The following is a 285,346-nucleotide window of genomic DNA, read 5'->3' as shown; positions in this document are numbered from 1 at the left end:
TGGCAGTGTCTGCCTTACATACGAAAAAGTTGATGCTGATTTGTTGTGGTTGCCCTGTCGCTACTTGTTTGCGTTGTGGTAGGACTCTGCCAATATTTACATCTAAATATCGATTTAGAGTGTCAATATCATATCGTATTCCGGCTTCACCCGCATTGCCCCCCACACCTGTAATTAATCACATTTGCATGCGGATTGGGTTTTACTCATTATGCACACACAGAGACACCCGCCACACAGAATGCTGTCACCACATGGAACAATGGTCCTTTTTCATGTGGATTTTTCTCTGACAGTTTTGCTGAAATCCGATGCCGCACAGATGCGTTTGCGTTGGCGTTGGCGTTTGCGTGTGCCACACTTTTGTGGGTGACTGTGCTCCATATGGCTCATTGCCTGATTTGATTGATCCAACTGGTGACACCTCTCTGGGGGATTAGCTCGGGGTAAAATCGAGGCAAAAACTGGGGAGGGGAGGGATGCGGCTTTTCGCAGCTGTGTCGCACAATTGTCTAAAATGTCATATATAAATATTTGCTCGGTTGCTGTTTGCATTACGTTTTCGGTTTTCTAATAAACATGGCGCTTGAAAAGCTAGCAGAAATTGCGACGATAAATCGAGCAGCTGGGGGCGTTTCACGTTTTCTGTATTTGCATTGAGACAACAGGACGAACAGGATACACATGCACACTGTCGTTGCATTGAGAGTTTATAGATGCTGCTCCTGTTGCCGATGTTTGCACTTTGACCCGAATTGTTTCTGGTGTGCATTAATTACATTGTCAATAGATTTCAATTTCGAAGGGCGTTTACGTGTGTGTCCTGCTTTGTCTAGTTAATGAACTGAATGCACTTGTGGGGCATCGTCCATTTATGGGGGTCTTGAGCTTGATAAGCCTCCTCGTGTCACAATAGGCAAAACAATACTCTTTTGCGGTTAAATTTTGCGTCTATTTACATTTGTTTAATTATTGAGTTGAATGTAGAACGGGAACTGGTGGGGTTATTTAAATTCACCAATGACCTTTCGCCCAAGCAGTTAATCACAATCACAAAGGACCTTGGTCAATTGTGCTGAAAATTCATTTTTGGAAATTTTAAATTTATAGATCCCCACGGATTAACTCTTTCCGTGTTTTGCTTCATCCCTTGGTTAACATAACAAATGAAATTATAAATATTTTTGGTTGTTTGCAGTCATAAAACCTGAAAGAACACTCGCTGCCACCCGTGCGTATACGTAATGCCCTCATAAATGCAGTCCCGCTGCTCTTCGCGGGAAATAAACATGGCGCAGCGTTCACTCCTACAAATCCTTCAAAAATCCGACTTAAGCTGGCACAAACACACACTTGCACAGACACACATATACTCGTACACATATACAGACAAGTAAATGGGAGCGCGGGTACAGGACATACATTAACGTATCAATGGCTTATTGGCAGGACCTGGAACTCGAGTACATCCACATATAAATAACTTTACCCGACTTTCCTCCCTCGTTTTATTGACTCTGAGTACCTGTTCAAATTGAAATTCAATGCCAGCCCATTGGCAGGCTCAACGAATCCCCTCGCACGATAATCCTGTTGCGATTTAGAGGCAGTCGACTTGTGTACTTTATTTACCATAATAAAAAGTATGGAATATGTTGCCATATGGAAAAAATGTATATATTTCATCTGCTAAACAATTCACCAAGCCTAAATTGTAATCAGGTTATAGCGTCTTTCAAGGAAGACGCACTAACAGAAAGGTGGAAAAAATTTGTATTTGTTTATTATATTATTGCCATGCTCGTAATATGTTTTAACATAAGAAAAATTAATTTCTTAATCAAACAAAAATGTTAATCCATTTTTTTTTAATTTTTTGCAACCATTTTTTTTTTTTGATTTTTTTGATAAAAAAAAATCTTTTTTTTTTATAGCAGTAAAAATAGTTGTTCAAAAGTGGAATGCCAAACCTCGTTGAATTCGTAACAAAATTTCCTTTCCACCTGTGCTCTAAAAAGGAAAATGAAATTTTTTGCCATTTTTTGAAAATTTGTTAAATTTTTATACCCGTTACTCGTAGAGTAAAAGGGTATACTAGATTCGTTGAAAAGTATGTAACAGGCAGAAGAAGCGTTTCCGACCATATAAAGTATATATATTCTTGATCAGGATCAATAGCCGAGTCGATCTGGCCATGTCCGTCTGTCCGTTCGTCTGTCCGTCCGTCTGTCTGTCCGTACGAACGTCGAGATCTCAGGAACTACAAAAGCTAGAAAGTTCAGATTAAGCATACAGACTCCAGAGACATAGAAGCAGCGCAAGTTTGTCGATTTATTGTTGTATTGGTCTTGTAAATTTCTATCGTTTTGCCAAGAAACATGTATTTAATCATATGAACCCCGCACCGCGCACCCCTCACCCCGCACCATGCACCATGCACCATGCACCCCGATAGACATAGCTATGTTTATAAGCAGCACATTTTAGTTGTGCGGCCATTTCTGGCGAAAATCCCATTGAAAATATATATTTATAACGACACTTTGATTAGATTACACTTAGAATAACGCAAGGTTTTAGGAGTTAGAAAGGATTTCAATTTAAGTAATTAATTATTAAATTATTGATTGGTAGCAAGCCGCCATCAAAATAATTAGGCGCCGAATGGAATATTATATATATTGGATATTATATTATTCTTCACAGTTGTTACTTTAATTTAGCTTGTTTATTCTATAGTTTCCATTAGGTGCCACAATAAAATACCTTATGCTAGCGTGGAATAGTTCATACTACTTTAGCTACTTTCTGATGGGTAATTTCTAAACTGTAAAGTTAATGTAATGGGGAATCAGGCTATATGTATGGGAATGTTCGATTTGATTTTTTATATTAATTCGTGTTTATCCTCGTTGGCCCTCGTTGATTTTCTTGGTTTTACAACCGCCAACAACAAGAGTATGAAACTGTAAAAGTTGATTTATAGAGAAGAAAAATAAATTTAGTTTTAAACAGTGAAAAAGACCGCTTCATTTTCTTTTTCTTGCATAAAAATTAGATATATCTAAAAAATTTTCCGCTTCTAAAACGGGTTTCCTAATTAAACAGTTTATCAACGCATTACTATACTAAATCAGTTTTCTCACACTCATAAAAGGATGATGGCGTTCGCTGATTCTGGGATTCGTAAGCAGTCAGAGCGGTAAGACACATCTGCATTTAATTAACCCACTTAACACTAACTCACAAGAATTATTTTTGCATAATGTCCCATTAGAATCACCATAGGATTGTGGAATCACTGTGTGTGGGATCTGCCCTTTAAAACTAATCAAGAACGAAAATTGATAGATCCCAAAATGAATTTTCAGAGTGTTTGCATCATTTTGCTTCTGTTGGTCGCTGGGTCCTGGGCCTACAATCCATGTAAGTTAAACGGCGGTATAATTCCCTGTGTTGTGAGTTAAGGCCGAACCATTTTCAGATTTTTGCGACGATGAGCCCGCTCAAAAGGGACCGTGCAAGGCACTGCTTTTTATGTGGCGTTTCAACAAGCAGCAACAAAGGTGCGAGCCTTTTGACTTCGGAGGATGTACTAAATCAAAAAATTTATTCGGTAATGAGTCGGACTGCAAAAGGGAGTGTCTGCCTGAATCGAGTAAATAGAGTAAATAGAAACATTTAATGCCCTCTGAGGGCGACCGTCAAAATAAAAGTTTCCAGCTGCCGTAAAGTTTCTGCTGTTTTCCGCTTCAGCCGAGAATATGATTTGTCTGCAAAGTTGAAATAGATTTTTCAACAATTTTCGGTAAGCCCAGCGCAATGCAAATGAACTGCCGTCGAGTTTTGATTTATGCTGATGAAAATTGAGTTGCCTAACAGAATATTATTTAGTTTTTTCTACCACTGCAGCGGAGCAGTCAGCGATAATACGAGTGTATAGGCTTCAAATATGGCAACCAGAAAATGCATTGTGTATTTTTGGGCTCATGGCCCGCACACATGGCGTATGCTTAATCAGCCATCGGGATGAGAGGGCTGTGGCCACCGTGTTGTATCAACTAGAGCTGCCACGCCCCGATCCGCCTCCGAAATTCAATCAGAATGCGGCTGGTATCCTTCGATACCGTTGTGGCCGGCCCCACTTAATATGCAGGTCCTGACACAAATTAAAACCCGACAATACACAGCGACTAGTACAGTAGCGGGAAAACTCGGCGTTATTGTGTGTTTGCTCGCTGTCGGTTATTAGATTTTCCGACAACAGACAAAGTTCACTTGTCGCCTGCATCACATGTTCGCAGTAGCCATGCTGTCGCCTTGTTTCCTTTTTCCGCTTTCCCGCTTTTCCCGCTCTCCCGCCTTTTCCCATCCGTTCCCCGTTTTGACAGCATTGTCTGCGAGCGTGTGTGCAAGGGAATTAAATTCATTAGCAATTTGCACGCCAACAAGCGGGTGAAAAGTGCAACCCAACTGGCGCAAAACAACAGAATCTGACGCGTGAACCCATTGACAGAGCAGACGGACAGTGGAGCGTTATCAAATGGCATCCTTCAGCATTTACCCTGAAATACATCAAAATGTAGAGTGAAACCAATGGCTTGCAATGCTTAAACTGTATTTAAACTGCCAAAAGCGTAACAGCCGATCCCAGGAATCCCATGCACTTGGAGGCACCTATCGCTTGAAGCTAAGGCTCTCGGCTGGGGAACAGAAGGCTTTGATGTGATCGCAGTCCCTTCTACCAAGTGCCATATCCGAGTGATAGTCGATCGGATAGATGATGGGCTGGCGATCAATGCGCCACGAGGTCGGCATTGAAAGGATCTCGACTTCGGTATCCAACTTTGCGTCGCACCTGCCTGCATACGTCGTGAACCTCTTGGGCTTGTGGACTCGATTATAGGGGTCTCTGAAGTAATCTCTGTAGTCCTGGCACTCCAAGTAGAACCTATCCACTCCCCGCACTGCGGTGTAGTCCAACACCTTCAGTCCAGGCTTATCGCAAGTGAAAATGGAAAGGCGGTGTATCCGGCTACTCTTGGACACATTCCACATGTCCACCTCTGGAATTAGCATCTTTGTCCCCAAGTTGATTCTTAGAGTAAATAGATATTTTATGAACTAAAGTGTGTTAGGTGTTTATCGAACTAGATTGTGTAGTTGAGTGAGTTTTCAAATGGAAAAAACCTTAATCTAAGGCTTGCTTTAATCTTAAATAAGAAAAATGAAAACATGCATGTAGTCACTAAGCTAGAGTTCTTAGTAAACTCATAAAGGACAAGCAGAACTGCACCAAAGGCAATCTAAGGAAACAATTTGTTTCTGCTAACCGGATTGACTTTATTATAATAAGCACAAAAATAGGGTGAGAGTGATGTTGAATGTACACGAGCATGGCAGCAAACTAAACAGAAAGCCATTGATCCATTAACTGGACGCCCTCGTGCCACAGAAACAGAAACTCAATCAATCAGCGCTCGGTAGCCCAGACATTGTTTGTACACACATAGGCAAAGTTGGAAAAGTGGGAAAAGTACAACCACTGGTTACCAGGGAAATGGTTAATCGGGTCAGAGGAAAACGTCGCCAGCCATCAATTAGCTGGGCTGTGTTTACTCACTTGTCTGCCATAAACAACAAAGGGATAGGAAGCTTCTCTGAGTTAATTAATACTCTTATTACGCATACGACACGTGGTACAGGAATAATAACATGCAATCAAATCAATTCACCTTGAAACTGGTGGGCTGATCAGTAAACTAATACATCATAAACAGGCGTTTTCGCATTCGCTTTTAGAGTTGAAGATGTTTTTCGTGCCTGGGCATCCAAAGAAATCTATTTCGACGCATTTTCGGTGAATCTTCTCAAAGGTCCATCTGTCTTCGGGCGGTTTTCGACAAGCGCCTCCATTACTTCTGCGATCATCACACTTTGCTATAATTTAACAGAATTCAAGTCATTAACAATTAATTAATTGATTTATTTATTGTACCCGGATTGTAGCCAACGACACTTTGCAATTGTAAGGCGCAAATAATAACAATTGACAACGACAGAAGCTTCATGTTCCTGGTCTGATGACCTTAGTTCAGATTTCCATTACTTTTAAAAATGCACTCTTTATTATACCGTAAAATTCGAATTTCATGCATACATTTTTCTTAAATCTAAAGAGCCTAACCAGTGGAACAAACGTTAAACGTTGTATTTTTAGTGTCATTTCAAATCAGAATTGTCACGACAACTGATTCGATTGACGTGGATTATTAACCTTCTTAATCAATTCCTGAGTAATTTATTAATCCAATTATCGCGTAGACTGACGCCTGATGGTCCATGGGGAAATATCGAAGGATATGTGAGAATATATTCACAATAAGCCATTAAGTCATTGATTGATTTAACCCAAGATCCGCGACAGACACTTTTGGCCAGGCACTTTGGACTTCAAAGGTCCTCTTAATGGGAGAGCAGGTTCTAGATTGCAGCCCCAGCATGTCTGCCAAACTCATTCCGTAAACTACGTCGATGGCAGCTTTATATGCTCAAACATAAATCATGCATGAATGTGGCAGAAAAGTGATTCAAGTGGATTGGGAGCGGAGGCGCAATGGCGTACACAACTTTGTGCAAACTCTGACAAACAACAGGCGGCGGCAAATTGCCCAACAAATCAATCAAATACATCTGACAGATCCTGGAGGAGTCGAGGAAAAGTTCGGATGCGCCACAGGACATGTAAATGAAAGCAGGATGAAAACGAAAGGCCCTGGGCTGCCATTAAAGTGGCTTGTCGAATGGAGCGAACAACGCCGATGACCGGACATGATGGCCAATGATGCGGTTCGATTATTTGGGCCTTGATCAAAGTTTTAAGTTGCCAAGTTGAAGAGAGGAACGACCCGATTAAATATTCATTCTCAACCCCGAACCTTCAATCATTCTTTGAACTCTTGATACGAAAAGTTCTGAAGGACACTTAATTATTTCCCTAATTTTGAAGCTGCTCTTGAATATCAAGTGTGCGCCATGTGTGCCATAAATTCTAGGTATTTTAATTTCATATTTATTAGCAAACACAATAATGTTCTCCTTAATTGTCTACCTACTTTGCATTCGCCGCTGGCGTCAACATCGGCATTAAAACAAATTATTCCAGCTCAAGTGAACTCAACTTCCAATCGACTTCATTATGCCACCTGCTCCTTCAGAATGGAGGCCTTGGATTCAGCCACCTGCTCATCTCGTTCTGGATCCGCCTCTGCAGTCTCAACTTTAATTGCCAGGACTGCTCCTACATTTTTCCAGCTTTCCCCCTGTTGTTTACTTTGCCTTACTTTGCAATTTTCCTCCTTACACTTTTAGCCTGGCCCTCTGCGTCTTGGCGTTTATTTATTTTTCTGTGAGACTGCGCATATTTTGCCTCCAAATTAATTGTTGACATTTGCATCAAAAAATAAGAAACAGAAACATTTGATCCTGCGGGCCTGTAGACGGGTTAAGCAATTCATTTAATTCCCTTGATTGTGCAAGGTACTTTGATTTATGGTTATAGTTCATGGTTTTCATTGAGCTAATAGAAATCTCACTCTAAACATTCTCATTTGATTATGAAATTGGAAAATTCGGAATAGAGACAATACCAAGGGTATTATCGCAGTCGTATTCATAGAAGACTGTATTCTTATTAATTGGGAGAAGTCTGTAAGAAATGTTATTTGATTTGTTTGTATCCAGTTGGTTAAGTGAGCATTTGCTTAACTTGATTGGCTGGCGGAAATGGTGCGATACAGAAATAATTGCGCTCAGATTGAGGAACAAATTCAGCTCATTTTGTACAAACTTTGTTTTGGCGTTAAGAAAGCGAGTTATGAAAAGCTGAATTCAATTGTTAAAGAGACAGAATGCATATGATATTTGGCATTGCTTTGCTTGTCTATTATGAGCAACTACATTAAAAGTTGAAGGGCTCTTAACATACGTATAATATTGATATTGACGTTAGTTCACTGACTTTTGAATATAATATTCCATAAATCTGAGAAGAGAAATTTAAAGCTGAAGGAACATGTAAACCAAGTTTGGCACACGTCTGTCTGGCGTCATAGCAATGTAGAAATATGTAATAGTACATTTCAAATCACATGTACTACATGAAATGGCACACCTGCCCTTGGATGACCGGTAAAATGTCCGCAAATATCGATACGTAAACATTTTATATGGAAACTTTTTCCGAACTTCCGCAAAACTGTGAGCATAAAAAATGAATCTGCATAGAACGACTCCCAAACCGAACATGAACCCCAAAAAATCTGTCGCCTCGGAGCCAAAAAAGCTCCCTGCCCACCTCATTATTCACCAAATGCATTACACAAATTGTTCGTTTATGGCAGGGCAAAGGCAGAAACCCAACCGAAAACCGCACATAAAAACTATTACGTCGACCTCCAGGTTCCCGGCGAAGCCAAACAGCTTGTCTCCGTAGCCCGTTTCCTGGCCAAAGGTGGAACATCTGTCAGCGGCATTCGGGCGCGTCGTTCAGCTCAGACATGTGGGCGGCAAACGGACATTTTGGCAACATTTTGTGGCACACATGCAGGCTGAAAAGGCGCAGGAAGATGCCTTAATTGCAACTGGCCTAGTACCTATTACTTGCACTTCATATGTGGGATAAAAGGGTTACATGTTACAATTCTTTCATATGTTAGAATGGCTTTGCTAAAGCCTCTGCATTTGTACGCCAATAAATATAAATATAAGTTATCTGTAGGTTTAACAACTATTATTTTTAAGAGCAACTTTAACATTATTTCAACACCAACAAGCACTTTAGAAACTTATATACCCCACGAACAGTTGGCATTAAAAAATCGCATCGAAAACTAGCTGACAAACATGTTCCACTCATGCGGATAGACAGGAGCAGGAACACGAACAGGGACATGTCCCCATCCCATAAACGGATTGACATTTCAATCTCTGGCGGAATAGGGTTCCATTGGGCGAGACTTGTGCATTCCCCACCTCTTGAGCATCGCTTTATCGTCTTATTTCGTGCATATTTCACAAATTGCATCCGTTTGTCGCATTTGGCAGCCATATTGCATAGCTAAACAACTTCCGCTCGACTGATTGTGAGTCAATTACAAAATTGCATTTTCCCCCAAGGGGTTAACCCAAAACCCCCAGTCCTTGAACACCACATCCTACCACCATCCATACCACTCCACATCATCACCCATCCATTCGAAACAACCTCCGGCAGTCGCGCTTTTAGTTTTGCTTGCTTGGTGTTTCGTTCATTAGGCCAAAGATGCTGGTAACTTTTTCTGGTTAAGTGGCTTCCAAAATGGCTGCAAATGTGTAGCAGCTTCTATTTTTCTCGGCGAAAGTTTGGGTTTGCATTTGCATATGTATATACTTGGCCAGTTCAAAGCAATAATGAAATGCGCTTGGCATATATATTTAGGAATTAGCTAAATTTGTTTGCTGTAGTTTAGTTTATATCTACAACTCATAAAAACGAAAGTTACAAACAGCTTTTAGGTACATTCTAACTTATGTTTGCTAATGAGTATGCCACGATAAATGTTTGCTATGCTAGTTTTAATATCTGAAAACCAAGATGAACCATATAATACCTTGTTTCAGGATGACGTGCTCCTCAGCATGGGGTTGAAATCCCAAGCCAAACTTTGGATGATGGCCCAGAACTCACCCAACGAACCATGAGTTGATCGTCCCCCGTTTTCTTATGAAAACCATTAGCAGCTTCCACTTGGAGTGACCCAAACTAGCCCGGTCAAAATTGCTTGACCCTCTGGACGCAGCGAAGATTTGCGGCCAAGGCACGTAGGGCGAATAAATTTTGTATGACATTGCCGGGCATTCCGAATCCCAGACTCCTCGTCTCCTCGCTTCCTCGGGAGGAGAACTGGCAATGAGGTGGCTGCCATCAAAGTAGCGCAAATTTGTAACGGTAATTTGGCTCGGGCGTCCACCGGATTTCAGTTTTGGAGCTGAAGCAGGAGCTGGAGCTGGAGCAGGAGCTAAAGATGAGACTGCTAAGTAGCCGGGACCATATTTCACGCAATGACTGCACAACAGACATGGCCACGCCCAGTTGGTAAGCACATTCCCTTGGGGGGAATCGCCCACAACCGGCCGCCCCATCCATTAGATGGCAAATTGAATTAAATGTAAAAATCTTTTGCACGCAATTGAGAAATGGAAAAGTGCAAAATAAATTTATAGACATAAATATGAAAAGAGGAGCAGAGGAGAAATACTTTTTAGGACTTTTTACGACTTCCATAGAAATTAAAATGCCATTTAATGCGCGCCAGCATATAAATTAAATGGCCGCATTTCGTTGGCGTTTTTATGTTCATTTCCAAAGGTTCGGACTAAGACTCGACGCAGCGATTTGCCGGTAAATTGAATTGGCATAAAGACACACTGGGAGTCCTGCCCAAACCATCGACTTTCTCAGATTCTGTGCTCCAGCCAGGCAATTGAGTCCTGTCTCTCGTTTTATAGCTGCAGACTTTTGTATACTCCACACAAATTTGCAATACGAGCGGAGTCAAAAACCGTGCGATCTGTTCTGTAGTTCAGATTGGAGCCCACTTTGTTGCCAATTGTTTATGCCGTTTAAATTTGTTATGCCCATTTTATGTCTCTTTGTGGTTTTATGGCCAAACTTTTATTTATGGCTTTTCCTCGCTTGGGTTTTCGGTCATGCCAATTGCATTTGATTAGATTTTGTTTGGTTAGTTGGGCGATCGAAATTGGAAATGAGTAATCCGAAATTGATTTACTTCTAGTAAAGGCAACTTAATTTAAAAAAAGGATAAAAAGTTGCTACCTATAACTGGTGCACAAAAATTGGTACCATACTTTAGGTACCTAAAAATTACTATTGTCCTGAAAAATAATTAGAAAAATATAAATACATAAATCTGAAATAAACAGCAATCTAAATCTAGAAAACCTTTTGCTTTCTAATAATTTTAATCTTATAAGGCTTCCTTGTCGGAGTGCCATGAATATAATTACACTTTCATTTCCGTACCAACTCGAAAGTGAGAATTTGACCAGCAAACGACGACTTCTCACAAATGGAAACACGTGTCGCAATGTCACGTTCTCCAACGAGTGGCATCTGCTTACAAATTGAAGACAACAAATGCCCTACACATTGGCTGGGATAAATAAATTACGAAGTGAAAATAAATAAGGAAATATGCCAGAAATAAAATGAAAACCCTGCAACCTTAAATGAACTTGACCTGCATGTATTATTGCACTGTAGTGTATTAAGAATATGGTTCGTATCTCAACATAAGAAAACAAAGGCAGATGATTACGATGAATACAACTTGCATCCTTTTCTTAACTGGGATATGCATAATTTCCTGAATACTGGATACACAAACACCTATGAAATTGCCCACATTATGTCAATACCGCAGCATTTTGAAGCCCATGTAGACACTGAAGGCCATGCAGCAGCATACGAAGCTGCATTGCAGCTTTTCCGGATCGAGATTTCCGTGATGATCGCAGCAGAGCCGGTGGAAGATGTGCCGGCAGAAGCCCATCCAGGAACGAGATCCCTGTGCTATTTGAGTGTCTCCCAGCACCACCTCCTCCTCGCTGTCATCACGGAGCTCCACCCTGCCCATCAACTCCACCACACCATCATCCAGACGCGTAGGTGCCTCGCTCAGGTAGTTGATGGTCTTCAACTCGCGCTCCTGCAGCAGATCCTGTTCGGTGGTCCGCTCCGCCTCCGGAATTCCCTCGTCCCCCGCCTTCGCCCTCCACTGCCACCACCAGCTGAAGCGGGGCTTGGAGTCCACAGATGGTGTCGTTCGTGCCATTGGCACCTGGGTGTCGAACTCGTGGTAAACACTCGATAGGCTCATGAAACTCTTGTAGTCGCGTAGCTCATTTTGGGTTTCCGCATCAACAATCTGTCTCTGAAGTTCCTGGAAGTTGAAGGGATACGGATAGGTGTTTTTGGGAGTGAGGTCCTTCCTCTCAACTTCCTGGAATTCGTCTTCTGAAGTGCCAGAAAGCGTATCTCGTTCACGGTCTGAGCTGGTTGGTTTTTCGACACTATCCTCATAGGAATCCTCCTGATAATTCTCCTGAGAATCCTCTTGAGAATCCTCTTGATAATCCTTCTGATAATCCTCTGGATACTTAGCATAGTTGGATCTATGCGTGTACTTCCCTTCGAAGTTTACTACCTTCTCTCCTTTTTTCTGCACTGGCGGATTCTGGATCCCCACCTTCGCGTTCTCCGCAGCTCCGCCCTGAAAGCGCTTGATAGAGTTGGTAATCCTTGACCTGATATCCCTGGCAGCGCCCAAGGAAAAGGGCATCTTGAAGCCCAAGAAATTGTTTTCAGAATCTGCAGTCCTTTGGTTGCTTATCCGGTTCTCCTGCCTCCAAGTAAAGTACTGATGTGGCTCGAGCACCGGATCCGGACGATCCCGACGCTCCCGACGATGCTGGATACTCCAGCTGGGCGGAGGTGGGCTGCGCAAATTGGTGCCAGGCGAGGGCCAGTACGTCTGGGGTGGCATGGGTTGGTAGGAGTTCTGAGGCAGTACGTCCATAAAACCGTAGTCTGGCTGCGGCGGCGGCACTTGACGCATGTACCCGGAGACTCGCATGTTGCACTCCAGGGCAAACTGCTGATGGGCCCGGTACTTGGCTCGCTCCGTGATCATTTCTATGTGGAGTTTGCGCTCTGCCATGCGTCTATTTTGGAAATTGATGGGTTCCACAACGAGACCGTACACTTTGCACATGCTGGACAGCTCGGCGTCTGTTAGGCGCCGAATATCCTGGCCGATGGGACGATCCCTGCTGGCATCATTCAGTAGCATGGCTGACGATGGTCCTTAACACTCAGTGCTTAGCTGCTGCTGTAGGGCATAGTTTGGGCAATGCATTCACCAAGAATTTCGGGAGTATCTAAATAATCTCAAATATGTAAGCAGTATTCTAAATTTTGGGTTTAGCTAATAGTAAAGGCTGTCAAAGGCGTGTCAAGTGTGCCTGGACCAACTTGCCTGATGGGTTTCTCCCAGACAATGCCAAAACACAATAATTCAAAACTTTTAACGCTGCGCAAACAAGGCAGCTAGTGAAGCTGAATGAAGAATAAGTTGAAAAATCATCGAAATATACTTTGGCTTCCTTTGTTCTGAGTTCTGAGGTCTTTGTTTTGTTTTATTTTATTATATTTGTTTGTTTTGACAACCTGCCTGCATATCCCTGCCCCCACTGGCAAGGACTCTGTCCCCTTTTGATGGCCCCCAGTTTTATGTTTGGGGAGCTTTGTTTTCGGTTATGGTCCTTTTATTTAGGGGCAGTTACTTTTTGGAAAAGGGTTTGGCGGAAAAACAGCAGTACATGCATATGGGACACTAGATATATGCAGATCAAAGGGATGCAAACTTTAAAGAGAAAAGTGAAGTCAACAGTCACCCAACTTAAGTGTTTCCCAATAATGTTACATTTTTACAATACACAAGTGATTTCGGGATAGCATTTTAAACAGTAAAATAAGCAAAACGAACATAAATTTATAAACTAAAGAGTAACATTTTATTTAAAAATGTTACTCTTGTTAGTAATACTCATCCTACAGTAATACTAAAATATAAATACCTAAAATTTTTTGTATTTAATTAATAATATTACCTTGCCTTTTTGAAGATAATTTTTATTCCAGTTGCGATGAGTTTACAATTGGCGCCATCTGTGCAAAATCCAATGCAAGTTACGAAAAGCTTTTATTCAAAGGTTTGTAAACTTGCCAAAGCTCCAACTAATTTTTGAACCATCTATACACCATGTTTAAACAATTTAAAATTTGTATGATATGAATATGAATATATATATATATATATATATTGTACCTTAAGTTAAAATGCTAGAAAAGTTCGTTTAATATTCATAAAGATTTATTAGTAAACATATATTTAGACTACGCACAACTACAAACGTTTTGGTGATTCGTAACCTAAAAAATTCTCCTTTTTGGCTGAAAGCATGGCAAACATTCAAGTATTTTATTTGTTTTATTGATTTTGTGTTTACTCATTATTTGGTTGGTTTTTGCAAAGATGTGTTCTAATTTATGTTAGCTTTAATAATATTTTATAAATAATTTGTTACTCGTATAAATTGACTGTATGTGTGATTGCAGCACTCTATTATTGTCATCCAAGAGTTCGGTTTCCACGCTTTAAATATAAATATTTCCATAAAGTTTTATGTATGTATACTTAAGCTATTAAGTATTTACAAAGCTCAACTATGAACACGAACTTGTAACGGCATTTGAAATTCTGTTTTGATTTGACTTGACTTGAATTGGTTTTGGTTTTCACCTATTAGTGTGTTAATGTATCTGTGTTCTATTGTTAAATATTTGTCTTTTTAAATTATTTTTATTTTGTTTCGCTTTGCTATGTCAAAAAGTTATAGAATACGGTTTAACAAATACTAGATACGAATCTCAACAATTTGCGACCTAATCAAATGCAATTGCTTAAAGTTGGGATTGTTTGCTTGGAATTGAACTAATTTTACTCGTCAATTGTAATACTAATCATAGGGGAGAATGTAATGCAAATTTGAACTCAATTTAATATAATTATATTTAAAAATTATGTACACCTTGAAAGTATCCCTAATTTAGGCGATAAATGTTACTTTGTTTTCATCTTAAATCTTATTGCTGTTCTCGCTTATCTCGATTTTCATTTTTTGAAAAAACAAACTATTTAACGAATGTGTCACTTAAATTCGTTGCTGGCTTAGTACTTGTACTCCGGCAGATAGATGTCTATCCTCTGCCGGAGGAGCTGCTTCAAATTGATCAATCTGAAAATTAGATGCGACTTGGTCACCCAAAATAATTCGCAAACAAACATGATGACTCCGTCCCAGCCCTGATTCGATGCGATCCTGCGACGATCCTTAAAACTCCTCGTCGTCGTCGTCGTAGTCATCGCTATCGCTATCGTTGCTGGGCAGGATGTGGAAACAGGCCCACAGCCGGGACATGTCCACTCATCGTTTGCGATTATAGGCGCCAAGCGAAGACTGCCTTCATTCCTTCATCTCGTGGCCATTGGGGCCCAGCTCGAGGAGCTCATGGGGCTCGGCATTCAGCTGAGGAAGGAAATGAATAAAGGTGATGAACATGCTGAACTTTAGGAAGACCTAATCCCAACTAACCCTATCCACGCTGGCCAGATCGTTCTTCGACAGATGGTTAACCAAAATAGTGCCCAGGGCATCGCACATCACATTAATGGTGGTGCGGAAGCGATCCCTGAAATTACAGTGTGTTATTATAACATCCTTTCAATTCGAAGGCTTCCGACTTACAGTAGCCAATCGACGGCTATGATGAGGGACACATCCTTCGGCTCCAAGCCCACCGTGTCCAGCACCATGACCATGGTGACGAGTCCGGCCTGCGGGATTCCAGCAGCTCCAATCGATGCTGCCGTGGCCGTTATACTCACGGCCACAATGGTGCCGAAGGAGTAGCTCATCTCACGGTATTGGGCGATAAACAGAGCAGCCACCGCCTCGTAGAGAGCCGTTCCGTCCATGTTGATGGTGGCACCCACGGGAATGACGAAGCGAGTGACCCGCGGATCGATGCCCATGTTGTCCAGGCACTTGATGGTCAGCGGCATCGTGGCCGAGCTCGAACCCGTTCCGAATGCAGTGGCCAGCACCTGACTCAGCTTGGCTATGTAGCGGTACGGTAGACGTCGGGTGCCCAGGAAGAAGATCACCGCAATTGTGCCTAAAAGAAGTATTAATCCAAGTGGTTAATGGTAGTATGCTTTATTTATAAAACTAAGCTACAGGTTGGGTAGTGGCTTTTTGAATCGTTGTGAACTAATTGACGGTGTGTATTACTTACCAAAGCCGTGAAGGAATAGACCTATCATCACCGTTATGAAATACCATCCTAACGACTGAATTGTGGCGGCAATCGATTCCATCTCAATGATCTTGGCGGCAATCAGGAAGGCAACGCCCAGCGGGGAGATCCTAAAGAAATGAAAATTTGGTTTTCAAGTTTTTGGTGATATGTAAATAGATCCAAAGTTACCAAATAACCCAAGAGGTGATGGTCATCATTGCCTCACTCAATGTGGTGAAGAAGTCCTGCAGCAGTTGACCCTTCTCCCGCATTCTACCAATGGTGGTGCCTAGGATTACACTGAACATGACGAGACCCAGGACATTGGAGCCCTCGCGCTGTGCCGACTTGAACTCCCAGTTTTCCATGGGCTCTATATAGGAGAGTATACGAATAAGTTTCACGATGAGTTTAGGATGCAAGGGGAACATGCAAGAACTTACGTGCTGGGCTAATGCTAGTGTTCTCATAGATCTCAGTGCGGTGCTAAAATGGAGCAGGTGTAAATATATTATATATAAATATATATGGTGTTTAATTCAGTTCAAATTAAAGGCATGAGTTCGAGGAAAAATATATAGATAACATGGAGTAATCGTCTCGGCACTATCATCAGTTGAGATTTGGCTGAGTTTCACGAAATGGTAGCATCTGAACCAGCGAAATTGCGGTTTGTCTGTTATTTTCCCTCATTGAGTCAACAATAATCTAATTGGGCGCATGAATATTCATTCGGTTGCCTACCTACACCAACATCCACTCTCGTATGCATGCATATAGCATATAATTATGGAGGTACAATGTCCACATATCTGCCGCAGGCCGAGCTAAGTACTTGATTCAATTTGTGTCTGGGGCCTCCTAAACCGAAACCGTGTTGATAGGACCGCTTCCCTCTCACTCGCTCCCTATTCGCCGTCGCATGTGCGACTCATGCGATAATTGAAATTTAAGCACTGACACTCACTCACACGGCGATTTCACTTGTGTGAAATCCCCCTACTTGGAGCTGGATTGAAAGCTGTAATTGAAATTGTGGTATCCCTATCATGTCAGTTTTGATTATGTGTCGCGCTTTGTTTCAATCAAAATCTCGCCAAACCGCAAAGAATTGAATAATTGCTACCGTTGCTTGCGGCTTGTTGCTTCAACGGCGTTCAACAGTGCGTATGAGCGATTCGCCTTGGATTAGGATCTTACCTGGAACATGGTCGACTGAATGATGTTGTCCGTGAACATGTTTCTATTGGGAATAAATAAAATGAGTCAGAAGGCGGTGGGTTCAATCACCAGCAGATCGACAGATCGACATACCGCACCAGATCCATAAGCGTGTCCGGGGTGAGCACCTTGGATGCCTTATCAATGCTCTCCGTCTGGGTCTCCACGATCTTGGCTCCCTGCCCGGGACGCAGTGTGGTCACCAGACAAATGCCCAGAATCACGGCCGAAATGGTGGTCACAAAGTAGTACGTAATGGCTCTGATGGGATTTACATTCGTTTGCTATGGGTTATAAATTATCAACAATATCAACTCACCTGGTAGCAATCTTGCTGGACATGCTCAGATCTAGTCCACCAATGGCGCTGGTGATCGATGAGACCAAAAGCGGAACAATCAAGCATTTTAGCATTCTAAAAATATGATATTCATTATAGTTTACTCTTTAGTAATTAGGGCTAATAAATATCATGAAAAATGGGACTATATAGATTTCACCATTTATTATTTGATTAAATAAATGTTTTTAGATTTATTCATTATTTGGATGCATCTTAGTTAAATTTAGCAAGTTTCTTCTCACTCACCGCAAGAAAATCTCGCCGGGAAAGGATATGTACATGATCTCTCTCTTCGACCACTCGCCCGTGCTGTTTTTGATGATGAAGCCGATGAGTCCGCCCACGAACACACCGATAACGGTGGCCATGGTGAGGACATTCTCCTGCATGAAGGCCTTGAACTTGCCGCCATCCTGTTTGGGTCGCGTCATGGTGACGATCCTTGGATTGGTTCAGGGCCTGGACAACCCTGGGTCCTGCTGGAAGCCCCTTCTAACGCACTTTTGCTCACGATTGACAGTCAATGCGTCGCCCAAGACTATCTCCTCTCCGAAGTATGAAGTGAAATAAAAGGGTGTACTGTAAATAATCATGATTATTATATGGAGTTAATAGGTATTGTTATATTAGAATGGATTATTTTGAGAGTAGCTTAGTTACTCCGAGGTGTTTCAAGTTTTTATGTTAAAAAACTAGTTCCAGTTGTTGGCTAGGGGTTAAACTGTAGCGTTTCCTCCTCACCGGGCGACCAGTGATCGCCGACTGAGCTTTCGCACAAAGCAGATATTTACAACCCCAAAACGAGTGAATTCGGGCAGCTGGGCTTTTGTGATTTATGCGCACAGCTAACCCCTTACCTCTGACCTCCATTCCACGGTATCCGCGGGTATCCGAGGGGTGTTACTTTTGACACGAAGCCGGACGGATGTTGTTCAGCGTTGGATTTGTTGCGGAATACTTTTCAGAACACTTTTCGAGCGGAAAGGGCGGAAGCGAGAGCTTGATGCTGCTGATTCCAACAAATGAAACTAACACAATGCAAAGAAGTTAACGCTGAATATTAGCACTCATTTAGCATTGACACTTTGGCCAATTATGCACGAATGTGCGAAAACAGCAAACAGCTTCCCAGAAGAATGCAGCTCAATTAATCGATGCACTGCGACTGGGAAACGTGTCAAACTAATAAATTTACATAAACGATCAACTAATGAAAACAAATTTAATGCCTTAACTGGGTGCAAGGGCAACCAGCGGGGCGGCGATGATCAATGATCCAGACAGATCCAGACAGATCCGATAGAGTGCGAAATTGACACCGTTTGCATCATGGCCATCACAATATCCTCTCAATTGGGATACGCCGCTGGCAATTTGGGATTAATCATGAAATCTTGGCCATTCGAAATTGCTTAGCCAATTGTGTGGCAATTGACGAGGAGACAGCTAGAGATTGAGATGGCAGCCAACACTTTGGAATAGCGAACCTCATTTAGAGAGGTGACTAACGAGTGACTGAGATCTCTTAGTTAAATCTAATGCAATAAAAGTCAACGGCTCGCATCTGACGACTCACAAATTTACACAAATAGCTAAATATATTTCTGGCGGGCACTAACTATTGCAAAATGTGCATGCTTAGAAAGGTATCGGATTTTAAAAGCTGTAATTAAATTTCTACTTAAAAATGAAATATTTTCTAAAGAGCAGTTTAACAGATTTTAGCAGATTGGGCGTAGTACCATTTTTAAGTAAACTTGTCCAGGTGTTAGAAAATACAGGGTACCAACCGAACCGAATCGCTGTAATTAAATTTCTACTTAAAAATGAAATATTTTCTAAAGAGCAGTTTAACAGATTTTAGCAGATTGGGCGTAGTACCATTTTTAAGTAAACTTGTCCAGGTGTTAGAAAATACAGGGTACCAACCGAACCGAATCGACTGCATTTGGAGTCTTTAAGCAATGCACCCTCACCAGTGAGATCACTGATCGCAATCGTCTGGCTGCTCGACACCCTTTGATAATGCCATTATGTGTATCTGTATCAGTATCTGTATCTGTGGTTCGCCTAATTGATGTAACTACAGAACAGAACAGTCCAGAAACTGAAACTGAAACCGATTCCAAGTGGATGAGTGGTATTAGGGGACAGGTGTGGGTGTGGGAGTGAGGTGGGCTTTTCACTGATATGGAAACCTTTTGGCGGCCTGAACTGTGTTTAGTGGGTGCAGTGAGCTGTGTCGAAGCATTTTGGAGCAAGAGGTGTTTATCTGAATAGTTTAATTTGCGAACCGTTTAAGTTGGACACTTGGAGTGAGAAGTGGACAGAAGGTGGATGTGCAGATAAGAATTAAATTTAATAAATGTAGCGGAACTTGAGTGGAATGCACTTGTCATGCAGTTGCACTCGTGCCCAACTAGATGTATTTACTAAGCCGCGTTTCAGTTTTATTAAATTGTCGTTGTATACATGAATGCATGCAGTATTTATTCATATTTTTCTATTTTGAACTTGACCGTGAATGAGTCTGCCTACATAGACTGCCGGCGACGTAGGCAGACATTGTGTTTCATGTAAATATGTGTAATTTGTGAAAATTGTGTGATAGTTGCATTGAATTTCAATTGCAGCGGAAGTTTCATTGATCCATCAAGTTCACTGATGAAAGGATGGGTTTCACACTAAACGGAAGTTGGACCGTCGATGGCGAAGTCATCATAATTAATGGGAATTTAAAACCCAATTTAGCATTTACCACAGCGTGTTCGTGGTTGAACTTGAACTTGTCTCTAGTAACAAACTTATTTAACACTCGGCACCAGTTGATTGGACCTATCTGTGATCTCTTTTTTTTAAAGATTCGAATCAATTTGTTTTCCGTTTCAGAAATATTTTGTCTGGCATGTAAGGGAATCATTTCTTTGCCATGTTTGATTGGCAGGCAGTTTACATGATCACAAATGCCGTACAAGTTTGTTATTGTTGCTAGTCAAACACAAATGTATACCCAGAGATGCATATTAATTAACGCGCTATACATTGACTTATATAACATGGAGGTACTTTTACTACTCTGCTAATTAATGCAATGCAAACTGAATTCAGAGCCCATGTGCGCGGGGCAGCAAATTCATTGTCAATGCAAATTGATTTGCATTTCGCGGGGGTTCGATTAGACAAAGGGGGGACTTTTGAGGGCCAGAAGCTTGACCCACCCACTTGTCTTTGATGTGAGGAAATTTCTAATAAAGCGCCTGAGGAAAACCAGTTAAAGCCGATCTGAGCCCAACTAAAAATCAGTAGTATGTTTGCGCTATAAAAGCAATTATCACCGTTTATGGGATTTATATATAAGTTAGACAGCGTTATGAGTTTATTTGCTGTTTCATGGAAAAGTGTAATTACCAAATTTTACCACTAGAAACCTCTGTATATGTATTTTACTTAAGTAAATATGACGGAAAGTTTTGATATACTTAGAAGTTGTAAATACACCAGACCTTGAAGTCTTTTTTTTGTACAGAAACTCAAAGTTTATAGGAAAATACCCTCAGCTGGTGTTATACGATTAGGAATTGAATCATACATATGTATGAAACATTGCATGACGCTACAATCTCGAGTCATCCGACAGCCCTTGTCGCTATAATCTATAGACAGTATGTCTGACTATCTGAATACGGCAGCTACGCTCTTTCATCCAGATTTAGCTTATCAAGATCAGTATGGTTCCGCAAAGCCAAGAATAAAAAAAGAGCAAATAGCACGCGGGTAAAATTCCAGATTATCTTTAATCGTAAATTGGAGTTTTGGCATATTAATGGGTTTCTTAAATATTTTTCCACGCGCCCGACTTATGAGCGCATTTTATTTAGGTGAGAAAATTTTGGCAAATGCGCGAGGGCAGATTAATGAATTTGCCAAAACTAACACGTATAATAATATAATTGCATTTTCCTAAAACTATATGCTTTCCCTCATTTTCTCATTATTATGGCGAGAGGAGAGCGCAGATAAACTATTTTGGTGCATCGCACTTTGTGTGCTAAAAATAAAAAGAATTAAAACCAAAGCAAAACATATGCACATAAACCGTGGTAACAGTTTGAGACGCCTCTGTCTATGCAAAAGTGGGTGGGCGTTCCACCAAGGTTATCCGGGAGGTTGTTCAGCGTCTTATCAGCTTCGGAAATCGGAAATTATTCACGCTTCTCCCTTGGCTCTCAAGAAGCGTAAATCGATTAGATGACAAGTAAATAAATTCTGGAAGGCAAAGCACACTGCGTCTCATCCTTGTACGATTTCTGAAAGCCTATTTACTTTACTTTTCAAATCAGAATTAAAAGTATATATTTCTCATGATTTGCACACGATTATCTTTTCAATATCTAACCATCAAAAATCAATAAGTAAATGAAACAAGTAAATCAAATGTAAAATATATGTCATGTTTTGGCACTAATTTAGTACGACACCGCAAGAATTTAAAACTTTATTTGTTTAGAGGGTAGCAAATTAGCGACTAAATATGTATCACCCGGCAACAAAATTCGTTTCCTCTCACAAGAGACACTCACTTGGAAACAAATATAAATACTTAAAACACTAACGCAAATTCTCTTGAGTTCTTTGAAGGATTTCACAGTACAATACCCAAGGCACAGGATGCTTTTATGTCAAGTTTACAGATATGTCTTTAAATGGCGGATATATCTGCCAGGAATCACTGTAGAACTTACAAGCAAAAGTATTCACATGTGCCGCTGGCCACTGGCTGGGAACAGGGGAACAACTCCCGACGTATTCAAGAACCCTTCAGGCACGACCCCTAATCGAAACGGGGGAGGATCGGGATCGGAGAAGCGCGTGGTCCCGAGCACGCGGCTAAATGGCAACTGACTTCTGATCAGTGGCAGTGATCCCACACACCGATTCCGATTCCGATCTCGATCTCAATTGCGATGTGGTCTGGTCTGGCTCTGCTAGCAGCGGCAGTAGAACCTGACTCGTCGGTTTGTAAAACAGTACTAGAAACTAAATCGAAATCAAATTCGAAATATAGCAAGCTACCGCGCAAATTGCACGCCAGCAGCGACGTCGACGTCGCCGTCGGCATCCGAGTGTGTGCGGGTGTGTGTGCTGCTGCCGCTGCCCGAGGGTTGACTTTCATTCATCAAAAGCTGCTGCTGCCTCTGCTGACTGCGCTGCGCTGCCTTTGGCTCATCGCATTTCACGTAACGCATACGCAGCGTTGGCCGCGTAATTTGTCGCGCCTTGTTTCGCGCTCCCTTGCAGCGAGGAGTGCAATGAAAGGAACTCATTATGGCTGTTCAGTAGCTGGGCATCAACTTTCGATTATTTCCTTTCCATTAGTAGCTGCATTGTGCCGACACTGCATCACTGATCATCCTCGCATTGTGGGCAATGGCAATCAGGGTGCTTTCCGGCCTCTTCAAGGTCTGCCTCCTCTGAAAGAAAGTGAGATTCTTTTTAGATCTGGTTTATTATTATGTCACAGCTCCGCTTGCTTCATAAGTGGGTCAAGTTTATGCATTACCCAATCCCGCAATGATTACACCTCATAATTTGAAAAGATCGTGGCAAACCACCCCCCGAAAAAAATAGGGAACAATGCCCATGGCCATGGACTACTTAAACCTGATTGTGCGTACGGGGAATACAATGGCCAGAATCTTAGAGAAGCAGCAAGAAAGTGGGATCGAGTCCTAGGCTGACCCAAAGAATGTTAGTCGACCGTTTCCGGTTTCATATTCGTACCACAATAAATATCAGTAGCAGAAATAAAGCAATAAAAATCAGCAGCAGCAGAAGCAGTAGCAGTAGCAGTAGCATCATCATCACAGCTGCAGCTGGCTTTGATCTGCTTCAATTCGATTTGCCTTGGGGGCCGGGGCCAGTTCCAGTTCCATGCTGGTGGGAAATGAGTGTGGTATGCTCAAGCTGCGGAAGAGCAGGCCGGAGGATGGGATGCTGCTAAGTGGCGGGCCACAGTTGACAGCGATTGCCATAGTCCCTAAACGTAAGCAGCCGGGGATTTGGACTCCCCAGCCCACTGGATCTGCCCCTGGTTCATGGATGGGTGGCTTACCGCTGGTTCGTGTGAAGAGGTGAGGTGCTGCCATGGATGGGCATAGTACACACATTCGGACCGGAACTGTCGATCTTCATTTTTGACACTGGAAAGATTGTTGAGGTTGCAAATTGCACGCCAATCGGGTTGCTATGTTGTGGTATATAAATAACTGAATAATTAGATTCTGGTCGTTGTTGATGGTAGCAAGTTAATTCAGAAAATGCCCCGTAATGAGGATGAGCCGTTGGTAGGGGGCCTAAGGAGCGATCGAGTTAGAACTAGCTTTCGCCAATCTGAATTGAAGCATATACATATCTGTGGTTTGGAAAATAAAGCAAACAAAACGTTATTCTTATAATAAATGATTATTACTTACCTATACGAATTATAAAACAAAGCTGGCGATCGAAATTTAACATCAAAAAACTGCTCACTCACATAAAATCTAATAATAAGCTGTGCGTTTCTCTATACACATTTAGAACCCAAAACTTAACTTCATAATAAAAACGTAAAGATTTAATTGATTAGGGAAAACTTCAAGCAATCAACGCTTCAAGCTTCGCCATACATTAAACATATTTATTTTAAGTTTATTATATTATGTGTAAACATATGTATTATTGATTAAGAATTTCAAGATCACAAATCAGATTTCATTTAAGCTTATAAAAAGTGAGCAAAATTCTTCGTTTCGCTTCCGTTTCGAAATGGCAACATAAAGTATGGTAAAATTCGTGGGAGCTTGAGAAATGATTCGGAAACAACGCCTCAAATATTTCAAATATCTCCCAGCACAAAGGTGTACGAAAATGGCAAACTTATCAGTAGCTCTAGGTGCTATATTTGTAGAAGGGGGCAAAATGACATTCGTATGCGGGGCAAACATGGTAAAAAGAGAGTATTACGAAGGAAAAACAGCACAATGAGCAGTTCCTAGGGGATTCCTGATTCCTGAGTACCTATGATGATGATGTTGATGATGATGATGATGTTGTTGTTGATGTTTGTGCAACAGTTGGTTGTTTGGCAGCAACCACCACCACCGCCAATACAGCATATCGGCAGCAGCTGCCGGATATATAGGTATGTGCTACAGGCTATATGGTATAGAAGTATGTGTATCTGATGCAGTTGTTGTTGCTGCTGCTGCTGCTACTGCCGCCGTTTTGAGCTAATCCGTTTTGGGTCGCCGAAACAGGAGAATGTGGGGCTCCGGCTTGTGGATCATGTAGTGGATCCATCCCCGCGACTGCTGGACGCCAATGGATCGCCACTCGGCCTCCGTCATCAGATGGGTCTTGGGCACCATTTTGACCAGCTCCTTTGGCAAAACCACATGTCTGCGGGACGAGGGGAGTTTACAGTTGCTTCTCTGCATCCAACTGGTGGCGGAACCAGGGCGGCACTCACCTGTACTCGAACTGCTCATCGTAGTACTTGTCGGAGTAGTAAATGTCCTTGCTCATCGTGTGTGCGCCCCTCGAATTCCAGGAATCTCAATGCAATGCGAATTGCGATGGACAATGTGCGAAGTGCGCGCTGCGGAATTTGGCGTCTCTTTTTTTTTGGACCGGCAAAGGCGGCTCCGGCGGATTTGATGTCGCAACTGCCCCGGCACGCTATATATTAGTTGGCAAATACTGCTGATGCTTTTCGGCCTGAGTTCCTCGGTTTTTATCACAATTCGGGGTAGTTTTATGCTGAAATTTACGTTTGGTTTGCAATTTTTTTAAATCGAGTGACGCGCTAGTTGCAAGTGTGGCCGTGGTGACAGCATTGAAAAATACCAGTTGCGCCGAAAAATACCATTTCAGTGCTCTCGCTAAGTGCGGTCTGTGCACTCGCTAAGAATGGCGGGTGACAAGGATAGAGAGTGACCGTTTTTGCTACGTCAAAATAATACCGAAGGCGGGAAATTCAAATTTTAACATTAACAAACATCTCAGGTTTCTGTCGCATTAAAAAACAAACGATTTGTTAAATTTAAAAAAAATTGCAGACCTTCGATACTAAGGGTACAAAATTGTATAAATTTATTGGTAGTATATTTTTTATTTGGTAAAGTCAATAAATCTCATTTATACATATAAACAATTGTAATCGAAATGAATTGGCAAAAGCTTGCCTAGTGCAACCTCGAATTACCTTAGCTAGAAATAAATGCTACACATGCGAGTTAAAGACACTAAATGGGCGAACATTCGACCACTCGAAAGTTTTCCGCACAAACTAAAAGCAAGCGTTGAATATAAATACTCGCGTAAAAATGTCTGACCATTACTATTCCACTCCCCAAACGGCCACGCCCCCTGTCTGCGAGAAAGGCCCTAAAAGGCTGCATGCAGACACATAAATTCGGCCGAATTTTCGGCATCGGCTTTCAACTCGTGCGAAATCTTACATAAATTTTCCGGCGCGGACAACCCAAAACGGAATGCAACGCATCGCCCGTCCAGGAAAACCAAGGATACGGATTGCGGGAGGTGGTAGATGAAGGTGGGAATGCATTTAGTTAACGGAGGAAACTTTTAATGGTTGCGTTCGTAGTACTGCGCCGGAATAAAGACCCAGTTCTTGGCCAAGTCGTTGATGGCCTCCTGCATCAGTCGGGACAGCAGATCCATGATATGACTGGAAGTAAAGAAATCACTTCAATTATTACCTGTAAAATATTATATACTGAATTAAAAATGAAACTTACTTTCGATCAATTTCCGAGGCTGCCTCCAGAGGAGTCGTCTTATCCGGGGACACCACCTGCTCGTAGGTCTTGACCACCTTCTGCCGCTTGCGGTCGCTATTGATGCGCATGAACTTGGACTTGCTGAGGTACTTCCAGAAGAGCTTCTCGAAAATGGTGATTCGCTGGTCGATGGCCATGCTGAGCTCGATGACCTCGTTGGGATTGAGCTTGTTCTTGGCCACCAGTCGGGTGATCAGCTCCTTGCGCTCGGCCTCTTTGCGCTGCTCCTCGCTGGTCGGTGCACGTGTCGGTGGACCATCACCGGAGCCGTGGTCTCTGGTGCCTTCGCCAGGACCAAATTGGGCACAGGGCTCAGGACCAGCCGTGGGATCGATCCTATCGCCCGGTTCCACCTCCTCAGAGTCCATAGCGGGCTTAATGGTGGAACGGATATTCAGGTGGAGATAAACGTGCTCCACGTAGCTGTCCTCCTTCCATTTGGGGTCGTCGATGGACTCCACCTCCTCGAGCTCCTGTTTTGCTATGATGGTGGCGCGATCAAGGATGCGGTGCACCTCCATCACGATGGGAATACGGCGGAAGTGCACCAGTCGGTCGAACACCGTCACCCGGATCTCGCACAGCTTCGAGTGGTGGCCCTTGAGGCGGAAAATTGGCGGGTTAAACACAACCGAGAAGAAATCGTTGATTATGTAGCTGCAAGGGGATGGGAGATTGGGTTAGGTGCCTTAAAGTGGTTTTTGGAGCCACCTCTTTACCTTACCTCTGCCATCGAAACTCCATGCATTGCTGTCCATAGTTGTGGACGTTGACCAGCTGCGTCCGATCCTCACGCAGGCAGACTTCGAAGTTTAATCTATTGGGATAGATGACGTGCAGGAAGTCGGCGCATTCCTGCTCCTTCAAAGGCATGTCCGTCTGCTCCTTCTCGTCGGTCAACACACCTCGTGCTTTAATCTTGTAGCGGGCCTTGGTATTTTCATAAGTTAAGACGATTTCCGCCTGAGTTATATTATATAAATAATAGATTATAACTGTAGGAATATAGCTGATAACATATATAAGGATTACCTCATTTTCGTAGTCCAGGGGTCGATAGTCCACCAGAAGGGGCCACACACTCTGGCGAGGCACGGTGAGATTCATGTTGAGCAGCTTCAGGCCACGATCCCTCGAAGCAAACGAGAAGGCCAAGTGGGACATGGTGATATTTTGGACCCACAACGGCTGCGTTATGTGGTAGTAGTTTTTAATGTTTACCGGCAGCAACTCCTTTGTAAGTAGACACTTTTCGGCGTCGAAGGACGAGATCTCCAGATGAAAGTGCCATAGAAACTTGCGATGGTCTTCGGTACTAAAAATGTTAGATATTTCTATATCTTGTTAGAATCAAAAAACGAAAGTATTCACTTACTGCACTTCGTAGGTGAGCAGGTGTTCGCCGTACAAGAAGAAGTAGGCCGTTACGGTGAGGGCCACCACCTCATCCGGTTTGATGGACAGGATCTCCTGGTTGATGTGAACTAGTCTGCGGTGTGGGCAGTGGAAGAGCTGGCGGAACTGGTTGAATCCGACTTGGGTCTGCAGCGGCTGGCATTGGCAGTTCTGGATCCGCTTAAGAGTCAACTTGGCGTTCGTGGCCGATAGATTTCGAAGCCAGAAGACCATTTTCAGGGGATGACTGTGGATCTGGCGTATAGGGATCTTGAATGTATGCTCATGCTCTATGCTGTTCGAACGCAGCTTCCGATTGAGGCTAGTCATAGGTTAATGGTTATAGCCATGCACGCAACGCAGTTTCCTTCTCACCCTGTTATGTCGAAGCTCTCCCAGTAGAAGATCTTCAGGATGGGCGGTCGGATGACGGTCAGGTTGTCGACCATCAGCTTTTGGTAGATGGACGGCGGCTTGAACACACCACATGGCTTCCGTTCTGGAACCGCGGGAAGAACTGAAGCTTCTTCCATCTTCGACTACGAAATATATGCTACTGCAGACCGAAAGTTCAATGTTTTAAGGTGTACTGTTCACTAGATGAGCTTTGATCTGACATTAAAATCGAGAGTTTTCACTTCTTCAAATAACTATATACCAATAGCAATGGTCCAACATTCGTTCCTGAAAGTTTCTTATTTGGGTATTATATATAAATCATTATTCAATGTTGTTTTTCCATCTTTATTTATCTATTTTGTTAGTTGGGCATCCCCGTTTTTTGGCCAAAAAGCAAAAACCATAGCCATGAAATGCAGAGCATGAACGTGAGTGGGCGCCCGTGCACACTCCACACCTGTACACCTATACACCTATACATTTGTACATGTGTGCGTATGTGTGTTCCTCGATAATCCTGCGTGCAATTCCTTTTTGTTTGTGAATTGACAAAGTGCCAAAGGCCAAGTGGGCGGTCGGCAGAAAAAGAGCAAGAAAAAGACATTAGTGTCACAGTGAAAAACAAACCTCCTGCCGAGAGCCGAGTTCCAGCACACACGCACACCACCACTGTTCTTAGCTGCCTTTGTATGTGTGTGTGTTCAGGTGAGTGTCCTTGCACGTGTGTGCGACTGCAGTTGAGCTTCATCGAGAAAACATCGTTTACAGTTAGTGCGCTGACAGTGGCAAAGGTGAAAGACCAACAGCAATTACTGTACAGTGGAGCTTCCGAGAATGAGTCGGTGAAGAGGTACGAAACTATTGAATTGGAACTGCTTAAACTTTGATGTTCTTGTCAGCATTTGTGTAACATCATCTTATCAGCTCATCATATCATATTTAACTATTAAATAACCTATTATTCACCAACTTCTAGTGAAGAAGCAGTTATGAGTTGAAAGTATATTTAGATTTCTCAATTGATTTTTATATATATTACATATAATATAGATGTAGATTACTCCGATTTTAATATTAAAAGGAAATGCATTTTAATTTCACTTCAAAACGCATGCATATTTATATGAGGTATGCAGCTTGTCTCGTTTTTTCCTGTTGTCCATTTTTCGAACTGTCAGTTGGTATTTGCATATTGTAAGAACACCTTTGATTTGCACTATTAACCTGTTTGCATTTGTTTTGTCCTTCTGCACTGTGCTCAATTGTGGTAGATCCTGATTCGCACTTAATGTCCACTGTCCTGACGGCAGCTACAACCTGTGTGCATCAATCACAACCTTTGACAACGTCGCTGCCACGCTTATCAGTCATGTCCTTGTCCTTCACCCCCTCGCCGTCGCCATCATCAGCAATCTGGCGTAACAATGGTGGAAAATGGTCTATGACTAGAATACAGAACTGCAGAAATCACAGAAATCCAAGAATGAAAGGCAGCTGCAATTGTCGGCGCCTTTCCATCTTGTTGCTCATTGCCGAGTCCTTTTGGCGGAGTGAAATTATCCTGCGAGTGTTCCACTTGCTTGCCACCGTTGCATTTGGCTCAAACAGTTCCAGTGCCAAACGTTTCAGCTCAATTCCTCTGCGAGGAGCAACTTTATGTTTTAAGCAAATATTTTGAATCCTTTTTTGTGTTGATGTTGTATGAACTGTTGACCAGCGACAACTTGTTGGCCAATTGTTGCGGTTAGACTTTGCGATGCCTGTGGTTTTGCAGGCTTTTCTGTTGACGGATCGTACCGGTTTGTACTGAGCCCCTTGATGGCTCAGTCAACTCCTTGAAAGTGTCGCTGGCTGTGCATAATTATGGCTTAATTTGCAGCTTCAAGGAGGCCCAACTAATTACTACAGCAAACATCCCTCGCCGCCGCGTACTTTTTTCGGCCAAGAGCACATGGCAATTAAAAACTTTTTATGCAACACATTTTTTTACATTTCCCCAGGTAAAACTTTACACACAGTTCCTGAAATTTCCGCAGCTATTGTAGTTCCTCCCAATCTCCGCCTTCGCCTGTCGCCCGTCTTAATTGAAAATCACTTAGAGCGTGAAACGTGGCAAAACATTTTCTCAGTTGGGGGTAGCAAAATGACTGGGGACAGGGGATCTCTTCCAGAATAAGCTGTGATAAACTACTTAAGCCCGATTAAGTGACTTTTGAAGGAACCTCACAATTTACTTAAAGCTGCTAAATAAGTGAGCTCAGAGTGTAGATAAAAGTAGGTATAAGGTGTTTTATTTTTAACTCCTTCTTTTATATCTTTATTAAATACTTTTTGAACTATATATTTATAGGTAATAGTTATTTAAATTACAGAGCAATATATCCTTTCATCATATTCAATAAGGATTCTATTTTGTAAGGTGGGCAATTGGATTTTGTGCAAAAACTTTTGACACCCTTTTATGAATTTATTTAAATGAGTTTCGCTGTGTTCTAGAAGTTAGTTTAGTTTTGTGAGCTTCTCTATCTTTAGTAATAATATTATTTAATGTGCTACAGTCAACCTTCTTGTAGAATTTAATTATGAAATAAAATATATTTTCCATTCAGCAGCTACAGTGTATATGTGTTCACATTTAATTGTTCATAGAAGTGTGTGTGGTTTCGAATCCAAGGGGTTTTCCTAACAACAAAAGCTTAGATAGCCGCTTTGGGGAGGTTCCATGCAAAGGGGGCGTGGCAGTCACTGACACTCAACATCCGCTCTTGCCATTCTCATGCAAAAGTGGAGGGGAAAGCGTCAGAAGAGCAAGAATTGCCAAGCCACAAAACAAAGCAATACCATGGAGGTGGGGAATTTTGGGGGGCTGGGAGATTTGGAGGCGCTTCTGTTGCTGTGGCTGCTGCAAACAATTATTGTTATTCCAATTGAAATGCAGCGTTCACCGAGCACCTCAACCTCCTCAACCTGCCTTCTCCAATCTCTGGCCCCCAGTCTTCCCCTCTCCAACGGCAGTCCTGTGGCCTTTGTAGAATTGCTATCAAAATTATACACCTTGCAGCAATGAACGACGAGTGGTGGAGGGAGAGGGGCACGGGGGTATGTCGAGTTCATTGTAATGCAAATTACGTATACGCCATGGTGCCACTGCAAACTGGACGAAGCTCCAGGCATTCGCCATCCCTCCGGGTTCCTCTTGTTGATATACAACCATGTGTGCGTGCATATTTTTGACCTTTTTTCATTGTCGTCGCTGGAAAAATAATAATAGTAGAAATATGAGTTTCTTTTGAGCAGATGCCGATTCATGAAGGGGTTAACCAGTGTGGAAGATAATCGCATATGCATGTGCGCATTTGCGGCCTTGTCTTCGCCTTAAACTAAACCTGTTTGCATCAAAGTCGATTCAGCTTAACGTCCGAAATTGGCCCACTTAATCAACCAAATAAGTTTAGTCCGAAAACTTTGCCCAGTGTCCAGAGAAGCAGAGGAAATGCAACATTTAGCAGCAGGAAATGCAGCCGAGTAACTTTTCCCAGAGAGCCGAGTGGACGTTGCGGAACTGGTGGGCCAGTGTCAATTCAAGGGCCAGGAAGTTGTCGCATTTAAATGGGAAAACTTCAACACACAAAATGGATACACAAATAGCAGAAATGTTCCCGATGGCCAGCTCAACCGAATTGTAAATGCTAACGACTGATAACAGCAAATGGACACAGCTTAGTGGTCGTAGTAGTCCAGAGTGTTCCGCTTTTTCAGCCTTGGACCGCAAACCGGAAACGGAAACCGCATCCGCCACGCCATCGCTGTCATCAGCACCACCATCATTGTCGTCATCGACATGGCTGAGCCTTTTCCTCTGTCATCGACTCGGAGTCTCTTTCCCATATGCAGATCCCGGACACACACACGGGTATAACCGTACCTTTGACAGCTGGGCCTGCTTACTTTTCCGCTTTTCCAACGCTTTTCACATTCACCGCAAGGCGCTGTGTCGGCCCCCTCTCGTTTTCACCCAGTCAATTGTCTGTGAAAGCCGCGAAGAGGATATGCATTTGAAGTCGGTGCTTATTGTTTGCGACTCGGGGTTTCGTGATTAGAAAAACTAATTGAATATGCTCGAAATGGAATCACTAAAGCTGCTCGCCATCAATATTTACTATACATACTGCCTTACTATTGATTACCACTTCAAAACTGAAGTTCAAGGATAAAAATATTTATTTATACAGGAAATAAAAATAAACAGCCTGTGTGCCAACTAAGTATAGCACACCTTTCCGTCACTTATCCAAAATGTGTCTGAAGCTGATGCCTTACATATGGTAAGAGCATATCTTTCGTGACGCTACGTGCTTCACAAACATTTCCAGAAGTAACTTTTTACTTTGGGCATTTCAAAATGCAGGAGTGGGCGAGCACGAATTGTGTATACCCCTCAATTAGTAATGGTACTAGAACACAGCTAGTAGTGTAGACAGAACTATGCTATTAACTAGATTGTGTTGCAATTACATATAAATATACAAAAAAAATGGCTTTAAAAGGATGAGAATGCACTTAAAGCTCCCGTTTGTACTTTAATTTACTTTTGGTTAGTTGGCTGCGTAGTTGGTACTCAACTGCAATGGCAACTGGCGAGGACCGACAAAAAATATTCGCTCTGAATATTTAATTGTGCGCGTTCCATGCATTTATCTCGCTTGCCGCACACACACACACAAACACACAACAGAAAGTGGATGTATACGTACATGTGTGTGTATGTGGGGGGGCGTGGCTTTTGAGTTGGTTTGTTGCGGTTGCATATTTGTGGCTCTTTGGGGTCTTTTCGATTTTCGAAATGCGCTTTTAGTTTGCAGTTTGTTGTTTGCATTTCTTTTGGGCTCCTGGAGCTTGTTGTCTGTTGTCCTTTTTTTCTGCGCCGTATCCTGCTGTTGTTTGTCTCTGTACGCCCAAAAACCTGGCAACTGTATAAATACAAATTTCTCAGTTATATTCCCATTTTTTGGTCTGTCCCTTTTTTGTCTGCATGAGTTTGTGGGCTTGTGGCATACTTTTTGGCTCTTTTAAGCTCAACTTATGTATATTCGGGATGCTTTGGCTTACCATATTGACATGCAAATTCTGTGGTTTCAGACGTTGTCTTGGTAGTTTTTGCATTTAGCGTTGATATCATCAATGCTCCATGAAGATAAACAAATTTTCCGACTTGCATCTCATATAAATTTAAGTTCCAATAAAGCAAGTCAACTAAAGACAATGATTGCAGGTAGCGAAAACTAAAGTTTCAATAAATATATGATTGTGAGTAATAAATCTCCATTATACTTGGGAAGTTTTTCGTTTATTAATCCTCTGTCCAACATCAATTTAATCCAACTAACTCATTTTCCAATCTCAATCTACCATGTTAATAATTATAGCAATAACACAATCAGGACATAACATGCCACAAACCCAAAACCCATTACCCACAAAAGCCAATGGCATATTTGAAATATTTCGCAAAATGGGAAACAAATCAACATAATTCGGTTAGTTTCCCGTGGTCAGAAGCTAATTTGTTTCCTTGTTACGGCAGTATTTCTCACACAACGTCATTTTACATATTCGAAATGGTTGCGGATGTGGAGGAAATATTAATTAAAATTATATCGAAATTTCCAAAATTTCCGTGTATAATTGTCGGAGATTAAATTTCAGCCGTGCATTTCCCTCAACGGTAAGGTGAGAATTGTGCTTTAGGCAATCATTTCGGTATTAATTAAGCGAAACTAATGCATTTTACACGCTTTGGGTGGAGGAACGTGACTAAACTGGTTTCCTGTATTGCAGCTTCATTAAAACGTATATAAATCAATTAAATGGATTATAAGCTTAACTTTTATGTGCAATACACCATAGCCATTGCCTTCTGTTTGCCTTTTTTTCGCATTCCTGCCATAACCTGGCTTATGATTTTTATGGCGCCAAAGCCATTAGAGGGTTGTAGCTTAAGGTTTACCTCAACCACGTATATGGGTGTGGGCATTAGAGCCGAAGGCATTCCTTGCCCCTAAAATGATTAATTACGACTATTTCGACCTTTGGCCATTGCCTTGCACAACAATAATGTAATTTTCCCAACCAGCAACGTCATTATCGTCATCCTAAAAATTTCCATTTGGTTGCCTTGTGCAGTTTTGAGATAAGCCTTAAATTTGGTTATCAAAATGCAAATTCTGATTTAATGCCTGGAAGTGCAGTAGACTTAAACGAATCAATTTTGTTGCAGAATTGTAGCAAATAAAAGCATTGTTAGTATACCAAAATAGAAATTTAAGAAAGTGCCTTTAATTCACGTTAAAATCTATGCACTTGATCCTTATACAAATGTTTAGTTTTATAGTCCACCATCTTAGGAATTACACATTAAAACTTTATTAAAAAAAACATACATTTTCCATTAAATATATATTGTATAAGTTAAGATGTGTTACACTATTATTTTCTAGAAGTTAATTAGAGTTCATAAATATCTCCGTTTGTTTGCCCCCAACATATTTCAAAACAATTAACGTGCCTGTTCAAAAAAAAATGTACTAATGAGCAAACTCTCATCGCCTTGCGCAACTCAATTCACAGTCGTTGTCATGCATACGAAAAACATTATTAGGAGTGGGCCCCTGAACCACTGAACCACCGCACCACTTAACCACAAGTGTCCCATCAGCTAGTCATGGGCGCTGGAAAAAGGAAACCAAACAATTTATCTCCAAGTAAATTTGGCGCAACACAACTGTCGGGGCAACCAAACTGCCTCGAAGTTTCGTAATTGGGGCGGGAGCAAGGTGCCGACCAGGACATTGTTGTCGCCGTTGTAACCAAATGTCAACAGGCATTAAATTAAAATACCGTAAAAATATAAACCAGAAGATGGCGCAATCAGCCACCCGAATGACTCCACAGATTTGGTGGTCGGGTGCCAGCAACAGCTGTCTGCTGATGGGTTGAACTCCGCCCACATGCGAATTCATATCGCTCATACGCCCTGTGCACCGCCCCTGCTCCACACGCATTAGCCATTTTCCTTGGCCTTGGCTGCGTGAGTTGGTGGCTCGTTTATGCTCGTTAGACATGCGAGATGAGTGGATAACTTTTCCTCGAGAGCCGCTCGACGAACGGGGCGGAACAGGGGCTTGAGAAATTGGAATAATATTTATAATTATTATGTAGGAGGAAATTACATTTTTGGGCCGGCGTTTTGAATATTTTTCCCCTTGATGATGGGTCCAAATTGGAAATGCCTTGAGCCATGAGGAAAATGAGGTTGTTAATAATATGATATTACTTACAAGTGGAGGTTAAAAAAACGTTATGTCCAATATAAATTCAAAACTGGTGGATTTTGATCAGCTTTTTTTTCTGAATTCAGTAATGATATAGAATTTTTCATCCCATTACTTTGCATGCCAAGTCCTTTTATATTTTTTGTGTTTATATCTAAACTTTTTTAATGGATATGTGTGAGGGAATTAATTTTTCTCGCATGGGAGTTTGCAACATGGGTATGGTAGTTGTCTCCGCTAATGTTAATTAACAGAATCCGTTACGTTCTGTACAACTCTCAAAAAAGAGGCACTTGTATTAAATGGTTAAAATCACACATCAAACGCATATTACTAATTTAAAATAAATGGAATGTGTATAATATATTCAAAACATATATTAATTTATAAATTTTAGTATTAAAAGAAACATGCGATTATAACCTAGCTTGTAACAGAGGAATCTTAACATAAGAGAGAGCGCCTTTTAGAAATGGGTGGAAAATCTTCTACAACAGAATGCTCTCTGCCATAAAAATGTTAGTGCCAGGACACGTTTTTTCTTTGCTCTTCTGTCCGACTTTGCGGCGACTTTAAATGCTCTCTGTTTTCTGCTCCCCGCTTTTTTGGCTCTCCCTTTGCAGCCTCTTTGTTGTCTAGTTTTTTATGCGCTCGTTTTTGTTGGCTTAGAAGCTACTTAAAGTAATAAGCGAGCTCGCCCCCTTGCTTTAGAGGCAGCCGTAAAGCGGGAAGTTTCAAATAAGGCAGTAAGACAATGCGGCAAGGGTGGAGTAAAAAAAGCTCGAAATTACAGACATAAAAAAACAAACTCCGCATGAAAAGGTAACAAGAATCAACGCAGCCCAAAGGAAAGTCTTTCACCCGGAGGCATCTAACAAACTGTCAAATCGGCTTCGACTTTCCACTCGACCCAATCAAAATGCAAACCGCTTGAGAGCATCAGTAGGTGTTTCATGCCCCGAATCGCCCTGTGATTTTCAGTCAATTTGCGAATTACGGCTTTACCTGCCCGAGGCAATTGTTGACCAGCTCAGTCCTGTTTCTGTCCATTTCCTGCCTACCTATTTTTCTTTTCCCACTAACCGAGTAGGAAGAGCTTTCTCCCCTGTGCGAAAAGGTCAATGATCCTGGAAGGGGAATAAGGACCCTTGGGGCAAGCTTAAGGCTCAGTCTAAAAATATACTTCATCGAAGTGGCTTACCTATGTTTGACTTTTCACAAAACAGACAAAATGAAAAGTAACACAAAAATAGGGATGAAGTCCATTGTTCAATTAAATTAATGGTCATTCAAACAAATTTATGTTATTTGTTGGATTTCAAATATTAATAATATTTAATACTCCTGAGTTCAAATGTACAGATTTATTTATAATAACTCACAGATGAATTACAGTCCTTAGGTTTTAAAGACAATGCTTTACGCTTTAAGCACTTGAACATTTTTAAAGCAAGTATTTTTGAAGTGCACTATTTAAGAAAATACTCTTTTGTCTGTTCATCTAAATATTAAAAACCCCGTAGCTCCCTCCGAAATCCACAACTGGGTAGTTTATTTTTTCGGAGAACCAACTGCCACATCCATTTGCTAATTACATTTGGGTTTCGGCATGGCTGCCGCAGCTCGCCGAGAAAGTGCAACAGATATGCAAAATAGCTTTAATGCTGCTATGTTCAGCGTGACTGGCCACGCCCTCCGCCCAAACCGAGCAAACATTTGAGGCGCCAAAAAGTATGCAACACTACAGAAACCCCATGCCCTATGCCCTATGTTGACTGCCGTGGTTTGGCTGAGTTGACACACTTCTAGGACACTTCCCTCACCCTTTTCCCCTCTCCTTTGCCCCCACCCAGCCAACCCCCCACCGTCCGCTTCTCTCCACACTGAATTGTGGGGCATGTGAAGTACTTGAAAGTATCTGGCTCCTTGGGCAAACATTTTGCACTACACTGCCTGGGGAGCGATGGGTAGTGTTAATCTGAGGGCGTTCCCATAGATGTCTACCCCGAAAGAGATACAACTTTTCAGTTTGTTAACTGAAAACAAAGCAACTTTAGCTAACTTTATATGTCAACAAATCGCTTAGATAACCTTTAAATTTGAAGTTTATGTATAACGAAATGGGCATATTTATTAATGGCAAGAAAAATTACTGTTGTACCGATACAATATCTAAAAGTTTGGATTATAAGTTTAGGCTAATTTTATTGAATTCAATTTCTGTATAAGTAAAATTCTTAAAAAATTTAATATCATAATAATCAATAATTAAGCCTATTGTTTTCATCATGTATTTTCAGAAACCAGGATAGATGGTTTATAACAGAAAATATTTTTTTAATTTCGTGGTGAAAACTCCTATTTACATATTTAATTTATAACTGAAAAAATCTGTGATTTCGTGGTGAAAACTACTGTAAATGGATTTTGGGACCATCTCCTCTGGGCCTGCGAGGCTTGAATTCCCTAATGGCCACTTGGAGACCCCACAAAAAAAAAAGAAGAGAAAAAAAAACGATATAGCACTAATGCCATCCGCACACACTGCACGTTGCTGTTGAGACAATCGGGCAACAAGCGGCAAACTGGCAGCGCTCGAGCTCGTTTTTTATGGGCACTTAATTGGCGCCAACGAGTCCATGGCCCACCCACTGGCTCGAATCAATGGCTATTGATTGATACCCGTTCCGCATTTCCTCCCAATTCCCCGGGCTCCGGACCGCATACCTCACGGCTCCGCCCAGTTGATCGAAGTGAGATTTGTCGTCAGCAAGGTCAGTTTTAGTCTCTGACTTGGCCCATACGCTGCGGGTCAGGGCCTTCATTGCTAGCCAAGTTAATAAATATGAATGCGCCGGCAGCCGCCATTAGGTGCAGGCTTTTCGCCGGGATTTTTCCGTTGACTTCATAGACAGTGCATCACTGTCAGCGCCAGCTGCTCGTGGCGTAGTGCGGCCAAAAACATTATATAAACCACTTTGCCGAATTTACGGAATTTCAGGGCTCACATTTTTAGACAGATTTTTCCCACGGAAGGACAAGAAGGTAAATTTGACGTGCGCTGATTGCCTGACAAATTGTTTTGCCCTGTTCTGATTGATGGAAGGATACGCTGCACTCGGCTCAGTAATGGACATTCGATCGTCATTCTATTAATAATGATAGCAAAAATATAATAATTCAGTTTATTCAGCAAATAGCAATAGTAAATTGTAAATTGTAATTTTTGTAATATCTGTATTAATATACAAATAACAAACCGAATATCTGAACCGAATATTTTAGTAGCTACATTCCAACATATTTAATATTTAATTATGCATAACATATTAGTCACTGTATGGAGTTGGATATTAATCATTCCCACTTTCCATAAACCTAGTGGAATCTCCATTATAATTTATTATTCTCTGTACACTCCGGCATTTATGGTGCGGACTCTGTGACAATACCGCGAATCAGTGGCTTCTGGTTCATCCATTTTGCCGCTGGCTTTGGGTCGCAGTAATCGGCAGTTGGCTTGTGCTGTGCTTAAGTAGCGATTTATTGGCAGATATTGAACGCACAGTCTTCGCCCAATCATCAAGTTGTGTGCCAAAGGATTTGAGCGGTAAACTTTTGACCGGACGATGGGGATAACATGGTCCGTGTGACACTGAGCTCTAAAATAATGAATAATTAATGAACAAACTGTGGGGCAGCACCAGCCCTGATGCTTCTTCTCTATGCTTTACCAAATTACATAACTTCCCTTGGCAAAAAAAAAAAAGTTATACTTGTCAGTATACAGACTCCATTATTCGCTCTAGTAATCAGCAGAAATCTGGGCTCGTTTGCATATATATACTTCGCGAGGCCAAAATGTATAATCCGTCTAGTGAACACTTGCCTGCCATTAAGCGCAGCCAACGTCGGGAAAACTATGCGGGGAAAAATTAAATTGTTACCAAGAACGGAAGGAAAGAGCCAAGAAGAGCAACTGGGACAGCAGTGTCGGCATTTTGGAATTTCCTCGCTGACTTTTCCATTCACAGGACCGGCAGAATGGAAGAAACCAAATAGAAACGGAAAGAAAGCCTCGGCAAGGCCGGGTCTCTAGCCGTCCCTTTCCGACACCACATCCCTCTCGCTCCCACACACTCATTGTAGTCGCAAGGCGCCAAAGCAAGATAAATGGCGCAGAAGTAAACACATTTGGTGTGAAGAGTTGCGGAAAGCGGGGAAATGGGGAAATGGGGAAAGCGGAGTCGCCTCGGAAGACCAAGAAAAATCACGAGAAGCGGCGAAACAGGCGAAACAATGGTTGCATTGACACTGAAGGGAAATCCCCTTGAAAATAAAAACCGCCAAGAGGACATCTGGTATCTTCTTAAGCACTGTTAAATACCCTTATCTTATTTATCAAATTTTTAGGACATCAAAAAATGCCTTTTCTTCTAAGTAAAATTTAAAGTATAATAAGCTGCTGGATAACTCAAAGTACTACACTTTCTATGTTAATTTTTTTTCAGTAACTATTATAGACAACAAGAAAAAGTGTTTATTTTTTTAAATTTAACTTCTAAAAATTTAATATTTAACGATATGATAGCAGGCTGGAAAGTAAAAGTGCTCCGAGATCGGACCGAAAAGCGGGCCAGAAAGGAGCACAGATGTTTCAGATGATGATGATGACGCCGCTCCAAATGAGCTAGACTATACAAAAGGACCAAATAGGGGAGGAGGCCATGCCACGCCCATTTGACAAGTGTTGTGCGGCAGATTAATTTATTTTATAGCAAGTTTGTGCCATTTTTTGTGCGCCAGCACCGCTCAACGCCCGAAACTCGCATCTTGCAGCGCCCCAAAATGGTTCGCATCATAAATAACGCACACTGAGCGCATAAATTGTAAGTTCAGGCCGGTTTTTGTTGGGACAGGTCCTGAATGTCCTGGTGCGGAGAGTCCTTTGCGAGTTGGGCCTCTTTAGCGTCCTGGATGGAATTTGAATGGCGTGTGCAAAACATTAAATATGTGGAATGCTCTTTGAATTTCAATTCACATTTCGCTTTCCCTCTTTCTCTTTCTCTGATTTTGTGGGACAGGAGCTGAGTTGCAGGAGTTTCAATGTGCGTTTCAATGATTTATGTGTGGCATTTCAACGGAAATGCTGTTCCAGATTAGGCTGGCTGACCCCGATTTTTTTTATTCGAGACCTTCCTGGATTGCTGAGCTATTTGGCCAAATAAAAGTTGTGGTGAATCAGTCGAAGTTGTAGGTAAAGCGAGGGCTAAACTGAATATATCTGTTAGTTTTGCCATGCAATGCTTTTTATTCTGGATGTGCATTTAATTATACTTTTAATAATGAAATGAGTTGACACAGCGATTAAAACGTATTTAAAAGAAAAACTGTTATAATTCGCACTTTTCAATCAACAAATTTATTCAATTAATTAAGTCAGGAAAGATGAGTCCGAAGGGGTTAAACTTTGTATAATTTTTTGTTGACGACTGCGCTTTAAACTAGTTTGCAACGCTGAAGTTAATAATTTTACTTGGAAGCGAATTCTTTTTTTCAACCTTTCATCCATCCAATTCCCTTTCGGTCTTAACCAGCTCTTTTTGCTTGGAACTGGGCGAAACTTTTTATGCGAACTGAACTGCTCGTGCTGAACTGTTTCAACTGCTGCCACTTTATTGCTGCGGAAGCCATTCAGGGCAGATTTGAGTCTCAGGGACCCCACGCACATAAGATGCTTATCCTTGGCTCTATCGCATACAGAGATACACACACACCAACACACACATAGTTGAAATGGAGACTCCTCCGTACTTTTTCGGTTCCGCTTGCCTCGCCTCTTGGCAATCAGCTTTTACCCCTTTCTAGGAGGAGACCGGCAAGAAAATCCAAAATGAAATCCCGCTTTTAATTATATTTATACCCAAGTGGCCAATGCCAAGTAAACACACACGCATACGACCGGCATACAAACACAATCAGACAGGCACACACACATACACTCACTCGGAATTAAAATCACAACCGGACTTTCATACACGAACTTTCGTATTCTTCCGCCGCACCTCAACCCTTCAACTTCCAACCGAGTCGAAAGACAAACAGAATAGCAAAACAACAAGAGGGAACCCCATAGTCGAGTGTCGCGACTAATAGATACCAAATACTCAGATGGTTAAGCGCTGGATTGAGATATAAAGGCAGTAGATCAAAACATTTTTTAAAAGTGTGGTGGTGACCATTGCGGCAACGTTCTGAAACACTGTTGTACAGGGTAAGCGTAATAGAACCTGCATCCCTAATCAATTTATATAATTCTCACAGCGTTAATTACAGCGTTCATACGGACAGCCAAACGGACAGCCATACGGACAGCTATATGGTTAGTAATCCTCATCGAGAATACACATACATTTAAGATTCGCAAACGCTTTCTTATGCCTGTTACATACTTTTCAACGAATCTAGTATACCCCTTTACTCTATGAGTAACGGGTATAATAACAAACATTTTTAGAACCACAAACTTTCTATTGTGCGTGATGCGAATCTGTGAGAAAATTTTAAATTGGTTAGGTACTATGTAAATGATCTATCCATATATTCACTGTTCGGCCTTAAAAAACATAATGTATAATTATTAGCGAAATGCAAGCGACAGCAAGCCCCATAAATCGATATATGAAAAATGTGACCTCCATCAAGATCGATTTCCCATGTTCGGCCAGTTTCGTTACCCATTTTAATCCAATTTCAGTACTGACAATCCTTTTCGGGGCCCATTTTCCTGGGCCCATTGTCAAAAGTTAATCAAATCAATGTTTGCCGCCCTGCCAGCCAGGCGCTTAGCTTAGTTACGTGTCTATTTGTTATTTGTCAATCACTAAGCTACTTCATGTGTGTCAATATGGGGGGTTGGGACTTGGGACTTGGAACTTGGAACGTGGAACTGAGCGGGATGCTGACTGATGGCCCTCGAATTTCCAGCCCAACCCATGAGCAGTAGACCAGGTGCCAGAATCATTATGGCCCCCTTTAAGCTTGGCCTGGGATGTGCCCTCGAGTACTTTGTTCTTACACTTGACTGACTGCCATGTCCTTCTCCCTTGTTCTTTGTATGCGTGTGTGCATGTGAGTGTGTGTGTGTGTTCGTGTGTTCCTGCGCCTACGGCGGCTTTCTGTCTCACTTGGCCATGTGTCTGACCCTGCTGCCCCCGCTTTTGGCCAATGTCTATGCTCCATCTAGTTCACATAACACCATTTCCAATTTGAGCACCAAATCAAACTGGGACAAAGAGCCAGGAAACAAAATCGAGAGCAAGAGCTGCGACTCTGGCAACATTGGCGAGCGACTTTGTGATGCTTTTGTTTCATATTAAGCAATCTATTGGCATGCGGACAGCTTTGGGAGAAAATTGAAGAAAATGTAGAAAATAAGTTTGGAGCAAGGAGACGATTCAATAAGACTGCTAAAAGGATTCATTGAAATCTTAGAAGTAGACATAAAATCCATACATTTTGATAAATTTTCATTTCAAGAATTTTTTATAAAGTTGTTTATTTTGCTAAATTAACAACAAGTTTATACCGAAACGTAATATTTTCACATTTCAGGACCGTTTCGCGTTTCGTTCCCAAACAAACAAGCTTGATGTCCGAAATTTCGTTTCTGTACAATTTAATTGAATTTGCCCAAGGGCACACTTTCTCTTTCTCCCTTTTGAACTTTCTACCAAAATCTCTCTCCGGTGGTTATCCCTTGGCTCACCTGTCTTGCCACCCAAAAAACTCCTACAACAATCTTCAACACACACACTCCCAGACACACACACACACACTGATGCAGTTTGTTTGCCCTTTTCAATCGCACGTGGCTTACAATAAATTTTGCTTTGTTCTCTGTGTGCGATGTTTCTGCTAGCAGAGTTACTCACATGAATTGTAGCAGAAACTAAAACATTATTATACGCCATACTCGTAGAAACATAAATATATAGAGTAATACATTTCTATACCCGTCTCTCTGGTTTTTGTTTGCTGTTTTTGATGACTGAGCTTAGTACAACTTTGCACACAATTTCATAAAAAATGGCATTGAGTCAGATATGGAATGAGAGAGATAGGTGTCACGCCTATTTCAAACATATTAAAGAAATGATTAAAAAATTGCAAGCTTTTTTCTCAGTGCGCGTACACTGTTGCGGGACAGAGTTCATCCAAATTGGCTGCTTCGTAAGCAGTAAAACCGTTTGCGATGACAAATGCAAAAACAGCAAACGCTCACGGAAAATGCACACACGCAGACAGATAACAGATTTAACGGAAAAATTCTCAAAATTCTCAAGAGATGGAACCAAGAGTTTCCTGCAAAATCTTTCTTCTCTGCAGGGGGATTTTTCAAGCGAGTTGTATTTTGTGAACGCCTTGTGTTCGTTTGCTTGTGTAGACTTACAAAATCCAGGAAAAGTTTCTCGTTGCAGATATATAAAAAGTTTTGAGATATTTATCTACTTGGCATGCAATAAATATTTCCGATAGAACGCAACATGGATTGCTCCACGAAACATTTAAGATCAACTTTAAATCTTTTTGACCATAATAACACATGTTGTTTCATAATAAAGAAGTAGGTGATAGTCTTTATAACTGATAATACTTGACTGGTAAATAAGGTAATGGATTAAACACCATTGATAAAGTAAGGCACTGAGCGAATGATTAGTGCCATTGTGCCGACGAAAACGTTCTCGGTTCCATAAAAAAGAGAGAATGAAATTGCAGCCTTCATCAGAGTACGGAAAAAACTTGGAAAACAGCACGCACTCGCAATTTGGGGCATTTTATTAGCCACTCAGCTGTTTGGAGGCAGCACATTGTGGTGCAATGCCAAAGCCACAAAATGTGGGGCAACTAGCAGCCTTTGCCAGCACTTTTCCCTGCTTTTCCAGCTTTCCCAGCTGCTGCGTGCAGTCATGACAAAAGCGCAGCCAAAAAAATAGAGGAATTGAAAGCAACAAAACAAAAATGTGAAGGAAATGTGAGAAACTTTCGGGACGCGAAAAAGTGGGCGGCAACAGCCTGCCACATCCACAATCACAAACACACGCGCTCTCGCTGCACAACTGGCAATGAAGCTAATTTTTCACGCAGTTTTGAGTACACATGCCACAAAAGATGCCTTCAAGCGCAGCTCCTCCTGCTTCCCTGCTTCTCTGCCCCCAAATCCTCCTCCTCCACAATCCGTCGCCTTCTTGGTTCCACCACCGAAAAAAAAGAGAATACAGGGGGGGCTCGACTAACAGGGCACCACCTAGCAGCATCTAGAGTCGCGTCGAGGTCAAGCGAATGCAATTTGCCCCAAAAGCCCCGCCGCCTGGCCACACTGCTTTGTTTCAAGCGCACTTTTGTCGGGACTGTACTTTGCGCCCATTGTAGTTTTCCCGTTTGCACAGTCCGGTGGGGAGCAGCTCCACTAACCCAGCTAACTTAGGCAGCTTTAATAGGTATTTGGATATGCATAAAGTAAATTGACCTGGCAAGGAACTTTCTAATTTGAAAATTTATTCTGTTAAGCTGTCGTCACACTCTAATACTAAACCAAACGTTTGCGATTTTCTTCATGAATATCTGTTCCAACCATCTTTTTAAGTATCTGCCTTCTGCACTTTGGCGTGACTGTACCTCGCCTGCATTTCCCTAGCGGAACAATTACCTTTCGTTTGCCAACCGCCGTGCTCTTTGACCCCAGCCCATAGTATCGCATATTTTTCGACGTGTTCAGCGGCCCAAATTGAATTGCTGCCACGCGGAGTGGCATGAGCCCATAGCTCGACACCTGGACCTGGCTAATTAAGTGAGGCGACGCAAACGGCGGCGACAGCGGTGTCGATGGCTAGTTCATTGGACTGAGCTGAGTTGGCTAATTAAAAGGCGGTCGCGTCTACGTGGATGCAATGCCAAAAACGTAACCGCAAACAGAAATTAGAAGCTTTGCCCCACAATCCCTTTGGCATGCAAAACACGTGCGTCCTGCAAAACAATTAAATGGAACGCCAAGGCCCCGCACATCCGGCTTCTTGATGTTGATGTAGTTGTTGCCCCCCCTGATGGTGTTCCTGTCCTGGTCAATCCTCAATGTCGTCGCCAATTGGCAGTTTCATGGCGGCAAAGGGATCGGCAGTGGGGGCGGAGCCAGTCAAACTGCGTAACCTTGATTGCCGGAGGTTTGGGATTCGGCATGGGTGGTGGTACAATTAATGTCGTTACCTTCCCTTTGCAATTGACAACCGTTTGCCAGCCAAAGTGGCCCATGAAAGTTTAAACTTTAACTCAATTTGGCTTCACTTCGGGCTAAGTGGGTACAGGCGACTGGGAATAACATGATGACTACCAATTTTTCGCTATTTGTCAACCGTTTTTAATAACATTTATGCGCGCCAAACTCTCTAGTTGTAAATATCAACACATTTTATTCGTTAATTGGACCCAATTAATATAGCACACGTTGCAGAGGAATGTAAACGTATATCCTTTTAGTCAGGAATTTCAGCGCTCTTTGGCCAAACTGACGCAGTAACTTTCTGGCATTAAAAGCTCAGATTACCGCCATATTTTCCAGTTCGATCGCAACGCACTTAAACCAGATTTAAATTTAATGATGCCCTGGAAGGATTTGTGCCATTCAACTGTAAAATGAGATGCATTCTCCTTGCCGTAGTAGTGGAGACGTATTAAAGCTGCCAATAAAGTGTCAGCATTGGATCGAAATACGCCGTTCCACCGGCTTTATTAGACATCCGGCTTTAGGTGGAATTTCACCGTGTAAGATACATTGGTTCCCCATTTCCCATTCCATTTTCATAACCTTCCATTTCACTTAGCATAACACCCACGTGAAATGCATCTGCGATATGGATAGGTTCTTCTTTCGCATCGGCTGCTTTACAGGGCTTTGTCATCGTCGTCATCATGAGAGCTGCATTTTCACAGAGGGTATCTGCGGGTATTATAAGCTATGACGAAGACTTAATTAAAGCTTATTTCCAATTTTAAGGGTTCTTTAATAATTACATTCGGAATCCTAGCATCCTACTGCATCTTAGCATCCCTTAGCATCCTACTGCTTTCATTGTTACTGTAATCGTTGGCTTTAAAGTATAATTTGCTAAGAGTTAAGACTTTAGTGATTTGGGTATTTCGCTGTTCGACGACTGCCCTCACTAGTGAGTCCATTTCTCCCCGCTCTTAATGTCAACTCTCGCACCTGGCACCTGTGGCTCAGTGCGAGCCCCGTAAGGTATGCAGCGTTTTTTAAGTGTCCTCGCCACATTTGAATATGCCAAAAGCAGCTGCAAGGCGTCAAACTGACGAGCAGGCGGTGGCTGCTGCGGCGAGTGGGAGGCTAGGTGAAGTGGCAGGATTGCGAGAAGGGACCAACCTGGGCGTGGCACCCCCAGCGAGCGGTTGGAATCCGGATTCCCACGGCTCCAGCTGCGAATGCTCCGAATTGTTTTGCGTTCGAAGCTCGTTCTCCCAGAGCTGACACAGATTTCAGGGCGATTTATGCTCCCTTTTGGTTTCGCATCCTTTGGCTGCTTCTTCTTCGTCGCATCCTGATTTTGGCATATGTGTTCAATGGGTCTGTGTGGCGAGTGTGTCTGTGTGGATGTGTTTGCTGAGGAAGTGCCGGATTGCCAGATTTCTTTTGTGTACTTCGATAAGAAATTGGTTGATGGGCGGCGCTTTAAAGTTAATGCCAAGGTGAGAGAACATTCAAAATAAAGCGAATGTGTTTTGCATTGATAGAGATTACGCAAGGGTTAAGGGCAGTCTAAGCTTGAGGTATTTCGGTATTGTCTTCTGGTTTGAGAGTGATTGAAAAAACTCAATAAATCCGCAGTCGATATTAAAAGCTCTTTTTTTTAGCAAAATATACATTAATAAATATATTTCCACAAATATTCTGCAAAAGAAATGTTCTTCTGAGCTACTCGAATCTTTTTATATAAAATGTATTTAATTTTTACTTTTACATTTACACTATTTAATTAAACTTTCCACTTGTTAAACAATAAGAGTCCGTTTCGATTATAAGCGAACGAGACAGTAAAGTGCAGAGCAACAGAGTTTGCATATTCAGTAGATTTGCTTTTAAGTAAAGTACCTTCAATTGTTACAATCTCCCGACTTTTCCCTCTGTTCTGCTTTCCTCGCCACACTATTGATTTAATAGTCGCTTTTAATCCAGCTTGCGGCGAAATTTTTTTCACTTTCGTTGTATTTAACTTTCACTTCTTCGGGCTGCTAGAGTCGAATTGCTGGCAGATGACGCTAATGCGATTTGCTTAGAGAGAAGATTGAGCAGCTGACAAATTTTTGAGTGCGGTAAAACTTTGGCGAATCTTTGGGCAACTATGCCTCAGTTCTTGAGGTTGAGGCGGCGAACCTACTGCCGCACAAAAAATAAATATTTAAGGCGAACACGTGTCGTGCACCGCAGACTTGCCGCTGGCCAGGCACGAATTCGTACTTGGAGCAGACAGGGTAGACAGGGCAGCTCACATACGCTGCGTGTCCCGCAAATAAACCCAAGTTGGCAACGAGGCGTATACTTTATTCCTACGCACACAACATTCCGTATTCTCCTCAGCATTCTCCAGCGTTTAGTTGCCCCCCCTCCCCTTCATCTCAACCAGCAAATGGCCGGCGTCAGCATCACACGTTGCGTATACGTAATCGCATTTGTGGCACGGAGCGGCCCACTTGTTACGGACACCAGCTTATGATCGGGACGCGGGGACTTCGAGGTGCGGGGCAGCGTGTCGTCCTTTATTTGGCCATAGCCGTTGACTTTTACATGGCCATAACAAAAATGTGTCAAGAATTCTGTGCTCAATTGCTGGTGGCTGGCTGGCTGAATGGGAATAGGGGACAAGAGCAACACTGAGGATGGAAACAAATAAACTAAACTAGCTTTTTGGCTGTATCCCTACAGTGGTGCTGGCCAAACACGTATGCATTCTATATTATCAAATATTTGTACAGGTTTATAGAAATAGTAAGTTTACCAATTCCATACAAGACTTGTATAAAATAAGAATCATACCTTATATACCTTATAATTACCATAGCATTGAGGTAATTTAGAGCAACTGTTATCAAGTCTAGGTCTGATATGTTTAAAGCATTCGCCATCTGCTCACGATTCCTAAAGCAACCTTCATAATTTCCGTGCTCTGCTTTGCTAACACAATGTGGCTCAAATGAAAATCAGCTTCGACACGCTTGAATTGCAACAATGACATGGCCGAGATCAAAGACAAATAAAGGAAATCAATTGGCCAGTTTGGGCCACTTGAATGCGCTTAGTTAGTGCTTTCGGTCCAGGCCAAACTTTTGCGCATAATTGCGCCTGAAAGTGTGAACAATCGCTGATTGGGAAACGTGGCTCCACACGGGGACTTCGAATGGGCCACACAGGACGACGCCAATTTTCGATGGCTCCCATCGTTTGGCTCGCAGAAGACCCAATTGCACTTTGAAGAGAAGTTCGGCTCGGTCGAAAAGTATGCGAACAGTGCACTTGGTTTATGGCCTTCATGCAACCCATCCTCTTTCCCGGAGACCGACACTTTCGCCATTTCGTAATGCAGGGCTTGGTCCTTGGTCCTTGGTCCTCGGTCCTCAATTTTGGCCCATACAGCTAGTTTGGAAAATCCATTTTCTGGGCGCGGCACGCCCTGGAAAAGCCGGAGCTCCGAACGCCAAACGCATTCACAACTAGTCGAAGCCTTGCAGCGGGACAATGGCCAAATGAAATATCAGCAAAGAGCGTCTGCTGTGCAATACGTGCAATGGCCAACTCCAGGGATTGGCCAGGAAATGAATGAAAAATGTGAGCGGGACGATGGCGCTGCTCCGCAGTCATGCAAATTCATGGAGAATTTAAGGAATTTTGCAATTGCCTGAACTTAAGTTCAACGATATTGGGTGTAAAAAGTGTTATTAGTTTAATGCAGGAGAATAAAGTCTGTTTGCAAAACAATAGTAGATATATTTATACCCGTTACTCGTAGAGTAAAAGGCCCAGACTATCTGAAACCCGTTACTCAGCTAGTGGAAGTGCAAAGGGTAGCACCCCGCTGAGTAACGGGTATCAGATAGTCGAGAAACTCGACTACAGCGTTCTCTCTTGTTTTAAACTAAACATTTTGCAACTAAGGAGCTGGATTGGTGTGTAATATTTTATTTTAAAATTTGGAATAAAAATCAGCTGTGTCTGTAAGCGCTCAGTGTGCATGACTTGAAATCAGGGCGCGTTCATTAGATTGACATTCCTATTCATCCGCTGCTCATCTTTTGATGCAATCCGTAATCAGCAGAAATGCAGCAACTACGCACCAGCTCAATGTCAATCCACCAGGATGCCTGGAAGCACCAGCCTCAGCCCCAATCCCAATCCCAGCCACATCCCCAATGCCAAGCCCCAACCACAATTGCAATTCACCCGCTGCACCTTCAGCCACTGCATTATAACATATGCAATCACAATTGTCAATTGTACAAATGACAGCGGGCACAAAGGAAGACAGCAGGAGACTTCGCATTCGCATTCGTAGTCAACAATTACGGTTAGTGCCACAGTTTGACTGCGGTGGATCCTGCCCACAGTCATTGCAATCATGGTTAGTTGAGTCCTCTGTCGAGTCCACTCTACACTGCAAACAATAAATTGCATATGCTGCTGTTTAGACTGACTATTTATTAAGCTTTTTATACATATGTGCAAGTCTCAAAGGTGTCAGGATATATTTAACTTTTTTTCTTACATCGATGAACTTGATACAAAAAAGAGAAAACCAGGAAGATTTATATTATTTTTCGCAACGTGTGGTTGAATCTTAATGTGATTGTCAGGCGAGTGAATGGAAAAAGGAAAGCACCGAGGGAAAATAAAGAAAAAGTGCAGAGCTGTCAGCTCGCCGCAGTTTCTTCTTCATTCGGAATGTGTGTATAATGGGCATGAATGAGCTGAGGCCGATGCCGATGGCGATGTCGATGCCTCAGAGACATGTGGCAGGTGGCAGGTGGCAGGTGGGAAATGGGTGAAAAGGGAAAACATGGCCTGCCGACAGGCGCTTGACAGCGTAACATTTGCCAGAAAAGCGGCAACAATGCAGCGGCCAGAAAAGCTCATTGTCATTGCAGTTGAACGAGTCAGTGGATGAGTGAATGAACGAATGACTTGCTGGCTGTATGCAAAAGAAAATCCCCATCTGACCGACCGGCGGCCTCGGGTGGAAAAGCTTTTAGAATAATGCCCAACGAAATGAAAATCGAGTAAGGCGTACACGCCCAAAAGGCAAAGCCGGAAAAACATTTAACTAAATTGCAAATGGCAAACAAAAAAGGGGAAGTCGAAGGCAGAAAAGGAAACTCTTGTTACGCTCGATATTTTTGCCCCGAGGCGGGGATTTTCCCTAAGTAGGGTTTGCAGAAAAATTGCAAACTTAATTTCAAGTGGATGAAAGTATGCCGCAATAAATTCTAATTAAAAGCAAGTGCCATCAATCAGGACTCAACAAGGCCAAGGAGCATTTTTCACTTCAATTAATCAGCAGATGATGATGTCTCACTTCAGAACCGCCCTTTGTCATGCACAAAATCCCTTCATCAAAGGCCTAGACAACTTTTGGACTCTTCTATCGCATTACGCATTTATCACCAGGACCGGAGGACGTTATGCAAGGACTCGAGTGTGTGTGCTCTGTAATGCTGATAAAAGGACAATGGGATCTTCTTCATGTGCGATAATTATGTGGGCGTTTCTAAGTGTGCAACACCAGAGGAATAAAGACGCCAAGTGACCCACAAGCTAAGCCGGTCGCCTGGTCGCAAAAACTGGCAAAAACTGGCCAAAACGCAGAAGAAAGGGCCAACAAAATGCAACGCAAAGTGAAATGTAAGCAGACTTGAGACCTAAAGCGATGGGACTTATGCATACAGAATGGGGGAAGGCAGGGCAGTCTACCAAACTGACCCCGTTCTGAATTCTATGCTAATGAACTGCTTGGTTTCGCTGTTTTTTTTTTCGTGTCCCTTTCTCGGACAGCCAAAAAAGGACCCTCGAAAGCAGACAAAGAGCAAGTGCTTTTCGATCGAGGAAAAGATATGCATAAGCATAATGCAAATCGGGATTGATTTGCAAGTCAAAAGCAGGCACTTTTTCAAAAAACCCAGCACTATACGTTAAAGAACTGGAGGCGTAAATGGAAATTTTTACAAATATTCTGTTTATTTTGCATTTAAAGGATTTATTCATTTAGACAATGTTCAAAATCACAAATTAACTTTCCCCACCATCGAAACCAATTTCTCTAATCGCCAAAGAGCAGGCACCACTCTAAATGTAAGACCATTTATCTGACATGTCCATCGCGTTGGTTTTTTAATAAAATCCCCGGCTGAAATGAAATAGTCTGGCAGAGAGCTTTTCATTACACGCCAAACTTTTCACGAAAATATATTAAAAATATAAAAAATCCGCGACCTGTTAAAACTATTCGCGGGAAAACCAAAAGGAAAGCAAAATCCAAACGCGCGCAAAATGGACGCCATTTGCTGCAGAACAAAAAAGGAAACACAAGTCGAAAAAGTGCAATAAGTGCTCAGGCAAGTAAAAGTTATAAATTTAAGACTCTTGCTCGTTCTCGCATTAATTTACTTCTCTTTCACTCGGCGCCTTTCACCACGTCGAACTTTGCAACTTGCATGCGTCTTTTCAGCAAATTAACGCAACGCAAACGGAAAATATAATAAGAAGCCCACATAATGGCGCATAAATCAAATGGATCTCGTTATGTTTCAGGAAAAAGTGCTTCCAGCTGCCAAGGCGACTTCTTTAAATATTTTAAGTCCCAAATGAACGGAAAAGGTGAAGGAAGGGGAATACTTCCAAGTTTAATTTCACAAAAAAGTAACACGTTTAATGAGCAATTAAAATGAATCTTCCTTTATCTCAGCAAGCATTTTTGTTAATTAACACCACTTTTCAAATTCTGCTCATTTGTTAAGCTTCTGTTTTATTTTTATTCAAATCGCTTTGCTCCCACATTTAAAATACCTATATTATGCTTTTTATTTTAATACCTTTAAATAAGACTTAAATCTGTTTATGCCGACTTCTTTTCTAGAGTATTCTTTGAGCTGGCTTTAAAAATAATTCGCTCACGGCTCTTATATATTAATTTATATATAAATATTTTTTTGTGGCCACCACCAACAGAGCCCCTTTGCCAACAATTATTTTAAACGCACTGCCTCTGGTCATATTCGTGGCCATTCATTTTTATTTTTATTTCAACTTTTTTCTCCCCGACCTTCATTTCGTGTTGGCGTCGACATAAAAGAATGTTTCATTATTTATGCGGCTTTTTGTGGACTTAGCTTTATTCAGCTGCCGCTTCTGCTGATGATGATGATGGTGACGATGGCGATGTTGGAGTCGATTATGTTGATGATGCGCTTAATAGTTAATAATAAATTAATGCATTTTGCACGGGAATCTCGTGGCCATCACAGCATTAGCTGCTTACGTAATGCAGTAATCATTTCAGATAGTTAAAAGAATTTCTATTAGATAACAACATTAATGCTGTCAAAGCATTTGACAATGTTTCAGTTGAAGTGTAGCAAAAATCATTGTGATTATCCCTTGGCTGCACAAATTGGTTCAATTAGGAAATCAATTTCAATAAAACAACCATCAAACGACCGTTCATGATGGAACAAATGATGGAAGGATGGGCAGGATCCATTGCCACGACGACTCGGGCACAAATCAAACGATAAATCGAAAGCCAAGAAAGCAAATTCAATGCCTGACCATTCCTAAATAACAAAACGATATGTTGCCCGAGAACAACAATGGCTGAAATGGGCAAAGAAGTGGGGCGAAAGGGAGGCTAATGCGTTCTTTGTGCTCTGGGACACGTGGAGGATGTCTGGGATTCACTTCTATGCCTTAGTTAATGTGTATTGATTCGGCATTGAAGAGAGAAATCCGAAGAAATCCAAAATAAAAATATAAAATCATAAAACTGTGCTGTGTAACTATTTGTGTACCCTATTTAACAAACATTTCTGCCGGGAAAAATGTACTCACAAATAAATCGCTTAGCCCTAAGCTTCTAGTTCTCGAACCAACATTCAAATTTGGTAAAAATATAGGAAAAATGTATTTTCTACGTGTCACGATGCCACCTACAATTTGCCGAGTATTGTGTTTTATTGTATTTATTTTTCCAGCTCACATCCGCACACAAATAAACGGGGGAAATATTTACCAGTGGAGCGCGAGACAGAAAGTAAATATAATGACAGTACGAGTCCTTTTGTCAACTGTACATAAGGTGGTGGGAGGGGAAACTGGGGCGTTGAGGCTCAAGTGCTAGCAGCTTTGTGCCCTGTTTGTTTAGGCCAACTCTGACTTAAGAGCCTTTTGCGTCAGCGGGACTTTCAATTCCAATTTAAATATTTAGATAGCATCAGCATTTGGCACCTCTTTGAACTCCGTTTCGATCAATCAGCGAAAGCAACAGGAGTCGAAATTGATGGCTCGCCCAACGAACGAAGCTGAAATTGTTAATTGGAATTAGCATTCGAAATTTCCACCAGTAACCACAAAATTGTTGCGGCTTTTCCCGCTCTGTACAGCTGAATTTCATGCCTTCGGCTGTCCAGTCTATAATTACAATTGCAAAGGGCGTGGGCGTGGGCGTGGGCGTGGGCATGGGCGTAACGCCGTAGGCGGTGGGCGGTGTTTGAAAGTGGGCGTGTTGCTGGACGAGCGCCAAATTGGACGAGCCTAATAAGAACCGGGGTTGGCAATTTGGGCAGCATTTCTTGTGAAACTATTTCCCTTTGCCATTCCATGAATTGGCACCAGGACCTCCTGTCGTTTCGTGTCCTGTCTATGTCAAATCAAATCAACACGAATTGAAGAGTAGCGAAGCGGGAAACATTCATCACAATATTCCCATTTACACACAAATAAGCGCATTAAATTCCACTCTGCGAACGAAACAAAAAATGCCTATTTTTCTAATATCCATTACGCATGGCGATCTATTTCTGGCCTCGCTGACACCCACACCTCGACATCCTTGTCTCGTTCATGCTTCATTTGGTCCTGGCTCTCGCACTAATAACAAATTTATTATGGCCGCTTATCAATCAAAAGCTTTTGTTATTCGAGTGGAATGCGTAAGTGACAACGGAGGGGGAGGCGGCGGAGGCGTAGGATTCGGACTCCAAGTGGCAGTGGCTGTAAGAGGTCGTTAAAAGCCAAAACAGCAAAGGGGGAGATTAGGACACCAAGGAGCAGAGGTGTTGTTGTCCCTTCCCAGGGTGACCAGCAAAGACAGTGGCTGACTGGGAAAATAAGTGAGCAGAATCAGACCAAACAGCTTCAGTTAAATTTAATATTCCTCGTTTATATGAAGAATAACTCTTTGACATATTTAACGGAGCCTAAGGCAAAGAAAAACGTGTTCCTAAATAATTAGATTTATATTTAATTTAGTAATATAGTTTATTATGTATTCCCACACATCCCCTCTGGCATTATTCATGCAGCTTACTGGTAACTTTATTTTATCCAGCTCATTAGCAAATCGTAACCATGGCTGACTTAACCGACACACACTCTAGTCCACTAACAAATGTGGCCTTTGGCAATGTTAACGACTGCAAACAAAGCCCCCGGCAAGCAAAAACACCAAGCCAAAACACCAAACTCAAACACACCGACACTCCGATGTCCGGTTAGTGTAACCTTTTGGAACAGAGAGAGATATTGGGATTGGGCAGAGGCAGAGAGATCGCATTAATTCCGGGCCAACACTTGAGCCGCTTATTAGCAGGCAGGCAAATGATGGTCATGTCTGGCAGGGTACTCGCCCTCAGTGGGCGTGTCCCGGACCATGATGCCGAACCATAACTTTTAGGCTTTTCCATGTCAACAAACATAAACAGAGCGCAGGCAGACACACACGAGAGCAAACATATTCAGGCGAGCAGGCAGGCCAAGGACAAACAATGGGCGGAAATGTGTGTCATCCACGTAAGAGGAAGGGCGGGGAAAGTACTCTCTATAGTTCGAGCAGAGCTCGAAAACATTATTTGTGCACTTTTGTTGCCCTTTTGAGGGCGTATTAACATATTCTTTGCTCGCCAGGACGAAAAGGTCAGCCCTCGAGCGCAAAGATGTATGCAAAATCCGGACGCCGATAAAGTTATCACTTTCATTCTCTCGTCCTTTGCCATCCTTTCAACCTGTCGCTGATTAGAGAGCTGCTCTGGCCGAAAGTTTTGAACGGCAGGAATGGAAATTCGAGTGCTGCACAAATACGCGTGGAAAGTTCTACGTTTTCCGCTTTTTACTTTAAGCCCCGACCATTATCCTGGCAAATAAATAAACAAATTACTTTCACTATTGCCGCCCGAGCGGAGAGCCGAAGTAAGCTACGACTAAAGTGTTGGGCAAATAAGCCAAAATGGCAACAGCTTTCGCTGGCTGCCAGCCGCTTTAATCTTATTAAAAAGCTTTATATTTGCTTTTATTAAGACCGACTCTTTCACTCTGTTTGGCCTGCGTGTGCAAAGTGCAAGCTAACGAGCCGTGTTCACTGAAAGGAGCCCACGTATCAGCAGAATCTGCAGATCCTGATGGCTCTTTCTGCTCCATAAGGTTGAATGCACGTACAATCAGTCGAGGCAGAAATCGGAAACCTTTTGGCGTTATTAATTGAAGAACTGCTACTGAAACGTATATAATTGCCGTTTTATGCAGTGGATGGGGATAATTAACTTGAAAATGTAGACGAATATCCAAAACGGGGCTGATGAGCAACCTACACTTTTTTGTACAGTAAGTTGTTAAGTTAACTAACTGTAAACCTAAATTTTTTAAAACCTTGTTAATAATTTGGTTGTTATATTGAAACTGCAATGCAACTAGTTTGTTATTAACATATTTCTTATATTTATAACAGCATTTTCCGAAGTGCCTTCTCTTTTAAGATCTCACCAAGAGTATTAGACACTTCGCCCAACGCAGACTGATTTTTTTCCCGCTTCATTGCCCACTTCGCTGGGAAATATTTTAATAAATCTGTGTACACGCACACACTCGCAGGGCGGAACAAAAGTTGGCCGTAAAAGAAAAACATATTTTTATTGGCTTTCTCTTCGGCACTTGGAAGTGCAAATACGGCTGCTCGAAAGGGGTTGAAAGCACGGCCACACCCTCGTGAAACAATTTTTCCAGCCCCCCCGCGGTATTATAGGTATACATTTATGTAATTGGAACAGTTCTCGCTTTAATTAAGGGAAAGTGTAAAATGCTTGCGTGACTGGCAAATATTTTGTTTAACTTTTGCCCGGCACTTTTGACTGTTCGACTGCTACGCCCCCTTCTCCCATCGCCCTGTCAACATCTGTTGCCTCATTTTCGCATTCTTTTCGCACTGTGCACTGCAGTTAGCAAACGAAATTTCATTTAAATGCCCAACAGCCCGCAAAGTATGCAACGATTTTGGCCCTATCTTCTTCATTCCTGTGTGCTGCAAGTGTGTGTCCGTCTCTATTTGCATGACTGTGTCTGCGTGGATGTGTGCTAAATGCACTTGTTCTAGATAATTAAAAATGTCATACAGCATTTTTTTTTGTTGCCACCCCTGCTGGCCAAGTTTTTTGCATTTAATTTCGTTCCACGTTAAATATGTTGCTTCTATATTTGGGCACACTTTCGTTGCATACTCTGCGGCGCTCTAGTTACGTATTCATCGCCTGTGCTCGCTCTTGATTTCTGCCTTTGTTATTTGCAGGAATTCTGGGCTTATGCGTGAATAGTTTTTGCTTACACGTCACTTTGAATTTATACATTTTTTGTTGATTTTCTGTGGGCGAATTTTTTCCTTCATTCATGTGTTTATTTTTACCGTGTGCAAATCGGATTTTGTTCGGGTTGTCTTTACACTCGACTGGGTCGTGAGTGTGTGAGTGGAATATGGGATTAAAAAATATATATGCCAATATTATTTTAGACCTTGATGGAAAATGAAAATATATTGTTACAACTTTGTTGCTTTGTAACCTCCGAATCACCGCCCAGTTAGCAGTTGAAACTGCTGAGCAGCCAGAAGACTCTTTCTTGAAATCACGAAAATCCATTTCAACTAGTGAGAAAGTAATTAAGGTTTTTTGCAGCTCAAAAGATCACTCACCTTTAGTTCAGACTCACCCCCTTAACGCATTTGCATAATTATTTCTACCAATGCCACAACCGCAAAGAGAACTTTCCTGAATAGGTCGCAACTATTGGCGAAACACTCAACAAATTGCAGGGAAACTCGAACCGCAGAGTGTAAATATACCCAACCACATATTAAGGCTACCCCCAAACTATTCTCTCATTCTTTGTTGGCAGCTGGCAAATTAATTGAATTGAGGCGGAATGAGCCAGTCGCTCATTTGGCACTCGAAATTAATTCGACTCCCGCCGTTTGGAAGCATTTCAAAATGTAACTCAACACATTTTCCTTATTCTCCAGCTTAGTTTAACATTCAAAACTTTTTGGCGCTTTTCCAAGAACTTAACAACAATTAGGTGCTAAGTGTTTCTGCTTTCATTGCGAATCGGTGGGTTGATAGGTAATACCAACCGTTTTTGGGTAGCAGGTGATCATTTTTTTCATCCGTAATTGAGTACAGAACCTTTCAACACCTCGGCACACAAAAGGGGTTAATCGGTTTCGGTCCTCAACGGGATCCACCCGCAAGTCATTTGCATAATTGTGCCAGAAACACGGGCCAACTGAGGGGTCGCAGGATGTAAGGATACGCCGGTCGCCCACATGACTGCCCTCGAACCCAAGTCGCTTGCAATTAAATTTAATGAGAATTAATGCTTATAAGATTTGACTGGATGCCATATTTTTTCCACTCGGTCGAGTCTCAAAAGCCCAATAGCGTAATTTAAAAAAAATATATCAAAAGCCATTGAAACGGGTCGAAAACATGAAAGTGTAATGCCCTACCTTAAATTGGGATTGTTTGTCGATAAGAAAGCACTGAAGGGGAACTTAACCAAAAATAAACTTAATTTGAAATTGGTATGTAAATAAAAATCTGACTGGTTTTACTTATTCGGCGCAAAAACTTACTTACCATATAAATTAACCAAACACTAGCCGAAAAACTTTCGAAACTTTTAGAGGGAACTTGTGATTTTATATTTCTGATTAATTTCAAGGGGTTGTGACCTTTCAGTGGCCGCGTCCTCTGCCAATTTACAGCTCCTTTCATTATTCATGTTTAAATCCAGCTTCCTGGTGGCCTCCTTTTTGCTGTTTTATCACCAGACCACCGCCCAAAGAAACTTTCGCCGGCCATGGAAAAAGCGCAAAGCGACCGCAAGATAAACGTTAAACAAACTTTATGCAAGCCAAACCAACGGCAAAACATACAGAAGCCCACGAATACAGTAGCCGAAAGTAAAACCCGATAATTTTGCTGTTGCTTTTTAAATAAAATATAAATCAAGCCATGTGTTTTTTATTTATTTCGGGGGAAGGACGTAGAAATGGAGGTGTTCTGAGTGCTCTTTAGGTTACAGCTTGTCACCAGTCCGTCCGTCAGTTGGACAGGAAGGGAAAAAAGAACCGCCGGGCGTTAACTAAGCCAGACTGTCAAACAGTTGGCTTTCCCCACGGTGAGATTTCCCAGCACTTTCCAGCTTTTTCCGAGCACTGATAAATCCCAGTGCTGACAGTTCGTTGACTGCCTTAGCGGCTCCTGTTCGCTCATCTGAGCGATCCCCCTGAGGTGGAAAAACGCAGACAGAGATAGAGCTTCCACTGGCATACGCTGCGTATGCTTGATAAGCATTCCCCAGCTGACATGTTAATTAGGATAGCAGGACAGGCCTTGACGATATTCCGGCCATATTGTGGGCTATGTGGTATGGGGTATGAAGTCTCATTAAAAACCAGCATCGCCGCAGACCGAAAACCATTTTCATAATCAAACAGAAGCGAAAGTCACCGAAACCCAAGGCCGCAGCAGCAGAACAAGTCATGTCAATTGCATTAGAAATTGCATTTAATGAGCACTGCATAGGGGTGCAAATTGTAGGGACAGCTCAAGAGGTGGCAGGGGTGGAGCATTTGGCCGAGCAAATGGCGTAGAAAATGGCGACACTGAGACGCTCGCATTGCAAACAGCAAATAACAAATTGGACGAGAGAGTGAATAGCTGACGTGATTTTCATTTACCTTAAAGTCAAAGTATGACAGTTTTGTGCTTTAATTACCGCAATATCAGTCAATTTCACACACACAGTTATTGATCACATTTAAGTCATTGTCATACAGCGTAAAATATCCAACTGAACTGATTTGCATGCACAAAAGCCAATTTATAATCGCTGCCAGGGAATTCGCATTTTCACATTCATCCATTTGCCGGCCATTGTGTTTCAGCAATTGTCAGTGCATTCTGGGCCATTGAAATGTTAATTTGATTGTTCATCCAAGTATGTGAAACAAATTTGACAAAATTTCTGTTTGCTCTGCGCCTCGGGGATTCATTTGAATTTGTTAAGCCGGCCTCGGAAACCCTTTAATTTGATCGCTGCTATACCAAAGGCAACCAAATCGATTGGCGCTCAATATCGTTCGTTACCACCCACTGTACTTGTATCCAGCTGGGAAAGGGTTCGCAATCTGTTTTGGAAAGACCGCATACCGGGCTCCTTACAAGAGTGGGAAATAAATACTTGATAAACCAGAGATGGGCCATAAATACCCAGAATGCTCAACGAATGGAGAGAGAAGGATATCTTTCCGTTCTGGTCTCCTTTCCTTTTTTATCGCTTCATGGTAATTTAAACACTTCCGGCTTTTCCCTGTTCTTTTACCTTGGGCCCTTGTGTGGCATTAATTTCGCACTCCAGCAATTGGCATATAAATTCGACATTTTTTCGTTTTTTCGGTCCGCACGGTAGCCAGGCCAATTTGCATATGAAATGTGTCTAAATATGGAGATATTTGACAGCCACTTGTGCGCCATATCGGGCAGTCACTTAAGGCGGTCATATGCAAAAATGTAAAGGGAAAATGCACACTGAATTTAAATCTGTTAAGGAAATAAAGAGCCAACGATTCAGTAAAAGTAAACTCAAAGGTTCAGTGTTTAATTTGAGCTTTATTTATTTTTGCAGCAACTGACACAATACACATTTCCAAAACCCATTGAGTTCGAAACAATTCCCAATCATTGCCAGGCGATAATCAGGCGCATGACTCATTGTTATCTGGCAGACAAAGGCGAGTGGCAAATGCCAATCCATTTTCTAAGCGAATTTAGATGCCAGGCTTTGCTGGTCATTGGCTCCTGATTGATTTGCTCCAAAACGTTATTTGATCCGCCTTCATCATGCCTTTATTTAGTCGACGTCTTTAAGGAGTTTACATTTAATTCCCTCATAAAAGATTTTATGAAAGGACCAATAGACTCAAATAAATGGATAATCCATTACGCATACGCACCGTTTGCTAATTACTCGAAACATGTTCTGCAACAATTGAACAACTTGATGAAACTCAAAAAGGAAACTTGGCCCAGCTGAAAGTTTTATGCTTATCCGGCAAGCTGGCAATCTGGCAAGCTGGCAAACTAGTAAGAAGCAAAAGTTGGCAACAACAGATGCAGTTTAAGAAACTGTCGCCGGCTGCTCTTTATTTCGTGATATCCTTTTATACTTACGCCAAGAGCAATTGTCAGGACCGGAATGCTGAAATCAGGTTTAGCTCAAAGTTTTTTGGCAGTCTTTGAGAAGTCGAGGTTAATCTGGAGAAATACATTTAGATTTGCTCAACAACGAAGCTCAAGCGCAATTATGTACAGGCCAAAAAGCAGATATACGAAATAATACCAACTGAATACGATAAGTATGGAACTTAGGCAAAGCATGGCAAAGGAATAGGGAAAGCACAAGGCATCAACAGCATCATCATTAAAGCACAATTATCATCATCATCAACATCAACAAGTCGGGGGAGGATCTTAGCTTGGTCGGGAAAGCTTCATCGGCTGACGGGAAATTGGGGGAAATAAAACACAATCGACATTTTTGTAGTTTTTGTTTTTTTTTTATAGAGAGGGTAGTTTTTCTCCGCTAAGGATTTTCAAAGTTTACTTTTATTTAGAGAAGTTCCTTTAATGATAATCATACTTATGGTTGGTTTTTCATTTTGGTTTTACGTCAATTTAGCTCTTTTGCCTCTTGTTTACTGTGGTTTTGTTAGTAGATGTTTTTAACAGCTAAATACATGTTCGTTATATCATACTATTTGAGTTTCGTGTTTGTTTTCTTCCGGTGTACTCCTTTCTCCCACCTATTCGTGTGGTTTGTTTTTGCATGGCTGCGTTAAAATTCTCTTACTAACTAGTTTTAGCTTTGGTTTTGTTTTTTTCTTTTTCTTTGTCTAAATTATAATTGTTTTGTTTGGTTTGATTTGGTTTCTGGTTTCGCCTTGGTTGTAATTCGGCACCGTGATTTTGTTTGTCTGAGTTCGCAATTCGACAAGTTTAAGAATCAATCATATCATATAAGTTTTAGAATCGTAATCTATATGTCCATATATCTTAATAATAACGTCACTTAATACCCTAAATTGTAACAATAATTTCTTTTTTTTTTTTTGACTGGTAAATAGTACACACATTTAATAAATACACATAGTAATATTTGCCATAAGGCGTATCGTAAATATTGAGTTAATCTTTAATCGATAATATGCTGGTTTGTCCATATATAATTTAAACACTTTCAATGAACTGTAACGTCAACTTAGCGCCTAGACAATCGTGTTCTTTGTATTTGTATTTTTGTATTTACCTAGTTCGACTTTGGCCTGACATCGCTAATGCTCTGCTCAAGGCAGCACGCGGTTATCGCAGCTTTTGGCACATACTGTACTTCTGCCCCTGTGCAATTGTCAACTGTCTTCACTTATCTGCTAGATTCAGTAATTGAGTTCGCGTCGATTCATTTAACTTGCAGTAACTTTTGGTGTAATATTTCTCTTGCATATATATTTATATATTTTTAGATTTCAATAGTTAATATTATTTTTAACATTTATATAATTGCATGTGATAATGCCTAAACTTGCTGGAAAAATTACTAAATTTATCCTCTGCTGAACATTTCCATCATTCCGTCTATCCTTTCACAAATGACCCTCAACATTAATTTTTCTATGGCTTGCATTTTTCTGACTAATTCTTATGCGATTATTAAACGATTATCGATTAAATACTGTCAACGTGTGAGAACACCTTTCGAACGAGCTTTGTCGGTGCCTCAGACCCAGTCGAAACTGTCGGAAAATCGTATGTTATCTAATCGAAGGAAACTTCTCAAGAACATATCCTTATCTATTCGGCGACACTTGTTCAATTTTGGCGACACCCTCACACCCATTTTGCCGGGACTCCGTGCTCGGCTACTCAGCGTGCTTAGTGCTCTCTTGAACGCATGTACAATTCCGCGTGGAACCTAACTGGAACTGGCTAAAAAACGTCAGTTTGAACTGAGTTTGGGGCACAAAACTGAACTGCTCTTGCGTACAAGACTATACATTTATATATTATATATATATATTTATTTATTTAACTTGAACTTCATGCTTTGATTTGAACTTCCAAGCAGACGTAGACACCTGCAGGATATGAAGCATGCAAGTGGGCTCTGGCCACACTGATTGTTTCTCATCCCATGGCGTTCCACCTGTCTGTGAAGTCTGGCAACGCTGCTAGGTCATGGCCAGCCTTCAAGCCTTTTGATTATACTTCACTAAATCATTTCATTTACTTCCCTATATGCCAATTCGTCGTATGAGTATATAATATATCGCGTTATATATGTTTGTTTTGTAACCACCAATACCTTATTTTAGTTTTGTGTGTTTCTTCTGCTCAATTTTGGGATGCAGCTTCTGTGTTTTCGGGTTGGACACACTCTGTTTAGCCCTCGGATGGTCTGATGTTCGATCTTGACGTAGCGGACTGCTACTTTGTGCTGTTTGTCATCCTAATCGTGTTCCATTTCCACGTCGTTTGGTCGCCCAAAAGGTTCGTTGTTGCAACTTGGGCTCCTTCACTTGATTTCCTTACGATTTACCTCTACATCGTAAGCTACTTTGCTCTGATGCATCTTATTCTCTGCGGAACGTCACGTCTCTGTTCATCCATTTGCTTTCTCGGAAATGGCGCCTTACGTTGGCTTTCATCTGCATCGTTTGCTTCTTATTTGTAAGTTTACTTTTCTGCTTGTTGTAACTGGAGTTGCTGTAGACTTTTGCGCGACTTACTTATAATTAGTTTTACGCTCACTGATCAATTTGCTACATTGTTCCTCAACTTAACATTATCATTTAATGTGTTTCTTTTAGTCGCTACATAATTGAAGTGTTTTTCATTAAGATTCTGTTTCATTAATTTTTTTTTTGTAACCTCAGTTTGTCGTTTCACTAATTTGAAGTATGTGTAGGGTTGAATGTATTGTGTGTAAGTGTTTTGATTGTTGTCTTTTTGTCTTCATCTTCTTGTTCATCTTAATGGTGAAAACATATGTTTAACTTATTAATGAGAATCATCGCGATAAGCGGAACTTAGTATTTTATTAACGTAAACTAATAAAATCGTCTTCGCTAGATATTTTTATGACTTCTTTTCAAACAGCTGAACAGCGCCTTGTTTTTTTTGGAACCGCCACTGGGGCTCGCCCGTTAAATATTGTATATAATAGTTATTAATATAATATAGTTTACTCTTGTTCGTTTTGTTTTGTCAAGTCCATTCCGCGTTACGCATATAACATATAAAGTTTCAGCTGACTTTTGTGGATCGCTCTAAAGTTTTCGCTAAGCTGGTTCAACTATGATCCATAAAAATGTTTTTGGGGTCTTCTTTAATAGTTAGTTGTTGTTATATGGTTTTTCAGTGTTTGTGTATGTTGTCTGCGTATATAATAATGTTCCGCTAGTTGATCGTAAACATATTTGTTAAAACTAAATATAATATTTATCATCCTCAAGTAACTACAGCGTCTGCCTTTAAATAGCTCGTTTGCCTAGCATATAACTATAAGTATGTTGTATATAAAATTATAATATCCATATATTCGTATATTCTATATGTTTAATTAAGTAAAACAATTGAATTTCTGTTTGGTTAGCGTTTGCCTGGCTACCAAATAAAAAACCGCTACTCAAAATACGAATCTACTTAAAGAATTAGCCCTTGATCTTGATCGCATTCTTTTGAATGGTGAAAAAGTTTTTCTCTAAACAAAGTATTATCTATTTCGGTCAATTATCCGTTAAGGGTGTAGTTTTTAAGACAAGCTTTGCAGGAGAAACCTTTTATAAAAGTTGGTAGATCTTTTGGTTTCGCATGGGATTCGAGGGCGTTTCTAAGGCTTCTTGTTGACTCTACTGATGATGGGTGGGTTACATTTATCAAGGCGCGTGCCCATCTTCTTGTTTATGACTGATACTGATATGATTGAATTAGCGTTGTCGACTACTGTGTTTTGTTTTGTTTTTGGTTCGGTTTCAGTTTGGTTTCGGTTTGGTTTCGGTTTGGTTCGGGTGGGATTGGATGATGGAATGCGATGTCGATGATAATGTGTGCAAAGAAATACGTAGCGATATAAAAAAGAAACTTCTAAGAATGTATGGCATGCAAAAACGACTAGGAACGATAGCTAGAAAGAACGAAGAGGGATGAACGAGCGAGTAGAGTTGTAGAGAAGTAAAAGAGACGAGCTTAAAACGACGAGAGAGGAACGACGAAAGATCGACAACGATGAGGAGCGCACGATGATGAATCGAGTTCGTGATAAAGTAACGAGTAGCACAAGCTACAGTGCTCGTACTCGTTGTTTTCTGGGTGTTCAGGATTTGTTTTCTCTGTTTTTTTTCTCTGCTTTCGTTTCGGGATGCTAAGTTCACACAGAAGCTTTGGCTGAAGTTCGCTGCTTCCACTACGCAGCGAATTTTGATTATTTTTATTGAGATGAGATTGTAAGAGTGTGGGCATAATTTTCACAACTTAAGCCTAGATCGAACTCATACCAAGCAACACGCGGACCGGCTGTCCTTCGCCCCTCAGTGCCACCTCCTGCGGCGATAGGTCACCTGTTCGTTGACCAGCTGCCAGAACTTGGCATTTAGCCAAAGCACGAACAGGAGCAGCTGCATCAGCAGCGGCCACTGCTGCAGCTCGTGCCGCGTCCTTCGCACCAGTTGCTGCAGTCGGCGAACGCTCCGCTTTCCCCCGCCGCCCAGCGATCGATCTTCTGGCGGCTCATAGCTCAAGTTGTAGTTGTAATAGTAGTAGTAGTTGTTGTTGTAGTGCTGCATCTCTACCGGCACCAGATCCGGGGATTCACCCGAATCCCGTCCCGAAACTTGGCTGCTACATCGGCTAGGGGTCTCTAATTGCTGGTTATGTTGAGACTGTGCCTCAAAGGTGTATGGATTGGTTTCGCTTCTAGTTGCTGATGTTGTTGTTGTTGTTGTTGTTGTGGTATGAGTCGTGGAATGGGTTGCATTATTATTGTTTGGCTGGTTATCATAGTTATGGCGGTATTTCTGTGGTTTACGATAATATTACATAATAACGCATTTGCCCTTTTCGGCCCACGGATTGTTCTTCTTATCCGGCGCATTGATCAACGGATCATTTTTCTCGTTCTCCTCGATGAACGAGCGCATTCTGAAAAGAAATTTGTTAATTAATTCGATGTTTCATTCATTTCTTTCGTGTATTTTGATCCATTCAGTAAATACATTTGCCAGTTAAAGAAAACTATTTAAAGGTTCTTTTAATCAAATCTTATACCCTTAAACTCGACACAACCTTAAAGAGCAGTTTATATATATGGTCCCACTTCGCTCACCTTTACCATAAAACTTTACTGAGCTGCAGCAATTTAATTTGATAATCTCGTTCTTTAAAGCTCATAAAATGTGTAAGCTGCTGGGGAGGCTGGTCTTTGTTAGAAATCATTTTAAAGGTACGAGTATAAATACAAAAAGGGACTTCCATCCGCACTTAAAGCTAAGCGAACATAAACTTGTAAATACCCCACTTTTGGAGGGGAAAGGGTCTGGATTCGGTTTATCATGGCAGAGGACAGCAGATTTTATGTTAATCCACACGCAGATGGACATTAAAATGTTTGAACAGTTTGCACGCGCCAAGGAAACTAACATTTCAAAAGCTCCTTTCCGCTTTCTTCGTCGCTCGCCAAAATATTCGCATATAAATTTGGACATTGTTGTTTTTATTTTTGTTGTAATACGCTTATCCTTTGGGCCATAAAAATGGTGGCCCGGTCGTTTGCATTAGTCCCTTATTTTATTCGCTCTGTCTGACTGCCTGTCTTCTTCCACTTCTTGTGTTTATCTATTTCTACTTCGTTTTCCCTGCTGCTCCTCAAGACAACACATTTCGTTCTTTTCCCTTGCCTTGAATTTTCTTTTTTATTTTGCAATATTTGCAAGAATTTATTTATTTAAAGGGAGTGTTTGCGAGGAGCGGAAAGCAGCTTGAAGGCACTCGCTTTGGCAGCCAAGAAATAGACAGTTTGAGAGACAGTCGACTGGGAATGAGTTTTGCATTTCAATTTGTTAGTTCCGTATCTTCTCGTCTCCTGCTTTTAACTTTTTTTTTCGTAAGTCCCTCAACCGGAAAATCTACTTCATTGTTCTCTTGTTAATAAGACTTTTTGGGAAGTTCGCGAATTAAAAGAGCAGAAATAATGCTTGCTGCGCCTGCAGAAACTTTCCTGTAGAAAATTCCTGGGCATTTAGCATAAATTTGTAAAATGCATATTAAGTTAATCCAATTTAGCTGCCTTACTAAATGAATGCACAGCAACTATTATTGTAATACTTAACTTCAAAAAAGTATTTATTTATCGGAAACAGTTTGCTTTAGTTTCGATTCAAAGGTCGATTGAATACCACACTTCATAGAAATGATTTCTTTTGTGCTGGTGAAATCTTATTCGATCAGAGAAAGCAAAAAGCTGTGGGCACTTTTCGCATTCCCAATCCCAGTAAATAAATACTTTGATTGCCCATTTGCCTTGGTTGCTTTCTGCACTTTCCGGCAAACAAATTGCATATTCCAGAAGCGACAGCCATTTGTGGCTTTATTTATCGGACAAATGTTTTCTTTTGGCTTCTTGACCAAATCCTGCAGATGTTCCTTCCCTCTAAACTTTCCTTTCCACTTCGAAGGCATTAAGTAAAATGTATTTGTGTGTGCGCTTTCATTTGACCGCAAAATTTCTTAAAACATTGTGGGGTTACTTTGATGTCGTGTTTGTTCGATTAAATCAAATAATTTGCATTGCATGTGGCATGTGGCGAGGTGTTTAGATGTTTGCCATCAGTAGTTCTGATTGTTCCAAACAACCCCGTTTCCCTGATGCCTCCTGCCTGGATCTCAATTATCGCATGCCAGGGTGTGCAGGTGGGCTCCGCCCCTCGTGTAATTGTGGGCGTGGCATGCATGCATAATTTAACTTAACAAGACCATGTCGTCGGCAGCGATGTCCTTGTTACACCGGTGTCGTTATCCCCATGCCAGTGCTCTGGATTTTCTCTATTTCCTTGCTCATTTTCCGCATCAACAGAGCAAAAGGCAATGTCATGCCAGCGGTTGGGGATACACTCGTATGTCCCATGAAGGACTGCCTAAAACAATGCCCCCCTTCCCATTTTCCTTTCTATTCGTTCTGGCTAATGGGCTTATGACTTTGCGGTTTCAGGCCGTGCAACCGGGAAAACTCACAGCACACATACAGACACACTTGGAGAAAAGCAAAAATGAAAATCCACTGAGCTTAGGAAATATTCTTGTAGGTTCTCTGCCGCTTTCTCTGCTCTTTTTTAAGGGTAAACAAAGGCCAAGGGTTTTCTGGCGTTCGAGATTCGACTCGGCAGTCAAGGCCAGGTCGAAGCGCAGTAAACAAAGTTGTTATGATGACGTTGGATATTTGGCAGCCGAAAAGTAAATTTGGAAAATACCTAGGGATCCGGGGCCTTCTGCCGACCCAAGGTTACATAGACTCCAGCCTGGCTCTTATCATTAAACCCTTTTAGTAAGCGTGTTGCTGAGCATGCATTTTTAATGAGAGTATCAAAGCGGATTGAAAAGGGCATGGAACAATGACATGGGACCCCTGGAATATCTGGTGTACGTATTCAGATCAAAAAGACGCAAAAATGAAGTAGAAGCAATTAAAATTTATTGCCATCATAGGGGCTTCTCTAACTTTGGTAGAAGCCAAGAAAGAGTCTAGAGTTTCGCTCTTGAGTTCTCCTTTTACCTTCGGGCTGCTTAGACCCACAAGTGCATGACATCATTAGCATCTGTGATGAGTTTCCCTTGTTTTGGAGAACTTTTCTCATAACCCAAGTAGGTAATGGGAATGTAAGTAAAAGTAGACGGAATGCCACAGGGACATAAAAACTTTTATTCGTCATCTGCATTTAATTTGAGTGCCTTTGCCGAACATCGTGCCTTTGCAAAAACACAAGTCGATTGCCTCTCAAACTGCCATTCAGCGGCGAACACATTGAAAACTAATTCAGCAACCGTTAATTTAATATTTTGACCGCAAGACCATAGTCGTTCCCCATCAGGTCTGTAGCCCCTTTTACTAACCACAAAACCACATGGCCATGTGGACCATGCTGGGCTTTTATGTCCTAATTGAAATGCCTCCCATTCCCCATTCTGCTATCACATGTACATATTTCCTGGGCGGCATTAAGCTCACAACTGAATAATTGCTAGAGCCCGGAATGAAAAGTCATTTGGGCGCACTTCCCGACAAACTTTTGCTTTTAGGGTTAGGCGATTGATGTTCTGTGGCAAGTAACAATGAAATCCGAACAAAGGGCAGCAGAAGGTCGAGTCACAAACGTCAAAAGATGATGGAAATTAAATAATAATTGAAATCGGCGAATGTGTGCATTAGGAGAAATTAAATATTAATTGATCCAATAATGCTTTGATACGATAAAAAAGTGTAATTTAATGCACTAAATGTATTTAACTTTGTATTAGATGTACATACATTCTCGAAGGGAATTGGAATCAAGCCCTAATTGACAGAAAACCAGCCACCGTTTTCCGATTGGCGTTGAACCGAAATTAAATGTACGTTAAATTCATGCTGATGGTTTCGATTAATGAAGTAATTTGTGTTATACATCTCCCAGCAATAATGCCGATTTTAGGGTCTAGCTAACCCACATCAATCCAGGACCAGCGGAACGAGAGACACGCGCACAATCTATAATTAAATGCGAAAGCAACATTTGGTATTCCCGCCCCCTTTCGCCCGAAATCAACCAAGCAATCATTTACCTTTGAAAGTCTCTACCTTTTCCGGCCTGCCAGCTGCACAAAACAAAACATAAGCACGATGTAAATGTTGATTTATGACTGCCACATGCACACGCAAATGCCACTGTGCGTATACGTAATCACACGCTATCTTAAGCGCCCGAAAGCATGCTACAAAAAGCATTATTTATCGATGGCAACCGCAGCAGCAGCAGAAACAGAAGCCGGTCGTATTTGAAAGCAGATAGCTTAGATCCAGCAGCTTAGAAATTAGAATTGCCTGCTTTTCCGAGAGCCCAGAGCTCACCTCAGCCCAAAACCCAAACCCCAAAAAAAGCCCAAACTCTGTCACAACTCCCACATACATTTCATATTCAGCTTGGGTAAACAAATGCGTCAGCCACATGTCAATTTGCATCTGCTTGTGTTTTCCTCCCTCTGCTCGCCTTTGAGTCCCAGACCCTCGATTCAATTCGCTTGGCACACATTGTTTATCTTTGCCAAGCATGTGACAGAAATGAAAAGCTTCAAATTTCATTTGAAGCCTATTATAATTGTTAACACACCACGAACGGTGGGGGATATCCGAAAACATTCCTAGTGCTCTGCCCTTCCATCAGGTACCCATTATATTACTTTCAAATTATATGAATGGGGAATATACTCAAGGTACAGGGTTGAAATTCCTATCCATTATATTACTTTCCAATTAAATGAATTGGGAATATATTAAGTTACAGGGTTGAAACTCATATACTCTGATACATATTTTGGATTCTGAACTGCAAAGGAAATAAAACTAACTGAAAATAATTTCATTTTTGAGTCTCATAATAGAAATAGTATATTCATGTCCTCGGCTAGTTTTCATACACTCATATTTAGCAAGTGTTTCTTCGCACGACCTTCGCCATAAACTAATTTCTAGCTCATTTCACCCTTTTACACACAAACACACATATGCACATTCTCATCAGGATAAGGGTGTGTGTGTGTGTGTGTGTGTCGCGGCCTTCTGCTAAATTTAGCACACTTTTAAGCGCCACAGCAAGAAAAACAGAATTCCAGCGCCGAAGAAACGCAAATGGCACTTAAAAGCCAGCAGACAAAACTTTGAGGGTCTTCCTACCATACATACATATAATATTTACATATGTATATATGTACATACGTGCCTGTTTTGGTATCTGTAAGCCAGCATGCTCTTGTACTCTTTCAGCTAATTGCATTTTAATGCGCATTATTTAGCTGCCCATTGCATATTTCTCAGGTGCTTGCAACACAGAAATATGCATAAAATTCCGCTGTCGTTGTTTGTTCTTCTATTTAGCATAAATAAATTGCATGTGGGATATGCAAATTCGCCGTTGTAACACGCTAAATGGATGTGGATGCATTTTATTAGGTAAGCTGTGTGCGAGATTTGCATACCTAAGATGAGGTGAAATAGGAGGTTTCTGCCAGGTGTGCACAAATCATGCTGAGCTATATTAAAACGCGTGTAAATATATGATGGACATTCACTCAGATCAGTAGTCTAGTTTTAAACATTTAAAATCCACAAAATGGACTTTAATAAAACGAACTTGAGGCAAACTGCAAGTCACGACTGCTTTCCAGAGGTGGAAAGAACTCAATCAGAATCACAAAACACCGAATTGTGCAGTGAATTGCTAAACGCCAAGTCAAGAATGAACAACTGTTAGCAGATGTTTGACTAACTGGGTCTTTGTTTGCACTCACAATTGCTGAGAAAGTGAGCAGGGCATTTCGTGAGCTTCGCCTAAACCAAACTGACATAGACACCGAAATGCACAAAACGCTAATCGTTCGGCCGAAAGGATGCCCCCTACCTGGTCCACTCAATAAGGGGTATCCGTTTTCGCCTTTCCCCTTGCATTTGCTCCACTAACAAACAGCTCTATTATGCACTAGCCGACATCCAAGCCCCTGTCGTCTCCATTTCTGGCCTACCACAAAAGTGTCCTCGGCATTTTCTTAACCATTTCCTTGGCTCGCTGGCATTCTTTTGGCCCCCAGGCTCAGTCTCAGTCTCAGCCTCAGCCACCACTGCCTTTTCATGAATAACAAATCAGGCTAAAAGACAAAATCTTCCCCACACCCGTGCCCGAACCCGTCGTGCCCCACATTCTGCCGCCGGATTGTAGGATCCGTAGGATTCCGGAGGTCGGGGTCCATAGCCTGAACGGGCAAAAGCCGCAAGTTCTATGCATAGAAAACTACGCCGAGCACGATGACGAGGATGAAAGCCTTAAAAACAAAAAGCAGCAAGAGCAAAAAAAGGATGTTTAGCATTGGGGGAGATGGTTGCACTGGGCATGGGAATGGCTGGCGGCTGGAAAGGGCTCGGCCGGTCCACTTTCGTTGAATTGAAAAGAAATTGTGCAAAAAACACTTGTGCCACAGAGCTCTTCTCAGCTTTCGGCTTTCGATTCAGAGTTCTCAACGTAGTCGTCAAGTGTTTGTCAAAGTTTGCCCCAGGTTAGGCCATGGAATTGTAGCCCGTTTTTGTTCATTTCAAAAGTAGCAAATCAAATGACGTGTGACAAGTGCGGTCCGCAAGGATATTTATGCGAAAAGCAACTCTGAATAGGCGCACTGACAAATAACTGGCTCAACTGGCAAGGCCACCTTGGCGCATATACATAAATAAGAGGATAAAGAGTCAACAACATCGATAGAAAAACAATTTCCTGTGGTGAGCAGAGGAAAGGTAACTTTAAGGAAAAATAGTACAATTTCGTCTTTTATGATTTCGAGTTTTATGCATCGAACTGAGAAGTTTTCTGAACATGCACATGATTAGAAACTCATCAATTTTAATTACTAGATGCATTCATGTAGATGTAGATGGAATTCATTTTGTCTTATTTAAGATATGTCGTAATTAAGTCATTCATGAATTTACCAGCTTGGGAATAAGAAATAAATAATGATTGAATTATAACCCTCTCGAATTTCACAGAACTGCTCAAACTGAAACTTGACATGCAATTTCACTTAAATTGCGCCCACTTCTCCGCGCAATTTTCCAGGTGAAATTCGATTCAGGGCAGAGGGAAAACAGAAATCAATGGCAAATGGCAAATGGTAAATGGAAACAGGCAAAGCTCAACTCGCACGTATTTTATGTGTCGACTGGAGAAGACAGACTTAAGTTGAGTGCGGAGTAAAGGAATATTTTGCATTTTCCTCCTACCAATCGCACGACCACAAGCCGACTTAACTCAAAGTGTGCAGAAATCGAAAACACTGAAACTGAAATGCTAAGCATACGTGTGTGTATATATCTGAGAGCAGTTTGCTTATTTACCATTCCCGGCACGCACAATTTTGTGGGGCGATGTTTGTGGAAGGGGATTCGATTTTAAGAGAGCTTAAATACATAATACCTGGGCTCACTGCGATAATTACAGATCGGATGGCTTCTAGATATGTACGTACACATGGCCCGGGAAAGGCGGGTAATGCAAATGCATAATGCTCGTCTGCTGATGAAGTGAATGCTGAGGCGGAAATTTAATGCCAGAAATTGCAAATTTCCTGCTATCAAAAACTTGTCGAGCGGCGTGGAAGGAAGCTCTCTGCCTCCATCCAGCACCCGAATACCCAAGCCACTTCACAAGTACGTGTGTGTTGGATGCAAAAATGGTTAACACAGTGTTTTGGTTGTCCCCGTTTCGGTTGTTATGTGTATTTGCATATTTGATTTGCCAGTTTCGAGCAAAGCCAGTTTTGCTGCTGCAACCAGATTTGGCCTCCACTTTCAACACATTCTGTGTCTTTGCCACACATGTCATACACTTTTGGGAACAGTTGAAAATGAATCTCATTTCGGTGCCCCAAACTACGGCGTCTTCAACACATGCAAATCAGAGAAACTTAAGAAAACTTGATCCTCTAGTTTGAATAAATATGTTGAATAATATATTGAGAAAGGATTTCGAATTGTACCATATATGCACGAGCCATTTCAAGAAAATGACTAAACTAATATATAACTAAATATCTAGTCTAGTGATAAACAGTTTTTCCGCACATTACTGACAAAGATTAAGCTTTGACAAAAAGATTGGACAATAATCAAATAATGACAAATGGCATGAGCTGTGGTATACTATGAAACAATATGAAGTAGATTTTTGGCTTTATGTACTTTCAGGCCAAAGCCTGTCGCTGACTGATTAATTGATGCGGAAAAAAAGATGGCCAAGTCAGCGAAAAAGACGTGATTGATAGTTTAAGTTGAGTTTAATGAGGCCTGAAGCCCACAGAAAGCCAAGTTTGTTATTTGGGGCTTAGCAGCCGCCACTTCCGCAGCATATCCTTAACCACACAATCTCTTTTCAGACACTTCGCTTCAGAAATTCTGCTTCGTGAGTCACGCACTTGGTTTATTAATATTTATACACATTTAATCGGCACGCGAAACTTAATTAAACTTTGCGCACTGCTTTTTACCCGACCTCCTAAACCATCAAGCCCGCCAATAAAAAAAAAAGAAAAAGGATGAGCATTGCATGGGTAGTCATGACAAATTGCCTGCGAGGATGTCGAAGGATTTCGAAGGATGTGTGGGTGGTGTAAGTGTGTGTGGGTGGACGGTATGTCCAGAGCAAAAAGCAATTTGCAAGCTAAATGATGATGGTTTCCCGCACTTTGTTATGCAATTTTTAGCAGCCCAGCTTGCTGCTCTTTTAAATGCAAATTCTCCGCAGCGACAATTAATTCTGTCCCTCGTTTTGGTTAGCAAAACTGTGTGTGTGAGTGTGTGTGTGAGTTGTGTGTGTGTCAGCCCAATATCCGCCGAAAACTAGGCTACAATTTGTTTGGCCCGAAGCCGAAAGTTGTTACAGTTTGATGGGACATCATCAATTAACTGCGCACAGAACTGTACTTCCCATCCACAACACTGCTCGAAAGGGGGTGGTACTTTAGTGGCGGGTGGCTAGAAAAGGGTGGTGGCCATCATTTCTGACATCCTGCGGTTTTCACCCAATGGTCAATTGCGAACGAGGATACAAAGTTGTTGCTCTGTTGCTCTGCACGCTTGAAAAGTTTGCCGTATCCTTTTAGCGTTAACTGTACTTTTTTGTTAGTTAGTTGTCGCTGCTCTCAACTCGCTCTCACCCAGTTGCAATTCCTGTTGTTGTTGCGCTCTAATTCGCCGTTAAGTGGCTTTTGGACATTTGTTGCGAAACTTTTCTCCTTCCATTCCATTCCCTTCCCTTTCCTTTCCAACCCCTTACCGCCATCGTCTTCTGTGGCTAGTGTTTTTTCATTGTCGATGTCGATACTTCTAGCTGCGGTTTTTCCCCGCAGCCAGTGTTGGTAAGCGACAGCAGGTTAAGTCCTGTCGCGGTAGCCTAATGAGTGCCGTGTGGTCACGAAGGAAAGAAAGGAAGTTAGGGTGGACCATGGCACGAAGTGCTTTAAGTGCCGGCATCTAAGGGACTCCAAAAAAACTTCGACACAAGACCTCTCGCAAATTGGCTTTCAATTGTCAAAATCTAGCTGAAGTGCAAAGCGGTGGGAATTAGTTTTTGGCCTTTGTTTAAACATCTGGTAAATGGTTTCAAAAAAAAGAAATTCTAACTTTTCGGAAGCTACCTTTGAAAGGAATGCTCGAAGCTATGAAAACATGAAAAATAAGCTTATATTTTTGTACACATATGAATTGTAAATTCATTCAGGTGTTTGTAAGGTAATGAATACATTTTCACTGTTCAATCAAATAGCGTAGATATTTATGAGTATAAATAAATATACAAATTCAATACACTTTTTCTCATCATTTTTGTGCGCCACAAATAAATAGACAAAACATTGTTTGTTTAAGATTTTTGGATTTTTGGTTTTTTCCAACTCATGCGTGCGTCGGCATTTTTTTGCGTTCCCTATATGGAAAGCAATTCCCTCGCTTTATCTGCAATCACAATCTCGATTTGATGACCATTTCGCTGCATAAATAAACCAATAATTTAATTTTAAGCCCACATTGGCGCTGAAGCACCTGGGTGCGGCGGAAACAAAGCGATTTTATCCATGGGCCATGAAGCCCAAATGGCCATCATGGAGCACACACATGTGCTCGAATCTGTTGTGTATCTGTGTGTAGCTACACTGAGCCAAAATTAATCGTGTAATTCTTGCAAAGAAATTCTAGGCACAAGTAGAAATGCTCAGTGCTAAAAGCATTTGGTGCTGAGGTGTGCTAGTAAGGGAGTCATCTAACTTTCTTGTGGTTTTTCTCAGTGTGGTCGTAATACCACCTACCGACCAGGAAACATACGTGTTTTTGGAGAGAGACGCTGTCTCATTGTTATGGACAATGATGCAGGAAGATAGCCAGAGATTTTATGGCGCACATTTCATGTGCAAAAAGTATCCAAGGAGACGCCATCGCTGGGGAAAAGTTGTTTTAATTACAGGAACATGGCGCACTCATGAAACTCAGACGGAGGCGGAACGTCTTGCCATTTCAGCTGCTCCTAATAACCGGCTGACACTCTTCCCTGCATGAATGCATGGCTCTGAGTGTTGAGTGTGTGTGTGTGAGGGAGAGGTCCTGGTCGAGTACAGTCACCGACAAAAGGCTCTCGACGTGACTGTCCACCATTACGTATGCAAAATTTAATTTCGCAAATGAAAACGGGGACGAGCGGGCAGGAAAGCCGTGGAAAAGTGGCACGCTGAGGCAGCCCCGACAGTCGCAGTCACACTTGCAGTCACATTTGCAGTCACAGTGACTGCCAAAAGTCATGCCTTGCACTTAAAATTAAAATCACCAACCTCTTGTTCGCTCGTTCATTGTCCGCCAGCAACTTTCCCCCATTCCTTTCACTCATCTGCTCATCTTTCCCAGCCAGACACAATTTAACAAATTAAAAAAAATGGAAGACCTAAAGGATTGAGGGCTGGCGTGAAGAAAGGATGCTGGCAAACAGGAAGGGACAGAGCAGTGAAACGACCATGACCAAGAGATTTGCCAGCCGAGGCGGGAAATATGCAAAGTCCTTTGGGGAATTGCCCATAAAAAGCTCATCTAAGTTCTGATCTGTGAGAAGGAAAATAGGGGAATCGCATGATGTCGTTTGATGGTAAATTAAAGTTTAAAGTTTGATTAAGCACAAAGTTTGTGCAGCTTAGACTGCCTCTGTGAGTGAGTTGTAGACAGTTGCTCACTAACAATTATTCACTTATAACTTTGGTTCTTCGGGATCTCCAAACTTACTCAGCACAAGCGAGGCGAAATTAAATCGATTCAAAAAAACTTACCTGGAAAGAAATAAAAACAAATATTAGACACTTTATAAAGGACATCTATTACCGAACTTATTAGGTTATAATTTATTAAAACAGTTCCTCAATGATTATTTATAAGGTTACAAGCAGACATCCTTAGTCATCTGCCATCGAATACATTCCCGCAGTTAGGATCTCGACCACTACACATCATGTATTCTGGCAGTTTTCCGCCAAAAAAAAAGAAAAAGTGGAGCAACCGGGCCAAGAGAATTCCCCAGACAGTCGAAGGAGCAAAAACATTTCGACCTTTCCGCTATATAGCTATATATAGAATGTTAGCATAGATGGCCGTGGGATTTGCAGAAGGACGTGCATGATTCATTCGATCGGGGACACGGAGCCAATGCTTTAATACGGTATTAAGTCATTTCATTTATTATTTAAGCCGCGAACTGTGGGCTGTCAAAAATGCAATCGCCGTGGAGCGGGAAAGTGGCAGCCAAAATGGTGGCAAGGCTCGGCAGCTTGCAGCAAAATTCAATTACGACCTCGATGGCAGCCAACAGTCGGCGGGGCTAACGAGACGTAACCGTTGTTTGCCCATAAATTGTTTGTAGTTATGTCAATAATGTGTGCTGGCATCGCTGATGCGAAAGCGGATGCGGATGTGAATGCGGATGCCGATGCTAGAACACACGGCAGCCGTCGGTTTTTTTTTTTTTGTAACTTTGCCCCCATGTGTCAATGGGGAAAATGCGCGCAATAAAAAAAATGGAAACGCCAAAGCATCGTCATTTTCCAGGACAATTCAGGAGCGAAGAGGCCCCAGCATCTCCCGTCTCCCATCGTCTCCCCTCGTTACATGTGTTCATAATTTCTGTTTTTATTAACAGCAGCAAAAAGCTGACAGTCGCTGCAGAACAACAAAAGGCAACAACAGCAGAAACAGCAAGAAAAGCAATAATATTGTACAAATAATGCCATAAATATTTGAAATGCCAGGCGCTGAGCGCGAGGGTAGATCCTGATGTTTCTGAATAAGTATTGCAACAGAGATATTAAGGCATATAAATATGCTTAGACAGCTTAAGTCAAGAAGACGTGCTGCTTGGTATTTATTTAAAGTTTTTTATATATTTTTAATAATTTAGTTCCCATATATATTAGCCAGTTCGAGTGAAATACTCTGTATTTGGTGATTAACTGAAAGCCTGAATGTGCCCACTTTTCCAATAATCAACTACATTGAGTCTACAATGGCAGATGGAAAACAAAACCAACTTTAATGCAAAACGACAATGCTGCTGGAGCGGCGGTCGTCATCTTTATGGCCAACATTACAGCCATCTTGTCCCTCGGGCCAATTGTTCAATCATTGGGCTAATCAACGGTAGATAATGGCGAGGGAATGCGAAGGCAGCAACGAGGGGGCGGTAATTGCAGCTTGTAGTTGGAGGGCGTGGCCTTCGTTGGCAGGGTTTTCTCATTAGACAAATGCTTAATTGGCTTCTGCTGCTCCTCTGCTTAAATGCGATGGAGGAGCGAAGAACGAGCAGTTCTGAAATTTCTTGGGGGAGCTAATTGGATGTTTTTGGCTGATCATTGTAGCTGGCTTGATGCACTTGTGTCTGCCACAAAATTCCGCTCGGAATTGACTTTTGTGGCGAGTGAAACGCGTGCCGCAACTAATGCACTTGCCTTCGCATAGCGCCACACGATAGCATATACGTTAGAATTTCCTTTGAGACTCAGACATTCTTAGCATTCTTAGCTGCAACTAAGCATTTCGCAGCAAATAGAGTTGAGATGTTGTCCTCGAAGAAATGTATAAAGGTGTATACATTTGAAGCACACATGCAGCCTTCATATATCTTTTGCGCTAAAAGACAGTATAGACATATATAGATGTAACTGCTAAGTGCATTTTGTTTATAAACGATGAAATAGCTTTATCAAACATTTATGCAATAATGTTCAGTTGCAGTGCCGTTGCTCTTCCTTAGTTATATCTTCGTACCCCAAGGCTATTGCTTCCATTTGTATCGCAAACCAAACATACGATTAGACCCAATAATCATAACTCATGGTAGATGAATGCCGCCAACGCAGGACTGCTTCGGTTCAGACGGTTTTCCCACAACAATTTCATGGCACTGCCACATTACAATTCATTTATATGTGGCATGCAATGTTCGCAACCATTAATCAGCATTAAAAGTGTCAACAACAACAGAAGAGGCACCGGGAAAAGCAGGAACTCCTTGGCTGTATGCAAAGCGAAAAAGGAATATAAGAGCGAAAAGCTCTCATAAATAGCTGCCAAGACGCTGGAGAAAGGCGAAGGAAGGCGGAGAAAGGTGAGTGGAAAACTGCGTAGCCATAAAGCAATCAGCAGGTGTTTGTCATATTCCAGGACACAGTCCGCTTGCCCCTGTAATTTATTCTCCATAGCTGATGGCTGTTGCTATTGTTGTCTATATGGGGTCGGTTTATTCCTACTTGGTCGGTTTATTTTTACTTGGAGAGGGGCAATTGGTCTTCGGGGTGGAAAACTTGAAAAATGTGCGAAAGTTCTCAGTGCGAAAAACTGCGTAGAACTTTATGTTTAGCTGGAAGAATATAAAAAATTCTGCGACATAAACAGAGTAATTTGAGATATCGCAGAACCGTGGAAATGGCTCAATATACTCTTGGTATTTTTGTAAGTTTTTTCAGTAAGATATATTTACAATAGAAATGGTATAGCCCTTCAAGAATTATATTTTTGGAGCAGAATGTTACTTAGCACCAAGAAACTCTAAGGAAAGGCAGACACAAATTGATTAAACTTTTGCTTTCAAAGTTTGTCTCGCTGACCTGACCGAAAACGTATTGTTCGAAATGTTTTGCATTTAAATGAAATTGAAAAAGCCGCTAATCCAATTCACTGGACGACCGGGGGCGATGGTTGCCATGTGGGCGTGGCCCTCCAGCGGCACAAGCAAACAAAGGTTAAGCCACAAGCCAGAGGTGGCCAAAACCACAAGCGAAAGCAGCCGTTTCCACACTCACTTCCTGCTGTTTTCATTGTGCGACGTACTGGCAATTAATTTGCATGCGCAGCCATTTTAGAGTTTAAACGTACGAAAAGCAATTCCGACATTTCCCCTGGCCAGTGGGAAATCCTAAAACATTTCTTAGCCGCTTTCCGCACGATGGAAACTCGAGCGTTTTCCCAACTGCCATTTTGGAAATCGCATTTAATGCCTGCATGAGTGTTTTACGCGCGTAATGGGGCATTGGGGAAAAATGCCAAACAGGATTTTCCATTTGTACGCGCTGTACCACGTTCATTTCGCTAGCTTAATCAAAGTTTGTGCTCCTTTTGTCGCAGCTTTCATTCTTGTCCGACTTTTTTTTTGCCAGAAAGCCATTTTGCGGGGCAGCCAGCCAAAAGCTGAAAAGTTGTGCGCCGTCAATGGAGAATTAACAAGAACTGCAAGAAAACAGATCGCTTCGAGCTGGAAAATCCAATGATTCGGCAAAACTTTTCATCACTTTACCAGCAATGATAGTGCATTATTTTTGGTATCAGCGGCGAGTTTAGAAAATCGCAAGTAAATGGCTTTATTTATTGTAAGAATAGAATGGTAATACTAATAAAACTGTTGACATTATTTATTTGGTGGCCCATTCTCTTTTAGTACTGAATATTTGTAGACATTCAAATCAAACCAAATATCTAGATGTAATTAAAATACATTAATAGATCTAGATAGCTGCTAAGTGATTCTAGAAATTGCCAAATAAATTGTACTTCTATCGTGGGACACCAGCAGCTCCAATTATTGACAGCAAACAATTTATGGAGTTTGGTATCGCAGAGCACAAATCGAAAGCCCTAAAAAAGTACAAGAAAATTATGAATATTTCGGTTGATTTACGGCACTTACGCAATTGATTGCCCATATATGTAAGCGAAGTAAGTAAATGGCCGTAAATCTACTGATTTAATTGGGAATAAAGAATGACGGCTATATGGAGTTATTGTTTTTTATGTTTGCAAAGTACTTTACTCGCAATACCGAAGCCCAAGTGCAACAAAGATTAGAGAGTGGAAAATGCATTCGCTGCCGCGGGAAAAAAATGTACAGCGCATAATAAACCGCAAGAAAAAGGGGGCGTGGCGGGTGGTGGCCATAAACCGGCAGCGAGCGGCAGTAAAATATGAAATGCCATAAAGATATATACGGAACATTCCGAACAAGAAGCCCCGTACCCGAAGAGCCACAAAAGTAACATCATTTTCCGCTTGAAATGCGCTCCAAAGCGTTTCCCCACATTTTGTAGCCCAGTGTCTCATTCTGCATTATTTATACGCCACACATTGCATGAACGAGGCAAAAAGAAAGGAGCCAGCAGCCAGGAGCCACAAATAAATTGCGAAGCGCCAAGAATTATACGAGTATGCAGCGGCGGAAGAAGTTTGCGAGTGAAGTGAACTGAAATTCATTTCGTGCGATGTAAAGTAAAAGTTTCTCCGCTGGACACCTGCGATCTATGGCAAAGTTTTGCTGAAAGCCGCCGGAGGCACTCGCCCCCAGGATGCGAACGTACATGCGTCCTGACCAAACATTAAGGTGAAATGTATGCGCCCGGAGGTATGCAACATTTTGTCTACGACACCCGAACGGCCGACAGGACGAAAACGAAACAGAACGGAACAGAACGGAAAGGAGCGGGGTAGCAGGAGCGGAATGAAGGGAAATTGCGGGCAGAAGCTTGTCACGCACGGTGGTTTCTGTGGTTCCAACACAAGCCCGGGCTCGTCCATCAATCATGGCTTGCAGGACTCCACATAAGTTGGTCCCTGTGTGTGTCCCTGTGTGTGTGTGTCCCTGTGTGTGTGTGTCTCTGTGTGTGGGTGTGCCGGTTTCGGGTTCCATTTCGTTGTTACGTTGCCTGCAACAAATCGGCGTAATGTGCGGTGTTTGCTGCACTTAACGAGTACATTCTTCGCCCACCCAACCAATCAGCCAGCTATCCACTCCACATCCTTTGGCTCCCACTTTGTGGTCAGTCTTGTGCAATTGCGACCATCAATCAGGAACGCTCGATACCGCTCTCAAAATTAAATTGACTTTGATTTTCTGTTTGCAAAGTTTGACATATGTCAATGACGGATGACCGTCTAATTTGGCCCGCTCTTTCAGCTAATTAAGTGAGAAATGTTTGCTGTTTTCTGAAATGGAGTGTGATGAATAAACAAAAAATATTTAATACCAATTAGAACAAATTTGGAAATTTGTCTACTTCAACTTTTATGTTGGTTTTCGTTCACATTACGTTTATCAACTTTTCTACGACAAACTGGCGACACTTTATTTTTAGAATATCAAACGAAACCATATAATAGAGTTTGTGGTTTGACATTTAATAATTGGAAATATTTTGTAATTGGCAGCTTGCTTTTGCGATGATTCCATCATATTGCGGCTTGAAAATCAAATTAATGTATAGTATTGCTGCAGCAAATATAATTTCGTATTTTACTTGCTAGTCTTTACTTGCAAAGCCTTTAAACTATGTCTGTAGAATGTCACAAGTGGTACTAAAACCAAATTTCAATTTTGATTATAACATTTCGTTACAAAGTATCAGCTTTGCATTATGCACTTTTATGGTCACACGTATTCAAAAAATTGAAGAAAAAAGTTGTTGTAAAAAATCGGATATTTTCAATCGGCGATTTCGGCACAACTTGGCCAAAAATGACCGCACAGCTAAAATAAAGACTGTTTGGTGCTGTTAATAAACATAGCTAACTACGAGTATGTCTATCCCTAATTTTTCGAATTTCGAAAAAAAATATTACGCTCCCGGCAGATTCTGGTTGAGTACGTTGCTGTAATTAACACCTTCAATCTACGAGCCAACGTGACTCAGTAGCAAACTGAAAACAAAACTGAAAAAAAAGAGGAAATTATGCAGCGAAATAAGCTGAGAGCGATGAGAAGCGTGAGCAGATTCGCCTAATTGAAAGGAGTCCCATCTCGACGCGTTGCAAATTAGTAAACAGAAACAGAATCCCAACTGCAAATTGGCAAATCCGAGGGGTTTTGGCGGTAGGCGTATGTGGGCGTGGCCGAACAGCGGCTGAATGGGGGCGGAGTTGGGGGCGGTGAGCGGGTCTAAAGTCGAGTGTTAAATTATTTATGAAAGCCGCTGGCGACTAGCAGCAGCGCACACACTTGTAGCCACATTAAGTCGGAGTTGAGCCACCAAGCCGGATGAGAAACGAAGGAGAACGGAGGAGGGGCAGACTCACTGTGTGCCAATTAATTATTCATAATTAGCTGCTGACTAAATGTTTAACTAAATCAGAGGACGTCTGCTGCCTCGTCCTCGGTTGGGTGTTTATTTAAAAGATGACATTAGAAACGCAATCCGTGGGGCTAAACGTGGGAGGGCATTTGCCTTCGGGTCCAGGGCTAAATTAAAAGCCGGCCATTAGAAAGCAGCAGTGTTAATTGTGATTTATGATGCAGGTATCGTTGCTGCCTGTGAAAGTTTACAATAAAATATACGGCTTCCGCAAAGATAGCTGCAAAATTTATTTGCCATTGGACCACATAAATAAGCAAAACGAAAAAAGTGATATAGAAATGGCAAATATTTTAGTGAAATAGATGTGTTTGAATGGGCAACAAAACGCAATTTATATTGCTTTTCTCTAATACAGAAGTTGTTTGTTAATAAAAATTTTGGGCAAGAGAATTTTATATCCATTATTGCGTTCTCTGTTAGTAATAATATTCAGTTCGATCAGTTTGAACAGGTAAGTGGATTTTAAAGAAACAAAGTCTAACGATTGTTGGTTAGGATTCGGTACTTTAAAAGCTTTTAATTTTCGAATCGCAAATATACTCATCAGAAATACATGACAGAAGCCTGGACTTCCAACTAAATTGGATTTGGATTACTGCTTTCAGCTATTCAACGAACAAAAATAGTGCAGGTCAACTCAAATGGCAAGAATTCTATTCATAGAAAGGAAAACACCTAGCATTGTGTATACACCCCTAAGTAATACTTCCTATTGTGGGCCGTCTTTGATTCACTGAATGGCAAGTTAAAATAAAGTCAATGGCAGGACAGCCCTGCGAAGGAAGGAATTTGTCATCCAGCAAAAGCAATTTACCGACGGCGACCATTCGAATCCTTCGCACCTTGGCAAAACCCGCTTGCAATCCGTTTCCTGAGTAATTTCTTGTAGCAAAGTGAGAATCTCACTTGACGTTTTTCCCCTTTTCCGGAGGAGGTTGGCTCCGCTTATGTCTAGCCAATGTCTACACAAGGACATGCACACACACATGGACAGACGCACACACACTGGCAAGGGAGGGCAAAGGAGGGCAAAGGGGGCAAAGGAGGGAGTCTGAGGCGAAGCAGTCGTTGTCATTTGCAATAGAAGCGAGCCAACGACAACAAGACGACGGCTTCATATTTGTGTAAATATTTAGCAAACAAGCGGCAAAAATTCTTGGCCAACTCAGGTGTTGGCTTTTCGCACACGTGTGCGAATACTTTGCGGGCAGTCACTTGACGCATCTGGGAAAAAACTCAGATTTGCTCTGGCTTTGCTCCAGTCTAGACGAGATGCAAATGCCAAATGCCTAATGGGGTCGTAGGGCACAGCAAGCACATACCAACACTTTCACAATTACAAGCACAGACACTGCAAATTCAGACACAGTTTCCGAACTGAATGCCATTTAATTATTGCAATTTACAGCTTTGCTACAACTTTCACAACTCGATGTTTATGGTAATTGGTTAATATTCTTGGCATTATTTTTTACTCACTCTGCTATGGATTTAGATAACGGCCAGCGCTCCATGGAGGCCTGATATTTCATATTCTCGATTTGCTTCTTTAATGCGTCCCGATCCATGTTTTGTAGAGCACTGGGATCCATGGCGGCTAAAATTTATCCACATACCACCCCTGCAAAGATGAAATTGTACGAGAGAGCGTGAGAGAGCGCCACTTTGGGGGTATTTGTGAGTATTTGTGAGTATTTGTGAGGTGAGAGCCTTTGCCATAAAAAGCTGCAAAGGCTGTCTCTCGTTTCGGCGTGCTAATTTGATGAGATGAGCGCTGACAGGGTGACTTTTGGGCGCTGTGAGCCGCACTTCGGCACCCTATATGGCCAAAAAACATTTCCCGGTCCCAGTTTGCAGGCCAAAAATTCGAGTGGCGATTGCGCAGAGCATGCATAACAAATCGATAGAGAGATATTTGTGGAGCAATGGTATGCAGGCTAACAGTGCCGCCTACAAGGCTGCCATAAACTCTGTTGACTTTTACAGGGTGGAAAGCGTTTGTTTACAACCGAAAAGCGTGGGGGAAAATGCGGAAATCGAGCAGGGCATAAAAAGGGCGCGTCCGCTTGGCCAAAAACTTCGAAATGCAAATAAAAACCGAACAGCTGAGACTGCACTGCTCACTAAAGTCCCTCATTTCCTCGCATTTTCCCCCAGCTTGTGCCGACCTATGTGTTGTTATTTATGCAACTTTCTTTCCACCATGTTTACACACTTAAAGATGTTTGGCTCCGTTCGTATTCCATAAATATCCCGCACACAAGGGCGTGCGATGAAAACCCAAGAAGAGCGGAAAATGCAGGGGGCGAAAAACCAAAAAGCAGTTTGCGTGTCCTTAGACAATTAGTTTTTGGTGTTTACACTTGGGCCGGCATTAAAGAGAGCCCTTTTGGGGGGTGGATACGGACAGTGATGGAGATAATAGGTGAGATAAAGGGCAAAAGTTTACATGCTTTGGGGATGATACAATGAAGGCAGGGAGGCGGAAGCGGTTAACCAAGAAGCCATTCCAGAAAAGGGGCATTCAAGTTTCTGGCTTAATCAAGCTAAGCTTAAGGAGCTTAAAGAAAAATATTACTCAGAAGCTTACAAAAATATTTTACAAATTATTAATAAAATGATTTGTTTCAAATTTTAATTCATACAAAGAACAACTAACATTTATGTTATCTGACTAACATAAGCCAAGGGTCACACAACAGTTGCTGTTAAGCCTTGACACAAACCCAAACTGACATCCTTAGCATTAACAGACGTCTAAAATCGCATGCGAGAACAGAAGCAGCACTACAACTTCTTAACAGAATGTTAAGCATAAGAAAATCAGATTTTCAAATTAGTACCGATTTTGAATCCACCAATATATAAAAAAAATAACAATACCACAACTCATCGAGAGATAATCGATAACTAATAAAACCACACAAATAAAAAGCCGCAGAAAGCGGCAAAAAACAGGATGAGTTTTTCGATATGGGTCACATCGCAAACGAAAAAGGAAAGCGAGAAGTAGCAGGTCCTGCCCCAAATCCACTGAACCGACTAAAGACGCAACATGACAGCCCTAGGATGAGGATGACAGCGAAACACAGCTGACGCCTCTGTAGGTGTAACTTTAAATACAAAAAGGACGAACTGGGCAGCCCCAACGAGCTCCCCTCCGCTGCCTTTTTCCTGTCCAGTTTGATACATCATTTTTTGTCGCTTCGATGGGCAACTTTGACACAGGTCCCGAGTCCTGGGTCCATTGTCTCTGAAACTCCTCACACGGCTTGTTTGCATCTACTGCCCCATTCTCCACTTCCTTCTTCTACCCGCCAAAGGACCAAACTCGCTTTTCTACAGCTGTCAGGTTGCTAAAGGATTTTAGGCTTTAACCCAATCTGCTACTGCCGCTGCGAGGAAAAGTTGCTCCTCTCGACAACCTGCGGGTTGTTTGCAATTTTTGTTTTTCCAGCAAAGCTTTAAGCTCAGTGTCCGGTGACACTGTTGGCCAAATGTGTTAATGGCAAAATTGTTGTAAAACAGCTCAGATTTAATATAGCCCATGTGCAGGTCTTGTGGGCTTATGTGGGGATGGTTCAGCAGGGCAGTTTATATGGAGCATGGCCCTCTCCATTCCATCCGGCATATCCGGGCACATGTTGACAGCACTGACCAGCAGGAACACTAAAAGCTTTAAAGTTGGTTTAATTAAAACTTTTCAAAGTTGTCCCACCAGAGAGACTCGATGTAAAGGGACAGGATTGAAAGTGCAAATGTAGCTAGTTGGTTGAATAGCGCACAGTTCGGGATAATTGATAAGTGGCTTTTACACATTTCACAAATTAAAGACTTCAGTCAAATACATATAAGCCATGTAGCCATTCAAAGTTTTCACTTCTCTTATTTCTCATTCTATTCCCATCAATTGAATTTTAATGAACTTTAAAATTCTGGGGGTTTTCTTTAAAGTTATCAAAGTTCAAGCGTGACTCTAGTTCTAGCATACCGCAATGAAAATGCATCCAACTTAATCACGGTAATTAGCGAACATAAAGCAGGTTCAATGTTGAAAGTTGAAAACGCATTTGCTACTCAAAACATTACCTTATTTGGCTAATGAACTAAATCAAGTGCAGTTTCCTCGGTGCTTCTGTTTACAAAGGGACTTTGCTCTGCAGGAATGTTTTCTCTTATCCCTGGCTGCTTAAGTCACCAACTAATCCCTGACATCATCACCACCGCTTAAAGTGCATCACCAAGCGGAAAGGGACAGTGGGAGCGTGGAGCTTGGAGTTTGGAGTTCAGGGAGGAAGCTGTCACCGAAGAGCCCCATTTAGCCCCGATGGCAAATCTTCAACGTAAAACTAAACTAATTGCTTCGAGCTATTGCCGCCATCGACTATCCCCACCGACTGAGCCCTCCACTTGCGGCTGTCCTGAAACCCAATATGATGGCAATGCGCCATTAAGCACCGATGCACCAGGAGCAACCCAACTCGACTGAAAAACTAGCAGAAATTTGTCTGCGGGCGAAGAGCGCAGGGGCGGCGAGGGGAGAGGGGTTGAGAAAGTCAGCATGCAACGGACATAAATCGTTAGCAAAATGTTTTTGGCGGCTACAAGCGGCAGCCACAAACCAAAGTCTTTACCCCACTCTCCCCCGCCGTTCAAGTTTTTCGCGTGTGTGTCAACAGGCGTTCAAGTTTTTTTGGCACTCCCCCCCTCCTGCCATCCACTACCCACGCCTCATAAAATAGGGTCTCTGAAAGCGACAAGGACAACTGCGACAAGTCAAGTGATTCCTTTTCCCCAGGACTTGCCCCGATAAGGCATACAAATTGTGAGCTCTGCTCGAGAAGTTACTCAATCTGGAAAAGCATGAACATGGTAGTAGCATCCATTTGCTCGTTAATAGATAGCCCCAGCCCACACTTAATGGTCACTGGCCATTTTTCCACCAATTTGGGCATTACCTCGGGCCCACTTTGTGCCTGGTTTCCTTCGATATTGTTACCATAATTGGCATTAGCCAAGAATGTCCCTCAAACTCACAGAGACTGTCGGTTGGGGTGCGAGAAACGATTTCAGCTTGTTAGCTTAATTTTAAATGCGGAAACTTTCCGCTCGACACGAAATACTTAAGGGCATATTTTCATTGTTAGCTCGGGTGGGTGAAATTCCAAAGAATTTCATTGAAGAAAAGCGTGTACAGAGAATTAACATGCATAAAAAGGAGCAGACTGCACTAATTGGATGGTAAGAAATTCGGGAAGCGAAACCTTTGCTAATAATACCAGTACCCTTTAAAAAAAAGGGATGAATTTTTAAAAAGTAAACAATACATTTGGTTACACCATAAAACTGCCGAAATAATATTTTTTATCTTAATTAGGTTTTGCAAATCATAGCACTTCGTTTTCTTAAGCTTCAATCACCTAATTCAACATCTACTGTCACTTTTCAGCTTTTCAGCACAGTAATCAAATCCCAATTATCCAAACCCATTTTCATTTAATTATAACTTGAAAGTTGGCAAAACTTTTTGTTATGCTGGCCAAATCGCGTTTGTCACGTTTTAAAGAAGCAATCCAAACATGGAAGGACAAATATTTATCCAGTCATTAGCGACGTTTCATTCGGTTACCTTTAGCGGTTGCAAACACTTCAACCAACTAGCACTAAAACTGAAACAAAACCAGCTGCACTAAAAAAAAACATTTTTAATCTGAAGATTATACAAAGCTTACACGCTCATAAAAACATTAAAGAAACAAGCGTTCAATAAAGCGAACTAGAAACTGAAGGGGAATTTTGAAAGACTGCCTTTATTTTTGTCACTGTTTTGCTGCGACGTTTATAGCGATGCGAACAACAATTTGTCCCAAAGAACTTTCAACGGGCAAACTTTTTGGCGCGGTTTTAAAGCGAAGTTTGGGTTTTGCGAGCGTGTCGCCAACAACTAACAAGAACCGCAAACAAGCAAACCGACTATGAGTCGTTGGAGCCGCGATGAAGTGCGCGGACCCACCGCCATCGCCACCAACAAACTGCACAAACTAACCCGCACATTTTGCTAAATCAATTTGCAGTGCTAAATGATTAAAATACAGTATGATGAAGTTCGGTTTGGTTCGGTCTTGCAATCTGCCGTCCTTTGTGTGGGTAAGTTGGTCAATGCCTGGGCTAACCTGGCTTATTAGCAGGCTTGGAATGCGTTAAATTATGGCCAACAATTTCAAATGTACACATAATTCGCACTGATAGGCGACCGTAGAGAGCAGGAACGGAAATGGAGACAATTAAAGCAGAGCTGTTAGCATTAAATAAAAGATATAACTAACTACTAACTAAGATTTTGATATTCCAAATAATCTCTTCATTTAATGACTATATGAAATATATGTATTATTCTTATTATAACATGACAATGTTATGTTATTTAGTTATTATTTTCAAGACAGCTTTTCATATTTAGCTAGAAATAAGACAACACAGTACATCCAACGCCAACATGCTGTTACACGCACAACGTGGCGTATGCGTGATTTACACAATGCCACCCTAAATTTCACCTGCCTAAATTTCAATGGCCAAGTACGGCAGCCCTAATGAGGATTTTATTGCATCACGTATATGGGGTATTTCAAATTAAAGCTACTAGGGGAACTTGGCCAGCTTGGGCAGTATTTCTTTCTTGAAATGACATAAATCAAACGATCCAAATGTCAGGCCCAGAGGCTATTAAATTTACTAACCGACGAGGCACAAATCGTTGCTGGAGTACCATCATTTTTTAGGCGTATCATTGGCGCTCTGTTTGTTTATCTCTCGTTTGCCTGCCTGCCTGTTTGTTTATTGTTGTTTGCCAACCGTTGATGCCAAGTGCAGAATGGAAAAGCAAAGTAAGAAAAACGGGCTACAAAAATGCAATTAAAATCGTTTCATGTGACAATTCAGTTACTATCCCTGCCCTCCCCCCCCCCTCTTCTCACGCCCTGTTGACTGACCGTGTTTGTTTGGCTTTGGCCTAGCCTGTTAATGGTCGGATGGCTTTCTCTTTTCAACGACCCAACGGCCCTGGCAGGTGCACCCAATATCCTATTGCACTGCACTGCCAAGCACAATGATGAATAGTTAGGCGGAAGATGGAGATGTACGCCGGACAAGCGATAACTGTTAACTGCTTCACTGACTGCACAGTAAGAAGAAACAAAAGGTCAGGGGTCAGGGGTCGAAAGGATAGAAAGAAATGGAGGACTAATGACACTTTTTCATTGGGAAACTGTCTTAAATGAGTGATATCCCAAGGCGAAACGTAGGAACAACGAATGCCATTTAAGTTTAGTTGGGGCATCAGCAATCTACACATTCAGTGAAAGTCTTTCAAGTGAAGATTATCAAATGCCTACTGTTAAAAGTTAAAAGAACACTTGGTATTACCTAAGCAGGGTATTTGAAAAAGTCCTAAGCAAACAGCTAAAAAGTTTTGTACATTTTCAGGCAGTATTTGGGCTCCCTAGATTCAAAACTTGACCATTTCCCACAGAGAAGCACATAGTTTTTAGATAAGTAGTAAGTAATATTCCCAGAGCGAATATAAATATACCCTGCCCGAGCTGCTGAAGCAATTATCTTGCAAATTTCCTGCTCAAGATGCAGGCAAACTACCGACACGCAAAAACTACATGCATATCCATCCCCCAACACTCCGTGAGTGCGAGGAATGTGAGGATGCGAGGATGTGAGCCGGAAGGAGCCCCCGGGGAGCCATTGCCATAGAGCAGCAACAAAGCAACTGAAAGTACAACTTGAGACAAAATTAAATGGGATGCCGGGCAGAAAACAAAAACCTCCATTAAATTTGCATTAAAATATTCAATTTGGAGCGAGGAACAGGTCTGGGCTATGTGCCACCAGTAGTGCGGAAGGTAGCAGCCAAACCAGGACAAGCTCATTTGCACATTCAACAAGGAGTTGCTTCTGCGGCCAGCCCCAAACCCCTTCACCCCATCACCCCTCCACCCCCTTTTTCCCCTTACCTTTCCAAGCCTCCTTTGCTCCTTGAAAGCATCAAAGGATGGCGGCGCCCAACGGTTGACACGATGGCAACTTTCAGAAGATGACACATGCTGCTCAGCTGGCTGCTGGCTGCTGGCTTTCCGCCTCGTCCTTTCCCCCAATCCTAGTCTGCTCCTGTCTGCAGCGCCTTCTTTTATGCTTTAATTATTTGCAGCATGCAAAGTTAAGCTCTCCCACATACACACTCGCACACACACACCGCACACACTGGCAAACATTGGGCAAGGTATTAAGTTGTAAATATGTAAAAGTGTTCGCAGCTGCCGAGAGTTCCTCATTCATTCTGCGCTCTTCCCTTTCATACCCCGTGTTTGGGAAGATGTCGGGTATATTGACAACTCGGTCGATTAAAAAATGAATTGTAGTGAACTTGTGTGTATGCAATCCAAAGTAAAAATGTATATAAGCTGACCTATGCAATCTTAAAAATAAAAATACATTCAAATTCTACACAACAACATTTGTGAATAGGATATCGTTTTATCGAATAAAGTAATTTCATATATTCCACGTTTCACCGCAGTCGCAGATTCCATTTTAAAAGAAAAACTGTTTTCCATGCCCTTCTGTGCGTTACGTATGTCAAAAATGAATTACATTGCACACTGCAGGCTGCAGCTCGCAATCTGCATCTGTGTGCGTGTCGGACTGTGTGTGTGTGTCTGCATATTTAAGTGCGCCACAAAGTATGCAGCAAAGTACAACAAACAGCTGCGCGGTCTGGTTACTTTTCGGATTTGGATGTGTTTTCCTACCCAACACACACAACGTCAAAACACAGGCTCACAAGTCTACACAGCAACCAATTTAATTAATTTGTATGCGATACTCTAAGAAGATTTATAGCCTAGCAAAAAATAAACAAGAGGCTGCTGCAATATCAATCATATTTCGAGAGTACATGCTAAATAATCCTATTATTTAATAGTGACTTTCAAGAATACAATATTTTCGAAACATGTATCCTAATTCCCGCACAGGCAGAGAGCCATTTAGTTAGTGGTTCGTCGGCTTCTGTCGAGTGCTTAGTTTTAAATCCGATACAATTTACTTAAAGCTTGAGCCATAAATCTACTACATCCGCCACACACACATACAACTACTCACACACATGAACGTAGAGAGAAACAGATGGAAGATGAGGGAAAGAGATAAAAACAAATATACGGACTGCAGATGAGCAGTCTTTTGATTCCAGTTTAGAGCTCAAGGATGCCTGGGATTGCATTTTGTGCACTTTTAATTGAGTGGACCTACATATGTAGGTCTTAAGCAAATAATAAATAGAAAAATATCTTCTTTCTTGCCTGTGTATATAAATTTATTTTGAAATGTAATTAATTGAGCTGTGGCTCAACAAGGATGAACAAAGATACAGCGATGTCCATTTCAATTACTTAGATAGTATTCCTAGCAGCCTTTATGCCATAGATACATTTCAATAATAGGTATATTCGAATGCTGCCTGGGCTTAAGTAATATATATTACCAGTTGGATTGAAGTTGTGTTTAAAAGAGATTTTGAACAATTACGAACTCGGAGCATTCTAATGACCATCCATCCCTATGCAGCATTTCCCAAATTGGCTGTTCTATGTGCAAATGTCAGATGCGCAAATCCTCTGCCATCAATTTCATTCACTCATTCAATCACGCACAATGCAATTGAAGTGATTGTACGAAAACGGTGCCACGCCCCCCAATCACTTAGCGCCCACTAGCAGGTGGGGACGAGGGGGATGGGATAATTGAGCACACTTGTTGCCGGGCAACATTTAATCAAATCAATTTTTCTCTTTTACACATGCTACAAATGTTGCTAGCCAATCTCCCAAATTCCTTCTCGACCATTTCGACTATGCAAATCCATTGTGACAGGTCGCAGAGGGTGAGTGAGACGGGGCTAGGGGGTGGAAGCGAGAGAGGGGAAGATAGCGAAAAAAAATCTAATTGAATTTAGTTTACGGCAGTTTTTCGGCCCTTGGCCAAGCAATCCCCAAACGGCTTTTCCCGCTCCCCCAAAAGCCGAAAGCTGAAAATTGGAACAACCGAAAAGCGCAACGCACTGGGGGCGTGGTTGGGGGCGGTGGGTTGATTGTGGGTTGGGTGGCTACGCGGAGGGGTTGGGGGTTGATGTGGGTTTGATATAGTGCCAAGCAATGCCACGGCAGCGATGTCGAGGCATCCATAGAAATGCCAAGTTGCATTATCCGGATGGTTTGGCGGGGTCGGGATTGGGATTGGCGCCTTTGTCTGGCATTTTCGTTAACAGCACAGCGGGCTGAAGGCCAACCCACCAGCCACCACCCACTAACCTCCACCCAGCCCACGTTGCAAGAGCACGGCTGAATGACGACGCAAATAATTGAATGGGCGATCAATAGGTGAACAAGTCCGGGGCAAGCCAAGCCGAGTTCAAAACGCGCCTCAGCAGAGGTGGTTAATTGAATTAGCCAAGCTGCAATGGCCTCAATAGAGTTCAGCTCAACGTGGACGCCCATCTGAGATTTGCTAATGAATGCAGTACGCTGCTCTGCTTTTTTTTCACTGAGCTCCTCAAGTGGAGTGCTTGGAAGTTAGTGAAGCTGGAATTACTTAAGGGGCACTCGTTTAAATAGTTGCAGAGCTCATCTCAGGGTGTCATTGACAGTTGTTTAAGCCACTTTGCCCCGTCACCTGCCAAGTTGTGGCCCACTCATTTCAGATAATCCAATCTCACACACAGACAAGCGCACACAATTTGCATGCACATTTGCCGTGCAATTTATTATGCAACTCTGGACAACAGGAGGACACTCAAAGGATGTGAATACAATAATGGGTACCACAGGTGAGTTAATACCCCTTCGAATAGCAAGAGCTTCAAATCTCCTTGGGCGATGTTTGAAATAAATCCATAGTGCAATTACCGCCAAGCCAGGAAAATCGGAGAAACTTCAATGTCAGCTGGCAACTATTAACCCCTGATTGCAGCACCCAACCCCATGGCAAAAGCAATTCAATATACTTCGATAGCATTTCAAATCCAATCAAATCGAAACTGGCATCAATTTTTCATGGAAAAGCGGAGCCGGAGGGAAAACTCCGACAGCAATGAAAAATTATGAGCCATGCGGCAGTAACAGATACTCGTACAACAACCAGTTCCGCCAAAGCCGTTTAAAGTAAGGGAGATCGCCGGGAAAATCCGGGGACAGGAAACAAAATGACTGCGACCCTTTTCCCTGCGACTTTTCCCCTCGAAATCAACAAAAGAAGCTTCTGAATCCATTTAACGACGATTCCACAGCTGAAGCCAAGTGGCCGCCATTGATGCGTTAAATAAAAAGTTCAACTAAATATTTTTCAAAGCTCAAAAACAAAGCATCTACGTGCAGGAGATGGAGAGTTGCTATTTGTGGAAAGGTGGGCGTTGTGGGACGTTACTTTTCCAGGGCTCAGCGCTAAAAGTAATGCAAAGTTTGCAAACGAGCCACGGAGAAAACCCCAGAAGTTGGGAAAGACCAAAGAACTTGAGCAAATAAGCAATAAGACAACAACTAACAAGTGAGAAGTCTGCTGGAAATCAGGGGTATTTAACTTGGGAATACCCTGTATATTTAATCATATTTTACCCATTTACCATTGGGTCATCTATGAAATATATTTACCCCGATTACTGGTATCGATCACTTTGAAAATCACGAATTTCGTTACCGGAAACTAAAACCCTACGCTGGGGAGACCCAATGGGAATAGGCAGCCATTTACAGGGTAACAATGGCCCTTCCACCCAACATAATCCCCCCTTTGGCTTTGGCCCCCTCCGTAGGTGACTCCATGGCAGCCTCCGATCCGGACCGGAATGCTCCCCGTGCCCGGGACACCGCTTGTCAGCTTCTATCCTTCGGCCAGGACACGTACACAAACATTTCATGGTTCAATAAATTTGCTGCCGAGCGTACCGGAAACTTTGCGAAAAATACATTGGGAAAATGCTCGGCGTTGCACTGGGTAAGGCAGAGAAATTATCTGTAGACCAGGACCTGCCTCCCCCACACACACACACACAAACACACACATAGACACGCACACACACGAAGGGGGCACCTGCACACGTACACACACATGGAGAAGAAATAAAATTGCAGCTGTGTGCGAGCACCGCCTCGTATAATTTTGCAACCGATTTTTTTTTCGCTTCCTTCCTATTCCCAGTTACAATCATTCGTTCTCCGCTATTTTTGCAATTTTTATTCGGTGCAATTTCTGGCTTTTTCCGCTTGCAAGCGCCTGCCATGTTCTGCCACGCCCCCTGATTATGTATTTTGGCCTATTTGGAAAGGCGTTGATGCTAAATTATGCTGCTATTTCTCACCCTATTGCCGCCAGTCGGCACCTCCAGGCGCTGTGCCTGTGTGAGTTGGCTGGATGGTGGTGTTGGTGGATCCTTTTAATATGTTGCACAAATAGCAATTAAAAATCCAGTTAAGCGGAAAACAGGCAAATTGAACATATTATAGCCTGGCGTAATTAATGCTTTTAATTGGAGCAAAACTAAAACGGAAGCGATAATCGGGGCTTTCTTTACCGACGGATTAAATTGTTTATTTTTAATGGAAGACAATGAATATCGTTAAACTGTATAATTATTTATTGAAATTAAATGAATTTGAAAAACAATTAATATAATATTTTTAACGAAACTCTAGCTTATTCACAGGAACATTGAAAAACAATAAAAATATGATAAAACCTTATAGCTTTAAGTTTACAGCGGCGCAATATTAAATATGTCAGTTTTCTATAAGGTGATAAGTTTCTTGTGTGTTTTCCCTTAAAAATAAAGAAAGAAACGAAGAACCCTTTCTCTGGTCATTCAACATTTATCGAGAACCGCACACGATTGTTTGCTTTACCCCAAAGAGGAGGTCATTAAATATTTTATTATTACATTTTCTAATAGTTGGTTTGGTTTGGCAGAGCAAAGGAAATACGCCACGAAATGTCGCAATTCGAGTCGGTGGTTGTAAAATTAAATTTATCAAACTTCTGCTACGCTGAACTCGTTGCACAGCGAGAGCGAGAGCGAGACAGACGCAGCGAAGAAAGAGACACCGCACGGAAACCGGAAGGAGGGAGCAAATTCTGTGCCTGCACTTCCGCTTATAGTTGCATTTGTGGATGATGCGGTTCGTGGCTGGAAATGCAGCCACCATGTCGCGTGTGTTATTTATAATGCGACAGGGCCAGCTGAAGAGCACGAGTTTATTAGCCAGTGCGATTTACGAGCTGACACAATTTACGTTGGGTTTTTATGTGGCCCCCACTTTGATGTGAAAATGTGTGCAGTCAGCCGGACGGAGGGACATATTTATGTGATTTGATTTGTGATTTCATTTGTGCACATTTGTGAAACAGCGGTGATGCTAATCTAGGCAAATGGAAATCCGTAAACGCACAAATAAGTGCGGCTAGCTATGATTAATTACTATTATTACGTTGCAAGAGTTGAGTGTTTAAAGCCAAACGAGTGCAAAGAACCATTTACTTATTAGCTTGGCATTTATATTATATATTTTTTAATACATCACCTAAAAATCCTTAGTTTACCACACCAATTAAAGCCCAGTCATAGGGAATGCTATTCAAAATCTAAGTATGAAAACTTTCCTCAACCCTGCCGAAAGCCCCACTTTCATCATCTTCCGCAGGGGCTCTTTGTAAAAGTCTGTAACTAATGCACGCCAATTTTGAATACAGAAAATCGAACTTTGAAGTGGACGCCTCGCTGCCACGCTGCCACGCCCCACATTGCGTTACTTTCACCGAGGGGCGTGGTTCAAGGGTGGCTCAAGGGTGGTCCAAGTGGGCCAGGGATCTGCGGGCGGAACTTGGCGTGCATTTCTGTTTTGCTTGGCCGAAAAACTCTTGAAACTATTATCGATGAGGCGCCCGTTCAGTGGGGAGGCTCTTCGTGAGTGGACGAGGGCGTCACTGACACCGTCATTGCGATCGACAAGGGGAAGTGCACTTAAATAAATTCCCAACTAATCTAGATTTAATTGGAAAATAAGAAAATACTCTGAAAACCAAGAATAACACTTTAACACAATTAGTGTACAATCTTAAGGATGAAGCGTAAAATACTGTTTAGTAATTTATACATTTTAAAATTTTTCTGAGTGCAGAGGCCATTGAGCGCTCAAACTCATGGCGATGCCAACGAACGCGTTTTGTGCGTGTTAAAGCACACAGCGAATATAAAAATGGAAAATATGAAAATATCCCATGGAAATGAAAGGAAAATGGCAGGGAAGGCGAAGGGCCTGCTGCCCACCCAGCACTTTACCACTTTTTATGCCTGGCGATAAATTAAAATTTTTATTAACATACTTTCTACGGCGAGAAAATAGTGGCACAGAACCAGGCGGAGGAGCAGGAGAAACGTCAACTTGTCCGGCACTTGTCGGCGATTCCCAGCGAGGAGCAGATCGTGGATGAGGATGAGGCTGGTGGATTCTTTATGACTTTTGCAAACGCACGCTGAAACTGACCGACCCCCCATTCCAGAACCTATTCAAACTGCCAGCCAAGCTGGAGCTGGAGCTGAAGCTGGAGCGGGAGCCCTTACAATTATAATTCGTTGACGCAGGAGCAGCCGGAACCCGGGAAAATGCAGTTTTTCATGGGCCACGACAGCAGGGGCGGTGGAAAATCGGAGACAGAGTCTGCTGCCTGCCGCATTATCTATGCATTATTGTGGCTCGACCATTGGCCAGCTGCCGTCTCAGCACAAAATAATATTATATTAAATTATGTATACGTTTTTCTCGGCAATTTTGTAGAGTGCACACTGCTCGTATCGTGTGCACGAACTTTACAGAAGAGAACCCCGTTTAAACAATAAATTTTGCAGTATTAAGTTTTATCAGATTTCATATTTTAAAACCATTTAAAATTTAAGAGAAATAGAAAATGTGTATTGTTTTTAGTTAATGCTTGGCTATTTGCAAATTCCATTTCCGTGAGAATTTGATGAGGCAAGCGTAGCTGCATAAAAAATGCCATTAAATATTATTCATTCATTACACAAAACCGACGAAAATAAATGCGTCGTATTCGTGTTTAATTTTTTCACTCATTTAATGAATAATTGAATGCAGCATGCATAATTCCGTTCCCGTGCTTAAACGTGGACAATGCGAAATGGAAAAGCCCACGTCAAAGCCCACACCCAAAGGACCTCGTAGTTATATCCTTCAAATGACACGTAGGCAAATATCCCTTCTCCCACTCGTGTCCAATGCATTGGAATGCAAATATTTTCCACCGTAATTGAGGCGCGACAAATGCGAATTGTGAGCGAATGTGATATTCAATGGGTTTTTGGAGGAGTTGCCTCAAAAGAGGTAAAACAACACGTATTTAATGCACATGCAATTCAATCATTCAATTTAGCATGCAAACACAAATGATGTGTTCAATTTAACCAAACGGCAATGAGGACATGCAGTTTTTCAAAATGGTTTTTAAATTGATAAACGAAAAAAGAACTGCCTCATAATTGCAGTGGTGCTTAAAAAAATTAATGCACGCACGTAAAACAATTACAGCGCAGTAAATTGCAACTGCAGCCAGCAGCAGCGAAATCGAAATCGAACAATTGTCGCACATTAACCACAGATGCGTTTGGATCGTCAAGGATGGGCAGGAATTAAAAGTGGGTGGAATGGGTGGTGCTCGAAAGCGATTGCATTCAGTGCGCCCCGGATGAATGCCAGTTTCGGTTCACTTGTTTCACATGGATAAGGAAAATTTCGGGTTAATAGTTCCCCCGTCTTCTGAATAATCCTTTTAATCGTTAAGTAAGCTCGTACTTTGTTTTGATGCGTAAGAAAAGATATACATTTCGCTTATCAATAGAATAGACTATACAGTGATAATAACTATTGAGTGAGATAACTATTTTCTTTATCCATTACATGGACTGCCTTCTGAGTGTTACCACGGCATATTAAAAAATAATGAAGCTGTAGCTATTTGCACTTTTCCATTGAAATTATTTCGCATGAAATTACTTCGAAAAGTTGCATTACATCACCCAATTATTAAACTACTATGGACCATCGATGACCACAGCGTTTCTGTGGTATTCATCGCATTAATTAATACGATAAAAGGATTTTCATATTTTCCAGTTACTAAGAATCGCTGAAGTGGAAAACAGCCTCAAATACTTCCTTGTGAAAGTCAATATAAAATTGTTTCGCCCGTAGGAAATAAAGGTACTATTTGAAAGGAACTTATTTAAAAGCACTCAAAATCTACAGGATTTTGTGTGATTATTAAACAATGATGATTTCATCATTTATAAAGCATGTGTACCAAAATCTTTATTTACTTCTTTAGATTGCTAGTTGCACTTAATATCCTTCTTGAAGGTATATTCACAGAGAACATGTAAGATGTGAGACCATTAATGATCAGGAGCTCAAAGGTCACGATCTAGTCTGACATTTTCACACCAAAATTGCCAAAACATTCACCAGCCCGAGGCACTTTTCCCGGAATTTTCTTGTTAGCTTCAAGCTTTGCCTTTTATTGCCAGCAATTCTATTGTCTTTTATGTCAACTCACCAGACACAAGAGTTGATGAATTTTGTCGCTTCGCAGGATGGGCGACTTTAGAAGGCACTCTCACACAGACACAGCTACACACACACACACATGCAGCAATCGAGCCTGTTTGTGTTGGTGTGTTGTATTGGTGTACGTATTGGTGTGTTTATTTCGAAGCGCGCCAAAAAGTATGCAATGCGAACTGTGAGTCTTGTGTTGCGGGTCTGCGATTCGGTTTCCGACTGACGATGGTCTGATGGTCTGATGGCTGATGGCTGGTGGCTCGATGGCTGATGGTTGGTAATGTGATTAGTTGGCCCGTCTATCGATGCTAGTGGGCAACTGTGTGCGAGTATATTTTAATTTAATTATGTCGCTCTCGTTTCAATTACGAAAACCGCTCGCAGCGAAGACACGCACTAATAAACAAAGGCCAGCAATAACAGAATAACGAAAAAGTAAGCGACTGCTGGTATCGCTGGCGAGGAAAAACTAAAGGAAAATGTGTCGAATGAGTGCGACCAAAAGCAAGACCAACCAGCGAATGTGTTCTTCCTCTCCCTCTTCGCTCGCGCGTTCTCTCCCTCTCTCTCTATGTCTCTCTGTGTGTCTGTCCGGCTTTTCGCTGCTCTCTGGCTTTTCCGCTGCTGAAAATGCTGGCAATCGAATGCAACTGCCTCCCACAAGCGACTGAATGCGTTGCATACGCCAAGGCGCACGGTGAGTGCCCACGGAACGAATGAGATTGGAACGCAGCCGAACTTGAGTGAATTTGAAGTGAGTGCAAAGTGCACTTTCGAGTGCCGGGAACGAGTGGCAACGAGCGCAACACCTGTGCCAAGGTGGGTGGTAAATGGGGTGGGTAGCCCTATTCTTTCTTTATCGCCACAAAAACGGGCAGTCAAAATTTTAATTGGGTTTGTCCAACTTACGGCACACAATTCAATTGAACCGCTCCCCCGACGACCGGAGCTCATTAAGCTGGAGGGTTGGAAGTATTTCGGTGGGCCATAAACTCGTAACGATTGCCTTGGTTTTTTTTTTTTTGTAGGGTAGTTGCAGGTCCAGAATTTACCTTGGATTCCTTTTTTAAAAGGTTTTTATTAGGTGTATTACAAAATATTTTCAAAACGGAACGTCGATGAACTTTCTCTAATGCACTTCATACTTTTAGCCAGCTTACATTATAAATATTTTTTTTTTTTTTTTTTTTAAATATATAAATATGTGATAGCTGTTCTAAGCAAAACTTTAAAAAACGACATACAAACTAAAGAAAATTAGATTTTAAAAGGCTTGAATCTTAAATATAGATATATATTTCTAGATTTAGGATTGCTATAGAGCTTCTAAGCTAAAACGTTGTACAGACACCAATATAAAGTACAAAGGATTTAAACCAATGATATGAACGCCCTATCGGAATTCAACTTAATTATAATATGTGTCCCTCGTGACACGTTGACATTAGCTGGGCATCTGGGCAGCATCAACAGCTGACACAGAAACACTTTTACTGGCTGCACTTTGTGAAATGGATCTCTCGCCGGCATTACCTGAAAGCGTTCCCAAAAGATGCCGTTCTCGGTCCGTCTGCTGTCATCCGGCGTGGAGATGATGACGCAGCTTAAGGGCCACCAGTGGTGCAACTACCTTCACAACCTGCTCCACAGCCAGCTCCACCCCGCAATCCCGGCCAGATTCCCCTGACAATGACTGGCACTCGTTCACGGAGTGCGGGGTTGACTTCTCCGCCGCCAGCAGGTGTTTCCATTAACAGCGGGACAATAAAGGCAGCGCACGCACTGCAATATGCAACAGTTGCAGACACGCAGGAAAAGCGATGGAAATGGGAAATACGGCTGCCTGTGGGTGGCTGTGGGCGGTGGGCGGTGGGTGGTTGGTGGCTGAAACGCACATTTGTAAGTAGTTGTGTAATCTATCCATGAACGTCGCTTCCGCTTTGCATTTTATATGCTCAACGCATCGTTTGGCCGGCGCAAATTGAGTTTCGTTGTCGTTGCTGCTGCTGAAATATCTGCTATCTGCTCTCGGATGGATGGATGGATAGATGGATGGATAGATAGATAGATGTCTGGATGAATGCCTCGGATATATCCCTTTTCCGCGTGATACTAACACAGCCATCGATTGGGAATGCAGTTTGGCGGAGCCCACCATCCTTTACGTTCATCCACTTTGCGGCTTTAGGCGAGCACGAGCATCATGCCAATTAAAACTTTTAGCCCATCAACTTAATTAACAAAATGCCAAAATTATGCGACTATCATCGGAAAGCGATAGGCATGCAGATAACAAAATCAATACTAAATATGATGTCAAGAAAGGAGTTTCTAATTGGTAGGGTATAAATTATATTAATAGATTACTTCACACCTTTTTTAAGAACCAATAACCTATTTGGCCGAAGTTGTAAATAGGTTTAAACGCTTTAACATGCCTTTAGTTGCGGATTGTTATTTCGTTAAGGGTGTGACCCACAATTTCCAGAAACAGTCTGCTTTGAAGATTGGAACCAAAAGGTTATACATAGTAATATGTTCAGGTATTACTTTTCATACGCCATTCTCGTCTGGACTTTTTGGGAGGTTCTTGCCAACAAGACGAACACTCCGCAAAGCCGGACTGTATCGACCAATCCGCTGTTGATTGATCAAGTGGCTTTATATCAGCAACAATGGTTCGCATACAATGCCGTGAAGGAAAATGAAATACAAGAGAAAATGGCGGGTATCGAAAGAGCGATAGAAGGACGATTGATGGTCCTGCAACAGAAGATGAGACTCGAACTGCAAGAGCTGCAGACCACAGTGGCAAACCAGAGCGAGGAGACTCTGGAGAAACTACGAACCTCGCTTAGGATCATTCCGCAGAATTTTCAAAAAATTGGCAAAAGATACTTTTACTTTGAGAACGTTGACACACAGAATTGGTTTTCTGCTTTCAACACCTGCCGTCGAAAGGGCGGTCACTTAGCCACCATCTACGATGGGAAGGAGCTGAAGGAGGTATTCAGAAGATCACCGCCCGGTGCTTATTGGATAGATATTAGTAATGCATTTAAGAAAGGCCGGTACACTTCAACACTCACTGGCAAAGACCCACCGTTCTTTGATTGGAACGATGAAAAAACTGAAAAGATCGGTAATGATGAGTGCGTTACTGTGTACAACTATAAAATGCACACTCCAGATTGTTTCAGAAAGTTTTCTTTCATATGCCAAGCCGAGCAGTGGGTGTAAAGAGTGTGCATTCAAAAAAATCAAGCAAGTTATTTTCAATCCGCGTCATTGCAATTTGCCGCCCGCTTTTAATAAAGTTATATCAAAGTTACCTTTGTCTACTTTATTTTTACGCAGTTTGCGGCAGCATTCCTAGCCAAACTTTCTCCACTTGCAAGGCGATCAGTGAGGCTTGAGTAATGGAAATCGTAATATTTCCCCTGGAGTACAAGACATACGTCATAAACTTAAAACAAGAGAGAACGCTATAGTCGAGTTCCCCGACTATCTGATACCCGTTACTCAGCTAGTGTAAGTGCGAAGGACAGTTTTTGGCGGTTTGTGGGCGTGGCCAAAAGTTTTTTGGCGAATAGATAGAAATTTACAAGACTAATACAAAAATAAAAAAAATTTCAAAACATTTTTCAAAAGTGTGGGCGTGGCAGCTTTGGGCGGTTTGTGGGCGTTAGAGTGGGCGTGGCAAAAAGTTTTTTTGCAAATCGATAGAAATTTTCAAGACCAATACAAAAATGAAAAAATATTAAAACATTTTTCAAAAGTGTGGGCGTGGCAGTTTTGGGCGGTTTGTGGGCGTTAGAGTGGGCGTGGCAACATGAATCGACAAACTTGCGCTGCGTCTATGTCCCTGGAGTCTGTATGCCTAATCTCAACTTTCTAGCTTTTGTAGTTCCTGAGATCTCGACGTTCATACGGACAGACAGACGGACAGACGGACATGGCCAAATCGACTCCGCTATTGATCCTGATCAAGAATATATATACTTTATATGGTCGGAAACGCTTCCTTCTGCCTGTTACATACTTTTCAACGAATCTAGTATACCCTTTTACTCTACGAGTAACGGGTATAACCAGGCCCATTCAAATATTCAAATGGGTTTTCGTTTGTAGCCAACCATCAAGTGCAGAAAAAGCGGTGCGTACTATTTTCAAATGCCTTACACATGATGTGTTCACGTTCGGTGCAGAAGTGAGGGCGGCAAGTGCCACTCCCAAGGAAGCCACCCAAATGGTGACAAAAATGGTTTTGATTTGTGGGCCACTCGCACACCCATCGCCACCCACGCTTATTAGAATCCTGGCATTGTGGCAGCCAAAGTGCAACTAGCAGAGACAGATAGCAAACATCCAAGAATGTGGAGCAGAGCGCAATTTATGACCAGTGCGAGATTTGAAAGCGGACTAATAGGATTGCGGCTCCCATTTTTGGGGCTACTCACTTCAGATACCTACGCAGAATCCACTTAGATCATTGTACACTTTAGGAACATTAATTGTTTTCTAGTATATTAATATTTACTTCTTTATATTTAGACAAGATACACACATACTTGGTTGCTGTAAGTTTCCTAAATAATAATAATCTAGTGGTCATAAAAGAGTTTAAAATAAAATCGTTGTAAGCATTTGATAATTAGATATATATTATTATATATATTAGGTATGTATCTTATTTTTATTAAACTCAAAACGCATATTATTTACAACTACTTAAAACATTTAGTTTTAAAAATCGATTGACCATTTGATCTCTACGACAAAGGGAACTAGTTCGTTGAGCAAAATTAGTTGCAGAACTAGCCAGAGGGAAATCGATTTTTAAGTTAGTAGAACTTAAGCTAATCGGTTTTGCGCTCTTTGAGCTACAAATAAAAAATCATTCTATTTTTCCTTTTGGTGTGACAAGAGTTATAATTAAAATAATTGAATTTACCGCGCATTAGTGTTACCAGTTTCACATTCACACGTTCATAATACTTTTTAGTATTTTAAATCGCTCGATAAGTCGACCGGTCGGTGTGCAGCCATCTGGCAACACTGTTCGATGACGCTTGAATTTTAGCGGACAAACAAGAAACATCGAAAAAGACGACGCTTGCTACGAAAATAGTTACTCCTTCAAAGAGCCCAGCAGTTTTAACAAGAAACGACAAATAACCAAAGGCCGCCGCCAGCATGCCGCGCACCAAGATACCAAAGAACTCCAAACGCAACCGCGAGGTGGCCAATCGCGAGGAGAAGGTGCGCCTGTACGAGCTGAAAATGGATTCCCGCCTGATCAGCATCGATTCGCTGGAGACGAAGTTCCTCTCCGCCGTGGACCACCAGGTGAAGACCCTGCTGGGCCAGGTGCAGAAGGAGCTGGCCAACCTCAAGATGCCCGAGGTGCTGCGCCTCTTCGAGGAGCTGGACCGCTTCAGCGACTTCAAAGCCAGCGATCAGACGCAGCTGCTCGCCTCCATGTCCATGAGTGGCAGCGTCATCGAGGGCCACGCCCCCTCCGCCACCGGCAGTCGCAATGACGAAGGTATGTCCGCCCCACAAGGCTTATATATGGCATTACCTGGCAGGGATTGCATCACCAGCATTCCAAAGGAATTCCGGTTTAGCATGCAAGCAGGCAACTCCTTGAAAATGATACAGTCTCTTGGAGATGTCAAAGTTATCCGTTTGGTTCTTCCGATTAAGTTAAGGTTTCTGTTTTACATGCGTACTTCATTATAACCACAAATAGGTGCTAGAAGTGTAAGCAACTTATTTTAGTCCAACGTAACTCAATCTTCGGTCTCCGAAGCCATCATGCCTCTGGTTGCCATTTTCACTTTTGATTTGAATCTAACTGGTGTACGGCTATGTGACTAACTCAACTTTGCTTTCTAACTCCGCACCGCACATTTCCATGCACTCAAAATGCATACCCCACATCCACGTCCACATCCTGTGCCGGTCACTGTATCTAGGCTACCTTACAGAGGACAGCAGCATCGGTGCCAGCGGCGGAAGCATACTGGCCGCCCACACTGGCTCCCTGCTGCGCTCCACGAAGGCGATGCGAACTCCCGGACCACTGCATTCGGCGAGGGCCCGTCGTGCCCGCCGCAGTCGTTCCGCCTGCGGGGATCTGAACATATTGCACTCGGCCAAACCGCCGTCTATATCGAGCAACTCCAGCCGCAATTCGCGCAGCAAGTTGCGCACACCAATGGCCTCGCGTACGAAGGCCTTCAGTGCCGATCGCACTCCTCTGGTGCAGAAACAAATGCGCTCCGGATCGCCAACCACACCGCCGATGGCGTTCCTGCGCTACCCGAAGCCCGGCGAGGTGGCCCTCTCCAAGTACGGCAGCCCCATGGTGGCTCAAGTGTAAGCTATCATCATCTATAGTGTCGATACCAAGGTGTTAAAACCATACATACCCACCCACACAATAGAATGCCAGACAAGTTCGCCAATGTGAACATACCCATACGGAACGGAGTTCTTAGCTTGCGGCCCAAAAAACTGGAGGCCGACGAGGTGGAGTCAAATCTGTTGGAGAACCTGGACGAGGACACCCTGAACCAGATCAAAACGCTGCACGAGAACTTGCAGATGATTGTTAATAAGGCCAGCCAGGCGGTGTTCAAGTAGATGTCATTTCAAACGCTTTTCTAGATATAATGCTATATCATATATTTTAGTACGTTTTGTTTAAGTTCAGTTTTCATTTTACTCATTTAGTTCAAGTATTTTGCCTTCATTTATATAAATCTATCGTATTTACATAAGTTTCAATATTACATGTTCATATCCAAGTGTACGGCGTTTTAAATGTAATGTTTTAAATACATGCTTAACCAAAAAAATGGAACGTTCAATGATTGTCACTCGCCTTCAAGCAAGACGACGGAGAATCGAAGGAGAGGAGAAAGTTTGCATCCAATTAAGTTCTTCAATGGACAAAGTCGATGAGATGGTCAAATTGTTCAAGCGGAAGGTGGACAACCAATTGGCTGTTATTCAAGCCACAACTGATGTGCGATTGCTACAGATGAAATGGTCGGATTTTATGGGTATGGCGATTGCTGCAGATGAACGGTCGAATTTAATGGATATGGCAAAAAAAGCTCCCTTTAAAAACCTTAATACAATGTGAGTGCTGTGGTCTGCATTTTTCAATCTTCATTAATTTTTTAAGCTTAAATTTACTTATTAGCAACAACCAAATCCAAAAGAACCAATCTTAAAGCCGCGTTAAGTTATCAAGCCTCCAGAACGTAGCAAGTTTCTGTTTTGTTAAATGTTTAAAATGTAGTTTCGCAAGTTCATATAAATATAGTTTTAAATCGTTTATTTACCAAAGAGCCCTTTGACTTTGTTACCTTTGGGTGATTAGTTGACAGGAACATTTAGATCGTGAGAAGTATGGCTCGCACCAAGATTTCAACACGTCGTCAGGCTCAGCGCCAGTTGGCCGATCGCGAGGAGAAAGTGCGTCTGGCCGAGATCAAGATGGATTCGGCGCTAGAGAAGATCGATGAGATAGGCAAGCGCTACAAGCAGGAGGTGGACAACCAAATAAAGGTGTTACGTGGAAGGACTGAGAAGAAGCTGCTGCAGATGAAGATGTCAGAGTTCTTGGCTCTCAGGATTAAAACCTTCGCCGAACATCAGTGGCCAGGTGACATATTAAATATGGCAATCCAATGTTATAAGTGTTACTTTTCTAATTCCAACTACACAGCTCCCAAGCCGCCAACAACTCGGAGTCAGTCCATCAGCCATCAACGTGGTCGAACTCGGACTCCGCAGAATGCCCAGCCATCGAGGATGCAGGCACAGTCGGCGGACAGGGCAGTGGGAGGCGACACCATGAGCTTTGTGCGATGGCCCCGCGCCGGAGAGATGGTGCTCTCGAAGGCGGGCAGCCCGCTGGCCGTCCAGATGCGACCGGATCGCTATGCGGACGTGCACATTCCCACCAAGGGCGGCGTGATCACCGTCAAGCCGCACAAGATCAACAGCGTGAAGCGGGAGGTACTGATGCAGCTGGACGAGAACACCCTCAACCAGGTGAAGACTCTCAATGCCAATCTCGGCTTGATCGTGGATATGGCCAACAAGCTGGGCAAATCGAAACCATAATGGCTATCGGAAGAAAGATCTAGATGACGTACTTTTACGCTTACTTCTTTAATATTTTATTTAGTCTTTTTCATTTTCTCATTTTCAATGTTTTTGTTCAGTTGTTAAACATTAAGTGAACGTGTCTGTTGTTCTTGTTGCTGTTTGCTGCATTTTGCTTGCTTCTTGTTGTATAATTAATTAATAAATTTAATTATTTTATGTATATATATATATATATATATATATCGATTTGTAAGTACAAACATAGCGTACAGAATTCCGTCTCCACTAACTTTAAATTTAATTGTTTAAACATTTTTCTATTGTGTTGCATGTGTGTGTGTGTTATATGTGTCTGTGGGTGAACATTCTCAATTATGCTTGTAAGTACTTAGTTAAATTAAAGTGTATTGTGTTTTCTATCAAATGAAATTTCAATTATAACTTTATTTGGTTTCCTAACCTTTAATCTTCACTTTCAACTGCGTGAATCCTTAGACAAACGTTACATTTACACATATACAGATTTAGTTACTAAAAATTATCATTAATTTTTAGTGTTTATAGTGTTAAATTTAGCATTTGTTTTCGGGTTTTCCATTTGAGTGTGAATGTGAGTGGGAGTGGGGCGTGTCGAACGCGTTTATATAGTTACAGATACATAAAAATACAATACATAGCAAAAGGTACATATATAGAGACTTAAAATACGCTTGTTTTTAATGAATTATTCAATACGAGTTTTTAGAGACAAAGACAACATATATGTGGACAATCAATCGATACGTGTAAACAGTGACAGATGACAACAACATAACACTCAGATTTGTAACATTCAGTATGTTTGTATGGATAGGGTTTGATAGGGTTTTTGTAAAACGATTTCAATAAAATTAAACAAAAGGGTAGTGCGATGAACAGTCGCACTTAAAACCAGCAATAAACGAGTATAATCTAATCAAAATGCTCATGATAATCTTGAAACAATTTGTCGTTCTTATCAGTACAGTCTTCCCTCCAAATCACGTATTATAGCATATTATAGCATACGCAAATTACCAATAATATGTTCATCAAAGCGCTAAATAATCGTTGATGAGTGAACAAAATTAGATGCATATGTGACATTTTGAACTGAAGTTGCCTGCTCTTAAAGATCTGATCCCCTTCCGTAAATTCAGCATTAATCCAAACTCCTATATACGTGGCAAAACCAACCTATGTAATTAAATATCGGTTTCGGTATTCCTAAGCCTCTAACTACGCTAAACCCGACCAACTCGGAGTTTTCAAACTCGTTTGCTACTTTTGAAAATGCTTTCCAGTTCCAAATTTTGCACATTGTTTAGGCCTATTTCGTCGTACGTTCTTCGGTCTTTCAACTTTTTTTCCATTTGGTAACACAGCCAATCAACGATGCCTTCCTCCATCAAACCGATATTCTTGTTCCACTATTGTTTTTATATTTTGCATAGACTGAAGAGAAGTTAATTTAAATATTGAGTAGTGTGCTGCGTGATCTGCGTGAAATTTGTAGTTATATTGCTCTCGGTTCTGTTCTACAAGTTTTTTGCGTTCGTACAAATTTCTACTCGTTTTTGTTTTTTTTTTTGGTTTTTGTGGTTTACAAAATTGTGCTATTTTCGCTATTTTGTTTAAAAACTATTTTCTTTGAGGCTGTTGTTTTAGAATTCGTTATAACCGTTAAATGCTAGTTTATATATTAGGTTTGTATTTCGTTATTCTTATGTTTGGGCACTACTCATTGCGGTTCAGGGCATCTTTTGTATTTTGTATTTAGTAAATAGTATTTTTTTTATTTGTAATATCAAGTTTAACAAATCTTTGTAGGCTTTATGCACGGGTACAGGGCGTTGCATTATTTGTTTTGTAATTCTCATTCTCAATCTCATTCCGTCTCCATTCTCGGCTAATATCTTAAATCGTCAGTGTGTGATTTGGTACAAATTTTATGGTACTAGGTTGCATACAAATGAAATTCAATTATGACTGATACTGTACAGAACAAATAAGTACTTTTCACTTAGGGACATCCGCTAGGCAGATTCGGAGTGTAAAATCAACTTTTACATCGAATTTGTGCAGCGAAACCAATTTGTATCTGTAATTCGAAAAAAGCTTAGACCGACAGCTGGTAAAAAACTAGATTACATTTTTTTTATAAAATTCTAAGATGCTTGTATGTACAAAAATGTATGGCCAACTGGATCGGTTAAACGTGCGTGATAACAGAACAACTTACGAAATCATATATGCACATTAGTAGGTAGTAGGTAGTAGGTATGCTTATCAAAACTAACTCCGCTTTGCACTCACGTAAATATTATTTGCATTTAGGTTAGTTAGCTTTATGTGTAGTACTTAGTTTATTTCTAGTATACTCCATGAAGTTTATACCATTTGTAAATATTTGTTTATTTTAAATATATATTCGAAATAAACCCAATATTTGTTCATGCTTATAAATTAATTAATTTTCATTAAATGCTTAAATTCATTAATGCACTTTATATGTACTTTTTGTGTTGCTGTGTGTGAATTTGCTATATCCTTACCCCGTATAAATATATACTCGTATATATATATTTATGAATCGGTATATCTGAATAACTGGCATTAAAACTATTAATATAGTGTATATATAATGCTAAATGCAGTATACTTGTGTATATTCATTTGTCATACTTATACTTTCCTGGTCTGAGGTTTTGTCAGTATAAAAACTATGGGGAGAGCCGGGGGCCGAAAATTGGCCACCATCCTTGAATTTTTGTGTTTTATAATTTTTAATTTAATTGCATTAAATGTAGCCTCTTAAAGAAAATCTCGTTCTAAGCTAACTTTAAGTGTGACAATTATAATTTAGCTAGCAGCGTCTAGAAATCTGTTCTTTAATAGATGTTGAAGTAATTTTATCTGAACCATTTGCAATCTATTTACAATTTACCATAGTCGTCTTAAATTATATTCATTATTTTTCGGTTATGTTTAATATTTTTTATAAATTTGTATTTTTTCATACGCTTTTGAACTTAACGAGAGGTATTTCTATTTTCCCAAGTTTTAATATCGCCGTTTTCCGTTTCCCTTTATTATTTATTCCATTTATTCGTGTTGGTTGTCGTTGTTTTCAAGTCCCAATTTCAGTGTAAAAATTTGTTAAAAATAAGGACTTTTAATAAATAAAGAAAACATGCAATTTTTTTAAAATATTGTATATAAATTTTTATTTAGGGCTTTGCAGTTTAAACAGTATTTTAATAAAATTATAAACTACATTTTATATCAATAATATTTGTATAGCATTTGTATCGTTTCTTTTTTAAAATAATATTTTTAACGATTGAACCCAACTTAATAGACTTAAAGATTTAAACAAAATCAAAAATCAATAAAAAATTACATAATAGAAAACGTGAAACGTTTTTGCCTAGCTCTAGCTTGCAAAATGTTAATTGAAAGTGTTTTGAATCATACATGCCAATTTCGTATATTTAATGTGTAATAGATAATAGGTAATATAAAAATGGTTAAAATTACATATTAGTTTAAACAAAACCTGTAAAATAGCCTTCACATGAAATTGCAACGCCAATTTTGCTTTGCGCGCTTTGCTTTCTCGCTTTGATATAAAAGTATTTAAACATAATTACAATAAATTTAAACGAGCATTAACTAAATTACAATTTAAAATTAAAGGCGGTTCAACTTAGAAAAGTTATTCAGTGAAAATATTTACAGTAAAGGGTCTGATTTTGGGTCTGATTGGTGAATTGAAAATAAATCTTGGAAAATGATTGAAAAGGTTTAGAAGGTATACATAAAGCAAAGCCTTTGGAGGTCGAGGTCCTCATGCTTTTGCAGCAACAAATTAGCAACATTTAGTACATAAAATTCAACAAATTATCACACTGAAAAAATTCAACACTACTTTTAAATGTACAGCAAGTTTGTGTTTTTGTGTGTTACATGTTACATGCATTCCCATCCAATTGTATACATTATATTATCGCTTGTCGTTATATCTAAAGCTTAGCCAACTGCTGCCGTTGCCAACGCCTCACCAAATGTTATACAAGATTAATGTTAATTCTCTTTAAATATACATATATCAATTTAACAACACCTCGAAACGGCCAGCACTTAACGCATAATTATTTATGTTTTTGCTTTGTTTCTGCTTTCTTGTCTATTGTATATATAGCTCTTAGTACTAGGCTTTATCTTTAAACGTAATAAATATGCATTCCTTATATCTTGTTTGCATCTTCTCTTGAAGTTATTATGCGATTTTGAAAATATTTAAATAGAGCTTGTGTCTGGTATTTATGTTTTCACGATTTCTTTAAGACGAGGTTCCCATTTTGTTTTTTAAAATTAATATTTGCTAGTATTATAAAATAAATATATTTAGGTATATATTTTTTAAATAGTGCTGCTAATATTTGTAATTAGATGTACATGCTTCGCCATTCATCCGTTGATTTCCTATTGTTTTTTCGTATCTAGAGCCATAAATGCGTGCGCAAGAGAAGTTTTGGTTGTACGTGATCCTTGGGTGTGAACTAGGCACCTTAGGGTCACCTCGTGGCGCTGCTGGTGAAGAAGTCCGCTGTGCAAATAAAACAAATTTTATAATTATAAGTAAAATGCATATATATGTGCTGGTACTTACGCGTCTCGAAGCTGAAGCTCAGCGTTGGGTCTGGCGGCGTGTTGAGCATGGAGTTGCTGACATTGCCGCTGCCCGTGGGCGTGACGTTGCCCATGGTGTTTGTACTGTTGACCCCGCCCACGATACCGCCGCCGCTCCCGATCACCGAGCCCTGCTGCAACGGACTCTGCGGCGTCTGGCCCCGTTGAGCCACGCCTCCTCCTCCTACTCCGCCTCCAGCTCCTCCGGTGGCTGCCGCAGCCGCCTGCTGGGCCCGCACACTGACCACCGCGCGCAGCTCCTGCTTGACGAACTCGGAGTTGGCACTGCCACCGGCTACGCCGCCACCACCGCCAGCTGAAAGATTGAAAGGGAATCACTTGAGTGATGAGGGATCTATGACCCAGCACACTGGGCTCCAAGCCACAATATAAAATAAGGTTTAGTCACATTGGTTTTGGCTCAATTCTAAACATAAAACATAAAATAAACACAAAACATACACAACGAAATACAACATAGAACACAAGGGTTGAGGCACACTGAAAATTGGGTTTGGGAATAATTTTGCTAGGTGATTACCGACAAACGCACTAAACTCCTACAGCAGTGACCAATTTGAAAATTGCTTTTGATAATCTAGAGTTTTTATAAAATATTTGTTTTTTTGATAAAGAAAAAACTTGGTCTTGGTTTGCGAAATGTGTTCTTAGGACTAAACATTGTAGGGGAACTTTGGGTACACCAAATGTTTTTGTGGGGGTGCAGCGCCTGCAACTATGTATGCTAGATATTATGTACAGCACAACCAACTTGCCTTATCGGGCGGGGGTATTGGGTTAATTACAATGATCGTACAGAGTTATACAAAGATATAGTCGCATATGTGTGGGTTAGGGGTGTTGATACGTGTGTGTTTTCCAGCTTAAATGTACATTTTTGATACGTATATACAGAATGCTCCCAAAATTTGGATTGCTTTACGATGCGTGGCAATGGATTATACAGCCATATTATAAATATATATAAATATATATATATATGTATATATACACAGATTTGAAGGCGGGGTGATTTATACAGCGATCGCGTGAGATATTTAAATGATGGTTTCAGTTTGAGACAGAGAGTGAGAGAAGAGCACACAGGCTTACCGGTCTGGGCGCGACCATAGAAATCATTCGCCTGCTGCGACTGCCCGTAGCCACCAAGGGTGGCCCCATAGTTGCCGCCCCCGCCGCCAAGGCCAATGATGCCGTTGCCACCGCCGCTGCCCATGCCGCCCACGCCCATCATCGCTGGGTGCGGATGCGGATGTGGCGACATGCTCAGCCCGTTCATCAGCTGCTGCTGCTGCTGTTGCTGCTGCTGCTGATGTTGCTGCTGCTGCTGTTGTTGCTGCTGCTGCTGCTGTTGGTGCTGCTGGTTGCCGGCGGCAGCTGAACTATCAGTGTTGTTGCTGCTGCCCGGTGAGGAGCCAAAGCGTGGCGAGCCTGTTTTGGTTAAGCGGTTTTGGTTGGATTCGTTTGGCTTTGATTAAAACTAGTTCAGGTCATCAACTGTGTGTGTGTGTGTGGTTGTGTGTTATGTGTGAGTGTGTGTAAAGCTGTCTAGGTATGTAGTTTAATGTTTAGTATGTGGATTAAGGGGTGCTTAAATCACAAGAGATATATCAACTACATTTGTTTATCGTACTTGTTCTTTAAGGCAGTAATAGGTACTTTTATCTCGATTTCCTAATTGTACTCCCCCTTACTTGCTCCTAAAATGCGCTTTTACTCGCCATAAAGAAACTAAACGCCTAGTTTTCAGTTCAATGGTGGATCCAGCATTGCGTCCCGTTCCATTCCTTACCTGGCAGATGCTGGGTGGCCTGTGGCACGCTGCCCTGTCGCTGCAATCGCTGCAACTGTTGCTGCTGGAAAACATTGACATTGCTGCCGTAGGGGGACTGTGGACCGCCGAAACCCACGCCGGAACCATCGGGCGTTGTGGCGCCGCCACCGCCTTGTCCCTGGAACGAGTTCTGCCGCTGCAGAGTCGCCGGATTGCCACCGGGTCCGACTGCTCCTGGGGAATTGAGGCCGCGTCTCTGGTTCTGTTGGTATTGACGCGCATTGTACGGACTCACGCCCTGCAGCGCGGCCATGGAGAGGTGTTAATGGATCCGCATTGGCTGGTTCAATACTCAGACACTCACCTGCAGCTGTGCAATGAGCATCGGGTTGTGTTGCTGCAGTGTTCTTCCGGCATTGCCAGACGGCAGTGGACCGCCGGGTCCACCGCCTCCTCCGCCGCCAGCTCCCCACTGCTGCGGACTGTTCTGCATGCCCGGCGACTGCATTCCCGAGTTTGAGCCAAACGGAGTGTTGGAACGTCCGCCGTCGCCGACCTGTTGCTGCTGGTAGGCCAACTGTTGCTGCTGGACATTGTTCTGTTGCTGCTGGCTAAGCTGCTGCTGCTGCTGCGGGGAGAGACGTTGTCCAGGTTGCGGAAACTGAGGGGCATAGCCTGAAAATCCAAATTCACCATCAGTTATCAATGCTATTGCATTTACAAAGTCATCAGCATACCTTGGTTGGGCTGCGGGCTGTAGGGCGCGCTGCGACCGGGACTGAGCTGCTGCTGCATCAGGGTCTGAGCAAAGTTTGGACTGAGCTGGGCATCTGAGGGCAGGTTCGTGCGGGACAGGGACACATTGGGGGCCACCGTCGTGTTGAGAAGCGAGCCAATGTTGTTCAAGCCCGCATTCATGCCAGCTAAAAGGAAAGACACAATATGCTTAATAATCCAATTTCAAACCAGGCTCACTAATTCTTTTAAAAGTCGGCAAATCAAACATAAAACTAAAGACAGCATTCCCTTATACTCACTGGCATTCTCGGGAACGAGCATTTGCTGCTTCTGCTGTTGCTGCAGTAAACGCTCCTTCTGCTGCGCCGCCGCCAACTGCTGCTGTTGTCGCATGTTGCGCAGCTGCTGCTGGGCAGGCAACACCACGCCCCCCGGAGTGGCCACAGCATTCATGGGCCCACGACCGCGAGCGGGATACATGGGTGGCGGTCGCTGGAAACCCTGGTTGCCCTGATTGCGCATGGCTTCCAGGCGCTGCATGATGTGCTGCTGGTTTTGCTGTTGCTGCTGCTGTTGGTGTTGCTGCTGTTGCATGTTGAGCATGCCCGGATAGGCAGGGGGCTGCTGCAGATGCTGCTGTCGCTGTTGCTGCTGCTGCTGGGCAAGCTGCAACGCCAGCAGTTGTTGCTGCTGCTGTTGTTGCTGGTGCTGTTGCTGCTGGCTCATCATAAGCTGCTGGTTTAGATCGTTTCCAAAGGCCGCCGACTCTACGTCCAGCATCAGCGACTTTTGAATGTCGTTGATTGCCGAGGCCTCGGATGGGGCATTGGTCACGATGGGTGTATCATCTGGATAATACTCCATTACGCTGTCCAGCAGCTTGGACAGCTCCGAGTCGCGTTCGCCCAGAATGGCCGCCGCTGCCGCAGCTGCTGCCGAAGTGGAGGCCGCTGTGGTAATTGAGGTAGTTGCTGTGGTCGCCAGTTGCTGGTGCTGGAAGGCCAGCTGCGGCGGCTGGAGTTGCTGTTGCTGCTGCTGACTGAGGTAGACATCGTTTGGCTGCTGTTGCTGCTGCTGGGAAGGAATGCCGGCGACCTGTTGCTGCTGCTGCTGTTGTTGCTGCTGTTGCTGTTGCTGCTGCTGCTGTTGTTGCTGCTTTCGGTTGCGATTGGCTGCCGCTTTGGGTCCGGTGCTGCCAGCGCTAATGAGGTTACCCGGAGCGGCCAGCGTGCTGCTCACCGTGGAGCTGGTGATGTCCGGCAGCGTCTTCACTTGCAGCGGCTGCTCGGGATTGGGTGCTTTGGGTATCTTTGGCGGATTCTGCAGCAGCTTGGCCAACATCTTGTTCTGCGTGCACAGTTTGCTGGGCTTGTCCTCCGACCGTTTGGCAGAGGGATCGTCGTCGGGCTCGTTTAGCGATCGCTTTCGGCTCAGCGATGGATCGCTTTGGATCTTGAGCATCGCCTTTAGATCCTCGGTGCTCATGTTGCCGCTGGCACTGTTACGGTGCATCCCGTGGCTGCCACCGTCCGGATTCTTTAGCTGGCGCATCAGCTCGCTCTGCCGGGAGTTGTTTATTGAACCTGGCCCACCACCCGATCCGTTGCCCTCATCGTCCTCGGACTTCTCGTTGAGTAGCTGCAAGTAAATCTATATTCAGAAAGGGAAGTTCCTATTCGCAATGTTAGAATCATACCTTGAGCAGCATGGGGTTCTGGGAGTTGCCTGCCTTGTGCAGCATACTTGAGTTGCCGACACCGCGCCCCATCGATCCCATGGGTCCAAACAATCCCATTCCTCCGGCCTGGCCACCCATCTTGAAACCACCGCTGCCGTGCTTCTCATCCTCGCTGCCCTCGGTCTTGAAGTACTGCGAAATAATTATACTTGCATTAGTATAGATTCGTACATTTTTGTGTGCAAAACCTGTTTCAGCCAACTTCATGCTATTGACCTAAATCTTACAATGGGACTCACCTTCTCATCGTCGCCCAGTCCTCCCAGACCGCCGGCCATGCTCTGCGACTTGGTCAGCAAATGGCGCAATCGCTCCGAGGATTCCTGTTGCTGCTGCTGCTGCTGTTGCGGCGGTGTCTGCTGCTGCTGTTGTTGCTGCTGCTGGGAGAGCAACATTCCACCAACGCCGTTTGGCAAACCGCCGCCCAATAGTGGGTTGCTGCTGCTGCTATTGTTGTTTGCCTGCTGCTGGTTTTGCTGCTGCTGGACATCCTTCTCGGGCTTCACATCGCCCGCCTCGAAGGAGTGGAAGTTGAAGCCACCGTAGTTGCCTCCGCCGGCACTGGCGTTCGATTGCGGCGAGGGCAGGCTGGCGGCGGAGTGCGAGGATAGCTGATACGGCGTGGCCGGCGATGCGCAAACAGCCGGACTAAATCCGTGTCCAGACGGAGGGCGCGGCGTGCTAACGGGCGTGGCCACCGAGGCTCGCGAATTGGGACGCGAATCCGTCCAGGCTCCCACACCGCCACTGGGATCCAATTCGAATGAGGAGGAATGTGCTGCAATGTCGAATTCGAAGGTATCGCTTCCGTAGAAGCTGTGCTCCGCAGCGGCTGGCGAAGCGGTAAACGCGTTCACCAGCGCATTTGCCGACGAGCTGGCCGATGAGCTGGCGCCGGATCGCTGCTGCTGCTGTTGTTGCTGCTGCAGTCCGGTGCCGTTGATAATGGCGCTACTCATCAGGGGTCCGCCCACGCTTGTTGTCTGTGTGCTGTTGCCACCGCCGCCCTGTTGACCGCCGCCCACCAGTCCGCCCAGCAGATGGGTGGGCAACATGCCAGAGGCCGATGGCGAGGAGGAGGATCCGGAACCGGTTCCACCGTGCAGACCATCCATGGACAGGCTGCTGAGCAGTGAGCTGGCAAGCGAGGGACTCGGTGCCATGGCGCACAGTTGGCCCAAGCCCAATCCGCCACTGCCCGCTCCAGTGTTGCTGCTGTTCATGTCGTTCTCCGAGTTGAGCAGCGTCTGTACGGACATTATGAAGTCGCCCTCGCCAGGCGTCTGGTTGAGGAACAGTCTCGAGTTTGCCTTCACATGCACGTATACATCCGGTGCTCCCAATCGTAAACGAAACGGACGCGATACCACACTGCTGCCAGCTCCAGCACCCGGCGAATTGGCGCTGGCCGAGTCCTGTATGTCGCGCAGATGCGACTTGAGGGTGGAGAGGTCGTGCGGATGGCATAGATCCTGCCACAGGCGGCCCACCCACGTCTGCAGGTGCTGCTTGAACGGCTCCCGCAGTGCCGTGGGATCGAGGGTGAGTATTTTGCCGTGGATGTCCAGCTTGAAGGTCATCTGCTCGATCGGCTGCTGCTGCACGTGCTGCTGAATGTTGATCTCCAGGGGCGACTCATCCTCCGGCCGTGTGATCAGGCACAGCACCGAGCTGCTGGCATCGGCATCGTCTGAAAATAGTATGGTTTAATATAATAGGGTTTCAATCCATTTAATTATTAAAGTATTAAATACTCACCCTTGACGGGTGCCGCTATAAGGACCACCTCCTCGTACTTGTCCTGATGGCCGGCCTGCCTCAGTGGCTTCTCCTCGCAGTTGGACGATGTTTGGGTGGCCGTGCGCGTGTCCTTGACTAGCATGCGCACCCTGGTGGAGATGCTGCTCTTGGACTTGCCCGCCGCAGCGCCACCAGCTCCACCCAAGCCGCTCGCTCCGTTGGAATTGGAGCCCTGTGAGGCATTGCCATTGTTCAGCTCCTCGAGATCGCCCCAAACGCCCGCCGAGGGGCCAGCAGAAGTGCCGCCGGGGCCAGAATTATTGGCGGAGTTGTTACTTCCGCCATTGGGATTGTTGTACATGGTGTTGATGATCGGCTCTAGCTTGGCGTGATCCCCCGAATAGAGGTACATGTAGAGCGGCTGGTGGTACAGCTCCTGCTTCTCATAGCCGATCAGGTCGCGGATGTTCTGCGTGCAGGACTCAATGATGCCGTTGGCGTTCACCTGCAGCAGGACCCAGCCGACGCCGCTGATATAGTGCTCGAGTGCCTCAAAGTACGCCGATATCTCTGGCACCTGGCCGAGCAGGAGTGATGGCTCCGCGAGTGGTGGTTCCGTCGACGAGACCTCGCCCTGTTGCACCGGATGGATCGAGCAGTTGTCCGTGGCGCAGCGGGTGCAGCGTGTTGAGGTTGCTTGTGGTTTGCTGGTGTTGTTGTTATTGTTGCTATTCGTGTTGTTGTTGGTCGTTGTCGTGGAGTTGTTGTTGTTCGTCGACGTTGAGGATATATCACGATTTTGGCCCTTGTCACAAATCTCACGATACTGAAAGGAATAGGATATTGAAAAAGTTCTTTATAACACTTATGATTGCAAATATGTTGAATAAATCTATATATAAAAAGTACTTGTTACACCTTAAAATGTATATATGTATGTATAATGAAGATGTATGTAGAAAGGATAACTCTTCGATCAGATGACAAAATCAAAAGGTTGCAATGGAAATATGCCTGCCGACTGTAAATATTCATCTTATATTCTACTTTGTGACGGACCTCATAAAGATACATCTTCTGCCCAGATCGCATCTGTGAGATACATATCCGAATATAAAAACTTCATTCATGTCGCGCCCACTTTATCGGCGACACTTAAACCGCGGGCATTATTTATTTGGCAATGATGCGGAAGCATCGCGAGCAAAAACTCATGCATAATATGACACACAGCCAGTAATCATATTAATAATTATAGCACAAAGATCGGCACACTTTGTGTGGAGTAGTAGTAAGTAAGGCAGAAAGGAGGGATACTCGCGAATATTATTATTATATGTGTAATATCATTGTATTGACACAATGGAAGTGCAATAAACCGCATTTTATCGAAGGCGTGTGTGTGTGTGTGTGTGTGTTAGGGTTCTATGTTTGTGTTATTTTTACGCGCGCGTTTGAAAATAAAGTCATTGACATTTGCAAAAAAAAACACGCGAAAAGCGCTCGTCATATACAAATATTATTGTTATGGTTAGGATTTCGGTTTCCTCAGGATTTTCACGGCACGCCTCCCACTGCCACCCACTTTCCAGTGACTCCACATTCTCTCACTTGCTCTCACATGAAACTGTTTCGCTCTCACACACATGGGAATTCAAGGTCAGTCAACTTCAACTTCGCATGGACAAATGTCAATGGCATTTCACTTTTGTTTTGGTTTCTCGCCGTGGCTCGTCTTATTTGCGTTTTTTGTTTAATATTTGTTGGGTCTTATCAGCGTCTAGGCTTCGAATGAGTGACTCAATTTCAATTTGGGCCAAAAAGCGTAAATTACTCACGAAAAATCTGAGAAATACTTAAAATGCGGAGAACACAGAACGTTCGCACAGTCACAAAGTTGCCGAAATACTAAGCACACATTTTTTGAATGCAATTGTGTTAAAAAACGCACAACGACAACAACACCAACAACCACAACGATACCGAAAACGAAAACGAACAACAATGGCAACACGAAGCTTCTTCGCGCTCTTTGCCAAAAAAAAATGGAGCTTTGCTCTCTGGCACTCTCTCTTTCCAGTTTTGTTTACCGGCTTGCACAAGGAGAGACTGTGTGTGTGTGTTATCACATTGTGCACCTGTTTTGTGCGGGTGTATGTGTGAGGCGGGGGCGAAGGGGCAGCAACAACAATTAAGAACAATGTAGAATGAAACGCAATCGCAACTATGTGAAATTGCAAATAGGCGATACGTCATCGGTGCAAAAGCATTTCAAAGCAGTTCGTTGATCTCCCAAAAATATAAAATGGAGAGCGAGCTTTTGTTGTTTGGAATTTGGAATGGAAGGGAAGAAGCGCTCGACCAGGAAAAGTTGCTCCCGAGCACGAATTTCGGGGTGAAGGCACTCCGAAAAATATCAGTCAAATGATTAAGTAAACATCGCAATAACAACAACAATGAGAGCAACGGTAGCCGTTGCAAAAAAAAACACAACAAAAACAACAAAGCCTGGGGCGCGTGCAGTCGTGAAAATGTCCAAAACGTGTCTGCCTTTATCTCCTTGCCACCCCTCCCCTCCCCACCCCACCCCACCCTTCGCTTGCACAAACGTCTTGCGCTTCGTTTTTGGCGCGCTGTGACCCATAGACTCTGCCAAAATGATCAAATCAGGTAAAATGCGAGCGTTTGATAAAACCAAGCAGCTGTGCAACGCAAAAGGGGTTTGTCAACACCCATATCTCTGCGATCGAGGGATAAAAAGCTCAGATACATATTAATTGAGGCGAATGGCAGTCTCTGAGAACTTTTGGGTTCCAAGGCCTTAAGGGCGTGCAGGAAATGGCAACCAAATGACTTAATCAATCTACTTTAGCACATTATATTATTAGATTTTAATCAGGTCTACAGATTTTGTATAGCATACTCCTCAGGGCAGCATAGTTTACATTTTCTTGTTAATATTGTATGTTAAAAAGGCGTTCCGGCGTTAATAAATTAAAAAAAGAAGTATGTATAATATATCTTTGATTCGGCTGATCATCTATGGCTGCTTTTCAATTTTCCCTATTTTTGTACAGCCTAAGTTTTTGAAGCTATGTTGTATTGTTTCAAAGTCGAATGGCTTATTTTCAATAACATCCAATCTATGCATAGATACATAGCTATGTTTTAATTAGTGCGTTCTAGTTATAAATCCTTCTCAGTAGTTTATAATAATTGCTATAAGTCTATTGGAATTGAAAATGCAATCTAGGGTTCTTATAAACCGACGAGTTGAAAGGCAATAAAACCATTCATCAAAAACAAAGTTTCTAAAATTCCGAGAATTTCATAGATACTTATTTTTATCAATCAAATATCCTTAAAGATCATATTAATTGAGTCCTTTTTAGGAGGATTTCTTAGTAGCATTTTCTACCTCGATTTCCCAAGTTAATGTGGCCATTTATTCTTGCTATTTTCCACCAAAGTAGCTAAAAATAAACCCCACACACACCTCACCTCGTCGAACCTAATCAGCCAATCAGCTGATAACGTGAAGGTGATGCGATGCTTTCGAACCAAAAGGAATTTATAGAACGTGCGAAGGCAAGTGGCGCCGTGGCTTAGTTGGTTAAAGCGCCTGTCTAGTAAACAGGAGATCGTGAGTTCGAATCTCGCCGGGGCCTTTCCTCCACTTGGGAATGTATCTTTTTGCAGCACAATTTTTTTTTCATGTCAACCAGCTAGCCAGCTAATCGAGTTGTGTTTGGCCAAGTGAATATTAATATGTCATGAGGGGTCCAGCAATTGGATTAGCGCTAAAAATTGTCTGCGTTCGATCCCTTCGTTGGCTTTTCTCATTAGGGAAAAACCAACATGACACGAACGCGTTTAATTCAATTTGTTTATTATGTGCGGAACTCATGTGTGAGCTGTGTTGTACCCTTTAATTGCATTTCACTGGCCGATGAGTTGTTTTGTTTTCGTTTTCGCCCGCCTGGATTACAAAATAAAATTATGTATTTTGGCGTTGGCTGTGCGCCGCGTTTCATTTAAAAAGCCATTTGTTGGTTTGTGTCTTTTTCCCGTTTTTTTTTTTGTGTCTTTTAAATTTTTCGGTTTTGGTTTTGTCGGTTTTTTGGATGTTCGGCAAAGCGTGGCGCTTGGCTCGAAAATGATTTGCATAATAAAGTGCTTAGGCTACCTGAAACCAATAAAAGATGTGCGGCAACAACAATATTAATGCCTAAAACAACATAAAGTCGGGTCGGGTCGGCCCATTGAAACATAAATAAATTTATGTAAATTAAATAAAAATATTAATTAAATTGTGTTGCGGCTGGGGCCAAATTACGTCAGCCAACTCTTCATCGCCGCTTCTGCACCTCTCTTATTCGCTTTCGCGAAATTCTTTTAAGCTCTTTTTCGGCTGAGCTTTTAATTGCTTTTTAATTGGAACGCGTTTCTGGCTGCACAGAGAGAAAAGTCAAGCCAGTTGGAACAGAGTTTGTGTTTAGGTATAAAACGAAATCACACAAATCCTATATATCATAGACTGACTGATCATTTCATTATACAACTGGTATAGTTAATTATTTAGGAATTTTGGATGGGGTAAAAGTATCAGCATTTACTTTCTGTGTACAAAAAATATGAAGAAGAACGAAGACGAAGCTGAAGCTGAAGCTGCGGGGAAACTGCATGGAAATTACATTGGGGAATTTCACTGGGCTGTGTTTTTGCGCTGTAATTGATCATTTGGTATTCCGGACAGAGCAGTGGAATCGACTGGCCAAGTCCGCCAAGTCAGTCATTCCCAGGGTGTTACAACAACTTGTATTGCTTTTACTTGCAGTTGGTCGCGTTTCGCGTTTCGGGCTTATTAGTTTTGTTTGATGAGCTTATGCATTGGGGTCTTGTCGGTAATTAACTTGTATGCGTGGGGAGTGTATAAACAAATGTACAAATGTATTAATCAATTTTCGATTTCGATTACGTACCGTTCGAACCACTTGGTTTAGTATAGCCGCCTTGTCCGGTTTCGTTGAGGTCATATCTCCACGCTTGTTCAGCGTCAATATCTCCGACAGCTGCTCGATATAGCCATTCTCCGCCTCGCGACGTCGCTTCTCATTGTTGCATTTGTTGATTTGTGATTGGGGCTGCAAAGAGCACAAAGTTGTTAATAAAACTTGAAATATTTTAAAAGTTTGAGCCCTCAATTAAGCATAGTTTATGGCAAATTTTGCATACTTCAGCATATTATCTTTATAATGTTTCATAAATATTAATAATCAGTCTTTTTATGAACATCTCTAATTTTTGTTAATTTGGTTAGAAAAATGCTGACTGATTTACTAAAAATAATTTGATACGTCCTTTAGCAAGTTATTTTTGTGCCAAGCCATCGAAGATTATGTTTTAAACGAAGTTATTTGCTATTACTAAGCTAAAGCATTCATTAAAGCCAGCATTGGTGTGTCAACGTGGCGTATACGTAATATTTGCATGTTTATTTATAGGTTTAAAGGGTGTTTGAAATTGCTTTCTCATCATAAAAGAAACCTAATGGCTTGCATTAGAAGGGACTTCCCCGGCCGAAACTCACCAGATTGACCTTTGAATCCGTCTTGCGGCGTATCTTTCGGCCGGACGTCGCTGAGTTGGCAGAATTGGCTGAGATCGGCGATGCCACCGCATTCATAATGGCAGCCGATCGCTGCAGGGCAGCAGCAAGACTTGCCGTTTGTGCGGCAGCGGTGGCCGCCGCCTTGTTTTGTATGGAACGCTGCGAGATGATCTGCTGCTGCAGTTGCTGATGCTGGTAAGCCAATTGCTGCTGCTGCTGCGTCTGCTGTTGATGCTGCTGCTGCTGTTGTTGCGCCTGCTGCTGGTGCTGGTGCTGATGCTGATGTTGCTGGAGTGCAAGTGCCGCTGCTGTCGAGGCGCCTGCCACGCCCCCAGCACCAGCTCCGCCTCCGCTGGCTGCCGTCGCGCGCTGCAGTGGATGCGTACCGGGCGCCAGTCCGTGATGCAGGCCGCTCAACAAGTTGCTGCCAATGCCGCCGGCGGTCGACGATAGTGTAACGGCTGCTGTTGCAGCGGCCGGCGATGAGCGCGGCAGGTTGCAGACCGATATGTTGCCGCTGTTGTACTTGTTGTTGTTGCTGCCGCTGGCACTAATGCTACTGCCGCTGCTGCTGCTGCTGCTGCTGCTGGTCGAGGTCGATGGATTTGATGTACCTGAGGCCCAATGATCTGGTAAGTCACTTGGGCTAAGCCTGCAAAGAAGAGACCAAATTTGAAATTAGCAAAAATTGATTAACAGCATAAGTAGAATATTTCAAATACATGCGATAGAACTTGCTTTATAGCTAGCTTTAAAACTATGGTAAATATTTTACGTAAACATATTTCAGTGTTATCTTTTATGGTTAACTTTGTGGTTACAAGTCAGTCTATATTATTAAGTTAGTTTGAGTAACTTAGAAATGTAGGAGCCAACCATTTGTCCTTCTCTTTAGTCATAGATATTGTTATTGCGGTCTGGCCTCGTATTCTTATCAGAATGTAAAATTTCCTATGCCCCTGTGTTTTTATTTCTATATATTTGTATTACCTTGCTTTTTATTGTCAAATTAATTTGCATATGTTTTATTAAGTAATATTTATTTAAGCGACAATATATTCCATTTAAATCACATTTTATTATTATTTCTATTACAGGAAAGTTTTCCCAACAACTTATCCTTGTTAACGTTGAGGTTTCACTTAGCAATCTCAACTATTTGCACGGTTAGCATTCCACTGGCTTTCCCCCGAAAATGATTATATTTCTGTGGAATTCACTTGTCACTTCAAAGGATATTGAGATGTGTTACTTGTTATCCGCACGAACTTGATCGTTTGTTAGCCGGAATTTTAGCAAGTATTTCGGTGACGGAAGTTGGCCTTTGGGTTACCACCGCAACGTGAGCCAAATGAATGCTGTCAGCTGGTTTGGAACCCGGACTTGAACTGGTCATCATGGCCATTGTTGTTGCTCTGGTGTCGTGTCCCCACCGCACATTCCACATTTTTATTTGGGTTCTTTCATGTCAGTTTTCATTCTGAAAACTGCCCAATGATTAATTGTTTGCTTTACTCGCTTAAAGTGCGCATAAATTACATGTTTGCCAATTGTGTTCTGCCAGGAAATGAATCTATGAATTGGCCGTAATATGTTTAATCGAAAAACAAGCAAACTCATCAATCCGATTGCAGCGAACTATGTTGTATCTGTATTCCCTTTTTTTATGAACCGCATTTGCCACTGAGACTCACCCAACCAGTTGAGCGTGAAACCTTCAGTCCAAATTGAGGACCACCCGGTGCAGTAACTGCTTCTTATTCCTGCACTTTTTTAATTACATTATATGCATAATGAAGAGAACCCCAGAGATTGGGTAGCTGAGCCAGAGCTGAGAACTGCAACCAAATAATTACAGGCAACTGGACATGATGGGGAGATGTAATCAGCGCAGAGAACGCAGAGGAAAAAATAGGGAAAACACAAGCTTAATTAGGTAGTTACGGTAGCCAATGGTTACTAAGAAGAATCCGGCTAAAATGTATTCTTTAAGCACATTTTCTTAAAAATAATCAACACTGTTTTAATGTTTCATGGCTTGCTTGAAATATAACCACAAGTTTGGAAAATGTTTATAAAAATCTAAAATCAAGCAGTGTTCATACATTTATTTAATTACTTTGTTTAATTCAATGTATACAATTTAATTTATATTTGCATATTTTAATTCATATTCATATTTCATATTCAAGGTAAGCGGACGCATGTTACCATTTTATTTTTTAAGTTATTACTAAACCTTTCCTTGATCTACAAAAATGATAACTACCTGTTCGAGGGTATAAACGAATGTGAGTGAGCTGTGATGTGCCGTGCGCTGGGTGCCAAACTGAGTGACGTACCGCTTACCAGATACCCTGTTCCCTTTCTCCCGACGACTGAGCGCCATAATTGTGCGAATTCTCTGCGTTGCTGCCTCTGTTCGCTGTTGGCTATTTTGACAGGGCGACACTTAAATGTGGCAGCCCGCTATGATCATAATCATGCACATCAGGCACATTCCCATCCAATGCTCTATCGCCGCCGCTCGCCTGCCACACAGGGCGTATGATTGACGCGCTTAATTAAGGCAGCCAGAAGGGAGCGAAGTGGCAAAGAGGCGAGTGGCGAAATTAATGAAATTACAATTAATGCAGCAAGTCAGTTGACTTATTCGCGCTGTTTGCGTTGCTTTTTTCAGTTCCTCTTTTTTTGTGTTTTTTTTTTGTTTTTGGTTTTTTTCTGTTGTTGAGCTTATCAATTTGCACTTTGCCGCTTGGGCTTTCAATCTGCCTGTGTGTTTTGCTATTTTCGCCGTTTTATCGTCATGAGCTGAGGGAAACACATCGTATTTATAGACAAACAGCCAAATATATGCAAAACCCCAAGTGTGAGAGAGGGTGGCCAAAAGAGACAGAAAAGAGACAATACTTTCGCCCCAAAAGAAAACAAACAATGTGCCTTAAAACGACAATGGAAGGCATTTGTTTGATCATCGGGAAATTGAGTGGCTGGGATAATACAGATTTTTATGTGGTGATACGACCCATTACATACATGTGGGACTTGCTTCTGGGAATTGCTAAATATTTAAACACTATTGCAATAAATTTATTATAGTTTACAAAATGAACTTAAGCATATAGAAAACTGTATCGTTTAATTGTTTTTTTTTTTAATAAAATAAGACAAGCTGAATTGACTCAATAAATTACGTAATGGTGAAATTAACGCCGTCGCATTGTTTTATCACCGCTGTCAATAAAATTCCACTGAATCCATTTAACAACCTGTCAGCAGAAATGATTCCCGAAACTTCTAGCAATAATTGCTCCCTTCCTCTCCTTTGAAACTCTTTGATGACAAATTTGCATACCACTGGCAAGGTCGTTCCATTTCACATGAATCACAACTCTCGACTGTTGGCCAACAAAAGACAGCATCAAAATATAGGGAAAACAAATTACTCATTACATTTAATGTTGATCATTATATGGCAGCGCCAGAGTTTTGGAACTTGGCTTCAGCTTTGGGAAGCTTTTATTTGCACCTATGCCAGAGCTTAGACAAATTGAGTCACGACTCACGTGATGATGATGATTGCTATGGAGCGTATGCTCTGCAGTTCAAAATGGCATCACTCATACGCACCGTATGCCAGCAAGCCGGGGAAGCGAAGAAAGTGCAAAACGTACCTCGGGGGCAAAGCTCAAAAAATTGTTTTGATTTTTCGGGTTTTTGAAGGTATACGTGACGTTTGGCCTGTCGGCTCAAACCTGGAATTTGGAATTCAAAGAGGAAGCAACTGAATTTGAAGTATAGTTAAACGTTTGTATTGCATTTTTGGGATATATATTTCATATCTATAATCATTGGTTTCGAGCAATGTTAACAAGACGAACTTTGAGCTAGAACATAAATTATTGTTTTTTTAAATTGATTGACTTGCTATATTTATAAATTGTACCAATTAACATTACATCAACATCCAACCTGTATATTAAAAAAAATATTTTTTTAAATAAATGATCAGTTGATTTAGTTTGTCTTAATTTGTTTGTAATCTTCTTTAGCTGACTCACATTTTGACTCACTTATGCGGAAGTGCACAGTATCCTTGACATCAATTGCAAATTGATATCACCCTCAAAAACAAATACAATTTGTAAATATTTTTTTTTTTGGTTTATATGTGCATGTGGAATGGAGTTTCTATGGAATTTAAATGGCAGCATGCTCACAAATGCTGAATCATTCTGACTAACCCAAATGTGCGGGTTGGCTGTGGAGGTAAGGTTATCATATTTCGGGAATTCCCGAAGGTTTTTAACATGACTGACACAAATATCTGCGGTTTTTGCTGCACTTATAATGTTTAGTTAAGAGCTAGTGTTTTTATTGGTTACCAGATTCTTTTGTTTATGTTTGGTGCAATATGTTATATGTATTTACGATTTGTACTAACTTTATTCAGCACATAGTTAAACTCGTCTTTCGCTAGTTTTTTGTCGCGAAAGCTTTTCTTGACTGGTTTCAGCTGTGTGAGCTGTCTCAGTTGCCATAATCAGAGACAGAGACATAGACGTGTGCACTTGTTTAAGCCAAGTTAACTAAGTCTAGTCTGGGGTCTGGTACACCTCGAAAGCCCCATTTGCTCAGCTGCTGCTACTACTGCTGCTGCTGCTGCTGTTTTTTTCAGACTTTTGTGCATGGGTGTATGGGTAAGCCTGCATTTTTAGCAAACTAATTGTGTGAATGGTGTGAATAAAACATATGTTCGGTTCGGGTCTCTCCGCTCCGAGAGACACAATGCTCGTCGGAATGGGTATGAGTGTGAGTATGAGTATGAGTCTGTTTCTGTTTGTGGGTCGCTCTCGGCTACAGTCATTGCTACAAATAATAAAGTGGGTCATGGATGAAAGAAAAAGCGTTTTATAAAGTGGGTCATGAATTTTGTTTCACTCACGTTCAAGTGTATTTCGATTGCCGCTCGCCGCTGTTGTTGTTGTTTCTGTTTTTGTTGCTATTACTGCGGCTGCTTGCTGATTTTTTATATATTTTTTTGTATATACACTTTGTTGATATTTGATAAATTGTATGATTCGGTTTTATGATTCGAATTTTCGACTGGCAGTCTATTTCGTTGAGAAGCAGCTTAAATTTATTTCCACAATACTTTTGAACTTGAAAACATAGTTGTAGGATATAAAAATGTTTAAAGAATAAGTATTTATTGTTCCATATTCTGTGGAATTCCTTTTCCAAGTTTATCGTTGGCTGATTATTTTCAAACTAATGAATCAGTTTCAATCGAGCGAGTCAATTAATTGGCATTGATTTATGCGACACATACTTAAATTATTTTTATTTATTTTTTATTATGTCTTTCGCTTGTGTGTTTTGCCACTTTAATTGCCCCATCAAAGAGCCGCACGAGAAGGGGGGTGGGGCGGTGAAAGACTTGTGCCATCTGCTACACTTTCACTGACTAATTGCCAATTCAGGCATTGACAGTTTTCACTTTCCATTGAATGCCGTCAAAATAGCCTGCTTAATGGCTTTTGTGAAAGGCGAACCCCCATTTGTGCAATGAAAATAGTTTACAAATTGAACGTTTTAAGAAATTATTCTGGTACAAATAATATTTCAAATAAAATACTGCTGTTTATTGGCAACTTAAAAATGTGGAGATTCTTTCACGCGCTTACAAAGTTAGACAAAACTTATGAATCGAGCTTGAATAGTTAGACAAAATGTATGATTCGAGTTTAATTTAATTTATTTTATTGTGTTCAGCACAACAACAAATACAAAACTGGAGTGAAAACAGAATTATAAACAAATTCAGCGCTCTAATCGAATACCAATCAAACAGTCGCTCTAATAGTTAAAATTGCTACCATTTCGAAGCCCATTTCCCCGGGCTCTGTAATCACCATTTAACTTGGCAGGCAATTTATTTGATCTGAGTGAACCAGAACGGGGGTCTATTATATCAGAACTGTAACTGAATGATTCAATAGACAGTAACTACGGCAAAAACATGGATGATAACATCTAATGAGCGACCGGGCGAACTGGCGAACGGCTATGCAATCGGCGGCCTTCCTCCTCTCAAAGGCCCCTCACTTCTACACACTTGTATATACACATGCACTTCCCCAATCCCCAAACCCCAAACCGAAGCGACCTTATAGACCAGAAGTCTCTCTTTCCGGCACTTTTTGTAATGCCTCGCTCTGAGTCTCGAGTGTTTCACCTGCCGACTGAATGCACTCTTCGCAGTTGTTGGTGCTTTTTTTTCAGCTTTTTTTGCTGTTTTTGCCGTCTATGTCGGCGAAATAATGTCAGTGGGTCAGAGTCGATTTAGCATTTTGCAGTTGTTGTAGCTATTGTTGTGGTTCTCCCCACGCTGCACTTGTTTACGTTTTGTGGGTAAGGTTAGCTCATAAGCAGCTGAAACAGCTGTTTAAGCCCCAACTGCCTCACAGTCCCACTTAACCGAAGCTATAGCCGGTTATCAGGCTATCAGTAGTATTTGGGTCTAAAACTGTCTTCAAGTTCCAAAGATTTCGGTAGTAATCTGTAGTACTTCTGTGGTGGCAATGGCCAAGTGCATTGCTGCACGTGCTGACATATGGGACATATGCATATAGACGATGCCATTCTAGTAATCAGCGCATTTGTATGCAATCGTTTGGATCGGTGAAGTAAACAATTTTCGGGAGTAGCCCAATGATTTATGGCTGTTCTTAAGTATATTCTTATATTATATATTCCTTAAGGCGATTAATGCGTAGTTATATATCTGGGAGCTGGAAAATTTGATTACGTATTAATTTATCAAAAGGTGTTTTCATTGCAAGTGGTTAAATTCCATGACATCATGAAGTCAAATAACTGAAAATCCCCCACGGACTGACTTACGATGTGTCAAATAATTTAATTAAAACCTTCGGCTGTCCTACAACTGCGAACGAACGCACTTTACAATCGAATATGTGCAATATGTGCAAGTGTGCTTAATCTTTGAGCAATCTCTCAAGTTGATTTCCTCTACCTTGTTTGCGCTGTCTTGGCTGCGTTTCAATGAAATCTCCGAGAGACTGCAAAATTTAATTTATGAGTAAATAAAATGTATAAAGCTAACCTTCGCAATGCCGTTGCTGGTGTTGTTTTTTTGGATTTTGTTGCTGACTTTGCGCACTTTGCATTTTGTTTACATGTCGCAGGCGAGAGTTTCAACTACGTACACTGAGTTGCCCCTGTAACCGTGATGTTTTCGGGATACTTTCTCAGTTTTCTCAATATTTTGTCTAGAGTATTTCTTTGGTTGCGTGCTCTTTCGATTCGCGTGCATTACTCACCTGCAATCAGGGGGAGAAAGATGCGATTAGCACATGAGGAAAAGGGTTGATAAAGCTTACAGATAAGCCAGATTATGGGCTGCATTAGTATAAAACTGTATAAAGTACAGGGTTGTGGATTAAACCATTGCCTTGCAAGGTGCATTATGATATCAGATTCGGTACGTAGTATTAAGGCCATGTTTGCCAATGCAGTAATTTGAAATATGTATTTCTCCAGAGAATAAGAAACAGATAAAAGTGTATATTTTAGTTCCTACTCCCACTTTCATGTCTAATGTTTATCAGAGTATCTGATAGATAGATTCTACATCGTATTTGCGGCTTAGCCCATTCATTAAAGCTACTTTGCCCGTCTGGATGTCTGGCATTCCAGTACATTTCCGCCCATAGATAGGCCTAGTCATAGTCCTAGTTTAGGGACTAAATCTGGAGAAGGGAATGAGAGGATTTGAGCCCGTGTGTTTTTTTGTCCTTTGGCTGATGGGGTGCTTGTGATTTTTCTACCGGATTACAATTGTTTACACACACGACTGAACATTGTCACAGTTTCCACGACGGCGACGGTTGCAATTGTTCCACAAGGCAAGCCCCCTCGCCCCTCTCCTCGTCTCTCTCTACCCCCGCCCATTGTAGCCATGGCATATCCTTTTAAGCCCCCTCGTGTAATTGTGCGTCTTCATGTGACAAACTCTGGCAACTCTGACGTTGCCTTCGTTTGTTGTTTGCACAAAAGTATAAGTTTACAGCGGCAAAAACTGATTTGCATGCAAGTCGCTGTGTCGGTGTATGAGTGTGTGTGTGTGTGTGTGTGTGTGCTGCCACTTTGTCTAACATTTCACTCTATATGCCAGCCACGCCCCCTATATATGCACCGCCCACCGCAATTGCCCGGCGTTTTGTATGCTTTTCACTTTACGCTGCCAGTCAGCAAGCATTTTATTCCATTTTTCTCTTCTTTTCCACATTTTCCACATTTTTTTTCACATATACATATGTTTTTTTTTCGCCTATCCTGCGCTCGGTATTTTTCCAGAGTTTTTCCAATTTTCCGCTCATGCGACTTCCTGCTGTGTCTGTTTGCCTTGCTGACCGATAATGCTAGGCGAGAATGGCGGAGTATGAGATGAGATGGTATGGTATGGTATGGTATGTGGGGTCTCCCATTATCAGTTGAGCCCCGGTTTTATCCACACAAAAAAAATAAAAACACACTGGCACGAACAAAATCTCGTATTGGTTTCACAGTTTCTGACAGTTGTTTGACTTGATGGCTGTGGCAGGTGCAATAAGTCCAGTTATTGAAGAGCCTTCATATTGTGGCAGGTCTTCTATTTGCTTGGACGGAGTTCTGATGGCACTGGAATGTCGATTGTGGCATTTGAAATTGAATTCGCTCGGACAGCACAAGTTGGGGCTTGTAAACAATTACATGGAAGTTGAAAGGAGTCAAGGGCTACAAATAAGGACGTTACCAATCGAAACTTTATACGTCAAAAGGAGTGAAGAGTGATTTCATGCAAGACATTGATCAAATAGATAACATGTAAAAGAGAAATTGCCAAAACATAATTATAGATGGATAATTGTATAAAAACAATTAAGGGAATCTTTCTTTAAAATTATTAAAAAAAAAAAAAGGTTTAATATATAAAAAGTATTTAAGTCCAATCTGAGATATTTTAAAAGGCCTTGTCAAATTATTTCGGACATTTTAAAACGTGCAGCATAATTAATTCCGGTTCTTTCAGCACGACGGACATGAGCAATAAAAATCACTTCATTTTTTAGCTGCAACTTTCTGGCCAGGCCAGCATTACCATATTCTCTTTCTGGCCGCGAATCCTTAACCCTTTACCGCCGCTCGCCTCTCGCCGCTCAGTCGGCTGTCACAGTTTGACAGGCACTGGCATTGACGCCGTCACTCAGATTGCATTCGCAGGTTTGCCGCTCCGCTGTTTGCGCTTACGTTTGTGTTTGTGTTGGTATTTGTGTTGCGCTGTTGTGCTCATGCAAATTTAATTAAATGGATTTCTTCTCCGGCTCCAAAACCCCCCTCCCCCCTGCCATTCCCCCCCTGCCAGCCAGCAGCTCACTCTTTAATTCATTCCATTTCTGTTTTGTTTGTAAGCCGAGCAGCGAGCAGCCAGCAAGTAATTAAGTTGGACAGAGAGCTCGAATCCTAGGGCCATGCCACAAACGCCCCTTCTCACACACTATTCAACTGAAACTGCGGAAAAGTCTTGCATCTTTTTGATACTTATTTTCGGATTGCCAGTTTCGGGAAAACTGCCCACGTTCATCTACTGCCCACCTGAATGAGCAAGATTTGCAGGGAGCAAGGTAAAATCAAAATAAAGATTTATATGATGAAAACAGCATGATTCACAAACTAAATCGAAGTTTGCAAAATCTAGTAATTTATATTCTAGTATAAGAAAAACATGTTAAGGTGTAAGTACAAGTGAGCTTCAATCGTCACAATCCCAAGCATTATTTATTCTATACTCTAACTTAGCATATAAATATAAAAAAGATATTTTATTTATTACCCATAGTTCTCATGATCTCTTTCAATATATAAAAAGCTTAAATTTTCGGGGTTACACTGAGAAAAACTCGCACAAAAGCACACCCTGTATGGGCTAGCCTGTTTGTCCGTCAGTGGTAATTCGATATTGCGTCGGTTTTAAAAATTCTCTTTTCCTTTGCCCTGCGATGTGTGTGTGTGTGTGGTTGTGTGTGTGTAGCTGCCAAATTAATTACAGAGCGCTGCACCAACGCACAGAGCACTGAGAGAAATAAAGGGTAGGGCGACGGAGGGGCGAAGTGGGTGGGCGGGTGTAGGACAAACAAACAGAGCCGGCTGAGATTTTTTTATTCTACCTTTTTGGATTTTTTTTTTCATTTTTTTTGTTTTGGTTTTGTATGCATAGAGCGTCCCCCCTTTAACCCTTTAGTCCCCTTCCCTTTAACCCTTTACTGCCCGACTGAGAGGCAGCTTTAAACTGGCTGTTGGCTGCGGCTTTTTGTTTCCAAACTGGATTTACCTGAGCTATGTAAGTTGAGGTGAGGCGAGTTGTCTGCCTCGTTTGCTGTACTCTTTAGCTGTAGGTTTGTAGGTCTATTACGGTGCTCTCTCTCCAGTTTTTTTTGTTTTTATTTCCTTTTTTGCTGTTTTTTTTTTATTTTTTTTTTAGCAGCTACCTCCGCTTTTTAGCCCGACGTCCTTTGTTTGCAGTGAGCCCTTTTGTCTACCGGTTCCAAAGGCCATCGTCGCTGTCGATCAGCGATTACAATGCCGTTGGAGCGGGAAGGGGGAACTGCGGCCGTATCTCAATCTTAAAGATAGTTCCTGGTCACCACACCAACTATTCAAACTAACTGCCTATAAATCACAAATTTGGCAATTATGATTAATGAATTATAGAAAAACTTCTATCTCAGCGAATTATTTATGCAAAATTGCTTCGGTATCCAACCAGTTTTAGGGTTTAAGCACAGATTATTTTTCAGCTTCCGCTTAACCAGCTTTTTTAAGATCAATAGCTAGTTTACGTATCTAAAAATATGTATCGGTGGTATTTATGCGTACAATTTAATTGGAATGCAGCACAAACTCCACTTAAATTCTTGCATTTGTAGATGTAACCAGTTTTTTATGAAATCTGGCGATATTATATTTGCGTTTGTGAATACAATATGCTTAGAACAAGTCTTGTAACAATTTCAATATGATTAACCACTCAGAAAGCCAATTTATCGTAATTTGCTTCGACAATTGTCGTTGCCATTCTTGTACTTTTTGCTGCCCATAAAAGTCGAGTTCTGTTCCGCTTCTCCAGCAAACAAACCGGTGCGTAATTTGTTGTAATGCTTTTGGTTATTTTTCTAATGGGGGGAGCACACCCACGGCCCCCTCCCCCCCTCCCTTATCATCATCATATCCAATTACAAGCGTCTGAACAGCGACGCCATCATAATTTCGAGCTCAAGCTTCGAGCGAATCGAAAGCTTAGCTTCAGATACATTTACAGATACAGATACAGATTCAGATACCCATTCCGAATCAGAATCAGAATCGGCCATTTTCTACCTTGCTTCTCTGGCTTTCTGTTCTGTTCTTTTCTGTGTTCGGTGTTCTGTGTTCTGTGTGCTCTGTGTGTTCTGGTTTCGTATCGTTTTATTCTTTTGCAGAGCGCAACACGAAATTAAATGCGCAGTAAATTACGCAATTTTATGCTTCGTTAGGTTCGCTTTTTTTCCCAATTCACCACGGCAATGGGCGGAGAATTGCTGGAAAATGCGAAGAAAGTAGTCAGAAGGCAGGAGAAACAAGCGACAGCAACAAGTTTTGACAGATCCCGAGCGGAGTTACTTTCCTCCTTGAAATGTATTATTCGCACTTGAGGGTTGAAAAGTTCTTTGCAGCTACATACATACATATGTAGATATGCATATATAGTAAGCAGTATATAATGGCATAGCCCTACCCCAATGCAATGCAACATGATGCATTCAGCCTGCGGCAGCTGCAGTGGCAAAGACTTGCATAACAAATTCTCAATTGTGCAACAGACCCTCTCTTTCATTTCGTCTTTAATGAAAAGTTGTCCGGCTGGCGCTTTGTGCTTGGCCTGCGGTGATATTGCGGAAATATGTCACCGCTCTTACACTGGCCAAAACTAAAGTGCATTCTGTGCATTTAATATAATATAGTCAAAAGGTTTTGCATATAAGATCCAGCCACTAGGAGAAGTTAACATCTGGAGTGATTCAGTTCAGCTAAAGAATTCGTGTTTTACAATTTTTTAAGGAAAATAAATATTTATAATAAATATTATTTAAATTCATACATACATATATCCAAAATCAAATACCCATATACTACTGTACTAGCTTCGTTTATTTTAATGATGATTGATTTTTTAAAAGCATTTCTATATAAGCGTGTGATGGAAGTTGAAATATCTTTTACTTATTTTCGAAAATTTCTTCAGTGTGCAGTTTCGGTTTTACTCTGTACCCTGTACTGCTGGCTGCTGTTTTGAAGTTGAAGTTTGCATCTTCATCGCTGCATTTGCGTTAGCCGAGGTTATGTTCACACACACAGGACCACACTCACACTTACACTTAAACACACACACAGCCAGGCACACACACAGTCAGGCACATAAAAGGTTGTCACGCATAGTGTAATTCCATGTGACGTAAATGCAAAAATATGTTAAAACTTCACCAAGATGAATGCGAAGTGAAGAACGGGGGGCCACGACTGTTGGCTGTTGGCTGTTATGCATTGGAATGAGATGAGGAGATGCCGGGCAGATTGATGGGCAGTATATGTTTGCAAGGACTCTCGAAGTTGTATTCAGCCAGAAGGATCGAGCTCAAAAGGGGTTGCAGGCGAAACTTCATCATGGAAATGTCAAGGAACTGTCAAGCGACTCACAACTCGGATGAAATTCGAATTTGAATTATTTCATATCGGTTGAAAGTTAAATAAGGGCACTGAAAGAAGGCTTCGACCATTTACCTAGTGAAATAAATTATAACTGACCATATGGAATTACATTACCCACGTAAGGATGTATGTATCACAAATAAATTCACTCGTAATTCTGAAAGTAGACCAGCTACTGAATGCCTACCACAAAACCACAAAATAAAACTGAAACGTATAAGTGTAAAAGTCTCCTGCCATAAAAATGTATGAAAAACAGCGTAGATTAACATTGTGTGATTCTACAGCAGATCTCAAAGGGAAAATCCCAAGCACCACCCAAAATCCCACCCACCTCTTGGTAACCATTATGCAAATTGGCCACGAAACGACTTCAACTACATGTTAAATGTTATCGCTGCCATCGGGCCAACATTTAGCCAAATAATAAACTGGCTGAGAAGGGGGCGGAAATAAGCGTGAGAGGCATTAAATGCGATGGGAACTGTGACCCAAACAGCAATGCAACTGTAAATCCCATTTAGCCACATACTATAAGGTTGGTAGGTCGGTTGGTCGACAGAAGAGATTTTCCAGCGAGTACAATGCGAACTCGGAAAACGCAACTCGCATGCAAATCTGTCAACCGCTGTAATTTCCCCCTGCCACTGCAAACAGTTATCATTATGATGGAAAAACCAGAAATGAAAATTCAACGGCAGTTTTCTGAACTATACGGCAAATTGCTGCGACGCAGGCACTAAAAACCAAGTGGAAAATTAAGCTGCAAATGAACAGTTTATTGCATGTCACTTTAGAATAGAAAAACAGGTGTGACATACATTTTGAATTTATGCAAATCGATTACTTACACATTTTCCTTAGGCATTCAATGCGATAGCTATTTTTGCATACCAATATAATGAATGGATTGTGGAACTTTAATAGTTTTTAAAGAGTATTTATATAAACATCCCAACTTTCTGTTGCAATTATAATTTAATTGAGTCATAGAAAATTTTAATTGCATACCTAATATTTTGAATTGATCAAATTACGAATATTTGCCAATCTCGGGTGCATAATTTCGGTGCATTGCATTCTTTGGCAGCAATTTGCGACCCCTGCTCGCCGACAAACCTGCACAAACATTTCACTAATTGCAAACACGCTCCTCAAATTATTTTCCCTCTTGCTCCCCACGACGTTGAATTCAACAAGTCTCGATTATATACTCGCGAAATCAGCTAGCTATATAGAGCAAACCAAGGGGGTCCCGGGGGGAATGGGGATTATCGCAGGGGCCAACCAGAAGTCGAAGTCAAGCAAAGGTCTTTGCTATTTATAAAGAAAACGTTTCTCGTCAATTCGGAATGAATACAAAAAAAGAGGAAAAGAAACGCGTGTTTCACAGTGCCATTTTATGTGGAGCAAACAAATATTCCATTAACGAACATTACAACTGGAAATATCATAAATGTATATATGTGTAAATATCTGTGCAGTGGGGCCAACGAACTTTTGGTTCTATGACTAATGTACGCAAAGCCAAGTGAACTGCCTCATTGGCAAATATTTGCATTTGAGTCGCACGCGCCGAAAAGAGCCGAAAAAAAGCAGCAAATAAATACAAGAAGATTGAAAACTCAAAAAATAACAAAAATTAACAAATAATTCAGAAAAAAGAGTGTCAGAAAATATGCAATAAGGAAATGCGCCATTTTTTGAAGGCAGCAAACAAATCTTGGCCAAATGTTTATGTGATCCCTTAACCAGACTTAATATGGTAAATGGTATTATGGTATTATATGGCTGGGATGCAAATAAATGTGGTATCTATAGAGATGACTTGGTCAACCCGTTTGGGTAATTAAAATTTTAGTATGTGGCTCGTAAAACGAATGTCTGTTCTGGGTTACTAGGAAAGGTCGTAAGACCGCGAGTAATGTATCTTTTTAGCCAGAAGCTACAGCCGATGAAGTGCATTCGCTGGAAATGGTCCATAAAAAAAGGAAAATGGATTGCGAGGTGTGAGTGAAAATACCCCAATAAAAGCGGCTGGAAATAAAACCGAAGTCAGCGAAAGTGGGTTTAGAATTGAAATACCTCGAATAGCAGTAGCCACAAGTGTTTGGTTACTGAAGAGCATTGGGATGCGAGGGCTGTTCGAGAAGTTCCTTAAATGTACATATACTCTAATATCAACTCTCTGTGCACACTAATTGTTATTTTTACCCATACATTTAGAGCATACACATATCTTTGCTGTCTCGCCCACAATAGACCCTTTCCAGCAAAACGCTGCCCACACAATATCTATCAGCATTTACATCGCCCATTACACGCGGAATGAAAAAATAGGCAAAATAATTAATCTGCTGGGTAAATATGCCACACGTATTGCGCCCACACAAAAACCAGAGCAACCAGAGCTGCTCCTCTGCTCCTCGGCCAAGAAAAACCAAGAAAAAGTGGCATTACTTTGGGGACAAACAATTTTCTTAATGCCCGAAAAAGCAGTGAAATCAAAGCGAAAAGAAGACGAAGCGAAGCTGCGATATAATGCCTTTGCTATGGCCGCAATTAATTTTCATTACATGGCAATAAGCTAAATTAAACACGAATCAAGCAGCACGAACAGCGAATAAGAGGCCAATTTCGCTCTCTGGGGTTAGAAAATCGTGTTGACATAAACCATTTAAAGGAGTTTTGATTTATTTCCAACATTATTTGAAAAGGGCTGACAGAAACATCTTTGGAATGCTTTCATTAGACTTTGCCATAATTTATCATCTAATGAAGAGGAAAACTCAAAGGAGTTTGGCAGAGATGTGTCATCATTAGATTAACCACAGGGCACAGAATATAAATAACATTTTAAGCCTGAAATTAATTAAAAACTTACGCAGCTCGCAAAGAAGAAAGCTTGCTTACCTGCAAAGAAAGAACGGATTTTAATTAGTTAGTTTATTCAGACAAATTATTTTAAGGAGCTAAGGAGTCTAGTGTACTTGTCTTAACTTATATAAACATTTTGTCTCTGAATCATATGGTAGTTGTGTTCATGCTTATTAAAAATGATTTATCACTTGGCCACCAACAAATTGTTTTTCAACTGCTGGACAAACTTTTGCGTAAACATGCGAGGCAATTGAATTGAAATAATGATCAACTTTCGAGCCAAAAAGAAATAAGTATTTCTTGGTTTGATGAATCTGTTTTGTTGCAGTTGTGTTGTTTTTTCGTGTGTGTCGGCTAGATAAAAATAGATTAAAGCTCGATTTTTCAGGGTTAAGTAAGCCAATCGAGCGTGAATACGAGGCAAAAGCAGAAACTTAAAATTATAAAAAATGTATGCTTGTTCTGCGTTATATTTCCTTGAAATCAAACCAATAGTTCGAGACAAATCCAGCCATATTTGCGAGTATAATACCATTTCCAAGGAACTTCCAATACCATTAAGGAACTGCAACTGATGACTTGTAAAGATATTTTCTCTGCGATAGCCAATTTCCACAATTAATCCCTAATGAATTGAGCTTCGTATACAATATTCTTTAACGGTTTCCAACTGACTGATAATCTGAAAAGTGGTCGCGTCATGCAATCAAATTGAACGAACCCCGCATTCGAATGACTCTTTATTCAATCGAATTGTGTGATAGACCCCCAGATGTACCCCATATATAGGAAAGGTGGGATAGATAGGAAGTAAGCCGCCATGGAGAAATGCGGAAGAAAGGTGTCAATGCCAATGAACCGCAGCACATGAATGAAGATATCGCGGGGTTCAATGGAGTTGGGCACTTTTTTTGGGGGGGGCAGGGGGCACACGTGTTGAATGGAACCTATCAAATGATTAGATAAGAACCACACACACACACACATAACACCTTCCATTTCAGGGGTGTTTGTAGCCCCTTGGAGGGCTAATCAATTAGAATAAAAGTCGAAAAAGGATTTCGGTTAATGTCCTGCTAACGAACTTCGGGTTCACTGAACTCAACGCCTAATGAAGTGTGCGTATGTGTGGGTGTGTGTGTGTGTGTGTGTGCGAAGAAAAAAGCAGCTAGAGTACGAAAAAATTCAGTTTCGGCCAGAAGCCACGAACAAATGTCCCAAACATGCCCACATTTTATTCGATATGCGTGGCTCCTACACGTTGCTGGTTATAAAAATAGTTCAATTTATGCGCTGACGTCATTCTGCGAGCCTAGGAAATGCTCGCACAGAAGAAAAAGCAATGGAAATGGAGCAGGAAGCGATTGGGGGGTAGTGGGGGCACTCCAACTTGTTCTTGGACTGGTTTTAGTCGATTCGACGGTCGACAGTCGACAGTCGACAGTTTCTTGGCCTTCTGTTCAATTCAATTTAATTATTATTGCCGCGTGTCGTTTGCCTCAATGTTCTGCAAGGGAGTACTTGGAAAAATCGATTTCCAATTGAGTTTTGCATTTTTATTTCAGAGAGCGTCCAACCTCTCTTAGCAGCTTATAAATATGTAATTAAAAGATATATACCATAATACATTAAGTTTAATACGTTTAGCTTAAAGGCAGCACCATTTCATATTTATTGTTGTTTTATAGCTTTATCCTAAATCGGGCCAACTATTTTGATTTACATATGCACGTAAATCCCAAGCCATATATCAACTTCTTCAGAGTTTTCCCCCAGCTGATCCTTTACTTTTCCAGGCACTTGGCTCGAACAATAAATCAGCGGTAGGCACACACATACTCTCACTTTTCCACTGGGATCCAGATTTGGATACAGCTCAGCATAGCTGCTCCATCTGTCTCCATCACCATTTCCACTGGTGTCGCCATCTATCCATCTAATTCATTCTGCGCTGTGGCCCCATTTGCTTTGATTTCTATTTGGCTACGTGGTGATTTAATAAATTGTTCATTTATCACTGACATGTGAGCAACGTTTCATCATCCCCATCGCTATTACTTTGCAGCGATTGTCCTTCTTCGAATTGGGTATTTTGTTTGTGTGTTGTGTTTGCTTTGGTTTATGCCGCCGTTGTTGTGTAATTGTGTAATTATGAGTGCGCGTGTCCTAATCCGCGGCAGGACATCGCTTGTTTGCCGCTCCTTCGTCCTGCCGCTTGATGGAAATTTGAGTTTGTGGCAGATAACGATTAGAGCCTATCTATATGTCCTTGCTGCTTTGATTTTTACAATAATCATATTTAATTTATTTCCTAGTGAATGCTCACAACGACATTTTGTTCTATTCTCCTTCGTAGAGACTTACTAATCCAGTGAAAAGTTTATTGCCTGCTTTTAGGCGCTGCGAAGTGCCTTAATCCTTCGGCGGCAGATTTTCCCGGGCAGTTGGGAAAACCCGCATGGAAATTAGCATAATTCATTTTCAAACGACTGCTTGGGCGGAATCGAATGGCCTTTTTATCTGTTATAGGATTTAGACATATTTATGCCATTTGTCCATGATGGACTGACCAAAACAGCGGTTTTCTTTTTATTGACTGCGGTCAACGATCTCCTGTCCTTCGATATCTTCCTTTTCGGAGTGTTTTTTTATGTGGCTTAACAATTGTTCTTTGGGAATTTGTTTGTTTTTTGTTTTCGTATTATTCTTTTTTTGTGGATCGGAGAGGTTTTCTTTGGGTTTGCTTTTGTTGTTTTAATATTAACCCACTTCAAAAGTCTCGCACACGCATTTTATTTGCATACATTTACGCCCACACCAACACACACACACCAACACACAAACGCAGCTCGCACTATTTGCATCTCTTTCCCCAGCTGTCGCACTATCTCTTTCACACTTTCCGCGAAGTGCGTTAAACTGAACCAAAAAGGTAAGCCTTAACCAGGACTAACAACATACATAGAACTACCGCTTTTTAAATTATAACTAGGTATTTGTTTGTCATAAACATTTTTTTAATAAGGACTAAATGTTTGTTTAGTATATTAAATAAATTGGAATTATTCTTAATAGTTTTAGTTGACAGTACATAGATGTATGTTTTGTATCTACAAGATGCGTTAATTGATAGGCATAAATTCAAACTGTTTTTCTTGCATTGGTTTCGAAGCAAGTACAATTTTCTTACTTTCGTATTGTGTGTTTTGCTCAGTGTACTTTTGTTGTTGTGCGTTCTTTCGAGTACGCTTTTCTTTTTGCATTTTACTTCTTTTGGCTTTGCGCTGCGTCTTACGACTGCGCTGCTTGCGTCGCAGTCGCCGTCGCCGTCGCCGTTTTGTATCTTGATTTTGGTTTCGACGGTGAATGAACTCAGGACCTGCGGACGTTCAACTGCGTCCCAAAAGCGCTTCGATTTCGCACCAGCATTGCTTTTGTAATGCTGCGTAACACATTGTGTTATTATTGTTTTTAGTTACTCTTGCCTTTTTTTCGCTGTTTTCGCCCAATGCTCAGAGCACATTTTTAACTGTTCTTTTCGGTCTTTTTGCCTGGTTGGAAAATTGCAAATTTTTGGGCGGATTTCGCTAGCGACTTGTGGCGCCTGGCTGTCAAACAATAATTTGACATCTTGTATTTTACGCAGGGTATTATTGTGAGTCGCGTGGGCTGAGAGTTGAGTTGAGTTGAGTTCCCTGCCGGCCGTCAAATTAAATGAAAATTTGCGGTCGACTTTGAGGCGTCTTGGCCGCATTAAGCGACTTTTCGGCCAAGTTAATTGACTGTGGACACTTTGGCTGCGACGAAATAAAAGGGTTTTAACATCAAAAGCTACCATTTAGTTGGGTGGAAGGGTGGTGTGTGATTAAATGAAACAGTTAACGAACATCAAAACCATTAATATTACACATTTAATAATTGTCTGAAATTTAGCAAAACTTCATATATGAGATACATATTTTCCTAAACCCATTAAATACAACTTAGCATGCGATTTCCCAAACTAATAACTTTGTTTTTGTCAACATATCTAATATCTTTCTAATTTGCTTCAATTAACCCAAGATTTGATCCACTTTCCAACCAATATCGCAATATCGCAAAAGGTCACCCAAATCCCTGTTGAAACGCCCACATAATTGATTGTTGCATGGAAAACTTGAGCATTCCGTAGGCTTTAAGTAAACATTTGGCCACCAGCAGCAAAAGGGCAACAAACATTTGTTTGCCCCGTTTTCTTATTTTGGAAACCGTCGAGCAGCTGCCACCGCCCACCAGTAAAGTGGGAGGGGCAGAACCTTTTGCGAACAATAAAAATTCAAGTTCAACGTATTCTACGCTTTGGGTAAATAACCTCGAATCGGACGCGTTGAGCTGTCGCTCACTGATGTTGCTTTTTTGGGCGACAACACCCCGAAAAAGCAGAGCAAAAGCAAAAGCAGCACAGCAGCAGTGGCAGTGGCAGCCAAACTGAAATCCTGGCCCAAAAGCACATGACATCCTTGCAATGAAATGAAATTCACGCCCAAAAAGTCGGCGAAAAGCAGAACGTGCGAGAGCAAAATGGCCAAAATGAGAGCGGCCTCGAATAACCTTGAACTTGAGACGCGTTTGCAAAGTCTGCCGAAAAGCATAGCAAGAGGAAAACGTCAAGAGAAAATGGTGCTGAAAAGAAAATTCTACTACACAGCACCCGCCGCGCAACGAAATGTTTTTCTTTCCTCCGCCCACCATTGTCGTATCCTTTTTATGCTAATTCTTCTCTTTTTCCTTCTTTTTGGAATGGTTCAAAATGGGTTTTTATTTTTTTAGAAAATTACACACGTACTTGAATCGTTTAGTTTATTTGATAATGGAATATTACATGGCTGTAGGTCGAGTGTAAAGGAGTTCGCAGCAACAGCTGAGCAGAAAATTGGCAAGCAACAAGCACAACTGTACTTGAGACACTTCGGATGAATTATTCAACAAATGGTTTTGAGTCTAGCATTTGATAAATATTAAAAAAAATATAGCAAATGTCAGCCTTCGCAAAAAGTATACCTAGCAATATGCAAATATGTACTTTTAAAGGATTATTTTTCAGGCCAACTAATCCTTACCCACGACAGTGTCTCCTCAACTCCCACACTCCCAAGCTGCCTTTAAAATTAATAACTTTTGGGCTAAACTACGGAAGGGGAAAGGGAAAGGTGAAGTGAGTTTCTTGCTCCGCTAATCTTGGAGGATGTTAATAACTTGGTCGTACACCGTGAACGTGGCACACACTCCCTGCAACATTAATTAGTTTTGTCTAATTACAGGCGACAGAAGATACAGCTAACATCCAACAGATACAAAGTTACGTGGCCAGTTATGTTCCATTCTATTTTGTCGCCAAAGAACAAGTTAACGACTTCAGCGGAATGGCATAGGATGTTGCATGATTGCGGCTTACTGTTAGAAATCTATGCACATCTGCACATATCCGCTGGATACATAGCTATAGACAGATAGCGAGATATACAAATGTATCTGTTAGACGACTGGGCGCAAAAACTCGTTCACTAATGGCTCACTGCCAAGCGTAGTGGATGAGTTGTCACAGCTCGTTTTGATGTGCCTTGGGAGAAAAATCCCCCATCAAGTTGCAAAAATTCAAATGATTTGGATTAGCTTGGCTTTGAAAGGTTTAAATGGTAGTTGGATTAGGGCTAATTAAATCAGTTGAAAAACTAGATTACACTATGACATTAAATTAAGAGATTTTCATTTGTGGCTCATTAAGTTCGCATTAGTTCATCCCTATTTTACCTCATATCGATTCATGTGTACTTTTTGATAAATATTTCTTTTCTCTTTAAAGAAAGTATCCATAAGTATTAGTTAATTCATTATGCAACACCATAAACTCTTTTAGCTTCTGCAAATTGCTGCCACGAACAAATTCACCCGCCATTTTAAAAAACATGTCAAACTGTCACTGCCATTCATCCATTCAGCCAAAAGTGGTAAGCAAGCATTTCGACATCCATGAAAAGTTCCCACAGCGAAAAAAAAGGATGAAGAGAGTAACACTTTGCTAAAAATAACAACAAGCCATGTTGTTAATTTAATTTTATGACATGACAGCAACAGCAACTGAAACTACAGCAACAACAATAGCAAACACATATCCAAAACTACCTTTGTACAGTCTGAGAAATGGAAAAAGAAAACCTGGTCGATGAGTTGGCCCTAACCAGCGAATAAAGGCAGCAACTAAAGAGCCATCTTGGCAAAGTCAAACGAGAAACTTTAGCGGCTTCTAACGGTAAATATAAATATGAGAAGAGTGAGAAAAAGGCGGAAAATGAATACCTAACAACAAACAGAAATGCAAACAAACACACACACACACATACACACAATACTCATTTTTTTCAGAGGCAAGTGCAGTCGCAAAGTAGGCGCGTCTCGTTGTTTTTAGCCTTGTTCAACAAGGCAGCAACAACAACCAGTTACAACAACTGGCAACACGGGCAACAACAACTTACAGCACCGACAACTAACAACAACAAGCAACAAGCAACAACAACCAGCAGCAGCAGCAACAACAACAACCGTTTGCATTCCTGACCTACTCTGCAACTTTGCATTGACTTCAAACGGCCAAAACCAGCCGCGCCCCCTTTTCCACCTGCCGCCCACCTGAAAGCCAGACACTCTCTTGCCGCATAGAAAATAGGCAGGAAAACAAAGGAAAAGCGGAGGGGTGGAGGGGGTAGGTGCGTCATTGGTTGAAAGGATACGAAACAAAAACAACAACCGGGATGGCCATAAAAAGTTGGGTTTTTTTTTGTTTTTTTTTCGCTTGCCTCCAAAAGTAGTTAAACTTCAAAAGCCGTCGGACAAAAAGAAGAAGACGCAAAAGCCAGTCGAAAAGCGTTGGAAAAACGAAAAACACAAAATATGGCTAGCTGTGCATGAAAACGAGTTTTCACTACTTTTGCCCACTTTACAACGGCAACGACGACAAGGTCCGAATCGAGATGGGGATGGAGTGATGGGAGTGATGGAGTGATGTGGACGATGCCACCAGGCCAGTGTTGCCGTGCAACACCAAAAACACAAGAAACCCCCAAATGCAGAGTGCAACAACAACAACAACAACGGGGCATTGCAAACCGATGACGTGCGCACAGTGGGCAGGTGCTTCGGAAATTGCATAACCATAATAATAGGTAAATATTAACATTTTAGCAAACACACAATAGTTGCCCCTAAGTGATTATTTGGTTAACTTGTCGAAAAGAAAAAGAAATTTTGAAATAGTTTTTTTTACTTTGTCAGCTAATCAAATAATACGAATTATGTTCGATCACCATTTGTTATTATATCTTAACACGTTTCTGATCTCACACTACTAAACAAGTTTTTTCTCAATTTAATCAACAAATCATTTAGTTTGGAGATCCCTGAATTAATGGAGATATTTATTTATTAATTAAAAACCATTCACAATAAGAAGTAAAATAAATAAAGAACAAATTAAAGAACAAGTTTTTTTTTTCAACAGTACCGTACACAAATTGCACATTTTTTTTCTTTAACTGAATTTTGTACCTTGCCAAAACCAGTTTATACAAGAGGCATAATTATTGAATCATAAACTAAATACTTATTTTTCCCACAATTTTCATGGCTTAGTGTCTAGTTTGGGGCTCCAAGATTTTGTTCACTACTTTGCTTGATTGGCTGGTGGCTCTAATCCAGTTTCTGTGTTACCAAATCCGCCTGACGTCGAATGCGACTCATTGGCATGCAACGCGAACAAGTTTACAGCTACAACAAAGCCAACAAAAACCGGGCTAACAAAAAAACGCGACTCCAACAACATGTTACAAGTGCAAAGGCAATGCGCGATGGTCACGTTGCAATGTTAGACATCCACCGCCCCCTCCACCACCCCCTCCTTTACACTTCCAAAGCCTTCGGTGTATCTCCAACTAGCGGCAACCAAACAACTTCGCGCCCATAGACCATCATTTTTTCACACAGATATTTTCTCCAGCTACACGGCAATAAAAAAGGGTGTGCTTGCTATAGCAAATTTAAATAGTTGTCTTAACTTATCAGAATCATAATAAGTTCCCTAATTCTTGACTTATGCAGATTGCAACCTTTTTAAAATGGTATCATAGTTATAAATTACTTTTATATGATGGTATGGGATAGTACTTATAAAGTATCTACATGGATATTCCTAGTTACAATACATGATTACATATTGATAAGTCTGTATAATTAGTCGACATATAATAATATTCTATTAGAGTAATTCTTTGATTACGTTGGAGTTCTGATAAATAGAAGAGGCTTAATATGATTATATTGATTAAATTATTTATGTTGGGATGTTGAACAATATCAACATGCAATAGTACACATATTTTCCCTCTGTGTAGCTCTTTCTGTTTCTCTTTCACTCGCTATCCATCTCTTTCAGTGCCTGTTTTCTAGGTAGGTGCCGACCTGCCCCTGGCAACAATGCAGACGGCCTATTACCACACAGCCAGTTTCAAGTCAAGTTGAAGTTGCCCATGTTGTTGCCGCTTTTTTGCCCATGTTGTTGCCGCTTTGCCCCACTGCAATTGCCGTTAGTCGTGCTGTAGTGTGTGTGCCAATGTCGTTTATAATGAAGTTTCCTGTCGATAAAGTTAAACTTCAAAGCTTTGGCCAAGTTTGGGGGCCTCGCAACACTGCTTATATTTCTTTTTTTTTTTGTTGTTGTTGTTAAGTTTTATTTTGTTGCTTGCATGAGAAAAAGCCGAAGGTGACTTAAATGCGATTTATTCCCCGCGAGGGCACTATAATTTAATATTTTAGTAAAACGCAGGAAGCTTTTAGCTGTTGAAGGTAAGTGAGTTTATTTAATGTACTTAGATTAGGGACTTAAAAGAAATATTAATGTCGATCGCCAGGAATTAAACGAGTTTTTCAATTTTATTTACGTCATCTTTCGAAAACATACTATAATTTATAAAACGCATCTAAAAGATTCTGAACAAACAGTCACAACAATGCAAAGCACTCACACACACAAGCAACACCCACGTGACGTAATAGCATCACAACAAGGCGGCAAAAAAAAAAGAAAGGCGAGAAAGAGAGAGAGCGGCAAAAGTCGCAGACAAACATTGAAATTCACTTTAAAACGTAGCGAGATCATTGCAATGATAAGAACGAAGAGAGAGAGTGACGACGAATCCAAAAAGAGAATCCAAAAACTATGCAAAAAGAAAAAGGAAGCAACAAAGAGAGGGGGTCGTGTAAGTCCCGAAAGAGCAGCATAAAATCCTGGCGCATTACAGTTACAGTTGTGTAAGGACCAACATAAAAAAATAATAAATTGAAAGCAGTGGAGACAACCTCCAGGCGCGTGCCTTCTCACTCGCACCCTCACAATTCCACAGCAACGACCTACCTAACAACAACAACCACAGTGCAAAACGAAAAGAAGAGAAGCTCCACACAGAAACAGAAACTACGTCAACAAAATGGGAACGAAATGGAAGCGGGATATTGGAACATTCCCATTGCCATTTTGTTTGTGTTTGTTTTGCTCCAATTAGCAACTCGCTCGCTCGTTCTCTCTCTCTTCCTCAAGCTCTCCTACTCTCTGTCCCGCTCTTGTGGCTATGTCGCTTGCGTCATTTTGCCTTTGCAAAGACAGCATTTTCTTTGCACGGAGAAAGCTTTTCTTTGGGAATCCAAACAGCTGCTGTGGCTTTGTCGCCCTGTCGCTGTGCAGCTTTCAGTGTGCAGTGTGTTTCATTGTCATCTCGCCTCATTCATGATGACGCCAAAAGAAAGCAACAACAGCACTAGCGCAAATCAAAAGCAGAAAGAAAGAAAACGCCGGTTGGGATAGGGTCTCAATTCCATGTGGGATTCCCTGTCCTCCCCTCTCTCCATCTATGTATCTCTCTATCTCATTTTCACCCTCTTGATTTCTTTTAATTACTTATGTTTCGCCACTGGCTTCTTCTATGCTATTTTCATTGCAATCTTTTTATGATGCCTAAATATATAAATATAATGAACATAGCTAGATTTTAATCTATTTATTTAGATATCTATCTAAGTATATATTATTCATAAATTTTTACCTATGTACCTATTTTACCTATGTACATATGTATATACTATTTATATTTTATAAATGTACATATTTATGTACGTATTCTTTTAACATCATAATTTTTTCTTCGGAATAATTCGATGTTTTAATGATTTCATTACTATTACTTTTTAAGAGGTATGGGTTAGTCCATTAGCCACAAGTTACCCGAAATAAGGAAAAACGTTTGTGAGTACGGCAAATTATAGATGTTTTAATATGTTAATACAAAAAATGGAGAAAGCTAGAGTAAGGCCAAAGCTGAAGGTCATTTGGAAGGTCTAGAAAAGTGAAATTCCAATTCCACTAAAAATATGTTTTTTTTTCAAGGAACTGGGCGATAGTTTCCGCAACCAAAAACACTTGCGATCTACCGTTGAGATACGGATACGTGTAACCACAGCCATTAGCTGTGTATTTGTGGCCCGCCGCTTGGCTTATCAACATGAAAAACGCCATGTAACCCAATCATAACCCATCGTGGAAAATTAAAAGTACACTCAAAATAGAGAAACTAATTAAATTTGCTACAAACACAATTTCGTACCCATTCATAAATCTCTCAATGTGCCAATCAAATCAAGTAAAAGACTTTTTAATGAAAGCCCCAAGATTTATGAACAGCCGAGATCGCACTTTTAATTAACACACAAAACTGACGAGTGTAAAAATGAAAATGGGAGCTTTCAGCAATTGAGCAGAAATAGTTTGCTGAATTTTTCAGATGCGAATTTTGGATTGGGGAGGCAGGCAAATGGGTATTATTTATTCACACATCCACATTGGGGGATTGGTGTTTATTTTGATTGCCATAAAACCAAGTACGGAAACCAATCGATTAATGAAAATTTGTTGCGGGCGAAGGGAAATTAATAGGACAAAGCTGTTTGAAAAAATATGAAAATAAATTGTGTTCTAAGAACAACGAGCAAAGAAGCATTTTATACAAAAAAAATGCATATGCAAATATTATAAACTTTTTTCATATAAACTCTATGTACATTGAAAATTAAACGATAATTTAATTTTGTTTTTTATATATTTGTTTTATTTTTATAGCAAGAATTGCCATTAACTTGACAATGGCTGTATAGAATGAAGCTTATTTACTGGAAAGAAGTGAACTTTGTTTTTGTGACTGGAAAACATCTGGAATTCGGGAAGATCATGGGATCTGCACAGGACTGTCATGAATTTCGCTTAAAAAGATCGAGGGAATGAGTGTGAAATAAACGAGGATTAGATTTAACAGCTTCCACACCACAAAATGCTCCATAAAAGTGTCGAGATTTCTCAAAAGTGAGAACATGAAACCCGCGCAATATCACAACTTTAATGAGTTGTTGTAGGGCTGGAAAATAATTATTTTATACGAGGGGGGGACAAAAAAAAGAAAAATAAAAACTGGCAGAAGGCAACGTGTTCTGGCCATTCTCAGCCGTTCCCCTCTCTCACCGGTTCGCTCGCTCTCGCGCGCTGAGAAACGAACGAAAAGCGCTAACGAAACGAAAATGCAAAATGTCAATGTCCTCCACTGTACAGTTCAGCGTCAGAATTGCGTCGCAGTTTTTGTGTTTTTGCCCACAGAACGCAGAACTGTTCTCGCGGCCAGCGGAACGCCGGAATGGAACGCGATGCAAGCCAACAGAAACGAAAAAAATAAGACGAACGTAAGCGTGGACTTCTGGAATGGAGCCAGTACGAGTGTGTGTGTGTGTGTGTGCGTGTGTGAGTGTGTGTGCAAGAGAGTGTGGAATGAAGTAAAGGTGAAGTGGGGATTACGGGGGATTCCCATGTGTGCGTAGTCCTCTTTGGGGCTTCACTCCTCCTAAGAGGTATAACACTATTCCGAACAGAAAATTGATCAAAAAATAAGTAAATAAACTACATGTAACCAAAGGAAATATTACATTCCTAAGATACTTAACAAAAAGTATCTTTTGTCTAAATTCAGGGAAGATGTACATATGTACATACTAGGTAGCTGTTGCAAAAGAGTTTCAAAGTGTGAAAATACTCCCTCACATTATGTGTTAAAAACTAAACTGTACACCCCAATTACCTAATATTGATGCACCCACTTTAAAAGTTATATATGTATATAATATTTAAAAAAATAAAAATTAAGGGGTATGCATTGATGCCCGTTATAACCGCTTTTACTGCATGACTTTCTGCAAAGTTTCTTTTCGAGTTTCGCGCGCCTCGTAAATCCAAAGCAAATAGCAAATACAAATAACGTCATTTGTCCGAGCCTTGGTATCCATATCCATATCCATATCCATCTTATGGCTCCTCTCATATTGCATTGGTTGGAGCAACTTTTTTAATAAGCGCCGATAACTGGCGAAGAACGGGGGCGATTCGTATGAAATGAGTTCTTGTAGAGCCAATACTTAATGAAAAACGGAAATGCCATTTTAGATTTATAGTTGTGATAAACAGCAACAGCAACCGCAACGGGCAGCCGGCTAAAAGCAATTGGCCAGTTGAAAGTTGGTAACAACTTTTGGCCGGCTTTGCAAACAGATGTTGGCGGAACTTGTTCCTCGCCTGCGGCCAAAAAGTTAGCCAAGCAAATGTTGCTCAAACTTGAAAAAAGATTTAAGGTTTCCTCGCTGAAGCTAAAGAAAAGCTGTTATATTTAGGACAATATAAGTCTTAACTAAGAACTAAAGTTTAGTCGTTCTAGTTTATTTCTTAAGAGTTTTACCACGAAAGCTCCATGTTGTTTCATTCAACTGCAGTGAGCATATCCTTGTACCAACTTACGCTAATCAATGTAATATTAAGTTCAATTTCCTTCGATACATACCTGCAATGAGAAGAAAACGAAATTGAGTTAGTAATGCGTTGGGGAAAAGCAATTCTCAAGAAATGGAAACCTCTTGGAAAAGGCAGCCGAACAATGGGAAACCCACAAATAGCAGCAGACCAATATACCCGTACTTGTATGTAAGTCGGTGGCTGATTTTGTTATTGTTGATCGCCCAACACCTGCACGTGTAATCAAATACAATAAGCCATAAAAAATTATCATAAACAAGACGCAGCCAATGCGGCCAAATGAAAAATAAAGCTGACAATGGGACTGGAAAACGGAATATGGATGGTTAGGTGGCTTTGGTGCTGGGTGCTGGGTGCTGAGTGCCTGGCATTGTTATTGGGTCGAAGGTGAGCCCGAGCTGGAGCCCTTGAAAATCCTTTGGCACACACAGACACCGACAAGGACACGATGGCCAGCCCGGCAACAACAACAACAAGAACAACAGTAACCACTACTACCATTGGCAATGGCATAAATTAAGGACCAACATGTTCGACGGCAACAACAGGACAAGGCTCCACAAGTGTTGACAATAGTGGCAACACGAAAAGCTCTGAGGCTGTGTCAATTCGATGGCTGTCCTTGCTGAGCTCCGATTTTCCCCGACACTTGCTCCCTATTTTCCACCCCCATTTTCCGCCCACTCACTCTTTCGATTTGCTTAGAATATTTTACAGTTCGTGCCGTTTTGAGTGAAACATGATGTTTGGCTAATTCAAAAGATTTACACTGAATTTCGCTATTCAATTTTCCCATGATTGAACAGTTGCCATGCCAGAGAAATTTTCTTTGCTCAGCTTGCGAGCGATTGCATTTATTTTTTCAATAAATTGCTGGAATTCTATGAAGCTCATTTATTATTCTTAAAGTGATTCTTAAATGTATAGATTATAGATCAACAGAATTTCTATAAAATCACAGTTATATTTCTCTCGCATTTAAGCAAAATTCTAACCATTAAATTACATTGAAAAGCTGAGAAATATTTCACCTTTGTTTTGCCCTCTTAGAGGACATTAAACTCGAAGCTTTAGTAGCGTAATAGCCACCTACTCTCTGCCTTTTGGTTAAACAAAAAGTCAGCAAATGAATGTGGCGCCCATGACGTCACCGCGGAGAATACGAAAAAAATATATATGAGACATAAACAAAAAAAATAACGCATCAACCCCTGACGAAAAAGTTCATTGTCTTAGCTTTACAGTTTATTGCACTTAATTAACGTAAAAAGTTGGTTAGGGAGAGAGGGATGGCCACACCTACCAGCTGCAGATACATAGATACAGATACAAAACTCCAGCGATAATGAATTATTAGCAAAAAAACAAAAACAGCAGGGCAACAGCCAGAGTATCTTTATCCCGAATCTCGGGCTGTATCTGCCGGATATTAGAGCACTGCCAACAGCTCGACAACATGTGTCGCCCCTTCAGCAACATGCAACGTGCAACAGCAGCAGCAGCAGCAGCAGCAGCAGCAGCAGCAGCAGCAGCAACCGCAACAGAAGGCGAAGGCGTTGCAAGTTCTTAGGAACTTTGAATCACTGTCTTTACATTCCCCCAATTTCTACAACTTCCCCCTGCTACCCGCCCTTGAAGTTCTTTTAATGTTGCATGGCAAATTTAATTTCTAAATTGCAGCTGTCGTCGCTCTGCCGCACATTTGTCTTGGTCTCTGTGTGTCCATAATCTTGCCAATAGTATCGTCATAAATCATGCCAGCCGAACAGCGCAGACATTTCATCAAAATCCGCAAAAATATCTCATTCCCCGCTTGCCATTGCGTATACGCCGCGTGTGCAGTCAGGAATTGAAGCGTGGTGTCCCAGACCCAGACGCTTGAAAGAGCTGCCAGGCAATCGCCACATTTCAAATAATTTGCAGACAAACTAAGGCATTCTCTTGGCATTCTATATGAAGTATAGGAAGTTCTTAATTTGAAGAATAAGATGGCATTTTTTCCAACTTACTGCACATTTCTTTGAAAATGTAAATTGGTAACATTCTTTACATACAAATTTAATTGTCTACAGTACTTTACTTCAAAATAAGTGTTTTATGAAACATAAGAGATATTTAGTGCATATAAGAGCATGCTAAATATGATTTTCAATAAAGTTTTGCATAGAAGTTTCCAATTTAAACATTGCTACATTGTTCACGATTCATTAGCACTCTATGCCCGCCGTAGAATTCAAGCTAACTTAGCTTCACAATGAAAGTAAAATGAAAATCTGTGAATCACTCGAAACGCATTCCCCGCATTCATTCGCATTCATTCGAATTCAGATACATGTGCATGACAATGGGCAGACTGCACCTATGTATGCTTTATGGTCTGGCCCCAAATTGCATGTTTAATTGCAATAAAGAAACAACGCTCGCGAAAAAAAAGCGAATGAAAAACACACAAACAAACAATGCCGCGGTGGAGAGAAAATACAGAAGCAATTTTCATGAAATTTCGCGCACAGCTGAAAGACACAAAACAGCTGCAGCAAAGTGCAGTTGGAAAATGGAAAATGGGGAAATTTCAGTGCACGGGCAGCGGGAGGGGACAAACAGAAGGAAAATTCACCTCCCGCTGTTTAAGCAGAGCGAATGAATAAAACCGCACCCAAAAAATGCTTTGAGTAAGACTGAAAACTCCATTCAAACAGTCACAAAAGACAAAAGTATCCTTACATGCTAGAATCCAATTAATAATTTAATTCGCAGTAAATGCCTTTTGTTCGGTTTTTGTTTTTTCCGCCACTGAAATTAAACAAGGAAAACTTTGAACAAAGACCAACAATGGTAATGAGTCGAACTTGAAAGTTCTGTGAAACGGAAGTTGCAGTAATTAACATGAATGTTCAAATAAATGTGGCAAAAAGCAACCACGAAACTATAAATAAATTAACTTTGAAATTACAAAAATCGGCCATAAAACACTCCTAATTAGCAATAGTAATTTAAAGGTTATTTTTTATTGAAAAAATCACTAATTAATACTGCTAATATTGAGAACATCGAGTGGTTTGTTCCAGCCTTCAATTTCATTGAATGTCAATTATTTTGTTGAATGGTTTATAAGTATTTCTAGTCAATTCTGTAGATTACTTGGCATAATTGTTTCCCAGTTAATAGCGAATTAATTCTTTTGCTGACTTTGATTTACAGCGAAAAATTAATTGATTTGTGCTCGCAAAGTAGGAAAAATAATTCCTGATTTATCACAAGTTCTTCAATTACCAGCGATACTGTAGAATTTTAAATTAACTATTTTTATGACTGGTTTATTATTTCATAAATTGTTAATTTGCATACACAAACATTTATTTGAATATTTTGTACCACTCGGCGAAATGTACAAATAACTCTTGCTATGATTTTAACGATGTCAAATACTTATTTAATAATAATTTATGCAGCAATAAACCCTCATTGTTGCTGTCATTAAATTAATTGATGGCCGGCAAACGCAGAAAGCCGTCATTTGCATAATTGAGAATAATATGTTAATGGTAACCAAGATTAAAGTCGAACCTGGCGAAAGAAGTGGCTAATGTTTCCATATCGAATCTTGAAATAATATATGTAAACGTTCGAAAGTTCATGTCACAATAAAAACTAAATGCCTGGCTCATTGTCGTAAAAGTTTTTGTCGGTTTATGGTTGGGGTAAATGGAGTCGGGGAACGGAATGGATTTTTATCATAAACGAAAACGAAATGTGCACCGATGGGTGGGATTTTTGGGATTTCGGGGCCAGAAGAGGAGAGTGGCGGACTTGGGGCTGGCTTTCAATGGCCCCAAGATGCTGATGCATACCGAAAAGTCTTCAGAGCGTTGATGAGACATGAAACGAAGCGGCAGTCGGACAGGCAGACAGACAGACGGATCCACAGATACAGATACATTCGCAGATACGGATACAGATACAGATGCTCAGAATGCAGCGTGTGTCTGTGTGAAGAGATTCAGAGATGCCTTTTAGCTTTTATTACATTTGGTGTTGGGCTGCTGTGGATGCAGCAGGCGGCGATGGAGATGATGGAGAAGATGGAGACCGAGACGAGACATGACCTACCCCAAGGCAAAAATTATTATTATTTTCTTCTTCTTCTTATACGATTCCATATACGATGCATATATACATATATATACTTTTTCGTTGGTTCCCTCGTTTTCATTTATATGATTTTCTTTATTATTACACTCGCTCTGGGCTTCTCTCTGTGTTGGGTTTTGCCGAAATGAAGCCGTAAAATTATATATGTACGCATGCTACGGCATTCCGTTCCCCAATCGGTGTCTCCACCCCGCTATCCACCATATCCCCCACATGCCCCATATGCCCCACATGCCCGACTTCATTGTTTCAAACTGCAGCGAGCAATAAATGAGTAATACGGTAATAAAAACAAAGTTTGCACAGCACACGACTGAGCAACCGACCCTTTGTCCCTCGAAATTCTGGCCAAGAAATGTGTTTATCTTGGTTAGTTCCAAAGCCAATAAGCGGTATTGGCCATAACATATCGCATAAACCACAATGGATAAATATCAATTAAAAGATAATGTACCTTTTTCACAAAGAAAATTGCAACGAAAACAAGAAACCTTCAATTAACAGAATAATGGCAATAAATAATGATTCACTATTTAAATAGATCTTCTTCCGGAAAAAAAACAAGTAAAAACAATGGAAAATTTAAAAAAAAACTGCAACGCATGACATTTTGAACATAATTCGCTATTATATTAATACCATCGCTTACATATCTGTGCATTTATCAAATAATCAGACCGTGTCTAATGCCGGCAATGATACCAAAAAACGAACCATCTGTATATCTATGTATTTAACTGTGCCCACGTCGCTATAGAGTACATCCCATATGAAAACCCAGCATGGCAGCAAGATCGCACTCACGGATACGAAAGCCAGCCCATAAAGACAAAGGCATTAAATTACAGCTGGCAAACGAAGCAGCACAGAAGTGTAGCTAATGTTTTGCTACCTGCCACCCAAAAAACCACCTCATGCCCCCTTACAAAAATAGAAAAAAACACAGAAAAAATACAAAAAAAATACAGAAACCCCAAACGAAACCATAGTTTAATAGCAGCTACTACAACAACGGCCGCTCGCTGTTAGTATAAACTTGATTTCAAAGTTAAACCAACCTTAACCAACATTTATAGACATCAAAAACTTTGGCGGCGCAACGAAAACGAGACAAGAAAAAAAACCAAATAAATCCAAGCAAAAAACGATTTTTTGGTTTTGGGCTTAAACTTGATTTGCAGAAAACATTTTGGCTTTGAAGGTGAAGTTGTCTTTATTGAGGTAGGAATGCCAACTGATGGAGTACAGAGGAGAAGTAAAACTGACGTATTCGATGGGTAATTAAGCAGATCTTGAGCCACAAAACCTTGGGCTTGAGTTTGAGCCAAGCCTTCTAGCACAAATAGCCCAAGGAAAGGTAAATATCACCATAAAAAACGGGGAGACATTTATTGCAGGGATAAGATCATTAAAAGATCCAATGGTAAGTAAAGCCTAATCTTGGCTGGCTATTCTGACATTCTTTTGTTTATGTTAATAGCTGTGACTCAGAATGTCAGGACAAGACATATGCTTAACTATAATCAATACGCTTTGCTTTCCAAGTGATGACATAAGAATGTGCTTAAATATTTACAACTCCCATCGGCGCATTTCTGAGCAAATTAAATGAAAACTTTTCCCCAAACGGCTCTATTTATCCGATTAGCCATGCAAAACTGAATGAATAATTAATTCAATGCATTGGCAAAGTAAGGAATCGATACATGAAACGCCGAACCGCAGTACTCAAGTCGAAATATTCAATAATTTAAAAGTGAGCAGCGGAAGTGTAAGGTGTTTACGGGTTACAATTGGCCCAATGTTTAATATTTAAACGCAGTTGCAGTTGCAGTTTGGATTGAGCTTAATAAATGTGTGAGCTTCGACAACTGACTGTTGTTGTTTAACAAAACCCATAAAACTCGTAAACGTTTAAGTGTAAAGTCCAAGAGCAGATGGAAGAAATATTGTAAATCTTTGGCTTGGGTAATTAGCTCATTCCACCTAAAGGATTCCGACTTGTCTGCTGACTGTCTGCAAACAACGAGGATCATATAACAAATTTTCTGCTTGTCAGCATGAGCAAATTTCCAGGCAGCTTGTAATTAATATTTTGACATGTATCCCCTAAGCAGCTCACCACCTCTCCAATGGGTGGCAATATAAGATTCAATTTCATTCGACGCTGCTGTGTAGGCTTTTCTCGCCAAAAAGCCCAAAAATAATTATATTTATATTAGGCTAATGACACAGACGGATTGCATATCAAATGTTGTTCGGCCTCCGGTAACTTGCCTACTTTCAATGCTGATGTAACTTTTCAATCAATTGAAGAATTCATGGAGAATGTATCTATAGAGTTTTGACCTGTTAGTCATTAATATGATTTACGTTGTTTGAATTTTCAAAGTTCTAGTTTTCAAGACTACAACTGCCTTTTGTACTTGGCAAAAGTTATAGACTCCGTTGAGAGCCAATAAATTAGGCTTACCAGAAAGCCAGTATAATTATATGAATTTTACCACAGTCTCAAAAAAATTTATTTTTCTACATGCAGTACGCAGCTACAGTGATAACAAGAGAGAACGCTATAGTCGAGTTCCCCGACTATCTGATACCCGTTACTCAGCTAGTGTAAGTGCGAAGGACAGTTTTTGGCGGTTTGTGGGCGTTAGAGTGGGCGTGGCCAAAAGTTTTTTGGCAAATAGATAGAAATTTACAAGACTAATACAAAAATGAAAAAATATCAAAACATGTTTCAAAAGTGTGGGCGTGGCAGCTTTGGGCGGTTTGTGGGCGTTAGAGTGGGCGTGGCCAAAAGTTTTTTAGCAAATAGATAGAAATTTACAAGACTAATACAAATATGAAAAAATATCGAAACATTTTTCAAAAGTGTGGGCGTGGCAGCTTTGGGCGGTTTGTGGGCGTTAGAGTGGGCGTGGCAAAAAGTTTTTTTGCAAATCGATAGAAATTTACAAGACCAATACAAAAATGAAAAAATATTAAAACATTTTTCAAAAATGTGGGCGTGGCAGTTTTGGGCGGTTTGTGGGCGTTAGAGTGGGCGTGGCAACCTGAATCGACAAACTTGCGCTGCGTCTATGTCCCTGGAGTCTGTATACTTAATCTCAACTTTCTAGCTTTTGTAGTTCCTGAGATCTCGACGTTCATACGGACAGACGGACAGACGGACAGACGGACGGACAGACGGACATGGCCAGATCGACTCGGCTACTGATCCTGATCAAGAATATATATACTTTATATGGTCGGAAACGCTTCCTTCTGCCTGTTACATACTTTTCAACGAATCTAGTATACCCTTTTACTCTACGAGTAACGGGTATAAAAATGTTGAGCAAATATTTAAGGCGGGGAACTGTAAGCGCACTTTTATTTAATGTTTGCGTTTTACTCTCCGTATTAAATGGTTTTTGTAGTGTTAGTGTACGCATAAGTATAGTTTCAGCAAACGCAGTCTGGAAAAACTATAAGAAATTGAAAGCAATTTGCCAAGAAGAAAGGCGAAGAATAAAGAATAGTGCCATGTTTGCAAGAACAGAGGCGAAAATTATTTTTCTAACTCGCAGAGCGAAATGTACGAGTGGGGAAACGGAACGCCAACTGCAATATCGCGCTGTCTGCATATAAATTTTGGTTAGGCGACACAAAGGCAGTGAGCCAGAGGGAAAATGCGTCTGATAAGGATGAAAATAAAATGCGATAATTTTTTTTTCTCTCTTTGCGCCAATGCTTTTCATGAAACGGACAGTTTGTGGGTGCCATTTGGGGTTCTGGGGAAGTGTGTTTTTTTTTTTTTTTTGGGGGTAGGGGAGCCAGAGCCAAAGCATTTCAGCTGCGGAATGACAAAGTATCAGGGCAACAACAAAGCTTAAGTCATAAAAAAAGTTTCCTATGAGGCGTCAACGAGACGAGCAGTTCTTCTTCTCCCATTTTCTGGGTATTTTCGCTTTTTGTGTTAGGAATTTTCCTCAAGCCAGTTGCCTGATTGCATCCAACAAGGGAAAATTTAGCAAAGCAACCCAGAGAGGGTCTTTATATCCCCCCCTTTCCGTGGCAACGAAATCTGTTTACAAATTTGATTTGCCTGCCACGCCCAGCGCAATTAGGGCGAGCAAAAAACCATCGCAACATTCTCACACTTAACTGGAGGCCTACGAAACAGGGGCGTAGTTCGCATAGCTGCTCCATCAGGGGAAATATAAAGAAACTTGGGTTGGTACAACACGAATGCATCAAATGCACCATAAAAGTGTTATAAACATCATATACATGTAGTAATACTGCTTAAACTACATTATGACCCAATACCATCCCAACTATTTAGTACAGTTCTTGGATTGGTGCTTTAACTTAAGATCTACATATGTTTTCTGGGAGAGTTAGGGAAGTTCCTAACCCCCTTTCGAGGACGCCGCTGTTCAGGGCAAAGTGGGCCTGCAGTCTTAGTCGCATTGATTGTTATGTAAGCGGCTTATAATTTCTTCTCGGCGAGAGAAGCGCCTCACTGCGATGATGGGGAAACGAATTTAATTTTTGTTGCCGGGCGTAGCCAAGTGTCGATTGCCGTTTCCCATGTTTTCCATGTTCAGTTTGTGTGTGGGCTGCTATCGGCTATCGGCTATCGCTGTTGCTGCAGTTGTTGGTGCCCTGAAAATTGCTGTTGCCAAATGGAAAAAGTATGTTTTCAGGCGCTTAAAAAGTAAATTATAGATGCTTTGACCATTGCCCACTCCTCCACTCCCCCACTTCCTTTTGTCCATCGTAGTCCCCGCTATGTATTTTGCTGTCGTTCATAGTTAGTCCTATTCTGTGGCCAGTGGACAAAGTAACAAATTCACTCAGCCTGTGAGAAAAGTTCGGGATGGAATCTCTTTTAGGCAAGAGGATGGATTAAGACCTAATCACTGGGTTTTGGTGGGAAAACTGCGGTCACTTGGCCAACTACTGGTGGCTAACTGATGGTCAAGGGGCAGTAGGCTTGACTTGAATTTAAATACAGATTACTCATTCTATAGAAATCTAATACTTGGCTCTTTAATAAAGCAAAAGAAGACCTTTTTATATACCGATATGTGTAAAACACACAACCCTTTTATAACTAATCCCCACACCAGACAAATTTCATAACCAGCGTGCTCTTTAAACCCGAACTCGCTTTCCCGCTGCGGCGCAGAAAGAAACGATTTTCACTAAATTATTTTCACTTTTCTTCATAGGCCGACGCGATGAAAACGAAAGTGAAGCAAAGTCAAATCCCCAGCGACCATCGAAGCCACCGTTACCGAGCTGGAGTATTGTGGACATGGATGTGGACTGGAGCGGAGTGGAGTGGAGTGCAGTGGAGTGGAGGGATTGGAGTGGAGTAGAGTGATTGCATTGTTTTCTGCGTCCATGTACATGGAGATATTAGATAGGCCTACCGACACACTGAGACCCGATGAGCTCAAGTCGCTCAAGTCGGAGTCAAAGTCGGGGAATCGAGCATGCTGATGAGTTTGGCCTACTTTCACTTTCATTTTCTAGTTTCGGCTTACAAGCGTAATCATTTTTGGTTTTTCTCTTTTTCATATTCAGGCGCTTTTGAGCCGGTTTTCCAGAGAGCCATCATGTGAGAGACCCACTGACAATGAAATAAAGTTGTTTCACATTTCATGGTTGCTGCACTAACATACCAAAAAAAAAAATATATATATATACATATATGTTATAGGCCTACGAAATATTGCAAAGAAAAACTAAAACAATGGGCAAAAAGTTAATTATAGACTGGGTTGGCAAGGAAAAATGTTTGAAGATTGTTCATCACAACAGCACAACGTAGTCATTGATGGATTTCCCATTTTTCTCGACATTTTCGCGCTCTCAAGTGCTGCGTCTACACTAGACAACATAAAATAGTACCGCACCGCCACTCTTATTGCTCACTTTCACTTTTTTTTTCAATGACAATTAGTGGCCACAAAACATAAACACCAAGCTGAAACCACAGCGATTCACGTTTCTCATTTTAATTGCGAGCCAAAGCTTTGAATAATATAATTTTAATTATTATTTTTCTTTTTTTTACCAGCTGTTTAGTGCTGTAATAATTGTTTGCCCAAAGTGAAGAGTAACTGTACTTAGATATGGAAAATTTTTAATTAGTTGTTGGGCCTGAACGATTGCATATAATATGATTTGCATGAGTGCTTCTCGATTTGTATTTAATTGAGGGGAAAAGTTGGAAACCTCCGGTGGAAAAATGGGTAAATTGCCGGGAAAGTCTGTGGATAGCACAAGTCTTATTGGAATTTGAACCAAAAACTTCGTTAACACCTACAGTGGCCCTTTCCACATGACCAACTGGTTTTGAAATCCCAAATGGCACTTGTAATAGATTCCAATTCGGATATCCAAAACACCAAACAAGTTCGTACGACAGTAAAACTCGAGCCGAGGGCGAAAATAAAAACATAAAAATCCAGCCACATAATTCCCACTCACACACAACTGCAGTCAAGTTAAACTAATAAAAAGACTAATAAAATCAATTTCAATCAAAATACCAAAGTAAAATAAATACATACCACCAAAAAAAAAACGCAAGAAATTATGAAGGCAAGAAACGAAAGCGGAGACATCACAAAAAAGTCCAAAGACGAAGGCAGCAGCAAATTGGGGGGCCATAAATCAAATGCCGAAATATGCGCCAAATATTATAGGAAATACGGGGAATACCGGGGGAAATAGGGGTCACTTAGAGATAGAATGCAGTCTTCGGGGAGAGCACGAGTTTTACGTACTACGCCTCAAGGTATATTGGTTTCTGTTTCTGTATCTGTATCTTCATCTGTATTTGTATCTGTATCCGAGAGATTCGCCGACTAGAGCGTGCAATTAATGATTTTGTCGGGGCGTGATGTCGCAATACTCAATGAGCTCCTAATGACTGGCACATGATGGTTAGGACCCCGGTTATAGCACCTTAGATTAAATGTCTAGCCCAGTCAGACGTCCAAAGGGAGGGGCGGGGTAAATAAGAAGCTATCGCCTCTGTGATAAATGATGGTTTCTTTTTACTTTTCTTTTTTTGCATTTTCAGCACTGAAACCTGGATGGCAGCTGACTTGCCTGCAAACACTCAACATTTAATGCTAATAAGTTCGGTGTCAAAAACAGACTAAACTATGGGAAAATGCCTCTTACAGAAGAGTATTTAATTTTAACTATTAATTATGGCAAAATGTAGCTCACACATTTAGAATATTTGATTTTACTTATTATTAAAAAAGGAAACATTTAGTTAAACGTCTATGTATGTTTTTCTTCAAGTTTCTTGGTGAGTTAAAGTCACGTATGTTCTTTAAGTTGTCCCCTGCCAATAAGCCCCTCTAAGATCTTTCCCCATTTGGCTGCCTCTGTTTCATCCAATTTACCTCATTAGCCATAAGGCTCCAGTTCGAACCCTCTGGCATTGGGATCCCCAAGCAGTTACATACGTATCCCCTTTATTTTTCCAAACTTACCCTGCATTTTCGGCTGCAGCAATTGACATCTGTTGTTGGGGCTCATCTGTTAGCCGCAGCGTTAGATGTGCCCTTCGTTGTTCTGGTTGTTGTTATAGTGCTTGTTGTTGTTTTTGTTTCTGGTGCCGCTGCTGATGATGCTGCTAATTTTTTTGCATTCGTTTATTTGATGTCTACACATAAAATTCGCGCACGAAACGTAAATGAAACACTGCAAAAGAGAGAGGGAAAAATAAAAGAAAATGTTATTAACATTTTTGTGTACATCTCGCTTTGTTCGGGCATTTTACAGTATTATTTCAAACAAAACGCTAGGCTTGACATAAGTTGCCGCACTTGAAAGAAAAACACACACACACACACAGAGGAAAAGGGAACCCAGCGAAAACAAGAAAAACTGGCAAAAGCAAATGCCAGCTGGCCACTTGAAGACTCAAGTTACAAGAAACACTTAGGGCCAAGCCGAGCCGAGCCCCCTTTCTCCATCTCCATCACCATCATCATCATCACCATCCGCCTCATGATGAAAACCCCAAAAAAAGGAGAAGAAAACCCTAGCAAAACCCAAGACATGAAATGAGTAAAAGGCGCCAAGTGTGTGTCTGTGCAAGGTGAAGGGAAAATGGGTCCAAAAAAATATGAGGAGGTACTGAGGCCTCTTTTGTGTTGCCGAGGGCAAAGTGTAAGTTCCCTATCTTCGCCATTCCCCCAAAGCTTTTTTTCGGCCAGCAAGGGTTACGGTTTAAGCCTAAATGTAACTCGAAAAATGTTTCAAAGTGAGAGCCACGAGGGGCTGAAGACAATGAAGGGTTTGAGTCTGAAATTCGTACTTGTATTAAAGGGTTTTTCACAACAAGCAACTAAGTTGTTAAGTACTGACTTGTGTTTAATGTAACTGTTTTATTTATATTAAAAAAAATAACTATGTACCAAACAATCCTGTATTGCAGCTTAAATTTGGAAATATTGCAGTTTCGTTTGGTATTTGGGTTTTAAACTTTAAATAACTAACAAGAAAATCCTTTGACAAGATCCGATTTCCCCTGGCGAACTCTTGCCGTAAGCTCCTTGTAAGCAAACAGAATCATCTGATATAAGCCCATGAGCTGATGTATAATCTGCAGACTCTGCGCAAATTAAAGTTTCATTTTTCAGTTGCTGCCTCGCTCTATACCCTCGGCTATTTGTTATTGTGTTCGTATTCGTATTCGTATTCTTCACTTGGCCAACGTGTCGTATACTCAACTCGTCAGCCACCACCCAAAAGAGTTTTCCACACGCATGTAGCATTCTCGGCCGGGAAATACTTGTGCATGTATGCAAGTGTTCGTGGCATGAGGAGAATGAGAATGCTTTATTGTATTTGCTTTTTAAACATCAACAACATTTTCTGTTGCCATACGAAGTACATGCATATGCATATGTACGCGTATATGTATGTATGTATGTATGTATGTAAAAACTGCAGCAACTGCGACTGCATTGCGTTTTTCTCATTGTTTTTTCCCCCGTCGCCCCTTTTCGGGCTCCAGAAACTTGTTTATATAATTTCCTGTACGCGTGGCACAAAAGCCAGCGGCAGAAGCATAATCTGCCCGTCTTATTCCCTCCCTATACAAGTACATATATCTCCATCAAAAACCCCCCCCTTCTCCCCTGCCCATTCTTTTGTCATGTATTTTTGCTGATAATAATAATGCATTTCATTGTTGTTGCTGCTGCTGCTGCTGCTGGCTTTGCTGCTCTTGTCATTGTTTATAATTGTTGCTTTGTGCGAGCCTAGCAGATGCATAGATACACATGTATCTGCTAGATACGCCAAGCGACGACTGCGAGCGAGCGCAAAAACAATTTACAGAATTCCTGATATCACTTCTTCCAGTCTGTTTGCCATTTGATTGATTAAAACAAGGAAGCAATATCCTTGCCTTAGTTGTTTGTTGGGAATTTTCATTACTTGGGCAATAGCATAAGCAGAAATGTGTTATTTAGATAGATTTATTACCCAAGATTTATTAATAATGGTGTATATATGTATGTTGACTTTATGAAACACACATTTCGAGCACATTTAGTTACAGTTTTCTAACAAATATATGTCATTTAAAGACTCTAAAACTAGTTTTAGTCTTATCAGCAGCAAACTAAGCAGCCATAAAGTGTTTCCAATCGATGAACACGTTTGGCTGGAAGGGAAGTAACAGCCTTCGGACATGGCACTTCATTAAAGAAGAGATTCAATAAATTTTCACAAAAGCATGTTAATTGAGCGCCAGAGTTGGGATGTTATTGATGAGCTGATGAGGGGGGAAGTTAAGATGATTTCTGCGCTTGAAATAGTTTCAACAAGTCGCAGACGAGACAAGCGAAAGGAAAATATGACGAAGGAAAACAATTTCAGTTTGTTTACTTTATTGTCGCATCGAGACGCGTTGAAATTCTTTCTGTTTGTGGACTGGACTTTATTTTTATCAGCGCAGACAAGGACAAAATTGTGGAGAGCGAGCGAGGGGGAAATGTAAACAAGAAGTAATGAATTTGTGATAATGGTAAATGTTCCTTTTTGGCTCACTTATCTTCATTTCATTTCCTTGCCTGGGTTTCCTTCTTTTTTTCCTTTTCCTTCGCTTCACATTTTTATTTATAGCCTTTAAATTTTGTAAGTAAACAAAAGTATGTTTATTTGTATTTCCGCAACTGTCGGTGTAAGTGATTGAGTGCAGCGCGTAGCAAATTAGCCGCCTCGCCGCTGGAAAACCAGCTTAGAACCATGCTAAGCGGTCCAACAATGTGACAACACACAAGCCGAGAGACGCGATAACTTGGCCAAGACGATGATGGCGATGGCGATGACAACGAGGCAACTTAATACGCGGGTTATGCAACATACACACGCGAAAGAAGCGAATCAGTTGCACAAAGCGAACGACGACAAAGGCCCAAAGCCCCAACGGCCCAAAGGCCCCCTTTACCTGAAGACCGACCGGTTTTGGGGCCCCATCGCGAGAAGAGAAGAGAAGCAGCAGCGAAGAAGCGAAGAGAAGAAACTCCATTTCGCATGGCCAGGAGATTCTGCACATTTTACCGTTAACATAATGGCTAAATCACCGTTTAGAGAACCGCCAAGATGACGCTGTAGCTGCGAGGGGGTGGCTGTGGGCGGGGCTTGTGGTTTGGGGGCTGGGGGAAGAAAGACTCCAACTCGTGGCAAAGAAAAAAAAAAAAGGAAGCAAAGATTTCAAAAGAATTCTCCTCGCTTCTTCGTTCTTGCCAATTTTTCTTCGTCTCTTTGAGCATTTTTTTCCCCTGCTTCGCATTTTGCAAAAACGTAATTACAGTTGTTGGTTATGTTTTTTTTTTCCCAGACGTGCTTAGAATTTAATTAAATTAAAATTACAGTGAGTGCCAAAGTTGCGGCCAAATTCGACAGAGATGAGATAATGCCGCGAGTTTGCAATTTCCAAGAGGCAGTGAAATCAAGATGAAATTCAAGTTGCAACACAACACTAATAAAAACACTTTTCTACATTTCCTGTCGCACATTCATCATTAAAACTCAATGATGCAATAATTCAGTTTCTTAATTTATTATAATTGTTTAATTTATTACTTCCCCCTTCTGCTAACACCACAAAATTCAAAAACCTTTCGGTGCAACTCACTTCACAAACATTACGTGACATATTTTTCAAACGTTTCCGATACCAGAACAAATAAATAAACGAAAATAAAAATTATTTATATAAGTGCAAACGGAAAAGACTTGTACCGTAAATCGTGCGTAAGTTATGAACTCTGCAGCTAAAAGATGAACATATTTTCAAGCACTTGATTAATTGAGTCTTTACTTTCCAGAATAAACCGAGAATAATGCCCTAAACCGATATGCGGTTTGTGAAGGTGAATAAAATCGAAGTTGACGATATAAAAGACCTCGAATCGGTTGTCGAGATAAGCGAAATTCCCACTTTATCAGCCAAATAAATTACAGCTATTGGTTCCGATTGTTTTGTTAGCTTATCGCCCTGAATAATTATTAACATTACTGTACTCCGTTGTGTTTTTTTTGTGTGTCAGGCATTCTGGTTTGGACTAGCCAAAACTTCTATAAAGTGCCATTTGTTAACAACTTGTTCCTTTCCTTCCACGGCTGTGTGTGCAAAAACAATTTTTCTCCATAATGAGGTCAGTTTTAAAATACATAAACTCATTATTCGTATTTTTTTTTTTTTTTTTTGCCCGCCTCTGCGAGCTGCGAGCTCGTGGCTGTGCACACAAACAGTAAAAAAAAAAGAAAGAACAAAGAAACATTCGGCGTAAAAATTATTTTATTGTCGCGTACGCAAGACGACGTACAAAAATGTGTGGCCCAAATAAGGAATACAAGTACAGCGAAAATAAATAAGGCTAAAAGCAAAAATAACAATGACACATTAATAATGTTAAGTAAATAGAGAAATTTACAAAATAAAATCAACACACGATAGGCAGTCAAGGCAAATGAAACGCGTACGGATATGGATGTATAGACATGTCTCAAAGACTCAGATCAAGTTAAGATCAGCAGAGATATCTTCTGCTTTTCGGTTCACTAGAATCTTCGAGAAACAAGAAGTTTAAGTGTTTTAAGTAGACAACTTTAGTTTAACTGTTCAACATTGAGCGTCTAATGGATCCAAGGCAAACTTCAAGCTTGGTTTTAAGTTAATCAATTTTGGGAAAGTGCTTCCGCATGGAGAGAATTGCACAAGAAGCCACTTACATACATATATGCATGTATGTTGTATGTTGTATGTTGCCGTGTAATGTGCCGCTATCAAATGCTATGGGCCGTGAAGTAATGGGAGCTGCCATAGGGGCTGGCCACATAAAACCCAACCGAAACTATCTGAATCGGAGGCACATGCTTTGCATATCGCAGGGAGAGAGCTTCGAGTGGCGGTACTGTTAAACCCGCCCGTGGAGTCTTTGTTTTCAACAAGTGGCCAAAATCCGTATGCTCGGGTTTACGTGCCCGGAATCTATTAGCCGCAAAATGAGGCATTTGAAGTCCGTTTGTAAGCGTTTTTCCAACCGTTGCCAGGGGGACACCATGCAGCTGTTTAAATGCCACTGATAAGCCAGCAAACCGAAAGAAAACATATAGTACTTGGTGGGTATTATTTCGACGATCGACAGATAGACACCGAATATTGTACATGGCTCGAGATTATCCTCCGCACTTGGCCAAATGTGCGTTCAGGTTGAGCAAACACAAATGTGGGAATTACCCACCACCGCCGAACTGATCAATTTAGGTTAACCCATCCACAGGTTGGCCGAGTGTGAACAGCCACAATGTTGGCATAAATCAATACGCTTTAAGCCACGAAATTCCCCTCGACACGGTCGGAAACATTAGCTCGTATATTAGGCAAAACCGAAGCATTAATTTTCATATATTTCGTTTGGGCCCAAACTGCTTATTAGCATGCAAGCCGAATGGCTACAAGAATCATTAACCATCCGACGGACAGAACGGAAAATCAGACAAGAACCATGTTTAAAGAACTTTGCCGAATGAGTGTATGCTCTTTGAACTAAGTAAACCAAGTACGTACAAATAAATAAAATTAAAATAAATTAAATACAATCCATGCAACAAACTAAAACCAAACATAACTGCAGACAATCTTATCATATTATATATCATCGCATAACCATTGCAAACCAGTTAGGTAATAACACTAATGCTTTATTATTCCTTATTAAAGTGGCTTGAAATGCTCAATTAAGCAAATGAATCTTTGCTCCTCTATCCCCCTTTGCCATCCGTGATCCCCCGAGAAATTTGGAGGAGCAAAGACAAAAAGCATCAACGAAACTCCCCAAGAACAAATGCCCGGAAGCGTTTTAGTTCCTTGGTGGTCAGATTTTCGGTACGGCCCAAGTCCAAAGATAAAAAAAAGAAAAGAAATAACAAAACGGACTGAGATTCTACTGCTGTGCGTTTTGTTTTCAATCATTTCATTAATCACTTGGTCCAGAGAATCTGGACAAGAGTTTTTTGTTCTTGGCGAGGCTGGTGTTTACGAGTATATCGCTGCCTTCTGCTTCATTTGTGCCCCGAAACGTGTTAATGTCAAATTTGGGTAATTAATCAAATAAAACGAGAGGCGGCGAGGGAATGCGATCCACCTAGAAGCTGTCTGCTAATTTTCCATTACTCATTTTCCTTTCGGGCACTTTGCTTCCTGTTTCGCTGGCTTGCCAATTGAAATGTGTTTTTTTGTGCCATTTCTTGTCAAGTTGGCTAGTTGCTTTCACTGACAAAATGTCAACGATTGTGTTGACATTAGCTGCTGGTGTGAAAATTAGTCTCGGTCGTTAAAATTGTAAACTGAACCAAAACCGAACTGTTGATATTTATACATATGCACGTACAAAATTCTTTTTATTTTCTTTTAGTAGGCCCAGTTTTCCTATGTATATACAATTATCTCTAGGTGTCACGCATTTTCCCTGCCACGAATGCGCTTGAAACTTTCATTTGTCAGCGACATTTTTATGGGTTTTCCTTGAGTAAACATCGCGAGAAATTTTTATTAGTTCGCCATTAAAGTATGTTTCCCTACGTAAGAGTGTGTAAATTGTCATAAACAATAATGTCGTAAAGGATCAGGAAACGGCATTAAAGCCAGCTAACTTGTAGTCATAAAACTTAATTAGTTTAGGCAACATTCAGAAAGTAACTCAAGCGAGCAGTTTACAGGAAACGACCCAGAAGTTTTAGAGTTGCTAGGAAATACAGATAATTATAATGCAATATACAAGCAAGAAAACTCGATTAAATATAAATATGTTTTCACAGAAAATCACAGTATCATATTCAGTATTCAGTAACATTCTTTTAAAACGTAAATAACTCACTTTTCCAGTAAGTAACGCACAAAAACAGCAAGCCCTCGATAAAAGAGCCATCTCCAACTGCTAAACGTCAAGATGGGACACCAAACAAAAAGTAAATTTATGAAGTAGGCAAGAAAAGAAAAAAAATCAGCAATCGAATTAAATTTACATAAAAGCTAAATAAATAACAGACAGGCCCACCACAAAGAGCAGATAAGTAGGCATTTGTTTATAGACTGCAGATGTCTCTATTAAAGATACAATCAATTTCACAATAACTATAGAGAAACACTCTGGTTAGTGAGAAAATATGAAAATACATCCAAGGAAATTTTGGATTGCTAAAATTGTGATACTAATCAGGCAATCGAATTGCGGCTTATATATACATATATATATATATCTCTTTATATTCGTATATACATATATCTTCACATTGTTTACACTTGGATGCAAATTAGTTTTGTGCCCGAAATGGCGCAGAAAATTCCAATCCCAAACTGTTTTCTATTGTAGCCAGTTCAGTCTCTTTCTGCATAATGCGGATGCTTTATATGTATATATACTATATATACTATGTACATATTCAAGATATATGTATATGCACACAAACGAATCCGAATCCATTTGCAATGGCTGCATAAGTGTGGACTTATTTTATGGAGCACTCGACTTAAACTGAACCACGTCGCCAGTTCTCAAAAACGTTGAATGGTCATCAAAATAACAAAATAAAAAAGTAACAAATTCTTTTCCTACTTCAGCTGCGCGATGACGCACAGAAATATTTATTCGCACACAGATACTTTTCGCTTGCCTTTGCTCTATATTTTGTTAAAAGCTATATTTATAGTTGTTGCAAATATGCGTAAAAAACACTAGTATGCCTTTAGTAAATGAACGCGTTTTAAACTCAATGAGTAAAATGTGCATTTAATAATAAAGTTCGTAAGATTCATCTGCGAGGTATTACACATTTTATAGACACTTTTTCCAGCGCTTATTGCGCGTTATACATTTTTAATTGAATATCACTTTGGCACGCGGAATTCCAGACCAAAATTTGATTGAAATCGTGGGCCAGAAGAAAGAGTAAATAAATTGTTAGGGAGGCGATTGAATCGAGCTACCACTCAATCAAACAGGTGTTGTGGTCCCCAACCATTGTTGATCTATTTCTGGACATTGCTGAATTTAATTACACATCTCAGTCTCAGTGCTCAAAGCGGATTATTAGGGCGTGTATTTCGATTATATCGAAATGAAATGACACGAAATAGAATAAAATGCGCACCATTAATTGCATACTTTGAGGCGCCATTACATGGACACCCGTCAAAATCAATAAACTGCTGCTGTTCCCCATTGAAATTGAACTCAAGTCATGTGTGAAACTGATTTGTCTGCAGAAAACATGTCCTGAGATCCTGAGTGAACTGAAGTTTGAGTCATTCATGTATGTATGTATATAAGGTGAGATATTTGTATAGGAATGAAAGTCAGCAAGTACCCAGTAAATAAATAAATATAGTATATGTATTATAAATATTTATAGCTACAGCAGTGATATCCTTACACTGACCACATGTGTTTAAAAGTAGAATGATTCCAAAATGCATATCTATAGATTATTATCCAAAAATCCACACACAAAATTTGAAGAACTGCTCTCAGCTTACAGGATACTAATATGTGAGCACCGCAAAGCAATCCAGCTCTTCAGGTTCCTTGGGCCAACAACCGAAAATAATTCGATGCCAAGGAGAGGAAAAGACAAACCGGCTCACTGCCAACAGCTGCAAAGCCATCACAATCAAAAAATCATTCCGAAAAAGTGTGTTTTTATTTTCGCATATGCCAAAATGAGGCAAAAACAAGACGAGGAGCCAGCGCAAACGAGTCGTCGTCTAATAATTTGTAAAGAGGCTGCAGATCTGGAGAGCTTGAGAACTGGAGAACTTTTGGAATGGTGAACCAAAACCCGGCGTCTCTCATTGTCTCGGGATTCATATTACTGTGTGTGTAGTGGGGCTTCCTCGGCATTATTTTCAGTTTTTTTTTATCCTTTTCGACTGCCAGATTTGAATACACAGCGGCACAGCGCAGACATAAATCTTGTTTTGATTTATATATTTGTATAATTCGGTGAGATGTGTCGCCTGCGCAGAGAAGCATATAGTTTTCAATTAAAAAACCATCCTAGCGAAACATCCAGGAGCGAAAGAGACAAAGGATCAAGACTCAAGATTCTTCATTCTACGAGAAGAATCTCCCGCGTTTTTTCTGTTGGTGCTGTCTTTTTCGTTTTTTTTTTTGTTTTTTTTTTGGGTACGTTTCGTCGTTTTTTCGTTGATGACCTTGAAAAGCTTTATCTAAAAATCGAGTGCAATCAACTTTATAAACACTCACACACAACACACACACAGGCTCGCTGGCGTTTCCCCTACATTTCACACACACACATACACACTTGCACACACACACACACACACACACACACAGAGGGGGCTTTGAGAATCGAGCGTTATAACGCGTTAGGTAAAGTCTTGGAGCTCGCCCGCTCGCTCGCTCTCGCTCTTTGGCTCTCTGGAGACCCCGAGTTGGGGCTAACCGCACATAATAATTATTCTAGATCCCCAGGTTCGCAAAAGTATCTGCGAGTGTGCGAGTATCTGAGTATCTGGGCAAAAGGTGGTCGCTGCGATGGTCAAACGTCGCGTCGCTCTTGTTTTCACGCTTTATGGCATCTTTTTGGTTTTGGTTTCGGTTTCGGTTTCTTTTTGTGTTGGTAATAATAGAGTTTTGGTTCAAAGCCTTTGGGCCCAAAATTTCTGTGTGTGTTTGTGTGTGGATTTTCGATTGGGGGTTAGGCAACAGGTAGTTGATGGGTGAGAAGTTAGTACGTAAGTGTACTCTTTTCGGGTGCTGGCTATCTGAGCGATATCAATGCAGTTGAAACCGGAACTCGATCCTTTTCGGAATAGAAATGCTAATGTTTTCTGGTAATAAATGCAAAGGTATGACGCATAAATACTTTTATTCTAAAACTATCTTGTAATTGGCAACAAGACTATGTTACACTTTATTGTACTATATTTACTACTTGAGTTTACATATAATAGGGCATCCCGTCTTAAAAAGTGGTAAATATATTTAGTATTTAAATAGCTTTTCACAACACACTAATGCCTTATATTACTCAAGCCCTTTTCACAGTGTTTGTTACTTAAATGTTTGCAAACTCTTGAAACTAATGCGCAGTTATCTTGGCTTACAAGGGCCCCGGTTTTGGTATCTGCTTTCGAATCCGTGACTCATGCTTCCTAATCAGTCGAAGCTATAGTTTATAGGCACTACTTTCCTTCCCACTACCCTCCTTCCTGTTGGCCTGCCCATTCAATCACTCCGAAATCAACTAATGCCCATAAAACAAACCAGAAAAATACTTTGACAAAACAAATATTTGGCATATATAATGGGCATTCCTGAGTCGTTTTCAAATGTTGTTGTTTCTTGTGTTATTTTGTTTTTTTTTTGCCTTTTTGGATGCTTGCATTAGTCGCACACACACACAGCTTCGAACTGAATGCCTACCAACGATTTTTACGCGCAGCCAACGAACCTATGACATCAACATTATTTCGGCCAAAAAAGCCAGCTGAAAATTATTCATTTCGTATATTCAAATTTCAACAGAGCAATGTGCAAGTAATAAGTGATCAGGGGACCGGGGGGGTTGGTTTCCGGGGGGGACCCGAGGAGCTTCTTTCTCGACCAAAAGCCGAGATTGTCTCAAGCTTTTCCATGCCCATTTAAACGACGTTGATTGCTCAATTCGGCAGAAAACCAGATGAGCTAATCGCCGGCTGGGTTACTCTGGTACTCTGGTACTATGCCTCCGACTTTCAAGACTACTGGGCCAACTTTGACTTTAGATTTTTAATTAAGATAATTATAGTTGGACTCCGGCAAGTGAGGCGCGGATCTGGTTGGAAAAAAAGAGTGCAGACATCAATGGATGGTTGCTTGGATACCCAAAATGAGTTGAAACATTTGCTGTCCCAAATGTCAGTCCGTCAAATATTTGTGGGTCGAGGAAGCGCGTTCTTTTTTCTTCTTTTTTTGCCTATAGATAAACACAGACGTCAATTAGTTAATATGCTTTTAAAAAAGGCACCGCAGTGCGATATTTGGTTCGCTGTATTTCAGTATTTCAACTGTGACTAAGCCAACCACATGACAAGAGAAGAAAACTCAGATGGAGACCATAATAATCACACGTTTCTGTCGGTCAAGTACAGTATGGCTCAAAAAACTGCAATTTAATGGGTTTTTTGTTAATTGAATATTTTTTTTTAGTTTGTTCCCCCGAGTAACCTATTATACAACAAATACGGGGGCCAGCGACGGTGCACAGAAAAATGAGTATCAATTCAACAAATTCGCTTGAAGAAGCACTCACACAGATACGCGATACCCACACACTGCGAAGCGGGGAACAATATATGGCATACATAATATTAAAGAAATCGCACCCAAAAAACCAAATTGGCATAAACTACGCCGAAAATAAATTGAAATCTAAAAATGAAATTCAAATGCGGCAAACGCCCCAAAGAGGAGCAGTCCGCAAAGCAACACAACAAACAAATCAAAATAAGGCATACAAAAAGCGCAGGCAAAATCAAATAAATAAAAAACACAACAATGTGGATAAGTGGGGATGTGTGAAGGAAATAGAGAACCATCAAAATATCAAAATATCCAACAATGTCAATCGCACCACCACGCTAAGAAAACTGCGAATATCTTTTGAGAATTCCAATCGAAGTTCAATCGTATACAATTTAACTTGTGATAAGTGATTTTTTGTAAGGAACTATATTATTGCGCTTTGTTTTTTAGGTTTAAAATGTATTAAATTTTATTAATAGGTAAGTTTTTCGATCACCAATATTATAAACCAGGCGTAATTAGTTTAATGCAGCAGAATTCCAAGATAGCAACCATTTCTGAGCCACTATTTAAATGGCAGTTAAGAGATCTGCAGCACATTTGCGCAGAACTTCAAAAAGAAATTAAAATTATAGCAAAACTCGTGCAGCGGTACGTTCAGAAACAGAAAACAGAAAAAATAAAATACAAAAAAATTACTGACAAAATGAGGCATTCAGAAACCAGTTTTACCTGGAAAGAAACAAAAATTGGTCTGATATTGTACGTAAGCAGTAATTGAAGTTAACGTAATTATAAACGTAGTCCCAACCAACAAGAATCATGTGCAGCACATACAAAACAACAACAAAAAACAAAGGAGAAAAAATACATAAAAAAGGAGAAGTTGAAGAAAAAATGTCTTATACACACGACGAAGATTTCGAGTGAAGAGAGCGAATGGTCAGGCTTAATTTCCCAATTAACATGGAAAACTTCAAAGGGACAAATTCATGTACGCTTCACAGGAACTTTGGCGCGAGTGAAACACAGAAAATCGGAAAATTGGTTATATCCCTAAATATACTCATTTTGATGGTTTCACTTTTAAATCGAAGCTTTAGCTTTTATTTTATTATTGTTTCTTTACTTTTTCAAATTTATTAATAATTTAATCACAACTGATCCCAGTCTATTAAGACTTAACCTTATTCCCCATGGCTCTCTAATCTCTATAATTCGACCACAAATAAATTAGTCGATGATTATTTTTTGGCGGTTCTCAAAGTAATCAAGATTGCATTTGCCCAATTATGCTATGTTCAAAATCTATTTTCTCTCCGCAGTCTATTAGAATTGGTCGAAATTCTGTATATTTTTATTTACTCTACTACTGCTGATTCCCCATTTCTCTCTCTGATTCTCCTTCGATTCTCTCAGTTTGCCTGTCTCTGTGGGCAATGGGCTGTCTTATCAGACGTTTTGAGTTTTCAAAACAAAGTCCATTTCCATTGTTGGTTGGTCACTGCTCGTGTGTGTTTCGCGACTCTACTGTACAGTAGAGACATCGTTTAAAATGCCATTATCTAATCGCGGCTTTATGTGTGTGTGGTGTGCGTGTGTTGTGTGTGTGGGGTTCTTTGCTGGTTTCTGTGAGCGGTGGGGGCATTGGCGATAAGCCTAAGCGCAGCAATTTTAGTTAGTTTCTTCCTCATACTTTTATTGAATTATGAGCAGCGACGATTACGTTTGAGGGGCACCCAAAAAATATATACAAAAAAAGAATCACTATGAAATATATGTTTGAGGTGTTTCAGCTCTTTTTACTAATTTTGAGTAGAGCCGCCAAACAGGAAAACTGGTTTAACCAGTCTAAAAACAGAAAAAAAAACAGAAAAAAACACCAAATTGCCGACAGCCAGTTAATAGCTAAAGTCAAAAACACCAAGTCTAGCAACAATAAACTAATTAAATCAAACCAAAATACGTCGCAAAATGTTCTAAGAGCTCACTTCTCTCGCATGTAAGAGAGTGATTAGGTAAAAATAGCTGACGATTTTCATTGACGGTATAAATAAAATGTTCTCAAAATAAATATTTCAATATCATATGCAAAACTTGGCGTTGATAAAGAACAAAAAAAATAGAAATACAAAAAACAGCCGACACGCGCTCGCTCGCTTGACAAATGTATCTGTGAGATACGTAGCGCTGCAAGAGAGAGAGAATCTGAGTTAAGAACCACGAACGGAATGGGGAATAAAATAAACCTTTTCGATTCGTATTCGTGTGAGCCGATTTTCAGTCGGTTTTCTCAGTTTTCTCAGCTCCCCGGTGATACCGATATAAGTTTCTTTTGGGCTTAGTTCTCGGTTTTGGTTTTGGTTTCGCTGTGGGTTCTGGGTTTGGGTTTGGGCACTGAGTTTGGGGTTTGTTTGCCGCCGAGAGATCGGATCGCAGCGAACGAGCATGAATGACAAACACCGAGGCAGTTTACAATGTTTGCTCGTGTATTAGCAAAAGAATTCTAACTGAACCGAGCAGCGCGACTCTCGACTCTCGACTCACGTTTTCTTATGTAACAGCCTGCAGTTCCACACTTCTGTACATTCTGTACTCTCGTACTATTATTTCCATTGGCGATCTACTGTTCGAACAAGAGTTCTGATAAGTGTTCTTGCAAAAGACGACTCATGACGAAAGGTTGGGAAATTCAAATGGACAAATGGGTACCTTTCCAAAGAATTAATCGCACTTGCTGAGTCAGCGGAGAACGAAGAAAATCATTCAGATAATGTCAAGTTTACTGGCTGATTATGATTATAAAAGCTTCAAAAGCTTTTCTTACATTTCAAATTAAAAAACTACTGAAAATATAAACATCCAAATTGCAACCAGTCTAAATATTCGCAGGTGGGATTAAAATAATATCAAATTTGATACTTTTATCTAATATTTCTACTAATTGCTTGTATCTTTATATTAAACTTTACAATTTTGTTTACGGAAGCTAAGAAATTCCACTTTCCCCACAGATTGCTACATTTCTAAAGTAAATGTTTAAGAGAAGGTCAGAATTAGTTAATACCTTTCAGTTGATGATTAACGTTGCTCAAACCTTTCTCGTTGACTTCAATCCAATAGATAACAATCTACAATAAATGCGTTAATCCATGTTTGCTTAGTTTGTTAGGCGGCATTATACGTGTGAATTATTGAATATATCATTTGATTTTGCACATTGATTTGCACTTCTTTGTGTATTATACTTCTTTTTTTTTTAAGAGAGGTTTTTAAAGACCGTGAGGCAAACAATTGAACAATTTGCGTCGATAACTGTAATTCGCTTTTTGTTTTATCTTTACATTATTATTTACTTTGTATACAACTCGCAAAGTGAAACCGTTGTGTGTATAAATATATCTTTAAATCGATTTGGTTTTTATCTATTTTTTTTTGTTTTGTATTTTATCTTTTCTTTAATATTTCTTTCAATGACTTTTCCAAGGCTAGCTTGAATTTATTTATGGTTTTTATTTGTATTTATTTTGCACAAAATATATACACCAAGATCTCGGCTAAATCATATAGTATTTTGTCAGAGAAACTGCTGGGGGACGAGAAGAATGTAAAACTATTAATATTGTGTGTGCTTTTTCAACTTTTCTTTTTTTGAGCGGGGTGGGGGGAATTTCGTATTTTGAATTTTCCAAAAAGTGGGCAATTAAGATTCACACTGAGCGAAACGCAGTGGAAACGAAACAAAATATAAATAAAGATACGCAAGCGAAAAGCGACAAAATTATGAAACCCGAAAGCGGCAAAGCGACACGAGAGAGCCAATGCGAAGAGAGCGAGCGCGAAAGAGAGTTCATGGAACGTTTCGGCAATGGAACGCCACACAAAAATTCCGCAACGAAACGAGGAAATTTTCTTCAAAAACCTAATTGTTACAAAAAAAAATAAATAAACGGGAGAACCTAAGCTAATTATTAGATTTCTGCTGTTTTTGGTCTTGGATAATTGTCGTGTATCTAAAAGATACTTTTTTGTTTTTGCAAAGGGAGCGACGGAAAAGACACGCACTCACACACACGCACGCACACGTCAACACACACGCGCACTTTGCATTGCTTTTATCTTCTTTCTTTCTGGGCAGTGCCAACTCTTCCCCTTCGTTTTGCTGCCTTTACTACGCACTTTTCTACGGCTATAACTTTCAGTTGATCTTTATTCTTCGTGAAACGTGAGCTAAAAGGTAAATAAAGTCGGGACAGACACGCACGGCGAACGAAGGCGGATGGAGAGAGAGAGAGAAAGAGAGACACGTCGACAGTGGACAAAGACGAACTCGAACTGTAGCGAACAGTGAACCTCACCAAACGAAATACAAACTCGAACTGAAATGCATCTCACGGATACGCACATCCATATCCACCAGCTGTGTGACGTGCCTAGCCTTGCTCTTATCGCGCTCTTAGCCCTCTCTTTGCGCTGTGTCAAGTGTCAAGATGGGAGACCGTGGTATCGCACTATTGCCAGCCCCTTCTGTCTGCCGACGGGGGGCGGCCCCATTAGAGCGGTACAGCTAGTTGGGCCTTCGGCCCTGGCCGCTCTCTTTGGCGCTCTGTTCGCTCTTTCAACTGCCGGCATTTTCGCTTGGGCTCCCCACCACACACAAAACACAAATAAACACAAAAACAAACCCAAGAGTAACTTTGACTTTTAATGGCGGATTGGCGAAATCAAAACCACAACCGATCCCAGTTTTGGAATATTCAAAGAATTCGTGTTTGTTTCAAAATGCAACAAATGCTAATTCTTATAGCTAAATATAAATAATGAAAGTTTTATAAATCTTGTTAAAAATAAAACCTCATTCTACCTTATCAAATGTTTACTGTAACATGTTTACTTGTAACATTTTAGCAGTACATAATTTGTAAGCCGTGTTTTTTTTTAAGATTTTATAATTGTTTCTAATGATCAATAAAAAGTGTACAAGCTGCATACAGAATTTTTAAGGTAACAACCAAGCAAATTACATTGAAATCTTAATGTTTTTCAATACTTCTTAATAAAATTTAGTGACCCTCTATTCCGTAATTGTATACATATATTTAAATAAATAAAACAGTAAGTAAAAAACAGTAACTTATTAATTTCAAGCAAGACTGTAAAGAAAATACTAAATATTTTTACGTTGCTGCTACAAACATTTTTAGCCACCTACAACTTTTATAAAAATCGTATAAAAAATTGATTTTTTAGCAACACCACAAACACAACATTTTGATGACGAAACACATGTTGTGTTTGGGGGCTGACCGCAAAGAAGAGAGGCGCAAAGTAGCGAAGAGCGGCGAGTTTGCACTCTCAGTTGTAGCTTTGTAGCCGGCGCAAAAGGCAAAACAAAATTAAGCACAAAAATAAACAGAAAAAGATGGCAAAGCTCGCCGCGAACGTCGTCTGCCACTGCTGCGTTGTCGCCTTCAATTTCAATAGCAGCCAGTGCTAGAGAGCTGTTCCTACACAAATACCTATATATACATACATACATAGATAGCTCTGGGACTGCCGAAGTACGTCCACGTATATCTGCACGAACGAGCGTATATATGTTGCAGATACAGGGCTACTTAGATACTTCTGCGGCTCCTTCTGCGGATCTCTTGTGTCTAGTTTCACTTATAAATTGCTTTATTTCCTAAGTTTGAGAAAGCTTACAAATCCTATCCAGAAAATATTTTTCATTTGTAGTTCATAAAGTTGCCATGAAAAGCGCATCATAAGATATTTAATGAAAAACTATATACAGCCGTGGACGTATAAATAGCCGAGAAAATGCCAAGCGAACTTCTGAGTTTGGTCTCTGGAAAAAAACCCATGTAAAGCTTCTGCCGTTAACTCTTTTTGTCAACGATTGAGATTTTCCTTGGATTTTTCCGAGCCTTAATTATGCATGACAATTGTAGGTTTTGTGTTGGCTGGTACCTCCTAATGTTGTTTAATAATAATTTTATGCACATAATGGCCAACGATATCCAGCATTGCCAAACTGGCAAACTGGCAAAAGCCACATGAAGAGCTACTTTAATTGCTGACTCTTTAAAAACTTTATACTTGCCATTTTCTTTATGTCTACGTTGGCTTTTTTATTCTGTTAATGTGGCCAACAATTAGACACAAAATGACTCAAAACCATAATGTTGAGTGCAGAAAGGTGTGGGTAAAAACCATTCGAACCGACTGAGTTTTCCTCCAAGCTTTCGTAGATCTTAGCCATGATCTCAAACTGAATTTGGTTCTAACTTTTACCTGATCCAACTCAAGTATAAGTATACAACATGAGTATGGCCAGAAAAAAGAGCAGCAAGCAAAAAGTGAATTTGAAAAAGGCAATTATAAAGCGGCAAATTGTTGGAGCGCCGCAGCAGGCAAAACTCTAAAAATAAAAATCAAAACCAGTAGTTGCTAACGTGACGCCATAAATTTCCCCCCTGTTTTTGGAACCCCCCTTTGGAGACCCACCTTCTGTTGGCCACGATAGACCGACCAGCAACGAAATTAAAATCAAAGCCGGGAACCCAAAAAACGAAGGCGTTTTGGCCAAACTTCATGCGAAAATGATTGTGTTTCTATTTTTTGATTGTTTGCTTGCCAGGGCCTTTGCCTTGGATTTGTTTGCGGAAAACATTGAACGGACTTTTTCATGGTAATCATACTCCACTTGTATATAAATATTAGATATATATTTGATACTTATTTACAAAAATGTATAATTCTCCATCATGAAACTCAAAGAAACTAGTAAAATACATATTTTACTTTGCTGCACTTTTTATCTCTTTTAAAGTAGTGCAGACTCAACGAGTTTGAGTTTAAGTTTCAAAATAGCCACTACTTTTGTTTTGTTTGATTAAAATAATGTTTTATTTGTGAATTCGAAATGTCAAATGTAGTTATTTTATATTGTTTATCTAAACGATTGTTCCTGACACGCGTATCAAATTCGCGCTGACAGAAAATTCCATTTGGCATTTAGTAAATATTGAATCTCGCTCTATTTGCTGACATTCGTGTTTGTCTAAGTTTCAGCACACATGGCTTTGTTTCGACTTTCTATCCTTTTTTTCTCACCTATTTTCGAGAGTTATATTTTGTTAATATTTTGTTCGTGCCGTTTGTTTAATATTGTGCTGTGTGCATTTCTTCTGGCTCGTATTTGCGGTGTTCGCTGTTTTTTTTTTATTGTTTTTTGCTGGGTTTTCTCTGTGTCTGCTCTCGCAGCGAGCTTTATATTTAATATATTCGTATACTATATGTATTTCCTACGGCTCTGTTTTATTTGGATTCTATTTATGCTGATGTCCACAATTCGACAGGTGTTGCAACCGTGAAAGATAGAAAAAAGCGTGTTTTTTCTTCTAGTACTCGCCATTTGTAGCGTTACAGGGTATACTAGCAATCTTGAAAAGTATCAGCTTATTTGCTAAAACGAAAATCTTAATAAAAACGGTTGTTTTTCAACTCCATCTCGTTGGCTACGTAAGAGGTACCTGATAGTCGAGCTACTTGTTATACGTTACTTAGGCTGTAATCATACAAAAGCAATGATAGGGTAAATAATTAGGGAGCAAAAGTAATTTTTTTTTTAATTTTAAGCCAAAAGCAATCGTATCCATAAAAACTTCAGTGTCATGTCTTCACTTCACTAGTCATGTCCGTGTATCCGTCCTGTCCGTATGGACTTTGAGATCTCAGGCACTATAAGAATTATTTTTTTTTGCGATCTAAGTAACGGGTATCTAATAGTCGAGCCACTCAACAATAGCGTTCCTTCTTGGTTTGCGAATATTTTTCGTATCAAATAAAAAGTTTCTGTGTGGCAGTTACTCATTTGATGGTGTTGCAGGTTCAAGGAGCTCCACTGAAGAGCTCTTTAATTAGAGTCGAGGAAGAAATTCCCATTGCCAGCAGCAAGTGCAACAGCAACAGCAACAGCAACAGCACAGCAACAACTGAGCACGAGCAGCGACACGTGCTCTACATGTAAAATTGACAAGGTGACGAGGCCGATGGATAAGGCTTTGCTTTGGGGGCGATGGGGGGAAGGGTAGGCGGGTGAAAGGGTTGAGTGGAAAATTCGCACCTGAAGAGGTGAGTTGAGGTGATGAGGTGAGGCTACTCTACGTGCTGATGTTGTTGCCTCTGTCTGCATTTATGGCATTTTTTATGAATGATGCAGAGGCAACAACAGCGGCAACAACATGCGGCAACAACATGCGGCAACTGCAGCAACATTTGGCGTTGATGAAGTGCTGAAAGGCAACTGCAATGTGGAGTCCTCCCCCTCCCCTTTGCATCCCAGTTGTGTGCGCTCTCTGCGCATTTGTTTATGAATTAATAAAATTTTAATTATGTTGCACAAATAATTGCTCACTTGTGCAGAAAAGCATGGAAAATTAAAGCCGAAAACAACACGACTGGTGTAAATAGGAAATGCCCATACAAACCGAGTCCAAAGTGCATTTTAATGAATAATTGATCAAATGCGAAATGCCACACCTATGGAAATTGCCTCTTTTTTTCTCGCATCTATAAAATGTGATTATAAATTCCAAATGAATTAACGGGAGCAAAGTAAATGCAGGAAAAAGCTTAAATTTGAGCCAGCTTGAAGAAATTATAAGTAAATAGCTACAAAAAATTACTTAACTATCTTTATAACTTCAGTTCTAATGTGTATTTTAGTTTAAAAACCCCTTTTATAAACCGATAGTGCCAGTATAATTCTGCGAAACGAGGGCATCAAGTGACTGACTCTTGTATACAAAACCAAAAGCAATATACATTAGCGTTCGCATAAATATTCAAACCAATCTTCTAAAAATTTTCTCACACATAACCACCGGTGGGGGAAAAAAATGACAGAAATTATGTACAATGTCTTCAAATTACACGAGTCTTATCATTTATTAAAATTCACAGAATTCATTAAGAGAACCCCCGGGCGAGGAGCGCCAACAGCCGGCAGCAGCAGAAAAGAGCCCATAAAATAATATACATATTTAAATATATCGAATTTCCTTAAGTAAATACCAGCGGAGGCAAAGCTGAGACCGAAAGGAGAAGCATATCAAACTATTTGGTACCTAATGTCCGAGAGGTTAAAGACACAACAAACAACAAACACCAACAACACGACACAAAAACAAAAAAAGCAAAAAATCGAAAAGAGCAAAAAAAAGATGAAAATAAGAAAGAAAAGATTCCTGGTAAAGCTCAAATCCTGTTTACTTCCTTTTGAGCTACCTAAGCAAACGAGAGCCAGAAGACGAAGCCACTAAATCTTCTATGGGTATGTAGGTTTTAGGAGCCTCTTTCTCAGCATCTCAATCCCCGAAAAGTATGTGTGTGAATCGCCGCAGCATTATGTACACTTCTTTCATTTTCATATACGTGTATATCGTCTGGTCGCTGATTTATTATTTACTTTATAAGATATGTTCCTACAGCGAAATCAAGTTTGCTGCCTTTTTATTTTGATAGGGGAGCTGCTGTGAGGATCTGGAATCCGGAGGGGGTGTACAAAGTTTTGCTTAATTTGTGGCCGGGGATGAGCAGCTTCTATCCATTAGAAGGGAAAGATGCGAAGATGCGAAGAAAAGGCAGCCGCTTCACGGAAATCTTGTTAAATTTCGCTTGATTGAATTTGCTTGCAATTTCTTATTTTATTTATAATGCTGCTGTATGGCATGTTGTGCGTATGTGTGTGTGCATTTTGTCAATTTGGACCACACGCAGCAATCGGTTAGATGAATATTTCTTGGTTGGCCCATAAATTGCGATCCAAGCATACGTATATATCAAGCATTATAAAAACATATTGCTCAGCAACGCTCCGCTTTTCTCTATTTCTCTCAATACTTGCCATCTTAACCGCAGAATTTATGGCTAGGAAATGAAACGCAAACAAGACAGGCAAGTGGCCAAAACAATGCGAACTTCAAATGCACTTAGTAGGAAAATATTTCCTAAAGAAAGTTCCAATTATTTACGTATTTATAATATTTTATTATTGCTGTGTGGGATATTTTAACTTTAAAATAAATAAATATTTGCCTATATTAAATAAACATATCTACTTGGGATATTTTAACATTAATTTCAATAAATATTTGCCTATATTAAATAAACAGATGTATTTGTTTTTAATTTGACTGGCTGAAAGTGCTTTGTAAGATTGTACTAAAAAGCATATTTAATTATAAGTAAAAACTTAGCTTATAATTAGGTTGGTTATTCAGTTTGATTGCATTCAGCTCCTGTGCAAATGTTGAATAAATTTATGTGAGTTCACACCATAACCCAGTAATTAATTGTATGATTCATGGGTTAGCCAGCAACTCTAACTTGGCTAAAACCGACAAACCCGCTTCTGTGCAGAGCATTGGCCATCAGCTAGAAGCAAAAGCGTGTTAGCAGCGCCGGAGGAAAAGCTTGTGAAGATTGCAATGAAGTCGCTACCTGGGTGGAGTTTTATTGCAGCCACCACGCCTCCCACCAACCACAAAGCAACCGCCCACCGCCCTCGGAAAATCCCCCTTGTAGTGAGTGGTGGCATGAAAAACCGCAGAAAATTGCTGTACATCGGGCGCAAATCCAAGTTAAGCTAAGCTTCGTGTGTAGATGAAACTGGCTTTTTGCACAATGAGATTTATTTATCGTGATTGTGCGCTTAATTGAAAATTGTTTGCCAGCATCATCTGGGCATCTCGGGAACAGGCGAATCCCGAGGAGCAGGAGGTGACCAACGCCTGTGATTCTTGGGCGCAACAGGAGTCGCTTGTTCGGAACCCCATCCATATCACCATGACCCCACTGCCTAACGGTATTTTTAACACACATTTATTGACACACATTTAAGGGCTCCTCCCCCGCCTCCACCTCCCACTTTCGGTTGGTTACCAGGGTGCCCAGGGATCGGAGCCCCCATTCATCCAGCCATCTAGACAATTTGTCAACGACATGGCAATGATACAGCACAAGGAAAAGCGACAGCGGGAAAAACAGTAGCCCTACTACTGTAGCAAAATGAAAATGTCAGCGGCAGCAGCAGCTACAAACAGCAGCAACAACAGCAACATCATGCCACCCAATCCATCGAAATAGTTAAGTGGATGCGAGAGGGCACAGAGAATGGAATCCATCAGCCGCCCATGGAGCCCCCACCCCCCAATCCAACATGGTATCCAACTGGCAGCTCCAGTTGGCGAAGCCTTTTCAATCACATTACTACTGAGTGCCAGGCGATGTCCTCCGGGGCGAAGTGCGTTGGGTTCGGAAACCCAGGACGCTACTTAGCATCCCAACTGGAGGCAGCGAACCCTTCAGGACCCGAAAACCAAATGGAATGTAACAGATGGATGCCTTGAGATAACAGAAGGCCTGCTTCACAACTCTATAGTCTAGAAAGATGTTTTAATGCAGTTTCGTGAAATGAGGATATCAACAAATAATTTATTTCAATGATTTCATTGAGAAATTACAACAGCAAGGGGACAAGTTCATTTGGAAACTCTATAGTTTGGCAAGATGTTTTAATGCAGCTTCGTGAAGTAATGATATCAACAAATTACTTATTTGATTTATTCAATTGAGATATTACAACAGCAAGAGAACAAGTTATTGTTAATGATATCAACAAATTACTTATTTGATTCATTCAATTGAGATATTACAGCAGCAAGAGAAGAAGTTTATTTTAAGTAAGTTAGGGCAGTGCAGATAGAAAGAACTGGTAAATTGACCTTTTCCATACATTGAACGATTAGTAATACAACAAAAGCCCAAGCACAAGTTACTTCTTTCTTGTAGGAAGTGTCATAATCATACATTCATATATAATCATATATTTTTTTCACAGCTCACTTTAATTTAAAGCCCATTTAGTGTGTACCAAACTGGAAAACAAAAAGCACACATATGCTAGCAGTCACACAACACGGAACCAGCGGCAACTAAATAAGCAATGGCATTATATAGAGATCACAGCCACATACCAACCCCACAAAGCAGCCATCAGCACTCCCATACAGAATTAGCTCTCGCTTTCGCTGTGGGTGGTCCTGGAAAATTCCACGAGCAGCAAGAATGGAAAGCACTTTGCAGGATAAGCGCCCCGTGGCATCCTCGAAAAGCCCACCCACCGCTGCTTGAATTGATTTAGCCATGTGAAGTGCAGCTTCACATATACAAATGGTTTTGTTTCTGCCGCTGACTTGTTGCGTTCCTTTCCATTTGATTGCTTGGCCGAAAGCCGGGCTTTATGATATGGAAATCAATTGAATTCTTGCCCACAATTAGGGCCAAGTTTTTCAAGCAAATCTGCCATTAAACGGCGAACAAGAGTTGCTTATGGCCGAGGGCGTGTCCACTATCAAAAGCGCCGTAAAAAACCAAAGAAAAAAAACCAGGATGAGAGATACGCACAGTGGGCTGAAAGGGAAATAAAACATGACATCAAAGTAATAACTCTTTTTGAATGTTATAACAGAGTTAAAAGCTTTAGCTGAGTCATTTAAACCTTTTATAAATAATCTTATTTATCATAAATTTAATGCAGCTTTATACCACTGTGCGCGATTGCAAAATCGCAAGCAATGAAACGTGTGAATTTTATGAGCTCGCCGAAACCGAAAATGAGTCTCCAGTTTAATGACGAATTCTGCAGTTGGCGAAAGAGAGCGCGAATCGCAACGAGCAGAGCGAGGGAGATGGAGAAAAGCTGCGGTTTTATGGTAGAAAATATATACACATTTTCCGCTTTTCACCTTCTCCCTTGCCGCGCTGCCCCTGTGAATCAGTGAAGACCGCCCGCCTTCTCCTCCCCCTCCTCCCCACCGCTCCCCATTAAGCGGTGTCGTCTGCTCGCTGCCTGCGTCAATTACTTAATTTTAATGGCCATTATTATGCATACACAAACACAGAGGCGTTCGCATGAGGAGCTCCAATGCACACGGATTGGAAAGTGTAAAACACTCACATTTACACGCCCATAAACAAACCGGGCTCATTAAAAAAACAGTCAACACAACTCGCGTTGCGGCCGCAAGTCGATGAGCGAAGGAGCAAAGTGGGCGGGGCTCCTTGTGGGCGGCAGGTTGCAGAGAATGTGGCAGGATGCTGGGAATGTGGCAGGAGCAACTCAATGTTCGCAGGTGGGGAACCAGAAATCGCAGGCAACTTGCAAAGCACTTCAAAAGATCACAAGGATACAGATATCGCAAAATATTTACTCTTTATAATCATAAACTTTTCATATTTGGTTAAATTTACATAATTTCTTGCCTTTTGTAATCAAGCTCATGTCTTTTGTTTTTGAATAATTTATTGTTTTTCTATGAGTTTTAAAAAATATGTTCTACATATGAAGGTGAGATACATATAAATGTATGTACATACTATGAGTCAAAATTTTACCAGTAAGTAGCATAACATAATCATTACTTGTGATGTAGCTACAGTATCTACATACATAAGTATCTAAATGTGTCTGAGCTCTGTTAAAATGAAATAATCACAACTGTTATTTTGTTTAAAAAAAAAACAAAAAATATGAATTTCTTAAGTGCAGATTTTTGTGTTTAGTCTTAATTACTTTATTCATTTTATTTTTTTTTATAGAAAGTAAATGGAACTTAAACAGCGTATAGTGTAAGATTTTTTAAATATTCATAATACATATTTCGATTTAAGTGGGTATATAATAAAGAGTTGAACAACAAGACCTTTATTTAAATTCAATTTTTACAAGAAAATGAAACCCCAATTGATATATGTTTTCCAAATGCAGTATTATATATCGTTATCATATACATATGTATTTATATATCTTTTTAATATATATTGTTATACATAAGTTTTAATTGGCAATCAGTTAACCATCAAATTTCAGACCTGTTGCAACTGGAAAGTGCATTTTCCAACGGGTATCACTAACCTCGGGTTAACGTGTCGCTGGGACTTAACGGCGACTTGTAAATCACGCACAAACATGGGATTGTATGAAGTGCGTTTGTATATATTCCACTTGTTGCCAACGGCACACGCGCGTGTGTGAGTGTGTGTGTTTGTGCGCTTTTCCTTCTTTACGTGCTTCTTTTTCTCTGCTTTTTGTTTATAGCGTCTGCCGACGATGCAACAACAAATAAACAAAAGCCGAAGGCGACGACAGCGGCGACAGCAGCAACAATAACAATAACAATAGCAACACAACTTTGGCGACAGCGACGCAGGTGTCGCAGACGTGTGACGTTGTTGCTGCAATTTGTTATTGTTGTTTTTGCTGTTGATTTTTCTTTCGCTGTTTGCTGCGATGTGAGTTATCAGAAGGCAAACGAAAATCACCAATACACGCGCAACCGACTAACAGCGCACACACATGGGCACACATTTACGCACTAAACCGTATAAATACTTCAGTCACAAGAAACAAACAAATTGTTTTTAAGTTTAATGGCTCCATTTGACGCCCTTAAATACGGCACTAGACTTTGTGGCTGTTTGACAATGAAAGATGGCAGGCCGGGGAGTACATTTAGAAATTCTGACAGCGTTTCAAAAGCACAGCAGTTCATATTTCGTTTTCAAACAAAAAACGTAAAGGTTTTTTAATCGGCAAACAACTAAAAGGTGTGCGGGTGCTTACCAACACTGCAACAACAGCTGTTTGCTGACAGTTAACAGTGGGCTAACAGCGGTGTGCAGATGACAGTGTTGCCAGCAACAAGTTTGGCAAATGTTAATGTAAATAATAATAAAAAAAATAAAAAGAACAAATTCTCTTGTGAATTTAATTTAAATCTTGGATATAACAGCTTACAAAATATTTTTTTCAAGTGAATATATTGTTTTTCAGTTGAAATATATTTTTCCCGGCAGTTGGCAGTGCGGCTGCAACAGCTGTTCGCCTGCCAACGCTTACCAACACTGCGCCACATGCTCCACAATTTTTTGTTGCCTTTTGCGGCCGATTTCTCACTGCCCGTTTATTTCGCAAGTAGAAACCCTCCATATATGATAATAAACTAAATAGCAAGCAGCCATGAGCGCCACCGACGAGTTCCAGAGCTGGCTCAACGAGCAGCTGCGCAAACTGAACACCGACGAGAACGTTTTCGGCTCCTACATCGTTGGCATTTTGGAGGGCGACGAAACCAGAGAGGAGAAAATCGAGGCTCTCGAGGGAATCCTAAGCGAAACAGGTGTAAGTTCTGGGTAACAATGGCACTTGCTACATCAATCAACGTTCGTGCACTTTGCAGTCGGCCAACATTGACGAACTGGTGGCCACCATACTGCAAAAGTGGCTACAGAGCCATCCCAGCGCCGATGATCCGCCCAAGAAGGGCCTGGACATCGATGTGAATGCCCAGTTGGCCAAGTTGCTGGAGCAACAGAAGCTGCAACTCGCCGTGAACAAGGAGCGTGAATACACCGAGGAGGAGCGTCGCATCAAGCAGCAGATCCTGGCCCAATACTCCCAGGTTACTATACCACGTAGTGCGCAATCTGCTGTTTCCAGCTTGCTCTCAAACTTTTGACCATACGTAGTATCTATTACCAGCTTTTAATACTGATCATACTTAACTACCCGCAGACTGCCGTTACAAACGAGGACGATGAGGATTCGGAGGAGGAGAGCGACGATGACAGCGGCACGCTCACCAGGAACACCAACAAATCGGATGTCCAGGCGCTGGCCAAGGAGAAGCGAGAGCAGGCCCGCCTGGACAGTGCGGCCAAGAAGCAAAAGGACAAGGAGGATCGGGAGAAGCAAAAGCAACTGCGCGAGGAGAAGAAGGAGAAACGCAAGACCGTCAAAGGCGAACGGCGTCGATAACCGTCCGCAAGTGCATATTTTTAGACTCTTTCTATAAACAACAACAAAATCGATCTGTACACATATGCAAAGTGCATTTCGCATGTATATGTACATTAAATTCGTTGAAGCGAAGTAAGCTTTGAAGAGATTTAACGAACTGTTGAATATAAAACAATAATTATAATTGAAACGCCAAAGTTTTCATTTGATATCTTCAAATGTTTGCATTTCTCTTTGATTTTCACGTTTCCTGGACTTCTTTAATTTACTAAATTATATTTAAAGTGGTTTTCACATAGCTGTTGTAAGGAATTTTGTTGTTTAACGCTAACTTGGCCAACTAGTTGTAAATACTAATGAAAATGTTAGTTCTGTGTATAGTTAGTAGGTTCTTAAGCATCAGCCTCATTTGGCTTCTCCTCCTCCGCCTCCGAAGCGTCTTCCTTGTCCGATGTCGACTTCTGATTTCGCTCTGATTGCAGTTCCACGGAGATTTTCTTAAGCGCCTCCAGATCGTGTAGTTTTATGCGTCGATTGTTGGGATCCAAGCAGTTGACTTTGACCTCTATGAAGTCGCTCGTCTGCTGATCGTCCCAACTGGAATACTAGAAAATAAGGCATCTTACTGGAATTCACCTTGGCAAACCTTTATAAAATGCTTGCCTCAGCAGGTATATCGAATTATAATAACACAACTTGAATTGACGTTTGCATAATCAGTTCTGGTTCATGTATAGATATGCCAAGATGCCTGAATGTGACAACCATTGTTATAAAAATAAACCACTCACCACAGAGCTGGAGGTGAAGAGCAGCTCCTCCTCCTCGGCGGCCGACTTGACCCGCAGATACTTCTGGAGTAGATTCGTCTGCTCATCCTTGCGCCACAGACACAAGCGATTGTTCTTCAGCCAGTCGCTCGCCATCAGATCCGACTTCTTAACCAGCAAATCCAGTTGATTCAACTTGACGAACTGCTTCTTGGGCGGCAGACTCTGCGGTCGCTTTGAGGTGCTGGCCGATGGGTAGTCAAAGTCATCGTCACTGGGATCGGTTTCTAGGTCATCCTCCTCGTCGGACTCCTCGTCGCTCACTTTGGTCATGCGGCGCTTGGCCTTGGAGGCAGTGGCTGCCACGGATTTGCGCTTCCTGCCGCCATCGGTGGCAGATGGCTTGGAGGGACGCTTCTTGGTGGGTCGCCAGTCCTCCTCGGAGTCGGAATCGTCCGGACTGAAGTCCTCCTCGTCGCTCTCCTCGAAAGTGGTGGTCACCAGTTCCGTGCGACTCCGCATCCTGATGCAAAAATTCTCTACTCCTGCTGCTCCTCGTTGAAGCGACCGCTTAATCCTGCAGCGGCTGCTGCTGCTGCGTCTGCTGCTGACTGCTGGTGCTGCTGTGGCTGCTGCGTCTGAAAGCTGACTGAAAATTTTATTGTTGACTCCGAAAAGCCCATTCCACTACTCGCACGAGGGGGTATCCGCAGCATTATCCTTCAAGGGGTTGCAGCCCGTCCTCTCTTTCGGCGGAAGCTTTTGCGCTGCCGAGCTTTGCAGTGTTGCATCTTTTATAAGACATTTCCGAAAAGTTCGCCGAATGCGAGCTTAATCTAAAGGAATCCTGCAACACATCCTGAAAGCTTTCGGCGTAATCACAAGAAGTTTGATCTCCGCATCCTTAGAGCTTGTCTAAATTGGGTCAAAGCTCCTTCTCGTATGCATCTTTCATTTATTTTTAATCAACAGTTGTTGCAACTTACGGTTGTTAAAGAAGGAAGTTACATGACACATTCTACATATTCGGCATTTTATATATACATAGGTACTCTATATATTTTATATCCTTGCAGTTTCTATAAACACAACACTTACCCTTTAAATTAATGCAAAGCCTTAACCAATAGGCACATTTTCCCACATTTTGTAGCCATTTCTTCCCAATCAATAGACAGTTTCGTATTATCTTTTATTAAGATGCCTTTTACTAATGTATATTTATTTAAACATTTACATAAAGCTGGACATTGGAGCACACACACTACGAGTACTACTACATACACAGTTAAGATTTAGTTACTAGTCTCTACCTTCGTTGAAGTATTTTCTATGCAAATAATTTCCAAACTTTGTATCAAGTCGACTAATTTAGCGCTTATATCCTTATTAAACTAGTGGGGGGAGCAGTCTGCACTCCATCGATTTGGATTATCCCTAGATCCTTAGACCTTTAGGCGCTATACACGCGTGGGCGTGCCATATATAGCGCCCGATCCGACTCCGACTCCGGATCCAAGTCCGGCATTATTCCGGCGCTGGGCGAGGGGCGAGGCTGGCTGGGGGGTCGGTCCATTGTTGTTGTTCAGGCGACGCTGCTGACTGTCTGAATACGCACGCTCTACAAGTGGAAGTGGAAGTGGAAGTGGTGGAATCTGTATCTGTATCTTTCGGTCCATTTACATCCCGATCTTCTCATGCACTTGGGGGCCTGTCTGCTGGACACTTTGTGTAGCATGCACAATGGGGGTTTTGGGTGGGTTTACCACATATTTTCAGACTCTTCTTTAAATTGATAACATGCAAAAGTAAAGTGGTAAACGGTATACATTATAAGTTGTGTTCAAAGGTGTTGCGCTTGACAACAAATGATAAATGGAGTGAGGATGATATATTTCAATGAAAATAACAAGTGTTTTATACAACTTAAAAGGATCCTAATCATCCCCTTTAAGATGTGTCTAAATAATAAAATATATTGTTGTTAAAGTTTACATGAACTTAAAGCTGATATGAACTTCTTAAAGTAAAAAACAAAATAAAGAAGAAATTAAAATATAAGAAATAATATATAATATATAATAATAATATATAAAATAATAATATTAAAACTTAAAAGGCTACAAAACTATCTTCACTAATAATTGAGCATTCCAGGTATCAAGTTTTCCAAAACCATTCCACATACGATCCTAAAGCCATCCCATAACCATGCCAGATGAACGATGATTGGTGCAAGCAAAACCGTACAAATCCAAATCCTCAAACCTACCTCGAAACTTGAGGCCCTGCGCCTCGTTGATGATGGCGGCCAGGGCGGGATGTTGGTAACGCTCCCGGAAAATGGCCGATCCGTTCATCCGATCCGAACCGTTGGTGTTGCCATTCAGGGTGCCCATGTTGCCGTTCCCATTACCATGGTGCAGCATCATCAGCTTGTGCTGCGGCGTGTGCTGGGGCGTCAGTGAGGTGGGGGGCGTGGCATTGCCGTTCTTGTAGTAGCGATTCTGGTTGGGATCGTAGGTGGCCGGCTCCGGATTCTGATTGAGGCGATTGGCCATCTTGATGGAGGCGCAGCGTTCCTCCTCGTTGTTGCGCATCTTCAGGATGCGCTGATCCTGCACCGAGTACCTCGAGCCGTGCAGGGAGTTCAGCTGGTTGAGATTCGTCACTTGGGCGCTCAGCTTTTTCGCCCGAAAACTGCCGCCTGGCGATGATGAGTTGTTCAGCAGCGTGCCTCGCGACGAGCTGCCATTCGTCTCCGTGCTGTCCCTGCTCGCCTCCCGATAGCTCGAGGGGCGGTGCGTCGAGGGGGGCGTGTCCAGGCCACTATCATGGGCCGAACAGTCCAGCTCGGTTTTGGCCAGCCCCATGTTGCTGCCTCCGCCAGTGGGCAGCATTGGTTGCACTAAATAAAGAAATTAAGTTAATATAAAATAATTCATTCACAGGAAAGTTGTAAACGATGCATCAGTTGCATGATGCAACACTAGTTTCAAAACCCACCTGAGTGCCTCATATCAGTGGGCGCCCTTGGCTTCCTGTACAGCCAATCGCGGTCGAGTTCGTTGCCATTATCCGGAGTAGCGCTCACTCCGCGGAATAGTCTTGGTCTCCTCAGCTGAACCTCCGTCTCCTCGGTCTCCTCGTCCACCACCTGGTTGGAACCGAAGCTGCTGTTGATGAAGATCCGCCTGGGCGAACCGTAGAGTGCACCGGCCTGGGTGAAACTGTTCTGGGCCGAGACATAACCATTGGAGTAGCGACTGAGATTCGCATTGCTGTGGTGCGGGATCTTCTGCGGCGTTGAGTGATTCGTGCTGATGCCGCTCAGGTGATGATTGTGGTTTTCGTTGTTCAGAGCACTCAGATCCGGCACCGAGTCGGAGAACAGGAAGGGATTGGCACCGCCATAGCCGTTCAGGCTGCCAGCTCCGATCTTGTGGCGGGCCAGACCACCAGTGCCATTGGTCATCAGCCAGTCGTCCAGGGCACTGGAGTAAGTGCCTCCCAGTCCAAAGTGCTGGAACTGCAGCGAGGCGTGCGAAACGGGCGCAGCCAAGGAGGCGCGGGATCTGGGTCCTTGGGCAATCTTCAGGGCTCGTCGTCGCTCCTTGGAGGTCATGGTGCATTCCTGAAGGGAAAACCCAATTTTTAGTTACAATTTGACCAAAGTTTAATTGTGGAATATATCATAGTTACTAATCTGTGGCTCTTTTTGTTTCTACAGTCAATTGGCAATTTTCAGCTTAGGAAAATTCTTGTGTAATGAGCCAAGTTAGTTCTACTACTTATCCATTTCATGGCCACTCACCTCCAGCAGCTCGAACCAATCCTCGAGGCCATCGTCGCAGCGGAGGAGAACACGACCCTCGCGACCCAGAAGCAGCCCAATGGCGCTGTAGGAGCGCCGGTTCAGCCACTCCACCTTCTCCACGTCCACCAGCTTGACCTGGAGCGAAACCGCAGAAGACAATGCAAAGCGTTAGACAATCAAGTTAAAGGTTATGTAAACGTTTTTCCGCCGAATGCAAAACACAACGATTTGCCCGGGTCACAACTCAGTGGGGCGCTGGGAGAATGAATGGTACACAACATTTTAGAGTGGGAAAGGGGTCTGCAGTTTGAAGTTTGCTAGACTGGCATTCATAAAAAGATTTTAGATATAACTAATTACTGATGGGTATAATTCAGCAGAAAGTAGACTTATGTAAAACAGCATCAATAACTACTAATCTATATGCTACAACTATTTAATATGACAGCTTATTTAGCTGCAGGGCAAAAGTTCTCAAAATAACTTAAATAAATGACTGATGTAAAATGGTGAGCCCTAACTTGGCACCCCACAACTTTAGCTGAATAATGCACCAATTAAGCGAGAGCCTTTTACTTTGCTGTAGTACGTGGCCCGCTTCCTTTTGCATTTTCCAACTCGGTTAAAAGTCATTAGGCCAGAAGGTCTCTGCTCTGCGTGCCACAAACAACTACATCCACTGCTTTTCCTATGGGGACCGCAAACTTTTTAGCATGCTAAACTTTTTATTGAACTTAATTTCTTTTTTTTTGTTTTTTTTTTTTAGCTTGCAGCTCTTGTTTATGAGGAAAACTTTAACTCTGCCAGCGCGATTCATCGTGCCGTCGCTTGTGCTCGCTTATGGCCAAGAACTATGCGAGGCCATTAGGCAAATATGTCAGCAGGCCCAGAAAGTGGGGGTAAAATCAAGAAGCTGGACCGAGTCACTAGTGCCACCGGTGGCAGCCGCGTGTGGCAATTAGCCAAGTTTCCTTCTTTATTTATTTCCTCCATTGGCTGCATCTCTCTTCTTCTAATGGCCAACATAATTATGTTCTTAGAGCATTCGGATCGTTTTTTATGATAAATAGTGGCGGCGGCAGATGGAATATGGAATATTGCATCCCATTCGTTTGTTGGATGATTTAGTGCGGTTTGCTAGTGCTAAGATCAAAGATCGAAATCAGAACTCACTTGGGAGTTGCACGCATTTAGTAAGTGCTGTGTGGGTGGTGACATGAAAGATATACATCACATTTAAATATTTATGATAGCACGATACGCAGAAAAATATCAAAAATGATTTAAAAATCTTTAGATATGACCTGGAAATGGCTAAAGTTGAGTTCGGAATGACACAATTCCCTTTACAATATATGCTTGCTATTACTAATTTCACCGTTTTCTTTTGCATATATTGTGTATAAATATAGAGTGTTTTTAAAGTCTCTTTGACCTCTATCTCCTGGCCAATCTCCGACCTCAGTCTTTCAAAATGTGTGCCAGCCCACAATCGATGGCTGAATATTTTCCAAATTTCCGTTTTACCTTTGGCTCACAAATAATGTGCTCAAGGTCGATATTGATCGGCTTGTTGGCCCGCCTGTTATTATTTATTATTGTTATTTATGGGTTTTATGAACAAATTCCATTGTGGTTGCTCCCGCTTCATATTTTGACATGTTGAACAGCATGCGCTGTCAAAACTAACACAGAAGCTCAATTGATCATTGATTCGAATTTTGGCATTGCAAATTGGTAAAGTAAATTTGAACTTAGACGCGTGTGTGCTTAAGTTGTTAAATACATCAGTTAAGCCTTTTCTTAATTTCTTAATATTCAATTTAATTTCTGTCATTTTTCTTGCACCCATTCCCTCTTAATTATGCGTGCTCACATTTTGAGCATAATTAAATACTTCAGCATCGATATCCAATCTCTGCTGTGCAACCCAATTAATAATGCTCATTAACGTTGAACAGGCGGAAATTGCATTTCCCGACAGGCACACCCACCGCCCCGCCCCCTTTCGTATTATCCCCAAGCCGCCCACCCAAGGACAAAAATCAATATAGCTTTCAATCACTGTCGAAGTGCAAAACTGCACAATTCCGAGGCGGCAAACTTTACCCACCCGCAGGCAGGTGAACCGAGCCATCAGCTCTTCCCCCAGGTACAAAGATGTCAGACAATCGGACAAATTCAGTTTCATCACTTTTGCCGCGCTAAGTGTGCTCCATATGCAAATGGGAATCTCTGATGGATGGCAGGAGTTTTAGAACTCGGTATGTTATTTCTTAATTGTGCATTCTATAAGAAACGATCCCTATGTATTCGTTCTTACATTTAATCACTAATATAATATAATATATTTCTATTTTTAAATTACCTAAGGAACAAGGTACATATATAAGAATCAGATACCTAGACACTAATGCATAAATGAAAGAAACAAGTAATATAAAAAGTCTGCTGATTTATATTTATATACTTCTAATTTTTGTATGGATTTTAAAATATATTTTAGGATTTTGTTGTGCGTTATTATATATTAATATGTTCCCATTTACACACCTAGTTTCTGTTTGGTTGAAATTGAAAGCGTGAAATTAAAAGGGCTTTAAAATCAAATTAAATAATTCAACTGAAACCATCTGTCTTTCAACGCAGTTGCTGCTCTTTTCGCCTAATTGATTAAGGTGATTACATTGACGAGGCAATATTGAATCATTGTAGTGTCAGTGAAACATCAATGAACACGCGAAAAGCACAAAGAAGCGATAAAATGAGATGCCGCCTTCCCTCTCATTAATGAGTCAAACATTTTCAGATTTTCTCCCTCTCTTTCGCACCCGCACAGTGCCTCTTTCTCGCACCTTTTTGTTCAATGACTCGTTCACGGCTGGCATTCCGGGTTCGCGTCTTGGCTACACGAGTGTGGGGGTGGGTTGGTGTCTGTGATGTGGTTTTGCTGACCAAAAACGGTTGAATTTTTAAGGCCTTTAACTTGAAGGTCAGTTTGGTGTTTATTTCATGTGAAATATCCGGAAACTTTGATGGAATTTTCAAAAGAAATCCACAATTTTGTGAAACAAATTATGTAATATGTATCTAGTCGAATGAGTTCTACGCGTAATTTCTTCATAAATGTTTTCCCTCACATTAGATAAGTTAATCTCCCGCATGGTGCGGGATTTTTCACCATTTAGTTCCACCTATGTCATTATTTTCCCCCGTGTCTGCTTTTCCCATTTTCCCATTTCCCTTGCCACGCTTGCTTATTTACTTTGGAAAATTGCCCGCAGAACAACGGCGCGTTTTTCACTTTGTTTTATTTGCGAGAGAAAAATGTATTTTAATTTTAAATTAAACTGTAAACAACAACAACCTGCTGCTGGTTGTGTATTGACACTGCTTTTAAGAGCGAGATTTTAGCAGAAAAGCGCCAGCAAACAGAAAAAACGACACAAATTTAAAACAAAACAGAAAATAAAATTAAATTGAAGAGGGGGAAAAAAGCGCTAAAGTAATTTTCCCATGATCTCTTTGCAGTGGCGTTGCATTTGTTGTTTCGCTGTTGTTGTTGTTTTATGTGCATTTTCCTTATTTGTTTAAGCAGCAACAACAATAATGTCATCAGCAACAACAAAACACATCGGTAGCCGAGGTAATGAACAATTTCACGGCAATCGTGTGTCTAATACTCTCACTTAAACATTTGCTATGACTTTAGGGAATCAAAATATAGGTATGTATATTATACTAAATACATATGATAATATTTAATGAATTCTAGCATTATTAAGTCAGTAAAAATTATACATCTAAATGAATAACAACAAATAAAATATTTGTTGAAATTATATAAAAGCAACATGTTAAACTATTAACTCATTCCTAAATGATTAATTCCGAGAAATACATTGGAAGCTTTTGGAACATATTGTTTTAATCTGTTATAACATAATTGTTTTTGAAAGAGGATAATATTCGCATATATTCTTTCTGGACAAAATTTTTCAGATTTTTCAAAGCATAATAATAACAAAGAGTATAATATTTACAAATACTTTTTCTGAATAAAATTGTTCAGATTTTTCAAAACATTACACAGCAAACCGCAAAATAGCCAGTTCAGGGTGTTTATACATCGACTTTTCGCGATTAGCATTTTCCTGTTTTTGTGTTTTTCACAGTTGTTTTTGCTATTGCAGTTGTTCCTGTTTGAGTTTCGCTGCTGCTGCCAGTGTGCAATATTTGCCCGTTTGCCTTTAGTATTTCTCGTATTTGCCTTGTTTTCATCGCAAAAGTTGTGTGAAGTGAGTGACGGAGGGGGGCACTCGAAGAGGGGGGAGCCCCAAGAAGAGGGGAGGGGCAAATTAACATGCAGTAGATGCGAGTTTTAGCCAATTAGTTGAGCTTAGTTGAAGTTTTTCTGCTCGTTTTTATTCCCCCTGCGATCAGGATTTGTTTGACTAAAAAAGAGGATACCCCGACAATTGGCATAGTTTATATGGATTTCCATTGAAGATTACCTATCAATTGAAAGGGTATCTTGCATCTATCTGCCTGCGAAGTCTATTGCCAAACGTGACTTGATGTGCCTGGCATTGTCAACCGAAAAAGACTTCATTTATAAGGCATTTAGGTGTGTCCTAGCCCCACTCTATAAAAAACCCCCCTTAAACACGAACAGGTTATTCATGGGTTGCTCATAATGCTGTGCATAAATCTTTTTCTGGCTGCAATAGAATTTAACACAATGCGCAGTAAATATAAAAGTTCGCTTGACACTTCGCTGAAGTGGAGGCGTTTTGAAAGGGGGATATAAACGCGGACTCGAATCTTTTAGGGAACTCTCTATTGTCTACCTTTTGCATACTCTTTTTTTTAGGATTATCTTAAAGTTTGCATGCACTTACCTTGAAGATAAACTGTCCCATATCCGAGGCACGTTCGTTGGCCGATCCCGAGGCTCTTTTGAAGCAGTGCAAGTAGTCACGAGTGAGCACAAAGTATCTGCAAGTGGAGATTGGCTTTAGTCAGTACAAATCCGTTCACAACTCGAGGAGTGACCTTTACATTCATGTCTATCTGCCGAAAGTCTTCAGTTAAAGGTCAAATAAAAATCCGGGCACTTAAAGTGTTGCCAAAAAAAGATGCTTAATCCCTTCCCCATGGATGGCATTTTGATATCTTATTAATAAATCATAAATCATGCGCCAAAAAATCAAAACCGCTGCTCGCCTTTGAGCAGAAAAGTACTTCAAGCTTTACGACTTCCTCAAACGATAATAGTATTATATTTTTATTTTGCAGCAATGAAAATCGACTTTATTAATGTGGCCAGCCATTTGCTGATGCATATAAATTTCACATTTGTTTATTATGTATGAAGCGTACAAGCCAATCGCGATAAGCGAGCTAAAAGTTCTCAAGCTGAACAGAAATTGTTAAATTGGTTTTCAGTTGGATTTTTGGTTCGTATAATGGCTCACTTCCTAGGTGGAAGTTCTCATTTTGTTAAGCTTGTTAACGTGGTCAAGTAAATTGAGCCAAGAAAATTGGTCTTCGACTCTGCGGAAGAGTTGAATGGCTTGCGGGTTTCTCGCTTTACTTCAGTGGGTGGTTTTATGGAAAAAGGTGGAGATTCCCCCTGAAAGATTGTTTGCCGTGGATAATAATCGGTTTGGTGATTAGCTTGGCTTGGTAAATGTCGGTGGCATGCAACATAATGATGCACTGCGAGATCTAAGCCAAAGATAAGCAATAACTGGAGGCCTTTTGTTAGCTGAACACAACAATATGAAGATGATTCGGAATAAAAAATATAGATAAATGCGAATTTAGGTCCACATTGTTATTTTTCATTAAATCTATTGAGAACATGGAAGAAACCTTCTTCAGTTTTTAAGTGCCAATGTAATAATTGTTCAAAACTGTTCGATGACCATTTAGAGCATTTTGCGAAATTTATTTCAGATCTATTTAATAAATCGCATTTAGCTGGATGTAATACTTTAAATCGAATATTTACCAACGAAATACCAGGCTTAGTTGCTCATTAAGTGTGAATTAAAATGGCGCTGTTAAATGATAAGCGATAAACGTAATTATCGGTTCAAAAGGGCAAAAGCCGAAAGTGAAACAAAAACACCGAATCGCAATGCAACATAATTAAATTTCAATTAAATGCAGCTTGATGGGGGAAACAAAAACAAAAGAGCTGTCAAAAGTTCCACCCCCTGGATTTGCCCCATTTTCCCCCCATTAGCATTATCTGTAAAAAAGGACGGGCCAGCATGCAGCCACTGTCAATTATGCCCCTTTTCGCAATTAACAACCCTCGCAGGTTGTGAAAAATATTTGCATATTTTCCGGGGCGGTGGGCGTGGTGGGGTTGGTGGTGCGCTCATGTCTGGTCTTTCAGAAAATGCAGATTGCGGTGGAGGTGAATTTAAAAGCGCTTAACATTTATGCATCCCCACTCGACCGCAGAAGAAACTGGTCATCGAATTTGAGTTGCATTTTATGAAAATTTAGGAAAAAACAGGGGCACATTTGATATGAGTAAGAATTATGTTACTATTCTAATCGCAAAGCTAATAAATTTAAACGATTTATTGCAGTAAGCATGACATATTATTTTTGCCAACAAATGCTAGTTGAAAGAAGTATCTATTGTTTCGCAGATAAGATAGATTTACAAATCTTTTTGAGTATTTACTTAAATTAAATTTGTAAAAATATAACCTTTTTGTTCAGTGTACTTACCGCTCCTTCCAGCGCGAGAAGAGCCGATCCCTTTGCTGCCACAGCAGTCCGCGTTTAATGGGTCCTGTCATGGAGGCCACCGGAATGCGTCCTGCCAGCAAGGATTGCTGCACAGCCGAGAACGATAGAGGGAGAGAGGTAGAGAGTGAGTGAGTGAGAGAAGCGGGAAATTGTTGCTGATTGTGCATTCTTCAAATTTAATTATGGGAATATTTGTGTGCATGTAGTTAACGCACTTCTATGCCTCAGCTGCTTGGCTCGTAAATTCTTTTATAAATTATTAAAAAGCCCGGCATGGAAAAGCCAATTTCCCACACACCCACAAACACACACATAGACCAGGAGCGGAGAAAGCGGTAGGGAGAAAGCGAGGCACTCTCGTGAGCTCATGATTAATGTTGCTTTAAAAACGCTGCCACTTGCGCCCCGCTTCTCAACCCCAAACGCCCTTTGGCCCCACTGGACCCCCTCTGCCACGCCCACCGCCCACTGGCGTCGCATACATATATCCCCATTCTCGACTTGTACCATTACTCTGCCATAAATTCTGTTTGTTGGCGGTGCGGTTTGTTGTTTTGGCTTTATGAGCATTAAGGCAATTTATTATCAACCATAGTGTTACAATATTTTACATTAACAAATGTTGCCCGCTGTGTCCCGGTTTATTTGCCATAATTATCTTGTATCTGTATCTGAGTGCGTTTTTTTTTCGGCTGAAGATTAAATTAGCTGTCAAATAAGATCATCCGCGATCAATGGATATTTGTGTACACACAACTTTTGTTTTAGAGTAGTTAAGTTTAAAGAAAAGTGGAATAAATTAAAGGTAAATCACTTGTGTATATTCAAATATTCAATCGGTTTGACCAATTCCACTTAATGACTCAATTTGAACTTTATTCAGCGACCCCTTTGGCGAATTACCAGCTATATATCCAACCAAAAATGTCAAACATTTTGAAGTCATAAAACCAAAGCTAGCCGAATCTGAAACGAATTAATTCCAAATGAGATGCTCAAATGCCAATGGCAAAAGGCAAAAGCCACTGTCGAAACCAAAATAAAAAAAAAACATAAATGCGAAAATCTATCAAAATGCTAACGGGTCGTTTTATTTGCGAATTGACAAAAGCGGGATTCCGAAATCGAATTATAATTGAGACGAACAGAGACAAACTGAATTAGGTAGCTGCAAAGTAGCAGAAACAATTTCTGCCGAAATCTGGCAAATACCCGAAACGAGGCAATAAATCTTTTGGGCGCTGAAATTGAAGATACTTTTCTTGTTTTATCTGCTACGAGCCATCTATCCTATAAATGGAATGAAGTTCTTAGCCAGTTCTCTGGTCAAATTAATGTTAGTCACGAGCTACGGGCAGACAAAAGCCAACTTCAAGCTCAATATGGTCAAGAGGAAAGCTGGCTGAAATGGCGGAAAACGGAGGAAAATGAAAGAGTTTGTGCGGATAGTTCGGAGCAGCGAAGGGAGGGAAGGGTTTAAAAAACTCGGCTGAAACTTAATTTGGCGCATTAAAAACTATTGTGCGCTCGGAATGCCAAGCAAAGGGAGGAAAGAGAGCGACTGATGCGGCGGGAAAGAGAAAGGACGAAACGTGCTTCAGCCATTGCAGTTAATGAGCAAAATGAGTTTGCTTTTGCCTTTTCGCAATTGGGGCCCCAATTTTGTAGCATTTTTTCCACTGCTGTGGGCGAAAATTAAGATACATACAATACTTTTTTTTAGCGCTCTTTGTACCAAAATAAATACAATTCTGTGTCAAATCAATGGCATTAAAGTTGGAGCTAAAAAAGTTTGTAAGCTAGACTGTCAATTAGCGGAAATGCGAACTAAAGAACTGGATAAATCCCACTTCGGGTAAGTACAAAAGCGCTCTTTATCTGAGACCTACCTCTATTTGCCTTTCATTCAGGCATTATCTTTCTGCTCAGCCACCTATTTGTTTTGCATTTACTATATGTACCATAAAAGATAAATTATCATTTCTTATCGCTCTTTAAACACTCATTTAAATAAATAAATGCATTTTTAATTAGCCATCGTAGTTGTGTGTTTAACATTTAACATTAACCGAAGAGACAAAGAAATCAACTCCAACTGAGAACAAATGTTCAAGTGTTGCAGCTTCCGTGAGCCAAGCAAAAATGCAACCTTTTTTTTGGAAAAAAAATCAAAAAGGTGTCTTTGTGCAACTCTGTAGTGATTATATAACCCTTATGACTTCAGTGTCTCAATGCCCTCATTTTCATTGCAGTTCATGTCATTTTTTCGTGTGCGAAAACTTTTGCAATTGCAGAAATTCCATTTCCCCCAACAATTTTGATTATTTATGCTGCGGGTTTCACTGTTTGTTGCCGCCAATTCAAGCAGACAGTGGTGAAAAAAATGTATATATTTCTGGTATTTCTTTTTGATTGCACTCAACTGGGCTTATATAATTACCTGGCCAGGCTGGGTCTGCCTGGCGCCCCATTTATGGTGGCTTTTAATTGAGGTTGCACTGGACGAGGATGAGGACTGAAATCTCCGCCACACATCATCATTTTGATGGATTCACACCCTGTTCCATTTGTGTACAGCAATACGCCAACACTGACAATGCAGCCTCTTCAGTTAACAATTATAAATTGTTAAGTCTTCAATCTGACTCTTGATTTCCGTTCACCAAGCCCAAATGTGTCATCGCCAACAGCATATGTTTATCCACAATTTTTATATATATTGAATATTTTTTGTACGGCTTCCTACTTTATCTAACAAGTCACAGGTTTACTCCTCGTAATCACTCTACTTTTATGCCGATGCTTAAAATAGCAAATCTGTAAGTCATGTGAAAATTCCCTTCAATTACAAATAAATAACATTTAACCTGGCTTAGCTGGTATATTGAATTTTAAGATCTTCAATCTTTTAACTCCTCTGCTTGCAAATATTAATCAGTAGAAGCATAGTGTAGTAGTAGTAGTTTATTAATGAGCAATTTCAAAGGCGGCTCTTTAAAACAATTACCGCTTTAAAAGGCAGCCAGTCCGTCAGTCAATGACTTTTATAATAAAAAACTTTTGTAATTTAATTATGCACACGCATCCACAGACACAAACTACTTTCAGCGTTGGCGGGTTCAGTGAAAAGAACACACAAAGTGAAAATTTGTGCAACAGCTGGAAATGTGAGGGGAAGTTAGGCCCGGCAACCCGGCAACTCGGCACAGCGGCAAAGAAAAAGGAAAATGGCATCAAATGGCATATGAAAAGGTGGGCCAGGAGCTGGCTTTTTATTTAATAAATATTTTTCTCTTTTGCCAGTTGAGAGCACAGCAAGTATTTATGACTTTGGTTGGATGAGTTAACATCAAAAGGCAACAAAATAAAAAAAAAGAGCTGAAGAAAAACAATGGTCTGATTTTTTTTTTCGGTGAATGTTGAGCAAAAGTCAAATATAATCCGCAGCTGAAAATGAAATTCAATTTGCCAACACAAGTCATGTTGAAACAATTGAAAAAGCAGTACCAAAATGGAAATGTTCGACGTTCAAATACTTGTTTCGTTTTAATTGAAAGTCAACTAATGTTGAGAGTTGCTTACCCAATGCAAATCCGTTGAAAAAATCATTTGGCTCTGAGGTAAATTGAACTATGAATGGATTCCCTTTTTCCGTTGAGTTCAAATTTCATAAAGAAATCTTTCCAACAGTTATTAGTTTATTTATTCGAATTTCGATGGAGTTTCACTGACACTCAACACTGCACAACACTTGGGCTAAGATCAGCTCGAACCGAAACGTACCAACTCCCATTGACGACTATTCAAAATTCTGTTGAGCAAAGATTTTCATGACACAGAGTCCGCCTAAACATTTATTTTATTTGATTTTTTCCCCATCACATATGGCGAAAACAAGCCCAGTTCAAGGGGTCTGGCTGTGTGTGTGTTCTACACATGCTCGTGAGCACATGCAAAAAGTATCTGAATACCCCAGCATCTGAGTTTGTGTGTATCTTTGTATCTTAGTATCTAAGTATCTGTTGCGGCGCATTGTCGTCTGCCGTGACGTGACACACATGTGGGCAATTCTAAGCAGGCAGGCCACGAAGATTTTCGGCGCTGTTTTGCCGTTCTTGTTTTGGCCAAACATGTGCCTACGGTTTTTGGCTTTTATGGTTTATGTGTTAATAAGGCGACCTTCATGACCACAAAGCTGAGATTTTTCTGTGTTTTTTTCTTTCTGCCTTTTTGGCTGGCGATGTGGCAATGGGCGTGGTAAGTGAATAAAAAATGAGAAATTAGTTTTTATCTGCCTTGCCACATCAAAGATATTTACGCTCAAGTTTCTAAAGAATTCGCGTTGGATAGATATGAAAGGAATTTAATTCAAGGAAAATTAAATCTACAAACTACAAATATTTCGTTGACCTACAAAACAAATTTAAAAGTTTCAATTGCTTGCTTTTTAGGATAGTCAGTTTTCCAATGTGCCTGCGATTGAACTCATCTTTTGTGAGTTTTGTTTGACTATTTGTGGACTTTTCCACCAAGCGCTCAGCAGCCATAGCCCACAATCTCCTCTAGCAATTCAACCCATCGACCTTCAGCAGACTCCCTCCAGTCTATCCATATACATTCTAACTTTTTCTCGGTGCCTGACTGTCAGTCACTCAGAATGGCAAGCTGCGTTTCAATTCCAATTGCCTAGCTCTTTTGAAATGCATTTGGCAACGGGAAATGGAAAATTGCGCCTGCCTGTTTCTCAGTGGGGTGGCTGCCCGAAAAACCCATTTTCTGCCCAAGAAGAATCTCAAAACGAGCCATGTTCACACGGCCAGAAATACAAAAAAAAATAACAAAAAGACGAGATCCTGCCGCGCAGCACTAAGAGATGAATAAAAGAGCAGAAACCAGAACGAGAATTTCAGTTGTTCTCTGGTGGTTTGGTTTCTTAGAAATTCATCATCTTCAGCAGCATTTTCGGTGTGTCCCTGGCCCGGCGTCTCTGTGTCTGCCAAAAACAAGAAAAAAAGTAAATCATATAAATGCTAACGCAAAAAATGTTGAGCATTTGGTGTGCCATGTGTGCAGCGGGGAAACGAGAACAGGAAGTCGAAGGAGCCGCAAGAGCAGCCCTTGAACTTGGACCAGGAAGTGTTGGCCCATTGGCTGCCGGCCTAAATGGTTTTTTTTCTTTGATCCTGAGGGGGAAGGGAAAGGGAAAGGGTTGGGGTGCCTCGGAATTGCAACACATGTGGGGTTAGTTCTGCAGAAAATAAGCGCATTGTTGGAAGCAAAGTTTACCCTGTATTTGAATATATGCAGAGATGAGCTCAATGAAGTGTGTTCAAGAGGATAAGTTGTAATATTTAAGTATTCCATTCTTAAATATTTATAAAACCAAAGTTTATATAGTTCCAATATATATCCCTTTTACTTTAAATCTATGCCAACTCTGCAATTTAAATATAAAGGGTAGTTCTAACTCGCAGTATTTCACAGCGCAAAATTCGTTGTCGGTTTTATTTTTAAAATTCTATGCATATTTTTGCAAGCCCCCCCCAGCTCCCTTATGTGGCATCCCCATTCCCTCTTGGGGACTTTGGCGTCATGCGGGCTCGATGAAAATCATGAGGTTTTCTTTTTTATTCAGACAACTTCAAAAGTGCGCAGAGGTGATGTGCGAGATGCTGGGCAGGAGGGCGGACTGCAATTGATGGTCCAACTCTCGGCGGAACTGAGGAACTGAGCTGGCTTCACATGTTCCTGTATCTTATGTGTATCTATTAGCCGCAACTATGTAAGGTCACGCCCAGCATGGAACCGCCCCCTGGAAAAAGCATTTCACATGCGGCTCCAAGTCAACTTTGTATCTAGATAAACTTGGTGCGAGTTGTAGTTGTTTGCCATGCCTGATTATGACATTTAACATGAACACGTAGCGAGTGCAACACATGCGAGCGACAGCTCTGGTATTTTTCGCAGTCTTTTGGTATTTCTTGCCCCGGTCACAGCTTGACACGCCTGGCAGAAACCCAGAGACCAAGAAGACTCTAAACTGCAAAACTGCAATACAGCGAATTTTTTCACATCTTTTCTTTACGCTTTACCCCACAATGCAGTGTTCTTTTGGCCCTGGCAATAAGCTGCCTACATTTGAGAAGTTAGTGGCACCTACTCATTGCTGAAATTGGTAGTTCAATGGAAAGCTGCCAGAAAATTGACAGGAAAAAGTAATGTTTTTGCTTACGTCTTGCTTGAAATTCAGCCAATTGGTTTGTTTGTTGCAACTCACCTGGAAAGATAAAAGGAAAAACACATTTAAAATAAAGCTTAATTCCATTTATACAAAGACTAATCACCACACAGAGTAGTTCTAACAATGCATTGAGTATTTTCATATCTAATTCATTATAAGGGGATTAAAATGCTTAAGCTGCCAGAAGAGTTTTGAAGAATATTTTGTTGTTCTATTCAATCCACCTGCGTTTTCTGATTATGTTATAAATTTGTTCAAAAAAATTCCAAGTCCGCTTAAAAAAATACATATGACGCGGCTTATCCGATCGGAGCAACCAAAACGAGTTTCATTAAGCAAAATCGAGTTGGGAACGTAGACAGTCAAGTGTGCCAGCGACTTATTTGTCACTAGAGCTGTGTTTTGTGTTCATTATGATCGCGATCGAGTGTGGGCGATTGAGCACTCGTTCTGGCGGACTGGCAGCGGCAACACCCGGTCTGGCTAAGGTCAGGCGTTCACCAGTGCGTATGAGTAATAATGTCATAATTGTCGCATTAAACAATTAACGAACGCACTCTATAAATACACTATCATTCCGGCAGGCTCTCGCTTTTTGCCGCATTCAAGTGCAATAATCTTTTTTGTTTGCATTGAAATTTTCTCTGTTTATTTCGGGTCTTGTTATTTTTGCTCGGTTCGCTGCGTTTAATTGTTTATGTAAATTAGAATTTTGTATTTTTCATTTTGCCGCTGATGCCTCTCGCTGATGAGCAATTTAAATACACACGACGAGGAAGTGAATGTGCGCATCGACTGAAGCAGAGTGAATCTTTTGGCTACTTTTGGCACGACTCGCAACTGATTCACAGTGCAAACAAAGGTGTGAAGTACATTAGCCAGTCAATATTAACAAGATGTTCGCTTGAGCAGGGGCTTGGTCTAAACCGCAAACTAAATTCCCTAAATGTTGACCGACTGGAACTGCTCTTTGTGGCTCTGCAGCCAAATTGGCTGGCAGTTGTCAATTGTTAAGTTGCTCGATGGATCGGCAGGTGGACAAAGTTGCAGAGCTAGGCCACAAGTCCATCCATCTTCATATGTGTCCAGATATGCATCCAGCTACCACTGCCACAACGCTTTCCACTTCCGTTTCCTGGCCCGTTCAGTCAAATTAGCTTTGCCTGCCAGCCAGTTAGTTAGCCAACTTTCTGCACTCGCCTTTGTCACACTCGTCTAGACTTTCGTTTGATTGAGCGCTGCGATGACAAGAGACATCTCTGTCACGGCTGTTGCCAGGTCAGCCAACTAGGAGCACCAGCCATCAGTGGCCAAGTGGAGGCCAGCCTGCCTCCTTCCACTGCCACTCATGTTTGGGCCATCATGTTTTGGTCAGCTATCCGCTCTCTGCTCTCAGGTTCAACGCTTCAATTAAGCCCGCTGTCAATCATTTCTCGAGCTTCATTCACACTTTTGTTTAAAAAAATCGTGAACAATTTTATGACTTGTTTTGATTAGGCGAAAATGACTGAAAGGTGTCTGCCAGCTAAATGGGATATTTTGATTTTCTCTCACTTGAATCACCCCCTAAAAAACAAATTAGTTTGAAGAGAAAAGTCAGCAAGTAAACCGAGAACATTATCAAAAAAAATGTGCATGAACTTATTGATATGAGTATGTAAAGAGTTATTAAGCGACTAAGAAAGTAAGATATACATAATATTAAGCTATATGTAAATTATATATTTGTGTTGCACTTCAGATTAAGCATGCTTATGTTCTATTCTACTCTGGGCCGTGGAAAGTAAACTCATTTCCATTCCATATCGTTCTCATCTGAGAATTCCGTTTCAGCCTGAACTTCCGACTCTTTAAAATAGATCGTCTCAAGATTATTGATCTGGAATATTTTGCTTTCCATTTATCATCGATTTACACCTTTGTCGCTGGCTTTGTCGCCTTAGACTTCTTCTTCCGCCCACTTTCCGATCCAATCCGATCAGATCCCAATCTTCGCCAGACAAAAGACACAAGTCCGCCTGCCCACAAGCCCAGCGATTTTGCCCCGGGGCCGTGAGAACTGTGCCAGGTGTATATGCCTCTACCTTTATGCCTTTTATCCCATCCAGACCATTGTCAACAGCCAGTGGCAGGGAAACTTTGCACTGTTTTACCTATTTTCTTGTGCAATTATTTATAATAGCGCCCGGTTTCAAACATTAATGCCCGGGTAGCTGCCTTGATGCAGGTAAAATTCCTACTCCAGACATTGTCTCGAGGTCCTCAGTTCATTAAGGGTAATGCATGCCAAAAAAAAAGAAGAAACGAATGGAGTTGGGTGAAACAAAAAAGATTGAAAAGGGAGACACACCGTCTGAAAAACAGTTTGCGATCCAGACTGGCGCACACCCACATGTATCCGAGTATCTGCGTATCTACGGGATGCCAGGATACGTTCTTAATGAACGCCTGTCGCCTAGCACCTGCTGCAGTTCTTAAGAAAATGTACCCTCATTTGTTGGCTACCATAGCCTGCAGGTAGGGAAGTGATTTTCCACAGAGCCCTGGCTCTTAACTATTTATAAATAATTAAAGTGCAAAGAGTTCTGGCCAGTAGTTTGTTATTGATTTCTTAAAGGAAGTTTTTCGAACTTTTTGTACTTCAAATAACTATATTTGTTTGTATATTTATGCAATTTAAAATATTAACTGGAGTTTTGTTTTGCCGCCCAGTTGTCTGGCATAATCATTGAGGGTGGTCTGACCCACAAAAGACCAACTCAAGAACTCAAAAACTGCCAGCACTTCCGCCAATCAAAGCCATACTACTAACGCTGCTTCAGGAAGATATAAGTAGGTATATTCCCTTGCTTGGTATGCCAAACAGAAGTCTTACATGTGTTCTTCTGGCGCTTTTGTTTTTACCGCCTGTCACATATGTCATATGCAAAGTAAAGAAGTCTCGTATTTCCCAACATTTGCTTATTAGCGTAGGTACTTGAAGGACCCTTGTCATCCGAGGGGCAAGGTTGTGTGGGAAATACATAGCTATAGCTATGGCTCTGTTTCCCCAATGCCCCGCCCCCTGTTTATGATGTGCTAATGGGCGGTAAATATTTTGTAAGCTTCATTGATTTTCATGCATTCGCTGTGGCATGGGGAAATACTCGTACTTCAAGTGGGTCATGTAGAACGAAGAAGCCAAACGACATGCAAGCCAGATGATGAATGGTTTTATCTACATACGTAGTATACGGCTTACTTTCATTAAATGGCTTAGTGCATTTTGTGGTTTTATGAACTGCCTCCTTGTAAGGACTTCCGGCATCATAAATTTGCAATCAACGCCCATCAAAAAAGCAAACCTGCTCCTTATATTAAGCACCTCACATGGCAGCACATTAATAATTGATACAAAAATATTTGGTTTCTTGTGCGGCTAGAAAACTCGTTGCTTTTCCGCCAAATGAAAATGAAAAACTGGTCAAGCGCTTCACATGAGTGACATTTTCAAATGTGGCGAAAACGACTTTGGCAACTACCAACCGCTTTTGTGCTCAATAACTCGCCAAGAGAGTGAAATCTTGACTGGGAAAAGTGGGAAACAAGTGGCTGGCACATGTGGCTCTAGAGATTTATCAGCTGGCCTCCTGCCGGGCGGCATCATCATCATTAACCACGACAGTCCTTTGTCATTTTTATCACACACAAAAGCGGGGGAAGGTCCTTGGACTGGGCCACAAACTTTATGATAAATGAAATTTTTGCACCAAGCGGTTTTGCCCAACTTGTCCTGTTTCGTTGTTGTTCCGTTGAAAGGCCAAAAGGAGTGAGGAGTGGAATGAATGGCCTCCATCATTATTGTAATTTTCGAACAAAACACGCACGACTTCGGTTTCAGTTGGACTTGGGCCAGAAATGCTATTTGGCCAGCTGACCAACAGACACCATGTGTGATTGATTGTAATTGAGGTTGGGAAAAGTTGTTGGTTGTTGGTCGTTGGATGTTGGTGTCAATGTCAAGAGTGATGCGAAATTGGTCCACACAAATGCCGTTTGACACTTTTGTAAGCCGAAATAAAGCATTCTTCAAAGAATCGAGCTTCTTATCCATTAGTCAGCAAATCTATACAATGGCAATTTGCTGTTTTGTCAATCGGAAAATGGTTGCGTTTCCTTCAGGGCTTCAATAACTTAACAAATTTAATGGTCATTCGGGAGTTTCATTCAGCTTGTCCAATTATACTTCTAGTCTGCCACCTAGTAGTTTCTAAAGTTTTGTAATTAACCCAGCTTAGCTACACTTTGACCCTCTTCACAGCAGTTACGGAAAAAGTGGACTCATCTAATTAACACAGAAACGCAAGTAAACCCCCTGCAAACTAAATAAACAAAAAAATAAATTATACTCCCCATTAAAGAGCAACAAAAAATGTAATGTTCAACTCGGTTTTCTTTTCGTTGGCTGTGCCAGCAATTTCACTTGCGAAAGCTGGCGGTCTGAGAAAAGCTAGAGAGCTGAATTTGTGACTCGGATTTGAAGTTGAATTCGGTGTTATATAGCATTTCGTAATGGACGGCGGGCGAGAAGCCCAAATGCACATTAACACGTTTCAAAATGGGTTCAAAGACATTGCCAAATTTTGGAATATATAAACAAAACAAAATCTTGGGAAAGTTTCTCGAGGGCTATCGGGAAATGTGTCAGAGTCAGAAAATTATGAATGAAATCACGAAATCACGAAAGCACAATGGCACTGCCATTGGAACAGAAACAAAACCAAATTAGTGTTGGTCTTTATCACAATGTGTATCTTCAACTACTTGGGCAACGATTACCCAAGAAAAAGTTTGAAGATGGGTGTAAAGGGTGCGGCATACTCGAGCTCAAATTGTAGACTTATGCAATTGTCGTTTTTCTTATAATTACGAAACGTAAAGAAAAGTCTTTAATGCTGAAGGAACCATTATAGATTTAAACAGATTTCAAAATATTATGAAAGCATTTGTTTTCTGTGTAAAGCAGATTGTCGCCAGGAGCGAGCTGTTGGTCTTTAAAAGATGCGTTGAAGTTGAAAATTTCTTTGTTTGGCTTGAAGTGGAGCCACAACATACAGTTGTTTTCATCAGTAATTAAAATGTGCCATAAGCGTAAATTTTAATTAAATTAATTGTTCAACAAAAAAAATGAAACGTTTACAGCAGAATGCCAGTTGGAATTCCGCAGAGGCCAAATTGTGCACCAGATTGAGAAATATGCCCACCAGCGAGTTGAGCCCGTTTAATCCCGTATCTATGGCTTGCGAAATGTATCTGAAACAATTACCAGGCACATGGCAGTCCTACCCACTCACTGACTAATTGACTTGGCTGCTCGATAATTTAGATATAGTTCCAGCACAAAATAGCATCCAGCACTTAAGCGAAAGTATCTCGTTTTTCTCGCCGCGGCATTTGAGTGCTTTTATTTGCCATAAATTTGCATGAAACCAGCCAAGCGAGCTTACTCATTCACAGTTGTCTGCCGGTCAGGTCGGGCGACAAGTGAATCACCCGATGATCTTTCCCAAATACGCAAATCTACGTATAGTATCTACGTATCTGCAAGTTCGCCGTCAGCCGAAGCAAACAACTGACGCAAGTTCATTCAAGAAATTTCTGCTTATTGCGAATCAAAAATACAATTTGTATCAGAAACGTGATTTGTATGCAAATTGCAACTTTTAAATTTATTTTTGCCGCATTTTTTTTTTGTGAGTTTTTAATAAGCGGCCACCAAAATAAACTGTATCTGATGGATGCAAATTACTGTAGCGCTTGATGCTGGTTGACATTGCACAGCGTTTTTCATGTTAAAACATAAAAATTAAAATGCCTGCGGTTTGTATTCATGGTTTTACCATCTCCCCTCGACTTCTTTGCGCCATTCGCCATTCGCTGTGGTCTTCCGGAATCCGGAGTGAATAAATTTCATTAATGTGGCCAATCGTAAAGTGTATAAATAGTCGAGTTGTTGGCATGATAGGTCAGTTTATCGTAAAAATCGTGTTTTGATGCCGTTGCCGTTGCCATTGTTTATTGTGTCTTTTTTTTATACATTTTTCAGTCGTTTTTAACGGTTCTTCTCAACGCATGATTAGAGCCTGATAATCAAATTGTTTTTGTTACGTAATACAAATTGGTTGTGAGCTAAAAAACTAAATAAGTTTCCCTACCCCATATACAAATATTATAAATCCATTTAATTTGAGTCTCAGAACAGAGTGTTCCTATATGAAACACGACAGCAGAATATTACTTTGTAGTTTAAATGTAAACATACAATAACAACACACTTTTAGTACCCCTTTAAAATTTCCACTTGCAAATTCTGGTGCTGAATAATAATTTCAGCGGCGGATTGCCTGAAATGAAAACTAATTACCAAACACACACTTGCCATCCTCTACGGCGACCGAATCTCCGTGAGGAAACTGTCAAAAAGTATCTTTCCCCACTTGGCTTTCACATTTCAGCGCCATCAAGCAACTGTCAACACTTGTCTTACTTCTCCCCTTATCCCCATTTCCTCTTCCGAAATTCCCCCAAACGGCACATATATATTAGTATTTTTTTTAACCCGGGAGGGGGCACTAAAAGTGTCATTCTTCATTTAAAGAGCTAATTTCTATGGCTTTGCAAAATCATTCGGCGGCTGTGGATGTATTTAGAATAAAAGTTTCGTTCTTGTGAAATATAACAAACTGACATTTGACATTAAAGTTAAGTGGCATGCCAGTGGGAAACTGTTGCAATCGCTCAAAAGTGTACCATTTAAAAGTTTTGTCATTGACGATGGCGAACACGAAGTGCCAAAGATTTGATGGAATTCCGAAAGTGAGCCAGCTCAGATTTTTCCAGTTAATTTAAAGCGAAAGAGAGCCGTTTGCCTTGAGGGCAATTTAGTGCTATTGTTCTTTTCCCCGCTTTGCCACCGCTTTTCCACAACCTTTCCACCGCTTTTCCCCACATTTTCACCACTTTACTGCCCTTTCTCATCTTCAACAAGCCGCACTAATGAGCGTCATGGCATGCATAATGCAAAAGCCCACCACCACCCACCTACCAACGCCCAGCAGCTACCGCAAGTAACATAATCGCCGCTGTCAAGTGCAGCGCTTCGCATGGAGCAAAACATAGAAAAAAGAAGCGAAGGAAAAGATACAAAGATACTTCCTTGTCCAAGTGGGTAAAGCTAAGCCCAGAGTGCCGAGAGTTCCACAGTCGAGTGCGCACACACCAAACTAATGACAATATCAAATTACAAGCGGAGCAGCTGGAAAATTTGCATGACACACTTAGGCCCAGTCGAGATACTCGTACTCAGTCACTAAGATACTCAGATACTCGGATACTCAGACTGAATACACAGGCGGGAGTTGTGTTGAAGGGGTGGCTTTAATCCTCAGTGTGTCCACAACTTCGACTTTGGCTGACAGTTTGTCAATGACTGGTTAGCCATGGCATTTTCTCCACAGCCACAGCCATATCCACAGCAATTTCTAAAAGCCGAGCCAGCAACTTTTGTGCAGAAAATGAAAGTAATTTGCAAAAGCCACGAATCGTCTTCTTTAATCAACACAAAGAGATCGTGTGCTTGCATGCGGCAGAGGCACGGAAAAAAAGTACAAATATTATGATTACTTTTGCAGCGATTTCAATATATTAAAAAAAGAGTATAAAACAGATAAAATATTTATATTGCAGTTTTCTTTTATTGTGTTATTTCAATAAACAATCTGTGTTCGTAAAGTAACGATAGTTTCCTGAATGTTTTTACACCATTTCGTTAAAAGTAAACAATCCCAATATACTCGTATGTTTTTGACCATAAATATTTGAAGCTATTAAACGGAAGTACCAAGCCATTTAACATGTTTTTTTTTCTCTGTGCAGTTACTAGTATGTGAAAGTCGCCGAGGGTCGCAACGGATCGAATCCAATCGGAACGGATCGAAGTTGTGGAGGCCGTGTGTGAACGAAAGTGTGTCCAAAGACCAGACTAGATGGCTAATGAAATTAGCTCCTACTTGGCTCGTTTGGTCTCCTTGCGTAGCCGGTGAATTGGGACGACTGTTGGCGCTTAATTGAAATGCTGAGGAGTGCACAGCGACAGACAGTGACTGAGATAAGAACCTGACAAATAAGGAAGCTAGTTATGGAGCCAGTTTGCCGATTAGCCGATCTGCCGATTAAGTCTGGTAAATGCTCGAATTAATCTGAGATAAGGTCGCGGACTTGTTGAACGTGGCTTAGAAACTTCAAAAGTCTCAAAGCATTGTTGCACAATTAAACAGGTATTTATACAATAATTTACATGTGTTTTAAAGTGTAGAGCGGTAACAACCTGTGAACTCGAAAAATCTGGTAGATTTATAATGGCCTTCTTTCTTCTTCCAACTGACTTTTTCCCATCAAATCTAGTTCTTTTCTGAATTATGAACAGGAAATAATTGCCCATCAGGGCTCATAAGCACTGTCCAATTTCCTCATTTCTCACGATCGGCGAAGCTTCTGCGTTCGAGTGCATTATCATTCACATGTGGAGCACCTTCGACTGGTTATTTCATTTTATTTTTCCTTGCATGCCTGCTGAGCCCACAAATTTACTTCCTGCATAGTTATCTCAGCCCGCCCAATTAATCAAAAATCAAAACTGGAAAAAACATCAACAAACTGGAGGCGGAGAGCCACATTCACGCGATACATCTGAGGTCTGAAGGAGTAATGGTATCCCATTGATATGAACCAAAGTGCTTTCTCACTGATCACTTAGAATGTTAAGGGGGCATTACTCACGGCGATAAGGCAATCGAGGAACCACAAACTGAACTTAAGATGACGACGGTTGCACTCTAATAAAAGCTTGCCACTTACTTGCGAAACGAGAACTTACCTAGAAATAGAGGAAATCGGGAAAAATAATGTCAATATGCTGTGAAAATGAGTCAAGTGCGAGATATAATAAACAAAAAGCAGCCGGATCACCAAGCGGAACAAGAATATCTATATGTGTATAGAATGTGTGGGACATTTAATTGAGTGCGAAATTATTTATATTTTTCATTCGAGGTTGGCGAACTCTTTTCAGCCAGACAGGCGCCTTAATTACCCGGCAAATAAATGCTAGAGACGGAACCCATAGAGATCGTTGCACTTGTCTTTCAAACGACGTAATTAGCATTAAATAAAGTATCTGAAGTTGGATCCTTTTGTGCGTGTGATGGGAAAAGGGAAAAGAGTTGTGCCCCGTCAGCTTCGATTTCTGATTTCTGATGTCAGAGACGTCTGTCGTTGGATGGATAATACGAATGGCATAAGCACACAGTTACCACTCCCATATATAACACATAACTCATAACGTGCAACACATTGACCCTGAGTGGCAACAAAGCGTTGCATTGTTCGCGGCCGATGAGAGAGTGGCGTTTGTAATTGGTTGGGGGCTTCGATCCGATGGCGGCTTTCTTAATTAATAGATGAGTTTCGAAAGGCGGAAGTGGCAGACTTTCAATCTGCTTGAAAACAAAAACAAGAAGAACATACTCCATTCTACCTGCTGGTTGGCACATCACTCCTCCTCTGCAGTCATCTCTTCATTTCACAAGGTCTAATCATCTCCATAAACAACTCCGAAATAATTCCAGCTGACAGGCGAACATTTTAAATGTCGCCTCTAAATTCGGCCCACATCCACACAAAATCAATAAACAAATAGAAAATAAAAAATAAAACCAAACTTGAAATATTTGTCGAGTAATTTTTCCATATTTGGCTGCTCACCCCCAAAAAAGGTTAAACTATTTTTTTGTGAGTGTTCGGTGTTTGAGCGCGTGGCCAAATAAAAACTCTGAGATCTACTTTAACGAAAATTTGTTTAAGTTTTTGGCTAATTTTCTGTTGTGTTCGATTGCCGCTAATTTTGGCTTGGCATGCGAACACAAACTTATCGTTAGAGTTTTTATCTTATCGCGGCTGGTGCAACTTTTGTGACTTAAACTCTCGCGATGCCATTTCCAAAGATACAAAGATACAAAATTCTGTGTTAATTGCGTCACTGAATTCGTGGCGGTATATATATATTTCAGTTGTGGAACTGCTGGCATTATGTAAACTCTTAAGTGATTAAGGTCAGGCCGCTAATTTGCTGGAAGACCAATAAACAAAAGTGGGTGAGTTGGGGTGGCATGAAAGGTGCCGCTTGGAAGTGCAGTTGCAATGGGAGCTCAAATTAAATTTAACCAAATAGTCGAGGCCTCTGGAGTTTACTAGAATTTTACGTCATCTGCCCATTCTGAGCAGTTGTTTCCCCGGACAAACTACTTTGTGAACTGGCGCCACGTATCGATTTCAATTAAATATTTACAAGCGAAAAACGAATAACATGTGGCTGGCCAAAGTTCCATTGCAGTTTGCCTTTGTGTGCCCTCTCCAACTTAAGTCATCAAGGTAAACAGAATTAATATCAGTGGAGTTGTGGCTGAATCAACTCCTCTTCGTTTTCTGTTCACCATTCGAACGTCAGATGTCGCCGGGCAAAAAGGAAAACATTCCCTGGTTCTGACCCAAAATGCAACAATGGTTCATCTGTGGCCTCAGTTCCATTCCCGGCTACAATTGCACTCGGGTCAACAAATGGAAAATGGGAAAAATGGAGAAAAAAAGTGCAGAAGAAATCAAGTGGAATACCCAGTACCAATATCAATAGCCATGTCCAATCCAATCCATTGTTCTCCATCCAACGGCAGCTGTCAGATTGTGTATTTCTGTCATTCCTCTATTCCAATGTGTTTTTCAAATTTTACTTCCGCTCTCCAGATTCGGGTTTTTGGTGCTGATTTATATGTCGCATATCATCTATCCGTAGAGTGCATCGCCAAGGGTCATCCACATACATACATTCGTACATTTATAGCGAATATCAGATATGATTTTCGAGCTGCCAGCGAGAAAAATGGCTTTGAATTGCATTCGGTTTTATGTCGCAGGGCTCTCGCTTCGTTTGCCACTCCAATATAAATTGGCTTCATAGAGATTTTGCTGATGCCGCGACTGCATTATGGAGGATATTACTATACTCTCCATCGCCTTTACTTTTTTCCGTTCCTTTTTTTTTACAGCCATTTATTTTCCTGCGGCCGAGTTTGTCTGGGACAAACCTGTTTGCCTTGCAGGCTTTTTCACTCGCCTTCTTCTGCTCTATAAATCGAATCATGTAATAACATAAAAAGAAGGGAATTTGATTGATATCGTTTAGCCGTTTTATGTAAGTCAAAAGCTTGAACCGCAAAATTTCATTAACTTTCAGCAGCTGCCCGCATATCAAAGAGCAGCTGCCATAATTAATAGCCATGTGGAGTTGGTTATTTTTTTGTTCCTTTCTGTTTTAGTGGCGAATATATAAATAATAGACAGCCAGCCGTTGGCAAAATTATAATTACAGGACTTGCGTGTCTGCATTGCTAATCGAAGATGAGTCTGTCTGGGGTCCAAAATAAGTTATTTTATGGAATGAAAGTTTCTTGATATTTCTTTATTATTCAATCTGCTTGTTCTGACATCACACTTATACAAATGACCCACTTGCATCGCCCAGTTAAGATATCGATTGCCACTCGCCGGTTCTACATTCACATATCAATCATCATTTTTCCCCTATTCACTCCACTTAGATAAACACCAGCTCTGTGGCCACTCGATAACTCGATCGTTTTCCCTGTGATATGTGATGTATGTGATTTTTTCCTTAGTACGCGGCTTGAATTCCTATCGAGTTGACTCAAAAGACGTTTGCTGGCGGCCAAAAAAAAATAACAAACGTCAAGTCGGAGATCTCGAAATGAAATTGAAAATTACAGTGTGGATCGGGGCAGACAGAATTGGAGATGAGAGCTCCAAGTTGAGGATGGTGGACCACGGATCGTTGGGCTGTAACTGGCCACCGAAAACCGGTTAGGTGGTAAGCATGCGCCGGAAAACCTGTCCATCGATTCGCTCTGCCCCCAAGCCATGAAGACAATATAATGGCTCGAAGAGTCGCTGCCGCAGCCGCAGCCGCAGCCGCCGAGTCGTCCAATGGCGCATCAATTATGTTAATGAAGCTTCAGCTTCGAATGTGTCTTGATATTGAAAAATAAGAAAAAAACGCCGAGTTTTTCAGGTTTGTTTCATCGAAAATATAGCGGCCGGCTTGGCTTTTAGCCGGTTCTCCTTTGTCCAACTGAAATGTCAGCTGCTTAACAATGAACCACAATCGACCAGAACCAGCAAGATCCTAAAATGCAATTTGCATACGTCGACCTTTGCCTACGACACCTTCACGCTTTTCAGAAAAACCTCCGCGTTTCTTGGCAGCTTTTCTCGTTTGGGAGCGTTGTTTATGTTTCCAGCGGCTAAAGATACTTTTGACCCTGAGCTGATTTATCTTAGAGCTTATGACAACCGCACGTAGCTGACATTAAATGGCTGTTCGCTGTGAGGGCTTGTAAATATTTTGTGTAAGCCATTTCCTAAAGTTGCACAAAATGCCATGCAAAATGTCAAACTAAATTTGTTGTGCTGCTGACTTGCACAGCATGAAAATACTTTTATATTGTATAGTAAAATAATGTATAGTAAGGAAAGTGCGGTGCGTTTGTAAAGCGGGAGGGTTGAACTATGGGGTGGAAAATGTTTGGAGCTTTTTATGTGTGTATGGAGTTGGGGAATCGTAGTGATGTGGTGCACAGTAAAAACTATACGACGTTTTTATGAACTGTCAGGCTAGCAAAGACCTTTTTTAGATGAGCTTTCAATTTTGTTAGATTTTCAAAACATTTTCTTGAAGAAAAAAGAGCGTGGTATGCAGTGCATTTGCATTGGTCTAAAAATAATGGCATTCCTCATTTAAAGATCAAGTGATATATACAAAAATAGTTTTAATTGACATTGATTTACATTTATTTCATTATATTTAAATCTAGGTAATACACTTTATTTTACTGTACTCGATCTCCACTGTAGTTGTCTGGCATATTACCTCATATATAATGCCAACCCCCATAGAGCGCAACTTTGCATGCATCATAAAGTTGAGCTTACTGATTTTGTGGTGCACTTGTCCTTTTATATTTTTTTGCATTTTTGTGTGGGGTTGCCTTGGCAAAGTCAATTGCTGGCATTTTGCTATGTCGCTGGTTAATGACGATCATTATTATGATTATGATTATTGCATTCGCCATTGCGCTTAATGCAACGCTGAGCTCCAAAGAGTTTGGGGATGCATTAAAAATTCGCCATGGAATAAAAAACTGGGACTGAAAATATTTTGCTAGGAAAACGAAACGCGTATGCTATTGTGTAACGAAACCAAAGTCAAAGAGCCATAAAACCATTAGCAAGAAGGGAAATTAACGTAAATTAGGGCTTAAAATAGCTTTTGGGAAGATGGATGAAGAGTGCCAAAGAAAGACAAAATATAAACAATAAGCGAATTTCAGCAATATCTACGTTGATTGAGAGTATAACCAAAACCAAGTCAATCCAAAACCATGCCAATAAACTCAATCTAGATCTAGGAATTAGCTAAAGTTCGTACCATATCGGGCCTGAAGTACACCTGTTGCGTATACATAGAGCTTTTCAGGGAGGCCGTCTTATCCGGAAATAGAATGCATTTTCCGGGCGTTGATGTCATTGTTCCCATTGCCGTTGCCGTTGTTGTTGTTGCTGTTGCATTTGGTGTCATGTTCGGATGATGGCCCACGCCCACATCGGTTTTCTGGGCGGTCAGGCTGCTCGTCGAATTGACTTTGGAGGCGTGCGAGAGGCGTTTCATGTGCGTCCACATCTGATGCCAGGGCGCCGTTTCTTTCTAAATTGTTTTTCGTATTTTCCCGATAGTTTTTCATTTGTTTTCATTTTGTTTTTGTTTTTGTAGTTGTTGTGGGTGTGTGTTTGGTTGTTTGGGGGGGAAAGGTAGAAACGCAGGGCAGGATTGAGTAAACATATTGGGTTTGCGTTCATGTAAGAGAGAGGTTTCGTTTTGTTTGCAGTTTTTGTGTGGGAACGAAAAAAACAGAAATAAATGGGAATTTTATTGTCAATTAAATTGTTTTTTTTTTGCCAATTTGCGAATAACTAAAGTATATAGTATATTGTTTAGGTAAGTAATAAAAGTTGTATTTGGTAAAAGGAGACATATTCGGCTTGAAGTTGCATGTTTTGTTCAAATGTTAAGAGTAAATCTAAGTTTAATTGTAACAAAGCCTGCTGCACTTAAAAGAACTATAAATTCTGTATCAAAATAGTTACTTTTTTTTTGCTTTAAATAATTATAATTCCTTCTGGAATAAAGCTAGTTTCTCTTGACATGGGAACAGCTTTTTTAATGGAGGATAAGTTATGTAAGCGCCACACGCACTTGTCACCCACTTGGCACTCAGCACCCTCGTTTTCCACTCCACAATTATTGCCTCCCCCACACATTCGCCCAACTATGATGTCATACGAAGCCAAACGCGCTACCAATTTTAATTCTGTTTGCCTTGGTTGTTTAATTTTTTGTTTTTTTTTTTTTTTTTGCATCGGCTGTAAATACCAGGGTATGATGTCAACTTTTAGCTGTCCATTGTCGCCGGCGCCGTGTTTAAAAGAATCTAAAATTCCTTGATAAGAGCCACAGTACGTTCAATTAGACGACATCGATTGATAAGTTTTTCGAACTGAATACGGCTATTTCTGCTGATAGCGTTGACTAATTTGCTCCAAGAGAGCCAACAAAGAAATCAAATTCCTAAGAAAATTTATGAGCACAGTTGTTGAGGTAGGTGAACTATTAATAGTGTTGAAATAATCCAACCATTTAAATGAGTCATTCTCGAGTGGAAGGAGATTGAAACCACAGGGAGTTTATAGGAAAACTTTAAACTTTATGCCTTTGGGAGAACCATAAATATCGTAGAATTCATAGTTATATTTTCCTGCACAAAAGCTAAAAGTAGGTAACTAGACTGTGATGAATGCCCGATATCCACAAACACTCGTAAAATATCACCCCACGCGACTTGGCTTAATGATGTGTGAGTGCAGCACTCCTTGCTCCTATTATATCATTAAAAGCTCGTAAAAAACATAGTCTGGGCTGGACAACACACCTTCATCCCCACCACCATCACTATCACCATCACCATCATCATCATGGTCATTATCTTAGATCAACGCAATTTACGCTGGAGGCCCCAATGTGGTTGGGGCAAATGCATTAAGAGTTCGTGCCCTTGTAGCGAAATGCGGTTATGGTTTGGGGGTCGCACCCTGGGTATCCAACATACCCTTTTATCCACAAATAATCCCCCCATGTGGCACTCACACACACACATGTGCACCACCTTCCACGCAACTCGCACTAATCAAATGAAAACAATTTCCGTTTGTCATGCAAACAGTTGCAGCAACCTACCCCCAAAAAAAGAGTAAACTGCAACGGCAAGCGTAGCAAGTGGAGAACGGAAGCAATGAAAATGGTCAGCCCATGATTGGCCCTCGTTTTTGTCAGTACACCGAACGAAATTGGGAGTTTTGTATCAAATTACATAAATGTTTGGACCTTTAACTGATCAATGTTTAAACCCTTTGAAAGTATAACTTTAGTTTGAGAGCTACTGCATTCATAATGTATTTTAATATGTATCGCATTAAAGGGATATTATTTAAATATATCAAGCTATTTTTTTTAGGTGCACCATGCGTGTGTTCGTATGAGTGAGTGGGTTTGGGTCCGCATTTTAGTTTGCCCCATTCGGGGGCACATGACTGTTTGCATTGTTGCTGTTGCTGTTGCCATGACCCCTGTCTTTACGGCTGTTCTCTCTGTATATTTCTCTTTATAGTATAAACAATTCATTAAAACGGGAAATGGCAATTATAAAGAAATTATACACAAAGAGCAATGAATAATTTTTAGTCTGTTTCCGACGCTGGGCGGTTGGGGGCGTGGCGCCCGTAGGCCTAAGTAGATATTGCTTACGTCTGTGCGCTGTGTTTTGTGAATATGAAATGCGAAGACAGGCTTTAAGTGTGGCAAGTGCACGATGGAGCCCCCCACATAGTTAGTTGCAGCGACTTGGGAAACAAATGCTCGCCCGACTCACGCATTCGACTTGCCACAGAAAATGCAGTGAAAACAAAAGCAAAAACTGATTGCAATGCGGCTGTGTCTGCCACATCATCTTCATCGTCTTCATCATCATCAGTATCATCAGTATCAGTATCGTCATCATCGGCTTTGGATGCATCTTGTTGCCACGCCTCGTTTAACTTCGAGGGGGCGTGGCAGCTGGGGGAGTGCAGGGCGCTTAACTCAATTGCATATGCAACATTTCGCTGCTGCTACAAACTGCAATCTTGACTGTGCCGGTGCCGGCATGCAACATGTTGATGTAATATGCAAATTGTATGCAGTTGCCATTGTCTTGGCAGATTTCCTAAGAAACATTTCTCCGCCTGCCGCATTGCCGCAAGTCGTCGCGAAAAATGTGGAAGCTGGGAAAAGCGGGATCTCAGAAGCTTTCGACCATGGAAGTAACTGTCAGACCGATGAACTAGGAAAATCCGCGGAAAATGCTGTTCTAACTCATCGTAATGGATGAAAAACGAGCATATAAATGAGTTCTACAAATTGTTTGAGCTAACAATAGTGCCATAACAATATAAAATAAATTCCACTATTAATTAGTTAGGCAAATCTGGGCGACACTAGACACATGACTTTTAAATTAAAAATTCCTTTAGTACAATTAATATATGTATTTACGATTTTCAAACAAGTTCTCATATGTGTGAAATGTCCTTTTCTTTTAGCTCCATTTTTCTTCTATAAATAAGCGCTCTTTTTAATTTGTTTACAAACAAATGTTATTAACAATCAACAGCATGAATGAAAGTTTACCATATGTTTTTTAATGCGTCTTCCGTATGTTTTATAGAATCTTAACACTCTTAACTTGGAACAAATTGAAGCATTTGCTACTTAACAAATTCTTCTGATCTTCGGTCGAGGTCAGCCCTTTCGCACCCACTTCTCCTTCCACCCACATTGCCTCCCTTTTGCCTCCGAACACAATCAATTTGGCTGCTCCACATTATGCCATCTCCGCGCACTTAATGCAATCTATCAAAATGCATTAAGTAGAGAGCAAGCAATATTGCACTGGAAAGCACTGCAATTTTTGGACAATCAAAGAAATACATTTCATTGAAATGCATTTGCTAGCACTTATAAGGATCTTCAAGAAAACAAAGTAATACAGATTTATAAAAATGTCACAAAGTATATAGAAATTTCTCTCAGTGTGGTTTTCTGATGTTGCTGTGAATTTTAGTGGGTCACTGTGTAGAAGCTTAATTGTGATATATCACTTTACACGCCCGAAGAGGGAAACCAAATTGAGATATGTACATATGTAAAACAAAAAAAAATGAGAACGGAACTTCAAAACGTTCCGACAGACCTAATAAAACCAGAAGCCACAAAATATTAAATGCAATTGCTCAGCCCAAAAAACAAAAATGTAACCCAAAAAAAATTAGCTTTAAGGCGGTGGCAATCCCACTTGCTGGCAATTCGCGTAAGGAAAACATTTTTCCATTGGCATTTCCTTTTTGCATTTGTGATTTGCTCCCCTTTTACCCCAATTCGCCGACGAAAATTGCACTTCTGTGTGCCATTTGGTTTTGCTGCCTTGGACTGGAAAATTCCCTCGCTGCCCCCCTTCCACCAGCCCCCAGCACCACCCCCTTCCAGCCGTTTCAAAGAGCCTATCAAAGTTACACAGCCTCCCACAACCCACAATCCACAACCCAATGCCCATTCCCCTTTTATTTGCATTAAGCCCGGCCATTTATTTGTATATTTTATTGTTGAGCATATTTTCCGCTAAAGTTTTCCTCTCTTTTTCGCCTTTATGAATGAAAACATCGAGGGGTTGTGTTGTCAGTGGGGCAGGGTGTGGGTGGGCGTTTTCCTGGGGGGGTTGGGGTTGAATGAAATGATTTTCTCTGTATCATTTTTTCTTTGGCTCATTTTTATTTTTACGCATTTCTTGCGTGTCGTCTTTGCGACGCTTTTGTCTTTCCTTCAGCTCTTTCACGACTCTTTGGTTTCCCCCCCAAAAAAAATTCAGTTGTTTAGTTTACTTTTAGTTTATCCGAGGGTTTGCTCTATTTTCCTCGCTGATAAGAGTTATATATGTGTGTGTTGTTGCGCTCACTTGTCTCTCGAATTTATTCCACGATTTTGGGGCCTTGCGTGTGCGAAGGCAATTCTGTGAGGCAAATGGCCAAACGACTCAAATTACCCGGCTGCATTTGGCTTAACCCCACCGAAATTTTGTTTTCTATTTATTTACCTTTCGGCGGTTACTAGGTTTACTGTTATTCCTATTGTTCTCCAACAATCTCCCCTTTCACTCGGTGGGGTTTCGTGAGCTGTTTGTATTTTTGGAACAATTTATAGCGCGCTAATTGAAGAAATGGTCTCAGATCTATTTATACGTGAAAATAGTTTACTCATTTTTGGTACTGAAACTCAAAAAACTCGGAAATTGCCATAATGAATAATCATCAAGAATCCATTTGTAGTTTTGAGTTAGATCTATAGCGCTTATATATATTATATGAGGCGCAGTATCAGTTTTCTTACTCAGAGAAATGGAACTTGCCAGTTGACCAATCCTTAAATCCCACTCAATCTTTGCTAACATATACCTCTTTTCTTTCTCTGTATGGCCCCCACAACTCACACTGACTCATCCAATGACCAACTCCACTCCTCACCCAACACTCGACCATTCAACACCGAAACACTCGCATTTGCTGACCATTTCTAAGGCCGCTCTGCGCATTCAGGCATGTAAAATACGAAAACATGTATTTTTCATTTATCATTTTTTTTTCTGTCTGATTTTTTTTGTAATTTATTTGCAAAAACACACTGTGCGCAGCAGAACATTTTCACATATTCGCGTGGAATGTGTGCCGCGTTAAATTGAATAGAGCGCTTAAAAGAGCAACAAATAAATTGACATTGAATGTAAAATTTATTGAAATGGTTTACGTGGCAGTGGGTCCTCTGACACGGTCGTGTGTCGCTATCAGATACTTTTTGCGATAGCAATATGAAAGAGATTTCTCCTCTCGAGGCCTTTTCACTGGAACCACCTTTCTGCTCCAGATGCGCCCTCAACTGCTCAGCTGGGCCCTTCTGCCATTGCAATTGCAGCCAAGTGCAACGAGCCGCTGCAAGATGGACAATGGTAGGGGGGTATCTTTCCACTTCCACTTTGGGTCAAACATTCCTATACCTATATATCTCAAAGTCCGGCACATGGCAAAGCATTTTCTGGCATTTCACTCGCAACTGCCCAGGTTTTTTCTTTTTGGTCTCTGGTTACCGAAGTGGGTTTTGTCTTCACTTCGCGGTGTCTGCCTCACTTTTGCTCATATTTCGCATGGCCAACTAACGGGCCGCGTTGTCTTTGGGCCAATGCCTTTTTAAGTGTGACTAATTATGACTCGGCTGAGGTGTTATTTCTTGCTGCGAGTTCAACGATCTGCCACTTGGAGCCCCCAACCCAGCGCTGCAGCAAAAAGGGTTGACCCGAAATCGTTTTTTATCATGCCTCTTGCGCAATTTGTATCGATTTCGTGTGGCAAGAAGAAATCCTGCAAGGATTGTGCAGACCAAGAGGCGCCAGCAATTCACAGAGGAGCCTATTTCGGAAAAGGAAGTAAGCTGGGGAAATATTTTGGCTGCAGTTTCCCGAAAGGTGGGGTTCCTCACAGAAATTATGCAGGCAATTTGGCCCGAAAACTCTTACGTACAATTTGTTACAAGTTGACTAGGGCAAAGCTCTGCCTGTATCAGGTAATCAGTCTTGACTTGGCTGCTGGCAAAGGGCCAAACGGAATTGATGATGTGACATAAGAGCTGAGAGCCTGAACCTTGGCTGCACTAAGAGGCAGTACTCAGGATAATCAAAGCGTTAAATGTGGGGAAAACATAAAAGAATCACCTCCATTTATTCTTAGGTAAATAGTATCTATGTATAACAGATAAGAGTTCACAAAATCCTATCTAACATGTTAGCTCATTGCTATCTACGAGCATAACATCGTTCCTGCCAACCCGGTAGATATCTATATTTCGCAATTCATTATCTGAGTTTATGTTCTCAACCCTGAAGCGAGGCCAGCTACCTGAGAACTGGGTTCTAAGCTACCTGGACACACAGCCGAACACGACTCCGTCCATTTTCATGTATGCAAAGGTACTGGTGAACTCGATTGTGGACCTCAGTAAGCTTTAAAGAAATAAAAATGCGCAGAGCCTAAAGAGGCTTTTGCCAGATGATGAGACCCCAGCACTGTGGAGATAAAAAGCCGACAGCGATAAGAGCGTTAACAAAATAATAACAAAATAAAAAGCATTTACATATAGCCAGAAGGCCGTGTTCGGACAGCAAGAAGTAGTAGCCATCTCCTCAGTTGGCCCGGCAGTCAGTAACCTATAGCTTAAAGGCGGCTACGGCTACTTTAGGCCGCAAGGAGGACTTGGACCATTAGTGAAATGGTCCTGTCAAGAACTGCGGCGTGGCCAGCAAAAAAATGTGTGTATGGCTTACTCGGTTTAGGCCCTCTGCTTTCACTCCATCCTCCTAATGTCTGTTCTATTTGCCTTTGCCTTTGCCACTCTCAACGTGCTTCATTTGGTTTTAGTAGAAGGTAGCCACTAATTTGCAGCATCATGAGCGCATTTGTTTTGGTTATGGACCAAATCTAATAAGAGCTTTACGAGATTGAAGAAATTGGTTATCTAGGGAGAGAGAGTACTTGGATTTGGCAACATATAATGGAGATTGGCCTAATTTTTTATTTATCAGTTTTTGAATTAAGTACTTAAAATATGTCAATATTTACTGTATAAATCCATTAAAGTATTATTACTTTTATAAAACACAGCCCACTAACTGGATGATTAGATTATTTGGCTTTCCAAAATGACTTAAAGACCAAGTCATCTGGTTCAAGAATATTCTTAAGAATATTTCGTATAGGATGACGTAAGATTCAAATTCGTGGAATTTTAAGAATTTCTTTAGCTGGAACAAATAATCTTCCCAACCATTTATAAGACTTTATTTCCTATGATGTAAACTCTTAAAAGTTGTCTCCGTTGTCAGTGAACATATACAACATTTCTTTGGACCGATTGAAGACCCTCCCCAGACATTTATCAAGCTCTCAAGGTATGCGAGAATTATCTGACGAGCATTTTCAATAAATTAAAAGATTAAAATATATGCTTTGAGCAGATTGTCGAGATGTTTTCAGATGACTCGCTGCGATAATATGCTCGGTTACTTGGGCCTTCATTATCACGTAGGATTTTCACGATCCCCCCACCTAATTGGAATTTATATCCTACGCGTATGTGGAATAGCACACTGAGAACAACTAGTTGCGTTTAACTTAACAGGGAAAAAGAACACCTAATTCATTGGAAGTTTGCAAAACAACAAAAAGGATTCTAATTAAAATTTTATGAATTTTTTAATATTAAAAAAAGTACTGATATATTCTGAAGCTTATTAAGCATTTTTTAATGGGAGTTCAGTGTCTTTCACCTTTTAAAAGGATTTCGAGATATAATGTTTACTCTACTTAATGTGAATTAAATATCACGTTTTAAGATCGACTTTTTTTCGTTTTGTGTGCAGAGTTTGCTGCAAGCTCACCTTGGGATCCAAAATGCTGCGCTCCAGGCTATCCTCACGATTCATGGTGGTGGCAGTGCTGCCGGTGCCGGTGCTGCTGCCACCGCCGCCCCCTCCGCTGCCGCCGCCCACCTCGCGCTGGCTGCTCCGCTCCCGTTCCCGCTCCCGCTCCTGCTGCTCCAGTCGCAGACGAGCCCGCTCCACGCGCGCCAGGGTCGGACTGTCCAGGATGGAGGGGGCCCGCGAGGGGGGCCGCGAATTGTTTGCGGCGTTCGTGTGCAACTGCTGCAGTTGTTGCTGCAGCTGATGCTGCTGCTGCTGTTGTTGTTGCTGTTGCTGGTGCAGCGTGTCGAGCGTGGCACTGTTGTTGGAGGAGGTCGAGCCGGGTGTGGGCGTGGCGGAGGACGATGAGTTGGTCATGGTGGCCGTCGACGTTGTGGAAATTGATGTGGTGTGCATGAGCATTTTCCGTTCTGTTTCTTAGCCTACGTTGATGGTTGATCTTTTTCTTTTGCTTTTGTTTTTGTTTTTTGCTTGATAGTTGGATCGTTGAATTTAGCGGTAACTTAACTGCAACGCTTGCTTATGATTTATTGGGGAATGTTGCACTTTTCGAGTTAACTGTGGGTGGAGAATTAAAGGGGACTACCATTAGGTTCATTACATTTGATAATTATTAGCTAACGTCGGCTCTTGTTACACACTTGGGTTGGTTTAGTTCTATAAGCTGATTATGTTCTAACTGAGTATGCTGCTTTTTAGAAACTTTATTAAATTTTTAAGGCAACAAACTATTCAAATATTTGTTCAATCATATTTTATCATTTATCGTAGTAAACATAAATCGTGGCTATAAATCCGATCGTAATCTAACATCATATACCTACAAACCGTAACTACTCAATCCACAAAACCCATGTTTGCACCTCAGTTTTAAGCTAGAACCCCTTGACACCTTGGGTAATTTATGTCTCCCTCAATTGCATTTCTTATCAATGCTATCCATTCCGCTCACTTTATTTATGACTCCTCTATCTGTTCGCTGGCAGCCGCCAAATTCGGCTTGTTATTATTGCCATTTTCCTTTCAGCAATTCACAAAGGAGTGCAACCAAGAAATAGCAACAAAAATAAAAAAACAGAGAAGCATAACGAGATATAAAAACTAAACTAAAACCAACACAAGAGCGCAGTCAATAATTTTCACAAAACTGGTTTTCTTTTTCGGGTTTTTCGGTCTGGGCAGGTCTGTCTCTGCAGTCTGTTGCAGGTAGTTTTTACTTTCGCACAACAAACACTGTGTGTATATTTTTTTTAGGGAAATGGATGGGGGAACTGCAAAGTGCATGCCCAAAGATACAAATGTATCTTTTCGCATTCGCAACGATTCTTGGGCACTTTTCAAGCTGTTTATTGGCCGGGTTTCGTATGAGTTTGTTTGCTGACGTTGGTGGGGCTTATTATTTATATTTTCTTGGCGCGTTGCTTTCGCATATGGGATGCCAAACACGTTTGTTTTGATATTTCCGCTGACATATTAATTCTTGAATTTGGTTTCGATGGTAATTGGTTTGTTGGTTTCTTGGTTTATTGCACATACTTCTTTAGGTTAAATTTAATTTGTTGGCAGCGTGTCGCGTCGCATTTCTTTGCGGTTTCTCGGTTTCTCGATGCGGCTGTTGTCGCTTGGCAAATTGAAAAAACCAATTTTGTTATTGGCCAAAATTTTATTTTCAAATTGAGCTGGTCGCGCAAAGCAAACGAGCGACCGATGCGAAGGCGAACTGTCCACGCGAGCTGCCCGTCGATGACTGGCGCAACGAAAACTGGTTTGCCACCGCGAGTCCGTGCATCGGCATGCGGGGCTCCAATCGAACATGTTCGAAAGGCGCACAGTGGGTCTGCCAGTGCCAGCAAAATACTGTTTTTTTTTTTCAAGTATCTACTTTTTAATCAGCATTGAAGCAGTTTGTTTTATTTTCCAACCCTTTGCTTATTTTATAGAATATGTAACACCACCCGAAGCACTACTTATCAATTAACAGATATATTTTATTTCTAAACAAATTAATCTTTTAAAATAATATTTCCAAAGAATATTTTCGTATTTATGCCTTCTTTTTACACTATCTAGCACTATCTATCTTACAACGTTTTAAAACAAAACTGACAATTAAACAACAATTTGTCATCATATTTATGTTTAATATTTTAAAAGCGCATACATGAATTTTATCTATTACCGTACAGAAGTTGTCCCACTGTAAATGGCGCTCGAGTTGCGTGGAGAAATTCCCTGTATTTTGATTCATGCGTTTACTCAGCAGTGCAAATTCTGCATATAAACAAAATAAAAAGCAATCTTTTAGTTCTAGGAATTTTTAAGAGTAATATCTTTTAATAGAAAACTTAGTATGAAAAATACAAAAAGTGGAACAAACAAACAAATTTATTTAATGAAAACTAAGTTCGGGCTTAGTTAGATAATTATAAAATGTCTTTTGTATTGTGTGGATAATTTTGTATAATAAATTTTTTCTAGAACTTATAAAATAAAATAATGACTAGGTTTGTTAAGAGATTTCTTGTTTCTTTTCTTCGAAAATATATAATATAATAATAATTAAATTGAATAAAAATTAAATGTTTTACCCTGCTTATATCTTTAAGATTTGCTTTTAAAGAATCTTATGATTTTTCATTCTGGGAAATTAAATTTCCCAAAACAAACCGACTTGCAACATCACGCATGTTCAACTCGAACGCGCAGTAGAGAAATTCCTTCACACAACAGGAATAAAATATTATTAATGTGATGAATGCGAATATGTGAGATAAAAACTAAAGAACTAAGGCGCATTATAATGATCGGATTGATACATAACAATTACTACATAAATATTTATCTATTTTATTTAAACTTATTTAATTCAAATGTATTTTTGTTATTTTCATTACACGTAGAAAGATTTATTATTGTTTTGGTGCTGGGAAAACAGGTTGTTCCCTTCGTGGTGTACTGGGCACTTAAGAGGTTTACCAGCCTCCCTGCCAACGAACCACAAATTGTTGCATGCAGGTCCAGTTCGACGTACCAGAATCGGATTGTGAATCGTTTGAATTGCGTTCATGAATTTCTTTTCTGAATGAAATAATCGAACGAACACTTGACAATGGAGGCGAAAGCGGCCAGCACTTGACTCATTGTATCATTGAATTACCATAAGATGGGAATAGCTGTGGACTCATCGGGTCTAAGAGTTGTCTGGGATTCCAGCCCGTCTTCATAAAGATGATTCACAGTAAGTTTCACATACTGGCACACATGTAAATTTTGCGGTATGCGAATCACGCAATTATGCAAATCACCGGCAAATCGCTAAATCGCTATCTGTCTTTATTTTGCGCCAAACTCCAAGATGGAACGTGCCATTTGCAGACGTTCTAAGCCAGTCTCTATAGCTTTTTGGCTACTCTCCGATTTTAGTTTCCAATTACCAAATTGACACGCCATTCATGAGGCTCGAAATCTTTTTTTGGGATGGGTTTTTTTTCGTCTGGCGCCAGGCATAATTTTTAATTTCGGATATAAATGCGATGAAAATTTGTCGTGTCTCGCGCATAGCTTCTTATGTTTATATGCTTGGTATTTTATTCGGGCTTCTCGGAATTTGACGTGTTGTTCGGGTAGATTTCGAATGGATTTTATTTTTTGATTTTGTGTCTGGCGACCGTCACAAGTGGTTTGATAACTTTATTGGCTGTGTTCTCAATGCTCCCCTGTCTCGCCCTATGTTCGTGTAATTTGTTGTGATCATCGGATCATGATTGCGGGTTTTGGAAACGTGATCGAGGAGTGGGAGAGAAAAGTTCCTCAAAGACACACATTTGGAAATCCATTTGGAGCTAACGTATCAAAATTATGATTGAGGGACCATTGTGTCAGCCCCTATCTAATCATTGAGGGATTATAAGAACAGGGGTATATGGAGGGGCGCTGTAAAAAATATAACTCGACATGTTCAAAAAACATGCAATTATAACCTTTATTTATCTTCTCGGTAAATAAGTGAAATCATCATTAATTTGCGTTCTATGACTAACATATGTTTAGTCAACTGCACAGAATTTCTTATCTTATAAGTCTTTTACTAATTGAATCTAAAGATAAGTTCTATAAAGAATGCTTTGAAATCCAATCTAATCTGCGTTTGCCAAAAAACATGCACCTAAAGTCATATTCTTCGAGGCGTTAGTCTTTGCACTACATATGTAAATAAATCTGTTAACTAAAACTAATACGCCGCATAAGTTGTCTTCTACTTATGTTTCATTGCACTTCTTATAAATATCTCCTTATCAATCTAATGCTTATCTAATCGGAATATATATACACATTTAATAGGCCCCTAAGTGTGCCATTTGTGGTGTCTCCTCATAATCATTCGAGTGCCTCCATGTCTTTCAATAGCCTCCATAGAAGGCGGGGCTCATTGTGCGTTTTTTTCTTTTCTGGTTCTGTGCCGCATTTCCGTTCCGTATTGAGAAAAGCTTCGTTTTAATGATTGTTTTGTTCTAACATTTTCAATGGTTTATCAAAATGCCGGCGACGCCGTTTCGTCTGGTCGCCATTTAAGACTAAAGTTTCTTCTGTTCCTCCTCGGTTTTGTACTTCCCTCTCTGTTTCTCCGTGTATTTCCGTCCCCCTTTCTATCCGATTCAGTTTGCCCGATTCTTTTCCATGCATATCGGCTTGGCCATATCTTTAGTATGCATTCGACGCATTCGAGAAGTTTTTTCTTCTTTTATCGCCAACTTTGGCAGGGCAGGAAAAGGCGCGTTCGGACTTTGCGTTGCTGTCTTTTTCCCCTTTTCCCCTTTTTTTTTTCCATATTTTATTCACTTTTATTCATTTTTATTCGAGTGTATGCGGGAAGATTTGTCATGTGTTTTGTATGCACTGCATAAAACAATGCAAAAGTGACATTTCCTCAACTCGCCTTTCACTCTTATCAGCTGGCGCAGAAAAAGCAGCTGGGCAGAGCTCTGCTCAACATGCTGGTTGTCGGATGCCGATTGCTGATTCCACTCCCAATCCTCCACTCTTGCCTAGTCGGTCTTTAATACTCCTACAATCGCCTCACTGGACTTCCGATAAGCTCCACTACCCCGGTGATAATAAGGCAAAAGAACTGCCGAGTCAAAAGAGCAAACTGCGCTCTGATTGCCAACTGACGATTGTCGATGCGCTGCAATTGATGATTGCGAAAGGTTCTCATAGTGCTAGAAAGTCCCTCTTTGGATATAAGTATTTATTAAAGTGGTTACCTCAAATACAAAATAACAATTTTATAATAAAAATCAACTATATGAAGGATATGTCTGGTGCTTTACACTTTAAATAAGCAATTTAATATTGCAAATAAAATGCGTGCTTTGCAAGTTCCTGCTAATAAATCTTATAAATGCATTAACTTCTTCGCATTACAAGAAACTTCCATACTTTTATTCCCCCATTGATTTATATTTTATGAGCAGATTGCATATTTTTCCGATTGCAAATTTCATCTGACTGCGCTGATGGCTTGTTTTCAAAACAGCCACTCATAAATCACTGATAAAATGCCCAAGTACCATTTCATTTATATTAATTTATATGCCTTTTGTTGCAGCCACTGATTGCGCATTTCTCACTGAATCAGTTTCCGCGGATTGCGCGTTTCGAGGCACTGACCATGGGCAATTAGTTAACGTGCGGCGCTTGTAATAGAAACTAATAGCCACTCCCATTCCAGTTCCTATTGCTATCCCCATTCCCCACAAAGGCATTCCGAAAACACGCATTCTCTTCTAACAACTTCAAAGAGGCCGTCCCATCGGGGGACCGGGGGTACTTTTAATTAGCTGTGTAAATTGGTCAACGAAAATGAAATTAATTAGCCCAAGCGATGTTAATAACTTCATCGGCGTTGACAACTTTATTGGCCATCAACAGGAGACTGGACTTTGATTGTGCGATGTGATGAGAATAGATTGGTTTGGATAGTGGAGCATTTAGAAATTAGAAATATTAATATAGGGGCAGTCGGCTCATGTATAAATTAAATTTATTGGTAACTAAAGTTGATCGTTGAAAGACAGCAATGTCCGAACTTATTTAATAAATCTAAAGAATACTGAATATTTCCTTAACACTGCTATGTTCATTCAAAGCCATCCCTATCCCATTTCAATCACAACATATCAATATCAAGTCTATACATTTATTTTATAGTTGGCTGACTCTTAACCACAATAAACTGAATTCCTTTAGTTTGAGCCTTGACTTTATCGATTTTGAACTCCTTTTTCACTCATCCCCGGCAACTAGTTTGCATGCCGAGTCACATTCCTGAGCCGACTGACTGACTACCTGGTCATTTTGGCTCACAGGTAGCCGAAATCCATCGACTGAAACCGCTCATAATCTTATTAGAATTCGATTGCGGTGAGGGAATCGTTTGAATTCGGAGTGAAAAAGGTTTCCCATTCCAACATCCAGCATTTCATTAAAATGGTTTCGGTGTTCGCCGGTATTCTTTTGTGCCTCTGATATTGACGCCCGCCTGTCTATCGCATCTTTTCAATAATAATTTGGGTTTTATTTAGCCGCCAACGAAATACAAAAAAAGAAGAACTCGTCGTTCCAGTGACTTTTTGTGAGAGGTGCAAAAGGAGAGGCTGAGTCACGATGTCAGTTTCGTGGAAGATATACCGATAAAGATGGGATCTTCGATGATACACTGCAAGCAGGACAAATTGATGGGGGACTTATAAATGACTGATTAATTGCTCGTATAAAAGCAGCAGAAATTTTTATATTCGAAGCTACAAATTCGCATTTCATTGCCGTTTCAATTGCCACTTTTGAGCAGAGCAACTATAAATTCCGAATTTTCATAGCATACTTTTAAGTGGCCATAAATATTCGATGACAAACAGTCGCAGAGATGCACTTTTAGGCAACCCGCACAAATATTCCCCCGATCCGATGGATATCAGCCAAAATGAAAACTTTAGAACGTGATAGTTGCACCGACTATTCGGGGGGGGCGTGGCAGGGAATAAGGCGCGTGCCTAAGTGCCGCTTGTCTAGACTGCTCAACTAGCAAATGTCAAATGAAATAAATTTCTATTCGTCCCGCAACGAGCAAGGTAAATATTAGTGAGTAATTGAAAAGGCTTTCCAGGAGTGCTCCCTGGCCAGGAAAGGGCATGGTCCACTGCTAAACGTCAGTCATTGTTGTTTGTTGTCGTTTATTTTTGGTGGAAAAAGCGGAAAACTTAAAGGACCGAAAGAAGCCGTTGAGGGAGTCCACAAGACCAGACCTGACTGCATTGGGATTTAACGAAGCAAATCAAAAGAAGTAAACAGAACGATTGCTGTTACAAATAATACTAAACATGGGATGCACTTTCTGTTTATGAAGAGAGTAAATATAGATGGCAATATTAATATATTTTAATGGCTATTACAATTTGATTTAAAAAGCTAAGACTTTTAAATGCAATTAAAAATACTTTATTACAAATCACTTAAAAATGATTGTGCTAACTTGAAATAGAGCATTTTTGAAGAGAATAAACTTGCTCGCCGTCTTGAGAAAATCCCTTTCTACCCAGTTTTCCACTTGTCTTCATCCCCCTTTCATAAGCTAGCCTGCAGCCATCATTCAAAGGCCTCCGTCCCATTTGGCGTTAATTAGTTTGGCTGGGCTGCGGGCGTGTGACTTTCACCAATCATTTACAACAGCAGCACTCCGTTTTCTTTGCTCCACCGCTTCCCGGAAAATTTACGGATTCCCGCGGAATTTTTTCCACGCAGCCAAAACCATTTTCATTAACAGTCAGTCGCCGTCATCGACAGTTGCTGACTTGCCTTTTCCCTATCCAAGAGCTGATCCCCTTTTCGTGTCGCTTCTCTGATTACACATTTTAACGCCATTTTTGGCGCAACTTTTTCCCTTCTGACGTGGCCGTTAAACCCTTTAGGCCAAAAGTAGGAAAAAAGTTTTTCCTTTGGCTGGCTGAGCAGAAAATGAAAAGAATCTCAATGAAGGGTTAACAAGGAAAATTTGATTTATTTGATGAGTTTCACTGTTCGCCAGAGAAGACGCATTTAATGAGCATGAAAATGAACTTGCCAAAGGTTGTGGGAGCTTTGTGGAAATGACCAAAACAGCGAGTAGAAATCGTCTGTCTGGAAATATTTTGCAACTGTAATTGATCTGGAAAGTAAAAATAAAATTAATGGAACAGTAAACAGTTACTTAAACTCAATAAAATATTGGCTGTTTAAAATAATCGGACAGCATTGTAACATATTGTACTGGACTCTGGTTCCCAATTCTTATTGCTTTCAGTTTATTTGTTTTATTCCGTTCGCGTTTGACAACTGCAAACTTTCTTTATTTCCTGTCTATTGTCGTATTGCTGGCATTGCTTATGTATGTCACATTATTGCCTCACCCAGCCCAATCTGACTTAGACAAAGGACATTTCTGCGCTGGCAATGGAATTTTAATGCACTCCCATTATCCGCCCATCTCGCAGTATTGGCGAAACATTTCCCCGCACTTTCTCTAAATTCAATAAAACTCTGAGAGAGCAAAGGGAAACTTTTCAGTGTGGCAACAAAGCCGCTGATTATCCAAGTAGCTCCTTGGATATCCCACTGGCACCTCCTATTTTCCGGAATGGGGGCGTGTCAAGTAAGCCAGTGACATGAATAATTCCCAAGTCGGTTGGGCAAACATATCCATAGCCTTGCGTACCCTTATTGTAATCACATTTGGACAAACTCAAATGGAAGTTGTAAATTCAATTAGATTTAATTTACGCAACTCGGCAGTGAACCCCAATGAAAGGGCGTGAAATAATTTCAAGGGGATGAGAGAAACAAAACTTCAGAAGCAAAGTTTTACTCACTCAGGTTGTCGGGCATAATTAACTAAGAATAAGCAGTCTTAAAGTTTAAGAAAACTTTAACAAGTCCGCTGCAGCGTCAAATGTCAAGTAAGTGCCTGAAATTTAATGTGCAAAAATTGCAAAACTTTTCTCATATAAAAAGCATATTAAATCATTTTTATGGCAGCATTTCTTGGTTTTTAGTTGGGAAGGAAACCCACCGACTGCCTCTACCTGTTTACATTGTTCTTGTTCATTTTTTATGCCCAGCTCATTCTCGTTTTATGCGCCATTTGGCGAGGCTCGTTTAGTGTTTTTCGCCTCGTCTAGGCTTCACTGCAGCCACGGTGCGTATGAGTGATATTTTTATGATCGACGAATCTAGAGTTATGGCTCATCTAGAGAATTATGAGTGAGATGTTTATGAGCACTTCTCCAGCATATTTGCACGTAAGTTACAGTCAACTTAAATGTACATACTAATGCTGGCAAAGACTAGATTATTACTAGTCAAATTGTTTTTTTTTTATATTTAGTTCTTTGGTTATTTATTTGGATATAACAGTACTTTAATGGAAAAATGGTGTAAAACTTATTCGTAAATGGTAATCATAATATTACTAAATCGGAGGTTTCTTAGCTTACAACACCTACCATTAAATAATATTAATTATATGAGGTTGTTGTAGATTACATGCACTGAAAAATATGCATATTAAATTTAAGTTTGAATTAATATAAAGCTTATTTTAAATAATTACAGATGTATTATTTATCAAAGTAATGGTAAGATAGAAGTCTCAAAATCCAGTTGTTGACCTTAGATTTTTTGTCTACACACAGAATATAACAGCATCAAGAGTTGGGGCGACTGTGCAGCATAAATCTTTCGGTCATTGTAGATATATAAATATATATAGTCACCGTATACATGGCAACTGAATTATCATAAGAAGTCACGTCAAGTGTTTGGCAACTGCTGCAGTGAAATTTCCACGGAGAGTGCAAAGTAATCGGAATGCAAAATAGTTTGCCAACAGCAGCTGTGACCAAAAAAGTGAACTTGACATTTGACATGTGACAGCTACTGTGACAGCCAGACAAATAAAATGTAAACAAAGCTAAAACTAAAGTACTGAAATCGAAACAAAGAGCACAGAAGGCAGCCACCAGCAGTGGACAGCATCATAATTTCGGAAAAAGTTTCCAACAACTATTCCCATCAGCCATGCAAATAAGAATGGGAAATGTTAATTAACATACAACTAACATGGGGATGGGGGACTGTACCTGGGCTGGTCGCATTCAAGGTTAAATTAGCTAATTGGCTAAACATGGCGTGACTGAATGAGCCGGCAAATGTCAACATGCCCAAGTTGTAAATAATATTTATGACCCGCCACATAAAAGCGAGCTTTAAATAAGAGCTTCTTAAATTCCTTAATTCTTAAAGTTATACTTAAGAAGAAGTGTGAACATTGCGCCCATCGTATTCCCAATATAATATTTAAATTAGAATTGAAATGTTTAAAAGGCAAAAAGGAGAGCAAACGGCACCCGGCTCCATTGGCCATAACGGTGATAATCTACCCAGGAGACTAAACAGGCCCAAATGGAGTAGACTGAAGGAAAGAGGAAATGGAGAAGACAGGACAACACGACAGGCCACAACAAAGTGTCAAAGCCACCAGACAAGCGGCTTTAGAAAAACAGCCAACATTTTGTTAGACTGCAAGTTGTCAGCAGGGAGAAATAGATAAAAAATAAATGGCAAGTATTATGAAATGTATAAAATAGGATGCGATAAAGCGAAAAGACGATAATCAAATTGGAATAATACAAAGTAATCGAAAGAAACTACAATACAATTGAAAATGTCAGCAGAGAATAAAAGGAAAAGAACAGAATCTTCGACAAAGAAGCAGTCCTTGCGGCATGATTGCCAATAGAAATTGGTTAATGCAGAAAATTAGCTTACTTTGTGTGATTTGCCTTACAAAGCCACAAAGTGGCTTAAAGTTCCTCGTTTCTAGACTTCTCATATAATAATGACATAGCTGTATAAGGCAGTGTTTGACTGATTATCATTTTTAGATAATGTTCTTTCGAATTTGATCACCATTCGAGATTATTTAAAATAAAATCCCTTGTGATCCTCAGAAAATCCGATTCAGATGTGTAAATACGCGATTATCTCTTAAAAATGTTTTTAACGTCGCCCACTAGACATAACAGCATCAACAATGCTACAAGATTCTCTTTTTGAAATTTTACGTGACACAATCCCAACAACTATGAGACTTGCACTTTGTTGCTGCCAGAATGTGAAAGGCTTTCAGACTGCAATTGGCCTGCAGCCTAGAACGACACTAGTCAAACATAGAAGCATTAAGTGGGCGGCGAAAGCCTCCATAATCCTGGCCAAAAAGGAGGCACTCCTGCAATGGCACTGGTCACGCACACTCGTTTGGCATTCATAAATCGCTTACCAAACTAAAATCCTAACCAGATTTGTGCAGCAATTTTGATGGCATTTTGCAGGTTCTGCCGATTTTGCCGACCTGTCCAGAACGTAAATAGGAATTTACCAGGCAACCAACGAGCAGAGAGCAATCGGCACTTTTGGCCCGAATTAAGCGCATTTTATCGAAGAATTTGCAACTTTGATTCTGATTGGCAGTCATTTCAAGGCGGTCCTCGAACCGCAAATGCATAGAGGCTAGGAATTCATTTGACCAAACTAATTTCATTAGCCTGGCAAATACACATAAGGCAAACGCCACTGCGTACACGACGGCCAGCTGTTTAGTCAGTTAATTAAATTTGATTTGGCCACACACAAAAGCCACTTTGCCCTCAATTATGCAAGAGGTATATCGCAGGTTGTGCTTTTAGTTTCAATTACCCTTGCAATGCAACTGAAATTGCGCTTAATTATTCAGAGCATGCTCTAATGGAAAACTTCGGTCCTCAGATAATTTATTGGCATTGATGTCATTTGGACACGGGTCAAGTCAACTAATGGAAGGAGAAATCGAAACTAGTGTCCAAAGGATTGACATAGATTGTGGTTGATAGTGCAACCGATTAAAGACATTAGGAAAACTTGAATAAACCCAAAAATCAGAAGGTAATATTTAAATAAATGGTTCAGTGTTGCTGTCTTCTGTTCACTTTCTATCTCATAGGATAAAAAAAGTGTAACATTTGTTTTTGGCACTTTGAGCATCAGAAATAGCTCTCAAGTTTTTGTAGAAAACATTACGACTCAACTTGAGTTTAAAATGAGCAAATTTTGTTTGTCCGATGACTCCCTCGCCCTTTCCATTAAACTTTTCTTGTAGCTGCAGGCAAACATCATAAAACCCTTGAAAGGTTTTTATTTACCACACTCACAGAAAGAGCATAAAACACTTGACCGCTTGACCTAAATTTCCCAACCAGAAAAGCAGGATCAACGACTCTCGTTGACTGTCCCTTTTGGCCCGGTCAAAAGTCAGATGTCAACAAAATAGGCGGGGGAAAACACGAGAAATGTTTTAAAAATTCCAACACGTAGGCAATTTCTGGATGATGCGCATAAAGCAAGCACAGAATTCGAGGGGCGAAAACTATGAAAGAAAATTCACAAAACGGAGGGTTGTCGAATTCGATGAAGAAGGGTTATATCTGAGTCGCCTCATTAAACTCACTGGCAGTAGTCATGATTTCCACTCAGGCACTCCACTCACATAACTTGGCCCGAGGCGAGAATGGACGTAAATTGATTTGAGGCCGGATAAATTTCGAATGCCTGGGGTGCGCTTTTTCCACTGCCACCTGCCTGCGAAATTAAAGATTGCCAAAAAAGTGTTGCCAAGTTGGCTACTTTTTACAAAAAGTGCCTAAAGTAATGACAGAAAGCAGTGCGTCTTAGTTGCTATATGAGTATTTCTTTTAGGCACTTTAAATAAAAAAATCATGCTTTCAGACACCTTAGTGAAAAATAGTTTTTTATCCTATGCTAAGCTTTTTTTACTGTAAGTAACTTTTTCTGCCATCACTGCTGGCCTCCAGCTTTTTGGCTGTAAGTGTTGATAAGCTCCATGCTCGCACGTACTACATTTTAGCACACTATTTGGGATGCAGGATGCGGGATGCGGGAATATCCGTCCTAGAAATGTGTCAATTTGGCGTCAAAGACATTGACGGAGCAACAACATGTTTACATTAGCAATAAAACAGGCGCAGTACCATCTGAAATTCAAGATGAGCCAGATGCCATCGGGATAAAAGAGGGAATGGGCAGGTCCTGAGGTGTTCACCAACCTCACGTACTCATGGATGGCAGAATTAGGGGGAATCTTGGCTGATCTTATCCTACCCAGACCAGCCAGACAATAACTATAATTGTCGCATCAGCATTTTTTCCGGCCTCCGCCTCAATCCCAGCGCCAAAAAGTATGCAGTAAAACGCGCCAGTCATGATTCGTTGGATTTGAGGGAAGGAGGTAAATTCCATTAAACCAACCGACTCAGACACAGACGCAGACAATGCCTGAAGGCTCGTCAAGCGATTCCATTTGTAGGTCTGCCTTCGACTTCTGCTTCCTGACTTCAGTTAGCCTGTGGATTTGTGAGGGGCATATAAAAAAATTCCAAAATTAAAGTCAATGCGAAGACGAGTCGGAGTCAAAGTCGGATGTGGATGTGGATGAGGATGACAGGAGGTTTTGGAAAGGAAAAAGGGCATGACTCTGAAGTGAAAGTTAATGTTGATTAGGGAAATTGAAGTGATAATGCTAGCAAAGTGAAGGAATCTAAATAAAGGGGGAAACAAGGCAAGCGAAATAACCAAACACACTTGATGATTATATAAAAAGCTAATAAAAAGCTAAAAAGGTACTACAGAATAATTATTTTTAAAGTAAATGTTGGTGCTTGTATTTGAGAGCAACATAATTCTTTAACAAAATAAATGACTATTGTGGATTGCTTTACTTAGAGAAACCTTTTGTGCTTTCGAAAATAAGGCAATATAACTCCTCGCTCTCCACTTTTATACAATGACCTCATTGGGGATAAATAACAGAGTTTCCAATTTCCAGCATTAATTAACAATTTGGCTTACTTGGCACTCGGAGCGGGAATTTGTAAGCAATTTCGGACACAATAATGGTAGGTGGTAGGTTGCTCCTTGGTCCCCTGGAATCCCTGTATCAGCTGGCGGCAGACTGGACAACGTTTATTTTACGAGAACATTTTAATCTAATTTAGCACACTTTAGATTTATATTTGCTTAAATAGAAGTTATCTGAGTGGCACGTGCCGGGCATAACAATGAGCCAACAACAAAAGGAAGCGCTCGTGGTCAACTGCCAGGCCAAGATGTGGTCGAAAGGGCAACAAAGGATCCTAGAGAAGCAATTTTATTATAGTTTATTTCGTTGGTTGCTCCTTTGGAATATTTGGGAGACGTGTTGCAGTTGCCTCGAATGCATTTGCAACAATCCAATTGCACCGCATTTGCCCTCCCACAATATCCTTCGAGGGGAGCATTTGCTGCTTAAATGCAATCAATTGTGGCAATTGTTCCTTGAAAGGGGAAAAAACCTTGTAAGCGAATAGTTCTTAGCCGTAAACGCGACGCAGAAGGGTAAAGAAGGAGTAAATGGCGTTCAGTAGTGACTGGAGCATTTTCAAGTTCATGGGATAGGTGCCACCCACCAGAATCTGAAGAGGAAATAATGGTTAGTAATCGGAAATAACTGAGTAAATGTCTATAAGACTTCACCGCCAAGGGCTTTTGTGAGCGCATGATGAGGAACTTCAAAGTCTTTTGTGTGTCCACATCGAAGTCCATCCAATTGCTCTCATAGGCAGCAATGGCGATATCAAAGCTCTGCAAAATGCCTTACTTATATATAAATTGTAAAAAAATGGGTATAAAATGCTTACTTGAAAGTAAAGTTCATTGGCCACGTAGTAGAGGACCACACTGTTGGCAAATATCATTACCATGTATGCGATGACTATTACGGTCTGAGCAATAGTTTGAGCCTTTTGGATGGGGGTAATAGCAATACATTTGAAATCTTTGAATAATCCCCAACACTCACAATAATCAAGGAGAAGAGAAGAACACAGAGCATGGCCCCAAAGCAAAGGAACTCCACCAAATGCAGATGGGTGTTCAAGGCATTCATTGAGTCCACAAATCTGTATTTCAAAATTATTCAAAGTTAAAAGACTTTAAAAACCACTTCTTAAAGAGCTTACCCTGTTAATTTTAGCTGATATTTTATGCACCATATGAGTTCACCACGCACTTGGTCATTCTTCAGCTTTTCTAGGCTTCTCAACTTGTGCTGCAGAACACGACACATGAGTATGGCGAAAAGGGTAAAGGTCACTACCATGTTCGTGTACGGTATGTACATACAACACCCCATTGGAGCCATAATGGCTTGAATCACAAAGAAAATCTCGTAGTAGGGCGAGGCGTATTTGTATTCATCAATGGTGGGCAAATACATGCCATACGGCAGAACTGCAGGAGAAGAAACTGGTAATGAAATGATCTAAGAAAATGATTAAGCCCACCTCTTTCCGAACCAAAAATGGGATAAGTAACAAAGCCAATGCAAGTGCAGCAGCCCATTAACAAATTAATCCTGCTAATGAAAACTGATAGCCGAGTGGTTTCCTCCACCAAAAGGCTGATGGTAGGGTCATCTGATTGCTACAAAACTCCATTTATGAAATGTGTATTTTTGAGATAACTTTTCGTACTTACCAACAACTCAATGTAGAAGCCTTTCAAAATACTAATGAAACGCTCGTAACTAAACCGCTGTACGCACAACAATACACCTCTGACCACCGTGTTTGTGAACAATACAGCCAGGTAAACATTCCTGATGATAAAGTCCAAGGACTCGGTGCTCAGATATATATCCACATACTGAGTACAGTTGATGATAATGTACGGAGCCATTGCGACATACCGACGCCAGTTGTGAACAAACAGATATGACCAGAACTTCATTAGCTTGAGAGTGCTACCGAAAATGGGCATCTCCACCGTATCCATCGAGTTCAATTCCATATTGTCTGTGTCAATATCCACAATGGTGTGAATTTCACAGCCCATACTGGCATCGTTATATAGGTATTCAAGTGATTAGGGGTGGGATTTGTCTGTCTTGTCGTGATGTCATCATAATTAGCACCTAATTAATGGGTTCACTTCGTGAATGTGCTAGGGGTATGTGTTAATTAGCCATCCAAAGGGTATTATTAAAGGTGTAAGAAACACAATTGGATATTGAGGCTATTGGATAGAGCTCAAGTTGAATTTAAAGTCAGTACAGGTCCTAAAATTTACCAAACTTAAAGTCAGTTTGAGTAACTGGCTTGAAAAGTTCCTAGGACTTCATTCAAACTCAACTTTGAAGAAACAACCTCAACATCTTCATTTTTCATGCCAGTCCCTCAGTAGTCCGATAAAAAATCTTAATCGCTGGCAATTTGTCTGTTTCCCAGCCGGACGAGCCTATAGAAATCCCAAAAACCTCAAGCCAACAAAAGGCGTTCAAAGAGCAACCTTTTTCATTAGAACCCAACAACACCCACTACACATGTTACAGACTCCCAATCTGTGTGCCAATTACAAGTTGTAGACCCTCGCCTTTCTTTGAACTCTGAACTTACACTAAGGCTTTTCACTTAATATTTATGGTCATATAAACAGCAAGGCAGCCAACTCATTTGTCATTGAGTCGGGAGCTACGGAATTCCTTTTATTACCAAGATAGAGAATCTTAATTGAGTTGCAATTGGAAATACTTTTGAGTGGACAAAGCAAAGAAAATACGTTATCAATCAAACAAGTTATAAAAGAAAAAAGAGCCAGAGCAACCTTAATTACTTTATTTCTCGGCTGATAGATATAAATTGCGTATACGCCCTGTTTGTCCCGAGTCTCGAGCTTTGCCGTCACTTAAGCTTTATATCAAGGTGTTATTTACGCTTGATTTGCTTTATGATGTATGTGATCCAGCCTGCCCCTCGTTTCTCAGTCTGGCAGCTGTCTTAATATGAAACTTAGTTAGTCGGCTGCACTGCGAAAAGTTAACAGGGCTTAAAGAGAGATTTTCCTTGGATGGCGCTACGTATTTGGCAGTTAGCTTTTACGTTGGCCAATTATAATTTTAATTGGTTGAACGTGGCCATTAACAGAGGCAACTATAAAAGGCATAAAGACAATGTCTGAAAATAACCACCACTTGCTGGGAAAAATAACTTAATATTAACCGATATGCTTTAAGTGTTTCCCAAAGAAAGGAAATCCAGGAAAAGCAAGCTGCAGGGCGCACCTTTTTGCGAATGCGGAAACTAACAAGCAAAAAGGACGAAACAGTTGAACTTGCAGTATCTTGTATCTTGTATCTACGTCGGGGAAGCACTTAACACGCGTTATGAGGACTTGCCGTTGGGGTTTTGGGGAAAATGCAACGAGCTTGCAACTTTTCCTAGCTGCTAAGTAGGAAATTCGCTCCCAGACAGGGCAGCAAAAAAAAAGGAAAGGAAAATGAGCAGGGGGTTGGCGGGAAACTACGTGTCATATGACAAGTGAAATGTGCGCAAAATTACTTGTTTAGTTGCGGTTAAGACGCCTTTGCAGGCTCCTCGGTTTGCCAGACCAACACCAACTACAGATATTTGCATTTCTTGAGGTTTGCTTTATGAATTGCGCCAGTGGTTGTGGATGTGCAAGATAAACATTTGCCACGGCTGTCGGGAAAGGCGGCAAAAGTTTGTGGCAAAACAAAATTAGAGGCGACGATGAAGAGAAGAATTTAATAAATGGAAATAGGTTTTATTAAATTCTGTTCAGCAATTTTTATGCCTTTCACGTGGCTGTGGTGGCAAAGCAACCCTCTACGCAGGGTAAGAGGAAAGTTTGTGCCACTTTTCTTTTTCTCGGCATTGTTGCTGCCGCTTTTCCCCCTATGTGTATGTATATATACCTCAGGGGATGTCATTTGAAGGCGGCAAGTGTAAAAATTAAGCAGCTAGGAGGCGAGGCAATGAGTGAGATAAAATTACTCGGAAAACGAAGGGCGGTGGTAGCTAAAAGTAATTGTAAAGTATGCTAAGAGGCGTGGCTTGACAGCCTCAAGAGATGCGTTTCCTTTTTTCGTTGTTTTGTCCTCACCAAAGATACAAAGGAAGCGGCAGTGAGCGGAAAATGTGGAACAAGGTTGAATTAGTTCTCCATGTGGGTAATTAGCCTGAGTTCTACCCGCAAAAGCGGCATAGGCACAAATCCGGATCATAGTCTTATTGATTTTCATGAAGAATATCCTAGGTTTATTTTAAAAAACCAAATACGTAAGGGGACGAAACTTTTTCAATCTAAAATTATCAAAGCAAACATCAAAGTTGATACAGCAGTAAAAAGCGTCAACAAATTAGCAAAATGGGAGAGCGTGGAAAAACGAAAAACAAAAAACGGGGGAAAACTGTCAACATGAAAGGAAGACCAGCAAAAACTTTTACAAGCCAAAACACAACAAACATTTTCACACCTCATGAGTGGAATTTAAATTTCTGCCTCGCAGAACTTTCTTGATGTGCGGCACTCGTATGTGTTTGTCTGTTACTCATACGCCCCGTGTGTCCCCTGGTGTGTCTGTAAAATTTCATATCAATTTCGTTGGGATTAAGTTATATTTTAGTGTGCTCGGCAAAGGTGTTTATCGCAAGTTGAGAGTGTGTGCTTTCCCTGCTGAGATTTTGAGCACGTGCTAGTCCTTGAGGCTTTCACACTTTGTGTGTATTCGCTTTTTTAAGCCGAGCGAAGGAGGTTCTCATTCAAGCCAAAATATTGATACAGCCTAAAGTGTTTGTGAGAGACAAGGAAAATACATTTGGCCATAATTCGGTGTGTGTGAAAATAGAGAAAGGCGTTTTAAAAAATGGAAAGACAAAAAATACACACTAAAGCTAAAGCATTAGTGAGAAAATTAATGTTGAAAGAGGAAAGTATTTAATACTTGATGTACATATAAGTATTTCTATTAAAAAGTGTATTACACATTTGTACTGAAGGTGCAGCATTTTGTTACTCTCTTTTGCGACAGTCATTTCATCATTTTGCTTAATTCAATGAGTTTTTCGAGTGAAACTGCAGACATGTAAGTGCTTACTTACCAAAAGACCCATGGACTTACAAATCACAAAAGTCATGACCCGGGAAGTTCATAAAAAATGCGGCCCAGAGCAGCAATTGCCATACAAACAGGCGCATTACGGCAGCGTAGTAATATTTCGAAGGGAAGGGGGGTTTCCCCAATTCGGGATCCAAATCCCAATTCCCAGCATGACCGGCATATAATTCAAACACGTACCAATACAGAGCTATGTACATACGACGACGACGGCGCTGGGCAAAGCGATTTGGCCAACGGTAATCAGGCAATTTCATATGAATAAGTAAGCAGGCAATGCCGCCTGAGTGTGTGCAATAAATTTCGTTGTATTACGAATGCGACGCCCGGCGCTCCTTATGAAAATTTTAAAAGCCGCCAAACTATGCACCCGACTGTGATTGCTACCATCCTGGCTGCCCGTTGGCACCAAACCGAGTCCTTTTTACCACCCGCAGCCGGAACAAAGCAGAACAACAGGAAAATAGAAATATATTACCACGAAACGTGCAGGAGGAGGCCCAGTCAAGGCGTTTATTACTTATTTACAGCCGAGGCAGTACCTCCAAAACTCACAGTACTCACAGGCAGCGGAGCAAGACTACTTCTTTCGAGATAAGAGAAGCCGCTTGGAAGAAGGTAAAATTGTGGTAGAATGAATACCCTGTAATTGTGGAAAACTCTATCCATTTTCAAGCAGTAAGCACGGGGAAAAAACTATGATTCCGTTCTTAACCTGGTTTTTAACAAATTGGTTCAATGGGATCACTATTTCAATAATGGTCTTATCTCGCATTTACTACTCAGTCTGGTTTTTAACAAATAGGTTCACTGGGATCACTATTTCAATAATGCTCTTATCTCGCATTTACTACGATTCCATTCTCAGTCTGGTTTTTAACAAATAGGTTCAATTGGATCACTATTTCAATAATGGTCTTATCTTGCATTTAATGTTTTTTTAAGGCACACATTTTCAACACAATTTCCATGGCAGCCAAAACACTCGACATGGCACAGGTAACAGGAGTTTGTGCCCCTCACAGCGGGCGGGCTTGAGCTACTTGGCGGGGAACCCCCGAGTGGAAAACGTGCCTGAGGCTTTGGCGGCATCAAGTGGCAATCGAGAGGAGCTCTTCGCAGACTTGAATATTGGAACGAATGAAGGGACGATCGTGAGGCGGCGGTGGCGGCGGCGACCTGCCACTAAACATTTTAATTAGAAAATTTTGCACAGCCAGTTGAGCCGGCCACAAATCCAATTACCAAGTAATTATGCATTTAATTTGGCACAGCGGTGAGATGGCGAAGCAGACTCTTCATGGCCAGTCATTAATGCAGATGGTTGGCCATCAAATCAGCTCAACTCGACACCAACAAACAACTAGAAGCACATGTGTGTGCTATATGGAAAATAACAAAAACTTTTTGCCTCATAACTTTGGGCGCCAAGGCTTGAAAATTTCAATTTGCTGTGTGTGTGTGTGTCTAGCCCCACACCCTCCATCAACTCGAGGGCTTACCGTACTATCTGCCATGCAATTAAAAGTTGTTTCCATGTTTTGTCGGCTCCCAGACGCTTATTACAAATGTCGAGACCAGCAGACCACAATCAAAGAGGTCAAGTGCAGTCTGCGAATGTTTTTTTGAGTGCGTAATTTATGGCCGCTTGTCTTGTAATTGGCCCAGGTCGTGGTTCAGGCATTGAAAAACTTTTTCTTTACCATACAAATAATGTATCCCGTTTTTTTGGCCGACTCTCAGGCCTGCTATAAAACTGTCAGCATACCACTAGGCAAATATTTCCCATATTAATGCCAAGGGAACGAATTTTCCGCTCTTCCTCCGCTTTTTTCCACAGAACAGAACAGTGCCAAAAAAGTGAGCTAAAATTTATGTGGTGACCTGGTTTCCTATCGCCATTCTGTTGTTGTTAAAGAAATGGAAAATTAAAGAAATTTAGCTTTAAGGCATGGAAAAAAGATTTTCAAGATGGATTAGCCGTGCTTGCATAATTTGGGTTAACTAGTAAACCCAATCCTTTTTAAACCGTTTTCACCTTTGCGGACCTTCAATCGATAGACAGCTATCCTTGATTGGCGGGTTCGAAAATGGTGTTTATTTTCAGCTTAGTTTTGTCCTTTTTGCTCCTCGCCTTGACACACTTCTTCGGAGGCGTAAACAAGCAAATTTTCCTAAAAAGAAAAAAAAGAGAGAACACTTTTCATGGTCGAGCCAAAAGCGCCTTCTATTTTGTGTCGATTTTCTACGCATTTGAGGCAAGATTGAGATGGATGAAAGCATCCCTTCTCCCATCAAAGTTGGACCATCCGCACTTACCGCAAAGAAAATGACCAAAGTTCACGAAGCTGTAATCTTAAATTATGCATATGTATTGATTTTTTTTTATTCATCAAACTGATTATATATTAATTTTAATCGAGTTCGTGGACTAATTGTTTGTTTTGTCGCGGTGTTGATGCAGCAATACAGCGATTTGCTGCATTTGCATTTTCTCGCTAGTAGAATTCAATAAAATTTGAAAACTGGCCCATGATTGATAAATATTTAATGAGCATAATTTAATTAAAAACGTTTTACAAATAATAAAAGCAGCATAAAATGACCAGACGCGGTGGAAATATTGCGTTGTGAGGGTGAGCATGTTTGCTCGTATTTCCATGCATTTAAATTAGTTGCATGCATTTTTTATTACCATATGATGGGTGAACAAATTCTCGTTGACATGGCTAATATTATGACATTTACTTTTTATGATCAAACGTTAAAAGTGGCTGAAATACGAGGTAAAAATGTTGTACAGTTAAAAACAAGAGATAATGCTATAGTCGAGTTCCCCGATATTTGTTATCCGTTAATCAGCTAGTGGAAGTGCAAACAAGAAATTTTAACGTTTTCTGGAATATCGGTAGAAGTTGCGGAAAAAATAATAATCTAAAAAATGAAAATCAAAAATTATTAAAAATTTGGGCGTGTTAGTTTTGGGCTGTTTGTGGGCGTTGAAGTGGGCGAGTATACCCTTTTACTTTTAGGAGTAACGGGTATAAAAATATAAGAAACAAATGCAGAAAACTTTCAAAAGTGTCAGATTTGAGCTGTTTAATTTTTATTGTCCAACAGGGAGTCGGAACAAAACTAAAATTCTTACCATTGTGCTTTTTTGTCCATACATTAAATTATTATTTTGTTACTCTAGGGTGAGCCGCTAGTTCCAAAACTAATTTGCTATGGCTCCCAGTGGATTTATTAATTTTTTTTTTGGTACTCAAAAGCACAGCATAATTCCAGCCAATTTAGTGCAGTTTAAAGTTCGACCCGTGCAACATCGTACAATGTCGAGTCAAATAATATTTCTGTTTGTTCTTATTTTGATTCAACATTCTAGAATTCAGTGTTTCCTTTTTTTGAAAAAAATTAGAGAGGACTACTGCGAAATTTATTTTGGTGAACTTGGCGAAAACAGATCATGCTCAATAACTGATAATATTGTAACCACTGAAGATTATCAAATAAGTTTAGCTTTATCTACTCTAATAATAAATTGGACAAGCCCAGTGTTTCACTGTTGGAATATTTACAAAATATCTAATGAAACAGATGACGAACTTGTTAGAATTACTGTGAATGGAATTAGAAGTGAAGTCGATATGAGAATTAGCCCTGGCGTACATTATCTTGACCTACTTGGCATTCCGGAAATTTATGACTACCATATTTACCTTCCATCCTTGCTGATAACTGAGGAGTATGTGCATTACGCAAATGGACCGCAAATTTTAACTTTTAAATATGTATATGACAGTCCACCTAATTCCATGGTTATAAACAATTACATTCGGAAGACCATGAACGACACCAAGCAAATCCAAATTCATAATCAAAATTTTTTTGAAAGTCCGATACTAAGAATGGAAGAAAATGTTTTTCATGGCAAAAATAGGATGACCGCCGTCACATTTACTGAATTTAGTGTAAAAGGTTTGACGGCTAAAACCTTTGAAAATTTAACAAGCTTAAGTCGGCTTATTTTTGATAATGTTATTTTAAGAGATCTTTCGTTTTTGAGGTAAGTAAAAGTAAGTGTCGCTTTTCTAGCATTAATGTGTGCCTGCATTTCAGATCTTCTACACTTCAGGAATCATTAACATATTGTGTTATGAAGGTTGCGAGTATGGTGGACTTGCAAAATTTTGACGAATTCACGAATCTTGAAATCATTGAAGTTAACCGATATAAATCCTTTGAAAATCTTACTGCTTTCATATGTGAACCAAACAAAAGTCACTGTCAATTTACATTCGGAATTAATAAGGTTGCATGCCCCTTTCAATGCAATTGCACATATGATCGAGACAAGTCACGTTTAGAAATTGATTGTTGGCAGAAAAATCTCACAACTATTCCACCGCTACCGGTTCCGAAAAAAGGTCATTCACTTTTGGTGTTTGAGGCCAACCGGTTGGCTGAACTGCCCAACAACTCATTGGAAGGCTATAAAAACTTAAAAAGCTTAGACGTGTCATACAACCAATTAACAAGTCTAAGTCTGAGCCAACTGCCTGAAAGTCTTTACCATCTGGACATCAGACATAATAATATTACTACTCTAAGTCCACAGGTTGTTGAGTATCTACACAGTGTTAATACTTTCCATCAGTTTGGCAACAAATGGATCATCTACTGCGATGAATACTACTTACAAGATTTCTTTAGGAATAAAGCAAAATTGTTACGGATAAAAACATCCAAATTTGACTACATAATGAAATCCATGAGATTAAAAATTAATACTTCATTCATAAGAATGTTTTTTTTTAAACATACAGATAATTTATATCTAGAAGCAAATGAAGATCAAATGAAAAGGGCCTTTAAGAGTTCGTATAAATACTTAAAGGCAATGGAACTATTAAATCAGTTCATTGGGCTGTTTTCGGCGGAATACGATGAAATTATTCTCCAACATCTCAACGCACGCTGTCCTTACAGATGCTCATGTTGTGTCGAACGGCAAACGGGTGATTTTATTATAAATTGTCGGAATTTAACTCTTGACTTTTATCCAATTATACCGAACCCGATTTCGTACAACACGACATTATATCTTGATGCAAATGAAATATCTTTTGTCATTGTTCCGCCAATTATAATCTATACTGGGTTAAAGAAATTGCACATGTCCCAAAACCTGTTAAGAGAATTTCCACTTCAGCGGCTCTCAGAAAACATAACTTACATAGACGTACGCAATAATCGCTTAAAGTATCTGGATGATGGTGTGGTAGCCTTTCTTGAAAATCGGGAGGACATCACCAAGATAGAACTTTCTGGAAACCCATGGGAATTTTACTGCGGGAGAAAGACCTTCCTATCTTATCTCAAGAAGCACGAGCCGGTAGAATACGAAACAGCCCTCCGCCGCGTTAACATAACTCAGGATAAGTGTCCTGTAGACTGCATTTGCTGCGTCGAAACCCAATTCGAATTGCATACACTGATGATCGACTGCAGTGGAAAGGACCTTCGCGAAATACCACCACTACCCACACTAGCACTTGGACAAACAACTCTCATCTTTGAAAGAAATAATCTCAAGAAATGGCCATCCAGCTTTCTACTAGAATTCTCAAACGTGACACGACTTTATTTGGCCCACAACAGACTTTCCGCTATTGATCACCTACCAGAGAAACTTATACACCTGGACATCAGTCACAATAACTTCACGGCTCTAGACGATCGAGTACGGGGATTCCTGCAGAAACGAATGAATTCATCCCAGATGAAACTATCACTTTTTGGGAATCCGTGGACTTGCAGTTGCAAAGAGAAGGACTTCCTGGTATTCGTAAAGGCCCATGCGAAGAATATTGCAAACGCTTCTGCTGTTCAATGCAGTGGTACTGGACGATCGTTGATTGAGATCGAGGAGGCTGATATATGCCCCTCGGTCCTTATCTACTTCACCTCCCTTGCCGTCTCTCTGCTGATCCTTGCTTTGTCCCTTAACGTTTTTGTATGCTTCAGGCGACCCATAATGATCTGGTTCTACGAACACGAAATATGCCTCAGTTTGGTCGCCCGCCGGGAACTCGACGAGGAGAAGAAATACGATGCCTTCCTAGCATTCACCCACAAGGACGAGGAGCTTGTCGAGGAGTTCGTGGATCGCTTGGAGAACGGCAAGCACAAGTTTAGGCTTTGTTTCTACCTGCGAGATTGGTTGGTGGGCGAGTGCATTCCCGATTGCATTAACCAATCTGTCCAGGGCTCAAGGCGCATTATCATCCTGATGACGAAGAACTTCCTCCAGTCCACCTGGGGTCGCCTTGAGTTCAGATTGGCGCTACATGCAACCTCGAAGGATCGGTGCAAGCGCCTGATCGTGGTCCTTTATCCGGATGTAGAAAACTTCGATGACCTAGACAGCGAGTTGAAGGCGTACATGGTGTTGAACACCTATCTGGAGAGAAATCATCCAAACTTCTGGAACAAGCTGATGTATTCAATGCCACATGACATGCATTCGAAGAGAAGACGTTCTGATGAAGAAACAGAGGTATAAGAACAAAATACACATCATATGCTATGAAAAATATATTATCCTTTTTTCCTGTTTATCTATCAAATCATTTCCAAGCTCTGTCAAAACAAATATAATTGCAAAACTCAACTTAAGAGTCCTCACTTATTTAAGAACTGCTAAGAACATTGCATAAATAAAATTTAATATTGGCGGCTTTTTGTGGTCTTTACAAGCTCATTTGCAAGGAACTCCAAAAAGGACCCGGCCTGATTTAGGTAAAGTGTGCGTAAATTAAAAAAAAAAATCAAAAAAGAACGCTATAGTCGAGTTCCCCGACTATCTGATACCCGTTACTCAGTTAGTGGAATTGCGAAGGAGGCTCTTCAACACTGACAGTTTTTGGGCGTTCGAGTGGGCGTGGCAAAGATCGAGAGAAATTTTCAAGATTACCAATTGTAAGAAAAAATGTCAGAACATTTTTGAAAAATGTGTGTGGCAGCTGTGGGGGGTTTGTGGGCGTGGGCGTATGTGGGCTTAATCTACGAGTATTGGGCATACAAGTGCTTTAAATGATTTATGTAGATACACTTTAATTAAAAAGCACTTTACTTAAAAAGCGCATAACTTTAATTCTGTCCCCAAAAGTCAATCAATCAATATCAAGCCAGAAGGACACGCATACAGTCAACGTGTCGAGTACTTGTTCGGCCTTAAATAACTTTTGTCCCACTTTCCTAGCTTATTTGGGTTCGCCACTATTTAGTCAACCTAAATCCACAAGCAAAATACACAGCTAAACGAAGAAAAACAGAAGGGGAATCAATGGGCCGGGCAAGAAAAAATCCAAGCAGACTCATCAATAAGCCAGCCCAATAAACAGGATGTATGCTTGAAGGCGCCGTAGGATTTAGGTAGCCAGGATTTAGCGAACCCCCGAGCAACTTCACTCCTCAATCAGCGCGGCCAAGTGGAAAATGCCTTGGCGTAGCGCCCTCTGACACCTTGTTAGGGGAATATAGACAACCGGGCCAGAAGACTTATTAACATTTAGATGAAATGCCACAGGATCTGGGAGTAACAAAGGACGACGCTGTACTGTGTCCTTTGGTTTGTTTACTTTTTTGCATTTGAATGCCACAAAACTGGCAATGAGTACGGTGGATTCGCCTTTACCTCTGTGATTTAATTTATATGAGAAATTCTGGCTGGCTTTATGTTAGGTAGCTCTGACTTTTGTTTGATTGCAAATAATTTGCATTGACTAATGAAAGCAAAAACACCGAGCAGAACAAAGCACAACTTTCCCCGGGCACTCACACAGAACAAAGAGGCAAGTTTAAAGATCTTTCCTCGGAACTTTGGCAGCTTCAACACTTCCGACAAAAAGTTGACAAAATCTGAAAATTACTGGCCTCGAGGCAATGACAATTGTCAAGCCAGACAATTGAGCCAATTGTCTCAATTTCTTGTCCTCCTTTGTTTGCCATTTTCTTTGGCTTTGTTTGTTCTCATTCTGATTTTGTTTAACCAGGAAATGCTAATTTTCCATCAAATTCCACGGATTATTTCAAGCATCTGGGTACAGTCCCTCACAAAGCTGGTCAACTGGCGTTCATTAGCCATGTACTCAACGTGCTAATGAGCCCGCTTAGGCTTTTGGGCCAATAGAAGGCCAATAAAAGTGTAACAAGAATTGCATGATTAGTGTAAATGCCCTCGCCATAAAACTCGCCAGCCAAACTAAACCGCAGCAAACACATGTGTTGGCCTGGTCAGGGATTATTTGTGTAGGCCCGACAGTAAACGAATCCCTCGAAATGAGTAGGAGCCATATGCTGGGGCTGAAAGTGAGCTATAGATACACATAAAGAGCAGTATTCTTCTAAGAAAATCGCTTAAGACAGCAAAAGTGTAGGCATTGGTCTTCGTGAACTCACAAATATCCTGCAATGATAACACACAGGTATCTATTTTTCCACAGGAATAATTAAGCACAACATACGAAGCTTGTTATCTCATTGATTTTACTATTAGGCACAACATACAAAACTCGTATTTTCATTGATTTTACTTTGCTAATACAAGTTTTTACAAACATTTTGAACATTTCAGTTCAAAAAGCACATCTGCTGCTCAGTAGAGTATCTAAAACTAGCTTAACCTCAAATCTGTGGCTTAATAATGAACTCAGGATATAGAGTGATCTCCAGCTCCAAAGCAGTTCCAACTAAATCTAGATATGCTCGAGAATAAAACGAAATGTGTGAGCCAATAATCGTAAATATGCAACTGAAGCATAAGAGAAAACGTTTGCAGGCAAACCGAAAGATAAACAGCAAATAAGCCGAGTAGATACCTTCGAGAATACTTTATATCAATGATTGCTTTATTTTGGCGAATCTTTTCTTAGTGCCTGTCCATCTTGGTTGTTGTCCAAGAAGAAATCCCAAAGGGGGATGTAAACTCCTCTTGTTGTTTATATTAAAATAAGGAAATTAAGTTCAAGTCATGCGTGTGCCACATAAACAAGTGCCGCAATCTGTGCGTGTGTGTGTTTTGCTCACTCAGTGGTTTCCGGTTTGCATCTGTGTGCGAGCGTCTCATGTCTGGCGGGTTTCCTTTTCCCCTTCTGCCGCACATAAAGCCTCCCCAATCAATCTTTATCAAGTGCGCTAATTATACGCATTAATAATGACAGCTCGCAGAGCGAAAGATTGAGTAAGAGTCGTGCATTTCAGATTTGAGGAGGGAAACAGCAACACGTACACGCATCGTATACTTAATGTCTTAAAGCCAAAGTCTTTAGGGCAGCAATAACTTATTGGCTTCGCTCCACATGGCAAATGGTGAAGTGTTCTTTTGGATTTATAAAAAATTATTTTATGTCTTACTTTTATGTTTTAAATTTAATACTGAAACTATTTAAACTATCGCTACAGGAGTATGCGCAAGTGTATGTATTCGCAACACGGAAAATCCTCTTTTAATGGAGTAACATTTATTTTAAATTTTCCACAGAAAATGTTGTCTTATTACGTTAGGTTCCACCTCAAATCGCACTTTTGTTTTAGCTGAAATTAGTTTAACAGTGTGTGTTTAAGACACAAAGAACTTTTTTTCAGAAAGCCAAGCATTTTGCAGCGCGGTTGGCTTTCAACCAAGGAATTTATAAATAATGCGCAACTGATTTTTAATTTTCTCCTTTCGGTAGTGTCGACAGCGGCGACGACAGCAAATTATACGCGCGGCAGCTGAAAAAAGAAAGCGAAAACCACTGCAGACCCGGTCAGAAATAAAATAATGTAAAACAGTTCCACAGGCATGCAAGGACATCAACAGGATCACCAGGAGCAGCAGCCACAGGCGGAGTTGGGGAAAATAACTTGCAATTAGTTGATGTCAGGCGCTGTGGCAGGATGTGTATATACTGCTGCTGCTGGAAAGTTTAAGTCAAAAACCCAAGAACATTGTATGAGGACAAAATGACATCAGGTATGCAAGTGGAAGCTTTATTTGTGTCTGAGATTTTGCACTTTCCCCTTGAACTTGGGCTTCGGACTGGCTTAACCCTGGCATTGGTAAAATGTCGGGTTTTCGACTTGAAATTGAATCGAGAGAGAGAGGAAACGGAAATTCTGTTTGGCTAATGAAAATCAATGAACAAATTTTTCTTTTCCATTTGCTCCCTATCGTGCAAAAGAAATGTGTCTGGATCTAAATTGAGTCATCGAGTTTTCAGATGAAACGTGCCAAGTGCCCGAGAAAAATAAATAAAATATGCTCCACAGTTGTTAGTCTTTAAAATAAATTTAAGTCTATCCTTCGCTAAAGCTCGTTTATTTGCCATGTTAGATGACTTGAATACATCTAATCTATGCATAATTATTATGAAAATAAGCCAGCAGAAAACACCTGCGGTTAAGCAAAAGGCTTAGGGCCAAAAGGAGAAAATCTCAGCACATTTCCACCTCAGACCCAAGCTCATTATTATGCACAAGCTGTGCCCAAGCCGAAAATTACATTTTGATGTCCTACATCGTTGAGTTTTGTTGATATTTTAATGGATTTGCTATCGAGGAAATTTACGTGGCCTGGAGGCTGTCGCATTGAATTTGGCTTTTTGAATTTTGAATGAAGTTAACAGCCGGTGAAATCTACTACATCATCGCGTGAAAGCTTGGAAAAGATAGTTAAGCTCGCTGAAAAAAGGGGCAAATAAGAAAATAACACAACTTTTCCTGCGGAATAATGGGACTTTAGCGTGTGTCAGTTTCGAAAAAAGGGGATACCTCTAATCCTCTCTAATTGTTCATTAAATCCTCCTCTGACGCCCCATCGACATTCATCTTGTGCGGGGCTCCAACATATCTCTTCCCCGAACTTTTTCACACGCTTACACGCCATAAATTCCAATTAATTTGTCGCATTTTATCTTGCCAGACCTTCGCCTTTTATTATCTTTCTTTTTTCGTGGGTCGCACCCTCCCAAGGAAATACGCAAATCATTGTTTTATAGCAATTTAATTTTGTTTTCTGCTGCAATAAATAAGTAAAAAGGCAGTTAGAAACATGAAAAACGTAGGAAATCCGAATCAACTGAGGGCGCTCTTATTTATTTATAACAAATTGCCCGATTACGTTGTTGCAGTCCCGAATTGCTTATCAATATTTAAGGCCAGGACATTCGAGGCACAAGACTCCTTCCTTTTGGCCCTTGCAAATTCCATTAGAAATGTGTCAAAAAAATGCCATAAAAAATGCAATAATGGTCAGACCCGAAGCAGGCATTGCACATGCAGCCAGGCTCGGCCGGAAATCGAGTCAAGGGTTTGGGAGGGGGTTTTGATACCCTTTCCTATTGATATTTGCCAGCTGCAGTCGCCGGCTTAAATGTACGCCATAAAATGCCAAACAGACAATGGACCCCGAGGAGTGTGAGACAATGAATACTGGTGATGGGGCAAGGAGCGCCAAACTCCATGCGGCTTTATTGCATGCAAATATACAGCACAACACCCAGACAGACAGTTGGCCGGGACACGTGAAATGATGTGCAAATCTTATTAACAATTGCTGCCAGGAGCAGGCCACAGAAGCAAGTCCAGTCGAATGGATAGGATACCACTTTGGGTTTGCCCTCGGTCTGGACGAGTTCTTCGTCCTTTTCGTCCTGCACACCTCCTCCGGTTGCATTTGTGTTGAGTGCAGCTTTGTTGCTCCTTGCTCCTTGCTCCTTTGGGGCTTTTTCTGGTTAGCAAATGCAGGCAAGTATTGTGGTCTATAGGAATTGGGCGGGGACTCGTTTGAGGTATAGTTAAAGTTGTCCGGGGGGTTTAGGAATTGCAGGTTAGCGTTGGCAATGAGGAGAACTCTGATCGGAATATGGAAGTTGTGTAGATGCATGCCAGTTTTAGTAGCGATAAATGGAAAGGAGGGGCATAATTTTCAGTCAAACAAGGAAACATAGAAATCTTCTTAGCTGTCCAATGTCTCACAACTCTTAAGACCTTGTAGCTAAATTACTACCGATGAAAAGTCTTTAAAGGTTTAAAACTCCATAAGATTTTAAACCTCAAGTATTCACCATCTAAAGATGTTTGCTCTAAGCTCATATTAATTTGCATGACATCAGCTTTCCTACCACCCCAACAATCCCTAGTTTTATGTCTTGGCATAAGTCTCCGCCCGCAACAATTATGTGTGCCAAGTGTTCGCCGGGGTTTTTCCATTAAAATCAACTAATAAATATCCACAGCGGACCGACAGAGTTAAGCCAAGGAAAAGGGAGCCACAGAAGTCTCCGGCGGATATTAAACACTTAAATGCTGGCATAATTTTTACGCCAAGCGCTGCCGAGAAGCGGCTAAGTATTTAATTTAATGCGGCATACCTTACCTTACTACCCTACCATTCACCACCATTGGCCAGAAGCTAAAACAAATAAATTGAGTTTGGGCTTGGGGGAAGGACCGACAGTTGGATAGACAGCCAGATGGCCAGATGGTGGGGCATCCCCCACATAGTGGCGGAGAATTAAAGATTAAACGCTGGCAAAAATATGCTCGGGGTCAGACTGTGGGATGCGAAAACAATGTCTGACTAGACGGGCAGACAGATGGACGCACTGCAGCCGGGGGGCGCCAAGTCAAACAAAAGCTAAATGAAACGCTGGCGTGCTCCCCACACGATTCCGAAATTCGTATCCGAGGAATGAAGCAGTCAAAAGGTCCGAAATACGACTTCCAATTTATGCGCATTATTAAAGTAAACGCATGATATGTCCGGAATGCTGGATCCCAATGCTGGATGCCCCAGTAAAAAGGCGTCTCCACATGGACAACTTCCCCCAAATAGCCCCCACTCCATCAGCTGTCCCTGGAATCGCTACTGGCCACGTTCGTAGGTGTCCAAAATGGACATTTATTTATTTAGATTTTAGTTGAAGGCAACGTGGAAGGAATTACGTTGGGGTCTGGCTGTTTGGCTTTGGCATCTTATTGGTGTTATTAAATCAAGTGGATTGGGTTGGAGAAGGTGGGTTGAACTGAGAATGGGCAACTACAAATATTAAACCAGGTTTAAGTCCCTAAAAATTGCTATACAAATTGGTTAGGGTTTTTATGATGTTCGATATTTACATTTTAAATAAATTCTGGCTTGACCTGATTGTTTCAGAATGTTTAAAAAATGTATTAGTCCTGAAGTCAAATTTCATTGATTTTTGATTTCATTATTTATCGGTACAACGTTGAGCAGCAAATTAAAACATTAACCAGGAAGCCATTTGAAATCCGCTGCTTCATTAAGTCCAACATTTTGTGGCAATAAAAGGAATTTATGTGCACCACCAATGTCGGAAATTATAAGTTTTTAATACGCTCCCAGCCCACACAAAACATCTGTAATGAGGCCTTGGTGCAGTGCGTCGCATTATGAACGCGCCATTTGAAGGAGGCCAGCAATGGCCAACTCGGGGCAAGATGGCCAACACAATAGGCATAAAAATCAATTATGAACCATTAGTCGGGGCCAGAATAGGAAGAGCCTGAACAAAAGGCCAGGCCAAGAGCAAAGGTCATAAATCATCTGGCCAGGCTGTTGCTCCGATGGTTCCACGGGGAGGTCCCCTGAGCCTCCAGAACCCACAACCTCCTCTCCAGTTCTGTTCACGCATTAAATATTTATTTAGCAAGATTTTAATGGAGCCAAATAAGTTAAGTGTACGGAACAGTCCATGCTCGAGGCGGAAGGTGGCCCGAACACGTGTTCTCTTGAGCTCGAGAGCAGTGGGAAATGGCAAGGATGTGGCAGGAGGGCAGGACATTCGCTGGGAGTCAGTCAGGCAGGCCCATGTTGCCTGTGCTTTATGTATTTGACAGCTGGAGGAACTGGAGGAAGTGGGGCTGGAAAAACGAGAGAGACACGAGAGACAGAGCGCTTACAAAAGCTCCAGACAAATTCATTTCATTCGTGCGGAAATTAAATGCATATTTGACCCATTTAAATTTTCAGCTCGAGTGTCGAGACGGAAACAAGTCTGCCAGAAATTTAATTTATTGTCAACGATTTTTCAAATCGTTGAGCTGACAAAACAGTCAAATGATGTTGGACAGCAGCAACAGATGATGTCAGAGTTGGATGTTCTTGATTTACATATCAAACGATAAATGTTAAATAAACCGAGAGCCATTTCAAGTTGACTTTATGGTAAATTAAGCTTTAGATTTAATTGCCAACTCTGAATTATTGTGAAACTGCTAATATGTCCGGGCTACTCTTGTTATAAACATTTTTTAAAACATAGCAAGTGGAAACTTTTAAACATTTACTTAATGGAGTTCTTGTGCTCTTAAGGAACATAAGCTTCGGCATAACTTTGCTTCATCGTTTTTGTTTAAAAAATCAGAAGTTTTCCGAAATCTTTTTGCCCTGCACAAAGTTCAACACAATTCGTTTTAATTTATACGTCCCCCAACCGCCACCTTTTTGTATTACCCATTTAATTGGCTCGCTCCGACCATCAAACCCAGACGTTGTCTGCACACCTGATCCCTGTCGCTCCCGAGCCCCCTAAATTACCACAAGTTGCTCATTAACCATAAAAGTAGTCACATCCAGAGCCAAGTGGCAATTAAATGGCCGAAACACAACATAATCAGTCATAAAAGTCTTGGGGGACTGGCATAGGTGGGATGGTGGAGAAAAAGCAACGTGAGCAGAAAGTAAAATAGGTAGCTCGGAAACACCTCCAATTCCCGATTAAGTATCCAGATCCTGCTGGCCGACACCACGGGCAACGAAAGTGTCACATGACCAAATTGGAATGTTCGTCATTTAACTGGGAACAACTTTTATGATTGCTAATTAAACCTAACGAGCGGTGGTCCATGTAAAGAGGCCAGAATGGGCAAAACGAAATTCTTTCCAATTAGCAGGGCATTTTCTTGTGTGACTATTTATCCGGCGCAGCATAAACTTGAGCTGGAAACTACGACGTTTGCTTCCGCAGACAGTTGCGAATTTTCCCTGGGGATTTGGGCAAGGCATCAACAAAGAAGAGTTCATCTCATCATGAGCCTCATCTGCATGCGCTGCCAAAAGTTATTGCAGCCTGCGGGAAAATGCCAAATTCCACACCCAAAATACGGCAATAGCAGATGGAAAATGGCAAATTGCATGTCAAAAATTGTCAGAATCGCAACTCTATCCACATAAAATTGTTGATAAATAGCCCAGGCAGGCAGGCTGTCTGTCTGTAAAAATATATATGTTGCAGAGTATGGGTAGCTTTCAAATTGCTTCAAACGGTTTGACTTAATGGCCGTCGCCCAGATTGGCAGCAAACAGACGTCTAGAGAGATATACATACTACGGCTATATGTAGTGAGTAAAATGGAAAATGCAGTGGAGACGGCTAAAAGAAAACGCATTACAACCAACTCGACGGGAAGTTCTTTCTTTCAAACTGAAATTATGCGTTTGCACAACGAATCAAAAGTTAACTTGAAGCCAAAGTGTATTGGCCATGGCGACTTTTGCATACCCTTTCTATTGGTATACTCATAGCTCCGAATGGTCCCAATCTACCCATTTGTCCCAGTCGTCAATATCCTCCTCAAACTCCTCCTCCTCTTCTACGTCCAAATCTCCTTCCCTTTTCTTCCGGTTTGGAGGTCTGTGCACTCGGCAGGTGTTCAAGCACTCCTCTTTCGTATAAAATCGATTTGGATTCCCACCGCAGCCTCCATAATAGAAGAAAATACAGCGATTGGTCATATAATCGTAGCCCCAGACTTTTACAAAATCATCACAGGGTCCCGGGTTTGCCACATACCAGCATTTTGCTAAAGATATATAAGATGAACTTTTCAGGTGTAAGTTTCGAATATTTTAAGACCTACGTTCTTTAATAGTGACACCTTGAGGAATCATTGCTACCACTGGATGCAAAAATAAGAGAAGGATTGTTGGAAAAGAAAGATACATGAAAAATAGAATTGAAAACTACAGATACGAGCTATAAATTGTTTTATTTATATTGAATAGAAGTTCAAGGCTAGTATGACAAAAGGGTAAACTTAAAAGATAAAATATCGTATATTTCATTTTGCATTTATTTGGTTAATAAAGAGGGTGTTTTATTTATTTTAAATTAGATAAATATAAACAACACGCGCAATCATTTCAATGTACCCTTTATTTCACTGTTGGGTATGCGGGAAAACTAAAGGATATGCCAGGAATGCAAGCTTTTCTAACTTCTTCTCTTATTTTGCCAGCCCAGTCCTACGAGCACTTTCAAAGTACTTCATCATTTTTATTGCCACGAGAGACTTGGGCGAAGAGCAAAGAACTTAAATATTTTTTCCTTTCTCGTATTTGACTAACGATTTGATGACGTTGATGGGTCTTTGAGATGCAATGTCGCGACTATGCAGACACCAAAGTGAAACTGCAGATGCATATTTCAGAGCTTAAAGCTCCAGTGCCAAGCCGGAAACGGATATTAAAAGCCATAATGTATATTTACAAGCCCTGCAACTTTTGGTAGAACGATTCTCACTCCCGCCCGGTTTTATCGTCTTGAAGAAATCGATTTAATTTAATTTGCAAAGCGATTTTCACTTAAAATGTGATTACGCAAATTTTCAATTTGAAAGCGATAACGTAAATTGGCAGACACAATGTGGGGGAAATGGCTGAAAAGCAGGGATATAGCCAGAAAATTTCGTCGCCAGCCAAAAGGAAGCGATTTGAAAATTGTTTTGCACAAGAATTTGGGGTGGTGGCTAAGATAAGCCAGCCGCTTTTTGTCTCGCGGGTATTAACTGTCTCTGCATAATTCCTTATTGCACGTGAAAGGTGATATTTAAAGAAGGATGAGGAACGCCACATCCTATCGAAGTATATTGAAATAAATTAGGGCATTCATTTTTTCGTTTGAGGCGGCTGAGATGTAGATAAAGCCATCACACAGAGTGGGGCTTAGATTATCTTTGTAAAAACCTTAAGCTTATAGATACCAATCGTTGGATTTTCTGTAACATAGAAATTGTTTTTCAGCTCTTACATTTGTTTTCTTTAAATGTAAAACGCAAAAATCAACTTGCAGCTTGTTACACAAAACCCATATCCGTTTGCATTTGTTAGTAACCGCCATACAATCATTTTCCATTCCAGCTCCTGGACCCAGTTGAATTTGCTTCTCTGTACCCGGCACTTAATTAAGTCTCAATATAACTTCACGCCCTCTGCTATCCCCAAAATCATCGAACTGCAACCACGGCAAAGCTCGGTGCGAACCACTAAAGTGGTTTAGTCCCTCCACTACCCACAATTTGGCAATTCGATGTAAAACTCTGTCGGCAGTTGATTTCAGTTCGCTGATTATCGTCGCACTGACAACAAATATTACAAAATCCCATGCATGCTACAATGCTATGGTGAACTGTAAGCGAATTTCCGCAAAACGGATCTAGCATTTCTAAATTTAAATAGTAGCCAAGTGAGGAATTCCACGGAGGCAGGAGAACCCTCATCAACTACCATTAGAGTGTCAAAGTTCAGCGGATGTCGGAGGCTTTCGGTTAAACCGTGCGCAAAAGTGTCAAAATGTTTAACATATGCCCACAAGAGACACTGCAGGACCAGCCAAACCAGCAGAACCAGCATCATCAGAATGTCCTGTCCCAGTTGCTCCTGTGAGTGTTGCTATTTTGGTGTCGCCATTTCGCAACTGACAGCGTTGATAACAATGACAATAACAAGCGTCCTGCGCCCAGGGACTTGTTGGCATTGTGATTAGGGGAAAAGGGCCAGTGAATCGGAGGTGGTTATCCTCCCAGTGCTGTGTTTTGTGAGTAATCACATGAAATCACATGAAATGGGCTGTTGACCCGTTAGTGGCTGCACTGATGTGGGATTGCACACCGTGGGGTCGCTTGGATTTGATGGATGTCAAGGGGAAATCCGAGACGGGCTGAGATGTGAGATCAAATGTGTGATTTCAGTTTAAAATGCAAATACGCATACATTATTTGTGCTTCTCCTGCAACTTTGTCATTGGTAAGGAACAACATATAACTAATAGGAAATTGACACTGATATCAGGCGTCTTAAGGAATTTTACAGTCCAAAAAGCCTTCATAGTTATGAGGTTGAGTTATTTGTATATGAATATTATATAATTAACTATAGATGAATACGTTTTGTTTCAAAGTAAATAAAGAGAATAACTTGTTGACACAAACTTTCAGATTCCCAAAACCATTAACAATTGCTTGAAATATTTATTAATGCGCAGTCAAGCGCAGTTGAACAACCTGCTAATTACAAAACCCTCAAGTATTTTCCCCGCCTTTTCCGGCAAATATTTTCATTAGCTGTCAGCCGCGACGCCGCATTTCCACACAATTTTCTTTGCCAGCAGGAAATTCTTAAAATTACACAAAATTTTAGCATGCAGCTTGTGCCTTAATGTTCAACTTAATTTAAACGAACGAGTTAACAAGCATCCAAAAAAAATTTGATTTATCGCTGGGCAAAACTTTTTCGGCTTGATGAGCTTCGGCAAAACTTTACGGGGATGGGTGGGCGTCTAAGAATGTGGGCGTGGCAAGGGCAAAACGTCTGCTGCACTTTCGGTATCCTTTTGCCGGATTTTGGGTGGCTCAGCAAAAAGGCTATGCAAAATCGCCCACTAAACTTTAATGGGCTGACATTGAGGCGCCGCCGTCGACATGTCCGCCATTTGGGCGCCAGTTTGGAGCCAGAAGTTTGCCACATGCAACATGGAGCTGGAGTTTTGGATGGGCCGCTTTAATTGCTTGGCGTGCCATGCGAAAATGTTTGGAAATTGGTGGTGGAGGCCCGCACATTTTTCCCCTTTTTGATTTTATGTGCACTTTTATGGGACACGAGCTAACAATTTGCAACAACATTTGAAAGGGCATTTATTTGGGAATCGGGTGCTTGGGGTTGGTCAGTTTTCCAAACCGTTTTCGTTTGTTTTAACTTGTTTTCGCCTGTTACCTGACGAAAAGGAAAACTTTCGTCTAGACACGGCACTTGAGCACGCGCTCTAAAAATACTTGAAGTGTGTAACAATTAATGCGAAATGTTCATTTTGTGTGCAGAAATGACTCGAAATACTAACTCATATATTCCAGCAAAAATAGGTCTAAATTTGGCACCAAAAATGTGTGCAAGGTAAGTGGATTTCGCAGCAGCCATATCAATATGCAAAGGAGGTTTGGCACAGCCTTGCACTAAGTGAATGTGAAGGCACGAGTTTCAAACGAGAGCAGAGCGTCTTTAGAAGGGGAAAAAACCTGGGAAAAGCTGGAAAAGGCTGGAGCTTGGGCTCAGGACACAAGTGGCTAGACGTGACTAGCTTACATTATTTTCGGTCTGGCCACAATAAATGCAAAGTATATGTATGCATCAAGTGCAAAACACGACACGGAGGCAAAAAATACAAGTGCGGGCGACAGCTTAAAATGGAAAACGAACAAAATATTCAATCAGACACAAAAATAGAAATGAACGAAGAAAAATGCGTGAGTAAAATCGCGAAATATATTTTTAGGGAACTCTAGCAAAAAAATAATAAATTACTTTTAAGAAATGTGAAGTATATATGAAATTGCTTACGTAGCTTACCTCTATTTTGTATATTCAAATATTTGATTTCTAGTTAACTTATTTAATTAACAATCTAGAATGGAACATCAAAAAGAAAATATATTTCAATTCAAATTGATAAATTTCATACGTGTCAGCCAATACAACATTTACCAGACTTTATAAGGACACATGCAATTTTTTTGTCAGCAAAATGAAATGAAGGTGCGCTCAAATTTAATGCATAATATTAATCTTATGCTTATTTTATTTGTCTGCAGGCGGGGGTAATCTGGTAAAGAAAAACTCTTGAGAAAAATCCATTTGTTGTGCAAAATTCAATTTATATTCGATTACGCGACGATGTCTAAGTAGGAAAATAGAGAATGGCTGAAGTGCTTGTAAGCGAATTTTTTGCTGTATTTTTGGCTTGAAGCGCATTGAGAATGTCCTGTCATGCGTTAAAATTGCAATTTCTTTGCCAAGCAAAGCAGGAAAACGTAAGTTGATAAATGAAAAATATAAAGGCATTGAGAAAATCAATCCCGAACCCCAAAATCCCTGTGGCCTTTCGTCGGAACCCCTCTATTCTCTCTATCCCCTCTAATTGTAAAACACACAGAGCAGCAACAAACATAACAATCATAGTCAATTGTTGGCAGTTAAATATTCATGAGCCGAGTGAGAAATAAAACTGGAAATAGATATCCCAAACAGAAAGGAATGGGGCTTAAAACCAGAAGAAAGTATCCCATGGACATGAGCGCTGATTGCCCACATGACGTGCATAGGAAATGGCCAAAAGTGCTATGGTCGGTAGACTCTATATACCATACAGTATCCCATCGTGTATACTGTATTCAATACTGTATTGGAAAACAATTTCCATTCAATGGCAGGCGAGCAGACAAAACAAAGACAGGCCCAGCCAGCACTTGCGAAAATTTCATTGCGAAATGAAACGAAAAGCGTTTTATTTTGATTTTCTGCACACGCTCCATTGCAGGAGTATGGGAAGGCCAATCGGTGTGGTGTTGGTAGACTCCTCTTCAAAGGCAAATGTTTTGGCACTTTTTCTATTTTCATTCACCAATTGCCGAAGAGCATCCTGTTTTTCTGCTTTTTACGTGGGTAATTTGGGAAAATTCTGGAGGCGGAGGTGTGAGTTTGGTTAGCCAGGAATGAGGGTTTACGCCACATGCTGACAGCAGGATGTCACTAGAAACAAGCGAATCTAGCTAAAGGTCTTTAAAATGTAATTAACTTAGATTAATGCTATCTAAGGCAAAGGATTGAAAATTACAATCAAAAAGATTCAGTTTAAAAATTGCCAAATGTGCCTAAACACAATTTAGTGCATTCAAGGGTAAGTTAAAAAAAGAACTAGATTTCACTTTCCTTCTAAGCTTTGACTAATTGTCTTCTCCATTTCAGTTTGACTCCGAGCCATGTACTTGCTGCTCCTCCTACAGGAATTAATAAGCCACTCAGTAGAGGACTCCGAAGACAATTGTCATTACCTCCCCGAAGCAATGAAATCTGGACAAAGTCGCGTCGATGTGAAGTGGGAGCAAAGTGGCAGACTGAATGCAAGTCTGATTCCGCTGCAGCTAAAATGCTTTCCATGTTAGTCTACCCCATGCCATCTCCATCCTTTTCTTCCAAGGACTTTATTCGGGCGGACAAATAACTGAGCACACAAAACACGAACGAATCGAAGTCTAGATGGAGGAGGTATGTCAAAGTGAAACAACTCGAAAAATATCAACTTATGCAAATCGTTATAGACGAGAAGTGAGCGGAGGAGGAGGAGGAGGAGGAGGAGGAGGAGGAGGAACAGTTGCCACTATTTGTATTGACAGGACTCAGGACTGTCTGCCAGCAGTCGGTCCCTCAAGGAATTGTAGAATTGTGGGCATATTTGCTTCTGCTGAAATGAGCAAAGATAATTGCAAATCGTAAAAGAGAAAAACCGTTCGGAAGAGAAAGGGAATTTTTCCAGGCGCCTGTCGCTTTTCCATATGTGCAAGGACTCAGGACGCAGCGGGTACAAGGAGCCGAGGGGGTTGGCGACTAGTCCGGTCTGCAGGAAACGGAAATATGCAATGAAGCAGAAGTTGGCAGGAAATTGTTAAGACGCCGCGCCTCCTTCGCCCCGTCTCGCTTTAACTCTCGGCTCCTCTCACTCGCTCACTCGCTGACTGGGTTTTCGTTCTCGTTTTACAACTCTACTTTATTTTCCATCATCGAAAGGGTTCCCCGAAGGTTCTGTTCCCCTGGCTTGCGTTTTATGTTCTTGGAGGAATTGAAAAGCCGCATGCAAATAAAATTTGCCTTCTTTTTAGTGTTGTCCTATGACCTGAGAACCCCCCTTGGTTTTCCTCTTTCTCTTTTCCGCTTCCGTCTTTTATTCTTTGTGTTTTTGTGGTTTTTTATATTTCAATCGAGTCCTTTGTTTGCCTTAAAGCGTTTTCCGTTTTCTGCCCTTGTGTTTTGCCAAAAATGTATAGAACGTTTATAAGACATGCAAATGATGATCTATTGCAGGAGTAGCTCCCCGGGGATCTGAACCCCGATTATGTAATGGATTCCCCGCTATGCGAAAAAGCGCAGAAATAAGCTACAATTTCAAAAGACTCTACGGAAAAGTCACTTCAGTGGTTGATTCTTTACTTTATAGGTTTCAGTTTTTAAATTTATTTATTTCCGTATTACTTCCTTAGATACAATTATGTAGGATTCATATAATTTAGGTCAGTGGAATAAGTAATATAAATTCCTTTCAGAATAATAATACTCGTTTCACATCCTGTTCGATCCAAACATGATAACCAAAACACATAATGTACTAAAACAAATGTTTGCATAATTTTAACAACTGTCAGCATAAATTTCAAACAGCCACAGCAATATATGAACTGCAAACTGAGTTGCTGGCCAAATGCGAAAAGTTGGCCTAAACGAGAGCCAAAAAAAATACAGCACAGCGAAGGAGCACGAAAACTTTGGCTGGCAACTTTCGAAATAAAGTCTACAATAAAATGTGACAATTGTGATAATGTGCCAAGAGAATATAATTAGAAAAGGCGTATAGCTGCCCCCACTAAAGCTCCATAAAATGCTAAGGTTATGCTAAATATATATTTGCTAATTTGGAAAAAAAAGTGAAATATCGGCTCAATTAGTTGGTTTGTTAATTGCACGTGGATTGTTCATACAAATGGTAATTATTGTGCATATTACCATATTGTGTATAACATTTAAGCAGGTTGCGTCACTGATTGAATAATAATACATCACTGTGAGCTGTGAGCTGGGCAAAAATGAGCTAGATACTATAAAAAGTAATATGCATTTTAAAATCCACTCCTGCAGGGGAGGCATGTAGATTGATACGGGCAATGCCAGTGGTGGAGCACACGTGTCATGGTTTAGTCTGCACGCGATTCCCCCAGCCGCAATCGTCGTCCATCCGCTGCGTCTGCCGCCTGTCGCCAAAAAAGTGTCGAAAAACGTGATGTGCATTTCAAATCGGGGTCCCCATCATCGCCTCGCTGCATCCCTTCCCTTACCAAATCTCAACCCCAACTCCAAGCCAAAGCCAACGCAACCCTCCAGAACCTTTACCTGTACTTGCAACTGCTCAACGCACCCAATGAATCGCTTGCACTTTTGTTTATGTCCTTTGCAAAGGCGCTGGAGATTGAAAAAAGCGAAGGGTAGCTCCATGTGCATCCTTGGGGCTGTTAGAGGAACTTCCCCTACCAGAGGAAGGTAAGTGGAGTAAGAATTTCACACATCATTAGCTCTCGAAAAGTGTCGTTAAGGCGCTACTTTGAATAGATTGGGAATTTTTGACCTATAAGATATAAACATGTAATCAAACCGTATAATAATTATTTTTTGCTATCTAATATGAAATCGCAGACTTGCTGGATTTTATTTCCAAAAATACATCTACAGAAGGGAAAATTAATTAAAATATAGCAAAGAAAACATCTTTTAGCTACAGTACAAAAAAAATTTTACTTTTACAATTTTACGTTTATTTTAAGCTTCACACTTGCTTACGAGTTGAAACATTCGCTTAATCTTTTCAAGCTTCTAAGAAAGCTTTTTCGAAAGCGTGAATTTCCCTACAAGTATTAGTAGCTGAGGTGTAAAATGTAAAAATGTACCCAGTTTTATCTTTGAAATCTTTAAAAACAAAAATATTAAACAAATATATCTCCTTATAAATGTCTTCGGGTGCATTAAAAAACTTTAATTTCATTTCCTTACAATACGTTTTATTTTTCTACATGTATATCCAGACGGCTTTGAAAGCTCTGCCAGAGGTGAAATTCTATAAGTTTAGGGCTGAGTACGGAGCCTTGGAACGTTTTTACTAATTCACAGAATCTTTCAGGGATCCCACATATTTTGAGTTCCGGCCAGTTGAGCTTGTGAAAGCCACAAAAAGCCGCCAAAGTTACATTTTATTTAAACAATGTTCTTAGCAGTTCTTAAATAAGTGAGGACTCTGAAGTTGAGTTTTTCGAGAATTTAAAAAATGTAATTTTATTGCAACTATATTTGTTTTGACAGAGCTTGGAAATGATTTGATAGATAAACAGGAAAAAAGGATAATATATTTTTCATAGCATATGATGTGTATTTTGTTCTTATACCTCTGTTTCTTCATCAGAACGTCTTCTCTTCGAATGCATGTCATGTGGCATTGAATACATCAGCTTGTTCCAGAAGTTTGGATGATTTCTCTCCAGATAGGTGTTCAACACCATGTACGCCTTCAACTCGCTGTCTAGGTCATCGAAGTTTTCTACATCCGGATAAAGGACCACGATCAGGCGCTTGCACCGATCCTTCGAGGTTGCATGTAGCGCCAATCTGAACTCAAGGCGACCCCAGGTGGACTGGAGGAAGTTCTTCGTCATCAGGATGATAATGCGCCTTGAGCCCTGGACAGATTGGTTAATGCAATCGGGAATGCACTCGCCCACCAACCAATCTCGCAGGTAGAAACAAAGCCTAAACTTGTGCTTGCCGTTCTCCAAGCGATCCACGAACTCCTCGACAAGCTCCTCGTCCTTGTGGGTGAATGCTAGGAAGGCATCGTATTTCTTCTCCTCGTCGAGTTCCCGTCGGGCGACCAAACTGAGGCATATTTCGTGTTCGTAGAACCAGATCATTATGGGTCGCCTGAAGCATACAAAAACGTTAAGGGACAAAGCAAGGATCAGCAGAGAGACGGCAAGGGAGGTGAAGTAGATAAGGACCGAGGGGCATATATCAGCCTCCTCGATCTCAATCAACGATCGTCCAGTACCACTGCATTGAATAGCTAAAGGGTTTGCAATATTCTTCGCATGCGCCTTTACGAATACCAGGAAGTCCTTCTCTTCGCAACTGCAAGTCCACGGATTCCCAAAAAGTGATAGTTTCATCTGGGATGAATTCATTCGTTTCTGCAGGAATCCCCGTACTCGATCGTCTAGAGCCGTGAAGTTATTGTGACTGATGTCCAGGTGTATAAGTTTCTCTGGTAGGTGATCAATAGCGGAAAGTCTGTTGTGGGCCAAATAAAGTCGTGTCACGTTTGAGAATTCTAGTAGAAAGCTGGATGGCCATTTCTTGAGATTATTTCTTTCAAAGATTAGAGTTGTTTGTCCAAGTGGTAGTGTGGGTAGTGGTGGTATTTCGCGAAGGTCCTTTCCACTGCAGTCGATCATCAGTGTATGCAATTCGAATTGGGTTTCGACGCAGCAAATGCAGTCTACAGGACACTTATCCTGAGTTATGTTAGCGCGGCGCAGGGCTGTTTCGTATTCTACCGGCTCGTGCTTCCTGAGATAAGATAGGAAGGTTTTTCCCCTGCAGTAAAATTCCCATGGGTTTCCAGAAAGTTCTATCTTGGTGATGTTCTCCCGATTTTCAAGGAAGGCTACATCACTATCATCCAGATACCTTAAAAGATTATTGCGTACGTCTAGGTAAGTTATGTTTTTTGAAAGTAGGAAAAGTGGAAGTTCTCTTAACCGGTTTTGGGACAAGTGCAATTTCTTTAACCCAATATATAATGTAATTGGCGGATCAATGAAATTAGATATTTCATTTGCATCAAGATATATTGTCGTGTTGTACTCAATCGGGTTCGGTATAACTGGATAAAAGTGTAGAGTTAAATTCCGACAATTTATAATAAAATCACCCGTTTGCCGTTCGACACAACATGAGCATCTGTAAGGACAGCGTGCGTTGAGATGTTGGAGAATAATTTCATCGTACTGCGCCGAAAACCGCCCAATGTACTGATTTAATAGTTCCATTGCCTTTAAGAATTTATACGAACTCTTAAAGGCCCTTTTCATTTGATCTTCATTTGCTTCTAGATATAAATAATCTGTATGTTTAAAAAAAAACATTCTTATTGAAGTATCAATTTGTAAACTCACGGATCTCATTATGTCGTTAAATTTGGATGTTATTATCCGTAACAAGTTTGCTTCATTCCGAAAAAAATCTTTTAAGTAGTATTCATCGCAGTAGATAATCCATTTGTTGCCAAACTGATGGAAAGTATTAACACTGTGTAGATACTCGACAACCTGTGGGCTTAGGGTAGAAATAATATTATGTCTGATGTCCAGATGGTAAAGACTTTCAGGCAGTTGGCTCAGACTAAGACTTGTTAATTGGTTGTATGACACGTCTAAGCTTTTTAAGTTTTTATAACCTTCCAATGAGTTGTAGGGCAGTTCAGCCAACCGGTTGGCCTTAAACACCAAAAGTGAATGACCTTTTTTCGGAACCGGTAGCGCTGGAATAGTTCTGAGATTTTTCTGCCAACAATCAATTTCTAAACGTGTTTTGTCTCGATCATATGTGCAATTGCATTGAAAGGGGCATGCAACCTTATTAAATCCGATTGTAAATTGGCAGTGACTTTTATATGGTTCACATATGAAAGCAGTAAGATTTTCAAAGGATTTATATCGGTTAACTACTATGGATTCAAGAGTCGTGAATTTGTCAAAGTTTTTCAAGTCCACCATACTCGCAACCTTCATAACACAATATGTTAATGATTCCTGAAGTGTAGAAGATCTGAAATGCAGGCACACATTAATGTAAGAACAGGGACCCTTACTTTTACTTACCCCAAAAACGAAAGATCTCTTAAAATAACATTATCAAAAATAAGCCGACTTAAGCTTGTTAAATTTTCAAAGGTTTTAGCCGTCAAACCTTTTACACTAAAGTCCGTAAATGTAACGGCACTCATGTTATATTTGCCACGAAAAACATTTTCTTCCATTGTTAGAGTCGGCATTTCAAAATTATTTGGATTATAAATGTCGATTTCCTTGGTGTTGTGCATGGTCTTTCGAATGTAATTGTTTATAACCATGGAATTTAGTGGACTGTCATATACATATTCAAAAGTTAAAATTTGCGGTCCATTTGCGTAATGCACATACTCCTCAGTTATCACCAAGGATGGAAGGTAAATACTGTAGTCATCAATTTCCCGAAGGCCAAGTAGGTCAAGATAATGTACGCCAGGGCTAATTCTCATATCGACTGCACTTCGAATTCCATGCACAGTAATTTTAAAAAGTTCGTAATCAGTTTCGTTACATATTTTGTAAATATTCCAACGGTGAAACACTGGGCTTGTCCAATTTATTTTTAAAGTAGAAACAACTAAACTCATTTGATAATCTTCAGTGGTTACAATATTATCAGTTATTGAGCACGATCTGTTTTCGCCAAATTCACCAAAATAAATTTCGCAGTAGTCCTTTCTAATATTGTCCAATTGCTTGGAACAGTGAATTCTAGAATTTTGAGTGAAAATAAGAACAAACAGAAATATTATTTGACTCGACATTGTACGATGTTGCCCGGGCCGATCTTTAAACTGCACTGAAAATACTGGAGTTACGATTTGCTTTTGAATACCAAAAGAAAAATTAATAAATCCACTGGGAGCAATAGCTAATTAGTTTTGAAGTTAGAGCCTCACCCTAGATTGATAAAAAAATAATTTATTGAATGGACAAAAAAGCGAAATGGTAAGAATTTTAGTTGTGTTCCGACTCCCTGTTGGAACATAAAAATGATCCCGCTCAAATCGTAAACTTTTGCCGTGTTTTTGGTCCCGGGTGCGGGGTTCTTTAGTGCGGGGTGCCGGGTGCGTAGTGCGGGGTCTGCGGTGCGTTTTTGGGGGGACGGGTATATATGTACATATGTATATACATACATATATATACATATATATTAAGCAAGCAGCTTCCAGAGACATAGACGCCGTGCAAGTTTGTTTCCAAATGTCGCTACGCGCACTGTAATGCCCACAAACAGCCCAAAACTAACACGCCCAAATTTTTAATTTTTAATCATTTTAAGTTTTTTAGCAAATAATCGGAGAACTCGACTATGTCATTCTCTCTTGGAATATTTTTTAATTTCTATCGATATGTAAAATAAACACTGAGTCTATATTAAATATTTTTTCTTTTTAAATTCCCTCACACTTTACCTAAAGCGAGCCGGGTTCTTTTCGCAATTTGGCTCACATCCCCAGCAGTGCTTCACCATCTTGTCGTCCCTTCAGCCGGAAGCCGTCCACCTTTGGAACCGCCTGGCTTGTTCCTGGACTGTCAGACCTTCGTTGGTCACATGCCGTGGCAATTGATGTCAAATTTATAACGACAAATACTCGAAAAGTTCGCCACGTAGCCCAAACACACACTCATGCATTTATAGTAGCCCCAGACATGCCCACTTCTCACACCTCCCGTCCGCTGCTCGCCATGCAATCCGTATTCGAACCCGGACCCGGCTGTTCAGATTTCGAGCATCATTATTGCTTTTTGATTTTTGGTGTGAATTTGCTGAGCAACAGAGGTCCGGCGATAGTTGTGTGGTGTGTGTTTGTGTGTGTGTTTTCGTTGCCTCCCAGATGAATTATGGCCGGCAGATCCGGGGAAGGCACGAATAGCTCTTCTCTTAGCTGGAAATTTGCCCAGGACAGAGGATGCAGCTGGAGATCCTTTTCGGTGGAGAGAACATATTAATGCAATTTTATTTAAATTACGCTACATTTATGCCCCTTGCTCGCTTTGATAAATTTGTTTTTTATTCGCTGCCGTCTCTTTCGCCCTTTCTGCAGCAGTCTCTCTCTCTCTCCATCTCTCTCTCTCTCTTTTTGCGGCAAGGGGAAAACGGCAATCGGAACTGAGGTCCTTATTGTCCTTTCGTGCATTTTATATTGCCTTGTCTGCAAAGTTTTCTGCCTCCGTTCGTCGGCAGAAATATTTATGGCCATCAAACAATTTATGTCAGCTGATAATTTTAAATGTTAATTAGGCTTGTTGTTTTGACACAGAGACCGTGCCAATTATTAAAGATTTAATAAATGACAAATAATTTTCTGTTGCACAGGAAGGATGAATTAATTACACATTGATATATTAATGTTAATAATTTAATTGTAGTAATGCGTAATCAATTGTCAACGAGTGCAATTATGCAAAGCCAGTTGCCTGGCTGAATGTAGGGATTGCGGCGGCTTTAATTCTTAAATAGATGTTTAAATTCATGTTTGCTAGAGTTAACTGAAATTCTGCAATTTGAAGGCTTCTTAACAAACCAACCAGCAATTATTCATTGGAGTTGTTCAAATGAGTCCCATAAGTCTGAAACAATTTTCCTGAGATTATATTTGCGAAATCATTAAGTGAACTCAGTGATGCGGGAAAGGATCTTAGGTAAATTGGAATTCCTTAATTTCATTCACATACACATTGAAAATCACTCGGAATTGTTTGCGGACAGCCTGTGGGATGAGCTGAGGCCCCAAGGAGCCGCAGGAGCGGGAACTTTGCAATTATGGCCAAGGAATAGAAATTCCCGTCGAGCCGTCAAAACCGGAAATGGCAAAGTGGCAAAGCGCAAAGCGGAAATGGCAGGCACAACACAACGCAACCCAACACAACGCAGCGCAACAGAAAAATGCAAATTTTCACGAAAAGGAAATTATAAAAATATTTGTTGGCGTCGCACCTGGGAGGAGCAGGTCCCACCCATTGAAAAATAGCAAAAGAATTTTTGCACGTGGATCGTCCTTGTTATTGCACCACCCCACCGTCGTTGTTGTTGTTGTTGGCCGTCTGAAGTCCACTTGAAACGAAGGTCCCACAACTTCGAGTGCTCCATCGTCTGGCGGAAAGTTCTCTTTTTCGTTTTCTTTTCATTTTTATTTTATTTTATTCCAATTTTTTTGTTGCTTGCCACTATATAACAAATAACAAGTAGCGTATATATCGCAGCCCAGATATAAATGGGTATGCGAGCGAGTAAATTTATGCACTGGCAAGTGAAAGGTGGAGTTCATATTTTAGCCAGCCAGCGAGCGATTTCAACTTTAATTATTTTTACAGGTGCAATTTATTTACATGAATTTCAATCTCCGCACCGGAGTATAAATTACCATAAACATATCCTATATGGATATATGTGCCTCTACGTATTGGGCTCTCCCATTATTTTTTTTTTTTTTTATTCCACCTTATCCACTTGCCAGTGCTTTTTCCATGATGAATGTTTAATGCACGGGCAGGAGGGAGGAGTGGTGGGGGAAAACCACTCGAAATGTCAGAAACAGCGAGACAGCAAAACGAGCAGTACAAACAAAGCCTGTTCGAGACTTACTTTTCCGAGGCCTTTTTCCGAAATCATAAATGCACAAGCACAAACACACGGTTGAGTGTGCGAGTGAGTGTGCCGATGCACAGTTGAAAAGCCAGGCAAAGTCAAATTAATTCCACTTAATTTGGTTTAACCACAAAAGCCCAAGTATCGAATGCCAAATGGATGTTACTATTGCCACTCCATTTTTACGCAACCAATTTTCAGGGGCTCTACAGATTTGTAGGATTACAAAAAACTCACTAAAAACAAATTTAAACACACAAGAAAAAAACTCAATTATTTTGCATATATTTAATGTAGTAATTAAATTGAACAAATTACTTTGTCAGTTTAATTTTTGTTCTTTAACAGCTGCGTTCGATTCAAATACGTTTTCGTATTAAGCATTACATAATCCTTTTGAGACATTTGGAGTAACAGTTCTGTTATTTAAAGTAATTATGTAAAGTTTAACTTTGTGTTAATGGATTACATTACTGTTATATACAGAGCTCTGTAGCTTTTCTCTTTAGATGTAAGAATGTCTGCTAAAAAGTACCCATGTTAAGCTTTCTGAATTTCTCCGTTACTGCTTTTCACAAAATATCCCTAATAGACTGTTTTCTTACATTTTCCCTAAATAATGGTCAATTTTCCCCAGCAAGGACCTGTGTTTAAAGCTAGCTTTCCAGTTTCACCGAAAAGCTTTAGTTGCCTAACAGTGGCTTTTCTAAACAGCAACCCCCAATGTTACCCACCCCCTGAGTTCGGATTTTAACAACTTTATATCTCGGCTCTCATTGGCTGAGCCACATTATAAAAGTCAGGGCAATGCCCAATTGAAGTTTAGTTAGGTTTTTCAGCGGAACTCAACTGCAGGTGCCGGTGGATGTGACGGACTCTAGTATTTTCCCTACACTGTGCTGCACGAAGTACTACCTATTTATTATTTTGACAACAACAAAATATTTCAAATAAATATAAATCCATTTTGTTGTCATGTTTTGCTGGCCAGATAGCTTAGCTTAGCTTATGTGTAAGAACTGCAATTTAAATATTACTACACCAACAAAATATTGTAAATAAATAAAAATTATTTTTGTTGTCGGGTGTTACTGGTCAGATAGTTTTATTTAAATTGAAATAGTTATACAATCATGGCTTATTACTGCACTTCAGTTTATGTGTGCAAAGCTAACAATTTGTTTCATGACGTTTTGTCTTAGGCACGGTATCAATAATAATAATATTTTATCAATGGAAAAATAATGATGTTTAGGTTTGTTTATACATATTTGTCATAATAGAAAGCAGGGTTGTGCTGTTTTCATTGTTATCATATTAATTTCGTTTCTGCCAATAATTTTGATACAAAAACAAAAATGATTTAATATATAAACATATATTATATATCAATTATTAATATATATAAATTATTATAAAATATGATTATTGATTGTAAACCACTGTTTGAAATTATCAGCACGTGAGTTGAGCCAAATTCTGTTTACTCACTATTGAATTTGGATCAGTTTATATTTAAGATATGGTAACAGAGATAAATATAGCCCTTTCGGAACTGGACTAACTCACCATTAAAATACACTTTACTTTTTTCGGAGACTTGGATACATCTCTACTTAGCGTGTAAGCTGTAAAAATAACTTGTTAAATAAAAATTAATGTTCTTAAAATAAGAAAAGATTGTATTATAATTGATCAGTTTGATTTTATGAAAGAGTTTCATATAGTTTCTGACATTACGTATATGATTTTATTATTCTTTGCTTCCATTTATATGTGGATGCCGTAAATGCATCTCTACTTAATTTATGCAATTACTATTAAAGAAAATAAGTTTTATTTTCCATGGCTATTACACAAACCTTCTCATCTAGAAATCTCAATTGCACTCTGTTATAAAAATAAAGAAGTTCAAACAAGTTTTAACACAGTTTTGATACCATTACCATTCTTTCTGAAAAATATCTTTAGTTCACGTTGCGCAGTTCAAACAGCATCCAACTTACTGCGATTATTCACCCTTTTATTACATGTAAGTAATGTCCTTGGGGAAGTCACCCTCGACCGCTTTGAACCTCAGTGAAAAACTCCAATTACGACCTAATTAACAGCGCCTAATTACATCCTGCCACGCCCACTCTGCGCCCAATGGAACTCCCTCCAATAACCCTAAACGCATTTCTCTTGTGCAGTTCACCAGAGCCATGGGAAAATTAAGTGTAACGCGGATATTTTGCTCCTCTTTTATGTTCGCCAATTTGGCAAAGTCAAGGAGGAAAGGAGGTAGGAATTGGAACTACTCGAGGCTGGAAACAATTTATTGGAAATGCAATTGAAAATGCAGCAAGCGTGTCGAGGTCGATTCAGAAAAATGCCAGCCATCGAAACGTTTTGAACTTGCGGCAATAAATTCTTCGGTTTTTGGCAAGCTATAAAATATCCAAAAGGAATAAAAATCCTAATGAAGAGCCAGCACCGAAGTCAGAGCCTACAAATTGTATTAAAAGTTATATGCTTCCATTTTTTTTTTGGGCCAGATCTCGTTTTGTGGCCTCATGTTCATTGGTAAAAAGCTCACGTATTGGCAAAGAAAGACTCAAACGGTATGGGTTGAACAATAGTTGAGCCAAAGAGCCGGAAAAGTCGACTACTTTTGATATTTAACTTCATCTGATACGCCCAGTCCATGCAGAACATTAAACTATCCCACAGCTAAACGGACTAATTCCAGTTTTCAACTTATTTACTCTTTTACATGTCCATCTCGGGCGGGCAAACAAGTTGTCAGACCATCGGACTATCCATGACTGACTGGCTAACAAGTCGTTTAACGCCCACTCAGCTCCTGTTCTTCGTCCTTGGTCCTTGGTCCTTGCCAGCCCCTAAGCATATGCCACAAATAATTTGTTATTCAATACGAAACACGAAAAAGTACACAAAGCGGCAAACGAGCTTCAACAATTCAACACACACTGGACATTTAGTAAATTGGCTAACAACTTTTTGTTCGGCTTTCCCGTTCTTGTTGTTGTTGTTACGTGATTGCCCACTGTGTGTGTGTGTGAGTGTATCTGTGTGGGGGGACTGGAGGGAATGGCATGTTGTTCTGTGTTGTGTGCCATATGCTTGACCACAGTCACAAAAACCCAACCAGACAAGGGGGGAACAACGTCAAGTCCGCCAAAAACGAAAAAGATTTCCTGGGACAGATGACACCGAGGACTTTCAGACAGGACGACGGTCCGAATCGAGGCGTGGGATTAGGGTGTCCAAAAGGGTTTGTCGCGGGCAATTAATCGTTGGGACTTTCAGCTCCATTTGAGATTTCACACTCACACGATAAAAAAAACTATTATATATTATATAAAAACAACAATAAACAGGTAGATTGGAAAGGAAGAAATGTACTTCATGAACTAGCTTATACACATACAACATCTTCTGCAGCTAAAATTCAACTTAAAATATTTTGTTGCTTTAAAATATATAGCAAATCAACGTTAACCAGAAAATAGTTGCACCATTTTACTAACAATTTTCGGTTGGTACTTTGGGTTATTTTATGTCTGCTTTCCTCACCTCCACCACCTAGAATGTTTTCCCAAGTTTTTCCTTACTGGTCGTACTTCCTTTGTTGTTTACGCTGTGGCCACTTGAGCTGCTTTTATTTTATTGAAGATTTGTATCAAAATGTCAACAGGAGCGCAAGTCAACAACAACTAAAGGAACTGGAGCAACAACATCGACAACGAGAACGGGGGAAAAATGCAGAAGTTGCTCTTTTGATGTGGGTTGTGTGTCTCAGGTTCCATTCTCACTCCATCTTCTATGGCGATGTTTTTGTTTTTTTTTCTAGCATTTGAGCAAATAAAATGTTTGCTTAAAAAATTGCAGACATGCATTGCCAGTTTCCCTGTCTCATATATACATATATATTTTTTGGATTTTTTTTCTTATATACATAAGTACGTATATTTTTTCCTGCTTAAGCTGAAAATGTTGAAATGCTCATTTCTATCAAGTTTGCCATTCTTCGTTATCTGAGCATTTTTGGGTAGTCAGGAATTTACTGCAGTCACGACTTCAGCCTGACACAAACACATTTAAAAATGTGCTAGCACATGTACGCAGTCTGCCAGAAGCTCACATAT

The 285,346-nt window shown here is 40.8% G+C and overlaps 22 protein-coding genes, 2 long non-coding RNA genes and 1 other non-coding gene across 36 annotated transcripts; 11 read left to right on the top strand and 14 right to left on the bottom strand.

The window, feature by feature from the left end:
* Positions 1 to 3,157: 3,157 nt before the first annotated feature.
* LOC26534896 (kunitz-type serine protease inhibitor vestiginin-1) lies at positions 3,158 to 3,733 on the top strand. The gene is made up of 3 exons (XM_015199075.2): positions 3,158 to 3,202; positions 3,278 to 3,426; positions 3,485 to 3,733. Exons 1-3 carry the CDS (start codon positions 3,159 to 3,161, stop codon positions 3,664 to 3,666), a joined length of 375 nt encoding a protein of 124 aa, XP_015054561.1. The 5' UTR covers position 3,158; the 3' UTR covers positions 3,667 to 3,733.
* An 868-nt stretch (positions 3,734 to 4,601) lies between these two features.
* LOC6527845 lies at positions 4,602 to 5,182 on the bottom strand. The gene has a single exon (XM_002088881.4). It carries the CDS (start codon positions 5,077 to 5,079, stop codon positions 4,678 to 4,680), a length of 402 nt encoding a protein of 133 aa, XP_002088917.1. The 5' UTR covers positions 5,080 to 5,182; the 3' UTR covers positions 4,602 to 4,677.
* Positions 5,183 to 5,656: 474 nt separating this feature from the next.
* On the bottom strand, positions 5,657 to 6,108 carry LOC26536122 (kunitz-type U1-aranetoxin-Av1a). Its single transcript, XM_015199213.2, has 2 exons — positions 5,999 to 6,108; positions 5,657 to 5,940 (listed from the first exon to the last, which is right to left on the bottom strand). Exons 1-2 carry the CDS (start codon positions 6,069 to 6,071, stop codon positions 5,771 to 5,773), a joined length of 243 nt encoding a protein of 80 aa, XP_015054699.2. The 5' UTR covers positions 6,072 to 6,108; the 3' UTR covers positions 5,657 to 5,770.
* A 111-nt stretch (positions 6,109 to 6,219) lies between these two features.
* Positions 6,220 to 7,498, top strand: LOC120320876. The gene is made up of 3 exons (XR_005560442.2): positions 6,220 to 6,364; positions 6,417 to 7,055; positions 7,166 to 7,498. It is a non-coding gene; the product is annotated as an uncharacterized LOC120320876 (long non-coding RNA).
* Positions 7,499 to 11,290: 3,792 nt separating this feature from the next.
* On the bottom strand, positions 11,291 to 13,113 carry LOC6527844. The gene has a single exon (XM_002088880.4). It carries the CDS (start codon positions 12,909 to 12,911, stop codon positions 11,472 to 11,474), a length of 1,440 nt encoding a protein of 479 aa, XP_002088916.2. The 5' UTR covers positions 12,912 to 13,113; the 3' UTR covers positions 11,291 to 11,471.
* Positions 13,114 to 13,972: 859 nt separating this feature from the next.
* On the bottom strand, positions 13,973 to 22,580 carry LOC6527843 (excitatory amino acid transporter 1). The gene is made up of 11 exons (XM_002088879.2): positions 22,289 to 22,580; positions 17,793 to 18,125; positions 17,523 to 17,618; positions 17,297 to 17,464; positions 17,183 to 17,225; positions 16,426 to 16,468; positions 16,172 to 16,355; positions 15,980 to 16,110; positions 15,430 to 15,859; positions 15,277 to 15,373; positions 13,973 to 15,210 (listed from the first exon to the last, which is right to left on the bottom strand). Exons 2-11 carry the CDS (start codon positions 17,975 to 17,977, stop codon positions 15,148 to 15,150), a joined length of 1,440 nt encoding a protein of 479 aa, XP_002088915.1. The 5' UTR covers positions 17,978 to 18,125; positions 22,289 to 22,580; the 3' UTR covers positions 13,973 to 15,147.
* Positions 22,581 to 24,161: 1,581 nt separating this feature from the next.
* Positions 24,162 to 25,424, bottom strand: LOC6527842 (cyclin-dependent kinases regulatory subunit). The gene is made up of 2 exons (XM_002088878.4): positions 25,057 to 25,424; positions 24,162 to 24,986 (listed from the first exon to the last, which is right to left on the bottom strand). The coding sequence occupies exons 1-2, from the start codon at positions 25,110 to 25,112 to the stop codon at positions 24,818 to 24,820; spliced, it is 225 nt and encodes a 74-aa protein (XP_002088914.1). The 5' UTR covers positions 25,113 to 25,424; the 3' UTR covers positions 24,162 to 24,817.
* Positions 25,425 to 26,153: 729 nt separating this feature from the next.
* LOC6527841 lies at positions 26,154 to 28,404 on the bottom strand. Its single transcript, XM_002088877.4, has 6 exons — positions 28,160 to 28,404; positions 27,765 to 28,106; positions 27,422 to 27,704; positions 27,114 to 27,352; positions 26,348 to 27,046; positions 26,154 to 26,277 (listed from the first exon to the last, which is right to left on the bottom strand). Exons 1-6 carry the CDS (start codon positions 28,315 to 28,317, stop codon positions 26,175 to 26,177), a joined length of 1,824 nt encoding a protein of 607 aa, XP_002088913.1. The 5' UTR covers positions 28,318 to 28,404; the 3' UTR covers positions 26,154 to 26,174.
* Positions 28,405 to 51,289: 22,885 nt separating this feature from the next.
* Positions 51,290 to 52,534, top strand: LOC26535176. The gene is made up of 2 exons (XR_005560441.2): positions 51,290 to 52,189; positions 52,299 to 52,534. It is a non-coding gene; the product is annotated as an uncharacterized LOC26535176 (long non-coding RNA).
* A 13,071-nt stretch (positions 52,535 to 65,605) lies between these two features.
* LOC120320430 lies at positions 65,606 to 66,008 on the bottom strand. Its single transcript, XM_043206884.1, has one exon. The coding sequence runs from the start codon at positions 66,006 to 66,008 to the stop codon at positions 65,754 to 65,756; it is 255 nt and encodes an 84-aa protein (XP_043062819.1). The 3' UTR covers positions 65,606 to 65,753.
* A 152-nt stretch (positions 66,009 to 66,160) lies between these two features.
* Positions 66,161 to 100,993, bottom strand: LOC6527840 (guanine nucleotide-binding protein subunit gamma-e). Of its 2 annotated transcripts, none has more exons than XM_015199149.3 (3): positions 100,853 to 100,993; positions 85,129 to 85,270; positions 66,161 to 66,363 (listed from the first exon to the last, which is right to left on the bottom strand). In XM_015199149.3, the coding sequence occupies exons 2-3, from the start codon at positions 85,239 to 85,241 to the stop codon at positions 66,258 to 66,260; spliced, it is 219 nt and encodes a 72-aa protein (XP_015054635.1). In that variant the 5' UTR covers positions 85,242 to 85,270; positions 100,853 to 100,993; the 3' UTR covers positions 66,161 to 66,257. The 2 variants fall into 2 exon arrangements, with proteins under 2 accessions (XP_015054635.1, XP_015054636.1); XM_015199150.3 differs by lacking the exon at positions 100,853 to 100,993 and adding an exon at positions 100,333 to 100,560.
* Positions 100,994 to 102,821: 1,828 nt separating this feature from the next.
* LOC6527839 (accessory gland protein Acp29AB) lies at positions 102,822 to 103,668 on the top strand. Its single transcript, XM_002088875.4, has one exon. It carries the CDS (start codon positions 102,873 to 102,875, stop codon positions 103,575 to 103,577), a length of 705 nt encoding a protein of 234 aa, XP_002088911.1. The 5' UTR covers positions 102,822 to 102,872; the 3' UTR covers positions 103,578 to 103,668.
* Positions 103,669 to 105,387: 1,719 nt separating this feature from the next.
* LOC6527838 (borealin) lies at positions 105,388 to 107,152 on the top strand. Its single transcript, XM_002088874.4, has 3 exons — positions 105,388 to 105,885; positions 106,319 to 106,721; positions 106,790 to 107,152. The coding sequence occupies exons 1-3, from the start codon at positions 105,534 to 105,536 to the stop codon at positions 106,986 to 106,988; spliced, it is 954 nt and encodes a 317-aa protein (XP_002088910.2). The 5' UTR covers positions 105,388 to 105,533; the 3' UTR covers positions 106,989 to 107,152.
* A 50-nt stretch (positions 107,153 to 107,202) lies between these two features.
* LOC26535741 lies at positions 107,203 to 107,702 on the top strand. Its single transcript, XM_015199172.3, has 2 exons — positions 107,203 to 107,489; positions 107,554 to 107,702. Exons 1-2 carry the CDS (start codon positions 107,203 to 107,205, stop codon positions 107,582 to 107,584), a joined length of 318 nt encoding a protein of 105 aa, XP_015054658.1. The 3' UTR covers positions 107,585 to 107,702.
* On the top strand, positions 107,703 to 110,594 carry LOC6527837 (borealin). The gene is made up of 2 exons (XM_002088873.4): positions 107,703 to 108,018; positions 108,082 to 110,594. Exons 1-2 carry the CDS (start codon positions 107,763 to 107,765, stop codon positions 108,480 to 108,482), a joined length of 657 nt encoding a protein of 218 aa, XP_002088909.1. The 5' UTR covers positions 107,703 to 107,762; the 3' UTR covers positions 108,483 to 110,594.
* A 1,362-nt stretch (positions 110,595 to 111,956) lies between these two features.
* Positions 111,957 to 180,817, bottom strand: LOC6527835 (neurogenic protein mastermind). Of its 3 annotated transcripts, none has more exons than XM_015198341.3 (14): positions 179,494 to 180,817; positions 165,084 to 165,294; positions 124,782 to 125,454; positions 124,174 to 124,335; positions 119,210 to 120,017; positions 117,691 to 119,141; positions 117,410 to 117,583; positions 116,013 to 117,351; positions 115,713 to 115,898; positions 115,340 to 115,650; positions 114,994 to 115,237; positions 114,294 to 114,632; positions 113,161 to 113,496; positions 111,957 to 113,097 (listed from the first exon to the last, which is right to left on the bottom strand). In XM_015198341.3, the coding sequence occupies exons 2-14, from the start codon at positions 165,110 to 165,112 to the stop codon at positions 113,066 to 113,068; spliced, it is 6,084 nt and encodes a 2,027-aa protein (XP_015053827.1). In that variant the 5' UTR covers positions 165,113 to 165,294; positions 179,494 to 180,817; the 3' UTR covers positions 111,957 to 113,065. The 3 variants fall into 3 exon arrangements, with proteins under 3 accessions (XP_015053827.1, XP_002088908.1, XP_015053828.1); XM_002088872.4 differs by having other exon boundaries at positions 114,994 to 115,273; positions 179,494 to 180,816; XM_015198342.3 differs by lacking the exon at positions 114,294 to 114,632 and having other exon boundaries at positions 114,994 to 115,273; positions 179,494 to 180,815.
* On the top strand, positions 122,786 to 122,859 carry Trnat-agu. The gene has a single exon. It is a non-coding gene; the product is annotated as a tRNA-Thr (tRNA).
* A 10,580-nt stretch (positions 180,818 to 191,397) lies between the features above and the next one.
* Positions 191,398 to 192,513, top strand: LOC6527834 (coiled-coil domain-containing protein 43). Its single transcript, XM_002088871.4, has 3 exons — positions 191,398 to 191,676; positions 191,735 to 191,956; positions 192,070 to 192,513. Exons 1-3 carry the CDS (start codon positions 191,515 to 191,517, stop codon positions 192,310 to 192,312), a joined length of 627 nt encoding a protein of 208 aa, XP_002088907.1. The 5' UTR covers positions 191,398 to 191,514; the 3' UTR covers positions 192,313 to 192,513.
* Positions 192,493 to 193,710, bottom strand: LOC6527833. The gene is made up of 2 exons (XM_002088870.3): positions 193,086 to 193,710; positions 192,493 to 192,899 (listed from the first exon to the last, which is right to left on the bottom strand). The coding sequence occupies exons 1-2, from the start codon at positions 193,584 to 193,586 to the stop codon at positions 192,687 to 192,689; spliced, it is 714 nt and encodes a 237-aa protein (XP_002088906.1). The 5' UTR covers positions 193,587 to 193,710; the 3' UTR covers positions 192,493 to 192,686.
* A 539-nt stretch (positions 193,711 to 194,249) lies between these two features.
* LOC6527832 lies at positions 194,250 to 233,477 on the bottom strand. 9 transcript variants are annotated; one of them, XM_039370928.2, is made up of 10 exons: positions 233,266 to 233,477; positions 231,688 to 232,287; positions 223,491 to 223,766; positions 209,888 to 209,932; positions 203,635 to 203,741; positions 201,783 to 201,879; positions 196,879 to 197,016; positions 196,071 to 196,698; positions 195,337 to 195,972; positions 194,250 to 194,685 (listed from the first exon to the last, which is right to left on the bottom strand). In XM_039370928.2, exons 2-10 carry the CDS (start codon positions 232,129 to 232,131, stop codon positions 194,525 to 194,527), a joined length of 2,532 nt encoding a protein of 843 aa, XP_039226862.1. In that variant the 5' UTR covers positions 232,132 to 232,287; positions 233,266 to 233,477; the 3' UTR covers positions 194,250 to 194,524. The 9 variants fall into 9 exon arrangements, with proteins under 9 accessions (XP_039226862.1, XP_039226864.1, XP_039226865.1 ...); XM_015198339.2 differs by having other exon boundaries at positions 194,543 to 194,849; XM_039370930.2 differs by lacking the exon at positions 209,888 to 209,932.
* A 12,163-nt stretch (positions 233,478 to 245,640) lies between these two features.
* Positions 245,641 to 247,810, bottom strand: LOC6527831 (odorant receptor 30a). The gene is made up of 7 exons (XM_002088868.3): positions 247,387 to 247,810; positions 247,194 to 247,332; positions 246,870 to 247,140; positions 246,710 to 246,809; positions 246,549 to 246,650; positions 246,385 to 246,492; positions 245,641 to 246,323 (listed from the first exon to the last, which is right to left on the bottom strand). Exons 1-7 carry the CDS (start codon positions 247,741 to 247,743, stop codon positions 246,222 to 246,224), a joined length of 1,179 nt encoding a protein of 392 aa, XP_002088904.1. The 5' UTR covers positions 247,744 to 247,810; the 3' UTR covers positions 245,641 to 246,221.
* A 6,347-nt stretch (positions 247,811 to 254,157) lies between these two features.
* LOC6527830 lies at positions 254,158 to 254,945 on the top strand. Its single transcript, XM_039371793.1, has 2 exons — positions 254,158 to 254,180; positions 254,244 to 254,945. Exons 1-2 carry the CDS (start codon positions 254,158 to 254,160, stop codon positions 254,893 to 254,895), a joined length of 675 nt encoding a protein of 224 aa, XP_039227727.1. The 3' UTR covers positions 254,896 to 254,945.
* LOC120320753 (protein toll-like) lies at positions 254,905 to 257,478 on the top strand. Its single transcript, XM_039371304.1, has one exon. The coding sequence runs from the start codon at positions 254,982 to 254,984 to the stop codon at positions 257,388 to 257,390; it is 2,409 nt and encodes an 802-aa protein (XP_039227238.1). The 5' UTR covers positions 254,905 to 254,981; the 3' UTR covers positions 257,391 to 257,478.
* An 8,813-nt stretch (positions 257,479 to 266,291) lies between these two features.
* On the bottom strand, positions 266,292 to 266,910 carry LOC6527829 (kunitz-type serine protease inhibitor textilinin-5). The gene is made up of 2 exons (XM_015198337.2): positions 266,753 to 266,910; positions 266,292 to 266,695 (listed from the first exon to the last, which is right to left on the bottom strand). Exons 1-2 carry the CDS (start codon positions 266,835 to 266,837, stop codon positions 266,412 to 266,414), a joined length of 369 nt encoding a protein of 122 aa, XP_015053823.1. The 5' UTR covers positions 266,838 to 266,910; the 3' UTR covers positions 266,292 to 266,411.
* Positions 266,911 to 275,025: 8,115 nt separating this feature from the next.
* LOC6527828 (toll-like receptor Tollo) lies at positions 275,026 to 278,841 on the bottom strand. The gene is made up of 2 exons (XM_039371135.1): positions 277,634 to 278,841; positions 275,026 to 277,580 (listed from the first exon to the last, which is right to left on the bottom strand). The coding sequence occupies exons 1-2, from the start codon at positions 278,365 to 278,367 to the stop codon at positions 275,138 to 275,140; spliced, it is 3,177 nt and encodes a 1,058-aa protein (XP_039227069.1). The 5' UTR covers positions 278,368 to 278,841; the 3' UTR covers positions 275,026 to 275,137.
* Between the last annotated feature and the right edge of the window lie 6,505 nt (positions 278,842 to 285,346).

This window comes from Drosophila yakuba, chromosome 2L, assembly GCF_016746365.2.
Source record: "Drosophila yakuba strain Tai18E2 chromosome 2L, Prin_Dyak_Tai18E2_2.1, whole genome shotgun sequence".
Lineage (NCBI taxonomy): Eukaryota > Metazoa > Arthropoda > Insecta > Diptera > Drosophilidae > Drosophila > Drosophila yakuba.
The sequence above is the reverse complement of the archived record's forward strand: the minus strand, read 5'-3'. Positions and strand labels throughout refer to the sequence as shown.

Bases quoted from the DNA above. Each gene is read 5' to 3' on its own strand.
- LOC6527840 (XM_015199149.3), bottom strand. From the start codon at position 85,241: ATGGATCCCAGTGCTCTACAAAACATGGATCGGGACGCATTAAAGAAG. The intron at 66,364-85,128 runs GTGAGTAAAAAA...ATTTCTTTTCAG, and splicing joins TTATCTAAATCCATAGCAGA to AATGCGCTCGTTCATCGAGG.
- LOC6527828 (XM_039371135.1), bottom strand. From the start codon at position 278,367: ATGTCGAGTCAAATAATATTTCTGTTTGTTCTTATTTTCACTCAAAAT. The intron at 277,581-277,633 runs GTAAGTAAAAGT...CCTGCATTTCAG, and splicing joins AGAGATCTTTCGTTTTTGGG to ATCTTCTACACTTCAGGAAT.
- LOC6527835 (XM_002088872.4), bottom strand. From the start codon at position 165,112: ATGTCAATTGCTGCAGCCGAAAATGCAGG. The intron at 120,018-124,173 runs GTACGTAATCGA...TATTCCTTTCAG, and splicing joins TAAACCAAGTGGTTCGAACG to TATCGTGAGATTTGTGACAA. The intron at 114,633-114,993 runs GTAAGGAATGGA...TAACCAAAACAG, and splicing joins GGCCACCCAGCATCTGCCAG to GCTCGCCACGCTTTGGCTCC.
- LOC120320430 (XM_043206884.1), bottom strand. From the start codon at position 66,008: ATGCAGCACTACAACAACAACTACTACTACTATTACAACTACAACTTG.
- LOC26534896 (XM_015199075.2), top strand. From the start codon at position 3,159: ATGATGGCGTTCGCTGATTCTGGGATTCGTAAGCAGTCAGAGCG. The intron at 3,203-3,277 runs GTAAGACACATC...ATGTCCCATTAG, and splicing joins ATTCGTAAGCAGTCAGAGCG to AATCACCATAGGATTGTGGA. The intron at 3,427-3,484 runs GTAAGTTAAACG...AACCATTTTCAG, and splicing joins GTCCTGGGCCTACAATCCAT to ATTTTTGCGACGATGAGCCC.
- LOC6527832 (XM_039370928.2), bottom strand. From the start codon at position 232,131: ATGCTCATGCACACCACATCAATTTCCACAACGTCGACGGCCACCATG. The intron at 201,880-203,634 runs GTAAGTACACTG...CTCCACTTGCAG, and splicing joins TTCTCGCGCTGGAAGGAGCG to ATACTTTGTGCTCACTCGTG. The intron at 196,699-196,878 runs GTGAGTGGCCAT...TTTTCCCTTCAG, and splicing joins ATTGGTTCGAGCTGCTGGAG to GAATGCACCATGACCTCCAA.
- LOC26535741 (XM_015199172.3), top strand. From the start codon at position 107,203: ATGGAACGTTCAATGATTGTCACTCGCCTTCAAGCAAGACGACGGAGA. The intron at 107,490-107,553 runs GTGAGTGCTGTG...TTTACTTATTAG, and splicing joins TTTAAAAACCTTAATACAAT to CAACAACCAAATCCAAAAGA.
- LOC6527839 (XM_002088875.4), top strand. From the start codon at position 102,873: ATGTTCAGGTATTACTTTTCATACGCCATTCTCGTCTGGACTTTTTGG.
- LOC6527841 (XM_002088877.4), bottom strand. From the start codon at position 28,317: ATGGAAGAAGCTTCAGTTCTTCCCGCGGTTCCAGAACGGAAGCCATGT. The intron at 28,107-28,159 runs GTGAGAAGGAAA...ACCTATGACTAG, and splicing joins GAGAGCTTCGACATAACAGG to CCTCAATCGGAAGCTGCGTT. The intron at 27,705-27,764 runs GTAAGTGAATAC...TAACATTTTTAG, and splicing joins CTGCTCACCTACGAAGTGCA to TACCGAAGACCATCGCAAGT.
- LOC6527829 (XM_015198337.2), bottom strand. From the start codon at position 266,837: ATGTATCTTTCTTTTCCAACAATCCTTCTCTTATTTTTGCATCCAGTG. The intron at 266,696-266,752 runs GTAGGTCTTAAA...ATATATCTTTAG, and splicing joins AGGTGTCACTATTAAAGAAC to CAAAATGCTGGTATGTGGCA.
- LOC120320753 (XM_039371304.1), top strand. From the start codon at position 254,982: ATGAAGGTTGCGAGTATGGTGGACTTGCAAAATTTTGACGAATTCACG.
- LOC26536122 (XM_015199213.2), bottom strand. From the start codon at position 6,071: ATGAAGCTTCTGTCGTTGTCAATTGTTATTATTTGCGCCTTACAATTG. The intron at 5,941-5,998 runs GTACAATAAATA...GTTAAATTATAG, and splicing joins TGTCGTTGGCTACAATCCGG to CAAAGTGTGATGATCGCAGA.
- LOC6527842 (XM_002088878.4), bottom strand. From the start codon at position 25,112: ATGAGCAAGGACATTTACTACTCCGACAAGTACTACGATGAGCAGTTC. The intron at 24,987-25,056 runs GTGAGTGCCGCC...CTCGTCCCGCAG, and splicing joins GATGAGCAGTTCGAGTACAG to ACATGTGGTTTTGCCAAAGG.
- LOC6527837 (XM_002088873.4), top strand. From the start codon at position 107,763: ATGGCTCGCACCAAGATTTCAACACGTCGTCAGGCTCAGCGCCAGTTG. The intron at 108,019-108,081 runs GTGACATATTAA...CCAACTACACAG, and splicing joins CGCCGAACATCAGTGGCCAG to CTCCCAAGCCGCCAACAACT.
- LOC6527834 (XM_002088871.4), top strand. From the start codon at position 191,515: ATGAGCGCCACCGACGAGTTCCAGAGCTGGCTCAACGAGCAGCTGCGC. The intron at 191,677-191,734 runs GTAAGTTCTGGG...TGCACTTTGCAG, and splicing joins GAATCCTAAGCGAAACAGGT to TCGGCCAACATTGACGAACT. The intron at 191,957-192,069 runs GTTACTATACCA...AACTACCCGCAG, and splicing joins TCCTGGCCCAATACTCCCAG to ACTGCCGTTACAAACGAGGA.
- LOC6527831 (XM_002088868.3), bottom strand. From the start codon at position 247,743: ATGGGCTGTGAAATTCACACCATTGTGGATATTGACACAGACAATATG. The intron at 246,810-246,869 runs GTAAGCTCTTTA...TTTGAAATACAG, and splicing joins TATCAGCTAAAATTAACAGG to ATTTGTGGACTCAATGAATG. The intron at 246,651-246,709 runs GTGAGTGTTGGG...CCCATCCAAAAG, and splicing joins TTCTCTTCTCCTTGATTATT to GCTCAAACTATTGCTCAGAC.
- LOC6527845 (XM_002088881.4), bottom strand. From the start codon at position 5,079: ATGCTAATTCCAGAGGTGGACATGTGGAATGTGTCCAAGAGTAGCCGG.
- LOC6527844 (XM_002088880.4), bottom strand. From the start codon at position 12,911: ATGCTACTGAATGATGCCAGCAGGGATCGTCCCATCGGCCAGGATATT.
- LOC6527838 (XM_002088874.4), top strand. From the start codon at position 105,534: ATGCCGCGCACCAAGATACCAAAGAACTCCAAACGCAACCGCGAGGTG. The intron at 105,886-106,318 runs GTATGTCCGCCC...CACTGTATCTAG, and splicing joins CGGCAGTCGCAATGACGAAG to GCTACCTTACAGAGGACAGC. The intron at 106,722-106,789 runs GTAAGCTATCAT...CCCACACAATAG, and splicing joins AGCCCCATGGTGGCTCAAGT to AATGCCAGACAAGTTCGCCA.
- LOC6527830 (XM_039371793.1), top strand. From the start codon at position 254,158: ATGTCGAGTCAAATAATATTTCT. The intron at 254,181-254,243 runs GTTTGTTCTTAT...GAAAAAAATTAG, and splicing joins TCGAGTCAAATAATATTTCT to AGAGGACTACTGCGAAATTT.
- LOC6527843 (XM_002088879.2), bottom strand. From the start codon at position 17,977: ATGACGCGACCCAAACAGGATGGCGGCAAGTTCAAGGCCTTCATGCAG. The intron at 15,860-15,979 runs GTAAGTAATACA...TACTTCTTTTAG, and splicing joins TCTATTCCTTCACGGCTTTG to GCACAATTGCGGTGATCTTC. The intron at 15,374-15,429 runs GTAAGTCGGAAG...CTGTAATTTCAG, and splicing joins ATAGCCGTCGATTGGCTACT to GGATCGCTTCCGCACCACCA.
- LOC6527833 (XM_002088870.3), bottom strand. From the start codon at position 193,586: ATGCGGAGTCGCACGGAACTGGTGACCACCACTTTCGAGGAGAGCGAC. The intron at 192,900-193,085 runs GTGAGTGGTTTA...CTTATTTTCTAG, and splicing joins TCTTCACCTCCAGCTCTGTG to TATTCCAGTTGGGACGATCA.